This window comes from Diplotaxodon limnothrissa, linkage group LG8 (assembly GCF_057381915.1).
Source record: "Diplotaxodon limnothrissa isolate DT_005_m linkage group LG8, D_limnothrissa_male_GT1.1, whole genome shotgun sequence".
NCBI lineage: Eukaryota > Metazoa > Chordata > Actinopteri > Cichliformes > Cichlidae > Diplotaxodon > Diplotaxodon limnothrissa.
This window is the reverse complement of record NC_140603.1, coordinates 1,754,447-2,042,804: the sequence shown is the minus strand read 5'-3', so window position 1 is coordinate 2,042,804 and position 288,358 is coordinate 1,754,447. Positions and strand designations below refer to the sequence as shown.

General features: G+C 43.0%; 2 protein-coding genes and 1 pseudogene across 2 annotated transcripts in view; 1 reads left to right on the top strand and 2 right to left on the bottom strand.

Annotated features, from left to right (window-relative positions):
• The window catches only part of LOC146626098 (casein kinase I), a 16,984-nt gene extending 7,703 nt beyond the window's left edge, over window positions 1-9,281 (bottom strand). Inside the window, exons 1-2 of the mRNA XM_085361152.1 lie at window positions 8,838-9,281; window positions 1,478-1,588 (exon numbers count right to left, since the gene is read on the bottom strand). Of these exons, the coding sequence (XP_085217278.1) occupies window positions 1,478-1,588; window positions 8,838-8,913 (187 nt within the window). The 5' untranslated portion in view covers window positions 8,914-9,281. The remainder of the gene's footprint in view (window positions 1-1,477; window positions 1,589-8,837) is intronic.
• A 46,358-nt stretch (window positions 9,282-55,639) lies between these two features.
• On the bottom strand, window positions 55,640-227,243 carry LOC146626096 (RNA binding protein fox-1 homolog 3-like). Its single transcript, XM_085361150.1, has 11 exons — window positions 227,112-227,243; window positions 158,061-158,309; window positions 124,248-124,394; window positions 97,916-97,969; window positions 90,238-90,298; window positions 86,717-86,770; window positions 75,447-75,579; window positions 73,875-73,914; window positions 73,623-73,687; window positions 66,935-67,013; window positions 55,640-56,612 (listed from the first exon to the last, which is right to left on the bottom strand). The coding sequence occupies exons 1-11, from the start codon at window positions 227,235-227,237 to the stop codon at window positions 56,568-56,570; spliced, it is 1,053 nt and encodes a 350-aa protein (XP_085217276.1). The 5' UTR covers window positions 227,238-227,243; the 3' UTR covers window positions 55,640-56,567.
• Window positions 139,758-145,257, top strand: LOC146626097 (uncharacterized; annotated as a pseudogene).
• Window positions 227,244-288,358: the final 61,115 nt, after the last annotated feature.

Genomic DNA, 288,358 nt, shown 5'->3' with positions numbered 1-288,358 from the left:
TTACAACAACAGGAAATTTATTTTGAGTGTCTTCATAGTTTTATTTTGGAGATACAGTTTTTATATACTGCAGGAAAAACAAAAAACAATCCTATGATGCAAATTTGCAAAGAAAACAGCATGTGCATCATTTCACTGTGGGAAGTGTTACGAACAGCTGATGGATCGGCAAAGCGTGTTTCTGGAATATTATGTTTTTGTTCCTGCAAGAGCTTTTTATGCAATTTTTGCAAAGCTATATGTGGAAGGAAACCGTGACCGAGGACAAGCTGATGGCATAAGATGTAAGTACAACTCCTCCGGTTTCATATGCAAAACAAATTATTGCGCTAGCTTACACGGTTCAGGTTCTACAGGGATTTAAAAATAGTTACGCAAAACGGAGCGTGCTGCTCTGACCGGCTTTAAAGGGTTAACAATGACTTTAAAAAATAATATAAAATAGTGTGCAACACCACTGAAGTTTTTTTTTTTAAACTCTCTTTTCAACCAACGGCAGTCACTCTCCTCTCCAAATAACTTCTGCTTAGCTTTCCGAGCTTCCCTCGGGTCCTCTTAATCAGCGGTCTCCAACCTTTTTTGCGCCACGGACGGTTTATGCAATATTTTCACGGACCGGCCTTTAAGGTGTCGCGGATAAATGAGGGAGGGGCTAATAATCGGCTCAGTCATTTTTAATGATCGTTGAAAGCCCAGATCGTAATCGTGATTAAAATTCAATTAATTGAGCAGCCCTACCTGAACTGAAACGAACTTTGTGTTAAACTCTGATCATCACTGCTGTGAGCCGTGCACCGAGCTGAGGCTGCTACATCCAACCCACGGGACAGTCGAGGCGTGGACACAGAAGCCTTCTGTGCTAAACCGCAGCACAGCGGTGGTCCACGGCTCACTGAGGTCATTCAACATGACCTTGTGTTTGTTTGGTGACTAATGGGATCACTGCAACGACAGGCAAGTGTCCATCACATTACACGTGGAGGAATAAAGAGAGCAGAGAGTAGGAGCAGGAAACGAGTCCTGCAGCTAACGAGTCCTGCAGCTAACGAGTCCTGCAGCTAACGGGCGATCGTGGCTCAAGAGTTGGGAGTTCGCCTTGTAATCGGAAGGTTGCCGGTTCGAGCCCCGGCTTGGACAGTCTCGGTCGTTGTGTCCTTGGGCAAGACACTTCACCCGTTGCCTACTGGTGGTGGTCAGAGGGCCCGGTGGCGCCAGTGTCCGGCAGCCTTGCCTCTGTCAGTGCGCCCCAGGGTGGCTGTGGCTGCAATGTAGCTGCCATCACCAGTGTGTGAATGTGTGTGTGAATGGGTGGATGACTGGATATGTAAAGCGCTTTGGGGTCCTTAGGGACTAGTAAAGCGCTATATAAATACAGGCCATTTACCATTTACCATCTAACGAGTCCTGCAGCTAACGAGTCCTGCAGCTAACCGTGACAGACTGCATGAGAACGAAGACACAGACAGACTGTGGTCACCTCCTCCTTGCATCATCTTGTAGATCTTGCTCTCGATGTGGAGCTGCGGATGTTTCGTCTTCACACATTCTAACTTGATCGCAACTTCTTCTCCCACTGAGATGTCTGTGCCTGGAAAAAGACCAACAGGGATACACATTAATACACACAGTGACACACACACAGATATAATGGAAGCCACAACATCAACAACAGCAATATTCATGGAGATGTTCCTGATGATGAGTCCTGTGGTCTCCAACATGTTCCTGTTTCCAGCAGCACACAGAAGGACAACAACACCTACACACTGCTGTGTAAACGTCAGTGTGTCTCCTTCATGAGGCGGCCTACATGGATGAAGTGAAGAATCTGGCATCATGGTGCCAGGACAACCACCTCCAGCTGAACGTCAGCAAGACCAAGGAGCTGGTGGTGGACTTCAGAAGGGGTCAGCACAGAGACTACAAGCCCATTATCATCAATGGAGCTCCAGTGGAGAGGGTGCAGTGCTTCAAGTATCTTGGTGTCCACATCTCCTCAGACCTGACATGGGCTACCCACATTCAGGTCCAGACCAAAAAGGCTAGGCAGCGCCTGTATCACCTACGACAACTGAGGAAGTTCAGGGTCTCTCCAAAGATCCTCAGGATTTTCTATACAGGCGCTGTGGAGAGCATCCTCACACAGAACATGACATCGTGGTTTGGGAACAGCTGTGTGAAGGACCAAAAAGCTCTCCAGAGAGTGATCCGTACAGCAGAACGCTGCTGCAGGATTGCTCTCCCCCCGCTTCAGGACACCTACACCAGGAGATGCCGGACTAGAGCAGCGCAGATACTGAAGGACCCGTCCCATCCTGGCAACAAACTGTTCCAACTTCTGCAATCTGGTAGAAGGTTCCACATCATCCGGGCAAGGACAGAGAGACTCAAGAGGAGCTTCTATCCCCAAGCCTCTCACATCATCTATAATTGACTGAGACAGGACTCTTCCAGACACTCTAAACCAAGGCACAATGTACATTTCAATTCCTTTAATTTTAAATATGTTTATATTGTCTATCCTGTAAAATAGTCAGATGTCTATTCATATTAATGTACAGAATTCACCTGCTTGCTGCTACTACTGCACATTCACCCAGTGTACATACTATATGTAGATATATATAATATGTTCTTCCTCTACACCCCCCCCAATTTTTGCACATGTCGAGGAGCGTGTCAGGCTACATTTCACTATGTGTTTTACTTGTTTAACTATGCATGTGACAAATAAAGAACCTTGAACCTTCAAAATAAACTAAATACAAACAAATTTCATAAATCGTGACTTAGCTGGACTCACAACACAGCAGAGAAACAGGAAACCACAACAAATCCTCAAGAAGCTGCATCTTTGTCAGCTACAGCACAAACAGGAACCCAGGTGAGGCCGAGCTCCAGGACATGGAGGAGGAGCAGGCAGACCAGGGTCAGGCAGCAGACAGGTGCTCGAAGAGGGAGGTGGATGCTGTGAGTGGAGCACAAACAGGGAGCAGCATGTTCTGCAATATTCACGCCACCCTTCCAAATGCTTTTGTGACACAGCACATGTGCAGACTCTGCTCCTGCTGCAGCACCTTACCTGCTTCTTTAAAGGAAAACTCCGGACCTGCCAGCCTCAGGCCCTCGGTGCACCAGCCAAACAGGATTTTTATTATTAAACTTACTATCATCAGTTTGCTAAACACAGTCAACACTAGTCACAGTGTCGGTGTAGTGGTCCTCGTACAGTATTTGGGTGGTGCAGTGGTTCACACTGCCGTTTACCTGGAAGACATTTGTGGGTTCAAACCTGCACATTCAGCACGCCCAGACGTGCTGCGCCGACATCGGCACCGTTAAAACATGTCAGCGGCGCACAAACAGAGCTATCGTCTGCCTGTGAATGTGACTTCAAGGCTGACACTAACAACTCCCATGTTATTTAACCCTTTAAGACCGACCATAGAACCAAGTCCGCCAGAGCGCATCTTATATTTGTACATGCTGTAGTGCCAATTTTGGGAGTATTTCAAGTTGCTATACAGCAATACAACTGTTATAGCCCAAATTTTAATAATATGTATGCATTAAGTCCATAGTGCTACATTAATTGCAAAAAAGTGCAATAAACTACAAAAAAATTGAAAGTCATTTTTGGTTTTAACATATATTTCTACTTGGAGAAATTTAAGAGGTTCATCCCTCAAAACTTTAAATACAAAAAAGTTGCAAAAAATATTTTACAACAACAGGAAATTTATTTTGAGTGTCTTCATAGTTTTATTTTTGAGATACAGCAATTTTTATATACTGCAGAAAAAAAATGAAAAACAATCCTATGATGCAAATTTGCAAAGAAAACAGCAGGTGCATCAAAATAAACAATTTCCAGCTGTGCAATTCAAGTTCTAAGCATCCCAGAAACTATTCAGAAAAGCATCAAGTCAAACATGACTTATGAAAATACCAGTATAGGTTTATAAGGCCTATAAGTAAAAAAACAACAAAAAACAACCCACATTTTCCGCGAAAACGACGTCACTTCCGGTTTCGGGCAGGTAATGGCGGACATGCGATAGTTCGCGCTGACGTCTTTTTCAGTGTAGGAAGTGTTACGAACAGCTGATGGATCAGCAAAGCGTATTTCTGGAATATTATGTCTTCGTTGCTGCAAGCGCTTTTTATAGAATTTTTGCAAAACTATATGTGGAAGGAAACCGTGACCTAGGACAAGCTGATGGCATAAGATGTAAGTACAACTCCTCCGGTTTCATATGCAAAAAAAGAAAAATATTGCGCTAGCTTACGTGGTTGCAGTGCTACAGGGATTTAAAAATAGTTACGCAAAGCGGAGCGTGTTGCTCTGACTGGCTTTAAAGGGTTAACTGAGACAAAAAACCGATGCTGTACTCATGCAATGATTACTGTGTAACTACATTTCCCAGTAACGTCAATCCTTCTCATAGCTGTGCTGTGGAAGCTGCCATATTACCTCACCATCTTGAGTACAGAGGCAAGGATGGACATGCTGTGTCACCGAATCGTGTTTTACGTATGTGGTGAGAACCCAGCAGAACAGTCTGAATACATGCTCATGCATGTGTGAGCGTCCACCGATGTTAGCACTGACAGCTAACAGCTGCAAACACAGCAGTAACACTAACACTGCTGCCATCTAGTGGTGAGATTTCACACCCTGTAACTTCAATAAGTGCCAGCAGCATCACAGCCGTGGAAAAAACAAAGAGACACATTTACACACAGTATTTTCATTAACACACGAACAGATCAGGATGGTACATAATGTTTGGTGTTCCACACGTTCCACATTATCTCCTGTGGATAAATCCTGAGCTCCACCGGAGCCTCAGACTTTTCTAACAGGTGAGTTCAGTCTTACAGAAAACCAGACTGGCTCATCTTCAGCCGACTCTCTCGACTATGGAGAGAAACACGTGGAAACCTGCGTCCACACGTTATCATTTTCACTGGGACAACAACTGCTCCCCCATCAGGTGTGTTCATATGACCCCACTATGAGCTCCAACCACTCATTTTAAAGTGACGACTGAATTTCAAGGAATTAAGATAAGTGTGAATATTATCTTTAGCTCTGGCACAATGACACCTCTTAATGTCAGTAGCTAGCAGAGACACAAATCCAGCCACAGGGGTCACCAGCAGCAGTAACAGGCCAACCCCTGCAGGCCCCCCGAGGACGGACAAAACCAGGCGCCTTCTGAACAGGGTCAGGGTGACCTTTGTTTGAAGCACACTCTCCGTCCTCACACTAGCACAGAGGGTTTAGACTTTTACATAATGCAATCCAGTCAAAAAGGTTACATTTAAAATATTTACTGTGGTAACTGATGTAAGGATGTCTCGTATGTACCTCACAGTGAGTGATACACACGATTAGCAAAACACAGCATGCTGGACGAGACAAAGTCACACTTCTAGCTCAGCACGCAAGTGAAGACTAAGCTTCTATCATATCAGGTAGCATCTAATGCTGGAAGCTGCTGGGCCTCGACCACCACGTCAGCATTTGTGAGCTTGCTGTGATGCAGACATCAGTAACTTTGTGGCTGAAACGGTACTGCTTGCTGACCCATACATGAGTGCTGTCTGTTTCATTGTAGGTGGTAACTTCTGTCTGAACCCCGCCTCCCTAAAATAAATTCAAGATGGCAGCAGCCCAGATGTTAAAATTCAAGCCACAACCATCTTTTTATACAGTCTTTGTTCATATTAGTGGCTGACTGGCATATTAGATATTAGATATAGTCAGTGTGTCCTGGCTCACACTGGTGCCACTCCCTGAACCATTGATGTTATGGACTGGGGTCACAGTGGGCGACCCTTTGAACAGCATAGACTGAAGAAATTCCCACACGGAGTGGACAGTGTGGCTGTACGGTTACATACATGTGTAACACAAAGGCTAACAGATATGTTCCGGATTAAGACCTGTGCAGTAGATGGGCTTAACGTCTACCAACAACTGCTCACACTGCCAAACCAACTCACCGGACAATTATATCCACGCTCTTTGGTTCTGTCCACCAGTTCAGAAGTTTTGGCGCGAGATATGTGAAGACTTATCAAAGTGTCTGAAATGTAACATTCCAACTTCCCCTTTAGTGTGTTTGTTGGGCAGCTTAGATAATGTCACTACAGATAAGAATATAGCTCATATGGTTTTCACTGCCCTATGCATAGCCAAGAAAGCCTCTGCCTCTGCCACCACATCAGATCAATTGCTCTGGGCTCCTTTGATCAGCTCCATCACCTAGTGGGGGTGGAGGGGCCACAGCCCTGGCGCAAGGTGCCGCCGGTGCATCGAGCCACCTGGGGGGCTCTTCAACTGGTGGGGGAGATTGTCACATCTTGCAGGAGGTCTCCTCTCTCCAGGAACTCACTCTGCAGGTGGGGAGAGATATATGGGAAGTGGAGGAAGATCTCAGCCTGGGTGTCTATTGTCTTGTGTAATCTGGAAGATGAGTGGATGACGGGGTGGGCGCAGTTTTCTCTGTGGTGGGGCCAGGTGAGCTGTCCCGGGCTCTGTGGGGCCAGGCGGCGCTGCTGAACTAGGCCCCGGTCCCAATGGGCCTGGGCCCCCTTTCCCTGGTGGGTTGCAGAGTATGGGGGTGTCTACTGCGGTCAGCGGGGGAGCTGGCTCCAGGGAGGGGCCATTTGCCCCTCCCTTCCTTCCCTCCCCATCTCCAGCTGCCTCCCTCTTCCCGCTCCACCACAATCACCCACACATGCAGGGCCTTGGGGTAAAGGTGTGTCACCAGGGTGCAGGGGAGACTACCCCCCCCCCCCCCTCTGTCCCCTTCTGGCTGCCTGTGCCTCAATTTTATCCCACAACTTAGACATTCACATTACTCACACTCTCATTACACATACATATAGGATCTTGGGGGTGGGCACGCTACATGGACTCCAAAAGACCATCAGGGTGTACACCCCACCCCTGGCGTCGTTGCCCACCTCTCAATGTTAAATACATGTAGACATTGAGGGCTAGCAGGAGGGACCATGCGCTTACCTGCTGCTCTCTGGCAGGTAGCTCCATGCCCTCCTGGGTTTAAATGCACCTTAGAACACACATGCATCAACACTACATATGAGCGGGTGGAGGGAGGTTTGGAGTCTTCTCTCACCCCCATTCTCTGCGACCTGCTGGAGCGGGGGGGCTAGGAGGAGGAGTTGGCCGTCCGACTGCGGGGCCTCCCTGCTGCTGCAGAGTCGGGGCGGTCTGCTTCTCCCCACCGCAGGGAAAAGGGTAACATCACCTGGGTCTGGGTGCAGTTCCCCCCTCCAGGGGCAAGGGTACCTAGACCCGGTTCGTAGAGTACGCTTGGGGAGTGTGATCGTGTGTACAGCGTCTCTCTATGTCTGTCTCCACGTTGGTTGAGTGTGGAGTAAGTGCATATGAGAGCATGAGGGTGGGAATGGATGTTTGTGTCTGTGTGTGCCTGTATGTCTGTGTCTATATGTCAGGTTGGGTGTCAGGCGCCACCTCTCTGGGGACATCTCAGGCCCTCCAAGGTTTGGAGGCCTATCTCCACCCACCACCACTTCCCCTGCCAGTGGCAGACGCCCTCAGACATCGGTGCGTTGGTGGTTCTTTGTGTCCGGGGGTGGGCGCCTGGGTACACACCGGCTCACTCCTTGGCGGCTGCTTATCGGGGCCTGGAGCCTGGGGCTCACTCGGGCTCCTTCGGAGGCGGGGTAGCCCCCGGCCTCTCGGCCTGGGGCTCGGTCACTCAGGCACGGCTGGCTGCCGGCGGAGCTCACGGGCGCGTCACTGCAACTCCCCCTGGCTTCTGCTCCGCGGCTGCTGAGTGAGCCCTCATCTGGGACTCTCCTCAGCTCTTTCTGGGACAGTGGCGCAGCTGCCCCTCTGTTGGTCTTCCTTGGTCTCTTGATCTCCTCCATACCTGCTTCATGCCCTGGAGGACGGGGCTGTGCCCCCCCCCTCTATCAGATCATTACATGAAGGAACCTTTTAAAAACAAGCGCGTCCATGCTCACAGGTGTACACACGGGTGCTCACACACACAAACTACACCCTTTTTGGCTCCTACCTTAAAGCACACTGTGCGCTGTCGATCTTACGTGCTGCACAATAATGTTTAATATTTAGTATTTACTGTCATATTCCCATAGATCATCATGATGTTGTTTATTATGTTGCTCTTTCTTTGCTTTTTTTCTCTTTTTTCTTTCTCAGCAGGTGATCCAGGTGATTGATAGATGTGTTTTTTGTCTGTTTGTTTTGTTGGTTGTTGCCCTTTATCCCCGTCCCTCTTCCCCGCTCTTTTTCTTTCTCCCAGTCAAGTCTGTCCCGTGTGTAGCAAGTGAAAATAAAATAAACAATAAAAGGTGAATCAAATAGACCATTAAGGCAAGGCTGGGATGGTCCATTTGGTAAAGTAAATCCGTTGGGCATCTTTGTTTGCCTTTAGACAAGAATTCTGATGCAAAAGAACCAAACGGGACAGGCAAAGAAAGAAAAGAAAAGGACCTGCGCAGTACACACAGTAACAGTACACACTCTTCCTCGTTTTGTTCCTTGTTGTTTCCGTACTTTCAGGCTATTGTATCATCCCCCCCCCCCCCCCCCCGTGTAACCCACCTTGTGTTTCTGCCGTTACACTAACTGCACTGTCGTGGGTGAGGGCTGCAGGGTGGATGACCTGCCTCGGGTTAAACACCACACACACGGGATAACAAACAGTAAATATCACGTAGACCCGGAAGTCCTGCAGCGGTGACCAAATCTTCACTTTCTGAAGCGCAGCAGTGTTTTGAACGGCACGTTTCAGGTGACAGCTTCCACTCACCTAAGTAGATGTCCCCGAAGGACCCACTCCCGATCTTCCTGCCCAGCCGGTAGCGGTTGCCCACTCTGAGCTCCATGTCCGCGGTGCTCTTTGACACAGTCTCCTTATCTTAGTTATGAAGCACTTCTCCTGCAGTATGAAGGAATATTAGAGCTTTGAGTCCGTCGGTGTACACAGCCCGGTCCCTTTCGATCTCTTCCTGTACACAGCGCAGGTTTCACCATCCCCTTTTTCTCTTTCTGACCACCGAAAGTCTGTAATATCGGTATGGCCCGGTACCGTGAAACGCGTAGTCTATGCTCTCCGTAGTTTGGGGGCCACTGTGATCCCAAACTTAACGATGGACTCCGATTACTCTGATCCAACTCCAGACAGCTGAACGGGTACGCAGCGTCTCCCAGTCTGTGAAAGCTGTCACTCGCTGCTGACGTCACTTCCCCTAGCAACTACAGGCAGATGTGGAAAAAACATGTCAAAGTGAACTCTCGACACTTACATGTCCTCATACAGACACGGGAAACCTAAACACACTTTGGAGTACAATAAAGCGCTGGCTCGGTGACTATACGGAAGCAGAGCGCGTGAAGCCGCTCGCTCTAATCACAGTTCATGTTGCTTCTTTGGGTCGAACAGAGTCCAGCGTTACTGTGGTGAATGTTTTCGGACCATGCCCACAAGTCTGTTGCTATTTTCTGATTGGCTCAATGTGGACCGACCACAGGTTTTTTTTTCATTGGCTGTTAGGAAGCTTCTCACGTGGCAGGAGTGTGTTTTTAAAGTTAGGTAACCCGCCCTCACGTGTACGCCAATGCGCTGTCTGCATGCTGCATTCAAGTCCTGTCAGAATGTGTGTTTTTATGGCTTCATCCCGCCTCACAGTTCACAGGATGAGCTTTAAATATAAAATACATTTTGGGTGAAAATACTCCCTCCACGTGAAGGGTCCATGTAAAAGAAGAAAAACAAACAAACAAATGATTGTTGACCACACAAGAAATGCAAAAATTAGCCAAGAAATGCATCAAAGTTATGGCTGAGTTATAACACCATGGCAACGTAATAATAATCATATAATGACAAATTATATATATTTTTAAAATGTATTTTCCATGGCTGACAGCTATAAAATAGATCTTACAGTCAGTGCAGATTTGAGGGAGAATGTCTGCTGCTCTGCATCCCGTGGATGCTCCGAGGAATCACCCAGGAACAAAATGCTAACTTTGTTTTTACTCTCTTTCAAACTGTGACAATAACTCACTCAAGGACAGAATGTACAGGTGATCATAGGGCCAAACAAATACAGTTTATTGGCATACTTTTGTTTCTGTTTAAAAAGTCTTTTAACTTTATAATATTTAGTAAGGTAAAGTAATGCATTTTAATTACACAAAGGTGACAAATACTCTCTCATAACCAAAACACTGCTACTGGCTGTGTGGGACATTTAGATATAGATCCTGGTGTAAAATCAGGATCTTTCATGTTGTTCTCAGTGTATTGTTGCAGGGCTCACACAGGCAGCTTTACAGGGCTGAACACCTCAGCTCAGTGGGTGTGTAGGACATTGGACTAACGATCTTTAATCACATAGTTTTATACACCACTATTGAATGTAATTATGATCAATTCTTAAACTCTGGCTCCCACAGGGTGTCTTTTGTCTCTTTCCTTCACCCAAAGATGCACATGATCAGTAGTGAGTCAAAGAGCTTAAGCGAGGACTCCCAGTAGGGCTGAAATGTCCTGGGACTCTCCACCGTTTGGTCTGAGAGCTGAAGAAGCTTCTTTAAAGAGAGGTGAAACTTCACGAAACATCCAGTCGCTTTCCTTTCCAAACTCCTCACACTGTGCCAAACAGTTGTTAGTGCGGTTAAACTTCGGGGTCACTGGATATCTGTACACATGTTCATAAACAGTGATGCTAATAGTGCTGTTAAATTATGACTTGGTCTTATGCAATTAATTTGCAGCTTGCAAAAAATGAGTCATAAATATATGTATTAATATATGTATTTATTACAACATTTCTGCCATATGTACGATATAAAAAGTATGTTACAAGAAGGGTGTCATGTTCCCAGAGCTTAGTCCTGGCCATAAAGCAGGTAAAATAAATATTGAACAAAGTATGGAGCAAAGGTTTTGTACAAAATATTAATTACATTTCAGTAAATGTGTTCAATACTTTTTCTCTGTGTAATCTTTCATTATAAACTTAATTTATGGGCGTCTACAATTTGAATTCTTTGCACGTTTGGATTGGATGGGTTGTCACAGGCGTCATGTTAACAGCATAAATACATTTACTTAGAAATTGGTGACATGTTCAATACTGATTTTACCTGCTGTATTGGAGCCTATCCAGAGCTTACAACACCCCCCAGAATATCATCTTCAGGGAAGGATGAGATGAAGCAGCCCTCTGAGTCAACGAGTGGATCGCTGATCTTCCAGATTAGGATCGTTGAGCTTCAGTAGAGGTTGTAGTGATTGTAGGAGGAGCTGGGTGAAGACTTTGGTACTGAGATAAAGTTCAGCATAGGAATGGAAGCAGATGATGTCACCAAGGGGGAGCATATAGATGGTGAAGAGAAGAGGTCCAAGCACAGAAGCTCAAGTTCTGTTGAAGAATCAGGAGAGTAGCAGTGAGGCCAAGATGGCTGCTTATACATGAGAGAAATATGAGAAACAGGGTCGAAGGCTGCAGAAAGATCCAGGAGGATGTGCCCAGAGTCCACGGCAATGACAAGGTCCCGGACTTCCACACAGGTGGATTTCCTTCATTCCTAAGAAAATAAAACAGCTCAATACTCTTTTGCAAAGGTCTCTGCAACAGCACCGCCATACAAGGAAACTGCAGGTTCCAGTTTTTCACACAAAAGGCAAGACACACAATCACAGTGGCAAAGGTGCCATACGCCATTACTACCCAACGATCCAGCAGAGACTGAAGGGCTGCCACCGCCTCAAGTAGTGGCCACAAATGAGGATATCAGGACGAGGTGTGTGATTACACACACCTGTTCAGCAGACCCCATTTCTTACCATAACCAACCCATGCACACACACACGTGACTGCTTAGAGGAGAGGGCCACACAGAAAATGATGAGCCAGCAAGGTGAGGACTGAGGGGCCGTGACATCATCAGGATCCACGCCTGGCTTTCTGAGGGGGCACAGAGCAGGTGGACATGGTGTTGTGTTCATACTACACACTGGATTTAATCAGTTTCTGTTACTCTCTGGCTATCTTCCACAATCTGATTTTCGTCCTGTCCTCCTGTTATTATTGTAGGATCTTTAACTTACAATATAAAGCACCTTGAGGTGACTGCTGTTGTGGTTTGGTGCTATATAAATAACATTTAATTGAATTTAACTGAATTACAGCTGTCTCTCTATATCATCTCTATATGTCTCTCATAATAGACCTTCTTAATGAAACAGAAGAAACTGGTAAGTATCAGACCAGCAGGCTTTCCAGTGGGTAATTAGAGCTGGACAGAAAAGCAACCGTCAGTATCAGTGATATCAGTGAGATGAAGTGCCTGCAAAGAGCCTAGAGTATTATAATAACAAACAATACACACCACAAAATCAACTGATTTAATTGTCGACTTAATAATGTTTACTTATGTATTCATTTAAATGTGTATTTGTGTTCTGTAACCAGCAAATAAAGTTACAATTATAAATCATCTTCAGTGTTGGGGTTGGACGCAGGATGTGGGCTTCACCCATTTCTGTTTAGGCTAATGCTGACACCTGCTGGATGCATTTGAACATGAAGTAATGTAGGAACTCCGTCAGCTCTGAGCCATCTGTAACTTATTATTATTTATTTATTGCATAGGCTCAGATTAAACCCACATGCAGTTCATTTAGAAATTAGTGTTCAGTTATGTTTGAATTAGTGGACTTTGAGGAGTTTTTATTACAAAAAAAAGTCCAAATACTTTGACTGACCAGTGTTTGGCTTGGCTCTACTCCCAGAGCTCAACACAGAAGCATATGGATACGTTCACTTTCTACACTTTTCTCAGACAGGCATGAACATTTTCACATGTTTCTCTCTTGTTTAAACTCTCAAAGTTCAAATCTTCGTAGACAAATAAGTCCAGTATTACAGGATGAAACCAAAGATCAAACCGTGTTCTCAGGTCCAGAGCAGCTGCCAGAGGATTCAGCATTAATGAATCATTAATGAATCAATGGTACAAAAGCAGAGGAAGCAAGAAGAATGAGTTGAGTAAAGTTTGACTTATCTGTTTTGTTTCGCTTAATGCGCCTTATAATCTCAAAAATATGGTAACGTCTACCTTCCTTTAGCGTGTCCAGAAGTCCAACTTTTCGTGCGATGGTTAGCATCTTCCTTTGCCTTTAGGTGCTACCACAGGTGACTCTGATGGTGCACAACATTTCGTCAACAGTGTTGTGTTTGTTGGGGAGAAAATGTACAAAAACGTCACAACATAAACTTTTAAGATATTTTCAGGCAAGAATGTAGCTGTGTAAAGTTCAAATATCTGCTCAATTTATCAAGACATCACATATTTGCAGAAATGCTCCGACGTTTTCGGAGACGTCTATTTTTTTTAATGCTTTGTGGCAACTTTTGAACATCTGTGGCATCTATTAATGTCAAATCTAGCCTTTATTTAACAGCATAAGCAAACTGCTTTTCTATTTAACGACTTTTCTGTTTTATTACATTTTAAATAATAATAATAATAATAATAATAACAATAGTATTTGTTTTGTTAAAAATGTGTTTAAAAACAAGTTTTGTTGTGACAGCTATAGTCCAGATTAGTGGCCTGTTAAATGGTTAACGTCTAGGTTGGCTTTATACTTGAGAATAAAGTAATACAGTTTGTTCTTCTAAAGAATTAAGTTAAATTCCACAGTTGAATCATAAGAAACATTATGTTACTTACAAACCCTGCCATATGTTAGATCTGGTCATTTTGCTTATAAGAAACTTTATATATTGGAAGTTAACTTTTAACAAGCATGTAATGATTATATTTAAATTAGGTGGTATTTTTTTAAACGCATGTCTCTTTAGGCCTAAACTGACAGTACCAATACCACACATTCAGACACAGTAGTAGATGGTGTTTTTAATACTATATGTGTTAGTCTAATTTGGTTGTATGGCGTCTACATTGACCCTCTGTGTTGTAAGTTATTATGATTGCACAGCCATTAAGGATCAAATCAGTTTCTGAAAAATGTTCTGTTTTTTTCTCCCTCTGCTTGCTTCTTACTGTCTTTGAGGCTCGGGTCCAGCACTCGGGTCCTGCTGCTGGACAGAAAGACATCAGTAAGTATTTTGGTTTTCCAATATATTAGTAACTGTCAGTGACATTTATATTAATCAGGCTGAGCTTTAATCATACTTTAGATCAGCCTGTTTTACTTATTGTTTTATTTGTGCTTTGGTTTGGGGAAGTTGTTTCTGTACTGATCTTTTCCTGTCTTCTGTTATTAGACTTGAGATATGACTGCACGATGCTGTTGCTGGTGACTCCAGTTAATTCTATAAGACATGCTGTGGAAGTAAACAAACAACAACAGTTTGGTCTTTCTTGAAAGATCACATCCCCCAAACTTAGTTTAGAGGGTCTACACTGTATATAGTGAAGTCTGCAAGTTTTCTAACAGCAGCATTTGTTTTGTGCCCAAATCATTTTGCAGATCATTAGAATGAAAGTTATTGGCCATGTTTGCATAGATCTTTTTAAAATGATGCTTTCATGACATTATTGTGTGTTGGGTGGTGGTCACGGCTATCCAGACTGACAGTGGGACATTGAATGTCACCTCTCCGGAGGGGAGGGGGCCTGAGATTGTGTAAATTGGAGTCTGTTTCATACCAAATGCAGAAAAAAATGTTTTAAGAAAGCAATTAAGTTCATGTTCCAAAAAATATGATTGTTTGCTTGCAGGACACCAGGAGAGATGAGTCCTCCGTCACAGATGGTGTGGTCAGTGAAGATGGTCGCCTGCAGGTTCAACCTCATTGCATCTGCAACCCACATCCACTGCCACTGTACTTAAGGGAAGTTAAAGACTTTCTTCTGCACCTACATTTGGATCACCTCGATCCATGACAGTCATTCAGGCAGTAATGCCTGGACTGGAAACAAGCATCCTTAAAATATTACAACATTCCAGCTCCTGTGTTGGAATGAAAAACAAATGTGTTGTTTAAATCAGAGACTGCACTTGTGACAGAACAACAAATATTTTATTTTGATTATATAAGTAAGTACAAAACAAACATGTGGTAGGCCTAAACTTTTCAGAATAATTTTATAACTGTGCGTTTATTGAGTTTTAAACTTTACACTGACACCAAAATTAAACAAACAAACAAAAAAAAGACAACCCCCCCCCAAAAAAACCCAACAACAACATAGCAGAACGAAACAAAACAGACAAAACAAAACAAACAAACAGACAACCCGGCTCATGAATACAAAGAAATAAGTGGAAAATCCAGACATTTTGATTATGATACGATTAACAATACATATATGTAGAATAGCATTGATCTTCTTGCATTATACCAGGGCCCGTGAGAAAATAGCAGAAATATCCAAACCGACATACGTCATAATTGGGTCCCATATTTTATGAAACTTTTTGTCCTGACTATGTAGCTTGCATGTTAGGAAATCTAGTGACACATATTCCAATACTGTCCGGTGCCATTGAGTCTTAGATGGGGCCGTGTCCGTGATCCAGTTCAAGAGGACACATTTCCTTGCACAGAATGTTAACAGTGCATAGTGCTGCTTTCCAAACTTCCCCCTAATTTTGTCGTTTGCCACTCCAAGTAGCATACACAGTGGATTGCATTCAGTGTCAGTGGTGAAGATCTTATCCAGTTCACACTTTATGAGGAACCAGAATTGTTGTGTTTTCCGGCAGGACCATAGACAGTGCGTGAGGTTGCCCACCTCTATTTTACATTTAGGGCACAGCGGAGAAAGGTCTGAATTGTATTTATGGCATTGAGAAAGTGATATGTGAGCGCTGTGTAGGATTTTAATTTGGATTGCCTTAACTTTATTACAGACGCTCAGAGATTTAGCATTCTCCCAAACTTTGTCCCATACCTCGTCACTGATCTCTATATTTAATTCCTTTTCCTAAGTCCTCTTCAAATAAGTTGTGACCCCAAATTCTGTTAACAGGCTGTCAATGGAAAATTGTACTTAGTAGTCAGTATAATCTTTTAATGATATAAGTTTGCATATGGTAGAATACTGCATGTAATCATTTGTGTTTAGAAGTATATAGTTGGTGGCATATTGAAAGAATGTCTCATCCTAGGAGGTCTGTAACATTCCAGGGTGTTCTGGCGTTCACCCCCACATCCTAGGAGCATGGGAGAGGTTGTACCTTGTCTTATTGTTTTACGGTAGGATTAACGTAGCTATGTCAGTTTTAGTTTAAGTGCTTTTTTACATATAGATGAACTGTTGGATTTTCCAGACCAGCAGGTTAAGGGAAGTCGTTTATGGACACACACACACACACACACACACACACACACACACACACACACACACACACACACACACACACACACACACACACGTACACCTCCACATTCCAATGTAAGGAACAAACACTCACTGAAGCATATAAATAAAGACCAGGGCAGTCCTCAGTGCGAGTCTCTGAGCCTCACTCTTGGAGTGTCAGTTCTGGAGGCTGCCCTTGCTAGCAAGAAATTCTGTGTGTTTCTCTTCTCTGAGTCTCTACTGAAGAAGTGTTTTAGAATATATCTCTTAACATTATTTGGTCCTTCGAGCCGGAGCAGACAATATCAGAACTGTTATCTGTGACTCTGTTCCAGGATCCAGCACTGATTCCTGACGCCGTGGGGAGCCAGCACCGAAGCCTGTGCACAGCCCTCTTGGACGAGGAGAGAGCCCCAGGACGTGAATTCGGGTCTGGGCCGATGGCCTGGGCTGATGGCCTGGTCCACGGCGCTGGGATTCAGTCTGATGATCCGAACCACCAGTGAAATGTCGGAGGGTGAGAAACAATATTTTGGTATATAAAACGGCCGCAAAGGTTTAAAGTAACGTGATAAATTAGGTTGGGTTCGCTGAAAGGAGCTGAATTAGACTTAAGTTTTAGAGGTAGCTGAAATTACTTCGTGACAAATTAAAATGGTAAATGGCCTGCATTTGTATAGCGCTTTTCTAGTCCATAGGACCCCAAAGCGCTTTACACTACATTCAGTCATCCACCCATTCACATTCACACACTGGCGATAGCAAGCTACATTGTAGCCACAGCTGCCCTGGGGCGCACTGACAGAGGCGAGGCTGCTGGACACAGGCGCCACCCTCTGACCACCACCAGTAGGCAAACACGGGGTTAGTATCTTGCCCAAGGATATTTGGCATGCAGCCTGGGATCGAACCACCGACCTTCTGATTAGTGGCTGACCTGCTCTGCCACCTGAGCTACAGCCACCCCAAAATATGTTTAGGCAAATGAAAACACGTTGAGACAGAGAAATTAAAATAGGTTGGGTTCACCAAAAGGAACTGAATTAGACTTAGGTTTTAGAGGTAGCCGAAATTACTTCGTGACAAATTAGTGCGTAAATGTCTATGTGTGTGTATGTGTCTGGAAGTAAGTTGATTTTACAGCACAATACGCTGCTGAACTACTTCTATTTTTGTTTTCTTTGCTGAGGCTCAGGTACTGGTGACAAAGGAGAACGGTTGAGTTTCATCTCATAAAACTGATACCGCTTCACCGTTAGGGTGAAGTTGAAGGCCGTATCAGTAAACCACTCTGAAGTCAAGCGTGCCAGCGACGGCCCAGCAAAATCTTTGAAAATGGAGAATAAACAAGTAAAATTAACACCTGATGAGAAATGGTTAGAAAAACAACAAGCCGGAGCAGGTAAAATCAGTGCAAATAGGTGGAGAAATCCACAAAAAGCAAAAAAAAAAACCCAACAAAAAAACAAAAAACAAAAAAAACCCCAAACCGCCCCGCAGATTCTTTAGATTGCCCTGATCAACAACAGCCGGTGCTCCAGACCATTAATTTAACCAGTTGTTAATAGTAATCTGCATTAAGTTCAGGGTTGCTCAAATTCAGTACAATGACAGATGAAGTGATGAATGAATGAATGAATGAATGAATTGAAATTTATTTCAGTCAACAACAACAGATTATAATTTTACATAAAAGTACTCAAACAGAAACCGAAAAAGGAATAGGCTGAAGCCTTATGGCTTATACTTATCCGATCCCTTACCCCTATAGAAATAATCAAATCCTTAACCAAGAAGATAAATAACATTGATAAATAAGTTGTATAACAGTTTGAAAAGAAATCAATGATAAATCAAGAAATTAAATCAACACAAAAAAATGTTAACAAACCAAATTTCTATAACCTTGTATAATACTAATTTTTAAAAGCTTCCTGAAGAATGACAAAGAAAAATACATCTTCAGTTCATCATTAAGTCCGTTCCATAATTTCACTCCCAAAACTGACACACATCTATACTTAACATTGGTTCTCACTTTAGGCATTTCAAACTTATAAGACCCCCTTAAATCATATTTTCCATCTCTTAGTTGAAACATCCTTAAAATACACATTGGAACATTCTTTTTCATCACACGATATATCATTTCTAAAGTTTTAGAATATATAATGTCCATGAATTTTAACATAGATGATCCTACAAAAAACTGGTTGGTGGACTCCCTATATCCAACTTTATTTATTATTCTAATAGCTCTTTTTTGCAATTTAAATACTGAATCCAAATATGTTTTGTATGTGTTCCCCCAAATTTCTGCACAGTAGGTCATATAAGGCAAACAAAGGGAAGTATACAATAAATAAAGGCAGTTCTTATTCAAAGAATCTCTTGTTTTATAAAGAATAGAAATAGACTTGGATAATTTTCGTTTCATATGTTCTATGTGGGGCTTCCAACAAAGTTTATCATCAATAATTACTCCTAAAAATTTTGTCTCATATACTCTTTCAATTTCAACATTATTTAAATTCAATTTTACTTTAATATTACTTTTACTACCTCCAAATAACATAAATTTTGTTTTACTTTCATTCAATGATAGTTTATTAATTACAAACCATCTATTTAACTTCATGAGTTCTGCTTTCCAGTAATTTCTTTATGTCTTTTCCAGAGCAAAATAAGTTTGTATCATCAGCAAACATCACATATTTTAAAGTATCACTGGCTGTACAAATATCATTTATATAAAGTAAAAATAACTTCGGTCCCAAAACAGATCCTTGCGGAACTCCACAAGTTACTTTTCTAAGTTTAGATTTCATGTTATTAATACTCACATATTGGAACCTATTATTCAAGTAACTATTTAACCAAAATTGTACAACACCTCTTAAACCATACCTTTCACACTTCTGTAAAAGTAAAGAATGATCTATCGTATCAAAGGCTTTACGTAAATCAATGAACACACCTATTCCAAACTGTTTTTCATCCACAGCCGTTGCAATATTTTCAATAAATTCCATCACAGCTAGAGATGTTGAGCGATTTCTTCTGAACCCATACTGATGATCATTCAATAAATCATATTTATCAATAAAAGAATCTAGTTTGTTTGCAAATAGTTTTTCAAGAATCTTTGAAAACTGAGGCAGCAAAGATACCGGTCTATAGTTTGACACAATCTGTTTATCACCAGTTTTATATAGTGGGATCACTTTGGCAATTTTCATTTTATCTGGAAAAATTCCAGTTTGAAATGATTTGTTACAAATATATGTTAACGGCTGAAGGACACTATGAAGAACTTCTTTAATTAGTGACATGTCAAGGTCATCACAATCCGTGGATTTTTTACTCTTGAATTTACTCACCACTTCTACAATGTCACTCTCACAGACTCCACCAAGAAACATTGAGTTACATTTACAAGAAGTAGAATCTACTTCATCATTTCCTCCTGGTACAGAAATCTCTTTTGCCAAGTTGGGACCTACATTAACAAAGTAATCATTAAATTCATTAAGTATGCTCTCAGTATTCTCAATCACTACATTACCTCTTGTTACAATACGTGTTGGAGAACATATATTATGTTGATTTTTTATTATCCTATTTAATACACTCCAGGTAGCCTTAATATTACTTTTATGTTTTTGAAGCAGCTGTTCATAATATCTTTTCTTTTCGTATCGCATAATAGATGTTAATTTATTTCGATATTTCTTATATTTGTCTTCATTTTCCTTTGTTCTATGTGTCAAAAAAATCCTGTATAACCTATTTTTCTTTTTACAGGCTCTTTCCAGACCTTGTGTAAACCATGGTTTTTTCTTTTTATAATTTTTAGAAAACTTTTTAATTGGACAATGGCTGTCATAGATTGACAAAAATATATCCAAAAACGCATTGTATGCATCATTAGTGTCTTCCACATAAACCTTTTGCCAGTCATAATTTTCTAAGTCTGTTTTAAAAGCCGCAATTTGTTCTGGTGTTTTTATTCTACCACTGTAATCCATTTGCTTTTCCTCTTGAAAATGAAGTTGATTGTTCATTTCAAACACTGAAAAGACAGGCAAGTGATCACTTACATCTGTGACTAACAGTCCACTATGTATCTTGCCGTTTATCTTATTGACAAAAATATTGTCGATCAAAGTGGCACTATCCATCGTTATTCTGCTCGGCTTTAGAATCAACGGATGGAATCCAAAACTAAACATTGTATCAATAAATTCTGAAATCTTATTATGGTTGTTTGCCTTCAATAGATCAATGTTAAAATCACCACAAAAAAAGGTCACCTTCTCCTTGTGTTTTTCCAATATTACAGAAATTTCTTTAGTAAACTGGTCTATACAGGATGCAGGTGTACGATAAATGGAGCTAACTAATATGTTTTTCGAGCTTTCAACCTGAATTTCAGTGGTTAAACATTCCATCAAGTTATCAATCACAGCAGTCATATTGTTAACAACTTTACATTTAAGATGTGAAAAAACAAACATAGCAACACCTCCTCCTCTTCTATTCTTCCTATTTTGCCAAAACATTTCATAGCCCTCTAGTCCATCTTGCAATTCTTTGTCGTCATTCAACCATGTTTCTGAAATTGCTACCACTGCAAACTTATTTTGGAATTGATCAAGATACGCTTTGATTTTAGAAAAATTACTGTAAAGACTCCAACTGTTAAAGTGGATTAATGAAAAACCTTTTATCTTGGGATCCAACTCTTCCCCATTATAATATTCACATGTCATATCAACATTCTGATAGAGGTGGATATCTGGATCAATACTATTGTCCAACTCATAATATTTATAATCATGAGATCCAAAATATTCCAGTTTTTTTGCCTTTTTTTGTTCACACATTCACATGCAGTTATTTTTCTCACACTTATCAGATATTGTTCATATCACAGTCAGCAACACAATTCTTTTCTACATTGAACTCTATTTCTTTTGTTTAAATCTCTCAAGATCTGCAATGTCTCTGACAACAATTACTTTAGGTTGTTCTGGTGTCCCATTAAGTCTTATGAATACCTTACAGTTCCTGGTCCAGGTATCTTGGATGTGCCTTTCCTTCTTCAATAGTCTTGCCTGTCGTGCAATTTCAGCATTTCTCTTGGTGAGATGCTCATTCACATATACGCCGGTTCCCTTTAACTTCTTTCCCATCTTTAACAGTTCAACTTTATATTTCCTGTTCACAAATCGTAGTATGATAGTTGGCATCTTGGTATGTCTTTGTGGAATAGTATGACATGCAGCTATGTTTTTGCTATCCAAAAGAATGTCTTTGTCTTTGAAAAACTGAATAACTTGCTGCTCAAGCAAATCCTTTTCAGCTCTTGGTGCATCTTCCCCATCCTTGTCACCTGCTGTACTCCGTGCATAGGTGTAGTGATTTGTCTTCAGTCCAGAAGTCATCACATCTTCCATTCTTGTATACTGCTCCAAATCTTCAACTCTTTTTTCCAGCTCTTCAATCTTCTTGTCTTTTTCCTTAATCACAATCTTCAGTTGTCTTACTTCTTCAATTAAGTCCAGTAGTCCTGCTTGCTGTTTCACCACCTTACTCAATTCCTCTGACATGAAGTTAAGAGACTTCTTAACTTCTTCAATATCTTCTGTTAGCCTCTTAGTTGTCATGTTTCTTGATCACCAATTTAAATTCTTAGAAGACAAAATTAATTCCAGGCTCCAGGTAATCCAATAAGCCAGGTGTTACTTGTAGAGCACATGTGATGAAAAAAAGGGACCCTAAACTTCAAAGTTTGTGGAAATACTCACACAAAATGAAGCAAAACTTTGTAAAGATATAGGCAAATATTTAAACTAATGACGTGCATAGAGGCACTTGACCTGTTTGAAAGACTGTCGTCTTGGTTCAGATATAGAGCACACCTATGAAAACGACTAATATGCTGAACCCTGTATGAAACAGCTGAAAATTACATGATGGAGAAGCTGAATTGAATATGAAAGTGCAAGACTTTGAAACTGTGTGGGGCAAAGCACGCAACCACTGTGTGAGGTTGCGTTGCGGTCTCTTCTGAGCTGATGAGCAAGCTACACATTATCAGATCGAGAGCTGGCTGAGAACTCCTCAAAGAGAGGGAAACGGAACTATGATAACTGTGATAACTGGAGTGTGCAGAGTTTCCGTGAGTTCAGCTTCTTCTTTCAGATGCGCAGCAGTTTTTCTGTATCTTGACTCATGTGTGTAGAGTGTTCATAACATCAGCATTTCTGTTTCTGTTTATTTGTTTTGGTGGGTTGAAAAATAATTAAATAAACTTGTGATCATACATATGGATCACCATGGCACATATCATCAGCCATGTAATTTATTTACGCAGATGACAAAGTGAGTGTGAATGTGTCTGACGTCACAGTGCTTTTGTGCACTGTGTAAAAGTAATTGCCTCTGATTGTGAGAGCAGTGATTCTGCAGGTCACCAGCTATTGTAAAGGGGAAAAAAAGAGTGAAAAAGAGACAAAATTTACATTGTGGATGAAAAATAATCAATCAATCAATCAATCTTTATTTATAAAGCACTTTTCATACAAAAAAAAAAAATGTAGCACAAAGTGCTTTACATAGTTAAAAGCAGCCCACCCCACCCTCCAACTCACTCCCCGCACTCTCATTAACATAAATGATGTGAATACAAACATATCCCCCCCCCCCCACACACACACACACACTTAGTATTGACTCAGCTCTGACATTGGATGCCCATGTAAAATCTTTGGTTCGCTCCTGTTTTTATCATTTGAGAAACATTGCTAAGCTGAGTCCCATTGTATCGCGCTCCGAATTAGAAATTGTCATTCATGCATTTGTTTCATCTCGTCTGGACTACTGTAATTCTTTGTTTACTTGTTTATGTAAAGCCTCTTTGGATCATCTGCAAGTTGTTCAGAATGCTGCTGCAAAGCTTCTGACCAAGTCCTCCAAGTTTTCCCATGTCACACCCCTGCTGATTCAGCTGCACTGGCTCCCCGTTAAATTCAGGATCCAGTTTAAGGTTTTGACCTTGACTTTCAGGGCCCTGCATGGACAAGCACCAACATATATAAGTGAACTTTTGCATCCATACATTCCCAGCAGGTCCCTGAGGTCATGTGACCAGGGCTTGCTTGCTGTCCAGCACACGAGGCTGAAAACAAAAGGCGACAAAGCTTTTGTAACTGTGGCCCCCAGATTGTGGAACTCTCTCCCTTTGAGCCTGAGATCTGTGGACTCAGTGGTCACTTTTAAAAAACAGCTAAAAACCCATCTTTTTAAACTTGCTTTTAGTTGATTTTTATTTTTAGGTTTTAGCTTCTGTGAAGCACTTTGTGATTTTTAGCTTGAAAGGTGCTATATAAATAAAGTTTTACTTACACACACGCACCCACACATACACACACTTAAAGAGTAAAAATTGGGCTGGGCTCGCATGAGCCAAGTGAGGAAACACTATAACAGGGAGCCGTCTGCACCGGGAGCCGGTCACAGACCGCAGCCTCCAGGCTGGGCACACAGCAGGAGGGAGGCCAAGGAGCCCCCCAGCCAGGCTGAGAGGACCCCCAGAGACCCAGCAGCCACAGTCGATCACAGCCCCGGTGCAGAGAGCGCCCTCTGAGGAAACACTGGAGATATGACACAATAGGATATATACAGGGTAAAATGATAAAATAAATAAGAACAGGATACAATATAAATATAAATATAAATAGAGTAAGAAGATTAAAAAATGAATAAGAATAAAATCAATAAATATTAGGTAAAGTCTAAATTAATAATAGAATAACAGGATAGAATAAATAAGCATAAAATAAATAAACGTTAAATAAAAGCTAAATTAAAAAGGTGGGTCTTGAGCCTGTTCTTAAAAACATGTACGTTCTCTGCGGCCCTGAGCTCCTCCGGCAGGCTGTTCCACAGACGAGGACCATACCACTGAAAAGCTGCCTCTCCGTGAGTATGTGTCCTGACTTTAGGGACAATCAAAAGGCCAGCACCAGAGGACCTCAGGGTCCGCGAGGGTTCGTATGGTAAAAGCAGATCTGAGAGATAAGAAGGCCCAAGACCATTAAGACATTTAAAAACCAATAAAAGAACTTTAAAATCGATCCTGAAACACACGGGGAGCCAATGCAGCGATTCTAAAACCGGTGTAATGTGGGCCCGCCCTCTGGTCTCCGTCAGCACACGAGCTGCAGAGTTTTGTAAAAGTTGTAAAGGTGAAATATTCTTCTTAGGAAGACCAGAGAGCAGGGCAGTAATCAATGCGACTGGTAATAAAAGCATGCATCAGCATCTCCGTGTTGGCCCGAGAGAGAATAGGGCGACTCTGGCTATATTTTTTAGATGATAAAATCCAATTTTGGTTACATGTTTAACATGTGGGATAAAACCAAGCTCAGAGTCAAAAATAACACCCAGGTTTTTCACTTGTAGCGAAGGACATAGTGAAAATGCCTGTAATTTAGACAAGAGTTTCTCTCTCTGAGCCTCGGGACCGACGATTAAAACTTCAGTTTTGTCCTGGTTAAGCTGTAAAAAGTTTTCTGCCATCCAAGATCGTATATCTAAGATACAGTTAAAAAGGGCATCCATTGGTCTGGTGTCATCAGGAGACACGGAGATGTACAGCTGAGTGTCATCAGCATAACTGTGGAAGTTCACTCCATGCCTCCTGATGACACTGCCGAGAGGGAGCATATACAAATTAAAAAGTACAGGGCCTAGAACCGACCCTTGAGACACACCACATGTCATTTCATGGATCTTAGAGGAGCATGTATCCATACTCACCATAAAAGTTCTGTCTGAGAGACAGGAAGTGAACCAGTTGTGTACAGCACCAGAGAGGCCCACCATGTGTTTCAGTCTGTTTAAAAGAATAGCGTGGTCTACTGTATCAAAGGCTGCGCTTAGATCCAGTAGCACCAGGACTGAGAGCTTTTGGGCATCCCAGTTACATCTAAGATCATTTAAAACCTTTAGGAGAGCCGTCTCTGTGCTGTGGTTCACCCTAAATCCAGACTGGAATATCTCCAGGATCTGTCTATCATTGAGAAAATCAGTAATCTGAGTAAAAACAAGTTTTTCTAAGACTTTACTTAAAAATGGTAAGTTGGATACAGGTCTGTAGTTATTAAAATCATTACAATCCAAATTGCTCTTCTTCAGAAGGGGCCTCACCACCGCCGTTTTAAAGGCAGCAGGGAAGACACCCAACTGAAGAGAGCAATTCATCACGTATAAAAGCTCAGCCTCAAAAAATCCATAAAGTGTTTTAAAGAGTGAAGAAGGGATTGGATCTAAAGGACATGTGGTGGGTCTCACTGTGGAGAAAACTTTCTGAAGGTTCTCAGCATTAACCAGGACAAAGCTGTCCAGTGTCTCCTCAGGTACAATCGAGCCCTCAGATGTGTTTACAAACATATCGCGATTAGATAAAATATCAGATCTGATGGCGCTGACGTTTCCCCTGAAGTGGTCTGCAAACTGCTCACAGAGCGAGTCTGTGGGGGTTCTTTTGGAGCTTTTAAAATCAGGGTTAAATAAATGATCTATGGTGGAAAAGAGGACCTTGGGATTATTTTTGTTAATACTGATTATTTTGGCGAAGTATGAATCTCTTGAGTTCCTTAATGTATTATTGTACATTTTAAGTTGCTCGCAAAATATTTGATGGTTGATATTATTTTTATTTTTCCTCCATCTCCTTTCTGCTGCCCTGCAATTTCTTTTGAGTGTTTTGACTTCTTCGTTTCTCCAGGGTGATACGTGTTTTACGTTAATCTTTTTGGTGGTGAGTGGAGCAACGGAGTCAAGGCTTTTCTTCAGTTTGCTGTTGAAATGATTAAAAATCAGATCGCAGGGTGCAGGTAGAATCACAGGGGGCATTCGTCTAAAACCCTGGTGAAATTTGCAGCCACTTCAGAGGATAGATAGCGCCTCCTCACAGTTCGCACCGAGGTCTCCCGCTGAATAAAACCGGTGATGTTAAAAAACACACAGTAGTGGTCAGAGACAGCCAAGTCAACAACAGAGGACACACTCGTGGACAGCTCATGGGTGATGACCAGGTCCAGAGTGTGTCCTCTGTTGTGAGTCGGCTGCGTGACGTGCTGGGTAAAATCCAAACAGTGAAGAATGTTTAAGAATTCTTTTGCTGCAGGGTCAGAAGGATTATCTATGTGCAGGTTAAAATCACCGGTTAAAATTATCATATTATATTTTGAATGTATGTTTGTTAAAAATTCTGAGAATTCCTTGATAAAAGCAGCGCTGTCTTTAGGTGGTCTATAAATTGTGACAGATAAAACTGGAGGGCTGCTGAAAACAATAGCATGAAATTCAAAAGTGGTAAAATGATCAAATAAAATTTGTTTGGAGGTGAGTGTGTTGTTGGCCAGAGATGCAGTCCGACCACCTCTCTTACCACTTCTAATAGAAAAAGAGAAACTAAAATTTGGTGGGGAGGCCTCAGTGAGAACAACTGGTGCATCCGAGCCCAGCCATGTTTCAGTTAAAAATAAACAGAAACAAGGCCACAAAACAAAACGTCCAACAAGAGCACAGGAAACAGTTCGCAACTCCTCAGGGGGCCGACCCGGAGGGTGACGGTCCAGAAGTCCATAGTTCATTTGATCAGGGGGCCGTCCGTGCGGACGGCAACGGCGGCGACACGGAAACGGTTCAGGGGGCCGACCTCGACGGCGGTGACGTGGAAACAGTTCAGGGGGCCGGCCGTGCGGAAGGCAACGGGGCGGAAACAGTTCAGGGGGCCGGCCGTGCGGAAGGCGACGGCGGCGGCGTGGAAACAGTTCAGGGGGCCGGCCGTGCGGAAGGCGACGGCGGCGGCATGGAAACAGTTCAGGGGGCCGGCCGTGCGGAAGGCGACGGCGTGGAAACAGTTCAGGGGGCCGGCCGTGCGGAAGGTGACGGCGGCGACTCAGGCGATGGCGATCCGGGGGCCAGCCGCGCGGAAGGCAGCGGCGGCGGCGAAGGAGACGGAGCAGTTCAGGGGGCCGGCCGCGCGGAAGGCAGCGGCGGCGTCCAAGTGTCAGGCGTACCGGCCGAGGCTTGGAGGGCACAGGACCAGGTGACGCTGAAGCAGAGGCTGGCCCAGGCGACGCTGAAGCACAGGCAGAGGCCGGACCAGGCGTAGCAGAAGCACAGGCAGAGGCCGGACCAGGCGTAGCAGAAGCACAGGCAGAGGCCGGACCAGGCGTAGCAGAAGCAGAGGCTGGACCAGACGAGGACGAAGACTCGGATGCAGCTGGACCAGGCGATGACGAAGACTCGGATGAAGCCGGACCAGGCGAGGATGAAGACTCGGATGAAGCTGGACCAGGTGACGACGAGGCGGCCGCAGGTGGCGGCTGAACGGTCCCCTCGGACCCTCCAGCTGACGAGGCATGAGGCTGGACGGGCTCCTCGGGCCCTCCAGCTGACGAGGCAGGTTGCTTTTCAAGATGCAGCAACACACAGTCTATAGTGGGTGAAATGAGTTCGTATGAGTTCTCAGACTGAGGTGTGGCAGAACCAGGTGAGGCGTCGTCCTCAGCCTGAGGCGTAGAAGCAGCAAGCAGTAGCGCAGCAGGTGGTGGTCCTGCAGGCGGCGGCACGGGAGCCGCAGGAGGTGGCGCTGCAGCCACAGGTGGTGAAGCAGAAGGTGGCCAGACGGGCTCCTCGGGCCCTCCAGCTGACGAAGCGTGAGGCTGAACGGGCTCCTCGGGCCCTCCAGCTGACGAGGTGTGAGGCTGGACGGGCTCCTCGGGCCCTCCAGCTGACGTGGCGTGAGGCTGAACGGGCTCCTCGGGCCCTCCAGCTGACGTGGCGTGAGGCTGAACGGGCTCCTCGGGCCCTCCAGCTGACGTGGCGTGAGGCTGAACGGGCTCCTCGGGCCCTCCAGCTGACGTGGCGTGAGGCTGAACGGGCTCCTCGGGCCCTCCAGCTGACGTGGCGTGAGGCTGAACGGGCTCCTCGGGCCCTCCAGCTGACGTGGCGTGAGGCTGAACGGGCTCCTCGGGCCCGCCAGCTGACGTGGCGTGAGGCTGGACGGGCTCCTCGGGCCCTCCAGCTGACGAGGCGTGAGGCTGGACGGGCTCCTCGGGCCCCCCAGCCGACGCGGCATGGTGCTGGACGGGCTCCTCGGGCCCTCCAGCAGACACAGGAAAAGGCTGCACAAACTCCAACTTAGCCCCTGGCTCCAACCTGGCCCGGATCTCGGTCCCACAGTGGCTTAGCTGAGCCTCATGGCTAGCACTTCCAGTGCAAACAGTCTTATAATTTGGCTTCTTGGAAGCAAAGTTCGTAGCATGATCAATACACAGGGATGCTAGGTAATTGTGCAGAGGGATAAGATATTCCATGGAAGACTTGGCTGGTGATTTTGCAGTCTTAGTCATTTCATAAACATGCCCATGAACCTTTAAGGCAGTGTTTGTTCCAATATTGTCCTTAGAAAAAACGCGTGGATTCAGAATACAATCACCCACCTTATATGTTGCTGTGAGCCGTGGTGACGACCTGGACGCCGCCTCCTCCTGGAAGCGGTGGTTGTGGAGGCCGGCGCCGCTACAGCTGAGATGAATGTAGCACTGGAAGCAGCCACCGGTTGAGGTGAGGGAAACGCAGCACTTCTCTGCTGCAGTGGCGACATGGACATGGAGACAGGTGAGAGACTGAATAAGCCGACTCTTACTCCTGTAGCCGGTGAAGGAAGAGCTGCATCACCGCAGGGCTGGTGTGATTCAGCCTGCACACTGGGCACCTGCTCAGACGATGATGGTGAGGCAGAGGAGTTCGTGGCTGTAGCAAACTTCTTTAAATCTGCAGGCAGGCAGTCCATAAAACCTGGGTTAGCCGTGGCTATCCGGGTCAACTGAGCCCGAATAGCCTCCTTCTCCTCCCCCTGCTTCCCTGCACAGGAGATAATCCAAAGTCCACGAAGCTGTGTAACACGAATCTTGAATTCAAAAAAGTCACTGAAATAAATGTCCGCTGGGTCCAGCATGGTCAGGTCGTTCTGTCACAGTCTGGCGAGGGCAGACTGTATGAATTGAAAAAGGACCCAAAATGCAGACTCCAAGGAACAGGGAACAAAACTTGAATGTTAACAAAAAGCGAGCCGTTTAATATGGCTGGAAAAAAAGGTACAAACAAAGGGCAAGGCAAACTGAAGCAAAATTAACACAAACCTAAACTGGGGAATCTAAACAAACAATAAGAAAAACCTAGACAAGAAACTTGGAAGCATGGCATGGACAACAGACGACCTGACAATCACACACTGAAAACAGAGGACTTAAATACACAGGAGGTGATTAGGGGAAGTGGAGACACATGAGGAAACAGCTGACTAGGATAAACATAATGATGCACAGGCAAGAGTAAAACTAACCGCATGAGCACAGAACACAAGACCCCTTTTCAAAATAAAACAGGAAACATGCAGATTTAGACACGACAACCAGAATTTGACAATGTAAGACACAGACATGAAACGCATGAAGAGCAGGGGAGATTTAACATGGTTGGAAACACGAGGGAGAAATAATAAGAACTAGAAACACTTAGGCATGATAATACAAACTTGATAACATAAGACACGCAGCATGAAACACGAAGGGTGAGGGGAAGCTTAAATACAGGGGAAGAAAACACAAGGAGTCTAATAACCAAATGAACTTAGATAACCTAATGAACAAAATAAACTCAAACTTAAAACGCTGGGTCAAAAGACCCAGGACCATGACAGCTACAGCTACACATGTTTCTTTTCCAACTATTTATTTATAAGTGACTTATGTATGTATGTATGTATATATATGTATATATTGTACTATTCTTAGTTAGCGTATTGTCTGTCTTGTCTTAATGTTGGTTTAAAATGGAGCACTGTAACAAAAAATAATTTCCCCCAGGGATCAATAAAGTATTCTGATTCTGATTCTGATTACTGATTTGAGAAAACCTGCACATGATACTTGTCTTGCTGATGTTGAATGCTTTATTACTCTTATGATACAATTGTTTACAAGTGTGAAGTTTGATTTCACTTCCAGATCTTGTTTTCCAGGCCATGATGGTGTGTATGCAGGCTCCTGGCGGAGCTCCTGTTAAGCAAACTTAATATGCAAAACACACTAACATCTTTTATTGCAGGATTACGGAGCTACTCCGGAGGAGACACCCTGATGTTGCCTGGGACGTGATCTAGCTAACCTTTTTCTTTAAGACAGGAATCTAGGTTTGATGAGTTGACTCATGGGAGTGTCCATGCGTCAAGAGGAGGGGTCCAGGATTAACATGAAACACAATGTTTTCTATGTTTTTTATGATTTTTACAGTGATTTGTGTGATTAATGTCATGGTCCCCGTGCCTGCCCAGCCGGCCTCACAAGGCTACACTTGTGTTTTTTTTCTCTTTCTCCCCCTATCTCTCTGCCTGGGCGGAGCTCACAGCTGGCTCCCGCCCTTGGCTCTCACAGCTGTTGGCGATCAGCTGATTATCCGTCTTCTATTTGAGGCTGGGTCACAGATCCTCTCATCGCGGGATGATTGCGCTACTGACGTTAGTCTACCTTTCCAGCTCCCGTGGTCTTACACCTTTATGCCTTCGTGATTTGTGAGTGATTTCTCCCTTTCCCTGTTCCAGCTTATCTTCCCGGACCTGTGACCTCCCCGCGGTACAAACGTGTGTGAGGACGTGAGCGAGCGTGAGAGAGAGAGTGCCTTCCCCTAATCCCCTGGAACCCTGAATTTCCCGTCACTGTATATATTATTGCACGGGTGTGTAAATAAATCGTGTTCTGAGACATCAACCTGCTCTGCGCTTGAGTCCCTGCTTTCAGCTCGTGACAATTAACAGTTCATTTACAGGTATTAAACCTATGCAAGTGGTGCATCCAAGTTCAGATGAGGCTTTGATGGCCTATAAGTGAAGTTCACTGAACTAAAGAATGTGGTTTGATGATTGTTGACATGCTCTCCAAATAGAAGTTTTTCCTCCTAGCAAGGAAATACAGGTGCAGCAGTAATCTCCTGAGAAATCTCCAGAGGCCCAGTGAGAAGCAAGAACCATTCCAGGCATTGCTGACAGTCCAGGCAGTGGTTGAGGTCAAAGGTCGAGCTGGTTGGGGCCCATCATGAGATCAGATTCCGGAGCCACAGCAAGGAACTGAAGCTGCGTTGGAATGAGAGCTGTGCCAAGGGGGGCTTTCCAGAGGCCAACAGAGGAGATTGTGGACAACAGATGGGCACCTGAAGGATGAGGGGAGCGTGCCAAGCTCCATCGACAACGCAGAGGGAGTCTAAGGATGACATCATGATTCTGTGAAAAGCACAGGAACCGGAAGCTATGGTGGTGATGACAGCAGTTTCCTATGAACATCACCTAATGCTGTGTCACTATACTGTGCATACGATGGCACACTGAAGACTGCTGGGATCATAACAGCAGTAAGATAACTGGACCCAGCACCCTTTCCACAGAGGGGTTTTTCTGCAGAGGATGGACAGTAGAAGAGCCATAAGTATATCCACGACAGGACAAAGGCAGAATCGGCAAATACAGACTATTATGTCTGTTCCCATATGCCCAGCACGTCAACACACCCCACACTATATGTGTTCCTGGACCAACTCCCAGGAAAGAACTACTCCATGATATTAGCAGAGAGAGGGGGACTTTGCGTCCTCTTCAACAACACCTGCTACACTTACATACCGGACGATGTACACTCATTAAACATGACTGATGCCCTGAATGCTTTGAGACAGATCCAGCAGGCCCAAAATCAGGACTATGTAAGTGATACAAGTGACTGGTTTTCTTGGCTTTACACTGGCTCCTGGTTACAGGTGCTAAAAAGACTACTCATCGGAGTTGTGTCTTTGTAACATGTATACTGCCATGTCTAAAACTCATGATAAACCGCATATAATTTTCCACTGTTGCTGCATACATAGCCATGACAAGTGATGATGATAATGACCCCGACCTGTTGAAACATGAAGACTTTGTGTGATTAATGACGGTGTGACAGAAAATGTACAACAAGATGTTACATACTGATATCTCACTTAAAGTTATACTGACAACAGGAGGGAATGTCAATGGAAAATTGTACTTAGTAGTCAGTATAATCTTTTAATGATATAAGTTTGCATATGGTAGAATACTGCATGTAATCATTTGTGTTTAGAAGTATATAGTTGGTGGCATATTGAAAGAATGTCTCATCCTAGGAGGTCTGTAACATTCCAGGGTGTTCTGGCGTTCACCCCCACATCCTAGGAGCATGGGAGAGGTTGTACCTTGTCTTATTGTTTTACGGTAGGATTAACGTAGCTATGTCAGTTTTAGTTTAAGTGCTTTTTTACATATAGATGAACTGTTGGATTTTCCAGACCAGCAGGTTAAGGGAAGTCGTTTATGGACACACACACACACACACACACACACACACACACACACACACACACACACACACACACACACACACACACACACACACACACACACGTACACCTCCACATTCCAATGTAAGGAACAAACACTCACTGAAGCATATAAATAAAGACCAGGGCAGTCCTCAGTGCGAGTCTCTGAGCCTCACTCTTGTTCTGGAGGCTGCCCTTGCTAGCAAGAAATTCTGTGTGTTTCTCTTCTCTGAGTCTCTACTGAAGAAGTGTTTTAGAATATATCTCTTAACACAGGCCATAACAAATTTTTATAGAAGTTCTAAGGTTTGGCTGAAATATCTGCTTTTCACATTTAGAGACAGTTTGATTGGTGAGTATTGCTGTAGCCCTCTGTATATGGTCCCTCACTTGTAAATATCTAAAGAAGTAATGCCTATGAATGTTGTATTTATAGATTAGCTGGTCAACGGACATGAGGTTAGACCCGTCCATTAAGTCAGAAAAGGTAGAAATACCATTCACAGCCCAGTTCCGAAAGCCGGGGTCAGTGGTCCCGGGCAGAAAAAGAGGATAATCAGAGAAGGGAGTGAAAAGAGATGTTAAGTGAGACCTTCCTTCTAGTTTTTGAACCATTCGCCAAGCTTTAACAGTAGATAATGTGAGTGGGTTGCTACAGAGCATCGTTAAGGTCTTAAGTTTCCCCACAAAAAGCAAACTTTTCTTTACTTTTTTTTTTTTCCCTCTCTCCCTCCTTTGAATATACTTATTTAGGATAATAAATGTGTATGTATAGACATAGATATGATTGTTTATATAATGATAATTATATTTTATGTAAAAAGGATGGGGAGAGGAAGGAAGGGAAGGGGAAAAAGAGGGGAGGGGAAGGGAAGGGGGGAAAAGGGAAAAAAAGGGGAAAAAAAAACAAACCATATTTTTCCCCTTTTTTTCAAAAAAAAAAAAAAAAAAAAAAGCAAACTTTTCAAAGGGAAGTTAGACAGAGCTCTCAATATCCAACCAGACAGGAGAAGGCTGTTGTACCCAATCGGCAGCTATACGCATATGGGGGCTTAGCTGATACTTCCTTATATCTGGGAAATCAAGGCCCCCTTTTGAGGATGGAAGACATAACGTGGATATTTTAAGACGAGGTTTCCTCCCTGCCCAAACAAAGGAGCTGAACCAGCCATTTAGAGTTTGGATAGCTTTATGTGGAAAAAGGGTCGGAACCATCTGTATTGGGTAAAGTAGCCTGGGTAGAATGTTCATTTTCAGAAGAGCGATACGACCGAGCCAGGATAACGGTAAGGACTTCCATCTCTCTAGATCTAATTTGACCTGCTCAAATAGGGGGGTAAAGTTACTTTTATACATCTGTTCAAAGGCTGGAGTGACCCTAATCCCCAGATACGTAAAGCCCTGTGGGGACCAAGTGAAGGGAAATGGAGAAGGGGCCCGTGGTTTTTGTTTCAGACTGCTCAATAGCATTGCTTCTGAGTTATTGAAATTAATTTTATAGCCTGAGATTTCACTAAACTTATTAATAGTTTCAACCAGAGAGGGGATTGATGTCTCCGGCTGAGTCAACACAACAAGTACATCATCAGCATACAGAATAATCTTATGCTGTCTTTGTCCTACAGATAGACCATGTATGTCCGCCTGAACTCGTACTGCCTCTGCCAATGGTTCTATGGCTAGGGCAAAGAGCAAAGGGGAGAGGAGGCAGCCTTGTCTGGTTCCCTTCAGTATCCGGACGTTGGAGGACCGCACCCCGTTTGTGAGAACTGCAGGGCAGGGATTGTTATAAGGTAACTTAATTCTGTTTATAAAGTTTCCACTGAAACCGAATTGATGTAGTGTAAAAAACAGGTAAAAATTAATAATTAAATAATAATAATTAAACAAATAATTACATCTGAGACTTTGTTTCATTGTGAGATTATAACAGTGATGGAAATATAATTGTTTGTTGTTCAGCAGAACAGTGTCCAGTATGTTGGCTGTTATACTTTGTTGTGTTTGAAAATAAAAGTTGGGCTCATTTTAACATCATTACAAAAAGTGTTGTTAATTATTTTTAATCATATTCAGGTTACCACACATTGTTTTTTCATTTAGTTGAACTTGAAATGTTTGTCAGTAGGTAAACAATTAGTATTGTACAGTCAGAAATATCCAGTTATTCTTAATACTGCAGACTTGCAATGAATAAGTTGTCCTAACAGTCATCTTAAGTAAGCTTTACTTAATTTTTTTGAGTTCTATGAACTAACTAATTAGATTTTACAGTGTACACGGACACGCCGTCGGGGCTGAAAGCTGACAGCTCACTGACAGCTCGCTGACTCTGATGCGTCGGGTCCGCGCTTTGTGTTTATGTCTTTTTTGCGCTCGATTCTGATGCTGCAGGTTTTATCTCTCTCCAACCAAAACTCACTGAGGTTGAAAAAATTGTGTGTGCCTAACTGGTGCTGGTGGTGCACCAGCACCAGTTAGGCACACAGGTGCAGTGCAACTGTGGCAAAAGGTGAGTCTAGAGCCCTGCCTCTGGCGTCTGCTGAAATATTTTGAACGTTAACTTCTTAGATCCAATCTTCTGAAGATCAACTTATCTCTTTTGCACAAAACTTTTTACCTTGTCGTTCTTTCACTCCCGTCTCTTTCTGGACTGTGGTCATTCATTGGGATATCCAATCATCATCATTGCTGACATCCAATCAGCCAATGTTCACATCCTTGCTCTCTCTGTGACGTCAACATGATTTAAAACAAATTTAAAACGTATGATAATATTAATAAAAAGAATAATATCATTACATTTTCTTCTTTCCTGTGTTGTATGTTAATATGATTTCTTACATTAATCACATATGAGTATTCAGTCTTATATAAATATATACTTTCCCTCATCTCTTATTCAGTTTGTTTGCTATTGTACACAGCAAATTCAAAAGTGTTAAATGTTTTGGTGTTAATAGTCTTCTTGCAAAAGTAGAGTTAATTTTACCCTAAGCAGAGTCACATTCTTTTAATGTAACTCTGAGGTGTAAAATGATAGTAGTTAAAATCGAGTGTTAAAAATGAGTGTTTCTCTGTCAAATCTGGAGGTGTTACAATGGAAACATTAACTCTTGACCTCTTAACTCTGAACTCCTAGAAGGGCTATGACACCAACAGAGTAAATTCACAGACTCCGCCCCCAGCACGGCTCCAATCGAAGCTGAAGTGAAGCCGTTTCAGAACATTTTGCTCTACATATTTGAGTTGTTTGCCATGCTTGGTAAGTCATTTTTTCAAAGATTGTTTCAATTATTATTATGAGCTTTTACTTCTGTGGCTCTTTGGAGTTGAGACAAAGCTGTGTGAAAGGCATTAGCCATGTTGCTCGCTGATAGCATAATATTCTGTTTTAGCTAGCTGAAAGGTATTGTTTGCAGGCAAATACCACAGCCTTGAAAAAAAGCTTGCATGTGAATTTTCAGTCAAACTTTTGGTCAAATACACCTAAAACAATGTCTAGAATGTGAAATGTTGGTATAATGGTGCTACTTGAAGCCTGAAAACGATCGCCCATAAAAATAAAAAACAAACGAGCAAACAGCAGTAGCTGACGTCCTGACTGGATTCTACGTTAGCATAGATCCCTCCAGAGTTTTGTGCACACGGTTTAGGTAAAAATGAAAAAGGTTGAGGTTTTACATTTAGTTCAGTATTACCTGTTGCCTGTGTCTTTGTCTTTTGGGAAAATACTTTACACAAGTAATGGCTCAAAGAGGATTCCTTTTTTTTTTTTTTTTTTTTTTTTTTTACTGTGCTGCAATTGTTTACCGGATTATTTGTGCCATTAATTAGTGTCAACTAATTTTTATTCAATCTCCACACAGGATATGCTTGTGAAGATGGAATATGGGGGAGAGCAGAAGTGCGTTGAAGTTCCACAAAGGGATGAATGAAGGACATGCATATTGTATTGAAGAAATAAGTGATGAGAATGCTGTTATTTGTATTTACCAGCTCACCTATGTCAGACCTTTTGATAAACAAAACTCTAATGAAAGTGAGAACATGTATACTGTTACATCTTTCAGAAAATGTTTTGAAATTGTGGTGCACAGTTCAGAATAAATGTTTTTCAAAAACCATTGCATCTTTTTAGTAAATGTTTATTTCCAAAATAAATTTCTAGAAGTTCAGAACGGTGAAATTCCCGCTTTTTAGAATGAATTAGAAGATAACTCTTACGTAGTTAAACTAAAATACTCTTTGAGAGTTAATATATAAACTCTTAACACCAAGTGTTAAATTATCAACTCCAGACAGATTTGGTGTTTAACACTAAATCAGAGTTAACGTACCAACTCTCCAAAAAGAGTTAAATTAACACTCTCTGGTGTGGACCCATATAGACACTTTAATAGTGTTGAAATCAAATCCGACAGTGTTAATTTGGACATGCTGGATTTGCTGTGTACATTAACAGAATGTTTCATCAGCTCAACCTCACATGGACATCATGACGCTTTCAACAGCATCTCTTTTAAACTCAGTTACAAAGGAATACTTTTCCTTTCATAACTCCATGTTTCTCAATCATAATACACTAACATAGTACGAGTATAACTATATAAATTTAAATTACTGTCTCCTTATTGTCTCAGGTTGCATGTTTCTCACACAGCACACTGGTATTCTCAGCTTCTTGGTCTTTCCTATACTACTGCACTGCAGTGGTATAGAAAACGGCAGGAATGTCTTAAAGACATAAAGACCTTTCTGCTTCTTAATTCAGATCAAACTGAGGTTATTGTACTCGGCCCTGAAAAGCTTAGAAATATGGTATCTAAGCAGATTCTTACTCTGGATGGCATTACCTTGGCCTCCAGTAACACTGTGAGGAATCTTGGAGTCATTTTTGACCAGGACATGTCCTTCAACGCACATATTAAACAAATATGTAAGACTGCGTTCTTCCATTTGTGCAACATCTCTAAAGTTAGAAATATCCTGTCTCAGAGTGACGCTGAAAAACTAGTTCATGCATTTATTACTTCCAGGCTGGACGACTGTAATTCATTATTATCAGGAAGTCCTAAAAACTCCCTGAAAAGCCTTCAGCTAATCCAAAATGCTGCAGCAAGAGTCCTGACAGGGAAATCAAAGTGAAGTGAAAAGGATGGACAGGGTCAAGCAGACTGTGGCGGTCAAACAATGCTCACTTTGTGCTTTTGTGTTCTTTGTGCCAAATTTGTAACCTGTTTCTTCTATTGTACAGTTTTGGGCACCCAAAGAGAAACTGTTGCTTCAGTTTCCCATTCTTCTGATTGGCACCTGACGTGCTCTTCTGCTGCTGTATCCCATCTGCTTCATGGTGTGACATGTTGTGCCTGTGGAGATGCTCTTCTGCATACTTTGGTTGTAATGAGTGTTATTTGAGTTACTGTTGCTTTCCTAGCAGCTTGAAGCCATCTCACCATTCTCCTCTGACCTCTAGAAACTGTTGCACCACTTAAATCCCATTTCCTCCATATTCTTAAGTTTAATTACGAGGTAGGCAGGTTCTTACAACCGTGTCAGCATGCCTAAATGCACTGAGTTGCTTCCATGTGATCGGCTGATTAGATATTTTGTTAATGATCAGTTGAACAGGTATGTCTAAGTGGCTTGTGAGTACATATTCATATTTATTTTACCATTTAATTTGACCTATGTATGTTAGGTAGCTGAACTGAACTGAACTCATAATATTCAGTCACCAACTGCAGGCTTGCTGTAACACAACTAATGCTGCTGACCCAAACCAAGTCAATCAATGGAAGAGTTTCAGGGGAAAGAAATGTTTATTAATAATCATGTTAGTAATAACTGTAATAATAACTGTGATAATAATGTACGAATATTGTAATAAATAGTATTGTTTCTTTGAAGCACATTAAAAGCACACATAAATCAACCAGTTAAAGAAATACCATCCAACACACACACACACACACACACACGCACACACACACTGTAGAAGTACACAGACACACGTGTACTTCTACAGTGTCACTTGCACAGGTTCAGTCTCACATTAGATGTCTCTTTGTACACATTAATACAGGTTTTTGCTCTTGACATAAAGAATAACTGATACATAAAGAGTAGAAGAAAACACTGGAGCCTCAAACACATAAATAAAAGCAGACTAAAAAAATGCAAACATGTAAGTTAGGTCTTTTTTTCTTCAAATTTTACTCCATAGTCACCAGTCAAACCTTTGTGCTTTGGGATCTGCATAGGACCGGGAGGCTGTTGGCATTCAGGAGTGAAAAACGTTCAAAGGCAACCAGATCATTTAAGTCAAAACTGCTGAAGAGAAACAGATCATATCACCGGATACAAATTCATTCAGGACAGTCTTTTGTTTGCATTTCTGACGTGTGTGCATACGTTTGAAATTTATATTATTTTGAATAAAACTTCAGACATACTAGAAATGAACTAGCGTCTGCATTTATCCTGACTGAAAACCAACCGTCAAGGCCAAATCGTTTTCAGTTTTCTGCCGTACTGTAAAACACCCCTTTTTTTACTGACAGGTGAAATCAGCAACATTTTTGAAATGATTAGTTTGAGTATTGTTTCATGCACACATGTAACAATTATGAGGGGTTTGTGTGTTTGGCGGAGCAGAGGAGAACACTGGGGAAAAATCACGAGCTTATCCACTCGAGAGCAGTTAGAAATTCTTTATTATGTTTTATTTGATGTTGTTTTTTTTATAAAATGGAAGAAATGGTGTAGAGAAGACAGTGACAGCAGAGACTCGAGGCTGAGAATCTACCGTTATCTCCTGTGCCATTTTAGCAGGTGCCCTAGATCTGGCTTCCATTGTCCCAAATTATTTCATAAACAGATTTAGAAAGAAGTGCATAGTTAAAGTGAGGCATATGGGTAACAAATCTAAATGCCAATAATATCGATCTTCTATAGCAATAACATTGTTATTCCAATTAACAGTTGGTTCTGCTGCTAATGACAACTTTAAATTGTTGTTCATGTGTTTTCTGAATTGGAAACAGTTTGGTAGCCTACTCAAGAAAGAACACTTGTTGGAAATACTGTAAAGGTTATGTAAAGAGTAAATATTGCAGATCACAGTATAATTTCTATACATTTACAACAACACTCCAGGCTAAGTTAGTGGGCTGCTCAAAGGACTCCAGTAAGGACTTCACGTTTTCACTTGCATGGGTTAAGTTATATACATGTACGTACTCTAAAATATCTTCCAGCTTTTGTTTTGTGCATAGTTCTTGGATTTGTGCTCACTGAGCCTGATGTTGTGTGAAACAAATAAGAGACATCTTTTATTATTATTTGGATAATGTGGGCGTTAAAGTAATTAAGGACAGAGATGAATCACAATATAACTTAACCTCACTGAGGTATTTAAAAGACAACTCTCAATAATAATATTCATAATAATAATAATGATGATGACTGAATTTCCCGGAGGAACCTACCCGGGGGATTGATAAAGTTCTATCTGTCTATAAGATTTGATAACTCCTTGTAGGGAGATAAAAATGAGATATTTAAATAAAATGTTGTCAAATCCCAGTACTGGTGAAACACCCACAGACCAACTGTATGCAGGATCGGGACTTATGTAGTGTCCTTCAGTTTAAACCTGTCAGAACGTGTCTTTGCAGCAAGTATTCTGTGACTTTAGGGTGGAGGTCAGTGGGTTAACGGGGGAGGTAGGTGTGGTTTTGGCTTATGGGTGGATGTTGGGCTCAAGTGTGGAAGAGGGGGAGAGGAGGTAAATGAGGTCTGGTTGCCAGGAGCTTTAAGAGTAATAGCTGCTTTAGGGCTCGTATCTGAGGTATACACAATAGAAACAAATGGGAGTAGTTTTGGTAGGAAGCCCGAGGATTTTTATATCTCGTTGCTGAGTACGTGTACTTAATGCAAACATCACATTTTCTGATTGGGGAAGGGAAGGACCAGGGTAAAAGGCCATGCCACAGGGGAATACCACAGCTAGAGTTAAAAGCTACTTCAGACCTTTAGATAATCTCTCCAACCAGCAACAGATGAACATCATATACAGTACATGTAAACAAGCCAAGAGAAAGAACAACAAGGAAAAAAAGAACAAAAATAAATTACAATTAGAATAACACAGCAGCGATCGGAGGAAACCTGATCTCTGCTAAGATTGACATCGTTAGAATATTTTTTGTTAAGTCCCAGTTCATGTCCAGCTGCCTGATCCCACTGCAGAAGCTTTTTCCCAGATGAACAACTCAGCAGTGGCACGCTGAGGGTGTGGTAGAGGCATCGTTAAAAAATCTGTCTGTAGACACATGCTCATTTAGTCTTTGAAAGAGTTTTTAGACATTCATGTAGAGAACAGTACGGACAACCAGTCTTTCACTGCGTGAAGGAGAAAGAAATGCAGCACTAACAGTGTAACAGTGCATCCTGTCACACAAACATCTGCCTCACTGAAACACCAGAAAAACAGGAGAGGAAGTAAAATCTGGGTCTCCGGGACAGTCATCAACATGATGGAGACATGATATCACCACGGTCATAAGAACGGAGTCACAGCACTAAAGGCACTCCAAGGCCAGCGAGTGATCAGCTTAAAAAGACAGAATTGGTCCAAAAAGGACAAAAGACAAAGAGCCAATCGTTCACACTCAGCATGAGCTTGGGTTGCCTTCGTTCTGTCACACCGAGTTAGATTACTGTGGCCTTTCAGTTGTTTCCACCTCCATCACTTTATTAACTGATGTAAATGAGTACTGTCCATGGGATCACTTAGTCTTATAGACCATGTTACCTACATTACCAAGTGCTATGCATTAAAGTAAGAGTGCAGTGAGACTCAAATCCTCCTCTGAATTAAAATAAAGATGTAAAGGTTTCAGTGTCGTCATATCCATAAATGTGGTAAAACATGCTACGACCCACAAATCAAACAAGTGCATGTGAGCGTCCTGCAGCAGAGCGTCTCCATTTCCAACAGGACGCACTGCTAAAAGTTTCCCCACCTCAGACTGGTCTCGTGTTTCTTTGTTGTCCTGTTCCTCACCACAGCATTACCCTCAGCACCACGATGACACTACGACTCAGCTACACAAAGACAAACCAAACAACTAAAACTCTCTGTAGTACTTCACGCTTCAGCAGGACATGTCTGTTCACCTTTGGGACATGACGTGATCGTGAGGAGGAGGTCCAGCATATTATCAGAAACATGTTACTATATCATTTACACGTGTAATAAATATACAGAATACTGTTTGTTCTTTTGAAGCACATAAAAAACACCATCTGCCTAAAAAGTTTAAGTTACATTCAGTAGCTGAACAAAAGAGAAACATGAAAGAACGACACATCATCACACTTACACCACGTCCTGCGTCAAAGCTGAAAAATCAAACGTATGTCCAGGAGGTGGAGATCACAAATGACTATATTTATATATAAATACTGTCTTCTTACTGCCAGTACAATGACTACAACAATAGTAGATGACAACAGCTGACTCTGCACCATGGCTGTGTTTTTAGTACAATGCGTAAATACAGAAGGATGTCAGCAGGAATCCATAGAAACAGAAGAGTTTACACAGACTTGCTGTCACTGTGTGACTTTTCACTTTAACCCCTCTCTTAGTCCTTTTGAGTGGTGGAAGCTGAAGGCTGTGTTGAAGCACATCATCATTTCCACTTTTCATTTTTTACCCACTCTCTGTTCCCAGCCCTACCCTGCCTGTGCCAACACAATGCACAAGAGCAGTTTTTACTCCACGGCACAGTAAAACCACCAGACTGTGGTGACATCAGGCAGCCTGTCATTAATGTCCCACCTCGCTGGAACTTGAGTCGAGCTTGTAGAGGAAACCCTAACCCTTTTTCTTATCTGTGTGTATTTTTGGATTTAAAAGGCAGATTTTCTGACCGATACAGACGTTATTAGTGGAAGACAGGCTCAAAAAGCTGTAATCTCATTATGTAGTGACAGGCCTGCTGGACCAGTTGCCCCACACACCTTAACACACACACACACCCAGCAGAAGGCATGTGGGGCATGGTGGCTGACCTTCAAAAGTCACAGGGAGCTGGCGTCTCCTCATCTCCTCTTTGAACTGCACACAGTTTCTTTTTTTAAACATACTTATATAATACACACATATGGTATATAATATGTATATACACAGAGTGATGTTTGATCTTTTCTGAAACCATAAACTTAAAAAAGTTTACAAAAATAAAAATGTTTTATCGTGACCTTCCTATTTGGTCTCTAACACTCAGCAAGGCTTGTTTTTCAGGAGTTGGAGCTGGTCGGCTCCTCTCTGCTCCCAGGCTACAGACTCAGCGGTCCAGGTCCGGCCTTACAAAGCAGGCCCTTTGTCCATCCCCTTAATTCTTGACAGAAGGCCATTTTTTTCTTTTAGTTGATCTCTGTTAGTGTCCTTCTGTGTCCACGGTGATCTTCTCTCTTTTTTTTTTAGCAGGTGTCCATCTGTACTCACTGTTTCGTTTATTTACTAAAAGAAGAGGGCAAGAGCACAGAAAATAAGCAAGTCAGTGTAAATAAGCTGCACATCTTCACTGGCTTTTACACTCTACTGTACGCATCATGAGCATAATCTACTGTAGTATCCAGCCACTGAGAAGAAAATATGCTGGAGGATTTCTTTCCTGCAAGCTTATAAAAGCACAGTTACAACAGCAGCAGCAGTTCAACCTAATATTTGAACTTTCAACAGTCACTAACAGCTTTTGTACGGCTCATGTTTTTTATTTTGTGCTTTTTGTTGAGAATTAAATTATTCTCTGTGATTTATAACCTGAAGCTGCTTTACTGTAATGAAGTGTAGAGTAATGTTACTGGCTGTTCCTTAGAACAGTTGGTAAGTCCACAGCTTACTAAGAACGTGGTTATTTCTTATATTCACCATGTTTTTACACAGTGTCCTGGCTTTCCAGGAGAAAGTTGCAGAGGTTGTCCAGGGTTCACAAAGTTATCAGCGTTAGTGAGATAAATGAAAACAGAAAATGTTAAGAAGAACTTGAATGACAGCGTTACTGAACATGACACGAGGTTGTGTTGGAAAGAAGGGTCCAAGGAATTCTGCAGGCTGCAGCTCCTTTTAGAGAAGCAGAGCAACAATGAACACGGATGGGAACTGATAAGAGTTTAGTGATTATTCATTATCAATATCACTTATCAATTCCCATTGGCTCCAGTTTGAGGGTCACCATCACCTCTCAGCAGCATATCAAAGACATTACATCCATGCACATTAACTACATGCAGTGTGATCGAACATTCGTGCATGTTGGAGGTGTTCCCCGCTTTGTTGTGATTGGTGATGTTAAAAAAGTGAATGCACATATTACACAGAACACTTGTCTTAAAAGTAATTCCCCAGGATAAAGACATTCGTTACTTTCATGTTACTGTGGTGGAGCGTGGTAGGCGGTGCCGTGCGGACGCACCTGCACGGCGTCTGCAGATCACGCCCGCGGTGTTAAATCACGGGGAAGCAGGGTTGTTGTGGTGGTGTGACCAGTGTAAAAATAAAGATGTCTCAAAACACGGATCTGTGGTCCCGTCGTGCCATAATTCCACCACACTGGTGCCGAACCCTAGGATGCGGCACGACGGGCCCACAACAGAGCCAGAGAAGGGAGGAGCTGTCCCAGATCATGGCTGACACGGCGGCTATCCAGTGGGAGCAGGTGGCGGAGGTGCGTCGCCAGCAGGAAGAGCTGCGGGACCAGACCGAGCGCCACCTGAAAAGGATTGGGCATCTGGCGGCGCTGCTCTGGGCCTGGGCGCCACCCCTACAGGGGTGTCACGACGGTGGTGGAGGAGCCGAGTGAGGCACTTCAGCAGCCGGAGGCGGCAGACGAGTGCTCACGGCTGTGCCTACACGGTCGTGCCGGTTTGCCAGGTACCGGGCGTGCCCGGCCTCCGGACCAGCGTTGCCATCACCGCTGGAGACTTGGGCGGCCTACGCAAGAGACACTGCCCTGTCATCAGGTTGGAGGCCGGGGGGGGAGTAGGTTCGGCCGGATGGCTCCCCGACCTCAGTCGGGCGATGGGGATGTGTGGTGGGGCGTGGTCTGTGGTGCCGTGTGGCTGCACCTGCGCGGCATCTGCAGATCACGCCCGCGGGGTTAAATCACGGGGAAGCAGGGTTGACAGGGTTGCTGTGGTGGTGTGACCAATGTAAAAATAAAGATGTCTCTGTGGTCCCGTCGTGCCATAATTCCAGTTACTCTGTAAGATGATCTGAACACTGTCACATAGTTACCACTGAACAATATAAACCTGAAGGCTACAGTCACACACACCAACACAATCCATCCTGATGACCTCACACGTGATCTTTCTCTGAGCGTGTATGAGCACAAAGCAAAGATGAAAACCAGCACAAAGAGACTTCATAATGGTTGTCATGGTGATTCTACTGTAGCAACATGAACAGGTAGAAGTGGAAGCTGCAGCCTGACTGCTGTTCAGCAGCAGCTCAGGTTATCACGGTGCTGGGTCAGCACTTCCTCATCACTCTGCGTTCTTGGCTAGCTTAGAATATTCTCCACATCATTAAACGCTACCACCTGCTGGAACCACTGACTAAAGGCAGGATGGATTCATACTTTTGTGTTCTTTATGCCATTTAATTTGGTGGTTTTCTCTCTAAAGCACCTTGAGGCGACTGTTCTTGTGATTTGCTGCAAAATGTCAGACACTGTCTCTGAGACAGAGTGATGCCACAAATGCGACAGCCTAGTTTGTCGTAAAGACAAAGTATGCACAGTCGGAAATGTCTGATTAAAGACTCGTGTTACGATCTCTCCCTGAAACAGGAGAGCACTTTGTAAAGATAATGATTGATTGCCTGGGAGCGTCAGTCTTGTTTTGGTCTTTGAAATTTGTACTGAGGATATATACAGAAGGTTTCTGTTTCATACAAAAGAAATGATTCAGTATATTCTCTGGAGATTTCACTGTTTGTAAATATTTATTTTATTTGGTTGGAACAGATTACAGAATCTAGTTTTCTGTTTTGTTTGTGTTCATCTGTAACACTTGAAGCTTTTGACTGGTCACAATGAACATAAATGACAGAATATAAATAATATTTAAATAAAATGAACCTTATGTTGTAATATTTCATTTAGGAGTAAAATGAAACCTTTAAGCTTGGAAGAAATAGTGATTTGAGTTTTACTGGAATATGTTGTGATGTTAACAGAACCTCTGTAATTTCAGGGGGATGTTTATTGATTACTGCTTGTATGTATCACAAAAATATCTTATGAGGGAAAAAGGCAATCAAATATAAAAGTTTAGAATAAACCACAGCAGACCAAGAATACATCATACAGAACAAACAAACAAACAAACAAACAAACAAACAAACAAACAAACAAACAAACAAACAAACAAACAAACAAACAAACAAACAAACAAACAAACAAACGCTGACACACATTTCAACTACCAAAACATTTATGTCTGAAAATCTACTGACAATAACTTGTGACATTACAACACAAGATCAGCACAATTTAAAACCTGACAAAGTGACATAAACATCAGTGACAGTCAAACAGACGTCTCCCTCTGTGGCTTTATCCAAACAAACGAGGCCTTTAAATGTGTTGTGTTGCTGCCACAGTCACAGCCTCCGGTGTTTGTGTTGTAGAGAGATATGTGTTGTACATGTGTTGTAAATGTGTCAGCTGAAGTGTGAACTGACTGAATGGGTAACAAAAATAAATCAAAACGTGTCAATAACTTGAGTCCATGTAAGTTTAGTCAAATTGTCAAGACAACAGATGTCAACATAACGTTAAGTCATGTGTCTTCACAAAGTTTTGTGTTTGCTTTGTGACTTTTATGACCCTATTAAATCTTCCCGAACATCATAATAAAAAAAGAATTCGTGAAATGCATCAATCCATCCATCCAGAGACGGGCTGGAGCCCGGATAAATCTCCAGGCTGTTGTAGGGTGAAAACACAGAGCCAAAGGACGACTTAGACTAACTCCACTAAGTCTTTGCACTGTGGGCAGAAGTCCATTCAAACATGCTGCAGTTTAACCAAGCACAGCACATACACATAGAAACACATTGAGTTCATTTCTGTAAAGTTTTAACACTAAGAAAAGCAGCAATATGAAAAAGGAAACCGCTGGATTTATTTGATCTTTTGTTATATTTTCAAAAGTCATTAGATCTGCTTTGATACGATGATCACAGATACATTTGAACACAATAACAAAGCAAACTGTCCGCCTCTGTCACCAAATTCAAATGATGAAATGCACAATGATGATGATGATGATTTTCTTTACAGTCAATATTAATTTGTAAATAAATCTTTTGCTTTTTTAAAATTCCTGGCTTAAGCGTTGGGCATCTGTAAACAGGACACCGAACAGCTGTGAAGAGGACTGATGTCACAGGTTTAAAACACACATCACTCCTAATCATTTCCAGCCTCTTTTGGATTCCTGAAGAGGAACACACACACACACACAGAGTTGGTAATAATACTCTGTTACATTTCTTTCTACATTTCTTTCGACGATCAAAGCAAACATTCGTGTGTGTGACTGGAAGAGCACAGATAGTTAAACACATGTGTTGTATTATTTATTATTTACATGGTGGTTATAAGAAGGAGATGTCCCATCACCACTGAAAGCACATTTTTATACGTGGAGTAGTAGAGATATTTCTGCAGATCTCTACTACTTTCTGTTATACAGGCAAGTTTTTCAGTGAAATGTGATCATTTAGAAAGCAATTTCTAAATAATCTGACAAATTGGTTTAATTATTTTATGTGATTAAATTCTTTTGGCTATACAAAACTTTGGACAACTTTTGTTGTTTTTAGGTGTGCATCACGGGTAGATAAGCTGCTGGGTTTAAGAGCTTCTGACAGCCAAGCGTACAAGTACCTCAAAACTTGCATACCTTAAGCCAGAACAGTGAAAGCTGGTCATGATAAATACACGCTGCAGGGTAAATTTAGAAAACACTTGGGTGGACCACAAAAGAGAAGATGATGGTGGCTAAGGAACAGTACAAACAAGATCACCTCACTTGAGGACTTGGTTCCTGGAGTATTTAAAAACAGACACTATCTCTACTTTAAGATTAGGCTTCAAACTTTCCTTTTTGCTAAAGCATATAGTTAGGGCTGGACCAGGGGACCCTGAATCCTCCATTAGTTATGCTGCAATAGGTGTAGGCTACCGGGGGATTCCCATGATGCACTGGGTGTTTCTTCTTCAGACACCTTTCTCACTGTCACTACCCGATCTGTACCGGAAACCTGATCAGTACCACACATGTGTGAAAGGCCACTACTTCCAATCGAAGCATTTGATGATAGTTACGAGTCAGAGTATCTGTTAAGATGTTAACAATAATAAGCATCTCTTACAATGTTTGCAGTAATGAAACATTTTAATATAATGTACACACACACACAAAAAAAAAGATAGTTACAGATCAGGACTCCCCGATCCGTACCGCGCATGTGCAATGTTTTCTTCTTCTTCTGTTTCATTTAATGGCAGTTTACTCCCCAGTGTACGAGGATACTGCCTCCTGCTGACCGAGCGAATGAACCCTATTGTAAACTGAAGTATTGTCATTACAAATCGTGTGTGTATGTGTTAAATTTGATTTATTGATAGTCGAGTGTGTTTATGCTCGTCCGTGCGGAGAGGATTGTTGGAATAATGATGATGATGTCCGCTGTCAGTTGTCAGTAAACACTTCATCTGGCTGATGAATCTTTACGTGACATATTACTAAGTCTGTATTATTAACTCTGTAATTCGGCGCCATTCTTCTTATTTTCGCTGTTGTTCAATCGGGGGACGCTCTCTGTTGGGGAGAACAGAATGAATTTGTTTTACGGATTATCCATTTTTTAAATGTCCCGGGCAGTCGAAAAAGAGGCAGAGCTGTCGAGAAATGCTAGGAGCTAACTGGGTGCTAACCGTGTCATTCAAATCTTTACCTTACCTTACAATATAAAGCACCATGAGGCATCTGTGATTTAGCACTACATATATATGAGGTGAATTAAAATGAGAGGCACGTTGGCCTAACAAACATTAACCAAGAGACAGGAGAGTTGAAAATTAAGAACAAAGCAGCTCTCTGCTCATTTGAAGAGTCTGAGAAGTGATGTAAAGAAAAACCTGGATGATTTTAAACAAGAAATTAACCAGAAGTTTGCCAGACTTTCTGCCAAACAGCAGCTGTACAGTGGGACGATAAGTGAAGTGGAGGTGTGGCTGGAGAAGCTTGAAAACTGGGCAATAGAGGCAAACTGCTCTCATTAACTCCAATGTCAATAGAGCTTACAGAAAGGTTAATTATTTGGAGTCAAGAAGAAATAATCTCTGCATCTTTGCCAGAGGGGAAGGAAGGCGACTCAACTCTAAAGTTCGTACAAGACCAATTTGGATCTGAACTCAGCAGGCCAGGTGACTTTGACCTTCAAATACAAAGGACGCAAAGTCGCTAACCCGGAAACCTACAAATGGGGCACCACCAAGGCCACTGTGGAATATACTACAGAGAGAAGACTGTGCTCTTTGACCATAACAATGCCTCAGAGATTGTACAGAGGAGATGGTGATGGAGTTGCAGTGCAGCTTGAGAATAGTGCCTTTAAATGTAAATGGTTTAAAAACCCAGTGAAAAGAAGACAGGCATTGACTAAAATGAGGAAGAAAAAAAGCATCATACCTCTCCTACCAGGAACATGTTAAAATGGGGACGTTTGGATATAAAAATATATCAGTGAGACTCGAAAAGACTGTAGTGAAAAACAGTATGAACATAATTCAGCACTGTATTTATTACAGTGCTAATGTTATAGCACAGGGCCTCTAAATAATGCTTTACATTAAAGGTGCTAGCACCTATGTTTTTTTAACCATTACTGAAATAATTTATATGCTTTTGATCCAATACATGCTAAGTGGACACAGTGGAGGGAGTCATGCCCAGTGACACGTCGACATGGACCGAGCCAGGAATTAAATAACTGAGCTTCCAACATCTTACACACACAGACTGCTCATGGAATGGACTTATTATAATTTAAATAATAGCATTTTATTCGTTTATTATTTATGTTGTTAATCATTGTTTGCTTAAATTTCTAAAACAGAATTAAAGAATTTAAATTTAGCATGACCTATAGGTGGGATATGGTGGACGCTTTATTTATCGATTCTTGGGCAGAGGCTCAAACATCTGGGCCACAACTGTCTAAAGTATGTTAAGAACAATTTGTAGTAAAGCAGATAAACAGCAGAAACACGCACTGCCTTGTTTCAGTCGCAGTCCACCAAATCAATCAAGCAAATAAAATTGCATCAACTAAAACTCTATAAAATCACTCTATACAAACTGCTACGAGAGTTACTTTACATTAAAGTTCATACAGTGAACTCATACAAGCCTTTACTGTGAGCATCACCTCAGGTCCAAGACTGGAGAATAAATGATGTCGATAACAGAACCCACAATAAACGGATCCATATCAGTTTATAGTCATATTCAAAGTGCACAAAGCCTGCTGCTGGCCATTGATAGGTAACGCATGTCTGACCTGCTGTCACTTGGATCTGGAGCTGTGCTGGTTTGACCCGAATACGAACAGAGATTTTTAGCTAAAATAAAAAAGCACGTCAGCGCCTTGGCTGGCACTAACACACATGCCACAGGGCTAATGTCTCAGAAGGTTACAATGAGCTAATGATCTAGTGAGCTAGACTACATTAGCAACATGTGTGACAGGATTTAGAGAACAAATAAAAATGAGCAGATGATTTATAAGCCACAGTAACATCCCTGTGTTATCAGAAGAGTTTGCACGTTTGCTCACGTTGTGGCATAAAGGAGCTGCCTATTGTTTTGGATTTAGGGAAAATGTATTTAGACTTCTTAAATCAAACATCAAAAACATTATTATACTATTAATAAGTAGCTTAAAAGTTAAGTAACTAAAGTAAGTACAATAACTGCATCTGAAATATTGCAGAGTAGAAGCAGAAAGCAGCAAAAATGGAAAACCTAAACAAAGTACAAATTTACATTAGCGATTATTAAACTACTTGAGCAGATATATTCAGTTCCCGTCCTCTCTCAGTGTGTCTTAGGGGTCGTGAGACTTACAGTACTGTTGGTGGTGGTGAAAAGCTCGGTGCTTATTCAGCTCTCAAAGATGTTTCTAAAGCCATCACACATCCATCTCTGTAGCAATCTCTCAGCATTATTATTCAACAGATATTCGTGCAGGTGTTAAATAGTTTGACCAAACCGTGTGGATGGAACTATCTTTTTGTTATTTGACTGAGAGTACTGAAATATCAGGTAACTAAAATGTGTCCTTTAAGAGTGAGAAGCAACAAGATACGAAGACTAGACTGTGCCATGATCAGCTGCACTTTTAAATGTTTTATTATTATTTAATTGTTTGTTTATTGTCATTAGTAGTAATATTGATGTATTCGTTTATCATCATTATGGTGAACATCATAAATCATGACCATATACATATTAAAGCAGGGGGCAGAAAGAAAACCACAGTTTCATAACACCATTGTGAGAAACATCCTCTGTTGTTCCTACATGTGCATACGTGTAATTATTGCCTCCACAGAACACGAGGAGTCATGAAACATGAAGTATTGGTATATAAGCTTTTTGTTATACACTTGTCTATTAGAGACATTCAGCAGCAATGGGATACCTCCGACCTCCTGGGCACCGTGGCAATGATCAGTAGACTGAACGGTTCTCATTTTGCAATGGTTGACACAGCTCTTCCTCCATACTGTGTTAGAAAATCAATTCATGCTGAGTTTAGATAAAAAAATATCCCACTCTTCCACTCACCTTTCAGGTTTCATAATGCAACACTTTCTTTTAGCATTTCTGATGCAGTTTCAGCTCCTTGAGGGGCAGGGACAAGCGAGGGTCAGGTTTGAGTCCATCTAAGTCAATATGAAACTAAACTCCTGTTCATGGACGGGAACTGGACAAGACCTCAGCAAATGTGAACATATATAAAAGTTTTAGCAGTTTGCTGGTTTGGAGCTTTCAGGTGTGTTAACGTAATGCCACAGTCTTTCAGGCAGTGGGTGTCCCAGCAAATTCACCCCAAGTTCAGAGTGCTGAGAGAAACTGCATAAAACCCACTTCTCAGACTCTAACATGTAACGTGGTAACTGAGGCCTGTAAAGTTCAAGATTAGAAAAAGACCAAGTACAGGGAGTGCAGAATTATTAGGCAAGTTGTATTTTTGAGGAATAATGTTATTATTGAACAACAACCATGTTCCCAATGAACCCAAAAAACTCATTAATATCAAAGCTGAATGTTTTTGGAAGTAGTTTTTAGTTTGTTTTTAGTTTGAGCTATTTTAGGGGGATATCTGTGTGTGCAGGTGACTATTACTGTGCATAATTATTAGGCAACTTAACAAAAAACAAATATATACCCATTTCAATTATTTATTTTTACCAGTGAAACCAATATAACATCTCCACATTCACAAATATACATTTCTGACATTCAAAAACAAAACAAAAACAAATCAGCGACCAATATAGCCACCTTTCTTTGCAAGGACACTCAAAAGCCTGCCATCCATGGATTCTGTCAGTGTTTTGATCTGTTCACCATCAACATTGCGTGCAGCAGCAACCACAGCCTCCCAGACACTGTTCAGAGAGGTGTACTGTTTTCCCTCCTTGTAAATCTCACATTTGATGATGGACCACAGGTTCTCAATGGGGTTCAGATCAGGTGAACAAGGAGGCCATGTCATTAGTTTTTCTTCTTTTATACCCTTTCTTGCCAGCCACGCTGTGGAGTACTTGACACGTGTGATGGAGCATTGTCCTGCATGAAAATCATGTTTTTCTTGAAGGATGCAGACTTCTTCCTGTACCACTGCTTGAAGAAGGTGTCTTCCAGAAACTGGCAGTAGGACTGGGAGTTGAGCTTGACTCCATCCTCAACCCGAAAAGGCCCCACAAGCTCATCTTTGATGATACCAGCCCAAACCAGTACTCCACCTCCACCTTGCTGGCGTCTGAGTGGGACTGGAGCTCTCTGCCCTTTACCAATCCAGCCACGGGCCCATCCATCTGGCCCATCAAGACTCACTCTCATTTCATCAGTCCATAAAACCTTAGAAAAACCAGTCTTGAGATATTTCTTGGCCCAGTCTTGACGTTTCAGCTTGTGTGTCTTGTTCAGTGGTGGTCGTCTTTCAGCCTTTCTTACCTTGGCCATGTCTCTGAGTATTGCACACCTTGTGCTTTTGGGCACTCCAGTGATGTTGCAGCTCTGAAATATGGCCAAACTGGTGGCAAGTGGCATCTTGGCAGCTGCACGCTTGACTTTTCTCAGTTCATGGGCAGTTATTTTGCGCCTTGGTTTTTCCACACGCTTCTTGCGACCCTGTTGACTATTTTGAATGAAACGCTTGATTGTTCGATGATCACGCTTCAGAAGCTTTGCAATTTTGAGACTGCTGCATCCCTCTGCAAGATATCTCACTATTTTTGACTTTTCTGAGCCTGTCAAGTCCTTCTTTTGACCCATTTTGCCAAAGGAAAGGACGTTGCCTAATAATTATGCACACCTGATATAGGGTGTTGATGTCATTAGACCACACCCCTTCTCATCACAGAGATGCACATCACCTAATATGCTTAATTGGTAGTAGGCTTTCGAGCCTATACAGCTTGGAGTAAGACAACATGCATGAAGAGGATGAAGTGGACAAAATACTCATTTGCCTAATAATTCTGCACTCCCTGTATTGGTTGTTTGTCCTAGTTAGCAGAAGAAAGTCTCTTCTCTCTAAAAACAACAGTGTGGTTTGGGTGTGCAGAATTTCATCTGAACAAACTACAAGACTTCTGAAACAAAGTGATGAAGTGTATCAGCATTCTAGGGTCAAAGCTAAGGCATCTCTGCAACAGCTAATACTTAAAGTGGGTTGTGCAACAGTTGCAAAGAGTTAATGAAATGAAAAAAAAAACTGTTGCAATCCCCAGACCTCGACAGAACTTAAAATACTATTGCTGGACTTTAAGAGAGCTGTCCGTTAATGAATGCCCACAAACCTCAATGAACTGAAGCAACATCATGAAGAACAGTGGGTCAAAATTCCTCCACAACAAAGTGATTTACTTGTAAAGACATACAGAAACAAAATAACCAGCTCTTGCTGCTAAAGGAGATTCTACAGGCTGTTGAATCATGGGGTGTATTTGGTTTTTCACAGGAGTCCTGGGAAAATGTTGTTGTTACATTCAACATACACACAGTAACATTGTAACTTCTTTAAGTTCTCCAGGCCTCTTACAGGACATTCAAAGCTCTTCAGTAGGTGTTTGCTGCCTTTTGTTCCATTCTCTGTCAAGATTGTCCCAGACTGCTGAAACATTGTTGAGGTTGTCTGGGTTAATCATTCCTGCTGCTGCTGATTTTCAGTCTAGTTCCTGTATAATTTGGTATATCTCAGCCTTTTCTCGCTGGTTCCTTTCTTAAAAATGGCTGCCACTGAAAAGCACCCACCCTAATTCTGACGAGCCTTCAGAGAATAGTACATGGATCAGCTGATCATTTCTCAGGTCCTGTGTCAAGCCTTTGCTTTTGCGTTGCTATTTCTGAAGGACATGACACTGTTCATCTATTATAACATTTTTTTTAGGTCTGCCATGTCTTTTTTTGTCCTCTATTTGTCCAGTTTCCTCAAATATTTCGACACACCATGTCAACATATGCCAAGATTTCAGCTAATAGCTCTTGGAAATCACCTGGTTGGCACAAAAATACAGTTTTGCGCCTGTCAAACTGTGTTATGTTTGAGTGACTTAAATGAACGGTGGTTGGAGACTGCTGTGTGACCAAAATTATTGTAAAAGTGAGTAATCAACTAACAAAATCCCAACCTTTGACATGGTTGGTTTAATGGCAGGGACCAGGTCTGAGTGCATCGAGATGGCCATAAACAGGAAAGCAGTGACAATAAGATGATATCAGTTTGCTATCAGTTTTCAGTTGAACTGGTTCAAGCAAACATTGTGATACTGCAGCAATTTACTGTAATACATTAAAAATCTGTTGCCACTTGCATCGTTGTGCTGCTGTTCCTTAGGAATCTACTGTAGTGTCATATTTTTTCTGTCTTTCTTGAAACTGTCAGCATTTTTCACAGTAAATATTAAAGTTAAGTGGCCCAGCTGGTCACATAGTGCTAAATGGATGGGAAATTTAATTCTGGCATATTAAACTGTTTGTATCTTTGTATTTGACTGAGAGTGTCTGAAGATAAAAGCACGAGACTGTGAATACTGCACATATTAATTTAACTAATCCTAACATATTATACATTTAGACATTAAATATTACATTTAATCTTACACCTTTCTATTAAGATCCTCTGTTTAGTCCAGTTCAGCTCTGCACTGAGTATGCAGTGTAAGTCAGGCTTGGCACTAAATGCTCTAAATAAATAGACAGAGCCAAAGTTTGGGCACTGTGGTCACAGCCTTCAGCCACCCACCCGAAGCCACCCCCCTCACTCTAAATACATAAATATTATCACACACACACACAGCGGGTGCAAAAGGAGACAAGCTTTCCTGGGTTACATTTAATGCAATTTACAGTAAACTGTTTGCCAAAAAACGTTGCTTGTTTCAGTATTTGAGCCCACTAAAGCAGACTGGCTGAGGCTAGTTACAACATGTGCATCTGTCTGAATTTACAAGAGTTTTCCTCTGAATTTATCTTTGCCAGTCTGTTTGAGAAAGATTACAGTCAGTCTGAGCTGCAGTGAGACAAGACGCTTCCCATCCAGTAACCTTTATACGTGCCTCATGTCCAACAGTGGTTACCTACAGGTGGAGTCTGCAGGCTCAACTTCTGTTTACAATCAGTCACTGACAGCAAAAACACACAATCACTCAGCAGCCTAACCCTAACCCTGAGTACTGAGACTTTAAACAAACAATTTCTCTGAAAATGGTCAAGGTACAAGAACTGGACTGAAAATATGTGAAAAAGCAGCTCAAAGAAAAACTTTGAAAGGTCTTGAGAACGCCTGGAGAATTAGCTCAGGACCACTTTAAAAACCAAAAAAAAAAAAGGCTGGCTCCTTGGAAGCACAACAGAAAGAAAAGAGGGATGGCTCAAGACTTTTGCACAGCAATGAACATATGGATATAGGAGTATATAGGAGTCTAGGTAAACAGATTTAAACTGGCACCAAAGGCCACTTCAAAGGAGCCGAGTCACAGGGCAAAACAAAAGTTTCTTTGAATTTCATTAAAGTCTAGTTTTTGGTCGGCTCGGTCCACATCGGCTAAAACTGTCTTTGTTCAACTTTTTCAATCCAAACATTCAAATCAACACATTGTTATTTACAACAATAAGTACAGTACATCAATAAATGACATCAGTAAATGTTTACAGTCCGTAAACAGGGAAGCAGTTTTAAGAGAATTCTTGCATGTCAGAGTTACATCTGCCACCTGGAAGCATCTTGCTGTGAGTTTTTCACGAAGGGGGTGAAAGCTGTTTTTAGCTGATTTGAGTTTTTGCTTTTTATGTCTGCGGCAAAGGAAAGGGGGGCCTGTCTCCCTCTTTTCTAGTAGGGAGTGAAGCGACTGCACCCTCCTCTGTAAAGGCTAGCCTGCAACATCAAAGATGAAAAGCTCCAATCAGTATTCAGTAAAGAATCATTATCTATCTATCTATCTATCTATCTATCTATCTATCTATCTATCTATCTATCTATCTATCTATCTATCTATCTATCTATCTATCTATCTATCTATCTATCTATCTATCTATCTGTCTGTCTGTCTGTCTGTCTGTCTGTCTGTCTGTCTGTCTATCTATCTATCTATCTATCTATCTATCTATCTATCTATCATCTGTCTGTCCATTTGTCTTGTTTCCCTGTTTTGTCCATAGTAAATTTGTGAAAAACATTTATATACACTGTAACTTTAAAAGGTATATTATGTGAAAAATTATATTTATTGTTTGGATTGTGATAATTGATAATTTTCTGCATTAAGCTGACAGATACACAGATTACACATTCGATTCAATTTTATTTTCATAGCTCTGAATCACAACAGCAGTTTCCTAAAGTTATGGTATAATGTAAGGTAAAAACCCTACAATAATACAAAGAAAACAGAGAAAACTCCAACAATCCTCTATGAGCAACCGCTTTGGCAACAGTGGGAAGAAAAAACTCCCTTTTACAGTTTTTCTCAGTCGCTTTGGTGCGTTTCTCAGAACACCATTAACATTTGCACAGCAGTTAGTGCATTTCCCAAAACAATTAGTGCAAACTGCAAAACCTAGTGGATAGCCTGCAAAAGCACGTCACATGCACAGAATTGATTATCCACACCTCAAAAGCAAGTATCCATGTCAATGAAACTGTCAGTGCCATCAAAATGAAAAGTCTTGACACCATCTTTATGAACAAGATAGTCAAATGGCATTGTCATGTTTCCACTATGACAGTTTATAATTTCAGTGTTTCCCATTGCAAAAAAAAATTGGTGACACCTGAAAATGCTGACGACAGCACTATGGCCTACCTGTACAGCCATCTGAAATGTGCAGTAAAGTCACTGTAGATGTTATGGGAGTCTTGGGAGTAACTGAGACACTGAATACGTACGTTTCACATTTCCATTGTGTAGAAGTGTTTGTAATCCTACAGAATTGTGCAAAAGAAAAATATGCTACAGTCACTTGTTCACTGTAGAATACATGTAAACATAAAATCACCCATTTGGTAGAGCTGTGCACTAATGTGAACAATAAACAGCACATGTAACAGTACAGTAAATCATTCTGGCACATCCAGACGTTCCTGTCTGTCTGGCCACATATTTTCATCTACATCACAACAGATGTTATCCCTTGCAATGCAGCGAGGAAAGTATCTCCTGGAGTGGCGAATCCATCCTCTGCAGGACCCTGCTGTGATGTCGTCACATGCTGCATCCATGGCTGCTAGCAGGGCCATTTGCTCATGTGGATTTCATTTTTCTTGAGTACTCTGTCAATTGTTGAAATTGGAACAGATTCAATATTGCCAAATACCGTGTAATTCTCTATGACAGCGCTTTGTATGTCTCTCAGCTTTATTGCATTGTTTGCAATGACCAGTGCACAAATGGCTTCTTCTTGCTGTGGGGTAAAAAGGGGCCCTCTTCCGCCTCCGCGAGGTTGTCTTACAATCCTATGTGGTGCAGAGTGAACTTTTTGTGAAATTGCAAATACAGTACAATAACATGTGATGTGTCTGAGATGGCACAGTACAGTACAGTGTATTACTGTTTGCATACCTGTTTTCCCTACGGAATGTTTGAATGATTGAACTGACAGTAGTTCTTCCAATATTGGGTTGCACCCTTTGACCAGCCTCCTCCATGGTGAGGCCGTGATTGACAACATGGTCCACAATTGTAGCCCTTATTTCATTGGGAATCCGCCTATATCTGCCTCTTCTCCCTCTTCCCCTTCCTCCCCGCATCCTCACCCCTCTTCCACGGTGCTGACCTTCCATTTTGTGTCACAGAAGTGTAGAAATGGTACACACTAGCCCCTGCGCAGTTTATATATGCTTGCCAATTGGGGATTCACAGGATTCATCCATAATTGACAGTGAACAAGTTGTTTGTCATTGGTTACAACTAAACTTTCACACACCTCCTCATGAGTGACAGCTGTAATTCACCCGAGATCAATTGTTCAATTTCGGAGACATTTCCAGGAACAATGATACAGGAAGGTATAGGATTTGCTTGACAGATGGCCAATATTTGGCATGTGATAACTAGTTCAACAATTTTGTGTGTGATGACTCAAGCAATGGATGTATGACTATTAGTTTTATTAGGAACGACTATTCAGCATCCATAGGTATGATTACTTTTGACTGACATGACATAAGCAAATGGAAATGTCAGAAAGCAGCAGGGAAATGTATGGAAGCAACTGATTCATGTCCAAAATCATTTGCAGTTTGTTCAGAGAGAGGAGAAATTGCTACTATGATGTGCACAAATGACTGAGTGTTGTGGAGGTTGAACTAATAGTTATGAGAATTTCAATTCTGATCTGAGAAACGCACCAAAGCGACTGAGAAAAACTGTAACAGGAAGCAGGTTTAGAGGGGTCAGAGATTTCTTCCTGTTCTGCTGTGACCGGCTGGGGTTACGGCATGATTACTGTATGGTCATACTTCATATATTTATTGCTGTTTGTAACATGATTTGCTGTGTAAACTCAAAAATATCAAAGTGCCAAGCAAACGCTGAGACAGTCCATGAAACATTACAGGTTTTCTCAGTCGCTTTGGTGCTTTTCTCAGCTCAGAATGAAAATTCTCAAAACCTTTAGTGCAACCTCCACAACATTTAGTCATTTGTGCACATCATAGTGTCTCCTTCCTCTGAACAAACTGCCTCCCTCTTCCCGCTCCTCCACAACCACCCACACATGCAGGGCCTTGGAGTGGGGGTATGTCACCAGGGTGCAGAGGAGGCTACCCCCCCCCCTGTCCCCTTCTGGCTGCCTCTGCCTCAATTTTATCCCACATCTTAGACATTCACATTATTCACACTCTCATTACACATACATATAGGATCTTGGGGGTGGGCACAATCACGGAGTCCAAATCACCATCAGGGTGTATACCTCACCCCTGACGTCGTTGCCCACCTCTCAATTTTAAATACACTTAGTCATTGAGGGTTAGCAGGAGGGACTATGCGCTTACCTGCTGCTCCTTGGCAGGTAGCTCCATGCCCTCCTGGGTTTTAATTGCACCTTAGAACACATATGCATCAACACTACAATGAGCGGGTGGAGGGAGGTTTGGAGTCTTCTCCCACCCCCATTCTCTGCGGCCTGCTGGAGCGGGAGGGCTAGTAGGAGGAGTTGGCCGTCCGACTGCGGTCTGGGGTGTGGGGCCTCCCTGCTGCTGCGGAGTTGGGGTGGTCTGCCTCTCCCCACCGCAGGGAAAAGGGTAACACCACCTGGGTCTGGGTGCAATTCCCCCCTCCAGGGGCAAGGGTACCTAGACCCGGATTGTAGAGTACGCTTGGGGAGTGTGATAGTGTGTACAGCGTCTCTTTATGTCTGTCTCCACGTTGGTTGAGTGTGGAGTGAGTGCATATGAGAGCATGAGGGTGGGAATGGATGTTTGTGTCTGTGTGTGCCTGTATGTCTGTGTCTATATGTCAGGTTGGGTATCAGACGCCACCTCTCTGGGGACACCTCAGGCCCTCCAAGGTTTGGAGGCCTATCTCCACCCACCACCACTTCCCCTGCCGGTGGCGGACTCCCTCAGGTGTCGGTGTGTTGGTGGTTCTTTGTGTCTGGGGGTGGGCGTCCGGGTACACACCGGCTCACTCCTTGGCGGCCGCTTGTCGGGGCCTGGGGCCTGGGGCTCGCTCGGGCCCCCTTTGGGGGTGGGGTGCCCCCGGCCTCTCGGCCTAGGGCTCGGTCACTCAGGCGCAGCTGGGGGCCGGCGGAGCTCACGGGCGCGTCACTGCAACCCCCCCTGGCTTCTGCTCCGCGGCTGCTGAGTGAGCCCTCATCTGGGACTCTCCTCAGCTCTTACTGGAACAGTGGCGCGGCTGCCCCTCTGTTGGTCTTCCATGGTCTTTTGTGTTCTGGGGGCCTCTGGATGTCTGGAGTTTTGATCTCCTCCATACCCGCTTCACACCCTGGAGGACGGGGCTGAGGCCCCCCCACACTCCCTAGCAGATCATTACATGGAGAAACCTTTGGAATGCAAGCATGCTGATCCACACAGGTATGCACACATGGGTATTCACAGACGCGGACTAAAGTTTTCTTGGCTGCTGCCTCAAAGCACACTGTGCGCTGTCTATCTTGCGTGCTGCACAATATTGTTTATTACTTAGTAAATACTGATATCTATGACTAGCTAGTTTATTGTGATGGTGCTTTGTTTTCTCTATTATTATGTTGCTCTTTGTTGTTTGCTGTCTCCTCTGTTTGTTTGTTTGTTTGTTTGTTTTTTTTTTCTCCATACAGGTGACCCAGGAGTTTTTTTTTTTTTTTTTTTTTTGTCTCTCTTCCCCCCCCTTCTCACCGTCTCTTCTCCCCTTTGGTTTTCTTTCTTTCTCTCCCCCTCTCTCTCTCATTCATTCCCCCTGTCCTATTTATTAAAAAAAAAAAAAAAAAAAAAAAAAAAAAAAATGACAAAGGATGAACTGAAGCTCTGCCATCACGTAATGTCGCATACTGCTGTTTCTGATGTCATTTAGAAAAAAAAAAAAAAAAAAAAAAAAAATGAACAAACTGCAAATGCTCTTGGACATGTATCAGTTGCTTTCATACAGTTCTCTGCTGTCGACAACAAATGAACTCTACTCTTGGATGCTGAATAGTCGTTCCCAATAAAACTAATAGTCTTCATTTCATTGCTTGAGTCTCTTACTTACAAAATTGTTGAATTAATTTTCAAATTTGATACCTTTTGTTATTATTTTCTCCTGGAAAGTCCCTGAAATTCACCAATTTCTCTCAGGTGAACTTCAGCTTTCACTGACGAGGGGATGTGGGAAGTATTAGTTGTAACCAATGACAGGCCACTTGTTCACAGTTACTCATGGATCAATCCCATGAACCCTCAATTGGCAAGCATATATGAACCGAGCAGGACATGGTGTGTACCATTTCTACAATTCTGTGACACAGAAATGGAAGGTCAGCATCGTGGAAGAGGGGTGAGGATGCAGGGAGTTTGTCCCCCCTGCATCCTCACCCCTCTTCCACGATGCTGACCCGGGGAAGAGGGAGAAGACGCCAAACACATACGCAGATCCCTAATGAAAGTAGGGCAACACTTGTTGTCCATGTTGTCAATCACGGCCTCACAATGGATGAGGCTGGTCGGAGGGTGCGACCAAATGTTGGAAGAACCACTGTGAACTCAATCGTTCAAACATTTCGTAGGGAGAACAGGTATGTATAGTACTGGACATAATATCTCATGTTTAGTGTATATTACTGTAATTTTGCTGTAATCTGCACCACGAAGGACTGAAAGACAACCTCGCAGAGGTGGAAGAGGGGCCCTTTTTACCCTGCAGCAAGAGGAAGCCATTTGTGTAACGATGACTGCAAACAATGCAAGACAGTTGAAAGAAATTCAAAGCGCTGTCATAGAGGATAACGATGTGTTTGGCAATATTGGATCTGTGTCAATTACAACAATTCACAGAGTGCTCAAGAGAAAAGAAATGTGCACGAAACAATTGTACAAAGTGCATTTGAACCCAACAGTGAAAGACTGAAGGAGATGTACGGGTAAAACACGTCTTGTATGTATACTCTAATGTTCAGCACTGTAAACTGTTTTACTCTGTGTAGTTTCATGCAGTAGAAAAGCAATTCTGTGTATATACTCACAGAACATACAAAATGCATTATGTTACACAGGAAATGTTGTTACATTTCTCTCTCTAAAGCGTGGAGCTGGAAGCCAGAGAACCACTGCACACATTCGTACGTTGATGAGGCGGGTTCAGTCTGGCCAAAGGCAGATGGCGTGGAAGAAATCACACTGGACAGAGAGCAACCACTGATGTCCCACGGAGTGAATGTTACAATGTGTGCAGCCATCTCAGACAATGGCATCCTCACCCATATTCCCCTCCATACAATACACAACATCTCCTGACTCTTTTAGACACTCTTCACTGGGACATAGTCCCTGAGAATGAGTGGGGTGGAGGCCAACTCAACAAGTATGTTGTTGTTTGGAATAATGTCACTTTTCAACACTCACACATGGTCACACAGTGGTTTGAGATGACAGAACGCTGGTTGAATATCTGCCTCCCTACTCCCCACTCCTTAATCAGATAGAGAAGTTTTTCTGTGCCTGGAGGTGGGAGGTTTATGACCAGCATTCACATGTGCAAATGGCCCTGCTAGCAGCCATGGATGCATGTGACGACATCACAGCAGAGTCATGCAGAGGGTGGAGTCGCCACTCCAGGAGATACTTTCCTCGCTGCATTGCAAGGAATTATATCTGTTGTGATGTAGATGAAAATATGTGGCCAGACAGACAGGAACGTCTGGATGTGCCAGAGTGATTCATGTGTGTTCAGTTACAATGTGCACCGTTGTATTGTTCACATTTGTGCACAGCTCGACCAAAACGATGTTTCTCATGTTTATTCTAAATAAGTGACTGTAGAGTTTTCTTTGGCACAATAAAAATGTGAAACACGCGTATTCAGTGTCTTGTACTCACTTACTTCCCTAACTACAGGGATGTCAGTACAAAAAGTATATAGTGCTGTCTTGAGCATTTTCAGGTAGTGTCACCGAGTTCTGACCTTTTCTTGGAAAACACTGAGAGAATACTGAACACTCATAATGACAACATGACAAAGCTATTTGTCATGTTGTTCATCAAGATGGTGTCACGACTTCACATTTTGGTGACACTGGCAGCTTCATTGACATGAATACTTGCTTTTCAGGAATGGATTATCGATTTTGAGCAAGTGACCTGCTTTTGCAGGTTATCCACTAGGTTTTGCAGTTTGCACCAATTGTTTTGAGAAATACACTAACTGCTGTACAAATGTTAATAGTGATGTGAGAACAGCACCAAAGCGACTGAGAAAAACTGTAAACATTTGTCGTAGGCTCTGAGGTTTGTGTAATGGGCCCTGGATTCCTGTGGAAAAAGTACTTACAGCGTATATGTCAAAAATACTGAACTATGATATCACAAAAAACTATTACTGCAGGACATTTGTTCAGTAGCCTCCAATAGTTTGGATCAGATCTATTCATTCAAACTGACAACACTGTAGATTTAGTTAGAGGGGTATGGCGTTATTTTTGTGCCACTATTCTGAGCGCACGTAAAAACATTTGCATATGCAAGTGTTGCATTTTGAGGAGAAATTTATTTTGAGTGAAGAAAAGCTGAATTTGAGTGAAAAAAATTCATTGCTGCGTGCAAAAACTGTATTTCAGTGTTTGCTATTATCCACACACACACACACACACACACACACACACACACACACACACACACACACACACACACACACACACACACACAACAGCAGCCCCTCTCGCTCAGTTTTTGCATTTGCGCTCGCTCGCAGTGTGTTGCTCGCGCTCTCAACATTTCTGCCCGTGCGCGCTCAACTCTTTCTCTACACCGTTATATACACAGAGGGGCGGAGTTTGAAATATTACTCTGTCTGTGTCACAAAATAAACTTTTAAGATATTTTCATGCGAGAATGTTTCTGTGTCAACTTCAAATATCCCCAGAAAGAGTAATATTTCAAACTCTGCCACTCTGTGTTACTCCGCCACTGCCTCGTTTGAGTTTTGGACGAAATGCATTCTGCGATATTGCATTTCGTCATTTCGAGCTGATTGGAGACCAAAACAGCCAATCAGATTTTTTTTTGTGTGTGTGGATAATAGCAAAGATGGAAATACATTTCTTGCACGTAGCAATGAATTTTGTTCATTCAAATTGAGCTTTTCTTTACTCAAAATAAATTTCTCCTCAAAATGCAACACTTGCACCTGCAATTTTTTTTTTTACGTGCGCTCAGAATAGTGGCACAAAAATAACGCCACAGAGGGGGAGCTCAGTGTGAGAGATTTATTTCTTTAAACTCATTTATAATTTTATTGTAATTTAACAGCAAGGACACAGCTGTCAAATATTGTGAATGGGTCATAAATGTGCCCTCATTAGCACTTTCCCAGTTGATCTTTGACCCACTTGTTTCTATTTTTTAATAAATTTGACACATTTATTTGGATTATTTGTCATAATTTGTCTTATAGAGTTAGGAAACAATGTATAAATCAAAACTGATGTTACCTTACTGTAAAATATTGATTCCAATGTTACTTTTTGAGTAAGTAAGGAACATTTATTTATATAGCACATTTCACAGATAAAAATCACAAAGTGCCTCACAATAAAACCAGAAATACCAACACACATAAAATAATATAAAACAGTGAAAAAATTTATCAAAAGCTCATTTGTATAAAAATGTATTTAGCTGCTTTTTTTGACCATCTTATCAGTTTAAATCTACTGTTGGCCTAATCAGAGGTTTAAAATATGCTGATGCAGGACACAAACGTCACAAAGAAGCATCGTCCTTCTGCAGTGCAGAGTAGCCTTCAAAAAGATGAGCACTGAAGAATATTTATAGTTAATGACTAATGAAGGCAAACATGAAATGCACCAGCACCAACAAACACAGAGTGCTCACAACCATTTATAAAACATCATCCAACTAGTAGACAAACAAACAAACAAACAAACAAACAAACAAACAAACAAACAAACAAACAAACAAACAAACAAACAAACAAACAAACAAACAAACAAACAAACACAGAGGCTCGTCTTCAGTGTTAGATACAAAACGGTAACAACCTGACAGGTGATGCTGCTCAAAACCACTTTCATCACATCTGTGAGTTTTTTCATTCATTAAGATCGATGTGATGTGCTTACAATGCAGTTAAACAAACAAACAAACAAACAAAAACAACCCAAATAAAGAGTCAAAAGTTTGAAAAAGAGCAGAAACATATCAACGTGAAGAATTCATGTCATGAAGAGATTCACACCATCATTAACAAGCTGGAGGTCAGTCACCTGCAGAAAGCTGAATAAAGACTAAAGAAAACTGAACCTGATGTCGGCCAATGCTACAAATCTCAATGCTGTCACTGTGGTGTACCCATGATTTGTCCAAGAGATCATTTTATTCTATATTTGTGGATAGAAAGCAGTATGGTTACAACAGCTTACTGCATGACAGCATTGATAAACTCGGCTTTAGCTGATGAAGCAGAAACACAGATGAAGCTCATGTTTCTATTTTTCTGACAGTATTTGAGATCTGTGTTATTCTAGATGGAGCTTGTTTGTCAGACTTCACACAGTTTCATCTGAGGAGAGAGAGTATCCTCGCTCCTTCACCAGTTTCAGACTGACATATAAAATCTGTGACACATACGTTATTATTATTATTATTATTAGTATGGTAAATAAAGAAAGGTAAAACACTTGATTTGTCTAGCTAACTAAAAGACCTGCTGACATTTCCAGTTCACTGCTTGTGCCATGTCTGTTATTTAAATTGAACATTTGCTGGATTTGAATGAAATGTCATGACTCTGGTAAACCACACACAGAGGTACTAATCCAGTCCTGCCCACAAAAATTAAAATTTTCTAAAAGAATAGAAAAAAACTTGCTCGTCAAAATGATCTCATTGTTTAATATGATCCTCTTTATGTGGAAACCACCACATAATGAGTGGATTCATTAGAATATAATATTTCCTATGTTAGATATATTATCTTGTTTGCTGTATTAGATTTTGTCTGCACTCAGTGTCTGATCTATGAGCAGCAGCAGAAACACCTGCAGCTAACAGAAGCTCACATTCAGCTTCGTGTTCTCCTCCTTTTCCCTCTCTTGTTGAAGCCTGTGCTGCGTAGTTCATACTGACTGACACAAAACAAAGAAAGTCTGGTTTTCTCCGCCTCTTTGAAGTTTGAGAGAAGCTGACTAAAGACAAAGAGACTTTCTCACCTAAGAAAGTGGCGTTCAAATAAAACAACTGATTTCTCCAAAACAAACAAAGCTGGTTCTGGTTTTCTGAAATGTGAGCCTCCAAGAGAATCAGAACTCAGTACAAACAAAAGCTTTTGTTGGAGAGCTTCTGAAACTCTTAAACCTTCATGTGAGCTATTGATGTACTGGTTTATTTGTTCATATAAATATTCACATTTTTAACGATCTCCAATAATATGTATGGTGTCATACAGTGTATTTCAAAGACAGTGTGTGAATGTTGTATCAGTCTACTGTAATATTCTAGTATGGTGCAGTAATCAGCAGTGAGGAAACAGGGAGCAGACTTACCATAGTGCCCACACTGTATGTGGCTGCAGGACCAATGGTGTGGTGATAGGGGTCTGCGGTTGCATAGACTCTGCCGTAACTACATAAAAGGAAGTAGGAAGAATCAGCTTTTATTAAAATGCAGTATAAATGTACAGTTGCTTAAGCAACTGCTGCAAAACAAAGACTATAAACATATTTGAAAGATGGAAGGTGAAAAATGAAAGTTTGATATTAACAGTATTAGCTGGGACTCTATCCTATCTCTCATGCCCGCCACCACCTGGGACGTGCTTTGTTTGCTTGTTATTCTCCCTCATCTGTCAAAGTGTTGCTCTGATGCACTTGGTTTGTTAAAATGTGACAGGAAAAGTATCTGAGCTCAAAGACACAAGCCTCAGTATAGAACGGCGTGCACGACAGTCATAGACTGAAGCACTGCATGTGTGTGCTGATTAAAGTACTCAAAGAAAAATGCTAGACCTTATAAATACCCGTCTATTTACAACGGCAATAATAAGGAATGGGTTGCAGCTTTCACTTAGCTGCATTAAGGCAGTGCTGAATCGACTCGCCGGGCCAGGTGAAACCTGGAGTTCCAACTCTCACTGGTGTTATATTGTGTACCAGTCTTTTCTGATTGGGAATTCAGTCAGAAATATTGTTAGCATTCTCAGCTTCAACTGTCAAAGAGTAATTAATAATATATTATCATATCTTGGAGCCACTTATTTTAACTGAGATCTATAATCATTTTCACTAATCAATCACACTAAAGGCTGGCAGGCCATGTAATGAAAATTATGCTTCTCTCAAAACTGATGTTTTAAACAGGAGGGCAGCATTGGATTTGTTTGATCTCCAGCATGAACGGGAAGAAAGGCTACAGAAACATGTCTGTGTGGGTTCTCAGTCATCAAGGTCATCTAATCTACAGAGCTTGAACATACCAACTGGATTTCTTTCACCTCTCATCCAAGAGGCTTCTTCATTTCTAAAAACCAGGTATGTAACCCCAGGTGAAGGTTAAGTCAGGTAAGTCATCACATGAGCCAATGAAAAGAAGGTGTGGGTATATTACCATTACTGAGAGTTACAGTTGAAACCATTGTGAAACCTTGCCCCACCCAATCATGTGAACTGAGGTCTGGTTGTAGGCGCCAAATGCCTGAGAAGGGATCTTTAGACTGTGTTGACACTGCACCACACGTGGCTGATAGATGGTGCTGTAGGCCACCCCTTCTGTTCAAAGATGGGCGTTCATAGCAGACATGGATCTTTTACTCCTCTTTCAAACCTTCTTGCATCCTTCATCTCTGAAAGAGTGACTTTTGACCTTTGATTTTTCTGAGCACTTCTTGATGCACTGCACAGCAAACACTGTGTGGCTTAGATGATTTTGGCGGTTTTGGTTGAGGGTGTGGCTTAGTCTGAGGTGCACTGGGATGCTCAAATTCTCCTGAGTTTCTCTGACAAAGCAGTTACACAAGGAATGATGATGTTGTTCAGTTTGTCATTTCTCCCTGGTTGGTGTTTCTTTTACATCAGGGATGCAAATCTTTAGGTGACAGCCAAGCAGAAACCAATCAGAATCAGAATCAGAATCAGAATACTTTATTAATCCTGAAGAAAATTATGGGTTACAGCAGGCAGCACGCTACGGCGCAAGCACACTTTCAAAGGAACCTTCTGACCAAACTTTACACAAATATCACATTGGAAAGACAAGTCAGAGAAGGTAGGCTGATAGGAAAAAACAACGAAAATACATAACATGAGGTGAGAGGAGGAGAAAAAAACTCCACTCAGACTGAGCTCGTACTGGGAGAACAGAAAAAACACCCCAGCACAAAAAGCACATGACTGTCAATACACCACAGAAACACAAGACAAGCAACAGGGGCGGGTAAAGGTGAGAGAGAGCCGGTGTAGACAAGGCATCCGGTCCTGCAGCATTTCTGCGCTGGTCCAGTCGACCGCCATCTGCCGCGGGAGGGGACAGGCATAGAAGGCGTTTGGAAAGGGAGGGGGATGAGTGTGTATCAGTGTATGTGTTCAGTTCAGCTGAGACAGTGTCCTTCACCCTGCCGGGCTAAGTAAACAGTCTTCCAGCCAACCCAGGTGGCCTTGCATGGGGGAGGAACAGTCTAAGCACAGTCGTTATCAGGGTGTTGTTGTTCAGCTCCAGCCTTGAGACCACAGCTGGCGCTGAAGTGGTAGCTGCATGAAGTGATGATGGTTTTTACTTTAGTGCGAACAACTCATGTGAATTTCAAAGCTGTTGTTCGACACTGGTCTCTCAATCTGCCGTTGGAGAGCCGCGAGCTTCTCCACGATGTTATCCAATTTTCACTCAGCGGTCTTATTCTGAGTGTTCACGGCAGCCTCGAGCTTCTCCAAGATCTTATCCGTGCTGCGTTCAATGAGCCCATTCTGAGAACTCACGCCTCGTCCTATCGTTTCAATCCCAGCGGGCAGCCTTGTGGGGGTAGGAACAGCCGATTCCGCTTTCTTTAATCTTTGATAAGCCAGGGCCAAGCCAGCTCCGATCAGCAAGAACCCTGTTATCATGGTTCCGAACAGGTAGATATCTTCAATGTCCTTGATCGACATTTTTTATTGTTTTATGTAAAGCACTTTGGTATGCCCAAGGCTTTTAAATGTGCTCTATAAATAAAGATTGTTGTTGTTGTTGTTGTTGACAGTCCCGCCAGGCACACGACCCTCCAGTTCGTCCACCCGTCCATCGTGTATCCGGCAGGGAAAGTCCCTCCAGGACAGTCAGGCTCCCCCGATCCCCGGCTTCTCGTTGAGAAGCTGGTGTCAATTGCATTCAGGGACCAGTTGATCAAATCCATAATTCCTCTTTTAGGTTTTAGAGAACAGACTGTGAGAGAGTGTTCCAGGGAAAAGTAAAAAATAGACTAGACTAGACAAGAACACAAGAAGCTAAGCAGGGAAGATAAGGAAAGGGAGAGGAGAAAAGTGTGACCGCCTTCGCCAAGAGCCAGAAGTTGAAGGTCATAATTCTCTCTGTGAGGGAGAAGGTTTTAAGGATGGGGCTGAAGGTAAACCCCCCCAAGATGGGTATGTTGCAGGTTAGTGTTAAAATTTCCACAACAAGGGCCTTGATCACCCCACATCTGTGTTCCAGATGGTGGTGGGAGTCAAACAACAGGTACTGGTCTGTGTGTGGGTTTCCAGTAAACTTCAATGCTGAGGTTTCCATCCTCAGTGCGCACAGCACAGTCCAGAAACAGCAAACTTTTATCCTTTGTATCTTCCTTGGTGAACTGTATGTTTCTATCCACTGAGCTAACATGTTTGGTGAAAGGTTTTGATTCAGACTAAGGTGGCATCCATATATCTGTACCAGTGGCTGCGTGTTATCCTTTGGACAAAGCCAAGAGCTTTAGTTTCCATTTCCTCCATGTAAAGGTCGGCTGTAGAAACCATCGTTTCATTTAGAATATGTGGGATTGTGACTAATGGTTGGTGATAAGTTTTGATTTAGATCTGCTTTCCACAGATATAATCATTGAATTTGGAACATGCAAAGACAACAGGAAGAAGCTCTTTCTTGATCCATGGATCTCAGTCTGTGTACAAGAGGAGCAGGCGGTCGGAGCACCTGAAGGCACACAATTCAATTCAATTCAATTTTATTTATATAGCGCCAAATCACAACAAAAGTCGCCTCAAGGCGCTTCATAAAGCTCCAAGCCGGTACTGTGAGGCGTCACACGTACAGTAAGTGTGATGGGTTTCTGCACATCATAGTAGCTGAGAGTGGCTGGACTGGCTCTTTGTTAAAGCATTGAATGCATCTTGATGCTGCTTTAGCCAGCACCACTGAATGTCTTTGTGTGTTAGCTCATGAAATGGGGCTGAGAGGTCACTCTGGGAAAGAACTTTCCTAAAAAGTTGATCATCCCCAAGAAGCACCGGAGGGCTGTGACATTTTCTGGTATGAAAATCTCATTAATTGCTTTGGTCTTAGCTGGATCAGGCTTGAGGCCCTTGCTTGTGAATACATGGCCAACATAACAGACTTCCTCAAGTTGGAATTTGGACTTCAGTTGGACTTCCCTCACATGCTCGAGTTCCTTTCTGAGATACTGTTCATGCTTTCATATCTCTTCCACCAATGATTATGTCGTTGACCCATTTCACTACAAAGAATTACAGCGGGTATTCCTTGCCTGCAGAGTGGGTCAAAGTGTAGCTGTGCCAGCTGTTTGAATTTCCTCACCTCCATATGCCACCAGTTTGGTTTTCTGAGTCTTCTGTTTTGTTTCAGTCGGCGGGCATGACATTACATTTGACGGCAGCTCTATTGGTTTTTCATTGATATGCACAGTGGTGAATACGTCATTCCTATGCAGAAAACAGGGATTCCCAGTGTCTATATTGACCCCATTCACAAAGAACATTTCTTCATCACTGCTGGGCGCTTGCATCTCAACGCCACCTCCACAGTTGTTGCAGTTAGTTATTGCATGTGCAGGACTCTGTTCTGATCGTGTCGCACTTATTTTGTGATGAAACTATCCACCTTTGCTGTCGTTTGGGGCTGCTATTCGAATATTTAGCTCATTTCAATTGCTTTGCTTAAGGTTAAGTCACTGTCATGCAGTAGTTGCTTTCTCATGCTGCCATGAATATATCGTATTCTTGCTCGTACATGGGCGACTTCTTGGCAATGTTTCCATTAAACATCAATGATTCTGGTCTACAGAATCCTTCCACATGGTCATTGATGTTTAATAGCCTTTGCTACGATAGCTGAACAACGTTAGCTGCTTGCTTGCTATGTCTTTAAAGGGCTGAGAAAACGTTTAGCTTACCGCTTTGTTGGCAGCTTTTTAGCACATGACCAAACCACAACTTCTGACATCATGTTTGATGTTTAGTAAAAACGCTGGGTTTATGATTGCTTATAAGCTTTTACTGTGTATGACAGTGGCGACATTACGTGCAAGCAGCTCGACTCCAGGGGTGGGAACCCGGTCCTGTGATAGACATTCCCACTGCATGCACAGTGCACTATTCACGTCGAACAGGTATGGAAACCCTCATTATTAAACAACACTAGTCACGTTCTACAGGAATCATCAAACCTGAGGAAAAACACAGGATCCTGAACTCTAAGACATTAGGAGTAATCTAATTTTCAGTTCAGTTCAGTTTTATTTATACAGTGCCAAATCACAACAACAGTTCCCGAGACACACTTTATGTTGTAGGTAAAGATCCCACAATAATAAACAAATAAGCACGGTATATGAGATTTCAGAAAGTCTTGAAAATTGTGAGCCAAAAGCCAGTCCAAGTCCAGACCTTGGACCATTTGGTGTTGTCTCTGGCAGGACCTTAAGAGATCTGTGCTCGCAAGCAATGTTGTAAAAGAGAGATAAAGGCATCCAGAAAACCATAACCATAGAAGAAGAAACATGGTCTATGCTTAGTTTTTCACAGGGCTCCATAGAATTGACCCACTGGTGTCAAGACAACCATCTCACCCTCAACGTCGCAAAGACAAAGGAGTTGATAGTGGACTTCCGGAGGTGCAGAGAAGTACACACCCCCATCACCATCAACGGCGCTGCTGTGGAGAGAGTGAGAAGCTTCCGGTTCCTTGGTGTACACCTGGCTGAGGATCTTACGTGGTCAGTACACACAAACAAAACAGTGAAGAAGGCGCAGCAGCGCCTCTTCTTTCTCAGGAGACTGAAAAGATTCGGCATGAGCCCCCGCATCCTCAGGACCTTCTATCACTGTGCCATTGAGAGCATCCTCACTGGATGCATCACCACCTGGTATGGCAACAGCACCGCCTACAACCGCAAAGCTCTCCAGCGAGTAGTGCGGTGCTCTGAACGGATAATTGGAGGTGAGCTTCCCTCCCTCCAAGACATCTACAGGAAGCGGTGCCTGAGGAAAGCGGGGAGGATCATCAAGGACTCCAGTCACCCCAGCCATAAACTGTTCAGACTACTTCCATCAGGAAGGAGGTTCTGCAGCATCCGGTCCCGTACCAGCAGACTGAGAGACAGCTTCTTCCACCAGGCCATCAGACTGCTGAACACGTCATAGACACCTCAGCTTCACTACTGGAACTTCAACATTATGCACTCCATACTGTACAGTAATGCCACTGTTTTGCACATATTCAACTCTGTATATTTTTATATATTTTATTTATTGTTTACTCTATTTAATCTGTAAAATATGTGTATACACACACACACACACACACACACACACACACACACACACACACACACACACACACACACACACACACACACACACACACACACACACAGAAAAATATTTAGTATACACATCCAGAAATGCATATACTATTATATATTGTACATATATTTATTAGTTTCAGATGTAGCCATTCGTATATTTGCCTGTTTATGTTATTGTATTTTGCACAACTCTGTTGCTTGTGAAGCTCGCACACAAGAATTTCACTCACATGTGCTGTACCAATGTACCTGCACATGTGATGTGACAATAAAAGTGATTTGATTTGATTTGAATCGTATGAAAATGTTCTTTTTCATATGAGCATACAGATGATGGTATGAAAGCATACCAGATAAAGTAAGAAACAGGATAAGATGATGCGACCAGTTTTGTTCTGTGAGAACGTTTTTTCAAGAAGGCTTCAGACATGGAAGAGAAAATATCGTACCTGTCACTATAAGCAGCTGCAGCAGTACCAGCTGGCTGTGCATATCTGTAGGCTGCATATCCTCCCTGAAGAGAAACAGAACAATTTCAAATCGCTCTCATTACAGATTAGAAGAGATTATCTTCAAAATTCAACATCAAATCCAGACTACTGTCTTGGCCAGTTGGTCATTATTAGAAGAAATGCTTAAAAATCAATCTTGCAACTACACAGAAATGAAATATAAATGCATATCATTGGGCTTTGACTTACATATATTTCTGCCCCATAAAATCCATCCTGGTAGACCACACTGTTGACATAGAATATCAAATATTAAGCATATATTTAACATTGAAATATACAGAACTGACAGGGTGACGGGTTTTCATACTGAAAAATGTCCTAACTAAATGACATCATAGATGATCTGACAACATCTGGTAAACTGACATTAAAGGTAATTAGATTTCCTGATATTCTCCTCGAGTAAACAATACCTGCAAGGACTTCATTAGGATGACCGTACAGGACACGACCGCCTGTTGGGCTCTAAACAGCCTCATTTTGGTGGCATGGGTTACAAAGAGCCTTCTTTTGAGATTCCACTTTCTGATTGCTTCACATAACTTGTGCAGATATTCATCCTCTGAAAATCACATTACAGTACATCCCAAAGTTGATTACTGGATTCAAATAGGATGGAAGCCAATGAAGTCCATTGAACTTGTCAAATATGCATTGTTGTGATTAAACTTTGATGAAGAGATGTATGCACATCATCAACAACAATCACAGGGTTTGGATTAACTGAAGGCTGAAGTAATAAATGCATGAACTAGTTTTTCAGCGTCACTCAGAGGCAGGATATTTCTAAGTTAAGAGATGTTGCACAAATGGAAGAAAGCAGTCTTACATAAAGACCATCCTGGTCTTTATGTCTTTAAGACATTGTGCAGTGCAGCACAAGCAACACATCCTGGCCCCACAGATGTAGAAAGGGCACCCAGAGAGAAGGGCCCAGAACGCAGCACAAACCAGGCACCTTGGCCCACCCCCTAAGGCGCAAGAGGACCAGCCGCAAAAGGTGCCAACCTGAAGGCAGGGAGGACACCCCAGGACCGCAGCAGCCAGCACGATGCATGGAAAAGAGAAAAGAAGGAAAAGAGAAGGAGCCAGAGAGCCAACTTGGAAAGAACTGGCAGGATCTCTCTAGATCAACACATGAAGAAGAGTCCCCTTATCTCAACATAGCAAACAACATAGGTCCCACCCCAACATAGCATACCACCCCCCACAGAGATGCCAAGGATAGCAAACCGGGCCACACACAGCAAACCTTCTGGCCACCATGGACACCATGTGTCATCCTGAAGGAGTGGATTACCTCTACATGGTCCAGGTATCGCCTTATGCTCCCAGTATCGACACTGACCGAGCCAAATACAAACTAGTAAAAAACAGAAACGATGAGAAAGGAACAAATATCGAGGGCCTGCACCTGTAAAACCACTCCTGTTTGGGGATTAACAACCCACACTGGCAGAACTGACTCTGATTAAAACTACAATTTTTGGAGCAGTGCATGTACCACACAGCTTAAATTATTTATTCAGTGGATATGACCAGCCTGCACCATTCCTCTCCTGCTGCCTTCTTGACCTTTATTTCTTCTTATGACTCCTTTATTTTACACTATTAATTTATTATTTTTCTTCTTCAGTGCCTTCATGTCCTGAAACACACACAAAAACAGTCTAGCAATTTCCTGCTCTATTAGAAGGTGTTTTTGTTTTCCACTCCCTGTTATCACATCAATGTCTTTGTATGTTAGCAAAAACTCACGTTCCATAGGTGGGGATAGGTGGAGGTGGAGGTGCAGCACGGAACGTGTTGTAGATGGCGCGGCCCCTGCCTCTCAAATGAGCCCCTCTATAGGCAACAGCTGCTCCTGCACTGGGGTATGGAAAACCTGCCACTGACAAAGATACATAAAATCATAGACTCAGTCGGCTTCACTGAACACACAACCACTTTATTACATCCTGGATCTTGATCTGAAATATGGCATACAATTTGAACATCTTACAGTATTCCCTGAAAACCTTTTGTCGGATCAATAACATTTAAATTTAGCATAAAGGGGTACACAGTGAGGAATAAATGTCATTACTGAAGATGTCTTTTGGAAAAGTGCTGTAACGGATTTTAAGGGTGTAATTCCTCTGCTGTTAACTTCTTCAAGGCCACGTGCCAACACAGTACAGAGCAGCTACTAATCTACTTCCAGAAAGGTTGAATATCTCTATAATAGTTTTGCTTCCTCACTGTGTACGGCCCTGGACTTTGGCTCCTCTGCAGAAGAAAGCAAGAAATCAGAAATGCTTGTGTCCCCGGTAAAACTCACAAACACAGAACTTAAAGAGGAAATTGAATCTCACTAATTTAAAAGATGTTTATTTAGCCTAGAGAAAGAGTTTGCTGTTCTATAAAAAGCTTTTCATAAAGCTAACACATCTTACTATTCAGCCTTAACTGGAGAAAATAAGAACAAAGACTTAGAGGTCGGTTTAACCAAGTATTCCTTTAACCTTAAGTAGTAAAGACTTTCTGAACTACTTAAAAAATGAAGTTTTAACCATTAAAGAAAACTTTACTTATAAGAATCTCAAAGATGTATCATTACATAAAGCTAGTTTTAGTACTTTTGACATTTACTTTGACCCTCTCTGTGTCCATCAGACCTTATTTCTCAGACACTGTTCCGAGAAGTCCTACGATTTGTTAATGCTTTACTCTATATCTGCTAGTGGACTATGCACAACAAGCCAACCTTCCTTTTAGCTGGAAAATTCTCTGGTTAGAGTAGATGTAAAACAGCTGGCTGATCATCTGCAGATGTGTGTTTGTGAGGAGCGCTCACACTGCAAGGAGAAAAGGAGAGATGTAACATTTTCTACAGCTGCTTCACTACCACTTTATTTATTTAACTCTTTTTCTCCAATTGATCTTTCTGAGTTAACTTCACCAATTACTTCCTCCAAACCATCAACGTGACTTTTAGACCCCATTCCTACGAAGAGATCTGCTTCAATCTTAAACATTCAGTCCCTATTAATTGCCTACATACCACAGGCCTTTAAGGTGGCAGAAGATAAAGCGTTACTTAAAACTAAGGTTATTGTACTCGGCTCTAAAAATACTAGAAATGCAGTTTTTAACCAGACTCTTCCTCTGGATGGCATTACCTTGGTCTCCAGTAACACTGTGAGGAACCTTGGAGTCATTTTTGACCAGGACATGTCCTTCAACGCACATATTAAACAAATATGTAAGACTGCTTTCTTCCATGTGCGCAACATCTCTAAAGTCAGAAATATCCTGTCTCAGAGTGACGCTAGTTCATGCATTTATTACTTCCAGGCTGGACGACTGTAATTCATTATTATCAGGATGTCCTAAAAACTCCCTGAAAAGCCTTCAGCTAATCCAAAATGCTGCAGCAAGAGTCCTGACAGGGACTAGAAAGAGAGAGCAGATTTCTCCTGTTTTGGCTTCCTGTTAAATCCAGAACTCAAAATCCTGCTCCTCACATACAAGGTCTTAAATAATCAGGCCCCATCTTATCTTAATGACCTTGTAGTACCATATCACCCTATTAGAGCACTTCGCTCTCGCTCTGCAGGCCTACTTGTTGTTCCTAGAGTATTTAAAAGTAGAATGGGAGGCAGAGCCTTCAGTTTTCAGGCCCCTCTTCTGTGGAACCAGCTTCCAGTTTGGATTCAGGAGACAGACACTATCTCTACTTTCAAGATTAGGCTTCAAACTTTCCTTTTTGCTAAAGCATATAGTTAGGGCTGGACCAGGTGACCCTGGATCCTCCCTTAGTTATGCTGCAATAGACGTAGGCTGCCGGGGGATTCCCATGATGCATTGAGTTTTTCCTTTCCAGTCACCTTTCTCACTCACTATGTGTTAACAGACCTCTCTGCATTGAATCATATCTGTTATTAACCTCTGTCTCTCTTCCACAGCATGTCTTTATCCTGTCTTCCTTCTCCCACCCCAACAGGTTGCAGCAGATGATGCAAGATGTGAGTGGAGGTTGAAGGGCTTTTAAAAACTGCATTTTAGGTGGTATATTTGATGTCGTAAGCCCCGCCTCAGTACAAAGATGGTCGTTCACAGTGTATATAGATGCTTCTTTCACTCCATTTTCAAACCACCTTTAGATGCAGATGTACAGCCAAGTCTTGTCCTGATGAGGTGGCTCTTCGATGTTGTGCCATGTGTTTATGGAGTGGCTGTTTGGTTTCTCCAATGTGGAGGTGTAAGCACTCGTCAGTGCACTGCACCACATGCACTTTGTTGCTAAGTTTGTGTTTGAGAGTTTTGTCTTTTTATCTGAGGGTGTAGCTAGGTCTGAAGTGCACTGAGATGTTGTGCTTGGAGAAGACTCTCCTGATGCTTTTCTTTCCAAGATCCTTAGATTACAAATGTGAAGGAGTTCAAGATTGAGAGGATGCCTGTTTTGGGGATTCTCTTTTACAAAGTGCTAAAATATGTGTTAGGAAAGGGAAAGGGCCGAGGAAGTGACAATTCTGTAAGCCAGTGGATCTTTGTGTTTCCCACTTTCCCTTTAATATTAGTCCCCCTTTTGCCTTTTGTTTTATTTTTAATGTATTACAAAAACATCTGCAGAATCCATCAACTAAAGCACAAAGTGATTGTTTTTTTTATAAAAAGGTAAAGGATTGGACATGTGGGACAAATGTTATTAAAATTAATAAATAAAAGAAGCAGTGTGTGTAGTCCAGCAGAGTTAAGCACACACAGGCCCTTCAGCATACTCCATCATTTATCTGTGAGACCACAAGATGTCAGTGCAAACACACGGGATGCATTTATGGCTGCCACTATGACAACTGTATGAAGATACAGTGCTAGTCCATGATATATCTAACTGACATAAGCATAAATAGATACATAAAGTTGGAGAGTCTTGTCTAACCTTTTGGGCCAAAGGTGGAACAATTCACGGCTGAGACAAGAGTACTTAGAGTTTCTCTCTCTAAACTGAATTTATATGGAGAGCCATAAACTTTTTCTCAAAGTAATCTGGTAATTTACTGTACATAACATTAATGCAATTATCTTAACTTAGTCACAAATGTTACCCAACAGGTAGACAAATATAGTCTTGAACCAGGTAAGGTGGTGTGCAGTAAAGCTGAATTCAAACCTCGTGGTGTGCATCCGTAGGCGGGACCGCTTTGCTTTTAAACGGGGTTAATGCTTTCTGTAATTCTTCTGTGTTCTGTGGTTTCATTTCTTCTAGGCATTCATGTTGTATCCCTCACACACATATGAACTCAAGTGAGATCCCATTCATAAGCCACAGGGTTTGCTATGATGTGGACCACCCTCTGGAGCTATGACAGCTTCAACTCTTCTATGAAAAGAGTCGAGACTGTGTTTATGGGAATTTCTAATCATTTTTCCAGAAGTGCATTTCTGAGGTCAGACAGTGACGGTGGAGACGACGGCCTGGCAACCTTCATGCCAAAGGTCTATTAGGTTGTCCGGGTCAGTCAAGTTCTTCCATACTAAACTTGATCATCCATATCTCTATGGATGTTTTGTGTGCAGTCATGTTGGAAAAGGCCTAACACAACCTTATAAAAACAGTACCTTTGCATCATGACTGAAACTGGCACCACTGACTAACAAAGGGCCGTGAGGTCGGTTTCAGTTAGTCTTCAAGAAACTGAAGTACAGCTCCTTTTAGAAACTGGCCTGCTTTTAGATTTGGTGTCAGAGCTCTCTGGGAGCAGTTTTTGAAAAGCTTCTCTTTTAACCACTTCTCTTCGGCTGCAGTAACATCCTCCAGCTTATCTGAGAGACACCAAAAACCTTGCTGTTAGGCTCAGTTCTCTCTTCACCATGACAGACTGGTGCTCTGTGTCCACTGACCTAATTTTATCAATTTAAACGTTCTGTCATTGCTGGATGTCGTCACTAAGAGTGTTTGCATCTATGTTACTGTCCCAGAGACACAGTCAGTGTCTCTGGGACATCATATTTAGCATTTCCATTATTTCAGCCTCTTCTTTGGACTGCAGACTATTATTTAATTCTCTAGTCAGACTTTCTCCTTATTTCTTGTCTTAAAGGTGCAACATAGTCAACACTCTCTGTGCTTCACCTGGAGGAAAACATGTTTCCTTATATAGAGAAAAGGGTGGTGTAATATGCAGATTATATGGAGCTTCAAAACGATTGTTGGCTGTGAATTATCTCGACTTACTAACATACACAGGGTATACAAACACGACTGGTACACATGTTTGTCTGCTCTTCTGTATGCCAAAGTATTATAGAGCAGTGATGTCAAAGTCGTTTACATTGTGGGCCACATACAGCCCACTTTAGTGTAAAGATTTAATTCAGTTTAAGGAAAATATGCTGCTGTAGTAAATGCAGGAAATCTGTCAACACAAATAAATAAATATAAAATTACAGAAAACGTTCTGGTAGTTCACTCCCCATTAAAAGTCCTTCACCCCCTATAACGGTAAAACAAACTAGAAGCTTCTGTGGCAGATAGGAATGATTCCATTTTTACACTATGTTAGACCATTGCTGTTGTTTAGTTTTTATTTAATGATGTGATATGTAATACATGCAATGGTGGAGGTCTTTATCAACAGGAAATGTTGTAAAATTCACTTAAAATGTCTCTGCCGGGCCGATTCTGGGCCCCAGGCCTTGTGTTTGACACACCTGTTCTAGTCAAATGTGCGGACACCTGTCTGCAGCCCTTTATTTTAAGCCTATATAGTAAATAAATATATGAGTTGTAAAAGCATCCTCCTGGTCTCAGGCGTTGCTTCATAATGTTGGCCCATGTTTATTATTAAATGCTTTCTGCTTCAGTGTTGCCCTTAAGCTTTATAATTATTACTAGTTTGAATTTCCATCACCCCCAACTAGTCACAGCAGATGGCTGCACCTCCTCGAGCCTGGTTCTGCTGGAGGTTCTTCCCATGCTTGCTCACAGGAGGTCGTTCGATTGTTGGGGTTTTCTCTCTGTTGTTGTAGTTTCTTTATCTTATGATATAAAGCACCTCGAGGTGACTGTTGTTGTCATTTGATTCAAATCAGTTTTATATAAATAAAATTGACCTGAGTTGCATTGAATGTTTGGTTCCAGATGGATGTTTGAGTACCTGCCTGTGTGTTATTAGATTTGTAGATTTGTCAACAGAAGATTTACATTTCACTTCACCAACTATGCACCCAGGAGGGAGACTTCAAAGAAGTTTAAGAGGACAGAAGGTGTTGGATCTGTGTCCATGTTTGCAGTAGACTAGAATTAAGCTTCACTCTGGTTTCGTTGAGTTTTGGGCTCCTCTCTCTATGTCATGATTATTCGAGCACAGACTGCTAGTTTTGTATTTCCCAGTGTTTTTGTTTTTCTCTTGAGGTTATTCTTTCTTTTCCCAGACTTCCCTTTTTGACATTTTTTGTGACTTTGTGGTCTCTGCAGTTCGTAGGTATCTTCTGAGTCATTTCCTGTTTTACTTTGACAGTCGTCTCTTGTGTCTTGCTTTGAATTTTGCTTCCCCCAGTGATAGTTTCGATTCTCTACACATGTGCTGCGTTCTCCCATTCTGAATTCAGCCTGGATCCACTTCAGAACTAAAACCTACCTAACATACCTGTTAGACAGCTGTTAACTCAAAATGTTTATTATTTTTATTATTATTGTTGTTGTTTTACCAGGTTGTTATTTTTATCACTTGTGCATTTAGTCTATAGGTCTTTACCAGGTAGATGAACTGCAAATTTGGACATTTCCTTGATGGTTAGATTTTTCAGTCCTGGAAATTCTCACTGAAAAAAACAAATATATAAAAAATATCCTGTAATTGTTATTAGAGGAGATCTGATCTTTTTGTCCTTCTTCTGCTTATAGCTGCTTCAACTAGGGGCTGTGGTAGCAGCATCATCTGCCTTCATCTCTACCTCACTCTAGTGCAAGCATGCACGCCCTCCTTCACTACATCCATGAACCTTTTCAGTGACCATTCTCTTTGCTTCCTGACCGGCAGCATTTAAACTCCCCACTCCTGCCCATCGTTGTCCCATTGCCTCTAAACAGACAGAGGTGGGAGGTGGCCTTTCTCTAAATTTATTTAGCAGAACAAAATGCAAATGCAAATGTGTTCTGTTGATGAATGCATTTTACACAAAGATCAATTTAGACTTAAAAAACGAGTGCAGATCTGCAGAGCAATCTCTGCATAAACACTAGGGCTGCAACGATTCATCATGTATCCTGAAAAACTCGATTATAAAAAATCCCACATTTTTTTGCTGTGATGCTTCCTTTTTACACACGGCTCTGTAGTGCCGAGTGTTCACCACGTAAATTCGAGAATTTCTCTCACATTTGCAACTGACAACAGACTTGCAATAGAAACACAACTATGAATAAAAAGCATGCCAACATTAAGCTCATGTGGCCACAAGTTTTTTCAAAGAAAAGAGGTGGAGCCGTTACTGCGATGATCACATCATGTAAAGTGAAAGAAAACGTATTTCTATTCAATTTTTATTTATACAGCACCAAATCACAACAACAGTCGCCTCAAGGCACTTTATATTGTACAGTAGACCCTACAATAATACAGAGAAAAACCCAACAATCATGTGACCCCCTATGAACAAGCACTTTGGCGACAGTGGGAAGGAAAAATTCCCTTTTAACAGGAAGAAACCTCCAGCAGAACCAGGCTCAGGGAGGGGCGGGGCCATCTGCTGCAATCTACTGTAAAGACCTGCATTTTTTTCCTGTTTTGAATATTTATTATTCTCATTAATAATAATTTGTCATCTGATTTCTCAATCGAAAAATTAATAGAACACTCAATAGTTACTAAATGTATCGATAGTTGCAGCCCTAGGAAACACACAGTGAGGAGCACCTCCAATTTTGCTGTACATGGATAATAATAAAACTATTCTATTCTACTCTTTTATCACTTTAGAATTTCTTTTTTTAAATTTATCAAATGCCAGACAGTCATAAAGCACATAGGTACAGGTAGAAATGATAGTCTCTTCTTTTTCGTTTTTATAACATTCAATAAACATAAATAACATAGATGGCATGAATACCCCCCCACTCCCTCCCAATAATTTGAAGGTAAATATGTTACAGAAAGATGGATTAACCCATGCCTATTCAACTACGAAGTTAGTTGGGCCAGATTTTCAAACCGAGGAATTTATCTGGGCCAGATATTTTTTTTGAAGCCAGTAAGCAGCAGATCATGATCAATTTCAAACCCACACAACTGTACTGAAAAACAAGTTGTTTTTTTTATTCCTTTCCCCCTATAAATCTGGTGGTGACCTCTCACAAATGCACACCAAAAGGTCCATTTAAAAAAAAGGGAGCTATAACTAAACTATTTTTTGCACATTTGAAATAATAATAATAATAATAACAAAAAAACATTTTGATAATTCCCTTTCAAATTAAAATAAATATTTCGCTGACCACTCACTTTTCCTGCCATGGATGGAGCCCCATCGTTCACAAGTATACAGACACGCTTCATATCCAGACCATTTTCCTCAAAAAGAGCTGAAATCTTCTCAAACATTATTTCGCCAGCTGTGTGTCCCTCTAACGGTAGTAAACCGAACAATTTCCCATCCAAAAAACGGACATATACGCACAACTGTGCATTATCAGTTCTGTCTGTGATCTCCTGCTATAGACATTACATCAGTTTTCTTCAGGTCATCTAACAGCATTTCAAACTCGTCTGACGCCAGAACTTCAACTCTACGAATATTTGAACTGTCCTACAGGGGTACGTTTTTAATAGCAGATGTCACACTCACTTTTCACTGCATCCACCACGGCCAGCATGCAGTATTTCATTGTTTCAGAATCTGTGAAAGGCCTTTTCTTCTTCGCCAAGAAGCAAACACGAAGGGAAGATGCTGCAGCTCTCTCTTGGGCTGTACAGGACCCTCACCATGGTAGTACAACTCCGGTTGTAAGATTATTAAACTCGGTAAAATGAATAAGTATTTGTCAGTCCAGGCAGGGTTAAACCGACAGTTTTCATTGTCAATTTTGCGCTTTTGAAGTGAGAAAGACATGCTGTTGTCGCATCATATATTACGATGATTGTTTAATATGTTTACATCACGGTGCATTGTGGGTTAAATATTGCTAGGCTACTAGGAGTGTTGCATTCACAGTCTACACTACGCTGTAGGAATTTTTAATTTTTTTAAAATTAATTAATGAATTCATTTTTTGCGTTTTCTCTGTGTTTCTGCCAGGACCACAGGCAGGGCCACTCGCAGGTTGCTTCTGGGCCGCATTTGGCCCGCGGGCCGCCATTTGAATAGGCTTGGATTAACCCATACAAAAAAAGAGAAAAAAACCAAAAACCCCCCAAAACAAACAAAAACCAAAGAAAAAACCAAAAAAAAAATCAACAATAAAGTGCTAGCGCTCATCCTTGTAGATTAATATTAACATTAATCAACATTAGTTAATATTGCTATTAATGACTACTTGCTCCTCGGTTGAAGTAAATTAATAATGCTGGAGTATCTTAAACGAAGTCTTATGAGGTGGAGCAGCCCCTGCTGGCAATAGCAGGAGAATTTGTGCACGGTCATATGGTGGACTACAAAGAGATTTCTCGCGCTGGTAACTTTTCTAAGTATTTAAGTAACGGTTTCCAGTAAGTAAAAAATCTATCTGACGAGCCTCTGACTTAGACTTAGACTTAGTTCCTCCTACGCCGAGCGGCGCATCGGGCAGCTAGTGATCTCCATCGATGTTGGTCAGCAGCGACTGCTTCAGCTTCGTCCCAGGCAATGTCGACAGTTCTCAGATCGTCCATAAATGTTCGACGCCATGTGGTCTTTGGTCGGCCTTGCTTTCGCTTGCCAGTGCGTGGACGCCATGTCATGGCAATCTTAGCTGGGCGATGAGGGGGTAGGCGTAAAATATGTCCCGCAAAGCGAAAGCGCCTTTCTGCAACAACATCGGCTAATGGGCGGGTGCCTGCTCTTCGTAGGACCTCCTCATTTGTTATTCGGTCCCGGTAGGAAATTCTCAGGATTCGCCGCAAGCCATGTTGTTGAAGCACGTTCAGGTGTTGAATAATTGCACTTGTTGAGCGCCAGGTTTCACTAGCGTAAAGTGCAGTAGGGAAGACGATAGAGTTCAGTAGTCTGATCTTGACCCTTACATTCAGGGAGGTCGAGTTCCAAATAGGTTGGAGACGTCGCAGGACACCAACTGCCTTCCCTATTCTGGCGTCGACATCCCGATCAGAGACCCCGTCATTCGAGATGATGCTGCCAAGATATGTAAAATTCTCCACCTCTTCAGCACGTTGTTGGTTGATCATGACAGGAATGCGGGCATGTGCATAGTCAACTCGGAGTACCTTGGTTTTTTTGGCGCTGATTCTTAATCCAACTTTCGTTGCCTCCCTCTGCAGGGCCGCGGTCAACTTTTGGAGGTCTTCCTGAATCAAGCCCAGCAGGGCGATGTCATCTGAGGGAGAATTTTATCTTCTCCAGTTTTTGAAGTCCTAGGATGTCATGTAACCAGACTTTGATTAATGATGGCTGAGATGATTTACACAACAAATTCTTTAAGGGCAACAAGAGAAGCAAAGGCAATAAGGTTATTTTGGATAGCTGTGATACGAAGGTTATTTGGTGGTTTGCCAAAAATAGCAATATGTGGAGTCGGAGTTAAATTTATACCTCATATATCTGAAATTGTTTTGAAGAATTGATGCCAAAATTCAGACACACACTGTGGAACCATCCTTTCACCTACACGATGGCGTACAAAGATCCTGTGTGATGTACCAAAGATTTCAAATTTTGATTCATCAGTCCATAAAACCTTCTTGATGCATTCTCAATCATCCAGGAAAACAAATCTCCAAAAGTTGATTCTTTTCATCTGGACGTAGCGTTTTGTGGGAGAAACGTTTCGTCATCATCCAGGTGACGTCTTCAGTCTCAGCTGAGGAGGGCCTAAGGGTACATCTGTCACCATCTTACAATGCTGTGATTGCAGCCATTCCCCAGCTCTCTGTGAATGGGACTCATGGACATTGATCAGTGGTTGTTGATCAGTGGTCATGAGAATTTGCATAATTATGATTAAGGAACTGACCTCCCAGCCCATTGTTCCATCAGTGGGCTGGTTTCAGTCATTATGCACATGTCCTGTTTATAAGATTGGAACCTGCAGTCAGCTGAGACTGAAGACGTCACCTGGATGATGACGAACGTCCAGATGAACAGAAGCAACTTTTGGAGATCCATAAAACCTTCTTCCAGTCTTCAGTAGTCCATTGGTGGTGTTTCATGGCCCAGACAAGCCTCTTTGTCTTATTTTGACGTCTTAGAGATGGCTTTCTTGGTGCAGCTCGTCCTGTCAAACCTGAAGTTTTCTCTTCACAGCTGAAACTGAGACTTGCTCACTACGACCACTATTAAGCTGTGCTTGAAGCTGTTGTCCCGTGAGCCGCCATCACACAAGCTGTTAACTCTCAGAAACTTGTCCTCTGATTCAGTCGTGTCTTTGGGTCTGCAGACCTCAGTGCGCTCGATGGTGAAGGGAACTGTACTCACTGACACTTTGACTTTCTTTGCAGAAACCACATCACTACCTTTATACCATAAATGGAAAAACTGGGGTGTTCTAAAACATTTGACCGGTTGTGTATCTGAATCAAAAACAGCACGCTGCTAGCCAACCCTGGTTTATATATATGTTAGCCAAAACTTAAAGGAAGAGTGAAACACAGGTGCACACACACACACACCAGATTGCACATGCAAGATACAAAACACACCCAAACCAACACTAAGTGCAGCTAGGCATGCATATATGGACACAAAACTTTGTATTCTCTTTAGATTGGATTTAGCGGACAAGGTAGATGGTCACATATGCTATTCATTAAAAAAACACATAAGGAAGTACATTAAAAAAGGGTGGCTGGTGCTATATATGCTTGATCTCTGTGTGATTTTTTTTCTTTTACCTGCATAAAATTCAGGACCATATACGGCTCCAACCATTGGATTCAGCTTCCAGCCTGCACAGGAGACACACATGCAAGCAAAACCGCACACACAGGATAAACGTTAGCATTGCTGCATGAAGCTGCACCTCTCTGCGGCTATATAACAAACCTTTTCCTTTGAATCACTTTGCTCTTATCTTTTGCAAATGCATCATTAATTAGAAACAGAATCACAACCCTTTAATTGTCATTAAACATCGGATGTTCAACAAAATTAGAAGCAACTCTCTGGTCGCAGCATTTAGAATAAAAAACAATAAAAAACAAATAATTGCTGACAATAAAAACAAATCTAAACAAACCAACTATGCAGATGTGCAACGTTTATACAAATGTGTTGCTCTGAAATATTGCACTCGTCTTGTGTGGTGGTGATGCGAATGTTTATGTGTGTGTCCTAGCCTTTTGTTTACCAAAGACAAATAAGAATGTCTGGCGGGGCAGTCCTGGGATGGTGATGAGGTCAAACATGTGAACAGCAGTACTGCATAGAAGGAACCTGGCTGTAGCACAGGGGGTAGAGCAGGTTGCCTGTTAGGTGGAAAGTTGGTGGTTCAATCCCTGGTACTAACCTCACGGTGTTCTTTGTATCCACTGGAGTGTGACTTTTAGCTAGAATGCACCTCCATAGAAATAAAAAGTGCTTTGGTGAATGAGGCAAGTTGTATAAAGTGCTTTGAGTGCTAATGCAGACTAGAAAAGCACTATTTAAGAAGCAGTCTTTTTACCATTTTTTGCTCCGTTGATATGAACTATTCAGTCTTTTTCCAATCACAGTGAAAGCTTCGTTCGGATTGCAAGCAATAAGTTAAATCCTTTCTGCGAACACTCTGCCAGGACTGAGGTTCTGTTGCCTTCTCCAGGTGGAGGCCTCTCTGCTCTCACACCTGAGTGCTTCATAGCTGAGTGTCTGAGCGGAGGCATCACTCCAGGCCAGAGAGGAGCCAATACCCCAAGTGGAGTTTAAGTATTTTGCATTTCTTTCATGAGGGAGGGAAAAGGGGAGCGGGAGAATGACAGACTGATTGTGCCACACCTGAAGCCACTGCATTGGTCTGTAGTGGAGAAGAGAAAGCTGAGCATGAAAGTGAAGCTGCTGATTTACTGGTCAAGCTACATTCCAACTGCCAACAATGACTACAAGCTGTTCAGCTGCGTGGCAGGCACTGTAGGACCCAATTGCAGGACTCCGAGACAACAGACTAACTTAGAGAGACAGCTTTATTGTTATTTAGAAACTCTAAAAGAAATACAAAATACAATACTCAGAAAAGGAAGAAACTCGGAACCTGGAAATAGAAAAAGGTGGAAACTCTGAGGGAAAACTTGGAGGACACAGGGATACAAGAGGGAGAGCAAAGGAAGACTCAGACAACATGCTGTATACACAGCAGGTAAATGGATAATACAACTGAGAGGCACCATTAATAAAGACCATGAACCGAAGACTGTGGAGCTCAAACATAAAACGAACCAATAGAACAGGAGCACTACAAAAACAACCAAAAATGAGAAAAACCCTAAAACATCCCAAAAACTCAAAAATCTGAGTCAGTGATCCACAGACCATGACAGCTTTGGAAAGTGGCCGAAAAAATTAGATTTCAGATTAAAGTGGAGAAAATTAATTTTCTCTGAAGAGTGGCTGAGCTCTTTCTTAGCAAGAGTGTGATGAGTCAGTCATTTTGGAGGGACTTAAACAGTACAGCTGTTTGGGGATCTGACCAGACAATCTTCCTCGGCACCTCCTAAGTGCCATGTCCTAGTGGGACTACCATAACTCTCGCTGGCTTCGGAATCAGCAGCTTCCCGTTTGAGCTGGAGGAGGTAGTTGGTGAGAGGGAGATGGACTTCCCTGTTTGCTGTCCCTGTGATCCAAACATGGAGTAGAAAATGGATGGATGGATTGTATAGTGAACTTTCTTATCTGGACTGTCATAAACATTATCACTCTGCCTCCAGATGGAAGCATTTTAAGCATTCTTTATATGGTTTAAGGTAATAAACAATCAGTTAACTCGGTAATCCTAACTCTTGGTAAATTTTTCTCTTCTTTATTTTTCTTTATCACAAATGTCATCTTTCTTTCATGTTCTGAATGAAAAAAGAAAAAGTAATTATTGTACACAAAGTTAATTTGCTAAAAAAAAGACATTGAGGGTGACTGACTGTAGCGCAGGAAGTAGATGAGGTTGCTGGTTCAAACCCTGGCTGCCCCCAGCCTGCATGCCAAATATCCTTGAATAAGATAGTAACCCCTCTGATGCATCTGAGCGAACTGTAGACTTTACAAACAGTGGATGGTCCTCTAGAGCAAAGGTGTCAAACTCCAATCTTCGATCAATATTAGTAGGTCATGCATGCTGCAGTAGCAACCCCTAACCCTACTCAAGTAAATTTAAATACATTTAAGTAAATGTTAAGTGTTTGGAAAATGTACTTCTAAAAGTACTTTTATTGCACCATGTTCATTCAGTCATGAGCTGCTGTAACATGGATCAAATGGCTGAACTGTCACCTCAGCATGCAGAGTCTATACAGTCTTGTAAATGACCTACTAATTTAATTAGATGTACTGCTGCAGGGACACATGGAGAAGTTTCAGGACCCCGGCCCTCGAGCACTGGAGTTTGACGCCTGTGATCTAGACAAACACTGTGCAAACCCCACCTCCCTCACCGCCGCCCCAGCATACATGCTGGAGGTGTTCTGCGACACACGGTGATCCAAAGCCACACATATTGATGGTAAATGTGAAGTGGGCTTGATAGTAAAAGACTTTGAGGTGACAGACTGAAGAGACTACCAATAAAGATGTGTGATGTCAGGGCTCACTATGGCTCTGCACAAATAGGACAGAGGTGTGGTGTATCTGTAGAGGTACTAACACGTCTGACCACTCCCCCCCATTATCTGCTTTCTTTTCAGTGCTTTCTCCTTCCATCATCACAAAAGTGTGTGTAAGGGATGGAGGAGAGAAGCATGTACTCTAAAGGCCCTTCTCTCTCTGTTTATGAATGAGTCCTGGCTCTTTTTATTGGCTCTATTCCTTTATCCATTCACTGTGTCATCTATCACAGCATCATGCTGTGTACCACATTCTCCATCTACTTGAAATCGCTCCTCTCAGCTCTGATGGCCCTTTCTCTTTGCTGCTCTTTTCTTTTACCTTTTTACCGTCCATACGTGCTTTAGATTTCAGTTTGCTATTTGTGTTTGGTTTAATGCAAAATGTAATGCCTCTTGACAAATATTGGTTTCATTAATCAAATGTTAATTGGTTTGGCATTAAGGCACAATCTGGTGCATATTTGTATCTTTTAACCTTCATTCCACTCAAGCTTAGTCTATGAAAGGCTAATTGTTTACTTCTCCTCTTAAACAGCTCAAAAAGGTTCTTGTTAAAAACAGTGAAGAAAATGCAGAGAACTCAGGAGAAGAAGACATGAGAGTGGTAAAAACATGAATGGAAACTTTACCGTTTGTGTAAGGGTTAGCCATCTTTTTGTTCGTCATTACTCTGGCGGTGGCATTGTTCACCTGTCAGCAGACAAAAAAAAGGTGTATAATAAGACAGTGTAAGATATACAAAATTAAACATACACAAAAAAGCAAAAACTGAGCTTGCAATTAATAACTGCTAATAAAACCACTCTCCATGCAATGCTGGTATTTTGTCAATTCAACAAGTGAGGGTACATGCACTCAGTCTAATTGAAAGAATCAATCATAACATTCAACATCAGATAAAGAAAAAGAAAAAATACAACAGGGAGAAAAATTTATAAAACAAATTGTTGTTTCAATGTCATATTTTAAAATATTTTGGGGTTATTTATGTTTCAAAATGCAGTTTCCATAATAATGTTAGTGTTCCTGTTTCTCTGATATGCATGCTGCTAATTCCACTGCTTTGTAATACTAAACAACATCTGACTTATATTCCTTCAGAAGGATATAACTCGCGTTAATGAAGAGCGCACTTATGAATACGGAAATTAGTCCCCTGTTCTATCCCCACTAACCTGTCAACTGATCACATGCATCTGACTGTCTCAACAGTATTAGGCTGCTCCACACAACAAAACCTGTAATTCTGGACAAGTTCAGCCCTGAAAACTGATTCTGAAGAGGAAAACGGATGTTTATGACTCAGGGCTGGCATTATACACATTACACTAATCTGTGGTTGTTAGCTGTTTCATTATGTATCTTCTAGTTCAGAAAAAACTGTAATGACGGGTAACAAGATTAAAGCCTGAATATCACCTGTGATTTATTTTTACCTGGTCCCATTTCTATCTAAGAGCATAACAAGTTGAACTCACCCTCGTACACCCTTCATGCAACTGCCCGAATATCAGTTACAAGTATTTGCGACAAACTGGATGTAAATTGACAGATTTTCCAAGTCAGTATTTTCAAAGTAGAAGAACTTCACGTTTAGACATTAGTCTTAAATATTTTAAAACTGAAAATTATGAAGCGTGAAAAGACTGCGAAACTTAAACTTGAGGTGCCAAGGATAAGGAACTACCGGAGAATAGTTTTAACAAGGAGCAAAGGACTAGCAGTGGGAAAATACTGTAAAATACATATTTCTAACTTAAATAAAACACAAACACATAACACAAAGAAAAAAAGAAAACAAATCTCATGCACATGGCACAGGCACAAGTATACGTGAGAGGAGGCAAAATGTATCAAAAACACTACCACAGTGCTGAATCGGTGTCTTTCTCACACACGCACACTTACGGATCAGGTTCAGCATGCAGCGTTCAAGGTGCAGCAGGCAGGGAGAGAGGTGGAGGAAATGATGAAAGAAAAGAAGAAAGGGGTGGAGTAAGTGAGGAAAGTGGGGAGTATGTCAGGAAATATTAGGCAAGCGAAAAAGGGAAAGAGATTCAAGGGGAGGAGAAGGGGAACAGCAGAAGAGGGGGAAAGGAGTAAAGGGAGACAGGAAGCACCTCTATTTTTCGTCCCTCTACGATTGTACCATTTAGTTTCTCCCGTGCATGGTCAGCATCTGCACTGGTTTCAAATGTTACAAACCCAAAACCCTGCAGTGGCCAGGAGGTGGGGTTGAAAAATCAAGCAACAAAAGAAGGACGTCCAGAAGTAAGATGATGAAACAAACAGGGGAAGATAGAGAGAAGAAAAAGACATAAAGGACAGATGAGAGAGCTTCAGGTCTGAATCATGCAGAAAAGCCAGAGAGATGTCACGCTGATCACACAAATATGGGAAACAGCTGGAGTCACACTGAAGAAAGGTGGAAACACAGGACTTAGATGTTCATGTCATTATATATACGTGTGTTGTTGTGTGTGTGTGTTTGTGTGTACACGCGTACGTGCACATAGTTCTGTTCACTTCATTTCAGTTTTATTTATATAGTGTTAAATCACCACAACCATTGCCTTGAGGTGTCCACAAATAGAGATAAAACAGAGAAAACCCCAACAATCATACGACCCCCCATGAGCAAGAGCTTTGGCGGCAGTGAGAAGGAAAAACTCCCTTTGCACAGGAAGAAACCTCCAGCAGAACCAGAGTCAGGGAGGGGCGGCCATCTGGCACGACTGCTTGGTTGTGAGGGGAGAAAGACAGAACCAAAACATGGTGTGGAAAAGAGCCAGAGATTAATAATAACTAATGATTACATTCAGAGTGATGTGTAAGCACATAGTGAGTAAAATGATGAATTAAAAAGAAACAGTGCATCATAGGATGCCCCTAACAGCATAGGCCTAATGCAGTGTAACTAAAGGAGAGCTCAAGGTCACCTAATCAAGGCCTAACCTAAAGTTTTATCAAAAATGAAAGGTTTAAACCCAATCGTAAAAGTGGAGAAGATGTCCAAAGTGCGAGCTGCTATCACAGAACAGGGGTCTCAGTGTCATGCTTAGTCTTGTGGCAGGCAGGATGTAGGACCCAAATGCAGGACTCGAGACACGTGGGGATGAACTAAAGGAGGCAGCTTTATGGCGCTGTGAAAAACTCAAATACTAAATACAAGAAACAAAGCATAACACCTAGAAACTAGGAAACCAAGAACCCAGGAAACTAGAAACAAAGAAACTAGAGATTAGGAGTTGACGAGAAACAACAATGGAAAACAGGAGCACTGTGAGGTAATGATGCGACAACGGGCAAAGGAAAACACAGGGCTTAAATACACAAGGGAGTAATGAGGGAATGAGACACAGGTGAAGAGCACAGCTGGTAATCACACATAACGAGAAGGAGGGGAAGCAAAAGTGAAAACAGTGAGTATGGAGCCAGACTGTCAAAGTAAACCAGGAAACATGAGAAAGCATAAAGACGCAGACGTGACATTGAGACATGGAGACATGACAGACTGGGGACACATGGAGACAAGCGTGACGGGACATAAAACGTGCAACATGGAAAGGCATAGTAACAGAAAGCTAAAGACTAGAAGCTAACATACACGAAGAACAATAAGAACCAAACCCATGAATCAAATCTAAATCTAAATCAAAGAATATAAATTAATCAAAAAACACAACACTGGGTCACAGACACAGTACTGTGACACTGAAAACTGAAGGCTCTGCCTCCCGTTCTACTTTTAAACACTCCTGGAACCACAAATAAGACCACAGTCTGAAGCGAAGTGCTCTGTTCGGGTGATATGTTATTATGAGGTCAATGCGATGAGAAGAATTTTAAATTCAATTCTGGATTTATAAGTGAGCCAATGAAGATACGTCAGTATAGGAGAAATATGCTGTCAGTATTCTTTCTGTAACATTTTGGATCAACTGATGTCTATTAGACAGATATGATTCAAACCACCACGACACAGTACCTGTAATACCTACAGCGTGCTATAATTGCAGAAATAAAATATAGACAACAGTATCGAACGCTGCACTGAGGTCTAGCAGGACAAGCACAGAGATGAGTCCACTGTCAGAGGCCATAAGAAGATCATTTGTAACCTTCACTAAAGCTGTTTCTGTGCTGTGATGAGCTCTGAAACCTGACTGAAACTCTTCAAATAAACCTCTGCAGATGATCTGTTAGCTGTTTGACAACTACTCTTTCAAGGATGTTTGATATGAAAGGAAGGTTGGAGATTGGCCTATAATTAGCTAAGACTGCTGGGTCTAGAGATGCTTTTTGAGTAAAGGTTTCAATGCTGCCAGTAACGGCAGGACTTCTTTGAGCAATCTGGCAGGATTGGGGTCTAAAAGACATGTTGATGGATTAGTGGAACTAATTAGTGAAGTTAACTCAGAAACATTTAAATTTTGTTTGTGAAGAAGAAAAGAGCAATTCAAATCTTCCTGGTAGAAGAGAGGGTTATTTCTCTGCGCCTTTGGGTTGGGGAACGGGTTATGACGGTCGTCTGTGCTTATCAGCGAATGATGGTTCAGAGTACCCGTCCTTCTTGGAGTCCCTCGGCAGGGTGCTGGAGGCTGAACATGAGGAGTCTGTTATCCCACTGTGAGAGTTCAAAGCTCATGTGGGCAATAACAGTGAGTCCTGGAGGGACATGACTGGGACAATCGGCCTGCCAGATCTGAACCTGAGCGGTGTTTTGTTACTTCTGCACAAACCACAGTTTGTCCATCACAAACACCATGTTTGAGCATGAGGATTACATGTGGCAACAGGACACTCTAGGCCAGCGGTCCCCAACCCCCGGGCTTCGGACCGGTACCGGTCCATGAGTCGTTTGGTACCGGGCCGCGAGAGTTGAGGCTCAGGTGTGAAATGTATAGTTTTCAGGGTTTTTTATCAGTTTTCAGCATTATTTTGTTATCGTTTTTATCGTTAACTCGGTTTTCCTGGGTCTTTTCACGTGTGTTATGAATAAATCTTCTTTTTTTCGGTACCGGTACTAGTTTTATTTTGTTGTATTTATCCGCGACACCTTAAAGGCCGGTCCCTGAAAATATTGTCGGCCATAAACCGGTCCGTGGCGCAAAAAAGGTTGGGGACCGCTGCTCTAGGCCGCGGGTTAATGGTCAGTTTTGTAATTGTATCAACAGATCTGGGGCCATATGTTTTGGACACTCAGGTAAAGAAAGGGGCTGAGTTGTCAACTGATCGCCACCTGGTGGGGAGTTGGATCAGGTGGCAGAGGAAGATGCTGGACAGACCTGGTGTGCCTAAACATACAGTGAGGTGTGAGGAGTGAGTCAGTGACCTAAATTCCTGAAGGCCCTGGATGTTGTACGGCTGTTTTAATTGACATGCCTCTACAATGTTGAGTGGAGATGAGGGGTGGAACCTCTGGGTGTGTGCCAACTACAGGGGGATCACACTCCTCAGCCTCCCTGGGAAAGTCTATGCCAGGATGCAGGAAAGGAGTGTCTGTCCGTTAATTGAACCTTGGATACAGGAAGAACAATGCGGTTTTCATCCTTGTCGTGTAATACTGGTAGAGCTCTTTATCCTCTCAAGGACACTTGGGGGTGCAAGGAAGTTTTCCCAACCAGTCTACATGTGTTTTGTGGACTTTCAAAATGCATTCAACCATGCCCCTCGGAGTGTCCTGTAGGAGGAGCTTTGACAGTATGGGGTGTCTGTCCCATTGTTATGGGCCATTCAATCCTTATACAACCATTGCAAGAGCTTAGTCCACATAGCCGGCAATAAATCGGAGCCATTTCCAGTGGGTGATGAACTCTTCCAGGGCTGCCCTTTGTCACCGATTGTGTTCATAACTTTTATGGACAGAATTTCTAGGTGTAGCCAAGAAAGGCTTCCACTTGGGTGGTTTCAGAATCTCATCTCTGCTTTTTGCAGACGATATGATTCTGTTGGCTTCATCAGGCGATGGCCATTCACAGCCGACTGTGAAGCAGTAGGAATGAGAATCAGCACCTCCAACTCTGAGGCCATGGTCCTCAGCTGGAAAAGGGTGGAGTGCCCACTTCAGGTCAGGGACAAGTTCCTGCTCCAAGTGGAGGAGTTTAAGGATCTTGGGGTCTTGTTCACAAGTAACAGGAGAACAGGAGATTGATAGACAGATTGGTGCTGTGGCTGCAGTGATGTCCGTCGTGTTGTAGAGAGAGCTGAGTGTAAAAGTGAATCTCTCATGTGACAGGGATGCCTCCTGGGCACCTCTCGTGTAAGGTGTTCAGGGCAAGTCTCACTGGGGGGAGGCCCCGGGGCAGACCCAGGACATGCCGGAGAGATTATATCTCTCGGCGGGCCTGCGAACACCTTGTACCATACCACCACATTAAAGGAATGCTTGGCTCAACAGAGCCCCGATTTTTGTGTCAGTCTGGCTACAAGACAAACCGATCAATGGTACTTGAAATTGTACTTGCTCATAGGTGTTCCAATGATAATTGAGATTCTCTCTCCAATAGTGTAGGATCTTTCTCTTGCAATCAAAAGCACCTTGAGAAAACTTTTGTTGTCAAAAAGTGCAACATAAATAAAACCGAAGTGAACCTGTAGCTCCACCTTTAGGTTTAGACCAGGGGTGTCAAACTCATTTTACATTGCGAGTCACATTTAGCCCCTTTGATCTCTTTCTGTCAGTGCAAAAAAGATACATATTTAACAGTTTTTCTACATGATGAAGGAAAATTTGCTATGACAAAGAACTCTTTGAACTTTAACAAAATAAATGTGTAAAATTACAGAAAAAGTTTTGGTAGCTCATTACGCGGAACTATACAGTTTTTTGTTTTTATTTTTATTTTTTTTGTAGTTGTAAAAAAAAAGAGACATTTCAACAGAAACTTTTCTGTTTTTGCACAAAGTTACAGAGTTTTTATTAGAGACAGAGCTAAGTGTTTTTTAATTTGGCATAATTTGCAAAAGTTGAAATTTCTTTGGTGTTTAATAGCAGAAATGAGTCTTTCTTGTCAGATGTAATTTCTGGGGGACAAAAAGAGCGACTGACAACACTGCACACAGCAGTGGATTGGGGTGTATTAAGCAAGCAAATAATGCAGAAAATAAAGATTTTTGGCGGGAATTAAACTGAGAGATAGAGCTGTGCAGGAATTTATTGAGGGGAAAGGAAGAAAGCAAAAGTAAGAATGAATTCATTACAATGTTACTCAAAGATGAAGTGTAGTTTTGATCTTCTTTGCTGCTGGTTCAGTGAAACCTGCAGTTTCAGAATCAGTAAAATGTCAGCACCTGACTGCATGTCCATATGTGTTTTGCCGCGCTTTGTGTTTACATCTTCTTGCGGAATCTGTACCTGCTCTTTAATCATTTGCTGTTTTAGCTGTTTGGTGGTTGTTGACATGGTTTTGTGGGCTTTTAGCTGAGATTCTGATGCTTCTGTGGATATCACACTTCTATATTGGAATAACAGATCTGATGGTTCATCCTGTTAAACCACATGTTCTCGCTTTCGCCTCGCTATCGGTGGCATTGGGTTCCAACAAGTTAATTGTTTATTGCCTAATTACTGTGTGTAGTATGAATGGTCATGGGAGGTTTTTATCAGTAGGAAAAGCTGTAAAACTTGAAAATACAGTTAAAAGTCCAAAACACATGCTTGTGCTTGTTTGTGATTAGCAGCAAATCAAACAGGTTAAGAATAAAAATTGCTTCAAGTGGTCTCTTCCTCACTTGCTTATTGGGACGATCCTGCACTTCTCCACAACTGGTGCTGGTACATTAAATTCTGTTCAACAAGGTGCACGAGCACACAGGGGAAGTATGGGAGGAGGTTGGGTTGGACAATCCAGTGTTAGGAATACATATGGACTAATAGGCTGCTTTCAGTGTGCAGTGACTGGTCTGTAGTCTGTACAATTAAATCGAGAAAAGAATAAAAAATCATATTAACCCATCAGCTAACAAATGCGTCAGCATACTGGGCAAATGCGCAGTATACAAGATTACCAGTCCAGTTCTGCCATGACACGAAGAATACTAGAATCCTACTGTCATCTTAAAAAATAGCAAAGATTCATTGTTTGTCCAAATGTACAGCAGGTAAGTAAAGTGCCGAAGCCGCCCGGAGGAACATGTCGCTGATAGGACAGTAATTACTGTTAGGCAGCAGGAATGAGCTGTGATGACAATGAGAGAAGTGAAGGACTGCAAGCGAAACACAGGAAACGGGACAAATACAATCAGCAGGAACATTTTATGTTTGTTTGAGGTGTGTTCGTGAACGTTTTATTACATTGCACTTACCTTGGAGCCTCGTTCATTAAAAATAATCTCCACGTCTAAAATCTTTCCAAATTGCTGAAGAAGGGAAGAAGGTGGGTGGGGCATAAAGACAGAGAAAGAAAGACGGAGAAAATAATTAGACTATAACACAAGAAATACTTTATTTATGTTTAGGAAAATCCCCTACTGCTTTCTCCAGCTGGAAAATGAAGTATTTTAAAACCATCTTTAAAAAAAGACAAGTAGTCTGTACCAATAGTAGCATTAGGAAATTATCCATTCACTCTTAGTGCTGTTTAATCATGTGTTTGGCTGATCATAGTAATAAAGAGGTTTGAGTGAATATGTCTGCACTCGAGAAAAATGAGCACCGTGGGAAGGTAGTAGGCAGTTGAGTAGCAACACCCCATCATGGCTATTTGTTTTCTTAGTATGCATACCACCACTGCAACTGCCTGCCAGATCTCACCTAATCATGCATTTGGCTTCTACAGCTTCCCACATAGCAAAATGGATCTGGCCCACACAATGTGCTTACACATGGCCCAAATATCGCAAAGAATGATGGCCCTTTGGTGGCCCACATCTGGTGGCCAGTGGTGACCCACACATGGGCCAGCACAAGGCCAGGTGCAGACACACTGCTAGCCCTGTGCTGGCTCAGAACAGTTTCAGCTCTGGCCCCAGATGTCAGCCTAATGTGTACCTTAATCAAGCCATGTAATAACAACATGTGCCAGAACATAATAGTGCAAAAGCAACATGACAAAACTCTGTTCAGACAGTGAATGGACTGATTCTTATATAGCACTTTTCTACTCTCACAGATTACTCAAAGTGCTCTATACAACATGCCACATTCACCCAAACACACACTTTTTCTAAACTGAGTGCTTCACGACTACATTCATACACATTCATACTCTTGACATGCAGACTGGAGGAGCCAGGGATCGAACCACTAACCATCCAATCAGTCGGTGACCTGCTCTACCTCCTGAGCTACAGCTACCCAGTAGTAAACATGAGTAAACCCTCGCTAGGTTTTGGATAAAGTGTACACTCACAAACCTGATAAACCTGCATTTGAAACGTTGGCTACCATAGCAGTATAGTATTGCAACATGGCATTTGGGTCTTCTTACTAAAATAGGAAAATAGGAACATAAATAGTGCCATCCAATACAATAGAATTCTAAAGAACTTTTTAAAAACAACAGTGGACAAAATACTGTACAAATCACCAAAAGAACACAAGACAAAGCAACACAAACAATAATAAATACAAGGTAAGATCGTCAAAGGAGCTTGCAAAGAAAAGCGTCTGGACTTCTTTAAGTTGCTTGAAGACATTTCACCTCTCATCCGAGAAGCTTCTTCAGTTCTAAGGTCAAATGGTGGAGAGTCCCAGATATACAGTGGGGCAAAAAAGTATTTACTCAGCCACCGATTGTGCAAGTTCCCCACCTAAAATGATGACAGAGGTCAGTAATTTGCACCAGAGGTACACTTCAACTGTGAGAGACAGAATGTGAAAAAAAAAAATCCATGAATCCACATGGTAGGATTTGTAAAGAATTTATTCGTAAATCAGGGTGGAAAATAAGTATTTGGTCAATAACAAAAATACAACTCAATACTTTGTAACATAACCTTTGTTGGCAATAACAGAGCTCAAACGTTTACTATAGGTCTTTACCAGGTTTGCACACACAGTAGCTGGTATTTTGGCCCATTCCTCCATGCAGATCTTCTCGAGAGCAGTGATGTTTTGGGGCTGTCGCCGAGCAACACGGACTTTCAACTCCCGCCACAGATTTTCTATGGGGTTGAGGTCTGGAGACTGGCTAGGCCACTCCAGGACTTTCAAATGCTTCTTACGGAGCCACTCCTTTGTTGCCCGGGCGGTGTGTTTTGGATCATTGTCATGTTGGAAGACCCAGCCTCGTTTCATCTTCAAAGTTCTCACTGATGGAAGGAGGTTTTGGCTCAAAATCTCACGATACATGGCCCCATTCATTCTGTCCTTAACACGGATCAGTCGTCCTGTCCCCTTGGCAGAAAAACAGCCCCATAGCATGATGTTTCCACCCCCATGCTTCACAGTAGGTATGGTGTTCTTGGGATGCAACTCAGTATTCTTCTCCCTCCAAACACGACGAGTTGAGTTTATACCAAAAAGTTCTACTTTGGTTTCATCTGACACATGACATTCTCCCAATCCTCTGCTGTATCATCCATGTGCTCTCTGGCAAACTTCAGACGGGCCTGGACATGCACTGGCTTCAGCAGCGGAACACGTCTGGCACTGCGGGATTTGATTCCCTGCCGTTGTAGTGTGTTACTGATGGTGACCTTTGTTACTTTGGTCCCAGCTCTCTGCAGGTCATTCACCAGGTCCCCCCGTGTGGTTCTGGGATCTTTGCTCACCGTTCTCATGATCATTTTGACCCCACGGGATGAGATCTTGCGTGGAGCCCCAGATCGAGGGAGATTATCAGTGGTCTTGTATGTCTGGATTTTTTTTTCACATTCTGTCTCTCACAGTTGAAGTGTACCTCTGGTGCAAATTACTGACCTCTGTCATCATTTTAAGTGGGGGAACTTGCACAATCGGTGGCTGACTAAATACTTTTTTGGCCCACTGTAAACCTAGTGGGAGTAACCCCCCACAGAGGGACAAAAGGACCCCCTGATGATCCTCTAATCGCCTGAGCCAAGGTGTGAAACTGGGCGTGGGTCCCAATCAGCCAGAGTTTCGGGTGTGTTCATTGTGAAACCTGGCCCCACCTTATCATGCGAATTCCTGAGGTCAGATGGCCCAGGATGTGAGTGGGCGTTAAGGCGTCTGGGAAGGGATCTCAAAACTGGATTATAGATGGCAGAGAGTTGGCGTCGTAAACCCCCGCCTCTGTTCAAAGATGGTCGCTCACAGTGGACATAGATGGCTTCTCCCACTAGGTTTATATCTGGGACTCTCCACCATTTGACCTTAGAACTGAAGAAGCTTCTCGGATGAGAGGTGAAACGTCTTCAAGCAACTTAAAGAAGTCAAGACGCTTTTCTTTGCAAGCTCCTTTGACTACGATGACCTGGATGACTGAGAACCTTCACAGACACAAGGTAAGATCACACCACTCGTTCCTAAGATTTAAAAATAGGCCACAAGGGGGCTGTCTTAACATGGGGAGGAAGGTAACTCCAACGTTTAGGGGCTATAGCTAAAAAAGATCAACTGTCTCTGCTTTTTAGTTAAGGTTTTGGGACTGCCAGGAACAGCTGGTCCGTGGATCGTATGGAGTCAGGAAGATATATAGCGTGGTACTCATCCATTAAGAGATTTTAAAATAAATAATAAAATCTTAAAAGGGATCCTGAAAGAAGGAGGAGGCTAGGAGAGGCAATGTGCTCATGTTTGCAAGTACCATTTAAAAGGCCAGCAGTAGTATTTTGGACCAATTGCATGCGAGCAAGGAAATAGTTGCTAAGGCCAACATGAAGTGCATTCCAGTATTCCAGACGCAAAGAGACGCTTACTTAATTACAGAATGTATCTGCTTATCTAGTATAAAATCACAGTCACAAATGTGAGTTACTGTGGGTTTAACAGTAGGAGCCAGGTCAAATAGAGGATTGACACAGACACCACTGGACCTGAATACACAGTCTTTGTCATGATCCTGGGTCCTTTTGACCCAGCATTTTTTGTTTTCTCTTCGATTTTGGTTCTGTTCTTCCTTTGTTTAGTGTTCACTCTGTTCTGCCCGTGTGTTCCTGTTTTATTGTGAAGGTCTGCGTCTTATGTGAGTGTTTTCAGTTTGCCTCCCTAGTCTCGTTATGTTAATCACTCCCAGCTGTGTTTCCCACCTGTGTGTAATCTCCCTGTGTTCTCTGAGTGTATTTAAGTTGTATTTTCTGTCTTAGTAATTGCTGGTTCGTCTGTGTTGTTTCCCCTTGGTCTCCCTGCGTCTTCCCATATGTATTTCTCCGGACCTCCCTGCATCCTCGTTCTGGTTTGTCTTATTAGTTTACCCAGTTTAGGTTTCCAGTTTCATGTTTTGTCGCCACCGCTGTTTGTACTTACCCACCCCTGTTAATAAACACTCACCTGCACCAGAGCTGCTGCCTTTTGGGTCCTTCCTACATTCCACACGGCTTGCCCCGGCAATCCGTGACAGTACGAACCAGCCACCATGGACCCAGCAGCAGTAAATCCGTCCGAGGAGCTCCAGGACGACGTTACATATAACGTGGAGATTCTCCTCGGGCTGTGGCTTGAAAACCCTCCAGAGGAGCTTCGCTGCACCGTCGAAAGCCGGCTACAACGGCTCTTTTCCGGCCTGCCATGGCTTCTAAAATCGCTTCCTCCGACCATGCAGGCTTTTCTCCAGCACACACCTCACCTTCTCTCAGCCACTCCTGCCTCGCTGCCCGACTCGCCGGATGTGATCTTGCCCGGCCCGTCGGAGCCGTCTGCGGGGAGGAAACGCCGATCGCGCCGCCGACGCGCCACCCCACAGCCGGACGTTCGGACTTCTAATTTACCGGCTGTGGTGAGTGAGGACTCTGTGTCTTTTCCAGACAACGTGACTGTTCATTCAGGGGCTGTGTTTTGTGTGGCGGATGTCAACGCGAGCTGCGTATCGCCTGTGCAGCTACTCCCAGCTCAGTTAGCTCCCCCGCAGCTACCCTCAGTTCAGTTAGCTCCCTCGCAGCCACCCTCAGTTCAGTTAGCTCCCTCGCAGCCACCCTCAGCTCAGTTTCCAGTGTCCCCCTCAGCTCAGTTTCCAGTGTCCCCCTCAGCTCAGTCTCCCGTGTCCCCCTCAGCTCAGTCTCCCATGTCCCCCTCAGCTCAGTCTCCCGTGTCCCCCTCAGCTCAGTCTCCCGTGTCCCTTTCAGTTCAGTCTCCCGTGTCCCTTTCAGTTCAGGCCCCAGAGCCACCCGTGTCCCTTTCAGTTCAGGCCCCAGAGCCACCCGTGTCCCTTCCAGTTCAGGCCCCAGAGCCACCCGTGTCCCTTCCAGTGCCACCTGTAGCGCAGGCCCCAGAGCCACCCGTGTCCCTTCCAGTGCCGCCTGTAGCGCAGGCCCCAGAGCCACCCGTGTCCCTTCCAGTGCCGCCTGTAGCGCAGGCCCCAGTAGCTCCAGTGCCGCCTGTAGCGCAGGCCCCAGTAGCTCCGGCTCCAGTATCCCCGGTTTCACTCATTCACTCCATGCAGGGAGAAAGTCTAATATCACCTCAAGGGGCTTTTCGCGGTTCAGCCGCCATTGGCACAGTTTGCCACTCCAGGGCTTCCCCAGAGGCTAGGTCTCAGTCCCCAGCTGATTCTGGACCCCTGAAGTCTATGCAGCCACCTGAGAACTGCACCATGTCAGCGTTGCCTGGGCAGAGCCAGTGCTCAGTGCATTGCCAGTTGCCTTCGTGTTTGCCAGAAGACTCCATGACTGCTGGCTTAGTGTTGACTTCTGCTGGAGGGTCCGAGGGACCGCTCCGGCCTTTGTCTCTAGTCTCCGCTGGAGGGTCCGAGGGACCGCTCCGGCCTTCGTCTCCTGTCTCCGCCGGAGGGTCCGAAGGACCGCTCCGGTTTTCGTCTCATGTCTCCGCTGGAGGGCCCGAGGAGCCCGTCCAGCTTCCTACCTCATCAGCTGGGGGGCCCGAGGAGCCCGTCCAGCCGCCTGCTGCAGCTTCATCATCCTCCTCGCCGGCTGCAGCTTCATCATCAGCCTCGTCTGGTCCAGCCTCAGAGCCTTCAGCCTCGTCTGGTCCAGCCTCAGAGCCTTCAGCCTCGCCTGGTCCAGCTTCATCCGAGTCTTCATCCTCGCCTGGTCCAGCTTCATCAGAGTCTTCATCCTCGCCTGGTCCAGCTTCTGCCTGTGCTTCGCCTGGCCCAGCTTCTGCCTGTGCTTCGCCTGGCCCAGCTTCTGCCTGTGCTTCGCCTGGTCCAGCTTCTGCCTGTGCTTCGCTTGGTCCAGCTTCAGCTTCAGCTCCAGCCTCGCCTGGTCCAGTTTCATCCTCGCCTGGTCTAGCTTCAGCTTCAGCTCCAGCCTCGCCTGGTCCAGTTTCATCCTCGCCTGGTCTAGCTTCAGCTTCAGCTCCAGCTTCGCCTGGTCCAATTTCATCCTCGCCTGGTTCAGCTTCAGCTTCGTCCTTGCCTGGTTCGGCTTCAGCTTCGTCCTCGCCTGGCCCGGCTTCATCATCTCCGCCTGGCCCGGCTTCATCATCTCCGCCTGCTGTGGCCTCAGCCTCGCCTGGCCCGGCCTCGTTTGGGTCTGGAGCTAAGCGGCCGTTTTCTAGACCGCTGGCTAGGCTACTGGCCGGCCACCATTGCCTGAGTGGCCGCCGTTGCCTTCCGCACGGCCGGCCCCCGGACCCTCTTCGCCTGAGTGGCCGCCGTTGCCTTCCACGCGGCCGGCCCCCGGACCGCCATCGCCTGAGTGGCCGCCGTTGCCTTCCGCACGGCCGGCCCCCGGACCCTCTTCGCCTGAGTGGCTGCCGTTGCCTTCCGCACGGCCGGCCCCCGGACCGCCATCGCCTGAGTGGCCGCCGTTGCCTTCCGCACGGCCGGCCCCCTGGACTGTTTGGGTTCCTGTGCTGTCGGCCCCCTGGCCGGCCCCCTGAACTCTTCTGTTTTGGACTCCTGTGCTGTCGGCCCCCTGGCCGGCCCCCTGGTCTTTTCTGTTTTGGACTCGGTTTTCCTGTGCTTTGGTGTGCTTTTCTTTTGGTTTTGGACTTGTGTTTTGTTTTTCTTTTTGTCTTCTGGCCTTCTGGTGCTCCTGTTTTGTTTTGCCTCGAGCCCTCCGTCCTGGACCCCCTCTGCCCGCCCTGGTCGGGTTGTTTTCTGTTTTTTTTGTTTTGTTTTTGGGCTGTCGGGAGCCAGCCCTTGAGGGGGGGGTTCTGTCATGATCCTGGGTCCTTTTGACCCAGCATTTTGTGTTTTCTCTTCGATTTTGGTTCTGTTCTTCCTTTGTTTAGTGTTCACTCTGTTCTGCCCGTGTGTTCCTGTTTTATTGTGAAGGTCTGCGTCTTATGTGAGTGTTTTCAGTTTGCCTCCCTAGTCTCGTTATGTTAATCACTCCCAGCTGTGTTTCCCACCTGTGTGTAATCTCCCTGTGTTCTCTGAGTGTATTTAAGTTGTATTTTCTGTCTTAGTAATTGCTGGTTCGTCTGTGTTGTTTCCCCTTGGTCTCCCTGCGTCTTCCCATATGTATTTCTCCGGACCTCCCTGCATCCTCGTTCTGGTTTGTCTTATTAGTTTACCCAGTTTAGGTTTCCAGTTTCATGTTTTGTCGCCACCGCTGTTTGTACTTACCCACCCCTGTTAATAAACACTCACCTGCACCAGAGCTGCTGCCTTTTGGGTCCTTCCTACATTCCACACGGCTTGCCCCGGCAATCCGTGACAGTCTTAGTATCCTTTAGACACTCCAACAGTGGTTTAAGCGAGCTGACATTAATTATTTTTAGTACATGTAAATTTGGGTTGTTGTCTGCATAAAAATAGTTGGCTAGGCCTCCCCAGAGTGAGAAAATAAAGATGAAAGATGAAACTTCTGTCAGTCTACATGAGAGAGGGACTGAGGAAGATACAGGGTTATCAAAGTGATAAATAGGACCTGAACCACTCTGTTTAACCTTATTGATGTCATGATGAATTTATGATGACTTACATTATATTTCCAAAAGTATTCAGTCATCTTCACATGCATATGAACTTCAAATTCAAATTCAAATTTTATTTGTCACATACACAGTCATACACAGTATGATATGCAGTGAAATGCTTACACAACTGCTCGTGAGATAAAACAAAAGACTATGAATAGGATAGGACATAAATATGAAAATTAAAATGAAGGGTAAATTTAACTAGGAAGGAATAAAATAAAATATAAAAAATAAAGATAAAAATAAAATAACTGTACAACAAAATACACAATACACAAATACACAATATAGAAAATATATAAGAATATATGAAGAAATATAGAACAATAACAGCAGTATTAAGTAAGTAATAACAGTATTAAGTGGAAATGAAGAAATATAATGTCCAGTGTTGTGCAATCCACATATTTAAGTGTCTTGTGCAATGCAAATATGCTTAAAGTGTAAACAAATGTCCAGAATGTCCAGTGTGTGTGTAAAAACCATATGTGTGGGTCAGTACTGTGTGGTGGTGTGATTGAGAGACCGTATCGCCTGCGGGAAGAAGCTCCTCCTCAGTCTCTCTGTGTTGGTCTTCAGGGAGCGGAATCGCTTTCCTGACCTCAACAGAGAGAACAGTCCGTTGTTGGGATGGCTGAGGTCCTTCACGATCTTCCTGGCCTTGGTCCAGCACCGCCTGCTGTAGATTGAGTGCAGGTCAGGGAGCTCGGAGCGGATGGTGCGCTCAGCTGATCGCACAACCCTCTGTAGAACTCGTCTGTCCTGCATGGTGCTGTTTCCGAACCAGGTTAAGATGTTTCCCGTCAGGATGCTCTCTATGGTGCAGGAGTAAAAGTTCCTGAGCACCTTGGAGGGCAGTTGGAAGTCTCTCAAGCGTCTGAGGTGGTAGAGACGCTGACGGGCCTTTTTCACCACGGTGTTGATGTGACAGGACCATGACAGGTTCTGCGTGATGTGAACTCCGAGGTATTTGAAGCTGTCCACTCTCTCCACTGGGCACTTGTTGATGACGGGGGTCCGGTAGTTCCTCTCCTGCTTAGTGCTGAAGTTCACTATCAGCTCCTTTGTCTTACTGACGTTTAGAAGGAGGTTGTTCCTCTGGCACCAGTTCTCCAGATTCCTAATCTCCTTCAGGTAGGCCGTCTCGTTGTTATCAGAGATCAGGCCCACCACGACGGTGTCGTCAGCAAACTTGATGATGGTGGTGGAGCTGGTAGTGGCCACACAGTCATATGTGTACAAAGAGTACAGCAGGGGGCTCAGAACACACCCCTGGGGGGCTCCAGTGCTGAGAGTGGTGGAGGCTGAGACATGTCCGCCCATCCTTACTGCCTGTGGTCTGCCAGTTAGGAAGTTGGAGATCCACTGACACATAGATGAGTTGAGTCCCAGATGCTCCAGCTTGGTGGTGAGTGTGGAGGGAATTATGGTATTAAATGCAGAGCTGTAGTCTATGAAGAGCATTTTAACATAATTCCCCCTTCTAGTGTCCAAGTGAGTGAGTGATGTGTGGAGGAGATGAGAGATGGCATCGTCTGTGGAACAATTTGGACGGTAAGCGAACTGTAGTGGGTCCAGTGTGTCTGGTAGTGAAGAAATGATGAAGTCTCTGACCAGGCGTTCAAAGCACTTCATCACTACTGAGGTGAGGGCTACAGGGCGATAGTCATTGAGAGAAGCAGGGTGGGGTTTCTTCGGGACAGGAACAATGATGGACTCCTTGAAGCATGTGGGGATCACCGACTGAGATAAAGAGATGTTGAATATCTCAGTGAACACAGGAGCTAGCTGGTATGCGCAGTCTCTGAGGATACGACCTGGGATGCCGTCTGTGGTCCATCATCAAATGTGAGATTTACAAGGAGGGAAAACAGTACACCTCTCTGAACAGTGTCTGGGAGGCTGTGGTTGCTGCTGCACGCAATGTTGATGGTGAACAGATCAAAACACTGACAGAATCCATGGATGGCAGGCTTTTGAGTGTCCTTGCAAAGAAAGGTGGCTATATTGGTCGCTGATTTGTTTTTGTTTTGTTTTTGAATGTCAGAAATGTATATTTGTGAATGTGGAGATGTTATATTGGTTTCACTGGTAAAAATAAATAATTGAAATGGGTATATATTTGTTTTTTGTTAAGTTGCCTAATAATTATGCACAGTAATAGTCACCTGCACACACAGATTTCCCCCTAAAATAGCTCAAACTAAAAACAAACTAAAAACTACTTCCAAAAACATTCAGCTTTGATATTAATGAGTTTTTTGGGTTCATTGAGAACATGGTTGTTGTTCAATAATAAAATTATTCCTCAAAAATACAACTTGCCTAATAATTCTGCACTCCCTATATAATCCGTTATTGTCTTTAGTCCCCGCCACAGGCTCCTAGAGTCACTCTGTTGGAGTTGTGACTCTAGTTTCTTCCCGTACTGCTGCTTCACCTCTTTCATGCCTTCCGCACGTCATATGACGCGGCTTTGTACGGGTCCATGTCCCCCGTCGCGAGTCCGGTGTTGTAGGCAGCGGTGCGGGATCTCAGAGCATCGCGGATGGTTTTATCCACCCACGGCTTCTGGTTGGGAAACGTTCTGATAGTCAAAGGAGCTTTCAAAGAAAAGCGTCTGGACTTCTTTAAGTTGCTTGAAGACGTTTCACCTCTCATCCGAGAAGCTTCTTCAGTTCTAAGGTCAAATGGTGGGGAGTCCCAGATTTAAACCTAGTGGGAGTGACCCCTCACAGAGGGACAGACCCCCTGATGATCCTCTAATCGCCTGAGCCAAGGTGTGAAACTGGGTGTGGTTCTGATAGTCTTTTTCTCCGCGGTATCATCCGCTAGGTTCCCGATGAATCCCACAACCGCTTCCGTAAACACATTGACGTCATCATCGGAGCTGCTTCTGAACATGTCCCAGTCTGCGTCATCGAGTGCATCCTGTAACGCGGCCACTGATTGGTCCGTCCAGCGCGCATCCTTGCTCTGAACCGGAACTTGAGTTACATCCCATTCTATAGGGTTTAATGTGACGTTAGACCACCCTTTGCAGCTATAAATGCTTCAACTCTTCTAGGAAGGCTTGGCTCACAGTCTCCACAGTCTCTTGTTGTGGTATGCAGAAGAATTAGGAGTTCCTTCCACCAGAACTAGGAGCTGAGCTCAATTCCTGTACAACAGCCCCACACCATAACCCCCCTCCACCAAAATGTACACTTGGCAGACAAATCAGACAGTTCTCCTGGCAATGCCAAACCCAGATGGAGAAACGTAATTTGCTACTCCAGATTTCTCTACTCCAGTGGAGGGGTGCTTTACACTGCATTAGACACTTTTCTTTGCACTCGGTGATGCAAGACTTGGATGCAGCTGCTCCCTGATGGAAGCCCATTCCATGAAGCTCTCTGTGCTCTGTTTCTGAGCTAATCTAACCTCAGTTTGGAGGTCTGTGACCTCTGCCAACTTTCCCATTGCACACACCTCAGCATTTGCTGACCCGGCTATGTGATTTTAAGTTGCCAATCCCCATTGTTATTCCCAATCAATTGCACTTTGTTGTAGTACGTGTAAGACTTAAGGTGAGGAGGTAAGTAGCAACCAAGTCCTGCTAATCAAATACACTTCATTAACTGATCCTCAGCAAGTGTGAGCACCTCTATAACAACAGAAGTCTGGAGCATTCAGTTAGGTCACACGCAATTTTCTCCAGGTTCACACTGTGCAATAACAGTTAATTAAATGTATAATCTATATTATAAACGTGAATATTTTTGAGTTAGCAGTGCATTCAAATCATGATTCTCATTGCAATAGCTCTCAGTTTTGATAGGCTTAAAAAATAAAAATTTAATGTTCGACATATTGTTTGGAAAGGTTATAAAGACAAGACTTCACTATAAAGAAGGTAATGGTGGAATTGCTTAGGTTTGCAAAGCTGAAAAGTGCCACCTTTGGAGCAAACTGAACAGAGGATATTAGCACAAACACTTCATACCAACGATTGAGCACAGTGGTGGAAGGGTGATGATCTGAGCTTGATTTTAGCCACAGGACCTCAGCACTTTGAAGTCACTGAGTCAAATGTGGTCTTTCTGTATACTGAAGTATTCTAGAGTCAAATGTGAGACTATCTTTCCAACAGCTAAAGCTTGGCCCAGATTGGCTCATGAAACAGGGAAATTAGCCAAATCACAGCAGCAAATCTACTACAGAATGGTTAAAAAAGAGAGAAGAATCAATGCTACTATGGCCCAGTCAAATGCAGATCTCAACCTGATTGAAATGTTGCAGCAGGACCTTAAGAGAGCTGTGAATTAACATAAACAGATGAAGAAAAAAAAAAAACTGGGGCAAAACTTTAACAAAGAGTGAGCATTCCTGGAAATTCTTGGGAATATGTGGATGGAAGCAGTCACACTAAGACATGCACTCCAATGAATATTTAGTATGCAATGGAATTAAGGAGAATCTTTTCAGGACCTTAAGATCTCTTATCGGGGATTCAATGGGGATGTGATGAGCAACACTAGAGGACAACTTCAAGCCAATTGCCAAAAGCCAAACTTCAAAGTCAGAGGGTGAGCCAAGTCCTGCGGAGTCAGCTAAATTGGAAGAACAAGATCACGCCCATAGATGCCCTACGCCATTAGAGACCCTGCTGGGATAATAAGCTGGTCAACAAAGGAGATAGAAGCCACTGACAAGACAAGAAAGCTCCTTATCATGCTTGGAGGATTCCATCCCAAATCCAGCACCCTCAGGAGGCCAAGCAATAATAATAATAATGGATTGCATCTATATAGTGCTTCTCGAGGCCCTCAAAGCGCTTTACAATTCCACTATTCAGTCACTCTCACATTCACACACTGGTGGAGGCAGCTACGGTTGTAGCCACAGCTGCCCTGGGGCGCCTACTGGCCAACACTTCACTTTTTATTTTCAGCATTACTCAGATACTAGATGTTGGTATAAATCAATTTAACATAAAACATATTCAGAGATGGCGCTCTTTGCTTTAGGAGCAGCTGGGATGAACTCATGGCTTTGTGAACTAAGGCAGCACTAACTTTTTTCAGGCAATATGGTAATCTTTAGCCTTCTACTCTCCATAACTAGACCTTGAATCAAGTAGTTATTTCAATAAATAAATAAACATAAAAGACAGCATAGCAAAGGCAAGGCTACAGCACCAGCCCTGAAGATGAAAGAAGTTCACCAGCAAAATCCATGTCAGGTCATACACAATTTGAATACATATTAAAATTTTATTTTTTGGTTTAGATGAGCATATTGAGCAAATTAAAAAGGAAAAAAATATTTATAAAATATTGCTATTATTTTTCCAGTACAAGACATAAAGCTTTGACTTTGTTCTGACTTATGAATTAATAGAATAATTAACTGCTTCTTTCTTTCTTTTATGTTTGTATATACATGTACAGTCTTAGTGTTAACCTTATTTTTTGTATCAAAACTCACTCTGTGCAGTTTTAATTATGTACTACAGGGCCTTTTTTTGGGATGTGCATATTGTATAAAAATTTGGAATGTGATGAATTTACCTAAATAGGTTCACCTGTTCCACCTTAACCCCACTATGTTTAAACATTCATGTCCTTTTCTACAAAAACAACAAGTAACTTCTTACTGTCTTGACATCCAGGTCTTTATGTCTTTAAGACATTCCTGCAGTTTAACTCGTTGGTGTGTGTTATCTGGCTTCATGGACAGATAGAGCTGGGTGTCATCTGCATAGCAGTGTAAATGTATGCTATGTCTTCTAATGATGCTGCCTAAGGGAAGCATGTATAATGTAAACAGAATTGGTCCTAGCACTGAACCCTGTGGAACTCCATAATTAACCTCAGTGTGTGAAGAGGACTCTCCATTTACATGCACAAACTGGAGTCTGTTAGATAGATATGATACAAACCACTGCAGCACAGTACCTGTAATACCTACAGCATGCTCTAATCGCTCTAATAGGATATTATGGTCAACAGTATCGAACGCTGCACTGAGGTCTAGCAGGACAAGCACAGAGATGAGTCCACTGTCAGAGGCCATAAGAAGATCATTTGTAACCTTCACTAAAGCTGTTTCTGTGCTGTGATGAGCTCTGAAACCTGACTGAAACTCTTCAAATAAGCCTCTGCAGATGATCTGTTAGCTGTTTGACAACTACTCTTTCAAGGATGTTTGATATGAAAGGAAGGTTGGAGATTGGCCTATAATTAGCTAAGACTGCTGGGTCTAGAGATGCTTTTTGACTACAGCCAGCTTGAAGGCCTGTGGTACATAACTGATTATTAGAGATAGGTTGATCAGAGCTCTGACTGTTTGTCAGCCTGGCTACAGTGCTGAAGAGAAACCTGGGGTTGTTCTTATTTTCTTCAATCAGTGATGAATAGTAAAATGGCTGTTTTTTTCCAGGCTAAATGTTGATCTTCCAAATTAGTGAGATGCCGTTTCTTCTTTAGCAGAGTTATACCAGGGAGATAACTAATGGTTAAATGCTGTATAAACACAGAGAGTGAAAAAAATGTTGAGTTAAGTCTATTCAATTCTAGTTTTTGAAACTAGAAGAATGAAGTTTTAAGCCATTAGGCGTCACTTTTGAAACTACATCTATACTTACATACAATCAATCGTATGTCCTATGTGTGTACATGCTTGCATATATTTGTGTTTTCCTGTGTGTAGGGATTTTTTCAATACGATCCTTCAGATGAAATCATCAAGAATTAAAGCGAATAACTGCATTACTTTGCTCAGCTAAAAAAGCAGTCTCCATTAGTTCAAATTAGAGTTGTTTTGGAGGGAAGGCAGATGTGTTAAACCCAGGAAGCTTGTAAATGATCGTGTGAATGAAGACTTCTTATATAAATACTATTTGAGAAAGCTGACTGTAATTATGTTATTAAAACTAAACAATAAAATGTTTCTTACTTTATCTTTAAGATGATACAAAGTTTTTTTTTAGATATATTATTGTTTTGGTTAATTATTAAAGTAAGCTGAGTGAAAAATTGTCCTATTTTGTGGTATCTTTAGCTTGTTGTGCAGTATTTTTGGATTTCCTTTAGGAAGATTTCCTTTTGTGCATTCAATAAATCACCCTTTAACCATTTTCATCTCTAAAGTAACCCTTTCTTGAGGTTTGTGTTGCTCAGAAATAAAACATGGCAAGATGGTAAAGAATTCTAATTTTGAACATTTTTTAAATTTACTTATAGATGCAGAATCTTTTCCAATAACATGGTCCCTCTGTTGTCACTGTGGTGGCTCACTATTTTCTGTCTGTCTCACTCCTCTTAGCAGTCTCTTTCTCTTCTATTGTATTGTGTGTATGTGTGTGCATGGGGCCTTCCTCTGGTTCCCACCTTCTGCTTCCTTCTGTTTTGCTTCTTGCTGTCACATGAAAAACCTTCCTGTTGGTTCCTTGTTAGCTGATTGATGAAACCCAGACCGAAGAGTGGTCAGCTGTTTTTTGTGTGGGTTTGTGGACTACCTGTCGTGTGGAAGCCCAGGATCTTCACAAGTGTTAGTCTTGTATTTGAAATGTGTTTGGAATGTAAATAAGTGCACTGAACTGTCTGACCTGTGGTCTTTGATACAAAATAAATACTTCACATGAGATGCAATAAATTCCATGCAACAACCAGAGGTCATGAGACCAAGTTAAGTAGTAATGCAATGTGAAGTGATAAACTATTAAAATTGGCATAGTGAATGAGATGGTAAGCACATAAAATATGTTATTTATTAGTTCAAAATGTATAGGGATAACCAGAAGTACACTGGTTATCCCCAGCTGATCACGGCATGGCTGCCCCTCCATGACCATGGAACTGGACCATGGATCTGCCAGAGGTTTTTTCCTAACAAAAGGGAGTTTGTTCTTTTCACTGTCACAAAAGGCTCGCCAGAGAATCATTTGATTACTGGGGTACTGCCTTTAGGATCTTTACATTTACCTTAAAATATAAAATTGTTGCAATTTGGTGCTATATAAATAAAATGAAATGATGAACTGTAGTGAAAGAAGCCAACATAACATTATAAACACTGACAGTTGAAATGAATAACACTGTTTATGTCTTCATCATGGCACCTTAGTGGGTGGGATATATACAGGGATAAGGTAAAATTTTTGATGCATAGATGCAGGAAAAATGGTCAAATGTAAGGATCTGTCACGGTTGGACGGTCCTTTCCGGACGACCTTGCTTGTTTTTATTTTTGCGTGTTTCTGTCTTGCTTCTCTCTCTCTCCCCCCGGTTCTCGGGGCTGTTTACGGAAGTGCGCGCCATGGGAAAGGCGTGATCTGGCGACTGTCGTCATCAGGAGTCCCTCCTCGCTGTTGCCGGCCCACCTGCAGCTGATTACCTGACCAGCTGTCGGTAATCGTCAACCTGGCCAGACAGAGGTATTTAACCAGGGCTCGCAGCGACAGTCGACTTGGGATTATTACTCCTAACTGGTATAGTCTGTGCGAGACGTGTGATTGTGGCATTCGGCTAGCATGTGGCTAATTGTGGATGTTTCCTTCTTCCTCTAGGAGAGTCGAGCGGAGAAGCGAGTTGGGGAGCACACACTAACGGAGTTACCGCACTGAACACACTGGGAGCAAAGGACGGGCACTATTGGAAAATTGCACTTTGGAGTGGATTGTCGGGCTTATCTGTCTATTTCACTGTAAATAATCACACTGTTTTGCTGTGTTTCATTGTGGAACAGGGGCGCTTACGGGCTGACCCGGCCAAGGTCAAAGCTGTCGTGGAATGGCCCATTCCCAAGACCCGCAGGGAGTTGCAGAGGTTCATGGGCAGTTGCAGAGGTTCTTGGGCTTCGCCAAGTTCTACTGCCACTTTATCGGGGATTTCAGCAAGGTAGCCCTTCTTCTAACCAACCTCACTTCTCCTAAGTTGTCCTTCCAGTGGTCCTCCGCAGCCCAGCAAGCATTTGATCGACTCAAGCACCTGTTTTCCTCGGCTCTGGTCCTCGTCCAGGCGGACCTCAGTCGGCCATTCATCGTGCAGGTGGACGCGTCCGATTCAGGCATGGGGGCGGTTCTCACCCAACAGGTCGAAGGCAAGCTACATCCCTGTGCCTTCTTCTCCCGTAGGTTGTCGCCAGCTGAGAGAAATTATGATGTGGGTGACCGGGAATTGCTCGCCATCAAGTTGTCTCTCAAGGAATGGCGGCATTGGCTGGAGGGCACTGAGCAGCCTTTCGTGGTGTGGACGGACCATAAAAACCTGGTGTATCTCTGGGCGGCCAAGCGCTTCAACGTACGACAAGCCAGGTGAGCCTTATTTTTTACTCGTTTCCACTTCTCCATTACTTACAGGCCCGGTTCTAGGAATACTAAGCCCGATGCGTTGTCGCGCCTGCCTGGGGAACCAACCCCCCCTCCTCTCCATCTCTGAGGGAGAGCTGGCTGTCCCCTCTGTCCAGCGCCATCTGAGATGCTGTCGTTGGGTCTGGCGGGCTGCCCGAGCGGCGCTCCTGAGAACAGCTGAGCGGAACAAGGCATTGGCAGATCGCCGTCGCACTCCCGCCCTGGACTATCAGGTCGGCCAGCAGGTGTTGCTCTCCAGCAGACACATTCCCAAAGAAACTGACCCCTCGGTCTCTTGGCCCCTTCGCCATCCAGGAGGTCCTGAACCCAGTGATGGTCCGGCTGGCCCTTCCGTCTGCTACGAAGGTACAAAACGTCTTCTACAAAATTTTTCTCAGATTAGGCCCGTCCGGACCAGCCCTTTGTCCCGGGGCTTAGAGTACGCTTGGGGAGTGTGATTGTGTGTACAATGTCTCTTTATGTCTGTCTCCACGTTGGGTGAGTGTTGAGTAAGTGCATATGAGAGCATGAGGGTGGGAATGGATGTTTGTATCTGTGTGTGCCTATATGTCTGTGTCTATATGTCAGGTTGGGTATCAGACGCCACCTCTCTGGGGACATCTCAGGTCCTCCAAGGTATGGAGGCCTATCTCCCCCACCACTCCCCCTGCCAGTGTCAGACGCCCTCAGACATCGGTGCGTTGGTGGTTCTTTGTGTCCGGGGGTGGGCGCCCGAGTACACACCGGCTCACTCCTGGTGGCTGCTTGTCACCCCTTAACGAGAAGTCTGGGCCCTCCACCTCCCCTCTGATGTGGACATCGGGTCAGCTGGAGGCGCAGTCGAAAGATTGCAGCGGTCCCAGATCAGATGTACACACTGGAACACTTTCCCATGTTGCTTGTCTGTGTTTATTGTGTTATGGTGTGTTGATACCTGTGCATTCCTGTATTATCCTTTTGTGTTGCACATTTCGATGTTTTTTTCCTTGCTACCTAGCCTGACCTGTCTCCCCAATGTGATGTTTGTATTGTATGCACGGTCGGCAAGGTCTGTCATCTCGGTTGTGGGCAAAAGACCTGCAACTGACAAATAAAGGCTATCTCATCTCTCAACTGATTCAGCTCGTTGGTGAATGCAGAGTCGGCGTTGATCGGCGCAGTGTCCCTGGCTTTGTAGTCCGTAATGGTGCGTAGTCCGTGCCACATACTCCCTGTGTTGCCCTGGTGGAAGCGGGACTCCACACGCTCCCGGTACAGACGTTTGGCATCTCTCACCGCGTGTCGCACGCCGTATGAGGCCGCTTTGTAGGTGCTCATATCGCCAGTGGAGAGACCCGCGTTGTAGGTGGGGGTCCTGGCGTTCACTGCAGTGCGGATCGATCTGTCCATCCACTGTTTCTGGTTTGGGAATGTGGTGACTCTCGCAGTGGGGATAATCTCCTCCGCTAGCATATTGACAAAGCATACTGCTACTTCCGTAAACTCGTTGATGTTGACTGCACATGCTCTGAACATGTCCCAGTCGACGTCGTTGAGTGCGTCCTGTAAGGTAGCTTCTGATTGGGCAGTCCACCGTTTCACGTCCCTCATGGTTACTTCTTCCCTCCATATGTTTTGTTTATACTGGGGAATGAGGAAGATGGCGTTGTGGTCAGACTTCCCAAAAGCCGGGTGTGAGACAGCTTTGTAGCCCTGCTTGTATGGCGTGTAGCAGTGGTCCAAAATTCGATCCCCCCTCAGCGGACACGAGACATGCTGGTAAAATTTTGGCATGACTTGTCCGAGGTTCGCTTTATTAAAGTCTCCTGCTACAATGAGGGCTGCGCCTGGGTCCTTGTTTTGAAACGAACTCAGGACATCATGTAGTTCGGACAAAGCCATACCTGTGTCCGCTTGGGGTGGGATGTAGACCGCCGTGGCGATGACCGAGGTGAACTCATGGGGCAGATAGAAAGGGCGGCACTTAATGCTCAGGAACTCCAGATGTGGCGAGCAGCCGCTGCAGAGAGCAGAAATGCTCCTGGCATCACAGCACTTTCTGTTCACCATGAAACACACTCCTCCACCTTTGGTTTTGACTCTGCCGTTCTGTCCGTGCGGAGTACAAAAAATGAATCCGACAGAGTTACGGCCTGGTCCGACACGGTGGGGGTCAGCCATGTCTCCGTGAAGCACAGAATGTTGCAGTCCCTCATGTCACGTTGGAAGGTGACTCTTGCTCTTAGGTCATCGAGCTTGTTCTCCATGGATTGTACGTTGGCCAGTAGGATACTGGGAAGTGGTGCGCGATGCGCCTGCTGTCTTAGTCTGTTCCTAATGCCAGTGCGTTTCCCCCGGCGCTTCTTTGTTCTACGCCTCGGATGAGCGGCCCGTCCCTTGTTGTTCTCCGCGCCGCGTAGAATCTCTGGTGGCCAGGATGGGTCGGGTTTAAAAGTGTCCAAGATTAGATGTGCAACCTTGTCAACGATGTTTACAAGTGATCTGCGGTCGTAGACTATAAGACTAGAGGATTTTGGAATGTAAACCAGAGCAAAAAATAAGTAAAAAACAAGAAAAGTGGATAGTCGGAGCGGAGCGGTCAGGAAGGCGTCTGGATGTGGCTGCGCCATCTTACTTGGATGGATGATGAACAAGGATCACTCAGAAGTGTTCGTCTATGCTCTGTGTCAGGCGCTTCAGTAGATTACTCGTGCTATTAACAGCAGTTAGTTTTTTCTCCCCAGGACATATCTTAGATATTACTTTAATATTCTTGTCTGCTTGTTTCAGAAAAGTGAAGAGACGGGAATATGTCCATTTCATAAAACAGCCACACGCACCAGGCGAGTCCGACATCTTCCGCTTTAGAATACGACTATGCAGCAAACTGGCGCGAAATGACGCGCATCTGCACTACAGCGATGTTAAAGCGGTAGAGTTTACTTCTACATTTAGAGCAGGTGTCGGCAACCTTTCTGATGACGAGTGCCATCTAAAATTTCCTCAGAAGTCAGTGTGCCATATGACTGCATTAGCAATAAATTTAATAACGCTCTATATTAACAGTTACACACTATATAGAAGAACTTTATAGAATTATATTTGTTCGCAGATGTTGGCAGCTATCAGCGATCAGAAAAGAAAACATTGGTTCAAACACCTGAAAGTCCTGAAAACACATTGTGAATTCTATCTCAAGTTTTTGAATGAAATGCGGTACTGATGCTGTGCTGAGCGGACAGCTCCTGAAGCATTTGAAGTGTCTGAATGTGGAAATTTCAACATCGCTTGAAAAAACTGCCAGCTAGCAACGTCCCTCTCACCAGTAGGTGAAGTTATTTTTAGCCAATTACAAGTTGAATCTGGTAGTTGGGGTTGTTAGCTAAGATACCATCATTAAGAAGTGGCACAACTAATGCGAGCTAATTTGCGATGTGCACCGCTGGCCCGGCCATTTATTTTTTAATGCACCTTCTCATTTTGACTAGAGACCGGCCCACCAGGTATTAAAGCCACAAAGCCTTTGAATGAAAACGCTGTGGTGACAGGGATGTACACTGTCTTGTTGGTATATATGTATGATATCTATACATTTTACATCAGATAAAAACTTTGGTTGTAAGATTCAGATAATTATTTAATAACAGCGAGACATTTTAAATGAGAATAAGAAAGTATTTCTTTGTGCCCCCCTCTCCCTTTTAATGCCCTACCTGCCCCCCTAGCAAAACTTTGCTAGATCCGCCCCTGCACAGTTACCAGCTGTCAGCTGCTTAGAAAAGGATCCTGGTGTTATTTGTCTCTCAGAAACAGTTCATAACTTCAACTCATCCATGTCACCTAAAAGGTAAACCTGTTTCTCCATCACCTGTTCAGCTCTGATGATTCAGTAAGAACATCTCCTGGTTTCATCTTCATGTTTCCCTCTCACCACATATCCAAACCGACATCATGACCAGCAGCTTTACAGCTGTGGCTCCAGCAAACATCAGCTGATACTAGAAACTAATATTAAATAAAGTCTAACAACAGCTGATCAAGCTTAAACGTGCTGCTGTTGTTTAGCGCGACATCCGCTGGTTTCCTCTTTCTGGCGCAAAGTGGGCGATAAACAAACAGGAGAGACGATCAGCTGATCATTGATCAGTTTCATGATTGAAGGAGAAACAGGAGAGAATGAGAGGAGAAGAACAGCTGTGCAGCAAACACAGAATAAATCCAGCTTTGTGTCTTTTTCGTTGTAGCTGAAGTCCGGGACAAACTGTTCCTTTTCACCTCAATACGAAACGCGTAATATTTTCTCTGAATACGAGACCATTCCGTTTTTTAGGGGACGGTTGGCAACTCTACTAACTTATGAATAAAATAAAGTTCATGCTAGCTAGCACGCAGTACGAGTTATTGTAACTGACTGTAAATAGTCAGCACAACAAAAATAAAACTACACCTAAACTTTATATCTGGCCCAGATAGACTGCAGGTCATAACTTCTTACCTGAAGTTCAGTTCACCTGACACTCGGACCGGTAGCTGCCTCAGGTCTCTCCTCTTGCCTCCCCTCTTGCCTCCTCTTTCTCTCATCCACCCACTGGCCTCCACCACTTGCTAATGTTACTGAATCTGTGGAAGCTCCGCCACAGCCACCACCAAACAACTGAGTTATTTTTATACACTGGCCAGCATCTGGCCAATCCACCACCTTTGATTGTTTATACCGTTACAAAAAATAAATAAAAAATCATCGGCCCACCGAGCAAATGCCCGATGGCCAGTCCAGCTATGGTCGTGCCATCAGTTAACCCTTCGCGTGCCTAGGGTTGCCGACCCCTGATTTAGAAGATAAATTATTGAAATTAAATAATGATATTCAGCGAGTTTATTATTTTAAAATGTAACGCAAGTACATTGTAAGTAACTGTAATTAAAATACCTAAAAATGAACAGTAATTAGTTACTCTACTTTTTCAGTGGAAAAGTAATTTAACTACAGTAACACGTTACTTAGTAACGCATTACACCCAACATTATTCTTGGCATTATTCTTAACTCTGAAATATTGTGAACAGCATCAGTGGAAACTAATTTAGAAAACCTTTTATCTGTAAGCTCTTTAGCCCCGAAAAAAAAATGCTAAGAACATCCTGCGTATGGCACCAAAAATGTAACATATCTGATGAGTCAAGTCTCTGTAGTAAATGAAATGGTGTATATCAGTGCCCCCTTCTTTCTAATCACTCTAATTGTCTTAATCAACATAAACACACTCTCTCCACTGTTAGGCCCAGCAATAGTAAAGCCCAGGCTTTCTAACTACCCACTCAGATCAAATGACTCCACTGCTACACTGATATGTTGATGGGAATTAGCAGATTTGCAGATTATAATCACACCACGTTTCCTCAGAGGCAGAGCCGGTTTGAGAGGAGCTTTATGGAATAATTGGATAGGCAAATGAGACTGTAGCCATGAACAAGAGGCATTAAAAAGAATTCCCTTGCCGGGGGCTCTGTGCTACCTGGATGTTGAAAGCCTTCAGAACAGGTGATTAGACAGGAGTAGATGTCATTAAAACTCCATTAGCACAAAACCCAGCCCCCAGTGCTCACTGCAACCGCAGACACACACTGGTAATGCAGATCATAAGTGTTTGTGTGTATAAAAAGCCTGTGTGTGTCTGCTGAGTATCTAATGACTCATTTAGGACCCCTACCCCTGGGAAACGTGACAGTAAGGACCCTCTTGCGGCTGGCTCACTAAGTGCCTGCTTATTAATTAAACACAGCTGAGGCTCAGGGGGTAACAGCAATGCTGCATCAGCTTGTCAAGTTTCATTCTACATGTGGGTAAATGAACAGTATCCTCCTGCAAGTGCTGCACAGCCTGCATGCTTTTTGGTTCCATGCATCTGAAATTATGACAAATTCTTGGATGCCCAATAACAACAGATACTGACATGTGGTAAATACAGGACGGCTTCCTTCTAATAGCTGCATAGGTAAATGTTTGTTGTAAGTTTTGAGTGCAGGAAATCAATAGAGGTGCAGTCCTGGAATACAGATTTCACTCACATCTTGAGAATGAGAGAACTGAAAAAAAAAGTGGCGCTGTGAATGCCAATTATCATTCTACCATTAAAAAAACCCAGCCTGGTAAATTCCCTTCAATGTGTTTTTCTAATTATGAATTCAACTCAAATAAGCCAGGGTAATGAACCCAGTTTATCCTTTTCTAAAACCAAAGTTTTCTCTCCTTGACTCTGACTATATTGCTGAAACTATACACAACAACCAGAGGAAGGCGTGTTGTTCTTTAGTATTGTGTTATTCACATATGCAGAGATTCAGCTTGTGTCTGTCTCACCTCTGTTTGAACTCGTTTATAAGCCTCTGTGTAATGTTCTCGTATGACTTTCCTCTAACGGGTTTTACACAGATGCAATTTCATTTGGTGTAATGCTCCAACTATCGTATTTGTTTGCATTTTGGTGTTAGACTAGAAGACCGTAATGAAAGACTGAACCAGTTGTTTGTGATTTCCATTAAAGTGAATGGAGGAACCCACTGAAGTGAAACCTGAGTTACTCCTACTGCAGTGACACTGCTTTATAACCAACAACCCCTGAAGCTAAAACATTGACACTAAAAATAAAGAAATGGTGTGACCATGGGGGCGATTGTGGCTCAAGAGTTGGGAGTTCGCCTTGTAATCGGAAGGTTGCCGGTTCGAGCCCCGGCTTGGACAGTCTCGGTCGTTGTGTCCTTGGGCAAGACACTTCACCCGTTGCCTACTGGTGGTGGTCAGAGGGCCCGGTGGCGCCAGTGTCCGGCAGCCTCGCCTCTGTCAGTGCGCCCCAGGGTGGCTGTGGCTACAATGTAGCTTGCCATCACCAGTGTGTGAATGTGTGTGTGAATGGGTGGATGACTGGATATGTAAAGCGCTTTGGGGTCCTTAGGGACTAGTAAAGCGCTATATAAATACAGGCCATTTACCATGTGTAAGAGAGTCTGTTGTCAGTGCTGGGATGGTTCCCTGACAACTCGTTACATCCTTAATGCAGAAAACATCATTCATCAAAACAGACATTCTGAAGTAGCAAAACAAGTTATTTGGAAATTGTATTTCTGCATTACTGACAATGTTTCCATTTCACAAAGACAAAAAAGGAGTAAAATTAGCTGAAATGATCTCAGCAAAGTCTGACTCGTCAATTTGTGAATCATCTGTAATTTAGTTCACATAGCTGTTAAGATATATGGTTACATTAGTACCAGAAGGTGCATCACACTTTCCTGCTGTACATCATTTTAACCAACTATACAGCTATAAAAAATTTCTGTCATGACCTAAAAAAACAAAACAAATACATCAAACGTATGCAGAGACATTACTTTGTAGTCCCCCTCCCCGTCCCCGCCCCATAAGATGTATGTACCTGCTTGAATTTATTTCTTTTTAATATGTACCTTCCCAGTACTTGTATAAAATTGTATGTCATACACTTTGCATTATATTTTGTAGAAGAGAATTTTTCAGCGAAACCTACTTCCAGAAGAAGAAGGAGGCACTTGGAAACAGTTGTTGCTGTGCTTCCTGTCCTGCTCTTAACGAGGCTGGATGACCTCTGAGCATCACTGATTGTAGTGGGAACTAACAAATTGTCTGTCTCTTCTAATCCCCCTCTTCGGCTTCCACATTCGTGTTTCTTTCTTTCTCACAATTCCTTCTTTGCCTCTATCAGATGCTGTCACTACTTAATTATGTTGAAGTGTTTAGTGCCTTGGAGACCTCACTAAGTGAGTGGGAGAAAGTTCACAGTGCCACTTCTTTTCAAGATTACACTCTTTTAGACGCACACAAAATGAAGATGTCACACTTTATACACCTAATGAGGATAAATTCCCTAGTTGAGGAATCCCATTATTTATATCAACTGATGGACCCTTTCATCAACTCTTCATCAGCCCACAAAAGCCTTGTACATGACGAGGCCTGTGGGCTGTACCGACTTTGAGCAGATATTGAACTCCACCAGAGAAATGTGGAAGTTAGTAGATGTGTCAGAGAGGGGAAATCATACGATATTTAATGGTAATGGTGGATTTATATCAGTAAATCTATAGTCTGTGAATTGACTTGACTCTTAGTAAAAACCTCAGTTGTAATTCCATTGCTTGAGAGAACTTTGTATTTGGCACCAGAGGACATAAGAGAATATTAATTTTTATTGTTAAACCCAGAACACCAAAGACATACCCAATGCACAACCATTGTTACTGCTGCGTGCTACAATGTTAGAACACCGCATGTTTCACTTCTCATGACGTCACTTTTTTATTTGAAAAAGGCACAGCCTTTGATGAGGCAGTCAGCGTGATGCCACACACAGGAGTTTATCCAAGGAGAACAAATATTAATAATTGATAATAGTGAGCGATATTTTCTAAACGTGTCATGTGAACTGAGGGAAGACAGCAGGAAGGAAAGCTCAATACAGAGAGTGCACTTCAACCAAGACCTTACAGTAGGGCGCCCCCTGGTGGACTTTATAGTAGATCTACGAACAAAAAAGTGGATCATCAGAATTTGCTTAACTGATGGAAAAACCTGCAGTACAAATGATCGTAGCCCACTCACAACATCTTTGCCAGGAACACAGCAGGGACACACTCCATGACTGTAGTAACTGAATACACACAACACAATGAAGCGTTAGCGTGCCACTGACTGTTTTTAATGACCTGTTGCCTTTGATTAGTTTTTTGTATGACTGTGTGCTTATGCTGATGTCCTCAGTGTTCTAAACGTTCATAGAAACCAGTTCTTTGCTTGATATGAAATACTAAGATGTGTAAATACTTGTGCTATTGTGTACTTCACACACATGGAGAAATGCCAAAACTGCCTTTCATTGTTCTAGTAACAGTGACAATAAAAAAGCTATTCTATGCTATTCTATTCTAAGGTGTGTGTGATGCTAATGCTAATGCAAGCACATTGTTTTCTTTGTGTGTTTCCAGTGTAAGACCATGCTGATGGTTATAGTGTACCTATTCTGTTGTCAGTGGCCTTTGGAATGGAAATAGATGCAACGCTCTCGTACCAAATATTCAGAGGTAGGCAGCTGGGTGTTTAAATTATTCAACAAGCCACATGAAAATGTTCATGTTTACCCAATGTAAATAATGCATTGTAAATTTCTATTAAAATTCAGTCTGTAGACTACGGTTAACTTCTGTTTTTTAATTATAGCTATACATAAACAGACACATAGATTTATCTTTTCCTGACTGTATTTGCTGATGTTCTTTAAAAGCAGTGACTGCTTTTAAGTGCACAGTGGCACATAAATTATTGCGTGTCATTGTGTCTCATCTCACCCCAAACATTTGCCGGAGGTCAGGGTCCCGGAAGCGGAAAGGGATGTTAGAGACGTGTAACCTCTTGGGTTGCTGCTTCTCTAATGAATCGCTGGGCTGCAGGTGGAGCTGCTGCGAACCCTCGGTCTGTGCCACGTCCTCTGGATGCTGCAAAGAAAACACACAACATTCCACAAATTAGCCACATTTGTTTGCCAGTAAATATACTGCTATATAAACAAAATGTAATTAAATTAAAAAATAGGACAGATGTTAGAGGTAAGACTGCTAAACCTTTGTAGACTCAACAATCTGCATTAAAACAAACAGATCCTTTCTAATATGCAGTGACAGCTTGAGATGCTCTGGGACGTTGAAGGAAGGTCTTTAAAATGACTTTTAAAAAGAATTTCAAAGGATGTCTGTGAAGGTTCTCAGTCATCCAGGTCATCGTAGTCAAAGGAGCTTGCAAAGAAAAGCGTCTGGACTTCTTTAAGTTACTTGAAGACGTTTCACCTCTCATCCGAGAAGCTTTTTCAGTTCTAAGGTCAAATGGTGGAGAGTCCCAAGCACGACATCCTAGTGCATTTCAGACCCAGCAACACGCTCAGACAAAAACTGGTTCACCCGAAAGACAAAACGCCAAAACACAGACTTAACAATGTGGTGTATGCTGTACAGTGCAGCGAGGAATGCCCAGACCTCTACATTGGAGAGACCAAACAGCCACTTCACAAGCGCATGGCACAACACAGAAGAGCCACCTCCACAGGACAAGACTCAGCAGTCCATCTGCATCTTAAAGATAAAGGGCACTCTTTCAAGGATGCCAATGTTCACATTTTGGACAGAGAGGACAGATGGTTTGAAAGAGGAGTGAAAGAATCCATCTATGTCCACTGTGAGCGACCATCTTTGAACAGAGGCGGGGTTTACGACACCAACTCTCTGCCATCTATAATCCAGTTTTGAGATCCCTTCCCAGACGCCTTAACGCCCACTCACATCCTGGGCCATCTGACCGCAGGAATTCGCATGATAAGGTGGGGCCAGGTTTCACAATGAACTCAAGCGTATAAAGTATAAAGCACCTTGATGCAACTGTTGTTGTGATTTGGCACTATGTAAATAACTGAATGGGATTATGTAGTATTTATCTGCTGTCACTGAGCACTCAGACTGCATTTCCACTACAGAGGACAAGTTCCATATTATCTAGTTACACGGAGGGTGAGACAACACCAGCTCTCTGTCAGTGTGTGTTAGTTTTGGAGAGGAACAGACAGGAAAATGCAGTGTTATATTTGTAAAACAAAAGCTCCAGACCACTAACAAGGTGCATTTCTGCAGGTCAGCAGGGCAAAAAAGTCACACACAAAAAATCCCGAGTGCCTGCACCACACTGAACAAGAGGATGCTGCTAAAAACGAAACTACATTAAACTGTATCACAAGCATTAGACAGATTAACATTAATTTGGAAATTTATATTCAACTTAATGTAAAGAGCTGTTATCAGTTCAATAAGGAGAGATCATTAGAAGGAATTAAACATTCTTTCTAACAACAGCAGGAGCCCTGAGTAACATGGCGGAGATGGGGAGGAGGCACAAAAGCATCTGTGATGGAGAATGTTAGACGAGCACATGGAGAAGAGAAGAAGATGACCGGACTAGACCAGTCATGTCACAGCGAGCATGGGAAAGTGGAAGCAAGTTTTGATTAGCCAACAGACACTTGGGAAACAGACAGTGACTACATGTTTTACATGCATACACATAAGCTTCATCCTAAATATGTCACGGTCCGTGGAGATAGACCGTGTGGGAATGTGTGTGTTGGACCCAGACGCGAACACAAGCGAAGATGCAGGAGTGGATTAAACAAAAGCGAGCCTTTTATTATGGCTGATAACAGAACAAACCAGAGCGAGGGCAGTATAAGGGTAATAGTTCAAACAGAAAACCTAAACTGGACATAAACTAAGAAAAAGCTATGGCTGGAGATACGGAACACAGGGGGTGGTAACACAGACGACGCGACACAGACTACATGAAACACAGAGACTAAATACACAAGAGGGATGATCAGGGGAAGTGGCCACACATGGGAACACAGCTGACACAGATAAACATAACAAGACATGGCAGGAGTAAACAACACTGACGGGAGACTGTCAAAGTAAAACAGGAAGTACACAGGTGCAAACAGGAGGAGAGAGAGAGCACGGGCATAGTGGGCTGGGGAAACATGGAATGAAACAAGGAGGGGAGATGAGGGCTCACAGATACATAGAGGGGCACACAGGGGATAAAAGTCACAAGGGGAAGTCAAATAAGGAACACCACAACAGGACAACTTAGGAAACATGGCCTAAATAAGGAACGAAATACAAAAATACAAGAAACTAAGAATACTGGGCCCACATGGCCCAGGACCATGACAAAATAACATTATCCTCATTTGAACCGTCTTTTCTTTTTTCCCCATGATGTATTTTTTCATATGAAGAATGTGGACATGGATGACATTTCCATAAGTAATTATAAACTTAAGCTTTGGCGTCTCCAAACTGATAATATACGAAGTTCAAAACTTGTAGTGTTATGTGTAGATTAGAAATTTAGAAAAAAAGATACAAACATAAATAAAAAACAGAAATCACCCAATCTTACACAACAGTGAAGATGTCTCTCAAACTGCTGACCAGTGTTGGGTAAGTTACTTTAAAAAAGTAATTAATTCCTAATTACATATTACTTACTCAATATTGTATTTAAAATACTTATCTAATTACTGTGTCAGAAAAGTAATTAATTACTAATTACTTAATCAATATTGTATTTAAAATACTTATCTAATTACTGTGTCAGAAAAGTAACTTAATTACTAAATAAGTAATTTAACTAAATACTTCAAATTCCTATAAACCTTGAGTGGGCGAACAATAGAAATTAAACTCTTTAAATAATAAATAATTTTTTTAAAAGACAGAGACTCAGTACGCAGCGGTAGCATCTCTTCCACAATGTAGCCTGCAGTCATTTTTTAAGCTCACCTTCAGACGCTTTCTGTGCTGCTGAAGTAAAACCAGGTTTTGCTGCTTAGCGGGAGTTTCAGTGGAAAAGTAATTTAATTACAGTAACGCATTACCCAACACTGCTGCTGACACATGGTGCATATAGTAACTCATGCACTCTCTGAGTATCCATGCAGCTCACAAAGATGCAACAAAATCTCCAATGCAGATTGCATTCCAGTTGGCCGAGGCCAGTGCATCACCCGAATGAAGCTTCCCTATCTTTCAGCAGAGAGCTGACCTCAGCCAGGGTTTCTGGTTTGGGTAGATGGTTAGCTTCTTATGTGTGATGACATCATGCACACCTTTGGAGATTAGGCAGTAGATGCATAGTCCTCCAGCTCCATCTCACCCTCTGATGTCCTCATGAGGTCTAGGCTGCCTAGCATAGCTCTGTCAAAGTGTTGACACTGACTCTTTCAGTGAAAACTGGTATTTCTCATAATACCATAATTCTTAAAGTTGTGTCAGTTTGACATTGAAGACACTGAGTCCACAAGAAGGACCGTGGGACCAAAAGGAGCAATCTAAGAGTGTCCCTGCTGCAAGTGGTCAAGAGGTAAACAAGGCATCGGGTGGTCAGGGTGGCAAAATAATTATTTCAATCATTTTATTGGTGAAAAACAGAAAAAATACATAGATGTTCTTTTTTTTGTTTCTTTTGCAAATTGGGAAGCAGCAGCTGGTTAACGTGTGACACTCCAAAGACGCCCTCTCTGTCCAGTTTATAGATGCATCTGTTACTCATATTTTTATTAGGTTACATTGGAAATGGTTCTGGTAACTGGAAGCATCCTGCAGTTAGACTTCTCCTCTCGTGTTTTGTTGTGCTGGATTATAATTTCCTTTCAAATTCTTTTGGTGGGCAAAACACAAACAAGAATATAATGATTTGATGCACAATGAAAGAAATAAAAAGAAAGAGATGGAACAATGATGTCAGCTAAACCTGAGCGATCAATGAAACAATGAAAGAGAAGTGCTGAAGGTAGCAGAGAGAAAAGGAGAGAGGGTGTGTGTGTGTGTGTGTGTGTGTGTGCGGGGTGGAGTTTAAAGATGCATGAAGGCCAAGTGCTGAGTGAAGTGAGGGCAGAACATTAAGAATCTCTTTTGTGTGTGTGTCCTGGGCTCACAGTGGTAGCAATAACTTGGCAAGTTTATGGCAGTATTGTTCTTTTGACCACATTGGACACTGTGGTCAAACTCTCAATTTTACAGATGATCATCAATAAAGAGGAGCTTAGCTTAGCTTAGAGTGTTGGATATGTAGAGCACCCTTTGGTGATAATGTTTTGTTTATCTATATGAAACAGATCAAAGAAACGGGCTAATATTTTATACAAAGTGTATTAAAGAAATGCTTTTTTGCCAGGTTTGTATTTATTGTTCATTTCAGTTCAGTTCAAATCAGTTTTATTTACATAGTGCCAAATCATAACAACAGTCGCCTCAAAGCACTTTAAATGTTAAGGTAAAAGCCCTACACTAATACAGAGAAAACACCAACAAGCAGGCTACTCTATATGAACAAGCTCTTGGCAACATTTGTGGGAAAAACTTCCTTTAACAGGAAAAAACTTTGAGCAGACCTCAGGAAGGCTGTGACCAGTTGGGGATCAGGGGAGGGAGACAGGACAAAGGACTTACTCTGCAAGAGAGCCAGAGATGAAAAGTAACTAATAATTAAATACAGAGTGATGTACAGACATGATAAGCGAAAAGGGGGGAGAGAAGGAAAAACTCTGAAGGTGGTCTATATGTAATGGGAAGGCTTTAGGACCCAGGGGACCCAATGGAGGGTATAAAAGAGGAAGTAGCAGCAGGTGCTCTTCATTTGCACTGACAAGCGGCTGTAAACAATGGTTGTGTGAGTAGGTGAAGAGCCTGAGAAGTTTTAATTGTCTTCTACACAAACAGTTGTTTTAAACCTCTACAGCAGAGGTTCGAGTAGTGATTTTAGAAGATAAGCCAAGATAAGACAGGTGTGCAGCAAACACAGTTGTCTGCTGGAGGGCAGGCTGCACATGTGAATTTGTCACTGTTTTTTCCTCCTCCTTTTTGTTGCGTTTTTGGTTTTAGTAGGGTCACCTTTTAAAACAGTTTTTTATGCCGGGTTTGTTTTTATTTCTACTGGGCTGGTGCAATATTAGTCGGGCAATGTGCAATCCCAGAGCTGGGCTCTTACCTTAGGGGAAGTAGGTCTTTTTAGAGGTGCTCCGTGTGGATTTGCGGTGAATAAGTTTTATTAAGAGTGATTTTAGTGCCATCGATTATTGCCTGAACGAAAACACTTAGTGCATGCAATAAGTGTTCTGTTGGGCTCGTATTTATTTGGGGTGGATTTGTTTCTTTTAAAGCAACGAGCATCTGGGACCACCGGGGTAGAGCAAGCCCACAGGTGATGGCTGCATTGCTTGCAGGTTGCACCAATAAGACTATCTTGTGGTCGTTAGTGACCTGTCCCATTTTGATGTTTTAGGCCTTTTGCAAACGCTTTGTGTTATTTTAAAATAATAAATTTTAACGTATCTGACTGATATTGACCCTCTTGTCCCGTTTATTCTGGGCTCGTTCCTGTAAGAGCTTTGGGCCTGAAAGTTTGCACAAGTAGTATAGAGGCCCTTAGTGGCTACTCGGTGGCTTTTACTCGCTACATATAATTAGGTAACACAGCTGGGTCAAGTGATGGCTGTTAACAGCACAACTGTTTATGGGAGCAGTTAATGACTGACAAAGATCCTGATATTACAACAAGATAATTCTGGGATAACAATGAAATATGTCAAATATATGGATTTTTTTTCCCCTGAAATTCAGCAAGTGAATTTCAAGTCTGTACTGTTAAGAGTGAAACATGGTAAACACAAACACTAATCCATTTGTCATAGAAATTAAACACTTACGTTGGCTCATTGAAAAATATCCTGTTAAATATCTTCAATTACACCTCACTTTTGACTAAACTACACCCAGTAATGCAGCTAAATTTGAACAGCTTCAGCAAACATGGATGATGGGTCACAGAGTCTTAACAACCTCTTCAACATCTATTTGGAACATGAGCCTGCTTTGTGGGGAGCCATAGCCCTGCCTCCCAAGAAATGAAGCAGGCATGCAGGAGATCCAGGCCCGAGAGCCCACGGAGGACCACCGAAGGGGCAGCCACACCACCCACCTAGAAAAGAGTTAAGGAGAGCCCCAGATCGGGATCACCCAGCAGCCACAGTGCAGAAGTGCAAAAGTGCAGGCGGCTGCAGCAACGTGCCCACAGGCGGTGACGTGCCCGCAGGCTCTGCTGGCAGCCAGCTGGGCCAGAGTGGAACGAGCTCCAGACCCAGAAGCCTGAGGTTCAAGGGGGGGTGCCAAGCCAAGCCCCACCAGGCAGCCACCAGGAGTGAGCACCTGAGCGCCCAGCCCCGGACACCGAGAGCCACCAACGCACCGACAGTTGAAGGCATCAGCCACTGGCAGGGAGTGTGGTGGGGGGAGATAGGCCCCCAGACCTGGGGGGGGGGGTGCCTGAGATGTTCCCAAAGAGATGCAGTCTAAGACTGACCTGATACACAGACACAGACATGCATTCCCACCTCATGCACACATATACAAATATCCAGCACTCGCCCATCATGGAGACACACAGAAATGGACACTGTACACACACTCACACTCCCCAAACATACTCTATACCCGGGGTCCAGGTACCCTCGCGCCCAGGGGGGGGGGGGGGGATCAACCCCCAGACCCAGGAGATGCTGCCCTTTTCCCTTGGGTTGGAGACAAGCAGACCGACCCTGGTCCTGCAGCAGCAGGGAGGGCCCGCATCCCCAACCAGACGGCCAACTCCTCATCCTGGCCCCCTCCCCCCAATGGCAAACAGAGAATGGAGGTGGGAAGACCCCATCCTTTCCTCTGCCCGTTCAGATGTGGTGGTGCTGCTGCGTGCTGGAGGGCATGGTGCTTTCTGCTAAAGAGCAGCAGGTGTCAGCACAGCGCCTCCCGAAAACCCTCAATGTCTACATGCATTTAAAAGTGGGTCCAGAGGTGAGGTTAAATACACAGATTGTCCTCTGGACGCTGTTTAGTGTGCCCAACCCCAAGGCCCTATATGTATGTGTCTTGAGAGTTTGAGTAATGGGGATGGCTAAGTTGAGGCACAGGTGGCCAGAAGGGGACAGAGGAGGAATGCCGACCCTGCACCTCAGTGACAAACCTGTACCTCAAGGTCCTGCATGTGTGGGGGTGTGATGGAGCAGGAAGAGGGAGGCAGTTGGGGATGGGGAGGGAAGGAACACCAAACCCTGGTCCTCCAGTAGCAGCCCTCACAGACAAGACAGACAGCGTTGTCTGTGAGGGCAATGTGCTGTTTCCTGATCTTGCTGTAGCCACGTTTGTGGACGAGCTCGCGCACAGACTTCCCCAAGCAATGTGAGGCTCTGCAATTCTGAGCATGTTGATTGAAGCCTTGTTCAGCTTGACAAAGACACCATTTTAGATCTGGTACAGAACTTGGGGCTCACGCCATTGATGCCTCTGATGACAAAGGCCAGTTTGGGCTCAGCTGGCACATAGAAGATTCCCACTTTGCGAGCCATATGGCCCATTCATATCTCACGCCTGTACATCTGCCTGTTTTCGTTGTGGTACTTCTCAGCCCTGGTCACCCAGGCCTTTCGCCTTTTCAAAAGGCTCTCAGGGACCAGCGGAACCTTTTTTCCTGTGTCCGCCACTGTGATCACCGAGGGGGGGTGGGGGCAAAGTGCCCGCTCCCTGGGGCCAGCTCCCCCGCTGACTCCAGTAGGCACCCCAATTCCCTGGAATCCATCAAGGGCAGAGGGCCTGGGCCCATCCGGACCGGGGCCCACAGTAGCAGCACCGCCAAGCCCCACAGAGCCCGGGGTGGCCCACCCGACCCCACCGCAGAGGAAACTACAACCACACCAGCATTCAGTCAACTCCATACTACATAAGACAATAGACACCCACCTCTGCTAGATTTCTCCCCCACCTGCATAGTGAACTCCTGGAGAGCAGAGACCTCCTGCAAAGGATGTAACAAGTGAATGTGAGTGTGAATGGTTGTCTGTCCTTGTGTGTTAGCCCTGCGACAGACTGGCGACCTCTCCAGGGTGTACCCCGCCTCTCGCCCTATGACAGCTGGGATTGGCTCCAGCACCCCCCGCGACCCTGAAAAGGATAAGCGGTAGCGAATTGATGATGGATGGATGGATGGATGATTTAAAATGGAAAAAAAGGAACAGTAGATAAAATCAGTAGTTAAAATGTAAGTTTTGAAATTTAGCTTAAAAGTAAAACAGTGCAGATTTGGTGTTTTATTCAAATGCAGCTGAGAACAGGTGAGTCTTCAACCTGGATTTAAATAAACTGAGTGTTTCAGCTGATCTGAGGCTTTCTGGGAGTTTGTGCCAGATATAAGGAGCATAAAAGCTGAATGCAGCTTCTCCATGTCTGGTTCTGACTCTGAGAACTGATAAAAAACCAGATCCAGATGACCTGAGGGATCTGAAAGGTTCATACTGGGTCACTAAACCATTCAGAGCTTTATAGACCAGCATCAGAACTTTAAAGTCTATCCTCTGACGGACAGGCAGCCAGTGTAAAGACCTCAGAGCTGGACTGATGTGGTTTATTCCATGTTTCCCCAGCCCGCTATGCCAGTGCTCTCCTGTCTCGATGAGAACAGCTCCACTGTTACTTTGGACCTCTGTGTACTTCCTGTTTTACTTTGACAGTCTCCTGTCAGTGTTGCGTTACTCCTGCCGTGTCTCGTTATGATTATCTGTGTCAGCTGTGTTTCCTGTGTGCTCCCACTTCTCTCGTTAACCCTCTGTGTATTTATGTGCATGTCTCCCTCAGTTCAGTGTTGCCCTGTCAATGTCTCCTCCCCGAACCTGTGTGCCTTTCTGTGTTCCCTCGAGCCTTAGTTTAGTTTTGCCAGTTTAGTTCTGTTTCTTTGTAAAGCCTGCAATAAAGCAGTTATTTTGAGTTCAGCTCCTGTCGCTGTGAGTTTTGCGTTTGGGTCCTCATCTGCCTCCACACAGCTAGTTAGTGACAGTACGACGCAACAAGTCATGGACCCAGGAAACTCCCTATGGAATCGGCAGGGTGCAGACTCCACCTTTCCTAACGAGAAGAGAAGGCAGGAGGCTCGGCATGCCCGGGAGCGCGAGTCTGCCTTTTATGGGACTCGATTGGGCCGCGGTTTTGAAAACACTAAGACTGTGCATTCAATCACGGTTGTTAAGGGAAACAAGTTACCGTCCGTCATGAGTAAACTGATAGGGGAGCTCAGATTGAATATTCCAGAGTTAGTTTTGCACCCAGTTACTCCAGACACCACCTGTGTTAACTCCCCTACCCCTGTACCTGCTGAGTATGAGACTGTGGATGGTGTTTCTTCACTCCTGGACTGTGTTGCTCACCAGCCTGCATATTTAGAAACAGTCTATGAAAATGCTCCTATCTCTGTAACTGCTCCTTCTGAGCCAAGAATTACAGACTCCGAGTTTGCTATGCCTGGATCCATCTGTACAATCACTGTTTTAAAAACTGCTAATTCTAACTTGAGCAACTTAAGTACAGCAGAGTTGCTAAAACCAGTCCGCCAAAAGTCTTTGTTTGCTAAAACTGTGTTTGGCTCCACTAACTTGGTTTTCCCAGTGTCCGTTACTGCTCCTGAGCTCAGCTCTCCAACTCCAGTACCTGTTCCAAGGGCAGCACGGGCCCAGCTTTCCCTTGCACCCGTATCAGTTCCTCGGGTGAGGGTGGCTGAGGTCCAGCTGGTCCCTGCTTCTGTCCCCAGCCTGGCAGAGGCTCCGTTCATCCCGGCACCCGTACCTGCTCCTCGGGTGGGGTTGATGGACACCCAGCCTCAGCCAGTTGAGGACAGCGTTGTGCTGATAAAGCTTGGACAGACTGTTTGCACTGCACAACCCCAACAGTTGCGTCTCAAGCCAGCTGCGTGCCCTGTGCAGCTACAGTTAGCGTCCGCTGAGCCAGAGGTCTCCGCACCTGCTTGCTCTGCATCTGTTCTCGCTGGGGGTTCAGGAGAACCTCTCCAGCCGCTCCACGTCTCCTCTGGGGGTTCAGGAGAACTGCTCCAGCCGCTCCTCGTCTCCTCTGGGGGTTCAGGAGAACCGCTCCAGCCGCTCCTCGTCTCTGCTGGGGGTTCAAGAGAACCGCGCCAGCACCTCCTCGTCTCTGCTGGCGGCTCGGGTCAGCCCGGCCAGCACCTCCTCGTCTCTGCTGGAGGGTGTAAGACGCCTCCGTCTGGTCCTGCCTCCATCTGGTCCTGCCTCCATCTGGTCCTGCCTCACTTGGTCCTGCCTTTCCTGGTTCTGTGCCCACCAAGCCTCGACCAGTACACCCGACGCTTGAGAGCCGCCGCCATCTTCCACGCGGCTGGCCTCCGGACCCGCTCTGCCGCCACTGCCACTTTTCACGTGGCCAGCACCCGGAACAGCTGAACTGAACTTTTGTGGTGCCGACCTTCTGTTCTCTATGGACACTGCTTCCCTGCATTCGAGCTGTTTTTGTTTTTCACTGTTTTTGTGTATTTCTGGGCTCAGTTTTGGACTCTTGCTCCTTGTGTTTTGTTTGGTTTGTTTTGGTATTTATGTGCATGTCTCCCTCAGTTCAGTGTTGCCCTGTCAATGTCTCCTCCCCGAACCTGTGTGCCTTTCTGTGTTCCCTCGGTCCTTAGTTTAGTTTTGCCAGTTTAGTTCTGTTTCATTAAACACTTTGGTCAGAGCGGTTTCAGTGCTGTGGTTCTGTCTAAAACCTGACTGGAAGGCATCATAGCAGTTATTCTGTTTTAAGAAGTAACTGAGCTGTTGAGAAACTGCTTTTTCAATGATCTTACTTAAAAATGGGAGATTTGAGATCGGCCTGTAGTTGTTCATTTGTGTCTTGTCAAACTTGTCCTTTTTCAGTACAGGTTTTATTACAGCAGTTTTTAGTGGTTCTGGAAACACACCTGACATTAAAGAAAAGCTGACGATCTGTAACAGGTCTGACTCTAAAGTCTTTGAGACCTTTTTGAAAAAACTTGTTGGCAGGACATCTAAACAGCAAGAGGAGTTCAGTTGACCTAAGATGTCCTCCAGGTCTTTGCTGTTAATAGGGTGAAACTGTTTCATGGTGTTTAAACAGTTTTTTGGTGGACACAGTACATATCCTTGATCTGCTGTTGATGTACCAACTGCTTGTCTAATCTTTTGGATTTTCTCTGTGAAGAATTTGGCAAAGTCATTGCAGGCCATGGTCGAATGAAGTTCAGCTGCCACTGACACAGGAGGGTTTGTTAGCCTGTCAACTGTAGAAAATAAGACCCGAGCATTATGGCTGTTTTTAGTGATGATGTCAGAGAAGTAGGACCTTCTTGCATTCCTCAGCTGTAAATTATAATTGTGAAGTTTCTCTTTATAGATGTCATAATGAACCTGGAGGTTTGTTTTTCTCCATCTGCGCTCAGCTTTCCTACACTCTCTTTTTTCATTTTTCACCAGTGTGGAGTTTCTCCATGGAGACTTCTTCCTTCCAGAGATAACCTTCACCTTAATGGGAGCAATAGTGTCCATTACATTTAACATGTTAGCATTGAAGCTATTGACGAGCTCATTGACTGACCCTCTGGGCAGGTCAGGTGTTAATGGGAAGACCTGGTTAAAGATCTCACTACTGTCTTCAGTTATACACCGTTTTGTGATCACTGCTGTTGATATATTTGTGTGGGCTGAGATTTTACTTTCAAAGAAAACACAGTAATGATCAGACAGGCCCACATCAGACACAGTAACCTTTGAAATGCTCAGGCCTTTGGAGATCAGTAGGTTGAGAGTGTGTCCTCTATTATGTGTGGCCTCTGTTACATGCTGAGTCAGCCCAAAGTTGCCCAGAGTGTTACTCAGGTCTTTAGTCCCTTTGTCCTGAGGGTTGTCCACATGGATGTTAAAATCCCCAACAATAATTACACTGTTAAAAAAATCCGTAAATTTAGGGGTCCCTTTACCGTGGATTTGCTACGGATTCGCTCCGTTTTGCGAAATACGGAAAGTTTGCTGTTGCGCAAGGCAGAATTTTCTCCCCCAGCCAGAATATTCCGACGCCATTACTTTCAGTGCGGTCAGTGCCTACCTAAATTTCTGCAAGTCACAAGGAAAGTTGGAAACAGGTTGGTTGTGTGGAATGAGAATGAGAATGGAGTGCCACCTTGTTCCCCCTCGTACATTAAATTGGTCTCGATAGGCAGTTGGTAGTGGTATGTATGTGAGTGGATGTTTGCTGCTAGCTGCGTTAGCATTAGCCAGCCGCCTGCGCTTCGTAAGTACGTCAAAAAACATTTTTTCCCTCCCTCTTACATGAAATTTGGTCTCGATAGTCAGTTGGTAGCCATGTGTTTTTCATGGTAACATTTGAATGTGTGGGTTTTGCGTTATTTTGAAGCGTGGTTTGCCCAACTAAAGTTAACGTTAGCCCATAAGTTGGATGCGCGCGCGCGCGTGTGTGTGTGTGTGTGTGTGTAAATTAGCCACATGTGTGTATTGTTATAGCTCGCTGTGTTACGTTAGCATGCAACTGAACATGGTAATAATTAAAAGGGGTGATAGTTAAGTAGAATCAGATTTCATTGCAGAAAACATTGCAGCCCAAAGAGAGTGGCCCATGCAGCCCAACGCAGATTGCTTATTTGAAGGTACCTGAAAAGTGAATATGCTTCACTGTGCTGATATAAATTTATTGTTTTCATATTGATTCTGTTCTGATTCTGGCTATCCTTCAATTGGCAAATTCAATCTCTTAAAAATGTTGACTTGTAACATTTGTGGCTTTAACGCTCGGTCTTCGACTGATTACTTGAAACACTGCCGAACACACAGAAATAATAATAATGTATCTTTTTTATGTGGCCATAGGGATTGCAGAAGGAAGTTTAACACATACAGTAGCCTTGCTGTGCATATGTCACGAGCTCATGTAGACAGAAGGAGCACACAAACATGGAACCGTGATGTGTCTGTACAGTTAAGGTGCTTGTTTAATTTTTGCAGCAGTGAATATGATGATCTTAAAACTTTAAAGTGTCATTTGAGTGGTCACATAGATGAGGGTTTGACTGTAACATGTCCCTTTGATGGATGTTCTAAGACATTCAATGTAAAGTCATCCTTTTTAACGCATATTTCCAGATACCATAAAGGGTGGGATGTTACCAAGATAGCCCCAGTTCATATATGTGAACTAACAGAACGGTCTTTCCAAGGTGAAGGATCACATGTAGAACCTGAAGAACCTGAAAGTTTTAACACTGATGCAGAACAAAGTGATAATTTCTGCAGTGATCAGGTGAAAGACAACTTCACAGAGAGTCTTGCTCAGTTTTACTTGGGATTACAGGCAAAATATTTGGTTCCAGCCTCCACAATAACAGAAATAGCAAATGAAATGAGAACTATAAGTGATATTCAACAGGAATATACTGTGGATGCACTAGCCTGTGAACTGGGGCAGTATGGTGTTCCAAAGGAGACTGTAACATCTCTTGGGAATAGTATATACGAGCAGAGCCCTATGCACAAGGCATTACATGAAAAGGGTCATTTAACTACGCAACACAAGAGGCTGAAATATTACAAGTCACACTATGACTATGTTGAACCTGTTGAAGTCTTTCTTGGATGCAATCGCAGTGGCCAGAAGAGGCACTATCATTACATCCCAATACTGGAAACCCTCAAAGTAATTCTGAAACAGCAAGGTTTAGATCAGCACAGTCCTAGTTCAAATTCTGAAGATGATGTACTGTGTGATGTCACTGATGGGTGGGCCATCAAATCCAATGCCATGTTTTCCTCAGACCCAGACAGTTTAAAGGTAATGCTCTTTCAGGATGCTTTTGAGGTGGCTAATCCACTCGGATCTGCCAAGACAAAGCATAAAGTATTGGCTGTCTACTTCACACTTGGAAATTTTCATCCACACCAACGATCAACTGTTGATCAGATACAGTTGGCATTACTCTGTGTAGAGAAAGATTGCAAATAAGATTTTCAATAAGCTAGTGTCAGACTTGTGTGAGCTGGAGGAAAGGGGCATATCTTTCAATGGAAAAATATATAAAGGCACTGTTGTGTGCATAATGGGCGATAATCTGGGCTCCCACATGGTTGGTGGCTTTACAGAAAATTTCAGCACAGCTCAATATTTCTGCAGATACTGTTTGGCAACAAAAAGTGAATTTCAGTCGAACCCTCTCACAGTTTTCACTCATAGAAATCCAGCTGATCATAATGAGACTGTGCGGTTTCTGGAAAGTAACGATGAAGTACACACTCATCACGGTGTTAAATGTGACAGTGTTTTCAACAAACTGTCCAACTTTCATGTGTGTCAGCCAGGCTTCCCAGCTTGTTTAGCTCATGATCTGTTTGAGGGGGTAGTAGATTATGATTTGGCATTGTTTTTGCAGTTCTTAATCAGAACACAAAAGTGGTTCAGTTATGAGGTTCTTAATGAAAGAATCAAATCATTTCCTGGTGAAAGCATCAACAAGCTAAACACTATTCCCACTACAGGAGCCAGGCTTGGAGGACATGCAGCCCAAAACAGGTGGCTTTTGAAATTCTTGCCTGTTTTGGTGCATGACACAATTGAAGATGCTGATAATGAAGTATGGGGACTTGTACTACTTCTGAGGGAGCTTGTTGAATTTGTCTGTGCACCTCGGCTCTCAGAGTTGCAGATTGCTTTCATGAAGGGACTGATTGAACTGTATGTGGAATTGAGGCAAGAGCTGTTTCCAAGAGTTCAACTTAGACCAAAACACCACTATCTGCTTCACTATGCACACTTGACTTTACAATTTGGCCCACTCATATATACTTGGACAATGCGCTTTGAATCAAAACATTCTTATTTTAAAAGGTGCATTAGGGCAAGTAAGAACTTCATAAATGTAACCAAGTCTCTGGCTGAACGGCACCAGTTGCTTCAGGCTTATCAGTCTTGTGGTACCTTGTTTCGTTCCCAGGTTCATGTCTCAGACTCAACACGGTTCTACCCAGAGCTCTATGACCAGAACATAAAGACAGTGGTTGGAGAATTTGATTTGAACTCAAGTAACTCAGTTGTCACAGAGAGTGTGCAGGTTAAAGGCACTACATATGCAAATAGAATGCTGGTCTTACTGAGCTACGCAAAAGGACTACTGCAGTTAGGACAAATAGCAAGCATTTTTGTAAAAAATGAAACTACTGTCCTACTTTTGCTTCGAGGGAAAACTGCCAGCTGGATACCTGAGCTTGGACTCTATGAACTTGATGAAAATGCTTCTGACCTGTTCAGTTGCCATGATTTGAACAAACTTGATGATTATCATCCACTTTATTCTTACCAGAGAGGTACTCGGTGGCTCATTCCTCTTAAACACACACCAACATGGAACTTGTGAAAAACTATGTCAAGAAAGCAATGCCATCGCTCAGTAGCGATCAGATGGATACACTCATGGCTAAACTGGAGGAATTAGGAGTTCTCTCTGTAGATGACCTGAGCCTTGTGGACCTGGAGGACATTAAAGACACTCTGCCATTCATTCAGTGCAAAAGATTCGTCAGAGCTGTCAAAGCATTGGAAGCAGGTGAGTTTTTGCCCCTCTGTTTTAATGCAAGTTTTCTGAAACTACAAAGGTTTATTCCAAAAATGCAAAAAAAAAGTTGCCATCAGCTGTACATGGCAATAATTACTCTATAATTGGTTTTCATAATTAGGTCCATTTGTATTCCTGGTTGACCCAAACTGGACATTGAGGACCAATGTATTAATTGATTTGCAACAATTGTGATGTGTTTAATTTATGGAGATGTTTGTCATGTCATCCATAGATTCACAAACTCCACCGCAGTTCACCCGGCCTGGCGCCTCATCAACACCTGAACCACAGAGGTTTCAGCTGCCCTCAACACCACCTGAGACAGCCGACTCCCCATCCCAAGACACATATTCTGTACCATGTCACAAATTTCCCTCAAAAGTCATGGATGAGTTACGTGAAAAAAGTACATAATGGGGAAAGACAGACGAGAGATGGTTCGGATCGTCGCTGAAGATTACCTCCATAAACACCCAGGAAGACCTGGTAGACAAAAGCTGAGGGAACTCGCCAGTATGACTGTAGGACAATATCCTGCCTCCTTCAAGCTGACAGAGCCGTTTGGAAACAAACCTTTTGCAAAAGGATGGTTCTGAAACTCTCTTTCGTCAGCTGGAACACAGAATTAAAAATATGAAGAGGCCACAAAGCTCACTGAAGAGGCAAGCAGGGGGTGAAAATTCAACAAAGAAAAGGCCCAGGAATTCAGATCTGTATGGATGTGTGGCGTGGGATCCAATCATTGAGGGGGCCGTGTGTAGAGAAGACCTGCTGTCTAAACGAGATGAGTTGAAACGTGCCTTTCAAACCCAGGATCTTCAGGTGGGTCTGCAATCATCCATTACAGATACAGAAAGCTTTATTAATCCTCGAAGGGCAATTCGGTTCCTACAGTCCACCATCTAGACATACAACCATTCACACAGCAATAGTATATAGCAGGAGTAATGCGATAAGGTCTGGGTCCAAGTACAATTTAGGACACATTGTGAAATTGTAGATCGTCTGTAGATCACTATGCCCATAGTCAATTGAAATTGATACCCTGTTTTATTATTTTAATTGGTTAGTTTGACTAACTGTTCGACTGTATGTCTAACTGCCTCATACAGTGGGGCAAAAAAGTATTTAGTCAGCCACCGATTGTGCAAGTTCCCCCACCTAAAATGATGACAGAGGTCAGTAATTTGCACCAGAGGTACACTTCAACTGTGAGAGACAGAATGTGAAAAAAAAATCCATGAATCCACATGGTAGGATTTGTAAAGAATTTATCCGTAAATCAGGGTGGAAAATAAGTATTTGGTCACCTCAAACAAGGAAAATCTCTGGCTCTCACAGACCTGTAACGTCTTCTGTAAGAAGCTTTTCTGTCCCCCACTCGTTACCTGTATGAATGGCACCTGTTTGAACTCATCATCTGTATAAAAGACACCTGTCCACAGCCTCAAACAGTCAGACTCCAAACTCCGCCATGGCCAAGACCAAAGAGCTTTCAAAGGACACCAGGAAAAGTATTGTAGACCTGCACCAGACTGGGAAGAGTGAATCTACAATAGGCAAGCAGCTTGGTGTGAAAAAATCAACTGTGGGAGCAATCATCAGAAAATGGAAGACATACAAGACCACTGATAATCTCCTTCGATCTGGGGCTCCACGCAAGATCTCATCCCGTGGGGTCAAAATGATCATGAGAACGGTGAGCAAAGATCCCAGAACCACACGGGGGGACCTGGTGAATGACCTGCAGAGAGCTGGGACCAAAGTAACAAAGGTCACCATCAGTAACACACTACAACGGCAGGGAATCAAATCCCGCAGTGCCAGACGTGTTCCGCTGCTGAAGCCAGTGCATGTCCAGGCCCGTCTGAAGTTTGCCAGAGAGCACATGGATGATACAGCAGAGGATTGGGAGAATGTCATGTGGTCAGATGAAACCAAAGTAGAACTTTTTGGTATAAACTCAACTCGTCGTGTTTGGAGGAAGAAGAATACTGAGTTGCATCCCAAGAACACCATACCTACTGTGAAGCATGGGGGTGGAAACATCATGCTATGGGGCTGTTTTTCTGCCAAGGGGACAGGACGACTGATCCGTGTTAAGGACAGAATGAATGGGGCCATGTATCGTGAGATTTTGAGCCAAAACCTCCTTCCATCAGTGAGAACTTTGAAGATGAAACGAGGCTGGGTCTTCCAACATGACAATAATCCAAAACACACCGCCCGGGCAACAAAGGAGTGGCTCCGTAAGAAGCATTTGAAAGTCCTGGAGTGGCCTAGCCAGTCTCCAGACCTCAACCCCATAGAAAATCTGTGGCGGGAGTTGAAAGTCCGTGTTGCTCGGCGACAGCCCCAAAACATCACTGCTCTCGAGAAGATCTGCATGGAGGAATGGGCCAAAATACCAGCTACTGTGTGTGCAAACCTGGTAAAGACCTATAGTAAACGTTTGACCTCTGTTATTGCCAACAAAGGTTATGTTACAAAGTATTGAGTTGTATTTTTGTTATTGACCAAATACTTATTTTCCACCCTGATTTACGAATAAATTCTTTACAAATCCTACCATGTGGATTCATGGATTTTTGTTTCACATTCTGTCTCTCACAGTTGAAGTGTACCTCTGGTGCAAATTACTGACCTCTGTCATCATTTTAGGTGGGGGAACTTGCACAATCGGTGGCTGACTAAATACTTTTTTGCCCCACTGTATCTTTAGGAGTCATCTGTTCGAAAATTGATGACTGAAACATATCCCATTCAGCGTGAAATCCTCAACGATGATGATACCACTATTGCCGTTGTAAAGGACGAGTGGCCGTTCCTGTTTGAAGTTCCTCACCTGTTTGATCATGCATCTAAACTCCTTGGCTTCTCTGTACAAAACAAGCTGGCACAGGTGTGTTTTTATTGTTATTATTATGATTGTGCTGTGCTGCTCCATATGGAGAGAATTTTGTCTTTATTAATCAATCAAAAAAAGATTTGCAACCAAAAAGAGAGTTGAGACCAAAAAAGATAAACTGGCAACCAATCAAATAGAATAACTTGGATGAACAATCAAATGGAATAGATTTGAGACCAAAAATCAGGAAGTGACAACCAAAAAAGCAGGACATTTGAGATCAAAACAGAACAGGTTGCAAATGAAAATGAAATAATTCATTTTTATTTTTTTCAAAATTCTCTCCATAGCTCCAAACGAAAATTAGTGTTAGTCTTATGTACTTGTACAAAATTAACACCTTGAACCTTGAACAGGAACTTTCCAAAAAAGAAAAGGGGATCAATGACTTCCTTGACTCCAAAGGGATGAAGACGGGCGAAGGTCCAATACAGCTCATCTGTGGCATTTCAAAATACTTCAAGGAAGACTCTTATAAACTCTTCCACAAAAAAGAGGTAGATGTTGTAGATTTTAAACTGTGTGCAAGATAATTATTTGCATCCAGTGGTGAACCAAGTAACCAACCACAGTAGGAAGTATAGATTCCCCTAATTGTGCTGCTGATATTCTCTATAAACTCTCTATCTATAAACTATTTACATTAATGTTTGTGCATAATGGCTACCTCTGTCTGATGAAGACACTAGCAGATAGTCAATTTGCCAGCAGGTTTGTGTGCACTGGAAACATTAATTCATGTATCATGTCTGTCACCAAAACAGATCTCTGCAGATCCTGAAGTCGAACTCCCAGTGACCCCATGCATCCTAATCAGAGGTTTGTAGTTAAATCTTTTTTTGTATCCCAGCAAGCTGTTGTTAGCTGTTGTTATAAGCTGTTGTTGTGTCATATTTATTAAAGAAATTTTTGCTTGCCTTAAAATATAGGATTTTTTTTTTTTTGTAAATGGTACATGGTTTTTATCTGTGTTTAAGGTGACCAGCAATTCAAGATTGCTGTTGATGGGTTACTTGTCAATGACCACATCACCTCTCCCATTGTGGCCTTGAGCTACGTCTTCTCCATGTTTTATGTCTGCAACGTCCAATACCCACCGGAGATGGCTTTTACTCTCGAATTCATGCAAAGGTAAGCACTCATTGTTTGGAAATACTTTGTAAATGTGACTTTGCCGTGCCTTTCTGCACCTGACCTGCTTTTTGTCAATCTACACTAAACCCGTTTGTCTGAGATGTACAAGCTCAAAATGTGTCGCCACATGCTGTGAGCTTTTAGATCAGCTGTTATTGGTTTATGATCCCCCTGAATATGGATTTGTTCGGAGATTTTGTAGCTCCCTGTTGAAGACTATTGGAATAAATGTGTCATATCTTTTTAAAGGGCAGGTAACATGCTTTCTGCTTTAAATAGTGTCCTAAGTCAATCAATAACAAAACAAACATAACATGATTCTAGTTGGGAAATGGAGCAAAAACATATTTTTCTCAGAATGGTTTGTTCACACAAAATTCGTTTGAGCTATCTCTTTAAAACCATTAGCACCTGAGACCAGGTTATGTCAGTGGTGGTCAAACCTTTTCATGTCAAAGACACACAAACTGAAATTTATTTGGCTGCAGACCCCAAACTCAAAATATGTTGTTTCAGGGACCCCCCCCCCCCCCCCCCCCCCCCGAAGGAAAGACTAAACATATTAATTTAAAAAATACTACATAGTGGATTCATGCCCAAATGTTAATACTTGTACTGATGTGTAACGTGCACTGAATGTCACAGTTTCTCCACTCCATGTTTGAATAACCCCCAGGACAGTCCGTGTTCAAATGTGCTGTTACACCTTTTGATAGGACAATGTCAACTGTGTTTTCTATCCCCTTCTGTGTTCTGTGCATTTATAATATCCCTGCATACACATTGAGGATGCATGCTGTCATGTGTTGGTGATAAGCAGACTTCTCGCCCTTGCAAACATTTCTGTATATGCGCAGTGTGAATGCATGTGTCTTGAAAAGACAAAGGAAGAGATAAGCTTAGCCACTGGCACCAGCACCACAACAACATTGGGTTCTAGACAGATGGTCAACTAGAATGATAGAGAGGTTCACACATAGGGGCATAGTGAAGAAAACAAATGTAGGATTTTATTGAACTGCTCCACTCCTGTCAAGCCACACTACACGTGCAAACTTTGTCTGCATATCACTATTGTTTTGTTTTTTTTCCTCAGAGTTTTCTTTGGGGTCAATCCTGAGCGAGGCTCCAAGGCAGAGAAGAAGGGGAAGAAACGGCACTTCATTCCTCCACAGGTGTGCAAGCTGGTTTCTCAGCTGAAGGAATTTGAATGCAAGCAGAAGGAATCTGAATGGGCCATTTGAGCTGTTCTCAGAGCTCAGAAAATACCTTTTTGGACTGAATGTACACACACACACACACACACACACACACACACACACACACACACACACACACACACACACACAGGCAAATCCAAAAACATGGGGCTTGGGAGTAGAAATACAGATTTTTACAGTATTAGGTGAGTTCAGATGTTTTAACTAGATGCCCACAACACACATGCTGCAGTTTCAAATCCCCCATGTTAAGGGGGAGGGAAGGTGGGTGATATTTGTCATTCCAGTTAAGCTTTTCCTGTCATTGTGGAGTTGGAGGTGTAAGTTTTAAATTTTTTTTTAGTTTTAAGTTGTTTTAAGAGTTTTAAAAATCTCTTTATGGCATGTTGCACAGTCATCCTTCTAAGGTCATGGTTGTTATTGCTGCACTGATGTTTTATAGAAAAGTTGTATAATGTAATACTTCTAATGTTCTATTTGTTTTTTGTAGAAAGGTCAGCCACTGGTTGCAGAGCTCTGCCTGTCGGTGTGATATGTGGAGTTGGAGGTGTAGGTTTCTGCATCCTCCTGGAGGGGGCTCCTCATTTTGCACTGACAGGTGAGACAGCAACTGCAATGCTGGCAGTTTTATTGTCTTATTTTGTCATTGTCTTTAACAAATCAATTTGTTATTAATGCCTGTCAGCCTGTGGATGCTAAAAAGTTGCTAGATTTGGCATCTCCCTGTTAAAGGACATGGCTGTATTTCTTTGAGAGAACAGCTGGTTTATGTATGTAAAATTTCTCTGAATGTGAAGGTGATGTTCTGAATGTTTTAATGGTTGTAATGTAAATATTGCAAATCATTCACCACAAAAAGTGAAATCACTTTAAAGCACTGGCAGCTGTTAAAGGAAATAAATAATTGCTGTGATTCTACATTTGTGCTTTATTGATGGTAAACGGTATAGAGAATGGTACAGAATTAAACATTTTAGGATGACTGAAGTGTCCGTAAATGGTATGGATTGAGTACTTAAATAATACGGAATATTCCATTTTAGGTTTGATGGAACTGTCCGTAAATGGTAAAGAAAAAGTCAGGTAAATCTACGGAAATATCTGTTATAGGGTTTACGGAATTGTCTGTGCAATAACGCCGAAATTTATGGAAAATACAGAATTTTCCATTTTAGGTTTGACGGAAATGTCCGTCAATGGTACAGAAAAACTCGGGTAAATCTACAGAAATATCCGTTTTAAGGTTTACGGAAGTGCCCGTACAATAACGGAAAAAGTGCTGGTAATTAATTACCAGCACTTTTTCCGTTTTATAACGGAATTTTTTTTAACAGTGTACACAGTCGAAATCAACACAGATCACAGACAGCAGTTCACTGAAGTCATTAAAAAAGTCTGTGCAGTATTTGGGAGGCCTGTAAACATTAAGAAACACAACTTTGGATGGGGCCTTCAGCTGTAAAGCCACATATTCAAAAGACTGAAAACTTCCAGGAGATAGCTGCTTACATTGAAATGATTCATTAAATAAGACAGCGACCCCCCCTCCTCTCCTGCTCACCCTGGCCTCACTGATAAAACTGTAGGAGGGGTCGTCTCGATGAGAACAGCTCCACTGTTACTTTGGTCCAACCAAGTTTCATTTAAAAACATAAAATCAAGGCTGTGCTCAGTGATTAAATCATTAATTAAAAATGTTTTCCCAGCTAAAGATCTAACGTTTAATAAAGCCAACTTAAGTGTTTTAGAGGTATTATTTGCCCCCTCTTGTTTGGGAGCAGTCTGTGGCACACAGGGTATGTTTACTATATTTAAAGATCTTTTAGAGTGCAGCTCTCTGTGTTTTGACCAGGCCACATGTCTCCTGTCACCTAAAAGTACAGAAATTTTAAAACCTTCTAGTAAACAGGGTCCCAGCTTCTCCTGGGAAAAGTCACCACTGCCATAATCCTCACAGCCCGGACCCTCCACACATCACACATCAGACTGCGGAGACAGGGCATGAAGAGGAACTAAGGCTGGGCAATGTGACTTCGATTGCTCTGTTGAGGGTGGGGCTTGATAGCGAACCTTTGGCCGCTCTGGTGGGGGGTTTATGAGGGACAAAAAGGGATTGGGCCGGGGGGTAGATCTGAGCCCAGCACTGACCCGCTCCATCATCTCCTCAGTGAATTTCAGGTGTGGGGAGGAGGGAGAAAGGGAGGGGGAGGAGGGTCAAATCAAATCAAATCAAATCAAATCAAATCACTTTTATTGTCGCATCACATGTGCAGGTACATTGGTACAGCACATGTGAGTGAAATTCTTGTGTGCGAGCTTCACAAGCAACAGAGTTGTGCAAAATACAAGAATGGCTACATCTGAAACTAATAAATATATGTACAATATATAATAGTATATGCATTTCTGGATGTGTATACTAAATATTTTTCTACGTGTGTGTGTGTGTGTGTGTGTGTGTGTGTGTGTGTGTGTACACATATTTTACAAATTAAATAGAGTAAACAATGAATAGAATATATAAAATAAATAAAATAAAATATACAGAGTTGAATATGTGCAAAACAGTGGCATTACTGTACAGTATGGAGTGCATAATGTTAAAGTTCCAGTAGTGAAGCTGAGGTGTCTATGACGTGTTCAGCAGTCTGATGGCCTGGTGGAAGAAGCTGTCTCTCAGTCTGCTGGTACGGGACCGGATGCTGCAGAACCTCCTTCCTGATGGAAGCAGTCTGAACAGTTTATGGCTGGGGTGACTGGAGTCCTTGATGATCCTCCCCGCTTTCCTCAGGCACCGCTTCCTGTAGATGTCTTGGAGGGAGGGAAGCTCACCTCCAATTATCCGTTCAGAGCACCGCACTACTCGCTGGAGAGCTTTGCGGTTGTAGGCGGTGCTGTTGCCATACCAGGTGGTGATGCATCCAGTGAGGATGCTCTCAATGGCACAGTGATAGAAGGTCCTGAGGATGCGGGGGCTCATGCCGAATCTTTTCAGTCTCCTGAGAAAGAAGAGGCGCTGCTGCGCCTTCTTCACTGTTTTGTTTGTGTGTACTGACCACGTAAGATCCTCAGCCAGATGTACACCAAGGAACCGGAAGCTGCTCACTCTCTCCACAGCAGCGCCGTTGATGGTGATGGGGGTGTGTACTTCTCTGCACCTCCGGAAGTCCACTATCAACTCCTTTGTCTTTGCAACGTTGAGGGTGAGATGGTTGTCTTGACACCAGTGGGTCAGGGCGCTGACCTCCTCCCTGTAAGCTGTCTCATCACTGTTGGTGATAAGACCCACCACTGTAGTGTCGTCCGCAAACTTCACAATGATGTTGGAGTTGTTAGTGGCTGTGCAGTCGTAGGTATAGAGTGAGTACAGGAGAGGGCTCAGTACACACCCCTGTGGAGCACCAGTGTTCAGTGTGACGGGGGATGAGGTGATGCTGCCCAGTCTGACCACTTGGCGTCTGTCAGACAGGAAGCTAAGGATCCAGCTGCAGAGGGAGCTGCTCAGTCCTAGATCCTGCAGTTTCCTGTCCAGCTTCGAGGGAACGATGGTATTGAATGCTGAGCTGTAATCTACAAACAGCATTCTCACATACGTGTCTCTCTTCTCCAGGTGTGACAGGGCAGTGTGTAGTGTCAGGGCTATGGCATCATCAGTGGACCTGTTGTGGCGGTATGCGAACTGTAGAGGGTCCAGTGAGTCGGGTAGTGCAGAGCAGATGAAGTCCCTGACCAGCTTCTCGAAGCATTTGCTTACGATGGGGGTCAGGGCTACAGGTCGCCAGTCGTTCAATGAGGAGATGGTGGAGGATTTGGGTACAGGGACGATGGTGGCCATTTTGAAGCAGGCTGGGACTACAGACAGAGAGAGGGAAAGGTTGAAGATGTGCGTGAACACTCCAGCCAGCTGAGCCGCGCATGACTTGAGGACGCGGCCGGGAATCCCGTCCGGACCAGTAGCTTTGCGTGCGTTCACCTTCCTGAAGCACTTCCGCACATCCTCCTCAGACACAGTGTGCGCACTGACGTCATCCGCGGTGCGCACACTGTCCGGTCTCATGGTGTTCGCTGTGTCGAATCTAGCGTAGAATACGTTTAGATCCTCACACAGAGAGGCCGTGGTCTGCGGTGTGCTGGTTTTCCCTCTAAAGTCTGTGATCGTGTTTAGTCCCTGCCACATACTCCGAGGGTTGTCAAACTGTTGCTCCACCCTGTCCCTGTACTCACGTTTGGCTGCTTTGATCGTCTTCCGGAGTTGGTAATGTGCGTGTCTGTAGTCCAATGTGTTCGCGGAGGCAAAGGCGGTGCTCCGTGCTGCCAGTGCCGCGCGAACATCTCCGTTAATCCAGGGTTTTTGATTTGGGAAGGATTTAACTGTTCTGAATGGGACGACATCTTCCACGCATTTCCTGATAAATCCGCAGACTGAGTCTGTGTATTCATCAATGTCCCTAGCAGCCACGTGAAACATTTCCCATTCCGCGTGATCAAAACAGTCCCGCAGCGCAGACTCCGATTGGTCCGTCCAATAGTGCACCGCCCTCCGGGTTGGAGCTTCCTGTTTCAGCTTCTGCCTGATGGCCTCTCAGGGGTTTGGGGGACTGGGGAAGGTCGTGGTCCCTGGTGCTGGTCGTTGGTGTTGTTGAGAGAGTTGAAGGCAAATAGGGACCCATCTTCTTGCCTCAGATGTCTCTCCTTTCTGTGGGGGCAGATGGAGCTCCTCCTCAAGGTTTCTGCTGGCCTTTGTCTGTTCTTGGAGTACTGTTTGTTCCTCCTTATGAGATAACTCCTTGTTTGTCTCAGCCTTGGCACCAAGCACAGATGGATGACGTATGGAATAAAACAAGTTGGAGGTGAACAGTTTCACCCCTGAGTTGTTAAAATTAAATCCATTTGCTTTAAACAGATGCCTGCGTTCCCAAAAAATATTAAAGTTGTTGATAAAATGCACTGAGTGGTCGGCACATGCTGATATAAGCCATTTATTCAGTGTAAACAACCTGCTGAATCTCTCGTCTCCTCCTCTGACGGGCGGTACAGGCCCACTGATGAATACAGCTGCATTCAGAGAGTTTACAGTGTTTAATAATCCAGTAAAGTCCCGTTTCAGAACCTCCGACTGTTGTTTGGACACATCGTTTGACCCTGTATGCAGAACAATGTTTGTCACAGTTGGATATTCATCTGCAATTTGAAGAATTCTCTCCTTCAGGTTGTTGACCATATCGTTAGGAAAGCAGAGGACTTTAGTGTTCTTACCGCACATGCTTTGTACATCCTTTACGGCAGAGTCACCCACAATCAGCGTTTCAGGCCTAGCCTTTAGCGTTCCCTGTGGCCTTTTACTTTTCAACAGATTTTCAGACCTTACTTCGCTGCTTTTAGATGGATGGTTGTCCGATATAGATCCATTGTCCTTTGATAGTGGAGCAAATCTGTTCTGCAGTTTCACATTCAGTTGATTTGGAGGTTTGTTGTTAACCTTCCTATTCACGGTTGTCCAGTCCTGTTTCCTCTAGAAGAGCTTCTCTGTCTCGTAGGAAGTGAAGGCCAGTCGGTTTCAGAGATTTCAGCTCGCTGTGCCCTGCCTGTGATACGTCCTCCCCCTTCCAGGAGACATGATTTATGTCTTGGTTTTGCACCAAGACAGTCCAAGGGGGGATTATCGCTTGAGGATTTATAATAATGCACAGAGTCTACTTTCTTGGTCATGTTATCTGTGCTCCTTAGCTGTGTACTAGCTTGCTCATCGCCATTGTTTTGAGTCAAAGGCAAGGTTGTTTCATTTCCACACAGTCCATTTACCTCCACGTTTACTTCTAAGTGATGAATTTTTGTCTCCAGTACTGCAATCTTCTGCAGGAGGCTGTGGTAGTCATCAGTGGAGGGGGGGGGGGGGGGTCTTGTTGCTAGTTAGCCTAGCGGTTAGCTCGGTGCCCAGATGCTATAATCAGGCTTCAGCTTTGTGTAGGTCACAGACACACGGAGCGCTGAGGATAAGGTAACTATAAAAATGTTGCTGTTTCTGTTAAGAACACTTTAGTCCTAATGATCTATAAGTGTCCAGAAGCTATCGCAGGTAAGCTCATACGGAAAAAAGGGAAAAAAATCAGAATAAAAATCTATAAAAATCAATAAAAGAAGCAAAGCATTTAAAGAGCAAAGAGAGGAAGCGCCCACACTCACAAAAGGAAGGACAAAAAGGTTTTTAATGATTGGCTTGACAGAAAGACCAAGCTGTAGGGGATGTGAAGGTCAGGGTGGTTAAGGAAGAAATGCTAAAGACTAGGGATGGGTACCATGATGGCACCGGTTCTATCATAAACGGTAGTAACCAGACTGAAAAGCAGCGCACATTTCGGTGCTTTATTTCGGTGCTTTTTTTTCCTGAGATGTCATACACTTTGGATCTAGCCAATCATTATACCTTTGCAAGCGTAGTAGGCGGGCCCAGGTACGTACGTTCTGTTAGAGCAGAGCTACAGATTAAAAATGCCCAAGGCGAAGCGGTCAAAGTCTGGCTGTACTTCACAGCAAAAGATGCAAACTCAGCAGCAACAAGTGCTTTAAGCTGATACTGTGATACTGTCAAAGGAGGTAACACCTCAAATCCGATGAAACACCTGGCGACGCATAGCGTTTTTTTTTTTAAAGCCGAGAAATGCGCCGTATTTGATAGCTTGCTGCGAGACCTCACACTGAGCACATCTACTGCGGGTGTGGTGCCAGTTATCGGACCCGGAGTTAGCAACATCCCCCAAAAACCCGAAGAGGAGAGTCCTGGCCCCTAGCCCTGCCAGTCTAGCAGACATGATGACGGATGATGATGCAGCAGCAGCCGTTCTTCTCTGCGTGAGTAGCTTAATGTTGTTGAGTAATTTACGTTGAGTAGGCTAACCACGTTATTACATTAATGCATGTAAGGTGAACTACACTGTTACAAAAAACATCGTAAAACAATGGCAATCTTCTGGCAGCTGGGGCGCCAAAATACGACCGTGAAATAACAGAAAATAACTTTCCCATAAAAATACGGTTATTTTCAGTAATGAAAATAGAGTTTGTTGTGCTAATTTGACATGGGATTGTGCCTTTTCCAAGTGCTTTTAGACATTAAATTAGGAACATTTTTACGCGATCAAACAATGAAATTACCTATAAACAAGGTCAATGAATGTGGAAATATGAATCATAATACGTAAATGTACAGAAATATACAGTTAACAGTTGGTTTGAATAATAATTGATTGCATGCCCTGGGACAGACTGACAGGCGAGGCTGCCATATCACACCATCGGCCCCTTTGGCCATCACTAGTAGTCGGTAGGTGAAGAGTCCTGACCACGGACACAACGACGGAGAGTGTCCGAGCCGGGGCTTGAACCGGCAGTCTTCTGATCACAAGGCGAACTGCCAACTCTTGAGCCACGAACGGCCTAACTAGCAGCGATAATAATACTTATGTGATGTAACACAAGCTTATAGGGATCATGTTATATACTTTTCCATAGCATTACATTTGAATTCGATCTTTCAAATAACGGACAGATATTTGTGAGATCATGATACATTTGTGAATGTATTTTAACAATCTAAATATGCATATGTACAGACAGATACATTTAGTAATCATGACAATTATGTTGTATTACATTACAGTGATTTAACGTTAATTTACATTCAAAATGTGAAGCCAAAGTCTATTTATGTAACTTTAATGATATTCTAGACGAACAGAACATTACTGTAAAATGCACAGTAAAATACCTTCATATTAGGGTTTTTTTCCTACGGTCGCAGCATTACCCGCGACCTTGTTGTTAGTTCACATTCATTGGCCGATGCTTAGCGTCATGTTATTTATATTAATTGCAATTCCTACCTCTACATTTCTTTTTCAAAATATATAATTGCAATGTTTTACATTGTGGCATGCAGAGAAATCTTATCAAAAAAGCTCACAGAGAGAGATTGAGCTTGTTATTTAACCCCAAGCTGGTAGGGGGAGCTCCTTATTAAAACACTTGCCGTGCTACAATGTGCCTCAAGGTTCAACAACAGCACAACAGAAGTCACTCATGGTACAGCACTCTCTCTACAAAACAACAACTGTCAGTGACGCTGCACCACGGCGTAAACACAACATTCAAGATAACAGTTAAAAGTAACGTAACCATAAACAATAGAACAAGAACATGTTCCCTTCACCCACCAATAGAACAGATGTTCCCTTCACCCTGGCCAAAAAGGCTAAAATGACCAAAGAAAAAGAGGGAAACAGCTAAACATGAGAGGTGTTTGGACAAAGTTAGTGTTTTTTCCATTGATTAAGCACTGCTTCCAGCCAAGAGTGATACCATATATGCCCCATAGCTGCAGAAAAGGCTAACATTGTTATCTTTTTACAAAAAAACAGCTGAACATGAGAGGTTTTTGGACCAATTTTGTGTTCTCCATTCTTTAAGCACCGGTTTGAGCACCGTTTAAGCACCGGCACCGTTTCAAAAGTACCGGTTTGGCACCGGTATCGGATAAAACCTAAACGATACCCATCCCTACTAAAGACACTAGATAGTGAAAAAATGACAAGAGTGAGTTGAGAAGACAGAACACATCCTTTGAGGAGATGATGAATGAGTAAAATGAGATGGAGAGGAGAATGAATGGAGTGAATCAGGAAGTGTGGAAAGGTAGTCGGTCCAGATGACATACCTGTGGAGTTATGGAGATGTCTAGGAGAGAGGCAGTGGACTTTTTGACCAGATTGTTTAACACAATCTTGGAGAATGAGAGGATGCCTGAGTCTTTCAGAACCTTGTCACCTGAAATATGCCAATTCAAAAATATCAAGTGTGTACATTATCTGTTATGTTTCAGTTAATATTTATATATGGTTTTTCTACTCTGAGCAGTCAAAGTGCTTTTAACTACAAGCCTCATTCATCCAAACACACACCAATACCTGGGCTTTGTATACCTAAACACCTCGTCCAATGTTCTTTCGCAAAAGTAAAACAATCAATAGAGAGCAGACTTCCACCTTTTGTTTAACGGGTTTAACAAAAACATTTCATTACATTTTTCAAAAATGTAAGTCATTGTAATACATCTTTGACAATAAAGGTAGCAAAGTTTTGGTATAAGGTTGGTATTTCTATGTCTAACCTTGAGTGTATTTCTTCCCAATCCTGCCAGCACTGTCCTTATATTAACACCATTTCTCACCATGCTCCAGGCTTAGTGGCCTGAATATTTGCTTGTGTAACCAGTGGGAAGTGGTGGTGCATAACTATAGTGTGGACTTCCTTAGTACTGCATGAATGTGTGTATGTTTGGAGGTCTGTGCTGAAATGCAGCACATGGCTTATAGAGACACCAGTCTATCTGTGTGTGTGTTTATGTGTGACTAGCTATTGTTTTGCATGCATTTACTTTTACATTACATATATTTACATATGTTGTGAAAACAGCAAAATTGAAGTCATCTTTACGTTTTATGTTGACTTTTTTTCACATCAGGGTTTAATGGCAAGCAGTGCTAGTTCAGTGAGATCTAAAAACAGATATCGGTTAAATCCAAAGTGACAGTCATCTCTCTCATTCCATCTCAAACGACATATTGTCCAGTAGCTTCTCTCGCTGCTCGTTTACCGTATTCTTGAATTACTACCATCTTGTGGTCTCAGTTGGCTGGTGCCTCTAGCAGTGTGCTCGACTCTCCTCTTTATTCCACCAGAATTTGTAGGATAGAGCACATTTCATGTGGATGTTTGTTCCACTAACAAAAGCTCTCAGCAGCCTTTTCTGGCTGTTTGCATCAATGTGAGTGTTTGGTCTGTGATGGGAAACTAGTATGCTAGACAAGTTGCCACTGGCTTTGCTTTCACTGCTCTGAGATAAGTGGTGATACATTTAGGGAAATACACCTAGCATAAATAAGTACATAAGCACTCTGGGATTTATCATCTAAAAAGATATGTTTCAGAATCAGAATCAGAATACTTTATTGATCCCTGGGGGAAATTATTTTTTGTTTGTCTAGCTATGCCAGTCCGTATTATGTAGTGGAGAGAAAAGTGCAGTGTCAAGACGTTTTTAATATCTTCTTTAGCACATGCTTTGGCTCTGCTTAAATAAATATCAAACTTGCATCTAAAGACCCGGTTGTGGAAATCAATACTTTATCCATCCATCAATTCGCTTCCGCTGGAGCCTATCCCAGCTGTCATAGGGCGAGAGGCAGGGTACACCCTGGACAGGTCGCCAGTCTGTCGCAGGGCCAACACACAGAGACAGACAACCATTCACACTCACTCGCACATTCACACCTAGTGGCAATTTGGATTATCCAGTTAACCTATCCCCATGAGCTGCATGTCTTTGGAGGGTGGGAGGAAGCTGGAGTACCCGGAGAGAACCCACGCAAACACGGAGAGAACCCACGCAAACTCCACACAGAAAGACCCCGGCCTGATGGTGGAATTGAACTCAGGACCTTCTTGCTGTGAGGCAACAGTGCTAACCACCGTGCCACCGTGCTGCTCGATACTTTAGATTTTCAATTTATAAAGATGAATCTTTTTAATGATTATAACAGGTCGTTCCAACCAATTACAGTATCAGAGCCTTGGGGCTTATGATCCTGGCCATGAATTCAACTGTATACCAAAGTATTCTAGAGCCAAATGTGAAGCTGACAGCTAAAACTTTTTCCAAATTCGATCATGCAACAAGACAATGATCTAAAGAACAGCAGCAGCTCTTCACAATGATAAAGAAAAGAAACAAAGGGTTGCAATGGCCAAGTCCAGAAATCCTCCTGTTTGAATTCAGTGATATTAAGGAGCGTGGACCAAATACCTCCACAACAATGTGAGATCTAAACATTTATTACAGTTACAAGCCATTGAACCATGGGGTGTATACCAGACAGCGTACTACAGATGTCTAAACCTTACGTCCATTCTCATGTACCTTGGTTATCAGCTTCACTTGGTTGTGTTGACTGTTAATGGTTACATCATTGGCTAGCTGGCTTTGCCTTCAGGTTGACTCCATGGACAAAAGCATTGCTTCTTAACTAATGAAATTCTTTATTTCCTGTTCAGGAGATGAGACTGTCATTCACTTTTATATACAAACGATCACTCTGCCTAGAGTTCATAACCAATGTTCCCTCTAATTTTTCACACACAAACTCCCTGAGCGTCCCTTGGACCACTGTGAGCAACATCAGACGTGTGCACTGTGGTCACGCCAGCATCTAATCCATCCAAGTTACGGTTTATTAAAATAATCAAATTACAGCATTTATGTTAGACTGCTTTTAATTAACTGCTTTATCCCACTTGCAGTGAAAAAAAAATCTAGTCATTGGCCTGTGTAGCACGTTAACATTGTTTGAAGTAAAAATAACTTGAACTCCAATTTTGAAAACACAACTTTATTTTTTCTTTTTTTATAAAGCTCTGACTTGTATTATGAGTCTGTGGTCTGGGAGAGAGTCTGTAACTTTGTCTGCAAAATACAGGATATAATGACCAATGTTGGGCAATTAATTATATAGTTACTTCTTCAAAAAAGTAACTGAGTTATGCAAACAAAGTTTTTTGCAGCTATTTTTTTAAAATGCAACCAGCAGCGTTTTTTTTTAACTATTTACAGAACAATCAGCTGTTCTGCATCAAATCTGATGCCACACAAATTATTTGTTTCACTCCAAAGAATAATTTCTGTCCACTATGAGATGAAGGAGAACAACAGCCTGATACCTGCAGGCCTGACAGCAGCAGATGTGTCACTGCTGTAACACCTGTAACATTCAGCAGTCGCTTCATTGTTCTGACACACAACAACACTATTGACTACACTACACACTAACTACACACTAACTACACACTAACTGCACACTAACTGCACACTAACTACACACTAACTACACACTAACTGCACACTAACTGCACACTAACTACACACTAACTGCACACTAACTACACACTAACTACACACTAACTACACACTAACTGCACACTAACTGCACACTAACTACACACTAACTGCACACTAACTACACACTAACTGCACACTAACTGCACACTAACTACACAAGATTTGTGCTAAACGTCGCAAATCTCTCACATCTCAAAGCACCGCCGAGTTTGTTTTTGCTCACAGGCTTTCGTTTTTACCGTTTCTTCCTGCAGTAAATATAAACAACGACAGTATTCAGGAAGAAAAACAAACATTGCAGATATTTTATCATAACTCTGGTTTTACGCGGCCGATCAACAATTTAAAAACTGGTATAAAGTCCACACTTTGTCCGTCAGTTGTTCCGTCTGTCCTGCTCACATCTCCAGTGGTTGTACACGTTGTCATTAACGTGGCTTCACTCCACATCAGCCGCTTTGCTAAAACATCGATGTCGGCACATAAGGACGCTGTCATAGCCAGACAACGACGTTGATTAGCTGCGTATATACGAATGTGAATCGCATAATTGGCTGGACTGTGGGATAAGGTGGCCTCGTTCTAATCCCATACAGGAGCAGCCAGTCACTGACTCACACTGCAAAACAGGATTGTTAAAGTTTTAATTTTAATTTCAGGTTAGATTTTTTTTTGTGTGCGCAACACAGATTTTCTGTGTGTTGTGTGTTGAAGTCCTGCCTCTAAGAGCACCTCTGTGATGATGGATTACGAGGCAGAAGAACAATCCACGCTTCAAGTGTTATGTTAACCAGAAATGAATGAAGTCTTATACGCGAGCTGAAGCTCATTGTGATAGAAAAGATAACTAATGCACAGGAATGTGTGAATACAGACTCACCGATACTGTGTTAGTAGTAAGAGCTGGAGTGCTGCTGTCGTTTCCTGGCTGCTCACTCTGTGTGTGTGTCGCCGTGTATAGTGTTAGGGTATGCTCGCCCACTGTGCTTGTTCCCGTGTAGTCAGCCGGTGGGTGGGTGTGGGGTGTAGCATACTCAGCAGGAATCCCGTTCTGTGAAGGAGGTGGATACTGGGCTTGTGGGAAAGGTTGAGCCATAGCTTCAGGGGGAGCCGGGGCCTCTTGGTTACCCTGTGTGGATAAGGGCAGAAAAGACATTATTAAGAGTGGATGTTTTTTAACATACTCATTTTTGAGTCATGGTGGCGTCATTGAAAGGTATCCAAAGTGTCAACAATGGTCAAAAGATTTGTACAGGAGCCTTGAAGTGTCCTCAAGTCCAGAGGACGATGTGCTCGATGAATGTACAGGTTATCTAAAGCACTTTGACTAAGATTAGAAAAGCGCTGTAGAAATGCCAGTTTATTTTCAGTTTATTAGTGTTGTGACGATGTGTGATGTTAAACTGTCCAATCAAATTCTTAAACTCAGGCAATCCATGTCAGTTGGTCTGGTATGTGCCACGACTAGGGCCAAGCCTCTTCGTCTTATTCTGACATCGAGCTTTCTTGCTGCAGCTCATACTGTCAAACCTGCAGCTTGAAGTCTTCTCTTCACAGCTGAAACTGAGACTTTCTCACTACGACCACGACTGAGCTGCTTGAAGCTGTTGTCCTGTGAGCCGCCATCACACAAGCTGTTAACTCTCAGAAACTTGTCCTCTGATTCAGTTTCAGGCTTGCAGACCTCTTCCTGTCACAGTTTGTTTCTGAGTGCAGAAGGAAACTGGCCTCACTGACACCTTGACTTTCTTTGCAGTCTCTCTGTAGGACAGACCCACATTTATAAGTGTTATGATGGTCGGTCTCTCTTCCATTGTTAATTGCCTTTTTCTCACCATTTCTGCAACAACACTACTTTCTGCAGTACGATACTGTTCAGCTGATGCTGACGAGGGTCTGGTACCACAATGTGTTCAACACTGCTTTATGCAGACAGATGGGGCTGCAATTAATCCAGAAAAGTTGGAACACCTGTAGGAATTAGTAGCACCAGCTTTCAAGGCTTGAGCAACCTCCATTGCTGCAGAACAGATTAAATTGTTAACCCATGTTGTCCCTGAAAAAGGCCTTTTTGTGTAATTCTGAAATGTACATTATGTTTCAGTTTTGGGCAAACTTACTTCTTTTTTAACCTCTGGCAGTTCCCCACTTACCTTTGTACCATTTCAAGCTGTTCATCACTTGAACGACTTGAATTGCGATAAATAACTGGAAAAACTGGGCTGTTCTAAAACCTTTGAACAGTAGTGTATTTTCTTCAACACTGACATTTGACCACTGATTTGGTCAGAAGCCTCGCAGCAGCGGTGTGGTCAACCTACAGATGTTCTCAGCAGTTTTGGTTACACGAGTAAACAATGATGTGATGAAAGAAGTGCATGAATAATGATTCAGAGCATGTTCAGTTCAGAGCACGACACAATGGTAGTTAACTTAGATGATAAGACAACAGTGAACCAGAGATTTGATCCATAGTGAGAGTTGAGAGTTACCCCGAGATTCCTGACAGACGACTCAACAAACAACCTGAGGGGACTCTCACTACACAAATCTGTCCGAGGCACACAGACGTACTTCTGTTTAATCTTCATTCAGAGAAAGCTGTCAGCGATCCAAATTTTAATGAGTCCAGTCACCTATTCAGGAAGCTGAGAAGCATATTGGGGGTTAAAAGAGATATATGATTGAAAATCATGTAATGGGTGAATAATGCAAGTGCTTTGATTGCTCTGGATAGAAAAGCGCTATATAAGAACCAGTCAATTTACCATTTAGTTAGTTCACTTTATTAAAGCTGCATTAAAGATGTCTTCAATAAAGCAAGAGACGAAGGGGAAAAACAAATGAAATAAAATCCAAAATATCACAAATATACATGAAGGCTCTCCACATGCTGCCTTCTCCACAGATATTCAGTGTAGCCCAGTCTGCATGTGGAGCGGGGCTCATACCACATTTACGACTCAGCATGTTACTCTGTGCATACAGTAAGTGGCATTGTCTATAAGAGTCCATATCATTAGACAGATCATCAGATATATAATGTCCTAAGATTTCATAACTTTAAGAACCGTACCACACAGACACAAGTCTTCCCTACTTCTGGCAATCAAAATATTACTCTTCAAACTCTAAAACATATCGAGAGCAGACCCTCAGTAACTGTTTAAGGCCGGCACTGTATGGAGAGAAGATCACTAAATCATCTGCATACATCAGATGGTTCACTATGGTATCACCATATACATCCTGTTACACAATCAAAAAATAGCTTTGATAAGAAAAATCTATTTAGACATTAAACAAAGGAGGAGACAAACACCAACTGCTCAATTCTGCTAAATCCTTCTGGGAACCCTTGTGTTGACTAGTGAATTGTAGTTCACTGTTCAAAGGTAAAAAAAGGAGACCTGGCCCCGAAACACCACAGCGAGGCCTCCTCCATGACCACACATGTGATGAAGGAATAACCATCCGGGAAAAGTTCAATGAGGGATGAATAGTCTGCCTCACAGCTCAGATTTCAGTAAGAAATAAAAAATTAATATTTGGAAAGTATAAAATCGTTCAGCAATAATAATTTATTAGCCTTAGATAAAACACCACCATGCTAAGCGAGGGGGAAGATCCTCCAGCTTCAGGACCTAAATCCTGGTGGAGGGCCAAACACTGGGAAACTGGATGGACCCTCGTGAGGTAGCACGGTCTCAGAGAATCAGGCCTCGCATGTCCAAGAAGGGGTTTGGCAGAAAACATCCCCTCCATGGAAGCTGTCTGAGCACAGGGAATCAGAAACACTCAGCATGGCTTACCAGCGAGACCCCACTTCCACAACAAGCTGAGCTTCACCTGACACCTGCTCTTCTCCTTCTTCTGCTCCCTGGTCTGTGCACACCCAGGAGGACACAGCTGAGGACGCCCGAGGAGACGAGGAGCACCAGCAATACAGGGTAGAAAATGCTGACCCATCAAAATCGGACAGATAAGAGTGTCAGGTGATCATAAACCAAGGCAGTCAAAACGTTATTTACACAGAGTGAAAACAGGACTATGACACTGCAGGACAAACTGCAGGTGGCAGCGGCAAAACCAGACACAGGCATCATTCTGGAAGATGCCTGTGTTTGGTTTCAGAGTTTCCTTTGATTCTTTTCATACACAGATGAAGATAAAAACTGCTGCAAAGGCATCAGGTTACCATTACAATAGATTTGAGTTTGCTTCTTCTATTTGGAGACATGCGATTTTTTTCCTCCCTTTTCTTATGTTGAGGTTAAATCTGCACACACACTTCTTTTCACCTTTAAATTTTAGCCTGCAGTTATATAGTAATGAAAGAAAGACCTTGGATATTGTTGGTTATGTGTTTTACTTTTAACCCTAAACAACTGTAATGTCTACTTGTCTAAACCTTAACCGTACTGTTACCATCGATCCCTAAACCAGTAACAGCAGCTTTAATTTAAGGTCAGTATACTGTGTCAAAGTATCTTCCCTTGTTCCACACATTGTGCCACACAAAATACAGTTTTTAATAAAGAGGTGGGGCCTATTTGACAGTAGCTCACAACACGAGTGATGCACACACACACACACACACACACACACACACACACACACACACACACACACACACACACACTTTGCTGTGCTGCTGTAATAATGGAGGAGTAGGGACGTAGTCTGAGGGAGAAGCAAAGGGTGAGGCAAAGGGAGAGAGAAAGGCTGCTTGAGTCAGTGAACTTCCATCATCCATCAAAGCGACCGAGGCGCTGACGCACTGACACATCCCCAGATCCTTGTCGACAAATTGCCCTGGTAAATGATTCCTCTTATCAGTGCAATCATACATCCGTCGCTCTTTTCCTTCATCCATTCATCTGTCTCTGCATCATTCACATATTTCTCCCTCTCTCACTGTCTGGTTACATTTTACAGCAAATTTAAATAAACATGATTTTAAATGCATGAAGGGTTTACAAACATTAATGTTAAAATAACAGTTTAGAAATGGCTCAGAGTGTGTGTGTGTGTGTGTGTGTGTTTCATTTACTGTCCCTGCATCAACACTGTATCATGATTGTTGTCTTTGATTTTGGTAATAGCTGCGTCGACTGTGGCATAAAGAATTACAAAATTATTTACTTTTATTAAAATATTTATTATTGATTTGTTTGAAGAATCCACCTAAATTTTATGCACTACAGCAGGGGTGTCAAACTCAAATACACAGTGGGCCAAAATTCAAAACTGGAACAAAGTCGCGGTCTAACGTTAATATTTATTGAAATATATTTATTCCTTCAGATATAAGAATGAATCTTTTCTTATGGACATGTTTTGCTGAAAAACTGAATAAACAAAGCTTAATACTAAACAATATATATATTAGCTGTATAATACCAGTAGGCCAGCTCTAATAGGAATTTGGTATGGCTTAGCGGGCCAAATGTAATTAGGCTGCGGGGCAAATTTGGCCCATGGGCCAGAGTTTGACACCGATGCACTCTCAAAGTTTACAATCTATGTTACAGTATATGACTAAAAATCTGTGTAAATAAGTGAAATTGGTGCTAATTATTTTTTAAACGTTGTACAGGATCTGATGAATGCAAAGTCTTCTTTTTTGTTCTTGTTTTTACAATTTTGTGAGCAAGAAACAAAAAACAAACAAACCAAAAAAACCATTTATTTATTTATTTAAAGTTACGCTGAAACCAAGCACACCATTGTTTTTCTTGTGACATTACCAATAAGTCTGATGTGTCACATGGCCCTCTTCCTATTGAAAAAACAGTTGTGTCCAAGATGGCTGACTTCTAAATGGTCACCACCCATCTTGAGGAGTTTGCCCCCTCACATATACTAATGTGCCACAAACAGGACTTTAATGGTAAATGGCCTGCATTTGTAAAGCGCTATTCTAGTCCCTAAGGACCCCAAAGCGCTTCACACTACATTCAGTCAGTCACCCATTCACACACTGGTGATGGCAGCTACATACACGTAATAACAGGGGAATGGTTGGTGATTTAGCCACAGCTGCCCTGGGGCGCACTGACAGAGGCTAGGCTGCCGGACACTGGCGCCACCGGGCCCTCTGACCACCACCAGTAGGCAAACACGGGGTTAGTATCTTGACCAAGGATATTTGGCATGCAGCCCGGAGGCAGCCTGGGATCGAACCACCGACCTTCTGATTAGTGGCTGACCTGCTCTGCCACCTGAGCTACAGCCACCCTCATATCACCAACCATTCCCCTGTTATTACGTGTATCCATATAAATGGCCCACCCTGTACAAAGTACAAATGTTTCATTCAAACACAGGTGGAAAATTGGAAATATGATGATTGTAAGCATTCCTGTCAATATAAAATTGTATTTAGTAGTCAGTATAAGCTTTTTAATGATATAAGTTTGATAGAATACTGCATAATAACCTTTTGATGACTTAGGTTGTTGTTCACCACGAAACTTGTTCTGTTCTTTTCAGATCAGTTTCTTCCCACAGCGATAGTAAGAGCTGAACGAGCAGTTTCACCCCCTACAAACCGCACACGCACACACATACACAACCACATATGCACATGCTCACGTATCAACATTCCACTAAACAAATGTATTCATTGTTGTATTACTCTTCTTGTGTATAAATAAAGACAAGTGCAAGAACATAGCGCGCACGTCACAGGGCGGCCACTCTGGTGTGAGCGCCCTTGCAAGTAAAAACTGCAGCATGTGTGTTTCTACTCTCTGACTCTCAGCTGAAGAAGTTTCTTTTAGAATAAATCTCGTGACAGTTTCTATAGCTGTTGGAAATGATTAAAGATGCAATTAATTAAAAAATCCAATTTTAAGGTTCTCTGGTCAAGATTTATACATAAACTTGTTCCTGTCTGTAAGAAGTGAGGACATGTCTGTGTGTGCCTGTATGTCTGTGTCTATATGTCAGGTTGGGTATCAGACGCCACCTCTCTGGGGACATCTCAGGCCCTCCAAGGTTTGGAGGCCTATCTCCACCCACCACCACTTCCCCTGCCGGTGGCGGACTCCCTCAGGTGTCGGTGTGTTGGTGGTTCTTTGTGTCTGGGGGTGGGCGTCCGGGTACACACCGGCTCACTCCTTGGCGGCCGCTTGTCGGGGCCTGGGGCTCGCTCGGGCCCCTTTGGAGGTGGGGTGCCCCCGGCCTCTCGGCCTGGGGCTCGGTCACTCAGGCGCAGCTGGGGGCCGGCGGAGCTCACGGGCGCGTCACTGCAACTCCCCCTGACTTCTGCTCCGCGGCTGCTGAGTGAGCCCTCATCTGGGACTCTCCTCAGCTCTTACTGGGACAGTGGCGCGGCTGCCCCTCTGTTGGTCTTCCATGGTCTCTTGTGTTCTGGGGGCCTCTGGATGTCTGGAGTTTTGATCTCCTCCATACCCGCTTCACACCCTGGAGGACGGGGCTGTGGCCCCCCCACACTCCCTAGCAGATCATTACATGGAGAAACCTTTGGAATGCAAGCATGCTGATCCACACAGGTATGCACACATGGGTATTCACAGACGCGGACTAAAGCTTTCTTGGCTGCTGCCTCAAAGCACACTGTGCGCTGTCTATCTTGCGTGCTGCACAATATCGTTTATTATTTAGTAAATATTGATATCTATGACTAGCTAGTTTATTGTGATGGTGCTTTGTTTTCTCTATTATTATGTTGCTCTTTGTTGTTTGCTGTCTCCTCTGTTTTTTTTTGTTTGTTTGTTTTTTTTTTTTTTTTCTCCATACAGGTGACCCAGGAGTTCTTTTTTTTTTTTCTCTCTCTCTTCCCCCCCCTTCTCACCGTCTCTTCTCCCCTTTGGTTTTCTTTCTTTCTCTCCCCCTCTTTCTCTCATTCATTCCCCCTGTCCTATTTATTAAAAAAAAAAAAAAAATAAAAATAAAAAAATGACAAAGGATGAACTGAAGCTCTGCCATCACGTAATGTCGCATACTGCTGTTTCTGATGTCATTTAGAAAAAAAAAAAAAAAAAAAAAAAAAAAAAGAAGTGAGGACATGTAGAGTCCAGAGAATTTTCAGTTTGTTTCAGTTTTATTTACACCAAGTCACAACAACAGTTGCCTCAAGGTGCTTTATATTGTACGATAGATTTTACAATAATAAAATTTTGAAACTAAACCTGACTCTTCTTCATCAGAGCTATCCACACGCCTCCTCTTCAGTCTGCACATTTCACTCTTTATTTTCTTAGATTATTCTTCACAGTCAGGGCTGCTCAGGTCAGCCAGCGAGCTGTGGTGGGGTGAGAAGTCAGCTACACCCTGGACAGGTCGCCCGGACGAGCATAGAGAGACAGAGAGCCCTTCACATGATTTAAAACAGCAGTTACCCCGAGCAGCTGCAGGGAGGAAGCTCATGTGGAAGAAACACAAACTCCAGACAGGTGGAGGAGTCCAACCCCGGATGGCTTCACTGTGCTAACCAGCGTGCAGTCATGCTGCTTGTTTATGAACAAACTCCTTCTTCAGTTTTTTAGGTCATAAAATATGAGCTGAGGGTATTTTCAACAGATTTACAGTATTTATAGTCAAAATGGCCCTTTGAAGGCTCCTGTGTTAAATCTTTTTTCAAACCTGTTTGCATTGTTTGGCTGTTTTTTGCTAGTTAAGACAAAATTGTGTTTTCATTGAATTTTTTAAATAATATTTGAATTCTGTTGGAGCTTTTTTTTAAATGTTGCTTTTTTGTTTAACACCTTATGAGTCTGTTTTAAAAATGTGCTGCAGAAATATAACAAAAACACGTGAAGCGTCAGTGACACACATCAAGTCACACATGTAACAGTAAGCTATGATCAAGGGAGCCAATAACATAATTATTTAGTATCAGCGTTACATGGAAATATCTTCTTATCTGTTATGTCGAATAAAGTAGGCTCAGTGACATCGTCAGGAAACACCTCTGTCTGATGACAAGACGGGTTTAAAGAAAGAAGAAGAGATCAGGACGACTCTGCATCAGCATCATCGTGAGGAAAGCTGCACGACTTTACACTACTGATCATTTTCCTGATGTGAGTACCAGTGTGTGTGACAGTGACCCAGTCCCTGTAAGTGAGTTATGAACGAGTGTGTCTCACACACACACACACACACACACACACACACACACACACACACACACACACACACACACAGAAGCAACAGAATCTAATTTAACACTCGGCTGAGCAGAGATTGCCTGACACTCCCAGTCCCTCACCGGCCGTGCGGGGATACTCCACGACCCGAGCCGTATGTGTGTCAATGAGTGTGTGTGCGACGATAGTTACAGAACAAAAACGTAGGCAGGAGAGAGGCACAGCCAGAGCAAGCAAGACAGAAGCCGTGTTCATTCAGAGCAGAATAGAGCAGTGAGTCCAGTGCAGAGAGGAGACTGTTTAGGATTCAGAGTGTGATGCAAGTCCACTGGCTGCCAGCTCCCCGTAGATCTGCTACATGATATTCACTAACCCCTGTAACAGTTGCAAACATATGTAAATCTGCCTTTGTGCCCAATTCAATCAGACCCTACACAAAGCTTGTGACACTGCAGGTACACCCGGCTGACTATGACAAGCTCAGTGCAGACACACACACAGGGAGGCTTTGTGTGTATAAACAAGTCTTGGTTCTGTCTTGTAGAAGATATTTCAAATTAATATTGCTAATACACAAAAAGTCTACTTATATATTTGACATTTAAATGCAATCTAAGTTAAAGCACAATTTTACCATTTTCATCCTTTATAGGAGTTGTGTGGCCTCGCACTTCTTTATACACCCAGGAGCTTCCATGTAATATTCACTGTTGGGGGGTGTGGTTGGTGGCTCGAAGCAGTGGGTTCGGGGTGTGGTGTCAGGGAGGGCAAACATCATCTAATCGTGCCTTCCCTGCTTCAGCAGCGGCTGGATGCGAGAGGAGGTCTGAGCGGCAGAGAGCTGGAGCAGCGAGAGCTGACAGCACGGCTGTGTGAATAAGTAAAAAAGCTGAAAGTGAGCATTCAGAGCCGTGTCGGTCCTTCTGCATCACAGAGCAGCTTGGGGTTCTTGCTCAAGGATACCCAGACCAGAGCAGCCAGGACTGGATCACCTCCACCTGCTGAGCTACAGCCCACTCACAGCAGCCAAGCTCCAAGTCAGTGACACAGTGGCACACACATGGCTGCAGGAGTGCTTGAATCCAGTGTTGGTGGGAAAAACATCACAAGTCAACTTCAAAGCCATCTACAGTGCACCAAGTGTTCCAGTGAACATGCATCAGTGACCTGCAGCGTCCCTACCAGGAACATCCCCATGCCACTTTGAACAAATACCACATGTATGATGCGCCTTCAATCAGGACTGAAGACAAAGTTATTTAAAAGCCAGAAACACATATGTAGGAGATCTACAGGTACCGAGGTCTGATGGAGCCATGGGAAGCAGGTTAAACAGTATAAGTGTTAAAGGCTGTGACCCCAAACTGGAAGAACTAGCATTAGCAGATTCAGAGGTCTCCCACAAGCATCCAGGTACAAACTGTAATTCATTTGTGTTGGTTAAAGGTGCAATGAGAAGTGCCAGTGTAGGTCATATTTCCTTCTTTCATTGTCTTAGGCTACGTTCACACTGCAGGTCTTAATGCTCAATTCAGATTTTTTGATCAAATCCGATGTTTTTGTCTGCTCGTTCACACTACAAATAAAATGTGACAGCAAACGCGCTCTAGTGTGAACGCTCAAAGCGGCCGCATGCGCAAAAGAAGATGTCACACACAACGCGCTCTGTTTAGACCCAGAGCAACAGTATGTTTGACTGATGGACGTTAATATAAAGACTTCGGACTTTACGTTTCCCAATTTTTTGCTTTAAGTTATTTTGTTATTGACATAATAATGTAGCTAATCTAATAATGATCCTTATTGCTGTTTTAGAGGAGCGGTGCTTCAAAGGATAGCTGCAGATTTCTGTCAGAATCTGCAGATTATACAGAACAAATAAAATGTTCACCAGTGAAACGTTGTCTTCCCAACAGTTTCACTGGAGGGCCAGGAAGCGTTCACAATGTCTTATCGGGCGCTGATAATTGGCGTCTGTCTTGTGTCAGTGACGTAAAAGACGGATTTAATGCGACGTGACCATCAAACAGCAGTCGCTTTCTAAAACATCAGATATGTATCTGATTCAGGACCACATACGAAAGTGACCCAGATCGGATTTGAAAATATCGGATTTGTGCCGTTCACACTGTCACCATGATCGGATATGTGTCGCAGAGGGTCAAAGAAGTCGGATTTGATGCGCTTTCACCTGCAGTGTGAACGTAGCCTTATTCATGCCAATGTAAAATGTGCATTGAGACATGTGAGTTCATTCTTCAACAGAAATATTTTCCTAAATGATAAGAAAACTTTCCTCTGTCTTATTGTTACTTTGGCTAAAGCTGCAAAGATGTCAGCACTGCTGCTTGGAGGCAAAAAAGTCTATAAAAGAGAAATCTTTTATATTTTATAGACTTTTTGTGCAATTTTTATAATAACTCTATGCAAATTAAAATATATCTGATAGACACTGAATTATATATCGTTTGGCCTCAGCACCAGGTATTTTGTGGAAACAAAAAAAACAAAAAACAGATGTAATGTTTCAAGATCTTATAAATAAAATAATTACAATAAAATGACACGATGTCATTTCCTGTAACTGGCAGATCCTGTTTTAGTTACCAGTCAGCACTGTGACTTTACATGTTGTTGAATAAATTGTTGAATTGTTGAAATAACCGTAATAAGGGACACACACCAAACCCCACGTTCAGTTTTTAGATTTATTTAAAATTAAAATCTTCAAGGTGACTAGTATTTATATCTATATTGTAACCCTAAAATAATACAGAGAGTACCTCAACAATCAGATGAGCCGCTATGAGCTAACACTTGGTCAGGGTGGGAAGGAAAAACTCCCTTTAAACAGGAAGAAACCTCCGGCAGGACCAGGCTCAGGGAGGGGCGGGGCCATCTGCTGCGACTGGCTGTCAACGAGGGGAGGAAGACGGGAGAACGGGACACTGTGGAGGCGAGCCTGAGATGGCCTGTATTTGAATAGCGCTTTACTTAGTCCCTAAGGACCCCAAACACTACATTTAGTCATTCACACACATCAAACCTCTGTCGCTGTGAAACATGTATGTACGTTTCTGCATGGATGGGATCTGGATGGACCAGCTGCTGATTGCACAGGTGTACTCAGTGCTCATAACGAGAAACTCTGTTCAAACCTGAATTTGAAACGTTGGCTACCATAGCAGTATAGTATTGCAACATGGCATTTGGGTCTTCTAACTAAAATGGGAAAACAGGAACATAAATAGTGCATCATTGCCAGACCTGGCCCACATCTGGTTGACATAAACCATGACACCAGTCAGTCAGCAGTGCCGGCTTGATGCCAGATCCGGGCCAGACCTGTCTGCTATGTGGGGAATGTCAGAGTTTGCTTCAGTCCATTAAAACATCAACAAACAAAACAATACGTCTGCATTTCTCTAAATAAATTACATAATATATTTTTAGGAAATAAGTTACCCCCCAAAAATTCTAGATGTAGCAAATGAAAATGAATATATGCAAATGAATATTTCTTTGTGTTATTTCATCGGAAGGGTCAATAAACTTTTTAAAAAACTGAGTTTTCTCTTTGTAAGATTTAATTAATATTCTTTATGTGAAAACTGTTACAAGTCATTTTGGTTTTATTGACATTTTCTACAGCACTGTTACTCTTTTCCAACTTTCTTGAATTTGAGTTGTAGCAGATTTGAGCTCTTCACCAGTTGACTATTTCTACAGTGTTTCAAACTTGTGTGAAACTTGTATGAAAAGCATATAAGAATGAAAACAGATATAAGATCCCTTGAAAAATTATATAATGAAACTTGTATGTTTTGGAAACTTACTAAAACAATGTATGAAAGTAATGAGAAAGTGGCCACTTTCATGAGTAATCACATATAAGTTTTTACTATTTCTTTTCCATATGGGAAACTGGGAGACAAACTGGGTGATAATAGTTCTGACACTTGTTAAACACGTGTATTTAGTCACCGTGCAGTCATTAACGGCTCACACACCTGGAGATGTAACATCTAACATGAACCAGTAGCATCACTCTACTTTTTGGTATCTCATTTAAAGGAGCTGAAACCATTCACCAAATATTTCAGTGAAACACTGATTCATAAAAGGATGATAAATGTAGTCCCTAATTTTACTATGTAGATCTGCTTCCTGTTGTTAAAACTGTTCAAATATGTAGTTTACACTTGTGAACATGAGGTTTCTGTGATTTAAATAGTGGTTAAAGTTATTATAGACCAGACTCATTCAATGGTGGTGATAAATAATTAAGTTTGTTTGTAACAGAGAAATAAAACCTGAATTTTGTGACTGCTGCTTTTTCCACAAACCATTTAAAGAGAAACTTTGGTGCCTTTAGGAGCCTTTGTCTTTACAAGTTTTCTGTTTTAAGATCATTTAAAGGACCAGAGCAGACTGACGGCAACACTACAGAATTACAGAGGACCTCTGTCACAGTCCACGTTCCCCTCTGACGTACAAATCAGAACACATCAGCATCACTGATGCTCCAAAAGGACTTTGTTTCTTATCTTTGTACACTGAAAAAAAGGCCATGTTGGATTTACTTGATTCAATAGTGGACATTGGTTGCACACAAATGTTTTGCTTTGGCAGAAACTTAAACAATTGTGTTCAATCAACACAACTTTTTCATATTCAATAAACATGTGCATTTTGTGTTCATAAAACGCGATTGAAGCGGTTGCAGGGGGGCTGGGAAATAACCCTGAATTGTTAGGCAGGGTACACCCTAGACAACTCACAAGTCTGTCACAAACAACCATTTGCACTTACATTGAGAGGTAATTTAGAATCATCAATTAACCTAACTCTAACAACTGCACGACTTTTAACTGTGGGAAGAAACCAGAATACCCAGAGAGAAACCAGTGCAAACTAGCCAGATTGTGGATTTGAACCCAGGATCTTCTACTGTGACGCAACAGCACCAACCACCATGCCACCAATCCAGACTTAACAAAGGAAAGCTATGATTTCAAGGCTTGATGCAGAATTTTTTGTACGTTTTGTGATTTTCCTAAAGTTTGACATCTCGTGCAATCTTGTGAATTTCATGCGTTTAGCAACTAACCACTCTTACTAGATTGTATCATGTCATCTCAACAAGGACAAATTAAGTTGTTGAATTTCGTACAGATCCTTCATGATTTAATTACGTTCATAGAAGCATGAAATTATTGTGTTTAAATTACAAGTTAGACTTTTTTAAGGTAACAAACACCCAATTTACTTTTTTCAGTATACCAAAAAAAGTAGTGGAGGCAACTCGATTTGACTGAGATGGATGCCTTTCTAAAACCACGATCCAAAGCATACGGGACTGAAAGTTATTGACTTACTTCACTCGAACATGATATGAACAATTTAATCTAGCCTCTCTGCATATCATGTAGTTTCTACACTATATAGTTACACTTAACTTTAAAGCATGAGGCACTTATGTTAAATACACGCAAGATGCTTACGTAAATCCAAGAGTTGGCCAATCCCTTTTTTTCAGTGTATCCAGTCCACAAATTTCCATTGAAGATCAAAGCACATTGATTGGCTTCTCACCATCACAGATGGAAAACATAGCAGTTAACAAACTATGTTCACTGACGACTGAAAAGCTTTGAAGTGGTCAGTGAGCTGGAAGTGCATACATGTGACAGTCCAGCATTATACTCAGCTGACCCTGAACACTAACTTGCTAGCTAGTGCAACATCCTGCCAGCACAGGTAAAAGGATCTTGTCTCCTTCACCTGGTGGGACTTTGATGATTGGATCCACCGGCCCACATCTGGATTCCACCCAGTGGTTTCCACCAGTCAAAGTGCTGCTCGATGAGACCGGCCCACAGGCTTCCTCTGGATGTGCTGCTAATCAAATTCCAATCAGGGTGTAAGGAGTGAGGGGCTTAGCATACATATTAGACTATATGGGTCAAAGTGCCACCAGGGAACCTAGAATTTCACTTTATCAGTGTTTGAATTTGGTCTCCTTCATCACTGCGCATGTCACACACGGCTGAGCTGGGCTGGTTTGGATCAAGGCAGTCTCAGTTCAACCCCGACACGGGAAGATGCACGGAGATCTTCAACAACATTTACATGTGTTAAAAAACAGACCACCTCTGTAACCGATCAAGAACACAGCAGCGCTGACTTTTCACACACAGACTTTCCTCGGCTCTCTGTGCCATCAATCACAGATAAGAGCGTCTTATTGAATGGATTGACTTTACTCTGAAAAAGAAACAATAAAAGGTGGAAACCAACCAAAACTGGACATATGTAGTTTAACAAAGCTACCTCCCAGCTCAGAGTGGGATAGCAAACAATGCATGGCTGACCTGTGTCCATACAACAGTACTGAAAACAAGGGCCTTTGTAGCACAGTCAAAACACTGAACCCAGCTTCTGCCTCACTCAGGCTCTACAGAGAAGCACGAAGGACAGCTGGAGAACGACTCAAAGAGATGCATGAATAAATGAAGGTGTGTGACTGAGTGAACAGGACTAGTAGAAAGCACTTTATCTGCTCAGGCTGATCAGGTGTTGTGGAAGCAGCGGTGGATGGACTGGATCCAGTCGTACAAAGAAGAAGGAAAACACAGACTTTTATGAAAATCCCTGATTGTTCCCAAAGGTGTCCAGTTTATGGAAGCACAGACTTTGATGAGAAATAACATCACAATCCTTTTCCTTTACAGAGTTTGTTGCTAATTATTCTGTTGCACATACTTCAAGTACGCAATTTTAACAAAATTTCAGATTGTATTTACTTTGTTACATATGTGTGAAATTCAGTGAAATATTCTGCTGAATATGACAACTGAGTGTGCACAGTGTTGGGAAGGTTACTGTTAAAATGTATTCCACTACAGATTACAGATTACATTACCCGAAATGTATTTTGTAACATATTCTGTTACGTTACTCAATGAGAGTAACGTATTCTGAATACTTTGGATTACTTAATATATTATCATGAATTTTACAACTTCATGAATGTCCCATTGCTGTGTGATTTATTACTATTACTGAAGGTTACTCTCCACACCAACACCAACCAGATGTTTAAATTTTAATATAAATGACTAACAGTAGGTGGACATTAGGTAAGGCTGCACTTTTTGCAGCGATCTCGTATAGAAAACTATTCCTCGCGTATATAAAACAGGTCCGCGGCTCCGAACCGTAGTAAAGGGACCTCTGGCTGATACGTCGGGTTCGTGTCGGGCTCGTAGCTGAAAACTAGCTTTACTTTGTTGTCTGGGTCAACTTTGCTAGCGAGAGACAGAGAGAGGCGTTGAAAGGCTGCTCCAACGGCTCTTAGAACCGACTCTTTGAAGTGAACGACACGAGCCGGTTATTTTTGTTTGTTTTTTCTCTCACCCTCTCTCTTTTTACAACTACATGTCTTTACGCCCTTTTTTTCACTTCACGCCGCACGTGAGCTGTGTGCTTGCACTGAGCGGGGTGGGGTGGGGGGTGGGGAGTAGTTACACTCACAGTAGCACAGGAACTGAGCGGGAGGGAGAGAGAGAGAAAGAGAGCCAGGGACAACAACAACAGACAACATCGTCACATCAGAAAGGTATAGTTATTATCATTATTATTATTATAGTAATCATCCACAATTATTTTCAGTTGTGGACGATAAAGGATTCAGAAAGTTTATTCATGCAGTGAATCCTATCTATGCAATTCCAAGCAGGAAAACACTCTCCCAAAAAAATCATCCCAGGTCCATATGACAGAGAATATGCATCTTCTTTTTCTTTTGCATGTCTTAATTTATATTTAATTGTGTTGTGGTTTGCAGTGTTTTGTGTTGTTTCACTTTAAATTTGTTTAAAAGGAAAAAGCTGAAAATTTAAATAGTTAAAAGTTGAAATGTGAATAGTTGGTTTTTGTATTTTATAATTTATTTATTACATTTTATGTGGAGTGAATAAATAAAAGTATATTTACGGTGGCCCCTAGAGACAAAGCACGTACAAAACACATTCTTTGTGTTTATTCTACATTTACTTCATTATATTGCATAAATGTCAGTTACAAGCTTAACTTCCTCGCAATTGATTACAGAAAATTGTGAGATTAATTACTTAATTTTTCAATTTATTGACAGCACTAATACATATTTTTTACCATAACTCTGGATTTAGTTGTTTGAAACTAGTTTTAGGAAATGCTCAAGTGTGGAACAGATTTCGGTATTTTAATGTGTCCTCGGGTTTTTCTTTTAGCTGACGGTGCTTCCTGGTACGCACACACACATTTTCATCGTGTGTCACTGTCACTTACTGACACACCACACGACGCACACAGACAGACGCGTGCTCACGCAGATATGGTGGTGCAACACCCTCTGACAGTTTCCAGAAAGGGTGGAAGGCCAGACTTTAATTGAGTGAGCATGTTGCAGTGTGTGCAGTGCTAGTGAGTGTGTGTGAGAGTGATGGGGGATTAGGAGGGGCAGCTGTCTATCACAGTGGGACTAATAGGACTCCGGGCTCAGGAATGCTGATGTGGGCTCGATGCAAAGGAGCGTGTTTCATTGTCATTCACACTCTGTGTATATACTGTGTGTGTCATGAGAAATTTGCCTCCCCACACACCCCCAATTTTCAGATAGATTTCAGATGTTTTTCTGTTTTTTCTATTTAAACCTGATCAGCACAGCAGCTTTAGTCCAGCTGCAAAAAGCTTTAATTGAATCCAATTTTATTTATTTAGTGCCAAATCAAAACAACTGTTGCCTCAAGTCGCTTCATATTGTAAGATAAAGACCCGACCATAATAAAAAAAACAAAACCCCCTTTGAGCAAAACCTTTGGAGACAGTGGGAAGGAAACCCCCCCTTTAAATAGGAAGAAGCCTCCAGCAAAATGAAGCTCATCTACACGAGTGGTAGGGGTGAGGGGAGGAAGACAGGCCAAAGACACGCTGTGGAAGAGAGACAGAGATTAATAATGACTAATGATTCAATGCAGAGTGGTGTATAATCATGTATTTAGTGAAGAGGAAACACCCAGTGCATCATGGGAATCTCCGGCAGCCTACGTCTATTGCAGCATAACTAAGGGAGGATTCAGGGTCACCTGGTCCAGCCCTAACTATATGCTTTAGCAAAAAGGAAAGTTTGAAGCCTAATCTTGAAAGTAGAGATAGTGTCTGTCTCCTGAATCCAAACTGGAAGCTGGTTCCACAGAAGAGGGGCCTGAAAACTGAAGGCTCTGCCTCCCATTCTACTTTTAAATACTCTAGGAACAACAAGTAGGCCTGCAGAGCGAGAGCGAAGTGCTCTAATAGGGTGATATGGTACTACAAGGTCATTGAGATAAGATGGGGCCTGATTATTTAAGACCTTGTATAAAACATGTGTGCCACATTCACATGGATGTAAAAGTGTGAGATTCAGAATTCAGTAAATAAAATACATTTTCATTAAAGTTTGAATGTTCACAGACTCGTATTCAAACTTTACATAACAATGACAATGAGACAAAACAGAGGCACAGATGCTGCCAGCCAAACTTATATCTCTGCTAAATGTCTTATAATTCAAAACTAACAACCTAAATGCATGACCCTGCGATACCCACCATCCACGCACCCTCACACACACACACACACACACACACACACACACACACACACACACACACACACACACACACACACACACAGACATGATTACTGAAGCTCCATAGACCTCAGTTTAACCACACTGTGTTGGAAAAAAATATCTACCTTAACAAAGCCTGAAATGAATCAGTTCAGTCCTCCATCTCTTCCTTCACCCTCTTTCTCCCCTACTTGAAGTCAAGTGGCATTTCCAATTTGAAATTGCTCCCCAGCTCTTTGTGAATGAAATTGAATCACACTGAAAGGCAGTGATTGATTATTTCTAAACACAGTGGTTTCCATGGTGTGTACCTGCCGTCCTACATTGCCCAGTCAATCACGACAGTGTGCTCATTCATGAGAAAGGAAAATGCAAATAAGTGCATGTGTGTAACATCCACCTCACACTGAAAACCGAATATAACACACTGTGTGTTTCAGAGCTCATACGTGTGTAGACACAAACATCTCAGCCCACCAATGCTCTTCTTACACACCTACAGCCCGTACAGCTGTTTGTTTAATTACACATGAAATATGAAGTCAGTCACTGACATCACCCAAGAGTCCTACTTTCTACATGTTGTGCTTACTTCTTAGTCACTCGATTGATCCAATTATGAAAATGCTGAGAAATCTGAGAATCTGTCTCATTAAATACCAGATAAAATGATCAGATTTAATTTTTATCTCTGTCTATCTGCAAAATCCATCTCAAGTGCGTTTCTTGAGTGCATTTCTTTCTCTGTCCATTGTTCAGATAAAGGACCAGAGTTTCATTTGGGAAATGCGTCTCAGCCCTCTAAGCAGCGTCTGGTGCATACCTACGCAGTCAGGCGGACTCTGTCAGGCTTTGGAGTTTCAATAATGTTTCATTTCATTTTCAGAAACCTGCCTGAACTTGAACAGAACATGAATTGAAAAAGCTGGGTCAATGACCAAGGAATCTTGTAAGTTTAAGTTCATTACACCAGGGCTGCAGGCTGGAGTGTAGTCCAAAGATTCCAAGTAGAAGTCAGTTAGAGCAGCATCAGATTATATGACAGTAGTAATGAGCTGTGCCCTCTTCTGTTTTAGGGTGTTTAACATGCACATCGCCATTTCTTACCCTTTATTGAACAGTTCTTTAAAAATGACAAAGTATATCTGCCTTACGAACCAGACAAGTACAGTTATATTTGCTCATCATCCATCCATCCATTCGCTTCCGCTTATCCTTTTCAGGGTCACGGGGGGCGCTGGAGCCTATCCCAGCTGTCATAGGGCGAGAGGCAGGGTACACCCTGGACAGGTCGCCAGTCTGTCGCAGGGCCAACACACAGGGACAGACAACCATTCGCACTCACATTCATTCGCACATTCACACCTAGTGACAATTTGGATTATCCAGTTAACCTATCCCCACAAGCTGCATGTCTTTGGACGGTGGGAGGAAGCCGGAGTACCCGGAGAGAACCCACGCAAACACGGGGAGAACATGCAAACTCCACACAGAAAGACCCCGGCCTGATGGTGGAATTGAACTCAGGACCTTCTTGCTGTGCTGCCAACCCAGACAGCCAGCTTTTCACATGTGGTCTAATTTCCATAACTTGGTTATGCTGTATTTCACCTGTAACAAGCAGTAAATTGTGTTTTTTTGGAGAACTTTGCCGGGCTGTCTTTCAGTTAGTAAATCCCCAGGATACATAGTTTAGGACAGGGATTCAGCTTAACTCTTGTAACATGTACAATTACAGTACATCTGAAACTTCTTTCAAAAACCTTTTTCTGAACATTCCCACAGGCAGTGCATCTCTTCCATTGTTAATTGCCTTTTCTCACCATTTCTGTACCAACACACTACTTTCTGCAGTACGATACTGTTCAACTGAAGCTCACGAGGGTATGGTACCACAGTGTCTTTAACACTGCTTTCACTAGCAGGGACCACATCCTTGGTAACGATGGGCGATGAGGGATGAGGAGTGTGAATGGTGCTGCGGTTTGGGGAAGGCCTTGAAGGGGACTGGCGACGGCTCTCGGGCCGGGCAAAACCCCATGTACTAACGAGAAATAAATGGAGGAAAGGAAGAGAGGAGAGGAGAAGAGAGGAAAGAAAAGGGGGGGGGCATCAGGAATTGGGGAAGGGGTTTTTTTATAGCCCGAGGCTGGAGGGGCGTGAAGGAGGAGTGGTCCCGCTCCTGAAATTCAGATGATATCTCCACTTCACTAGCAGGGACCACATCCTTGGTAATGATGGGCGATGAGGGATGAGGAGTGTGAATAGTGCTGCGGTTTGGGGAAGGCCTTGAAGGGGACTGGCAACGACTCTCGGGTCGGGCAGAACCCCGAAGAAGGCATCCCCTACAGGAGCGAAGATTGGGCATTACGGAGGTCTTGGTGATTTTTGTGAATGTATAACAGGTAGGCTTGTGATGACCATCGACCCAGGAGCTTAAGTGGTCGGGGATTCCTTTGCAGAGGCAGATGCTCAGCTCAGGAACCGGAAGGCACGAGATATGAAGCTGGAAACTGTTACGATGTTGAATGACAGGAAGGGCAGGTTGAAGTTATGATGGAATGAACGGAATGTGTTCCAAGCGGCCCAATAGGAGGACAATGTGCTTGCTGCAAGGCTATTTATAATCGCTTCTTGGGAGACGCTGATGAGTTCTGCGATGCTGGGGTTTAGATCTCGAACGTCGTGGCTGAAAATGGAGGAACTGGGGTCGGAGCTGCCTCTGCGTGGGGTGCCAGGGCTCTGAATGTCTGGAGGGAGAGACGAGACAAGACCTACCATAGAACCAAGTCCGCCAGAGCTTATGTTTATGTTTTTACACGCTGTAGTGCCATTTGTGGGAGCATTTCAAGTTTCCATATATCAATACAGCCGTTATAGGCCAAATTTTAATAATATGTATGCATTAAGTCCATAGTAACTACATAAATTGCAAAAAATTGTAGTGCAGTAAACTCCAAAAAAATTGAAAAATTTTTTTTTAACATATATTTCTAGTTAGAGAAATTTAAGAGGCTTATCCCTCAAAACTGTAAATACAAAAAAGTTGCACAAAATAGTTTCCAACCACAAGAAATTTATTTTGAGTGTCTTCATAGTTTTATTTTTGAGATACACTAATTTTTATATACTACAGGAAAAATGAAAATAAATATTATAATTCATCAAAATAAACTAATTCCAAGAGTGTAATTTGAGTTCTAAGCATCCCAGAAACGATACAGAAAAGCATAAAGTCAAACATGACTTTTAAAAACACCAACATAGGCTTTCGCGAAAATGACGTCACTTCCAGTTTCGAGCAGGAAATGGCAGACATGCGATAGTTCACGCTGAGGTATATACCAATGTAGGAAGTGTTATGAACATCGGCAAAGCGTGTTTCTGGAATATTATGTTTTTGTTGCTGCAAGTGCTTCTTATGGAATTTTTGCAAAAGCTATATGTGGAAGGAAACCATGACCTAGGGCAAGCTAATGTCATTAGATATAAATACAACTCCTCTGGTTTCACATGCAAAATAAATTATTGCGCTACCTTATGTGGTTGTAGTTCTACAGGGATTTAAAAATAGTTAGGTAAAACGGAGTGTGCCTGCTCTGACCGGTTGTAAAGGGTTAATTATATATTTTATGTAATAATTTATAAAATTTGGGTTAGAAACAATAGAAACGATAGAAGACAAATGTCACGATTGACACTTTTCTATTGATATATATCGTCATATCGCCCAGCACTAGTAGAGACTAGAGCTGGGCGATATAAGATTTTTTCATATCACGATATGTTTTTTTCATTTCAGGCGATAACGATATCTATCACGATATAAGCCAAATAACTATATTTGTAAGATTTAAATGTGCCGTTGCTCACAAGTAAAATGTGAAATAATCAGCAGCTTGTTTTTATTGAAATATTTATTTCCCATAATAAGTTCAACAGGGTAGATGTTAGTGATGGGTCGTTCGCGAACGAAATGGCTCTTAGAGCCGACTCTTTGACGTGAACGACGCGAGCCGGCTCCTTATCGCGAGCCGTCACGTGTTTTTTTTTTTTCTTTCTCTCACCCTCTCTCGCACTTTTTTCTTTTTTTCCGCTTCACTCTGCACGCAAGCCTTGTGCTTTACGCTGGGCAGAGGGGGGAGGGGCGGTAGTTACACTCAGTAGCACACGAACAGAGCCAGAAGGGGAGAGAGAGAAAGAGAGCCAGGGACAACAACGTCACATTAGAAAGGTATAGTAATCATCCACAACTATTTTCAGTTGCAGATGATAAAGGATTCAGAAAGTTTATTCACGCAGGCCCATATGACAGAGAATATGCATGTTCTTTTTGTTTTCATATTATAATTTATATTTAATTGTATTGTGGATTGCAGTGTTTTGTGTTGTTTTCACTTTAAATTTGTAAAAGGAAAAAGCTGAAAATTTAAATAGTTAAAAGTTGAAATGTGAATAGTTGATTTTTTTATTATATGATTTATTTATTTATTACATTTTATGTGGAGTGAATAAATAAAAGTATATTTACGGTGGCCCCTAGAGACAAAGCACATACAAACTCCAAAACACGTAAAAACTCCAAAACACGTAAAAACACGTACAAACACGTACAAACTCCGAAGCACGTAAAAACTCAGAAGCACATAAAAACTCAAAACACGTACAAAAGACAACAGAAGTGCTCCAGGATGCTGGGCGCAGTGTTGAGCTTTTGTTATCTTGTGGCTACACAAGCCACAAGATAACAGTGGTAGTAACAGGTAAATGAACTTTTTTTTTTTTTAATGATTTGAATATACACTGAACAAAAATATAAATGCAACACCTTTGTTACTGCTCCCATTCCCCATGGGATGGACGTAGAGACCTAAAATTCATTCCAGATACACAATATAACCATCCCTCCCAAACAGTGGTCACAAATCAGTCCAAATGTGTGGTAGTGGGCACATCTGCCATATTGAGATAATCCATCCCACCTCACAGGTGTGCCACATCAGGATGCTGATCTGACATCATGAGTAGTGCACAGGTGTACCTCAGACTGCCCACAACAAAAGGCCACCCTGGAATGTGCAGTTTTGTCTCACAGCAAAATGCCACAGATGCCACAAGCAATGAGGGAGCATGCAATTGGCATGCTGACAGCAGGAATGTCAACCAGATCTGTCGCCCGTGCATTGAATGTTCATTTCTCAACCATAAGCCGTCTCCACAGGCGTTTCAGAGAATATGGCAGCACATCCAACCGGCCTCACAACCGCAGACCTCGTGTAACCACACCAGCCCAGGACCTCCACATCCAGCAGGTTCACCTCCAAGATCGTCTGAGACCAGCCACCCAGACAGCTGCTGGAACAATTGGTTTGCACAACCAAACAATTTCTGCACAAACTGTCAGAAACCGTCTCAGGGACGCTCAACTGCATGCCCGTCGTCCTCATCGGGGTCTTGACCTGACTCCAGCTCGTCGCCGTAACAGACTTGTGTGGGCAAATGCTCACATTCGATGGCGTCTGGCACGTTGGAGAGGTGTGCGCTTCACGGATGAATCATGGTTCACATTGTTCAGGGCAGATGGCAGCTGAGAATGTCCCAGTTCTTGCATGGCCAGCATACTCACCGGACATGTCACCCATTGAGCATGTTCGGGATGTGCTTGACCGGCGTATACGACAGCGTGTACCAGTTCCCACGAATATCCAACAACCTCGCACAGCCATTGAAGTGGAGTGGACCAACATTCCACAGGCCACAATTGACAATCTGATAGACTCCATGTGACGATGTGTTGCACTGCATGAGGCAAATGGTGGTCACACCAGATACTGACCGGTTCTGGGTCCCCAGACCCCCAATAGCCCAAAAAACTGCACATTCCAGGGTGGCCTTTTGTTGTGGGCAGTCTGAGGTACACCTGTGCACTACTCATGATGTCAGATCAGCATCCTGATGTGGCACACCTGTGAGGTGGGATGGATTATCTCAATATGGCAGATGTGCCCACTACCACACATTTGGACTGATTTGTGACCACTGTTTGGGAGGGATGGTTATATTGTGTATCTGGAATGAATTTTAGGTCTCTACGTCCATCCCATGGGGAATGAGAGCAGTAACAAAGGTGTTGCGTTTATATTTTTGTTGAGTGTATATGAGTGCCTGTGTATAAATACACAAACAATACACACATGCTTTCAATTGTGTAATTTAAGTGATCTAGTAGCTCTGCTTTGGAAGTTCAGTTCATGCTAGAAATGTGTTTTGGAATTTGTACGTGTTTTGTCTCTAGGGCCCACCACATATATTTATATATAAACATAAATAAAACCACTTTTTTTTTTACGTTAGTAATTCCTTTTGTGCATAATTTTATATTATTGTTATTAATAAATTAATTAAAGCAACAAAACAACCCGAAGAGCCGGTTCGGAGCCGAAAGAGCCGGCTCTTTTTAGTGAGCCGAACCGAAAGAGCCGGATCTCTAAAAAGAGCCGGAAATCCCATCACTAGTAGATGTACTTAAGGAACATGAGACTTTTTCAGATAGATAAAGGCAAATATTGCAAACTACACAAAAGGCAGCCGCTAAAGCGTTTAAGTTTCAAAATAGAACAAACGAAACAGACTAAATTGTCAATTCCACTTAGAAACAAAATATTAATTCTAAAAATAAATCTTAGTTTGTGTTACAGAAGAACAGACAAAATTGACTAACTTTTGTCAATATCAAATAAACTGAGAACTAAAAGGAAATTCTCAATCTCTCCTTGTTGTATAGCTGAGCTTTTCAAACAGTTTTAACAGTTACTTTAGTTTGACAAAAGCCGAATGACGAATTAGCGCTTCCAGTCAGAGACCGAGGCTACGTCCACACGTACACGGGTATTTTTGAAAACGGAGATTTTCCGTTGTCGTTTTAAAAATAATCCCGTCCACACATAAAGGCAGAAATGAAGGAAAACGCTGCTATGAACATGCCAAAGCAGCAGGTGGCGCTAGATTCCTAACCATGCAGAAATGTTGGCCAATCAGAAGTCTAGAAGCCTCGGTGGGAAAAAGTAAACAAAGCTGGGGCATAGAAGCAGAACCGAGTCGTATGTGTGGAGGGACAGTAACTGTGTGTATATGTAAGCATTTAAACACTGCAGAGAGTAGAATTAACAGTAACAGTATTGTAGAAATTCATTTCACCGAAACAATAACGTGGCGCACAGTGTGACGTCAAAAAATGCGCACACCTTTGACGCTGCGTTTTCTCCGTTTTTCTAGTCCACACGTAAATCCAAAAACTGAGTTTTCAAAAATCTTCATTTTCAGTGACCAAAAACGCCGTTTACGTGTGGACGAAAGGTGCAAACGCATAGAAAAATCTGCGTTTTCAAAAATACCCGGGTACGTGTGGACGTAGCCTGAGCATGCACCACTTTATTGTATTTCCAGACTTGCTTTCGGCACATTTACAGTGGACGCTACTCTGTTTTTTGTCAGACTTGAAATAGCCGAAATACCTTCACACTACGGAACTTCTATGGCTCTTCCGTTCGACAATCTCTCCGGCATTGGAACCATCATCTGTTTTCTCTTCGGTAACCTTCGGTCACGCTCTGTTGATTTTTCTAGTCGGCACACTCATTTCCTCCATTACCCGGGCAGTACGGTGGTTGGCTGCTTCCCAAACAAATACACATGTGCGGCTTGGCACTTGTGCTGTACGTAACAAGTCACGTGATGTGACGCTGCGGCTGTGATTGGTTTGGCTCTGCGGTACGTAATTTGGATTGGCTGCTCTTTTTTTTTTAAGAGGACAAGAGCGGCGAGGTCTATCGCGATAGTTTAATTTTTCTATCGAGAAAAAGTTATATCGCGATACATATCATTATCGTTCTATCGCCCAGCTCTAGTAAAGACCCTACAATAAACCACTATTTACTGTCCGTACTCTGCATGTCCAAACTATCATAGCCTCAGATTCTCATTTCTAATCCTGCTAACTCTCAATGAAAACATCTTTGTGAACCTCCAGCTACCCAGCCGTCTTTCTGTCAGTGTCACCGACTCCAAACCATACATCACAGCAGCTCTCACAAGCCCTTTCACTCTCGCTGCTATCCTTCTGTCACAAATCACCTCTCCACCCACTCCACCCTTTCTGCACTCTCTCTTCTTCACCTCTCTTGCGCTGTACTGCTCATTACTCTGGATGGTTCACAGCAGGTATTTAAACTCACTGCTCTGAGTGTTCTGCTGCAAATCACATCGTTTTTGATAATTATCTTGACAGAACTGAGAAAACAGCCTTCCATATAAAACATTTTGTAATTTTGTCCCTGGTACATTTTGGATTAAACTTAGCAGAGCACAGACCGATCTCTGCCCAGGCGACCGTACATCGAAATTACATTAGTTCTGAATGAATTCAAATTCAAATTTTATTTGTCACGTACACAGTCATACACAGTACGATATGTAGTGAAATGCTTGGACAACTGCTCGTGACCTAAAGAAAACAAAAAAGGAAAAGGCTATGAATAAGATAGGAAATAAATATGAAAAATTAAAAAGGGTAAATTTAACTAGGAAGGAATAAAATATAAATTAAGGTTAAAAATGAAATAACTGTACAACACAAATTAGAATGAAGGGTAAATTTAACTGGGAAGAATAAGATAAAATATATAAATTAAAGTTGAAAATAAAATAACTGTACAACAAAATACACAATATAGAACTATATAAGAATGTATGAAGAAATATAAATAAATATATACACAATAACAGCAGCGTGATTTAAGTAATGAAGTGAAACAATGTTCAGAAAGTCCAGTGTGTGTGTAAGAACTGTATGTGTGGGTCAGTACTGTGTGGTGGTGTGATTGAGAGACCGTATCGCCTGCGGGAAGAAGCTCCTCCTCAGTCTCTCTGTGTTGGTCTTCAGGGAGCGGAATCGCTTTCCTGACCTCAGCAGAGAGAACAGACCCGTTGTTGGGATGGCTGAGGTCCTTCACGATCTTCCTGGCCTTGGTCCGGCACCGCCTGCTGTAGATTGAGTGCAGGTCAGGGAGCTCGGAGCGGATGGTGCGCTCAGCTGATCGCACAACCCTCTCTAGAGCTCGTCTGTCCTGCATGGTGCTGTTCCCGAACCAGGTTAAGATGTTTCCCGTCAGGATGCTCTCTATGGTGCAGGAGTAAAAGTTCCTGAGCACCTTGGAGGGCAGTTGGAAGTCTCTCAAGCGTCTGAGGTGGTAGAGACGCTGACGGGCCTTTTTCACCACGGTGTTGATGTGACAGGACCATGACAGGTCCTGCGTGATGTGAACTCCGAGGTATTTGAAGCTGTCCACTCTCTCCACTGGGCACTCGTTGATGACAGGGGTCTGGTAGTTCCTCTCCTGCTTAGTGCTGAAGTCCACTATCAGCTCCTTTGTCTTACTGACGTTTAGAAGGAGGTTGTTCCTCTGGCACCAGTTCTCCAGATTCCTAATCTCCTTCAGGTAGGCCGTCTCGTTGTTATCAGAGATCAGGCCCACCACGACGGTGTCGTCAGCAAACTTGATGATGGTGGTGGAGCTGGTAGTGGCCACACAGTCATATGTGTACAGAGAGTACAGCAGGGGGCTCAGAACACACCCCTGGGGGGCTCCAGTGCTGAGAGTGGTGGAGGCTGAGACATGTCCGCCCATCCTTACTGCCTGTGGTCTGCCAGTTAGGAAGTTGGAGACCCACTGACACATAGATGAGCTGAGTCCCAGATGCTCCAGCTTGGTGGTGAGTGTGGAGGGAATTATGGTATTAAATGCAGAGCTGTAGTCTATGAAGAGCATTTTAACATAATTCCCCCTTCTAGTGTCCAAGTGAGTGAGTGATGTGTGGAGGAGATGAGAGATGGCATCGTCTGTGGAACGATTTGGACGGTAAGCGAACTGTAGTGGGTCCAGTGTGTCTGGTAGTGAAGAAATGATGAAGTCTCTGACCAGGCGTTCAAAGCACTTCATCACTACTGAGGTGAGGGCTACAGGGCGATAGTCATTGAGAGAAGCAGGGTGGGGTTTCTTCGGGACAGGAACAATGATGGACTCTTTGAAGCATGTGGGGATCACCGACTGAGATAAAGAGATGTTGAATATCTCAGTGAACACAGGAGCTAGCTGGTATGCGCAGTCTCTTAGGATACGACCTGGGATGCCGTCTGGTCCTGCTGCTTTCCTGGTGTTCACTCTCTTGAAGGCTCTCCTTACTTCATGCTCGGAGATGACGAGCACGTTTCCGGTGCTGGCAGTATCTCCCTGTCTGCAGCCGTTAGCGCCGCTAACACTAGCATTGTTGGAGTCCTTAGCTGCAGCCTCGAAGCGAGCATAGAAAGTGTTCAGCTCGTCTGCCAGAGTCACGGCCGCGTTCGTCATACCGGTTGTTGGTGCTTTATAGTCCGTTATTGTCCTTAGTCCCCGCCACAGGCTCCTAGAGTCACTCTGTTGGAGTTGTGACTCTAGTTTCCTCCCGTAGCGCTGCTTCGCCTCTTTCACCGCCCTCCGCACGTTATATGACGCGGCTTTGTACGGGTCCATGTCCCCCGTCATGAGTCCCGTGTTGTAGGCAGTGGTGCGGGATCTCAGAGCGTCGCGGATGGTTTTATCCACCCACGGCTTCTGGTTGAACTGCACTGCACAGTGCGCAGCTTTATTTGAGCTACTTGTAACTTTTATTCATGTATTTTGTTGATGCACTGGACCAGATTACACAACAATAATCATGCTGTGAGGAAGCAAATGCATTTACAATTAGCTTTATAACATCTGCTGTCATTCATTGTGACACATCTGACTCACCTGGAGTCGATATTATGTGCAGATAATGTTTGTGATCATTGTACCCAACAGTTGTTCACTATTATTAACACTGAATCTGCAGCTGTTTATTAAGGATTTCTCTCAATGAGACATATCAATGAATGAGTCAGCTGCATATACTGATCATCAGCAAACATGGCAATCTGAGCATTTATTGAATATTAATAGAAGATCATTAATAGACTGACATAAGAATAATCCCAGTCAGCTTCCTCAAGGTATACTGCTCATTTCTGACAATCTGGTATTAAGATAAACAGTCTCCCACATAGCAAAATTGGTATGGCCTGGATCTGGACCACACAATGTGCTTACACATGGCCCAAATTCCACAAAGAATAACGGCCCTTTGGTGGCCAGATCAGGTTTGCCAGAGGTGGCCCACACATGGGCCAGTACAAGGCCAGTTGCAGACACACTACTGGCCCTGTGCTGGCCCAGAACTTCAAACGTACAGCTCTGTTATCACTTCCAACGTAAATGAAGACAGAAAACTAAACAACAGTGACGTTTGTAGGGTTACTGAAGTTGGGCTAGCTGGTATATAATGATGTGCAAATGTGGTGGCTAGCAACACAGCTATGCTAGCATAAACAGTGAAGCTGGAGGATGAACGCTAACTTTTTTCCACTCGATAAAAGTTAACGTGAGGGTTCCTGATTGTTAGGGACAAATGCAATCAAACTTCAGTCATGAGAACAACTGAGATAATCCATCCACAATACCAGGTTAGTCATTCATATACTGCTGCATGGGCCGGGCTGCAGTTACAGCGGAAGGTTTTAAAAGCAAATTAACAGTGGTAATAAAAACCTAGAAAAGCAGACAGTGATCACTGACTGTTTTTAGGGGCTTGTTTGAATTAAATAGAACAAGATACAAAACATTAAAACATGTTAAAAAACATGTTGCACTCAATCTACAGCAGGCGGTGCTCCAAGGTGCTCAGGAACTTTTACTCCTGCACCATAGAGAGCATCCTGACGGGAAACATCTTAACCTGGTTCGGGAACAGCACCATGCAGGACAGACGAGCTCTACAGAGGGTTGTGCGGTCAGCTGAGCGCACCATCCGCTCCGAGCTCCCTGACCTGCACTCAATCTACAGCAGGCGGTGCTGGACCAAGGCCAGGAAGATCGTGAAGGACCTCAGCCATCCCAACAACAGACTGTTCTCTCTGCTGAGGTCAGGAAAGCGATTCCGCTCCCTGAAGACCAACACAGAGAGACTGAGGAGGAGCTTCTTCCCGCAGGCGATACGGTCTCTCAATCACACCACCACACAGTACTGACCCACACATATAGTTCTTACACACACACTGGACTTTCTGGACATTGTTTTCACTTCATCACTTAAATCACTTTAAGCATATTTGCACTGCACAAGACATAATGTGGATCGCACAACACTGGTCACTATATTCTTCATTTCCAGTTAATACTTGTACAGCTGCTGTTATTGTGTATATATTTATTTATATTTCTTCATACATTCTTATATAGTTCTATATTGTGTATTTTGTTGTACAGTTATTTTATTTTCAACTTTAATTTATATATTTTATCTTATTCTTTCCCAGTTAAATTTACCCTTCATTCTAATTTGTGTTGTACAGTTATTTCATTTTTAACCTTAATTTATATTTTATTCCTTCCTAGTTAAATTTACCCTTTTTAATTTTTCATATTTATTTCCTATCTTATTCATAGCCTTTTCCTTTTTTGTTTTCTTTAGGTCACGAGCAGTTGTCCAAGCATTTCACTGCATATCGTACTGTGTATGACTGTGTACGTGACAAATAAAATTTGAATTTGAATTTGAATTTGAAAACACAAAAGCCTTAATAAACACAGAGTAGTTTGGACCTGGAAGCAGGATTCATTATGTCATCACTTAAAGACCGGCTAGACAACCAGTTCCCACTAGTACTGTAATCGGAAGGTTGCCGGTTCGAGCCCCGACTTGGACAGTCTCGGTCGTTGTGTCCTTGGGCAAGACACTTCACCCGTTGCCTACTGGTGGTGGTCAGAGGGCCCGGTGGCGCCAGTGTCCGGCAGCCTCGCCTCTGTCAGTGCGCCCCAGGGTGGCTGTGGCTACAATGTAGCTGCCATCACCAGTGTGTGAATGTATGCGTGAATGGGTGGATGACTGGATATGTAAAGCGCTTTGGGGTCCTTAGGGACTAGTAAAGCGCTATATAAATACAGGCCATTTACCATTTACCATAGTTCAGCTACTTGGAATTGTCTGCTTGCCGATCGATTCTGTTTATCAGTTCCACTTGCACTGACCAACAGCTGATTCAATATTAATCAAAGGTAACAGGAGTATATTCAAAAATGCCGTTTTTAAATTAGGACTTCATTATTAGGGAAAAAACTATCCAAACCTACCAGCTCAGGTGTGAAAAATGAAATAATGTTAATTCATGAATTAACTGTGATTAACCTCATTATTGGAAAGCTCCATTTCAACAGCCACAGCCAGCCCGATCACTGCAGGACCTTCTGAAGACATCACTGATATGTGACATCTGGTTTCACTGCTGTCATGAAACCAACATCACGTTTCTCTAACTTCAGTCTCTGCCTGCTCCAAGCTCGTATCCATCATACAAACATCATTTATCAGAACACTGATGTTTGCAAGCACCACAGCACAAAGCTGCTTTTGTCAGAGCGATGGAAAAACCTTCTTCCAATCAAGGTTGTCATTTGTAGAAATTATTCATAAATAAACTTGGTAACGCACACAAATGTACACAATTTGTGCAGTGAAAGTATAACTGTTTGCTTACAGATGGTTTGTTCTGAGTGTGATTAATAGATTTTTTAAAGATGATGGATGAGAAGAAAACCTTATTAAAGCGGTCGCTGGTTTTGGAAGATTGTCAAAGCAGCTGGCTCACATTAAACAGACCATCCATCCTGCTCATCTGTTGTTGGGTGACTGACCTCTTCATCTTAGCTGCTCATGTGGTTCTCAGCTCTTCTGCAGCTGCATTAATGTCAGAAGATGTGATCTTTTCATACATTACTGAATAAATACCATTTTCAGAAAAATAATGTATCTCATCCTGACATCATCTGTGTGGTTGATGGTAAGATCTAACCGCGACACATGACTGCTGTCTGGTGCTCACAGCCATCACAGCCACATTCATTTACCAACATATGTGCAGCCAAGTTTCTTCAGTAAGCCAGCCTCTCGCCCCTAAGCAACCCCTGTCTCCCTCACACACACATCCACACACACCAGTGGAAAGTAGTTCACTGTCCAGGATCCCAAGGTCAACTGCTTGATTAGCACTAAGCGCCAGAGGCTAACACTGTCAGGCAGTTTCCCCTTAATGAAGCCATCACGGCATGGTGAGAGTGAGAGAAATACAGCCAGTCAGCCCAACTGGACCTGCCTGATTTACAGCTACAGCAGTCCACACATCAACCACACTGAGGGAATATGTGGAGACGTAGCTATAGGTGTAGTTAAACTGTCAGAGTGATGATATAACGCCAGGTTCTAGTTCACTGGCATTTGGGAAGTGATGTATTTTTGACGCGTTCTCTTTATAAAATAACTGTGAGATTTTTACCCTGAGTGTAAATGTGTGAACATTTAACTAACCAATCAAAGGATTGCACTTCTGTAAGGCTCACAGAGTGACAGCACCACAAACACAGCATAGATGAAAGAAAAAAGAAGCCAGTAAATGTTCAGTAGAAAGTGAAAATGTGGCTATGAAAATAAATAAAGACAAATGATGATGGAGCCTGAGAAACAGAAGCCTCGATAAAAGGTCTGATTCTTATACAGACTTCAAAGCACTTTATTTATTTATTTATTTATTTAGGACAGTGCATGTTAATGAACATAAATGTAAAAAAAAAATTACATGAATGTAAACATACCAGATTATAGCCAAAGGCTAATTTCCATCTGTTGTCCTTAAACATAAAAAAATAGACATAATTCATAAAAATTCATCATTCATTCATAATAAAAACTCCATCACCAAACTTACACATACACACCATTCTGTTCCCAAATAAAACATTAAAACTATACAACTTATACATGCTCACACACTTGATTTGTCCATGTTTAAACAACAGTTACTTTCTTCTATGATTTAAGTGCTCACTAACATTCACATCGATGCATCGGAGAGCAGTTTAGGATTAGGATGTTGCCCAAGGATATTTGGCATGCAGACTAGACGGAGCCAGGGATTGAACCACCAACCCTCTGATCAGTAGATGACCTGCTCTACCCCCCAGCTGTGTAAGCTTCGTTGCCTTCTAATGCAGCGGTCCACAACCTTTTTTGTGCCACAGACCGATTTATGTCCGACAATATTTTCATGGAAAGGCCTTTAATGTGTCGCAGATAAATACAACAAAATAAAATCAGTACTGGTACCAGGAAAACGATTTATTCATAACACACAGGAAAAGTCCCAGGGAAACCTAACGATAAAAACGATTAAAAAAATAACGAGAGGAACCCTGAAAACCATAAATTTCACACCTGAGCCTCAACTCTCAGCCCGGTAGGGCTGCTCGATATAACGATATATATCTGATGACGATATAAAAATGTCTATTGTTTCATTTTATGTTATCGTTTGTTTTGTGGTGTCGCAAAATAAACTGTTTACGGCAATATTTTTTCATTATTTTGATGGTCACTGTAGTGGTCATATTAATTTGTTAAAGTTCTCTCTTTCTTTTATATTTAATATAACCACACTACAGACGGACAAGCGCCTGTTTTTGTGCGTTGTCGTTAGCAACAACGACTGTAACAGCTTTGCATGTCCGCTTGTTCCACATAAACCAATAAAGCTCAAGATCCTGTTGAGACTGCAAAATAAACTGAATCACATGAAAGATGCAGATTATTTACAGATGAGAAGTAAAAAAGAGCCGCCAGGTGCTAAAAAATAAACCTTAGACTCAAACGTTAGAACAGGCTTTTCCCCCGCAGCACGCCGTCTAATAAATTCTCACAAAGAAAACAGCGTCCGTTACAACTTATGTCTAAAAATGTATCGTTTCATACATCTGTTAAAACACTCGACTCCAGCTACATGACGCGCAGTTGGAAACACTTCACGCAAGTCGAGCTTGCCCACTTGCCCCCGTGTCACTGTCTGTTGTTTGAAGTCACCGAACGTCACACACCTTTAATAGTCTGTTAGCCACGTCTCATGTAGAAGTTCCACACCACAGTGGATGTGTGTGACCCAAATTCAGTTCTCATGAGTATATAGTTCAGCAAACACTGCCATACTGTATATGAGGCGCAGCAGAGGATGGGGCTTAGAGGTGGGAGTAATATACAGTAAGCACTGATAACAAGACCGAGATTATTGTGAAAGCACAACCTGTACCTGCAGATCCGTTTCCTGGAGCTTTAGCTGGACTTCAGCTATGGACAAAGCGACAGAGGAGAAGCACACACACACACACCTGCACCTGAAAACACTGAATAACAAACATCTTTCTCCTTAACCTCCTAAGACCCGAACTCTTCCACAGAAGCATTTTTAATTTCTCTTTGATATTTGGTCACATTGGGGCCCGATCAATGTAAAAACAAAGAATTACCAGATTTTTATTTTTTACTTGATTTTTGTCCATCCATCCATTCGCTTCCACTTATCCTTTTCAGGGTCGCGGGGGGCGCTGGAGCCTATCCCAGCTGTCATAGGGCGAAAGGCGGGGTGTACCCTGGACAGGTCGCCATGCTGTCGCAGGGCCCTTGATTTTTGTTTATAAGAAAAATGAGAGCCACATATGAGGATATTCGTTTAAAATATCAATAGAACAGATATCTCGTGAGTAGATATCAGGCCCTTGTAGAGCAAAATTCAGTATTTTGGTCTAAATAACCCAAAATGTGATGTCCACATATGTGGACGCAGGTCCTAGGAGGTTAAACACATCACTTCCATTTGATTTTCAGAACCCGTTTGCTCAACTTCACTCTGTACTCTTCATGTGTGTTGTTCCTGCCTGATACCAACGTGCCACACTGAGCCTGTATATCAGTTGGCAGAGGAAGGTTGTGGAAAATGATCACAAGTAATGCTGCTGAGGGAATATAAGCACTGACATGGAAATGAATGACATCATGAAAAGGAGTAGATCATTCTGGAACAGGTAGCACGTTCAGCTTTACAACTACCAGGAGTGCAAAAATACACGCTCACACACACCCGAGGGTGTGAGAGTTCATGAAGGGCCAGGGCCCAGTCAGAGGAATTAATTGAGGCACTTTGTTTCACAGCAGGGAGTCAATTAAATAGCATGTCACCACCGGTCCGTGGGGAGGAGCCACTAACACCAGGAGGGAGGAGGGGCTGTATGTACCATTCCCCTAAAATCAGCACTCCGTCTCACCTCATTCATCTTCAGCTCTATCACTCGTTTGTTTCTTTGCCTTTCTTCTCCCTTTTCCTGTCTCTCACAGCTCAGCACTCTCTGCCCGCTCCCATCAGCCTCACTTTTCCTGTGCCGTGCACCTCCGTCTTTCTCTCGTTCCCTACATCTGTTTATGAGATATTTTTAAAACGGTTTTTCAAGGAGTCTTTTCCTCTGCTATATATTATACCCCGTTTCACTTTGAACACGGTTACGTACGGCTGGGGGCCACCCTGGGTGATGCGGTGGTTTGCAGTACAACAGCAAAACGTCAAATGCAGAAGTTCTCTGAGGACACTGCAGTGGTTGGGTGTGCTAAAGGTGCAGGAGTCAGAGTACAGGGAGCTGGTGAGGGAACGTCTCTGTCAGGAGTTAGAGCAGGGCATCTACTAATCTGAAGGTTGGTAGTTCAATCCCTGTGATGTGTGAATGTTAGATAGAAAGCACTTACACAGAAAGAAGTGCTGGTGTAAATGGGTGAGTGAGGCATGTTGTAAAAAGTGCTTTAAGTGCTCCAGGAGTGTGGAAACGTGCCATAGAAGAACCAGTCCGTTTACCATGAATGCCAGTAAGACAAAACAGATGGTGGTTGACCTCTGGAAGAAGAAAGCCATCAACATTATGAAGGAGGAGGTGGAAACAGTGCACAGTTACTTGGGTGTTCACCTGAATGACACACTGAACTGGAGGACCAACAGTGATTCGGGGAAGAGGAAGCTCTGCACCAAAAAGAGGTTGCAACAACGGGACTTGGTCCTGTGAGACTTTAAGATCCAGACAGACAAGCAACTGCTGGTCAACCACCCAGACATAGTGGAGGTAGACAAGGAACAGGAGACCGCAATTGTGATAGATGTCAGAGATCCCAGTGGACATCGACATCACGAAGGAGTATGAGAAAACAGAAAAGTACCTGAAGGCTGAAGGAACAACTTGTGCAGATGTGGGAGGTAAAAATCCAAAGTGGTTCCAGTGGTAGCAGGAGCATTGGGAGCTGTTATTCCAGCAGATTCCAGGCACAGCATCTGAGTGTGCTCTTAGGAATACGGCAGAAACTTGAAACTACCAGGCAGAGGACCTGAGCTTCAGACGTATTTATAAGTAATTGTTGTTGGCAAGTAAAAATACTTACAAAGCATTTTTACTTGCTTTGTAAGTAAAAATGAGTCAACATGAAATATACCCTTCCTGTCCAGCTCGGACCCACACAGGATCCAGCTCTTCTTTTTGTTGCTGCTGGATCTACAGAGGAAACACTTCCTGAAATGAAACCAGATTTGATGTCCTACAGAAGAGTAACCGCCATGTTTGTCTGTCCAGGCTGAACCGTGTTGGCAGCCGTGCAGGGCATCCCATTCCTTTGACAACAAGACCTTATTCACCAGTTTCACCAGTGTTACCATTCTTGACATGCTGCTGGTTGCTGATTGGTTTGTTTTGGAGTTGATTTACAGTCAGTCTCAGTGAAGCAGTTGAAAATGCAACCACCTTGTAGCTAACATTTTAGGTGTGTTACGTTTCGGTGTGTCAGTGTTTTGTTTTTGCGTGACTGTCATGTGTTTCCTGTTTTACTTTGAAGGTCTGTTGTTATCTTAGTGTGTTCAGTTTACATTTTCCCTGTCTCGTCAGTTCTAATTTGCCCCAGCTGTGTTTCCCTCCTGTGGTCCATTCCCTAATTGCTCCTTCTATGTATTTAAGCCTTGTGTTTCAGTATGTCATGGTCGCGATCTTCCCCCCGTTGTAAATAGTTTGACGTCTTGTGTTTGGTGATGTAAATAAATGTCGTATCTTGCTTTAAATCTCGTTTTGGGATTATTTTTGTGGAAGCCCGTATTAGTTTTTTCTCGTGTGTTTTTGCCTTATTTTTATTTTCCTGCGTTGCACCCCGGTTGCCTAGGCCGGGGTGTAACAGGTGTTATACATTTAATGCTCTTCTTCCTGTAGTACAGCAATGCCCTTACAGTGAATTCCAGTTTGCAGTGGTGCAGTGGTGGTTTACATTAATTTCAGTTTTTATCAAATTCGCCCAAAAATGTCAGACACCACTGAACCCACATTCTATCCAATTTGCGCCACAGAGATTAATCATGTGACTAAAACTGCTCAAATTTAAATAGAAACATAATATTTTGGGTCTTATAGAAATGTGACCATATGGAAAAATGCATTTTGTTTATTCAAAGAAAAACAGCAAATACGTCCAAATAGTTTGGATCTTAGGTCTAGAAGTGGAAATACTGGATGGAGCATTGTCCTGAGCTGTATGTTTCCCACCAGATCGAATAATGCCATGGTTAATGTTGACACTGCAGAGTGGGAGGAGAGGGTGGAAGCTTGGATGGAGGCCCGGGACTTGCCTAGAGAGTTACCCACAACTCTGCTCCCAGGATGAAAATATTGAAAGGCAAGCACTCTGCCCAATCAAATTAATTTTCTGCATGACATGACGCCTGAAAAAAATGGTTGCTGCATGAGAAGCTATGTGTGTGTGTGTGTGTGTGTGTGTGTGTGTGTGTGAGTGTTTGTGTGTGAGTGTTTGTGTGTGTGTGTGTGTGTGTGTGTGTGAGTGTGTGAGTGTGTGAGTGTTTGTGTGTGTGTGTGAGTGTTTGTGTGTGTGTGAGTGTTTGTGTGTGTGTGTGTGTGTGTGTGTGTGTGTGTGTGTGTGAGTGTGTGAGTGTTTGTGTGTGTGTGTGAGTGTTTGTGTGTGTGTGAGTGTTTGTGTGTGTGTGTGTGTGTGTGTGAGTGTGTGAGTGTCTGTGTGTGTGTGTGTGTGTGTGTGTGTGTGTGAGTGTTTGTGTGTGTGTGTGAGTGTTTGTGTGTGTGTGAGTGTTTGTGTGTGTGTGAGTGTTTGTGTGTGAGTGTTTGTGTGTGTGTGTGAGTGTTTGTGTGTTTGTGTGTGTGTGTGAGTGTTTGTGTGTGTGTGTGTGTGTGAGTGTTTGTGTGTGTGTGTGAGTGTTTGTGTGTGTGTGAGTGTTTGTGTGTGAGTGTTTGTGTGTGTGTGAGTGTTTGTGTGTGAGTGTTTGTGTGTGAGTGTTTGTGTGTGAGTGTGAGTGTTTGTGTGTGTGTGTGAGTGTGTGTGTTAATGAGTCAAAATGTTTATAAATTCCAACTCATATTCACCTCCTGTGCAGTTATTCTATGCATGCTCTGCTTTATCTGCCACACACATGAACTTCCTGTGTGTACGACTGAAGTACACCACCCTGTTTAAAGTACACACGCTATGTGTGTGCTCCACACCTCCACACAGCTCCTCCATTTATGAGTGAAATACACTCTGAGGCAGAAATAAGGATGAAAACATGCTTTTAAAAATGCAAATAAATAAAATGAATTGAGTTCTGTAATATTTTCACGTATAAGGGATGAATGGGCTTTTTACTGTAAACTTAAAACATTTACAGCATTGCATTTGTTTATATTTGTTGGCATTACAAATACTTGATTATTATTTCTGTGTCAGATTTTCCTCACTACAGAGTAACAAGCTACCAGTTTGGGACACGGTGAACTTTAGCAGCCTAAACTGTCTTTGTTGTTACAGCTTACAGTTTAGCTTAATGTGACCTTGAACCATCACACTGTTGTGCTGCTACGCACACAGGCTGCTGGGGGAGCTCCTGTGGTGAGTTGGGCGAGTTGCCTTTATTCTCCTCTGTTTCACTCTCTGTGCTTTTACATTAACCTTGTGTCTTCTCTCTGTGCTTTGTCTGCATGCAGTTCTGCTGCTCTGTGGTTACTGCTCCAAAGATCTGAATGTTGAATGTTGTTTCTTCTTTGCTCCGTCTTCCTGACCAAGTACCTCTGGGATTGTTGGGGTTCCTTCTCCTGTATCGCCTTGACTGTTGTGAACTAGCACTAACAACTCTGTGGTGCAGTGGTCAGCCCGAAAGCCTGACCAGTGTCTGGGTTGGCCTGGATGTTCCTGTGCCTGTGTGGGCTTCCTCCAGCTGCTCCTGCTGCCTTATAGGCTGAAAACACGAATGCTAGTTCTAAATAAATCCATGGATGCGACAGTGTGTGACTGTCCATCCCTGTGTTGTAGTCCTGTGGAGTGCTGGTTCCTGTCAGGGTGTACTCTGGCTGGCTCATCCTGCTGCAGTACCGGGTTTAGAAACTTGAATTTAATGTGAAATCCACTTTTTTTGATGACATTGAGGAAACATATTTTTTTCTTTAAAGGCTTGTCCATTATTAAACATTTCTGTCTCATAGTGATGTCACTACAGTAATTATAGCACAGATTCTGAACATCAACAAATACTCAACAACCTCACAATATGATTGGTAATGGAACTAAACTACTAAACTAAACTAAACTATCCCAAAACCTAACAAAGGAGTCAAACAGTGACCGCAAATAAAATAATTGGAGATAAAGTATCAGAGTTTCTGGAGCGGGACGACGCCTCCAAACACGCTGCTTCCGGTTCTTATCCATATATGTTCCCCCAGTTAGCTGTTAGTTCTCGTTTACGTGCCCCTCCCTCCCCTTTTCAATTCTTTAACTTCTTCACTTCTATTCATGTTGATCTGCCCGGGAGCAGTCTTTCCCCAAACCACAGCTTAATTCATGTCCAAGCGTTCACCTTTATCTACTAAGACACTGTCAAACCTAAAATGAGGACGTGGGCCCAGCTAGTGAAAATACCAAAGCACAAAACGAAACAAAGACGATTTCCAAATGTAAAAGTCCGGCTCCGATCCCACAGTCATGTGTTTGAAGTGTGCCACAGACACATCAGCACGCACTGCATTTTAGGCATGAACATCGATCCGTCTGTCCGTCTGCGTCATTTGAAGAGAAGAAAAGGTGACTGTGCAGATCGAACACTGCTGGCTGTGGATGGGGGCACATCTGTCGCAGAGCTCTGTGGTCTGACTGCAGTTGTGGGACAGACCACCAGCAAAGCTGCTGCGTAATATTATCAGATGAATTCAATTAATATATAATGTCATTTCTCTTAAGTGCTGCTTCTCTAATTAAGTATGGAGAGCAGACCTCCCACTGGTTAACAAAGCATCACAGCGTGTGTGAGTCTGTACGGCAGCAATGCAAACACACTCAGCCTAACTGTGTGTGTGTTTGTGTTAATCCACGTGTGTGTAAGGCTTGCGCACAATCACAGACACGCTCACACATTAACAGAAGTGGTAAAGATGAAGAAATATCTGGAGGCTGGTATAATTAGGGCCAATTCAATTGGACTCTGATACTTCATTATACACCTGCCAACAACACCAGCGATTGATGGCCATATTTTCTTTCTCCATTTCGTTTTCTCGCTCATTAATGGTGTGGAATTAATGAAAATGGCTCAGAGTGGCCTCGTTCACACTGGAGAACAGCATTTCCACTGCATAATGTGCAAGTTAGCTGTGTGAGCGAGTCTGTGTTGGTGAACTTTTCACCCGAGGGGTCTTTGTCACATTTATGATTTTTCTATGATAAAGGGGGCTTTGCTACATATAGGACTCCACCACCAGCTGCTGTCGCACACATGCATGCTGCACGCTGTGTGCTGCATGCTGCACGCTGCGTGGTCAGCCAACGCAGGATATGGTGTGGAAGCCTGGCAGCATTATCTCACTCCCCACTGGACACCTACACAAAGTGATGATTTATAGTGAATGTAAGTCCCCATGTAGTGCCCAGTGCTTCTGTCCAGCAGCGACATCAAAGCTGCTATGACCAACACTGAGTAATTTATAAAAGGGACTGACTTTGTTTCTGTGTTGGTGCCACAGACAGTACGTGATCTTTTAAATAACGCTGACACTGAAGTCAGTATGCGAGCGTAATGTGCTTGCAAAGAGGTGGTCTGTGCAGCTTTCCACAGTCAAGGATGTAAGGGAGATTTTTATGACTTTTTCTTGTACCTCCTAAAATCCTGCCGGTAGTGAACGGTGGGCTCACCAGATTTGACTCAGAGGAAGAGACACGCTCTGATTGTTCACTCTCACTGTTGGTATCCACTGTAAACCCCGACAGGTGACCTGACTGATAACGACTGTGGGGATATCCATCTAAATCTCTCACAGTGTTTAAACACCTTAGAGCTTATATACAGGAACAGACTAAACACTGCCTTCTTCATTATTAAGGCTACGTCCACACTAATTTGTTTGAAAATGCATCGTTTTCTCTCCGTTTTGGCCTCCCGTCCACACTGAGATGGCATTTTACTCATGGAAAACGCAGCGTTTTGAAAACGCTCTCGAAAACGAATACATTTCATTTAAAGACGGTGCTTTCGCGTCGCAGTGTGGACAGTGAGAACAGAGACTTTCTAAAACGATGACGCATGTTAGTCATGTGATGCAGTCATGTGACCAAAGATAGTGGAGGGCATTACACAGCAGTTATTCTGTTTGACAGCCCTGTTAAAGGTTAATATCAGTCTGTACGCGCTCCAGAGAGCTTTTCTTCAAATTCTTTAATTCTCACTCGCGTTTGCAACTTTGTACTTTTGTGTTACTCACAGCAACCAATCCACCCCATTGTTAGTCCATTTAACAAACTCTTTTCCTCGACATTTTGCCACGACGTTTCAAAGAGCCGGAAAGTAAATAAGCAGCAGACAGAACTGAGGCAGGTCGGGTCTTCTTGCATTTCACGCATGCGCAGGACTGGAACGTAAGCGTTTTCGGACATTTCAGTGTGGACGCACAACTCTGTGAAAACAACTGAAAACACTAGTGTGGATGCGGAGCGTTTTCAGACGAAAACGGCGTTTTCAAATCTATCAGGGCCACTGTGGACGTAGCCTATGTTTGAGTAAATGTTTTTTCTGAGCTCCGTATACACACGTCAACATTTCCGCTCTACCCTGAATGACGCTGACAGAAAATCTGTTCAATATGGCCGCCATGTGATGTTTTAGCTTGTTGTAAATGTGGATATTGTGTGGCAGCAAAGAAAATGTGCGTTTGAATGTGCTGTGAGACAGCGCACATGAAGGTCAGTCAGCTGATGTTCGCGCTCGTTTCTGAACACACATCGTCGATTTTTCAGTTTTAACTGATTGTGTACATAATGTGTCAACGACACACCTGAGAAAAGTGTGACTGCTTTTTTTACAGCAGCCTCACAGTCACATGTGTTTTTCATCTTAAAATTTAACAACTTTTCTGATGACTTAGGTAGCAACAGCAGCAGCTTCTGTCCACAGTGATTAAAACGAATACCCAGACTCAAGGTCTGTGAGCCCAATAAATATATTGTTTTTTTAATCAAACTGAATCATGTTGAAAAGGTAAATATATGTTTTCTTGATTTACAAAAGAAGCAGTCTAATGTACTCTATTCATTTTCTCACAAGGCTGAAAAATAGCTTTGTGATACAAAGAGGTTCAGTGCCCATTCTTAAAAATGAAATTAGGACAACATCTAAAAATAGGCTGCACACAAACTGTGAAATTCCTCTTTGAAGGTTGGATTTGACAGCTAAGTCAGTTACTTGTCTTCATGTTTGATGTTCTGTGTTCCTGGTGTTTGTAGGTTTGTGCTGAGTTTCACCGAGTCACAAACATGCGCTGGACACAGACACACACCACGACCCGACACAGACAGAAGGCAGCGGTAAGACATCAGAGGCAGTGCAGAATATCCTGAATGTTTGTGATCATCAGGTGAATAAAGATAAAGATACATTTGTTACCACTAAGTTTCACTGATCACTCACGTTTCTTTGTTTAAGACTTGTGTCTTTAATGCTGAGAACATCGGTTTCTATCCAGATCAAAGCTTTGATCCAAACCACAGTGTTGTAAATAACTTGAGCTGATTTTTGTCACATGACTAAGAAACAGGCTCTTTTGTATGGGAGTGACAGAAAGGTCATGATGACACCTGTAAACTTGATACACTGAATCAACTCTTCTTCTTTTCTCTTCCCTTTTAGGAAAAAATGCATCCGACCCTACTGACCATCGAGTAAATACTTTGTTGCTGAATATTTTGCTACACTGTCAAATTACCTCAAGGCCGTGTTACTTATTGATACTGTGTCTATTCCAAGTGGGATGAGACAAACATGACTGACACTCCAGTTCAGCGGTCCCCAACCTTTTTTGTACCACGGACCGGTTTATGCCCGACAATATTTTCACAGACCGGCCTTTAAGGTGTCGCGGATAAATACAACAAAATAAAGTACCGGTACCAAAAAAAAAGAAGATTTATTCATAACACACGTGAAAAGACCCAGGAAAACCGAGTTAACGATAAAAACGATAACAAAATAACGCTGAAAACCAATAAAAACCCTGAAAATCATACATTTCACACCTGAGCCTCAACTCTCACGGCCCGGTACCAAACGACTCACGGACCGGTACCGGTCCGAGGCCCGGGGGTTGGGGACCGCTGCTCCAGTTGCCCTTCTCCCAGTGGTTACTGGCAGACCTGTCCAGACCAGTCCTGCGCATGGCTGTTGTGGTGGAAGGTGACTTGGTGATATTCCCAGATTTGCTGATGCATTTGCATAATTGTTTGCTCTGCATTTAAAGCACCCCAGGAAACTAATTCACACATTTACCTTTGTCCAAAAAGCTACTGTGAAAGTTAGATAATGTAAGTGTATGTTTGGTACTACATGTCCACAGACACACTCTGTGATGCTTTGGACCACAGCAGTTTACCTCAATTTCTTATCTTGCAAGTTTTGGTTATTTGAAAGCTAATAAATACCATTTTGTTTTAAAAGAAAATTATTTGTTTCTTTTTTTTCATATTTGAGTTTCATTTGCATTTTGTGGAAGATGCCTTTAGGACTGATATTCTTGTTTGTTTAATCTATTTTTGAAGATATAAGGTAGATGTCTCAATGCGTGCTCAATCATCCAGGTAAGTAAATCCCAAAAGGTTGATGTTCTTCCCTTTGCCCGTAGCAGGCTCGCTTCCTGGTGCTCTTGTCCATGTTAGTGGTTTTACAAAGATATTTATGTGATGCTTCTTACATGTCCATAAATATTTTAATGAACAAAGTTGAATAAAATAAGTGCAGTATAAGTAGTCTACACTTAGATACTTAAGAAAAGAAATATCTTGTAAGTGATCTATAATCACATTGATTGAGTTGAGATTGTAATTACATTTTAATTAATTGTAATTACATTCTGCTGCATCAAAATGTTAAATTATAAAGAACATATAGTCATTAAAAATAATATATTAATAAAATTAATATAAAATACATTTTAATTCCCAATAAAGCCATGGCCCCATCTGTGTCGCGAGTTTCACACAACTTTTCCATTTGGTTGACCATGTGGGGAGTTTCAGCTAAGTTAATGAGTTTATGAGGGACAACGGGAAGCTCTGCTAAGGTTAACTACCCTATAGCCTACATCTTGCTGTCTGCAAAAGACAGAGTAATTTAAACGTACATATAACTCCCACAAGTGCATACAATTCGACACAACTACACAAGCATTGTTTTATCCCTTTTAACCGAACTTTAACGTTACTCTGTCAGCAGCCTATTATCAAAATCCAGTCCCCAACCTTTTTTGCGCCATGATCCAATTTATATCCGACAATATTTTTACGGACCGGCCTTTAAGGTGTTGCGGATAAATACAACAAAATAAAACCAGTACTGGTACCAAATAAAATGTATTCATAACACACGGGAAAAGACACAGGGAAACTGAGGTAACGATAAAAAACAATACATATTAACGATAAAAAACAATTCTGCTGCCCTCAGGTGAATGTAACCCTATTCACCCTATGCAGAGAGCTTAACATAAGAGGAGATGGTTCCAGGAACGACAGGACACCACGCTTTGTCTTTGTGTCTTTAACTGAAGACCTTTTTTTCTCTTTAATTTGTAAGACTGTGAACATACAGTAAAAGTACATACTATAATATTGGCCATATTATATTTACATTACCACGGTGGGATGACTTTAGTCTCATGAACAACATTAACTAATTGTTATTTACTAACTAATCTTAAATGACTGTTCAGCACAGAAATGAAGCCCAACAATCATGTTTTACAGTCCCGTGGTCTCAGCCTCAGATACTCAATCAAAGTGATGTCATGACAAAAATGAATGACCAACAAAACATTTTTCTCCTTTATTTCTGTCAAACAAAGTTGTATGACACGTTTCCAGCGGTTAGTATCATGGTTGCTAGGCAACCTGAACAGCGCGACGAAGCGTATACCGTCCCATTTCACAAGCCTCTCACTTCCGCACTTCTTGTACTTATAGTACACACCGTACGTAGTATGCGTAGTGCGCGTACTTCAAGCGTGCAGACCCTAAATTGGGACACAGCCCCTGAATTGGATAGGCTGTATCCCAATTCAGGGTCTGCAGCTTTAAAGTACGCAGCCTCATGAACTCTGTGCCAAACACTGAGCTTCAGTAAAGATTCAAGTTGCAGCTATTTATATGTCCTATCACCTTAAATCTTCACTCAAAGACACTCAAGTATCTTTGACAGTGTATCTATAGATGTATTATATATAAGAGACAAATGTTGTTCCTTCATTATGTTGGCATTACTAAATTTGGCTCAATGCTTATGTGTAAAAAGAAAATGTACGAGCTGTGATTACTGTTTCTGATAGAATGAAGAGTAGACTGATATATTGAATATTCCTTTATTGGGTAAGAAAATCAGACCATGTCATAACTGCTTTAAGTCACACAGAATAGACATCAGAGCCTTAAACAGGCTGACTTCTGCTAAATGGGTCAAACTGGGCAGAAAGTCTACAAACACATATAGATCAACTTAGCTCAGAATATATAAAGCATATAAACAGTTACAGCAATATGATGCAACAAACACAGCAGCTACTGATCCAAAATACTCAAAGCTTCATAGAACTGAAACAAACATTTATTTTAGCTCCATTCTGCTGCTGATACAGACTTTAGGTTTCTGAACATTAAACTTGTTGCTGCCTTTCATAGTGTGTAACTTGAAGGCCCTGAGTACTCTGAGTACTTTCTCCCACACTGAAAACACTGGGATGATAACATTATTTGAACATTACCTAATAAGACTGATTCAGCACAGACAGTTATGTTAAACTTTCCTAGCAGTCCTTCACAAACAGGGAACAGTCTGTCTATTCTCTCCATCTGTCAGCTGCTGCTGGCTCTTCCTCCTCCTCTTCCTCACACACTGCTGAGTTTGTCCTGGTGGATCATCAGGGCTGCAAAGCCTCACAGATGATGTGCAGCAGTGGGTCCCTCAGTCTGTCCTCACTCTGGACACTTGCAGTTGTCACACATGGAAATCAAATGTGTGATAAGCTGCAGGATTCTAACACAAGTGTAACTTATAAACACACGTTCATACTTTTATTCCACAATCAGAGAGAAAGAAACAGAGAGAGAGTGCAGGACAGACAGACAGGTGACAGTCTCAGGTGTACACACTGCTACAAACAGGAGGATTTAGTGTTTGTGTTATTACGAGTGTAAACAAGAAGAGTCCCAGATGGTGCAGTGGACACGTGTGACTGCTGTGATTAAAGCATCTTTCTTTCAGCTTAACGAGTGAACCGTCAGCTCGTTCAAACACACATTAAAGTCCGTTTAGCTCGACACCACCGAACAGAGGCAGCAATATAACATAGCTAACATTAACAGTGCAGTGGCTCCTGCTTGTGCCGTGATGTTCAGGACTGCAAACCGAGCAGCATCACTGACTTTCAGCCTGTTGTGTTTGTGGATATATGACTGACTTTAATTATCCACAAAATCATCAGATTCTCTGTAAGATTATGGTCGACTATCCAACGGCGTATAAAGTAAAGGCTTTAAAACAAAGAAAGTACAAACATCGCTAATGTCACATAACTTTGCCGGCATTTGGCCAACAGCAATGTTTTAATGTTCCTCATTATTAAACATTTGCACATAAATTAGTGACATAATATTCAGAACTTACTTTTGAAAGTTTACTCTTTGGCCGCTCCACTTCTTTGAAGTGTCTCCCAGTCCCAGTGCACTTGTTAGCATGTTTTGGGTCGTGCAACTGGTCTGTCTCCCCAGAAACATTTCCGTTGTCTTTTTTCCTATTTCCGTTGTGTTGTGTGTGCTTTTGCAGCGTTTTTCTTTTTGCAGCATTTTTCTTTTTGCAGCATTTTTCTTTTTGGAGCATTTTTCTTTTTGCAAGTGTTTTTCTTTTTGCAGCATTTTTCTTTTTGCAAGTGTTTTCTGAAGTTGCAGTCCGTTTGGCCTCTCAGGGCCACCGTAGATTATGGCTCAACAAACTCCCCAATGATGTAAACTGGGCTTAAAGTTGTGCAGCTTGTTTTCTCCTCCAGGCATTTTCTCACACTGCCTGTGTGAACTTTTCCTGCTGCTTACAACACATCACGAAAGGGGGCAAAATAACTAAAGAAGAAGCCACAAAACTCAGGGGATAATAATGCCCTCTAGTGGGAAAAATGAGAAATGCACCAGCCAAAGAAACCCAATGAAGCAACAACAAAGGGGCAGAATACCAATAAAAACCCTGAAACGACTCACGGACCACTACCGGTCCATGGCCCGGGGGTTGGGGACCGCTGGTCTTAATTACCGAGCTAACAGAGCTACGTAAACAGAGCGATTATGAGAGCACCCGACTGCAGATGTCAATAATGCAGTGTAATTGATTAATCTCCTGATCTTTGCAAAAGTTATAAACTGCCTGTACCCAGTTAAGGTACAAAAAAATCTATTCAACAAAAATAGTGATGCAGTTCAGCCTTTTATTGCTCAGCCGAGCCTCTCTGTTGCTGTTTGGAGCAGTCTGTGTTACTCACTCATCCGGTCATAAGGAAAATCAGCTTTTTGATAAAAAGTTTTTCTTGTTCTCGAATACAAATATTTTTTAAAGTATTTGTTCAAAATAAGCATTCGTAAAAAACACTATTCGTGCCTATCCGAATACCATATTCAGGTTCGGCTCCAGCCCTAATATAAATATATTCTTGCCTTGAGTAATTACAAGTGTTATAACCAATCGATACAAGGTAGATGAAAAAGATTTCAAGTTGAGCTTTAGCAGTTTAGCTTTTCAGTCACAGTATTTTTTACGATTTATCATTACAATTATATAAATAAATATGTATATATCTAAAACTGTGAATTTTGTGTATCGTTGCACCCCTAACACACACACACACACACACACACACACACACACACACACACACACACACACACACACACACACTCACACACACACACATATATATATATATATATATATATATATATATATATATATATATATATATATACATGTATATATACAGTGGGGCAAAAAAGTATTTAGTCAGCCACCGATTGTGCAAGTTCCCCCACCTAAAATGATGACAGAGGTCAGTAATTTGCACCAGAGGTACACTTCAACTGTGAGAGACAGAATGTGAAAAAAAATCCATGAATCCACATGGTAGGATTTGTAAAGAATTTATTGGTAAATCAGGGTGGAAAATAAGTATTTGGTCACCTCAAACATGGACAATCTCTGGCTCTCACAGACCTGTAACGTCTTCTGTAAGAAGCTTTTCTGTCCCCCACTCGTTACCTGTATGAATGGCACCTGTTTGAACTCATCATCTGTATAAAAGACACCTGTCCACAGCCTCAAACAGTCAGACTCCAAACTCCGCCATGGCCAAGACCAAAGAGCTTTCAAAGGACACCAGGAAAAGTATTGTAGACCTGAACCAGACTGGGAAGAGTGAATCTACAATAGGCAAGCAGCTTGGTGTGAAAAAATCAACTGTGGGAGCAATCATCAGAAAATGGAAGACATACAAGACCACTGATAATCTCCCTCGATCTGGGGCTCCACGCAAGATCTCATCCCGTGGGGTCAAAATGATCATGAGAACGGTGAGCAAAGATCCCAGAACCACACGGGGGGACCTGGTGAATGACCTGCAGAGAGCTGGGACCAAAGTAACAAAGGTCACCATCAGTAACACACTACAACGGCAGGGAATCAAATCCCGCAGTGCCAGACGTGTTCCGCTGCTGAAGCCAGTGCATGTCCAGGCCCGTCTGAAGTTTGCCAGAGAGCACATGGATGATACAGCAGAGGATTGGGAGAATGTCATGTGGTCAGATGAAACCAAAGTAGAACTTTTTGGTATAAACTCAACTTGTTGTGTTTGGAGGAAGAAGAATACTGAGTTGCATCCCAAGAACACCATACCTACTGTGAAGCATGGGGGTGGAAACATCATGCTATGGGGCTGTTTTTCTGCCAAGGGGACAGGACGACTGATCCGTGTTAAGGACAGAATGAATGGGGCCATGTATCGTGAGATTTTGAGCCAAAACCTCCTTCCATCAGTGAGAACTTTGAAGATGAAACGAGGCTGGGTCTTCCAACATGACAATGATCCAAAACACACCGCCCGGGCAACAAAGGAGTGGCTCCGTAAGAAGCATTTGAAAGTCCTGGAGTGGCCTAGCCAGTCTCCAGACCTCAACCCCATAGAAAATCTGTGGCGGGAGTTGAAAGTCCGTGTTGCTCGGCGACAGCCCCAAAACATCACTGCTCTCGAGAAGATCTGTATGGAGGAATGGGCCAAAATACCAGCTACTGTGTGTGCAAACCTGGTAAAGACCTATAGTAAACGTTTGACCTCTGTTATTGCCAACAAAGGTTATGTTACAAAGTATTGAGTTGTATTTTTGTTACTGACCAAATACTTATTTTCCACCCTGATTTACGAATAAATTCTTTACAAATCCTACCATGTGGATTCATGGATTTTTTTTTCACATTCTGTCTCTCACAGTTGAAGTGTACCTCTGGTGCAAATTACTGACCTCTGTCATCATTTTAGGTGGGGGAACTTGCACAATCGGTGGCTGACTAAATACTTTTTTGCCCCACTATATCTATCTATATATATATATATATATATATATATATATATATATATATATTAGGAAAATAACATATCATTGTTTTATACCCAGATTTGGGCTGGAACTTAAATTTATGGAGAGCATTAAAATTACATTTTGAGCTTCCCCACAGTGATGTATTAACCATTACAGATACATAATAATACCATCACTAAAAATTGAAGGCAGCTGTGGAATACACCTTCCACAGGGTGGTGAAAACAAACTGCAAGCACTGCAACTACAAATGATAAAAACAGTGCATGCCTTGTCAAATCTAAAAAGTGATGATGTCCCCCCTTCTCTCTGACGGCACTGTCATAAGGTTCCTCACGTTTGCCACCATCCTTTATATTACTGCCATCTTGTGGTCACAGTCAGCTATTGTCGCTGGAACTTGTTTCATGCTCATAAGAAACTGTAGCTCTCTCTGTTATACAGGCTTCAGCTGGGCGAGCTGAGAGGCCAGCAGCTCACATGATCTGTGCTTTGTGTGAAAACACAGCTCGTGTTGGCAAGTAAATTAACTTCAGTGATTTGTCATCATAACAGATCAGTTTCCTTTGGTTAACTTTGACCAACATGTGTGATGTAGAGACAATGGAGGAGACGGCAGCTCTGACCACGTCTGATCTAATCAAACAGGTGACCAGGTGGGATCAGGTGCAGAGATTCCCAAATTTGCTGGAATATCATTGTAACCAGCTGTTTTTGCCAACACTAAAGCTTAATTTAAAATCAATATTTTAATCCCACCTGTAAATATTGACAGTTAACCATCAGTCACACTCATGAACAACTCTTTAGCTTTCTTTTTTTTGCTTTGTTTGTTAGAAACACGCAGATGGTGGACATCAAGCAGAATATAAAGTATTTAAAATGAGCTCGGTCTTTAAGATATGCAGCAGTAAAATGAATCCATTTAACACTCGTGAGGAACATTTTTCTGCAGAGTATTTATATATTTTTACTTTTAATAACTATACAATTTTCCAAAAATATTGTTTTATGTTCAATGAATGTTTTATGTTAACAAATTCTTGTCACTGTAGGTTTATAAAAAAAACCCTGATGATTAATAAATAATATGTAAATGTTTTTTGTAATTACAGTAAATTTTGATTTAAATAGAAATCACTGGATTTTACAAGTCTTCAGCCAAGACGGAGAGCAGAGAGGTGAAGATGTCCATGCAGATTTCACAAAGCTGCATAAATAATTACATTTTAACCTGATCGGTTTATATTGTCTCATTGTTAAATAGTGAAAGAAGCTGTGTTTGCATATTTGCAAGTTTCAGATCATCAAACTCATTTTAATTTCTTCTAAAATCCAGAAAGTCCACGTGCTGAGGCTCAGGCACACTTAGCTTGATCAGGAAAATGATCCAGAATACACCAGCACGTCCACCAGAACAACAAATAAAAGTTCAGGGTGGTCTGATCATAGTCCTGTCTCAAAAACAACTTAAAAACTGCAAAAAACAATTTACTGTTTGATGACCTTACACATGCAAGACATTGACCAGAAGAAGAAGAAGGTGGTGCATGTTCTTATTCAACACTGTCTGAATACATGAAGGAAAATAAAATGAAAGTGAAGCGTGAAAGAAAGAAGCACGTCCCTGCTGTCCAATTACACTGTTCGTGTTTTATAAATTGGGACATTCGTGAGACAAGCTAATAAGAGAATAGAACAGACTGGCTGACCCAGAGGTGTGTGTGTGTGTGTGTGTGCGTGTGCTTAACAACATTACATCCCATGTATCCACTGAATTCATGGGATGTAAAACATGCTCAGAGCAGCTGGACTTATCCAGGCTCAGGGAGGATGTTACAGGTGGAGAAGGTGGAGCGGAGAAACCACATCAGCACATACTGTGGAAACTTTCACTCGAACATGAGCCACTAACTTGCTCATGTTTTGAATATGATCAGTTTCTTTACACTTTCTATAAAAATGTCAAAGGAACAATCTATTTCTGAACACAGTAATTAATATTATTTAAAATGAGGGAATGAAAGCCTGAAGTTCAAAAGTAATACAGCAGTGATTTAAGTCATGAAGGAGCAGGTCACTGATGTTTGGAGACTGTGTGGTAACATCCAGCCTGACCCTGCTGCACAGGCCGGCTCTGACTTTAACAAGCATGTTCTCACTTTTTACCCTTCATTCTAATTTGTGTTGTACAGTTATTTCATTTTTAACCTTAATTTATATTTTATTCCTTCCTAGTTAAATTTACCCTTTTTAATTTTTCATATTTATTTCCTATCTTATTCATAGCCTTTTCCTTTTTTGTTTTCTTTAGGTCACGAGCAGTTGTCCAAGCATTTCACTACATATCGTACTGTGTATGACTGTGTACGTGACAAATAAAATTTGAATTTGAATTTGAAACTTTAAGGAAAACTTTGTCCTGCTCTGATTTCTCGTTTGGCTCTCGGCGAAGGCGGTCGCACTTTTCTCCTCTCCTCCTCTCCCTTAGCTTCCCTGCTTAGCCTCTTGTGTCCTTGTCTAGTCTCGTGTTTTTTTGTGTTACTTTTCCCTGGAACACTCTCTCACAGTCTGTTCTCTAAAACCTAAAAGAGAATTATGGATTTGATCAACGGGTCAATGCTATTGACACCCTTTTCTCAACGAGAAGTCTGGGCTCGGGTGAGCCTGAGTGTCCGGGTGGTACTTTCCCTGCCGGATACACGATGGACAGGTGGCAGAAATGGAGGGTCGTGTGCCTGGCGGACTGTCGATTGAGGACGCTGAAGATATCTACCTGTTCGGAACCATGATAACAGGGTTCTTGCTGATTGGAGCTGGCTTGGCCCTGGCTTATCGGAGAATTAAGAAAGCGGAATCGGCTGTTCAAAACCCCACAAGGCTGCCCGCTGGGATTCAAACGATGGGACGAGGTGTGACTTCTCAGAAAGGGCACATTGAGTGCAGCATGGATAAGATCTTGGAGAAGCTTACGGCTGCCGTGAATACTCAGAATAACATCTCTGAGCGCAAGTTTGATAACATCATGGAGAAGCTCACGGCTCACCAACGGGAGATTGAGAGACCAGTGTTGGACTGTTAGAACAGCTTTGAAATTCTCATGAGCTGTTCGCACTAAAGAAAAACCACCATCATAATGCGGCTATCCCTTCGGCCCCAGCTGTGGGCTCAAGGCTGGCGCCGAACAACAACACCCTGATAACGACTGTTTTTAGACTGTTCCTCCCACTCCATGCAAGGCCACCTGGGTTGGCTGGAAGACTGTTAGACTACTTAGCCTGGCAGGGCGAAGGACACTGTCTCAGCTGAACTCTGGACACTCACACACATACACTGATAAGCACTCATACATCCCCCGTCCCCTTCCAATGCCTTCGATGCTTGTTGCCTCCTGGGAACACGAGGCGGGTCTGGGCCCGCGCTGGAGAGTCGGCGCAGTGGCAGGATGGCTGCTGTGTTGCCTGGGATTACTCCTCACCCCCTACCCAACCCTGTTGCTGGTCACGTGCTCTATAATGTTGTACTGTGGACATTTATGTGCAGAGGAGTTTTTTTGTTTCCTGTTCTCATGCTGTTTCTAAGTTTCTTTTTTTCCTCTTGTACTTTCCCATTGTAGTGTACATTTCAGTGTTTTTTCTGTAATGCAACCGTTCTCTGACTGTATCCCCATGTGATGTCTGTGTTGTGTGTGTGTAAGGTCAGGGGGCGAGTTCATTCCACTGCAGGGCAACCTGCCACTGCATGTGGCGAATAAAATTTGAACTTGAGCTTGAACTTGTAACAGACGATTTCACTGTGACAGTGGGTGTGTCGGCTCCTAAAATCTAAGAGAAAAACTATTTTGAATTTGTTGTGTTTTTTGCACAGTTAACTCAGGACTAAGCCATCTGAACAGCCCTAACCCCAGCTCACTGTTTGGTCTTTTTATTCCAGGAAATGCTCCTTATCATTCTTTAATACACTGTAAAAAAAAGTCAGTAAAATATACAGCAAAACACTGTCAAATTCCAACGGTAATGGAGCGTAAAACCAAAAACTTCCTTTTACTGTATTAAATAGATTGAATAACCGTTAATTGTGAGACTGGATAAAACTTTGTTTTTTACTGTAATAAAATGTTGAAATTATAAATATTTTCTGTGAAAACAAATAAATATGCATACATTTTATAATTACATATTGTAATGTTGAAAATGTCTGAAAAACTTAGATTTTACGGTATTATTTGAGTAAAACTACATCTTTTGGGGTTGTGCACATTGGAATTCACAGTATAAAGCTGTAGATTTTTAAGCAAACAAAAACATTCATTTTTACAGAAACAAGATGTTAAAAAATAGGGTCCATCGTAATAATACAACCAGTACATACCATTAAAAAAAAAAAAAAAAAAAAAGCAAATATCAGCAGTGAAAGACAATAAAACTGATAGTATTTTTATTTTATTTTAAAATTCAGATACTGATATACAGATTAAAAGTTAGGCCTGCAGTATATCATTGTTAACCTTCTGATAAAAAAAATCAACAGCAAAAGAAGATGTTAAAAATAAAGTTTATGGTTGTGAATAAAATTGATTTCAATAATCTTTTTTAATTATTATTTTAAAACAACTTTATGTTGTTGTGTTTCACGCCATATTATCAGACCACCTTAAGTGGGTCCACCTTAAATTTTGAGTTTGTGTGATCGCTGTTGATTGGTAGCTAAACTGCTGGTAAACTGTGTGTACAGATGTTTTACGTTCGAATTGCAGAGAAAAAAAAATCTGGTAGCAACATTGTGCAGTATGAGCGAACCATTTCACCAAAAAAAGGGGAAGCAAGGCAAGACGTGGCTGCAGCGGTCTGCAGACGTGACTTCTGATCAAATTCGAACCTCCTAAAGAAACAAAGAGCGACGTTACATTGCGGGATGACGTCACCTGAAAATGACCAATAGCGCGGTGCGCTGCTGAGCTGTGTGCCAACCGCTCTTTTTTTCATGCAAGACACTCAAGTTGGCTTCGCTAACGGACACAGTTTTGAACTCGTATATTAGCGCCATTTATTGCTGCTTGGACCACAGCATCTTCGGAATTTGTAGACATCCTGGCAGCTTACAATTAGTTCGAAGTGAGGTGAGTACATGCAACTTCAAGTTATCTCTGTTATAAAAATCCACCAGCCCAGCGTTTATAGATAATTTTAGCAGTTCGTTTTTTATGAGTGAGGTTGTGAATTTAGTTAGCATTTGTGAGTTGAGTTAGCATTACTGTCGCGAGGGAAGCATTGCTCTGGATTAGTTTCTGTATATGGCGTGCTTAATTCGCTAGGGAGGAATTACCAAAGTACATGGAGTTATGTTAACCTGTAATGTCTGTGGTAAGGTAGTTCAGTCATCAAGGGGCTACGTGCTTCATTGTAAACTGCATCGGAATGAGCCACGTTGTTTCTTTCGGTGTATTGAAGCAGGCTGCAAGCAGACATACACCAGGTATGGCGCGTTTAAGGCTCATTTTTACCGAAGACACTCTGCCCCCACCCATGTCACTGGTGTGGCGGTGGTTTCTTCGTTTACATGTGCAATGGCAATGTGTGAACGTCAGTGTCAGAACTCTAAAGCGTTAATAGCGCATCTGAAGAGCCATATTGTGGAAGGACACGTGGTCACTTGTCCAGTAAGAGGATGCACAAATACCTTTAGAGTTAAATCATCTTTTACTGCTCACATGTCACGTAAACACAGAGTTTTCAGACAGCAGCATTGGTGATTTATATAGAGAGTCTGCATGTCAATCATCATCTGTTCCAACCACATCAGATGACTTTGTACCCTTGATTTCCGAGCCTGCTGCACAGTCTATTACAGATGAAGATAACATGGAAATGCCCCCTCAATTCTGTGATCTTTTTCTGAGAAACGTTTCACTATTCTACTTAAAATTGCAGGGTCAGTTTCTACTGCCTCCTTCAACCATAGAGAACATTGTGGAGGCAATGCAGAACATGCATGAGTTGGGACAGACATACAGTTTGGGTAAACTTGCATCACTGTTAAAAGATGACACATCATTATCAGAGGAGGACATCAACAAAGTCTGCGAGTCTGTCAAAAGCTATGATCTTTTTTCTGCATGTCATACCGGGCCATTGAGGACAGTGCACTCCAGAGCTCAGATCTTTAAAAAAGCCTTCAACTATGTGGAACCAAAGAAAATATTTTTAGGGAGAGATGAAAACAGAAAAGATAGGTTTGCCTATTATGTGCCTTTAAGAGAGACTTTGAGATGTCTGCTAGAGTCTGATCTGTGGCAGAAATCAGAAGAGCCCTCTACTGAGCCTCCTGCTGATGTTCTGTGTGACATAACTGATAGTAAGCTGTTTTAAATAAAATGATTTTTTTGGTCAAAACCCATCATGTCTCAAGCTAGTACTCTACCAGGATGCCTTTGAAGTCGTTAACCCTTTAGGCTCTGCAAGGACAAAACACAAGGTATTAGCTGTATATGCATCAGTGGCAAACTTGCCACTTCATGTACGCTCAGACACAGATCACATGTCTCTTTTTTTTTTTTTGTCTTCTTTAGCTCTCAGCGAAGGCGGTCACACTTTTCTCCTCTCCTCCTCACCCTTATCTTCCCTGCTTAGCCTCTATGTCCTTGTCTTGTCTTGTGTGCATTACTTTCCCTGGAATAGACTCACACTGTCGTTCTCTAAAACCTAAAAGAGAATTATGGATTTGATCAACTGGTCTCTGAATGCTCTCGCCCTATGACAGCTGGGATAGGCTCCAGCGCCCCCCACAACCCTGAAAAGGATAAGCGGAAGCGAATGGATGGATGGATGGATGGATGGTCTCTGAATGCTATTGACACCCTTTTCTCAACGAGAAATCTGGGCTCGGGAGAGCCTGAGTGCCCTGGAGGGACTTTCCCAGCCGGATACACGATGGACGGGTGGCAGAACTGGAGGATCATGTGCCTGGCGGGACTGTCGATCGAGGACGCTGAAGATATCTATCTATTCGGAACCATGATAACAGGGTTCATGCTGATCGGAGTTGGCTTAGCCCTGGTTTATCGGAGAAATAAGAGAGCGGAACCGGCTGTTCAAACCCCCCCCCCCAAGGCTGCCCGCTGGAATCGAAATGGAACGAGGCGCGACCTCTCACAACGAACGTAATATGGTCAACACCTTGGAGACGCTTGCAGCTGCTGTGAAGGCTCAAAACAACACCATTGAGCGTATGAGGGGAAACATCGGAGAGAGGCCTGCTCAAAATGAGACCCTTGAGCGACAGTTGGAAAACATCGCGGAACGGATCACTGCAGTTGTGAGGTCTCAGAATCAAAAGAACGATAACACCATGGAACAGAAGTTTGATACCATCATGGGGAGGCTCGCGACTCTCCAACGGGAGATCGAGAGGCCAGTGTCGGAGTGTTAAAGAGCAGCCTGAAAAGTTCTCCTGGGCTGCTCGCATGGAAATTAACAAAACCAACATAAACATTGCGGATCCCCATCACGGCGCCAGCTGCAGGCCCAAGGCTGGAGCCGAACAATCACTCCCTGATAACGACTGTGTTACGGCTATTCTTCCCGTCCCATGCAAGGACACCTGGATTGGCTGGAGGACTGTTTACTTAGCCTGATAGGCCGAAGGACACTGTCTCAGCTAAACTATGGACACGCACACACACACACTTACACTGATAAGCACTCACTCATCCCCCTCCCTTTCCAACGCCTTCGATGCTTGTGCCCTACCGGGGAAGATAGCAGTCAACTGGACCAGCACAGATGCTGCAGGACCGGATGCGCTGTCTACACCGGCTCTCTCTTACCCTTTACCCGCCCCTGTTGCTTGTCTTGTGTTTCTATGGTGTATTGATAGTCATGTGCTTTTGTGCTGAGGTGTTTTTTCTGTTATCAAACTGTTCTCCCACTAGGAGCTCAGTCTGAGTGGAGTTTTTTTTCTCCTCCTCTTACCTAATGTAGTGTATTTTCGTTGTTTTTTCCTATCAGCCTACCTTTCTGACATGTCTGCCCAATGTGATGTTTGTGTAAAGTTGGTCTAGAAGGTTCCTTTGTAAGTGCGCATGCGCCATTAGCGTGCTGCCTGCTGTAACCCTAATTTCCCTCGGGATGAATAAAGTATTCTGATTCTGATTCTGATTGTCTTACTGTGCAGGGAGAAAGATTTTAAAGAGTTTGTTCATGCTAATGGGTTCTCTGAATTACTGGCAGACTTGAAAGAATTGGAGGACAGTGGGATTGTTGCATCAGATGAAACTAGAGTCAAAGGAACTTTGTATTGCATTGCTGGTGATAATCTGGGTTCTCACTGTATTGGTGGCTTCACTGAAAACTTTAGTTCTTCAAAGTACTTCTGCAGGTACTACCTGATAACGAAATCTGAATTTCAGGGTGCTGACCCAAATCTGTGTGGACCAGAACGTACCAAAGAGAACTACAACTCTGCTGTTGATCGCCTCCAGATTGACAATACACCAGACGTCGAAGGAGTGAAGTTCAGGTCAGTGTTCAATTCACTGAAATACTTCAACGTTTGTATGCCAGGCTTGCCACCATGTCTAGGTCATGATATCTTTGAGGGAGTTTTGGCTTATGATGTGGCACTGTATCTGAAATACTTCATAAAGAAAAAAGCATGGTTCACTTACTCAACTCTGAACCGACGCATCAAACAGTTTAGTTACCATGCCTCTGATGCTTCTACAAAGCCATCTGAGGTCAGTCCTCAAGCAGCTAAACTCTCAGGACAGGCTATACAGAACTGGAACTTCCTCCGACTGCTGCCTCTCATAGTTGGTGACATAGTGACAGACCCCACAGATGATGTGTGGAACTTAACTCTGCAGCTGAAAGATATTGTAGACATGGTGTGTGCTCAGAAAATTTCAGTGGCTCAGGTAGCATATCTTGATATTCTTATTCAAGAATATTTAGAGTCAAGAAAAGCTCTGTTCCCAGAATGCAACCTGAGACCAAAACACCATTTTCTACGCCATTACCCAGCACTGATTCTGAAATTTGGCCCACTGATAAGATTATGGACAATGCACTTTGAAAGTAAGCACAGTTATTTCAAGAGGTGTGCCATAAATCTGAAAAATTTCAAAAACCTCTGCCATACACTCTCTGAAAGACATCAGATGTTTCAAGCCTAGCTTGCAGCAGGGTCATTGTGTCAATCTGTCTTGAAAGTCAAAGATGGTTCTCCATTTTACTCAGTGCTGTACAGTAAAGCCATTCAAGAAGCAGTTCAAATGTTTGACTTTACTGAAACCAATACAAAGGTCACAGTAGAAATGATGTACAAGGGAACACAGTACAAGAAAGGACACTTCCTTGTCACAGGGGGCTCTGACTCTGTTGAGTTTGGTGAAGTAGTTCTCATTTTGATTAAGAATGACAGTGTTTATTTTCTGGTGTCGGTGCACGTGACAGAATACCATTCTCAGTATCATCTGCACTCAGTGAGAAAGGAAAAAGAAAAGATGCAGTGTGTGAACATCATTGACTTAATTGATTTCTATCCATTAACATCTTACATGAAGTATGGGTACCAAATGGTTCCATTAAAACACAGTGTGCTGTCACAATAATGGTGCTGTTAGTTTGGTACTTACGAAACACTGTATAAAAGTGTAGTATCAAGCAAGATCAGCTTCATATTTTAAGACCAAAGGTACCACTTGGTGTAAATTGACCTTTATTCACATTCTTTTATCAGACATCTTGGAAATGGGGGACAGCATAAGGAGTTCCATTACTAAGGTGCTGCCGGACCTGTCTGCCTCAATCCTTGAAATTGTACTGGAGGCACTACAATCATTAGGAGTGGAGACATCTGAGAAACAAACCAGTAAGTATCCGGTTGTTCAGTGATGACGCGACGAATCCTACTTCCGGGTCTAAAGTAGTCTGCGTTTAATATGGCTTTTGTGTTGTTAACATGTTTAATGTTATGTATTTTCTTCTATTTGATCTCAAAAAGCTCCTAAAACAGTCAGTGATCACTGTTGACCTCCCTCGGCTTTTATTACCGCTAATCATTTATTTAAGCTCAGTTTTTAAAACCTTAGGATGTAACTACAGCCCAGCCCATGCAGCAGTATATGAATGACTAACCTCGTATTGTGGATGGATTATCTCAGTTGTTCTCCTGGCTGAAGTTTGGTCCTTTTACAGCATCCTGCCATGCGATTACATTTGTTCCTGACCACCTAGAACACTCACGTTAACTTTTATCCAGTGGAAAAAAAGTTAGCTTGTTTATATTATGCTAACATAGCTGTGTTAGCTAGCGGTCACGTAGCACATCATTATATACCAGCTAGCCCAACTTCAGTAACCCTACAAACGTCACTGCTGTTTAGTTTTCTGTCTTCATTTATGTTGGAAGTGATAGCAGAGCTGTACATTTTAATTTGTTTCCAAAACCCCGCAGTCAGGACATGCTATATGGTATTTAGATAGCAGGGAGTTAGCTCGCTAGCTTCTAACTTCTAACTCTGTTAAATGTCATAAATTCCGTTTTCATGGATGCCTGGATGTTAAACTCAATTGTTACACCTGGTAGAGCAGAACGCTGATCATTTTAGATGAAAGACTTTAGACAGTTTTTCAACTCTCAGTAATGCCACAGTGATCGTTTGATATATGGACCTGCAGCGGAGTTTAGACCCAGACACGGCTAGTGACATCAGACTGAACAACCGGATTATGATTTCATTGCACAATAGCCATGAAGGGCTTTCTGTTTTTTCTATTATGCTTTGGCCATTGTCCAAAAAGTACAATTAATCTATTGTTTGTGATATTGTTTTACAGCACCAAATATGGAAATTTCAAGCCAGGCCAGCATATCGTCTCCATCTGTTTTAAGGTTTAAGGGTGGTGGCACAGCTAAGACCCAAGAGTCTCTTTCAAGGTTAGTAAAGTAAACAGATTCAAGAAGATATTTTACACATTTCTTTGTCGTCTGTCTCTAAATCTTATTTTGTCTTTATTATGATTAAAAAGGTTTGTTTTGTTCCTACCCTTTTCAGACACTGAATTTGAGCAGAAACCATAAGGATACTCAAAGGACCTGTGACTCTCAGGAAATGGTGAGATTTCAGGTCATAATGTTTTTTTCGTTTTTTTCTCCATTAAATTCATTTTCCCTTTTCCCTTTACAATATTGCTGTTTTGTTTTTGTAAACAGCATCAAATGAAAGGGACAGATGAAACAGTTTCAAGACAATGGCAGGAAAAACATGCTAAAGATTGAAACAAACCTTGGCTGGAAATATTTGGTATGTGTTTTACCGTAAATCAAATTGTTGAAAAACATTCAGCTACACTGCAACACAGGGAAACTTGATTTGCACTTATTTTGTTACTTTAATTTCTTGTCTCATTATTTTTGTCAGTTATTATTGTTTATGGTGTATGCCCTTCTTGTTTTCTTTCTGAATGCAGAAGGTATCTAGCCAGTCCACAATGAAAGCTTCGTTGCACCCCATTAGTCGAGTTAGCAGGCCGCACGCTACACCGGCATGACAGAAACAGCAACTCAGGTAAAAGCAGAGGAGGGGGGCTATGTGTTTACGTGCATAACGAGTGGTGTTGTAACAGCAGGATCATTCACACACACTGTTCTCCTGATTTGGAGGTTCTGGCAGTCTCGTGCAGATCTTTTTACATCCCGAGGGAGTTTACAGTAGTTATTGTGATAGCTGTTTATATACCGCCGGATGCTAACGTTAGCACGGCTCTCAGCCTCTTGCTCAACACCATAAACAAACAACAGCTTGCCCACCCCGATGGGGTTTTTATTGTCGCCGGCGACTTTAACAAAGCGTGCCTAAAGACTGTGCTTCCTAAATTTGTCCAGTTTGTGGACTTTGCTACGAGAGGAGAACACACTTTGGACCATGTCTATTCAAACATCAAGCATGCTTTCAGAGCGACACCCCTCCCCCACAAATACAGGCCATTTACCTGGCTGGATCTGACCACCTCTGCATGTCCCTCACTCCCACCTACACCCCCCTGCTGAGAAAAACAAAGCCCCAGACGAAGACAATAAAAACCTGGCCTGAAGGAGCCCTTTCTCAACTGCAGGACTGCTTCTCAACAACTGTATGGGATTTATTCTCCAGCCACAACCTCCAGGAGTACACGGACACTGTACTCTCGTACATCAGGACCTGTGTTGACAATGTCACCGTCAACAAAAGGGTCAGGGTGTTTCCAAATCAAAAACCCTGGATGAATAGCGAAGTGCAATCCCTCCTAAAAAGCCGCAACACTGCCTTCAAGTCAGGGGACAGGGCTGCGTATAGGGCAGCCAGGGCAGACCTGAGTAGAGGCATCAGGAAAGCTAAGGCTGCCTATAGGAGGAGGATTGAAGATCACTTTGTTGACAACGACCCCAGAAAAATGTGGCAGGGGATCAATCACATTACCAACTACAGAAGCAATAACCAGGCGACATCTAGGACTGATGCCTCGCTGGCTGAGGATCTAAACTGTTTCTTCGCCCGCTTTGAGACGACCAGGCCCTCAGCTGCCACACCACTTCCACCCGCCCCCAGCACTGGCACACTAACACTCAGGGAGCATCAAGTGAGGTGTGTTCTAAGGTCAGTGAATCCCAGGAAGGCGGCAGGTCCTGATGGAATACATGGAAAGGTTCTCAGAGCATGTGCTGACGAACTGACCGGAGTCTTCACTAAAATCTTCAACCTTTCCTTGTCATCAAACACCGTCCCGCCCTGCCTCAAAACCTCCACCATCATCCCCATCGCCAAGAAGACAGCTGTGGCCAGCCCAAATGACTACAGGCCTGTTGCACTTACGCCTGTAGTGATGAAGTGCTTTGAGAGACTGATCTGTCAGCACATCAGGGCCGGTCTGCCTCCCACTCTGGACCCCCACCAATTTGCCGACAGGACAAATCGTTCCACCGAGGACGCCATCACCATAGCGCTCCACACTGCGCTGAGTCACCTGGAGCACCGAGGAAGCTATGTGAGAATGCTCTTTCTGGACTTCAGCTCAGCATTCAATCATATCATCCCGGAGATCCTGGTCCAGAAACTGTCTCACCTGGGACTCTCCACCCCCATCTGCCTCTGGATCAAGGACTTCCTGACAAATAGACCACAGTCTGTCAGACTCGGCCCCCACCGGTCTAGCACCATCACACTCAGCACCGGGTCTCCACAAGGATGTGTTTTGAATCCCCTCCTGTTTATGCTCTACACATCCGACTGCTCCCCTACCCATCTCTCAAACACCATCATAAAGTTCGCGGATGACACCACAGTGGTTGGACTCATCTCAAGGGGGGATGAGTCGGACTACAGAGATGAGGTCAACAGACTGACTGAGTGGTGTTCAGTTAACAACCTCCAACTGAACACCACGAAAACTAAAGAACTTATCTTGGACTTCAGGAAGGGCAGAGCAGACCCGGCCCCACTTTACATTCACGGGAGCTGTGTGGAGAGGGTACACTCCATGAGGTTTCTGGGCGTGAGATATCTGATGACCTCTCCTGGACTGCAAATACTACAGCGGTGGTTAAAAAGGACCAGCAGCGTCTCCACTTTCTGAGAGTGCTCAGGAGGAACAACCTGGAGGAGAGGCTGCTGGTGACATTTTACAGAGCCACCATAGAGAGCATCCTAACGTACGGCATAACAACATGGTATGCAGGGTGCTCAGCTGCGGACAGGAAAGTACTGCAGAGGGTCATCAACACAGCCCAGAAGATCACTGGCTGCTCTCTGCCCAGCCTGGAGGTCACTGCAAACTCTCGGTACCTCAGCAGAGCTGGCAATATCATCAAGGACCACTCTCACCCCAGCAACCAACTGTTTGAACTATTACCGTCAGGCCGACGGTACAGGTCACATAAAACCAGGACAAACAGATTCAGGGATAGCTTCTTTCCCAGAGCTATCACCGTAGTAAATAAGCACAAAAACAATTGAACCTATTCCATACAGTCACTGTCATTATATTATGCTGCTATTCATACTGTCATTATATTATGCTGCTATTCATACTTTCATTATATCCGTGCTGCTATCCTGTATATATCCAGAAATGCATATACTATTATATATTGTACATATATTTATTAGTTTCAGATGTAGCCATTCTTGTATTTTGCTTGTTTACATTATTGTATTTTGCACAACTCTGTTGCTTGTGAAGCTCGCACACAAGAATTTCACTCACATGTGCTGTACCAATGTACCTGCACATGTGATGTGACAATAAAAGTGATTTGATTTGATTTGATTTGATATTGTTTGAGTACTTACGATTGTTTTTTTGTACTTTTTATATTTTACATTTATATTTATTACTGAAACTTGCACCAAGGGAGTGGCACTCCAATTTCGTTGTACTCTGTACAATGACAATAAAGGCTATTCTATTCTATTCTATTCTATTCTATTCTATTCTGGCAGAAATGATGGCGGCTGTATTCTTTGGTTTCCCTACACATCACACCCTGCCTGTTTATACGAGGCTCTTCAATTAAGTCTGCACCCAAAGATTCAATAAGAGGTAAGCAGTGGTATTATTCAAGTTTTGCTAAAGAAAGATGGACAAGAGACACTAATCTTAATCAGCCGAGCTCAGGTTCATGTCCAGGTGAGCAATTTCACACGCTATAAAATGTCGATTGAATGATAGGTCTCATCACCATGCATTCAGCTATTAACTTCAAGTTCTATGATAAATCAATAGGAAACTTAAATACGTTTTCCAACAAATTATGATTGTGATTAGGGCTGCGTTGTCTATGTATCACTTTTACATAAGTAGATTTAAAGGATAACTATTGCCAAAACGCAACCTGGGCTGTTTTTTTTTTTTTTTTTTTTACTGTATCGATTTTGATGCGCTCAAATTTATGCCCCGGCCCCCTAGTATTCCCATTCACTGGCTATTGACCACAAAACAAAATCACGGTCAATCTCAAAAACGGCTCGTTTGTCGTAATTATGCTTTTAGATATATGTTTGTCTTGTTTACAGTAAAAAAAACAAAAAACAAAAAAAAAAACAGCCCATGTTGCGTTTTGGCAATAGTTATCCTTTAAGAACTGTATATTTTACACTTAAGAAATAATTTATCATTAGATCTGTTTTTGGCAGCACGTTTTGTTCATTTCTGTGCATTTTGCTCAAGCACTGATCAAACTTTGTCCATTTTTTTTTGCTGCAGAGGGGATCCTGCCAGTCCAAAGTGAACTCCTGATGGACATTGAAGTACTCCTGCAGAGCTTGTATCTTCGACACCATGCGCATTAGAAACTCCACTGAGTTCTTTCCTTCACCAAGGCAGGACCCAGTGACTCATTACTGTTGATAGGTCAGGGGCAGGTAATATTTTGTTTCATGTTTATTCATTCCTCCATGGATTACCAGCCATATATATGGACACATGCTGTATTCTCAAGATCTATGCTGTTTTGTAGGAATAGAGAAAATGATATGTTTAGTCTGTTTTCAAATGGTATGTCAAATTTTCTCATTGTTTCAGTAATATTCTCTACCTTGGTTGTATATGAGCATCTTTAGATTTTTCTATATTTAGCGGTTGCAAATGTAAAATGTACGGTAAACCATTTATGTTCCTCATATTGTACTGTATTTTTAGCGGTAAAATACCGGCAGCTGTGGTTGCCAGGAATTTACCGTAAAATGTATCTGGTCAAAATAAAATGCTGTAATTTGTTATACAATTTCACTGTGTTTTTTACTGTCAAAGGTTTTAATAAGGTTTAACATATTTCTGTTATTTTTACAGTTATTTACAATAATAGGGTCTATCCTATTACTGTTAAGTTAACAACAAATTACTGTAAATATTATTATATTATAACTTTTTCTTTACTGCAAATATCCGTAAAAAGCTATGGAAAGTTGCATTTTTTACATTAAATTGCTGTATAATTGACAAATATATTTGTTTTTTTTCTATCATGATTTTGGTAAAATAATACGTTGTCTACCTTAAAAATTAGGGTTACAAAACCAATATACCGTATTGTCTTTTACAGATTCCACATTTTTTACACGGTATGTTCCTGGCAACCACAGCTGCCGGTATTTTACCGTAAATTTGACAGTTTTTTTTTTACAGTGTATTTGCCTTTTTCTAAATATTGTCTCCATTTTTATTTTATTTTTTTTATTTTCAGCTCTTTGTTCCTGCCTTTCTCTTTTCTCTGAGCTGAACTGAACATGTCTGTGTTTTGTAGCATCAGCAACAACGCGATGGTTCAAACAAACTACATTTGAAAGGAGTGTGGTGGTGGTGCTCTGTGCGTGTGTGTGTTTGTGTGCTTGTGCATGCCGAGAAACTCATGAAGGCAGTAAAACTGCTGTGGTACAGGATGCTGATGGTTCTGTGTACTGAGACCTTTGAAGCTCAGATAGAAAGAGTTTCCTCCAGCAGTAACAACCACTTCACTTTATTCTTACACATCAAGCACAGAGAACAAGAGGACACACAAACGAGGGTTTCCAAAGCCACAGACTGTTTGGGATCGTGCTGTAAATACATTCACTCATCTTCTTAACACCTCAGCAGCTGTCTCAGCTGTCCTGAGGCAGGCCAGCCTGAACAGGTGATCAACAAACTCAGCCTCCCAGCCTGGGCCGTCTGCGTGTTTAAGCATGTATATTGTGTTTGAGATGTCATCAGGTGCTTCAAACACACTCACATGGAGACTGTAGGTTATATAATAAACAGCCATTAATTAATTTTATGTGGAAAGACAATTGGCCGTGGATCACAGTGAGATCATGGCCCTGAGATAACAGACATGCACAAAACTCAGAATGTGTGTAATTATTAAATCAGTTGTTGTTGCTTAAGCAGAGATAAATCACACGTGTTTGCATAACACTGTTTTTGCTCCACAGTAAAGCTCATGTAGTACTCTCAGCTGTACTATCCACACAATGTTTCACTATTACCGTTGTAAAGACAAGCAGAGAGTGAAAGGAACATGAACGGTTTATTTCTCCACACTCCTCAGTGTAATTCCAACGGTAGGTGCAATAGACAGGAAGTGTTTAAGTATCCGTGTGGTTTGGTAAAGATTCATACCTCCTCAGTCCAACCCTTCCACCCTGGGGAGTGCAAAGGAGCTTGCACAAGCAAATTTAGCACATGCTATTGACTTAAGAGGACTGCATTTTCCAAGGCAATGCCTCAGAAAAAAGGGAGAGAGAGACAAAGGAGGATTGAAGAGGAGCAAGGGAAAGGAAATCCAATATACAATGATGGAAGAGAGAAATATATGGGGGGTATGCTTAGCTGCAGTCACCGCTGTCTGTTCATATGGATAAACAGAGGACGGGCAGACGGATGGATCCTACAGAGGGTTTCAACACAGCACACAGAGGCTTGACCACTGCCAACTGTTCAGATACTGAGTTACACGTTTCTTTCTCTCAGTTTCTAAGGCAATCATCAGAACACGTCCAATGTACCTGATCCACATCAGCACACACCGAGCATCAGTTTGCATGTGTGCTCGGGTATGTCCAACACACACTGGATAAAATACTTTGGCCCACAGAACATCAAAACAGATGAAGTACAGTACTGATACTGTAATGCTGTATTTTTTGCTTTTTTAAATATTGCTGTGTTACAATGACGAGCTGCTCACTGCGTACGTGTCTATTTCCTGGCAGGAATTGGTACAAAGCTTTGCATAAACAGCAGTTGTGGAATCTGCTGCACTCGGTGAAGGATGTGGAGGTTTGTACTGTGACAAAAAGTTTGAACCTGATGACATAAAGACGTGAAAACTAAAAAGTCTGTTGAGCAGAAGATTCACATGCCAAAGAAAACACCAGGAGGGTTGAAGCTCATCGCTGCACTTCAGCAACAATAGTTTCACTTTTTATGACCAACATTTGTGTTTTCCACAGATGAAAAAAGTCTGCGCAGGAAAAACAGCAAAATGATGCGACAAGATCTGCCCATGTGTACCAGAGGCAATGAACACACACACAGACACACACACACACACACACCATTAGCTTCTAACAGACTGCTTCCCCGAGGAGTCGTGGCGTTTGTGTAGCCACATGAAACAAAGTGTGTGTGTTTGTCAATCCCAGCTGCTGCGTTCTCTCTGTGCATGCGTGTGTCTGCATGTTTGTGTGTGCGGACAGCAGCCAGGTGGTCTGGGCTGCCCTGTAAAGGTGATGTGTGCTGACTATTTGGAGTCAGGACGTGGCAGGTTAGCTCACTGCAGCATGCTCGTATTTTATGTGGCAGCTCTCTCCAGTCTTATCATATTTTATACGGCCGCAATAACAGACTGTCTAGAGAAAAAGGGACCGCCTGCCACCGCACATGGTGCCAGCAGTAAAACCAGGCAGGCGCATGCTCGCGCAGAGCCATGCAATGTGCTGGCACGTAACACGGCAGCTGACCGATCTGCTGAGTACTTTTACAGTAAACAAACAGAGTGAGGTGCAGAGTAATAACTGAAGCAAAACAGCACGATTAACAGAAACACAGCCATCGGAGGGACAGGCATGGAGCCACGTCAAGGAGTGAGCCAGCACTTACTCACTGCTGCTCTCAAATTCAGGTCTGAGCTGACATCTGTCTCTGTGCTGCTGCCCGCTGAACACACACGGGCGCACACACGGGCGCACACACGGGCGCGCACATAGGCACACAGCTTAGCTAACAGTTTTGAGTCCATGATCATGAGTGCATGCATACCAGAGCAGAAGACATGGAAGTAGTGAAGTGTGCACGGATCATTAAAGTTTTTCCAAAGTGCCAACCTGTGAACATGTTTGTATCAATAAGACACACAGAGCTGGGTCACAGTGCCACTGAAGTAATAATAGAAACAACAGATGCAGAATAATAAAGAAGAAGAGGAGGAGAATGAAGAGAAGCTTGTTTGCTGGTGTTGTGTAATGTCTTACCTGGGGCAGATAGAGAAAAGCAGGCGGGCACTGCAGAGAGTGGGCCAACATCCCCGACCCGGACAGCAGTACACAGCCAGAGTTCGCCATAGAGCACAGCATGTGGAGGCGGGACAGCTTACTCATGGAGAGTCACTCACACTTCTGTTTACTTCACTCTCACTATCCTCGCTCTCTGCCTTCACTTCCTGTCCCCTCCCTTCTTGCTTCTTTACTTCTTTCAGTGGCAGCGATGAGCAGTCAGAGTTAATACAGCTGATGCACACACACCACTGAGGATGCCAGCACACACTCTCAGCAGCTGAAGCTCAAGAAAATCCCGTGTGTGTGTGTAGGAACGTGAAGCCTCTGCTTCTCTTCTTCTCTGTTTACTTTGAGAACGAGGTGCAGAAACCAAGGCACACGAGCAGCTACAGAGGGAGGGAGAGAGGAGGGATGCAGGAGGGAGAGAGAAAGGAGAGTAGAGAAGGAGGTGGCGGCAAGGCAGGACTAAAAAGATCTGGGAGGTCCTTAAGGAAAGGAAGGGAGTGATTGGAGGAAAAAAAGAGGGACTAGGAGGGACGGATTGGATGGAAGAGGAGCGGCTGGAAAAGAACAAGGAAGGAGAGGATGGGGAGGAGGAGAGAGGAGGCTCTGGAGTATCCTGACATCAAACGCGCGAGGATAAGAGACTGTGCATCTCTCTGTGTGTGCACACTCACACACACATAACAACAGAAGCTGGTCCACGTCATTAACACTTACTATAGACAGCTCTGCCATGACCAGCTCTGCGTTAACGCAGATCTGCTCTCCTCACACACAGACACACACACACACACTCACACACCTCTACCATCAGTATCTCATTGAACAACACAGTATCTCAGCAGTAAGACCACTCAATGCAGCACTGCGCCTCCTGCATGCATGAACAGTGGATCTGCATGTTCTGCCCACACGCTGGCAGAACAAACCGTACTGTGAGTGGTGCTAACACCAAAGTACAAACAGAGCTGTTAGGACTGATGAGGCTGTGAAGCTGCTGAACAGTGTCTCCAACAGGTTTAGTTCAGAGGCCTCCTGCTGCCTCCTTCACCACACAGCCTCAGCACCTCCGTACCAGCTGAGCTGAACAACTACTGGCCAGCTGTCCTCAAACATACCAGAGAGTCCACCTAACAGCATTGATGAAACATCTCCTTCTGAGACTGCGTACAGACTGAATCTGACAGAGGACGATGCAGTCGTCTGTATATTACAGACATGGCTGCCCAGTGAGGATCAGCGTCTTTACTTACTGAAGTCTGGCTGTTTCTACTGAGAGTCTTCAGGAAATGTCACTGCTGACGGATTACTGCCTGACAAACATGCTGCAGTGGTCTGTCTGTCACGGTCAGAGGTGGCAAAGTACAGACTTTCTTTAGTACAAGTACAAATACTTTTGTTAAAAAATACTCCTGTAAAAGTTAAAGTACTGAAGAGGTATCGTGGCTTTGCCTCCACACCTAAACAGGAAAATGAGTCCAGTCAGGGCAGCCGAGAACATACAGGAGGCCTCCTCAACAAAGTTCTACTCAAACAATCACTTAAGAAAATAACTCTGCAAACTGACCAAAGGAGAGCCAGCTCGACTTATAAAGTAAGGGAATGAACCATCGTATACTTTAAAGGGGAAAACCATAGAGACAACAGCTCAGTGTAATAAAGGATGAACTGCATTCCCTCCTGTGTGGTCACAGCAGCTCCACCCTCAGCCTCCTCTTACTCAAACCAGAGCAGCAGCCAGGTAACTAAAAACCAGCACAGCAATTACTACCACACATACCACAACAAACAATACAACACAGGTCTATGCAGTCATTTACACTATGGCCCAATGAAGGACTTGAGTTACTTCCTGGTCACTGAAGCTTAGATAGAAAGGTAAACATGAATACTACCAGAGTGTTTCAGCTGTTGGGAAAATAATCATAAGTCAAAGATGATTGTACTGCATGTAATCTTTAAGTCTGCACTTGATGAAAGTGAGCATCCTTCCCTTTAAATCGAAGCTCTCTTCTTGCTCTCCTGTCTTTCTCATCTTTCTCTGAGTGAAGTTAGCTCTGCAACACACTGTGAGACAAACTGCACACAAACAGTTTGTGTGACTGTTGATGGTTGTTGAGCTGATAGAAACGCTGCATTTGAAATTAAAAATCTAACTCCCTTCATGCTCGTTTCTCACAGGTTAGATGCAAACTTACATCCTGGCCCACTTTAACCCCTCAGTATAAAAGCTATAAATGATACTGTTAAAGTAAGGAGCCTGTTTTGAAACTGTAAGAAGCTTAAAACACGACAATGATACTTAAGCACAATAACTGTTGCACTTATAAATAGTTTCTGCTCTACAGGAGCAACAAAGCACTTTATACAAATGTTTCTCACATTCATTCCAGCATTCATATGTTTTATTGAAGGGTCTACCTTAAATCATAAAGCGCCTTTAACGCTGTATAAATGAAGTTGAATGCTCCAATGGATGCATTGTAGAGCAACTTAGCATCTCTCTAAGGATAACAATGTGGGATCAAACCACCAGCGTTCTGATCAGTAGATGAGCTGCTCTACCCGCTGAGCTACAGCCACCGCTGTGCTGCGGGCTTTCAGTACAGGTCTGGGTCACCCACAGCTCTACAAGGTTGATCTGTCCTGATCTGGCATTATTTAGTATTAACACTATTATGTGTATTAGAAAGTAGATTTTTAGTCTCACTATTATTATTTTATGTATTACTATTAGTACTAGTGTTGTTAGTATAATGTTCATATGTAGCATGCTGTTATTAGTATTTCATCGTGGTTTAAACTGCTGTAACAAACTATGGGCTGAGAAAACATTGTCTTGTACCCACATATATCTAACAGTTTAATGGGTTGGATGAAAAGAAAACATCAGTGTACGGTGGAATAATCCTTCAGTTACAGATGAAAACAAGCATGTCGTTAACACCCGTATACGAGTCATAGAGCTGACTGCATGTAATTTATAGCTCAGCTGTGAGGAGGATATTTGGTTTAAACGCAGTCTTTCCCTGAAAAAAAAGAGCTAATGGATGAATAATGAGCAACACTAAAATATGTATATGCCCCACTCTGTTCCCTCTCTATCTTCCTAATTTATGGGCCCTCAGAGAGGGACAGCAAACAGCAGTTTCTTCATATTTTGCTGCTATATTTATTTTTCATCCACTACAAAACTCACCAAATAACAAAGTTATTAAGTTAAATAAAAAAAGTGAAGGTAAGTCATAATTTTAGATCTAATCCGCTCGGAGGAATGGCAGAGAGAAAAAACAGGAGTGATGCTGTCCACTGCTGTTCACCCTGCTAACACATGACGTACTGCACAGTACAGCTCAAATCACATCATCAAGTTTGCAGATGACACAACAGTGGTGGGTCTCATCACCAACAATGATCAATACAAAGAGGAGGTGAACTCCTGGTGGACTGGAGTGAGAACAACAACCTGTCTCTAGAGAGATGGTTGTTAACGTCAGGTAGAGCTCAACGACCCACAGCCCACTGCACATCAACGGATCTGCTGCTGAGATGGTCAACAGTGTGAAGTTCCTGGGTGTGCACATATCAGCTAACCTCTCCTGGAACCTGAACACCACCACCACCATGAAGAAAGCCCAACAACATCTTCACTTAGGAAACTGAATAAGGCCAGTCGCCCTCCTCCCATCATTTTACCAGTTAACCATTGAGAGCTACAATGTGTATGCAATATATCTATATCTATGTATAAAAAAAACACCCAGCACGCCCCTGCGGGCGGTTTATCCTTCAAGCTCAGGTCCTCTACCAGAGGCCTGGGAGCTTGAGGGTCCTGCAGTATCTTAGCTGTTCCCAGGACTGCGCTCTTCTGGACAGAGATCTCCGATGTTATTCCCGGGATCTGCTGGAGCCACTCGCCTAGCTTGGGAGTAGCACCTAGTGCTCCGATTACCACGGGGACCACCGTTACCTTCACCCTCCACACCCTCTCGAGCTCTTCTCTGAGCCCTTGGTATTTCTCCAGCTTCTCGTGTTCCTTCTTCCTGATATTGCTGTCATTCGGAACCGCTACATCGATCACTACCGCCGTCTTCTTCTGTTTGTCTACCACCACTATGTCCGGTTGGTTAGCCACCACCATTTTGTCCGTCTGTATCTGGAAGTCCCACAGGATCTTAGCTCGGTCATTCTCCACCACCCTTGGGGGCATTTCCCATTTTGACCTCGGGACTTCCAGGTTATACTCTACTATATATGGTAAATGGTAAATGGCCTGCATTTGTATAGCGCTTTTCTAGTCCCTAAGGACTATAGTATGGTATATATATATAGTATAGTGTATATATATATATATATATATATATATATATATATATATATATATATATATATATATATATATATATATATATAGGGACCGGTCCCCTCCAACTACCGATCAATAACCTGCCTCAGTACTACATGGAAGCTCCTGTCAGGCATCATATCGGCTAAGATGAACAGGCACATGGGTCAATACATGAGTAGGACACAGAAAGGAATTGGCAAGAATACCAGAGGCGCAAAACACCAGCTACTGGTAGACAGAACAGCCAGCCGAGACTGCAAGACCAGACTGACCAACCTGTGCACTGCCTGGATTGATTACAAGAAGGCCTATGACTCAATGCCCCACAGCTGGATACTGGAATGCCTAGAATTGTACAAGATCAATGGGACCCTAAGAGCCTTCATCAGGAACTCAATGGGGATGTGGTGTATAACACTAGAGGCCAACTCCAAGCCCATAGCACAAGTCACCATCAAGTGCGGGATCTACCAAGGAGATGCTCTGTCCCCACTGCTGTTCTGCATAGGGCTGAACCCCCTCAGTGAGATCATTAACAAGACTGGCTACGGATACCGACTACGGAACGGAGCAGTTGTCAGCCACCTCCTGATTGTGGATGACATCAAGCTGTATGCCAAGAGTGAACAAGACATCGATTCACTGATCCACACTACCAGGCTATACAGCAATGACATTGGAATGTCGTTCGGACTGGAGAAGTGTAGTCGGATGGTAACAAAGAGAGGGAAGGTAGTCAGAACTGAGGGGATTGAACTACCAGAAGGCAACATTGCAGACATAGAGGACAGTTACAAGTACCTGGGGATCCCGCAGGCAAATGGGAACCATGAAGAGGCCGCTAGAAAAGCTGCAACCACCAAGTACCTGCAGAGGGTCAGGCAAATCCTGAGGAGTCAGCTGAATTGTAAGAACAAGATCCGGGCAATCAACACCTACGCCCTGCCCGGATCAGGTACCCTGCTGGGGTAATAGGCTGGCCAAAGGAGGAGATAGAAGCCACTGACATAAAGACAAGAAAGCTCCTTACCATGCATTGAGGGTTTCACCCCAAGTCCAGCACCCTGAGGCTGTACGCTAAGCGGAAGGAAGGGGGCCGGGGACTGGTGAGTGTAAGCACTACAGTCCAGGATGAGACAACGAACATCCAAGAATACATTGGGAAGATGGCCCCAACTGACCGAGTGCTCAGTGAATACCTCAGGCAGCAGAAACCCAAGAAAGAGGAGGGAGATGAAGAACCATCATGGAAGGACAGGCCCCTGCATGGTATGTACCACCGGCAGATAGAGGAGGTGGCTGATATCCAGAAATCCTACCAGTGGCTGGACAAAGCTGGACAAGCTGCTTCTAACAGCTTGGACGAGTTTACGGACACTGTCACCTCCTATATCCACTTCTGTGAGGACAGCATTGTGCCATCACGCACCAGGGTGAGTTATAACAATGACAAACCCTGGTTTACTCCTAAACTCAAAAAGCTGTGGCTGGAAAAGAGAAAGGCGTTCAGAAGCGGAGACAGGGACTGCTACAGAGAGGCCAAGTACAGGTTCACTAAAGAAGTGGACATTGCTAAACATCAGCACTCTGAGAAGATGCAGCAGCAGATCTCAGAGAATGACTCGGCCTCTGTGTGGAAAGGTTTTAGGAATATCACAAACTACAAGCCTAAAACCCCCCACTCCACTGATGACTTGCTCTTAGCCAACACCCTTAACGACTTCTACTGCCGTTTTGACGAGCCATCAGGCAGCCTTCACACCTCCAACGGCCCCAACAATAGAGACACTTTGGACACTAATTCCCCCACCTCTCCCCCCTACATAGAGCCATCACCACCTTCAAACCGTTCACCTACAACACCCCCCTCCTCACCCCACACAAAAGAGGATTTCACACCACCTCCTCCCACCACAACTCTTCATATTCATGAAGCAGATGTGAGGAAGCAGTTTAAGAACCTGAATGCTCGGAAAGCTCCCGGCCCAGACGGTGTGTCTCCTGCCACCCTCAGACACTGTGCAAACGAGCTGGCCCCAGTGTTTTCTGGCATTTTCAAATCCTCACTGCAGGCATGTCATGTGCCTGCCTGCTTCAAGTCCTCCACCATAATCCCTGTCCCCAAGAAACCTAGGATCACTGGACTAAATGACTACAGACCCGTGGCTCTGACATCTGTGGTCATGAAGTCTTTTGAGCGCCTAGTTCTCTCCCATCTCAGGACCCTCACGGCCCCCCTCCTGGACCCCCTGCAGTTTGCATATAGAGCCAACAGGTCTGTAGACGACGCCATCAACATGGCCCTACACTTCATCCTGCAGCATCTGGACTCCCCAGGAACCTACGCCAGGATCCTGTTTGTGTACTTCAGCTCTGCCTTCAACACCATCCTTCCAGACCATCTCCGAGACAAGCTTTCCCAGATGAATGTGCCTGATCCCATCTGCCGGTGGATCACTGACTTCCTGACTGACAGGAAGCAGCATGTGAGGCTGGGAAAGAATGTCTCGGACTCCCGGACCATCAGCACCGGCTCCCCTCAGGGCTGTGTTCTTTCTCCTCTGCTCTTCTCCCTGTACACCAACTGCTGCACCTCCACCCACCAGTCTGTCAAGCTAATCAAGTTTGCAGATGACACCACCGTTATTGGACTGATCTCGGACGGGGACGAGTCTGCCTACAGGAGGGAGGTTGAACGTCTGGTGTCCTGGTGCAGCCACAACAACCTGGTGCTGAATGCCCAGAAGACAGTGGAGATTATTGTGGACTTCAGGAAGCACACAGCCCCGCTCCCCCCCATCATCCTGACTGACACCCCCATCACCTCTGTGGACTCATACTGCTTCCTGGGTACCACCATCACCCAGGACCTGAAGTGGGAGCCCACCATCACCTCCGTCATCAAGAAAGCCCAGCAGAGGATGTACTTCCTGAGGCAGCTGAAGAAATTCAACCTGCCAACACGGACGATGATGCAGTTCTACACTGCAATCATCGAGTCCATCCTCACCTCCTCCATCACCGTGTGGTACGCTGGAGCCACTATCAGGGACAAACAGAGACTGCAGCGTGTTGTGCGCTCTGCTGAGAAGGTGATTGGCTGCAGACTCCCATCTCTGCAGGACCTGTACACCTCCAGGACATTGCGGCGTGCAGCTCGGATCTCAGCTGACCCTTCTCACCCTGGACACAGTCTGTTTGACCTGCTCCCCTCAGGCAGGAGGCTCCGGTCCATTCGCACCAGAACCTCTCGCCATAAGAACAGTTTCTTCCCCTCTGCTGTTGGACACATGAACAATAACCATATGACTGTACCCGCCACTAACACATGACCCTACGCTGTGTCACTGCATCATTCTATGTTTGGCACTGATCACCACCTGCACTCATGTATATATCTTTCAATGTAGCACTCTTAATTCTTATTCTCATGTATATATCTCATGTATATCTCATGCACATATCTTTCCACGTAGCACTTTTAATTCTTATCCCTACTTTTATTTTTTTCCATGTCTATTTACCGTAAATGTCGGGCTATAAGCCGCTACTTTTTGCACAAGCTTTGAACCCTGCGGCTTTTAGTCAGGTGCGGCTTTTCTATGGATTGTCCGTGATTTTTGTCATATCGTAAGACGATTTGTTTTGTGTGTTCCGCTGTTGTACGGCACTACGTTGCCTGGCGGAAGGATCGGGGTTCAAGAGTGGTATGTTAGTCACATGTCCGTCCGCCAGGCAACGTAGTGCCATACGAAGTAGCGCGAAAAACAAACTTCAAAGTAGCGCTACGCGTTCAGCGGGAGGCGTGGATGATGAGCGGCGATAAACTTGCAAGTTATGCCCAAAAAGCAAGTTATGCCCAACTCCACCGGTGGATTCTGACAGCGTGGAAAAGTGTGAAAACATCCACGATCACCAACGGATTTTGAAGGGCTGGACTGCTGCATGATGGAGAGGAGGACACCGCCACGGCCCTTCTGAGGGTGTTCGACTCTGACACTGACAATGAGGATTTCTTTGGTTTTGAAAGTGACAACGAAGGAGAGAAGAAGAGTGGATGACGAAGCCATCCTGAGCCTGTTTGTATCCGACACTGGAGAAGAGGACTTTGGTGGTTTTAGTGCGCAGGAAGAAGAGAAAGATGGTGGTGAATGACTGACTTTTCTTCTTGTTAAAGCTGTGTCACTGCACCTCAGCCTAAAAGGTAGTCCGAATCTATTTTTCTGGTGTGCTGTAGGCTACTGTTATGTACTACATGTGCAAATATGTACCCATAACTTGTTTTTCAAAATATTAATAAAAGTGATGTCTCCAAACAGCCATCTCTTTCCTGACAATTCCCTTTGTGCATATTCTCTTACATATGATAAGTCAACATTGAAACACCTGCGGCTTTTGGTCAGGTGCGGCTAATGTATGTACAAAACAGGATTTTCCCCTGATTTTAGCTTGTGCGGCTAATATTTAGGTGCGCTTTGTAGTCCGGAAAATACGGTAAGTGCTATTTATGACAGCATGTTTGCACTGAAGCACCGCAGCAATTTCCTAATGTTGTAAACCTGCTCAACATTTGGCAATAAACCCCATTCTGATTCTGATTCTGATTCTGATTCTGATTCTGAAAGTCAGCACAGAGGCACTAATCATGGCAGCACAAGAACAAGCTCTGAGTACAAGATCCATAGAGGCTGGGGTCTATCATACCAGGCAAGACCCCAGGTGCAGGCTGTGTAAAGATGCCCCAGAGACAATCCAGCACATAACGGCAGGGTGCAAGATGCTAGCAGGCAAGGCATACATGGAACGCCATAATCAAGTGGCCGGCATAGTGTACAGGAACATCTGTGCCGAGTATAACCTGGAAGTCCCGAGGTCAAAATGGGAGATGCCCCCAAGGGTGGTGGAGAATGACTGAGCTAAGATCCTGTGGGACTTCCAGATACAGACGGACAAAATGGTGGTGGCTAACCAACCGGACATAGTGGTGGTAGACAAACAGAAGAAGACGGCCGTAGTGATCGATGTAGCGGTTCAAATGACAGCAATATCAGGAAGAAGGAACACGAGAAGCTGGAGAAATACAAAGGGCTCAGAGAAGAGCTCGAGAGGGTGTGGAGGGTGAAGGTAACGGTGGTCCCAGTGGTAATCGGAGCACTAGGTGCGGTGACTTCCAAGCTAGGCAAGTGGCTCCAGCAGATCCCGGGAACAACATCAGAGATCTCTGTCCAGAAGAGTGCAGTCCTGGGAACAGCTAAGATACTGCGCAGGACCCTCAAGCTCCCAGGCCTCTGGTAGAGGACACGAGCTTGAAGGATAAACCGCCCGCAGGGGCGTGCTATATATATATATATATATATATATATATATATATATATATATATATATATATATATATATATATATATATATATATATATATGTATGTATGTATACAGTGGGGCAAAAAAGTATTTAGTCAGCCACCGATTGTGCAAGTTCCCCCACTTAAAATGATGACAGAGGTCAGTAATTTGCACCAGAGGTACACTTCAACTGTGAGAGACAGAATGTGAAAAAAAATCCATGAATCCACATGGTAGGATTTGTAAAGAATTTATTCGTAAATCAGGGTGGAAAATAAGTATTTGGTCACCTCAAACAAGGAAAATCTCTGGCTCTCACAGACCTGTAACGTCTTCTGTAAGAAGCTTTTCTGTCCCCCACTCGTTACCTGTATGAATGGCACCTGTTTGAACCCATCATCTGTATAAAAGACACCTGTCCACAGCCTCAAACAGTCCGACTCCAAACTCCGCCATGGCCAAGACCAAAGAGCTTTCGAAGGACACCAGGAAAAGTATTGTAGACCTGCACCAGACTGGGAAGAGTGAATCTACAATAGGCAAGCAGCTTGGTGTGAAAAAATCAACTGTGGGAGCAATCATCAGAAAATGGAAGACATACAAGACCACTGATAATCTCCCTCGATCTGGGGCTCCACGCAAGATCTCATCCCGTGGGGTCAAAATGATCATGAGAACGGTGAGCAAAGATCCCAGAACCACACGGGGGGACCTGGTGAATGACCTGCAGAGAGCTGGGACCAAAGTAACAAAGGTCACCATCAGTAACACACTACAACGGCAGGGAATCAAATCCCGCAGTGCCAGACGTGTTCCGCTGCTGAAGCCAGTGCATGTCCAGGCCCGTCTGAAGTTTGCCAGAGAGCACATGGATGATACAGCAGAGGATTGGGAGAATGTCATGTGGTCAGATGAAACCAAAGTAGAACTTTTTGGTATAAACTCAACTCGTCGTGTTTGGAGGAAGAAGAATACTGAGTTGCATCCCAAGAACACCATACCTACTGTGAAGCATGGGGGTGGAAACATCATGCTATGGGGCTGTTTTTCTGCCAAGGGGACAGGACGACTGATCCGTGTTAAGGACAGAATGAATGGGGCCATGTATCGTGAGATTTTGAGCCAAAACCTCCTTCCATCAGTGAGAACTTTGAAGATGAAACGAGGCTGGGTCTTCCAACATGACAATGATCCAAAACACACCGCCCGGGCAACAAAGGAGTAAGAAGCATTTGAAAGTCCTGGAGTGGCCTAGCCAGTCTCCAGACCTCAACCCCATAGAAAATCTGTGGCGGGAGTTGAAAGTCCATGTTGCTCGGCGACAGCCGCAAAACATCACTGCTCTCGAGAAGATCTGCATGGAGGAATGGGCCAAAATACCAGCTACTGTGTGTGCAAACCTGGTAAAGACCTATAGTAAACGTTTGACCTCTGTTATTGCCAACAAAGGTTATGTTACAAAGTATTGAGTTGTATTTTTGTTATTGACCAAATACTTATTTTCCACCCTGATTTACGAATAAATTCTTTACAAATCCTACCATGTGGATTCATGGATTTTTTTTTCACATTCTGTCTCTCACAGTTGAAGTGTACCTCTGGTGCAAATTACTGACCTCTGTCATCATTTTAGGTGGGGGAACTTGCACAATCGGTGGCTGACTAAATACTTTTTTGCCCCACTGTATATATATATTGCATACACATTGTTCATGGCACTTGATATGGTAGATTTTTAGCAAGTACTCAAACCACAGAATTTCTTTGGGGCTATTTTTGAATTTGGATTAATTCACAGTTGGTGCTCGAGTGAGTACATGTGCCAGCAGAATGGTGTGGGTGGGCCTGAATCAAAGCAGTGTGCTGATGAAGTGAGGAGTCAGTCTGGGATAGACACACTTTTTAGCAAAGCACATCTATTCATTGTCATATACACGTGTGAGTTGGCAGTAAAAGTATGCAATGACCACCAGACCTTATATAAATAAATGTGACATGAAACAAACTAATTCCAAGAAGTTGATACACACACACACACACACACACACACACACACACACACACACACACACACACACACACACACACACACACACACTTTAAAATGTAAATAAAAGATAATGCATCCATCCACTTCCACTTATCCTTTTCAGGGTCACGGGGGGCACTGGAGCCTATCCCAGCTGTCATAGGGCGAGAGGCGGGGTACACCCTGGACAGGTCGCCAGTCTGTCGCAGGGCCAACACCCAGGGACAGACAACCATTCACTCACACATTCACACCTATGGGCAATTTGGATAAATCAATTAACCTATCCCCACAAGCTGCATGTCTTTGGACGGTGGGAGGAAGCCGGAGTACCCGGAGGGAACCCACGCAAACACGGGGAGAACACGCAAACTCCACACAGAAAGACCCCGGCCTGATGTTGGAATTGAACTCAAGACCTTCTTGCTGTGCGGCAACAGGGCTAACCACCGTGCCACTGTAAAAAAAAAAATAATGCAATCATTAGCAAATCCCACAAAACCATATTTGTCAGGCTAACAGCAAATCCAAGCCGCCCGGCTCGTCCATCTATTCAGCTCTCAAACATTTGCTCATTGGTCTATCGCTAAGAAAGCAAAGAATCAAAAATCAGAAGGGAGAGAAGCTGAAAGGAGAGAGTGAGCTGATCCTGCATCCATAAAAAGACCCAGAACAACACCATCCAACACATGGCCCTTCATTTCAGAAGCAGCAGCAGGCCCCTCACAAAAACATCCTCCACATGCTGAGCTCAGACAGAGCATCTGCAAACGATTGAAACAGTGTCTCCAAAAGTTGCTTCTGTTCATCTGGACGTAGCGTTTTGTGGGAGAAAAGTTTCATTATCATCCAGGTGACTTCTTCAGTCTCAGCTGACTGCAGGTTTCAATCTTATAAACAGTTATATTTGCATAATGACTGTTATAATGAATCAGGATTAAGGAAATCACCTCCCAACTTTTGGACATTTAATTACCTGGATGATTGAGAATGCATCAAGACGATTGAAACAGTAACTTCTGTCAATAGTTTGATCTGAAAGTGTAACAACACGAACATCAAGCAGCTTTATTGTGTGTTGGACCAGTAAACCTGAGGCTGAGGAAACAGCACATCACCATGACACTGCACTTTACAAACATTTAAAAACTCCCCAGTACACCTGAGAGACCATGACTTTGTTTACATTGCTTGGCCTTCATGTTTTTGAACCATTGTATGTCAGGAAATGTGTGTGTGTGTGTGTGTGTGTGTGTGTGTGTGTGTGTGTGTGTGTGCGCGTGTGTTAAGAACATTTACTGTTATAAGCCTTTGAGCAGTTGGGTGCTGATAACATCCTGCTGTCTCTAATACCTGTGAGTGTTGACCTGGAAGTTCTTTGGTCCTGATCAGATTGTGTTAAGAATCAATAAACTCCACTTCTTCATCACTCTCCCTCCTTCTCTTCTCTCCTGTCATTTCATGTGAGGTGTAATGGAGGGCCTGACACAGAAGTATCTCATCCACACTGATACCAGGGCTCCACGTAGGAGGGTCGCCTGAGACAGAGGCTGTGGGCCGTAAGGGGGTCTAAACTCTCCCGTGGACAGTGGAGGGATGGAGCCTCTAATGTTCAGCAAACCTGTTCAAAGGCCACGGCAGACGTCACATCCTCATCACTCCAGTCTTTCACTCTCTGCATGTGCGTCTGAATCACAGAGAAGCTTTTTTAAGAAAACAATCATTTGCTGCAGAGAACAAGAGAATGGCTGAAATGCTCCAGTCCGTTTTTCTGAAACAAAATAGGTCCTCAGGACGCAGTCCAGTGCCTCTGTAGATTTGACGTCACAGAAGTGCAATTCTCAATCCAGCCCGTTCAGGTTTAGCACTCCCTGTGGCTGGCTGCAATATATCACACACACACACACACACACACACACACACACACACACACACACACACACACACACACACACACACACACACACACACAGCAAGAGGCAGTAATATATCTCTGGGAGAATTTAACTGCACTGGCACCAACATTTGCATTTCTGTGAAACGAGTGCATCTGATTTATTGAACCACCGGCCTAAAGCATCTTGGGAAATGAGGCGAGTGGATGGAAACTACATTTCCCACAGGCCGCGTGTTTTAGCCATGTCAGCAGCAGGCATTTCAGAGATGCTTTGTAGTGCTGGTGAACTGCTGAAAGCAGAGAGAGAAGAAATGCAAGCAGAGAGAGAAATATATAAAGCACAAAAACAAACAGCAAAGGACGAGTTTCCAAGAAGACACAGTCCTCTTTTGTTCTCAATGATTTGTCTTTGAGAGTATCAAACCAGCAAACTAGATCATTCTGTGAAGATTCAAGAACTGAGACAGTAGGACAGCAACAAAGGACAGAAGAAGAAACAAGCTAAAGCAGCAGAGCAACAGAACCTGTGAGACGAGAGGAAATATGAGAAAGGCCCAATCAGAAAGGACAGAGAGGTCCCTCAGAGTGGTGCCAGGCACAGAAAATCTTTGTCCGGATATCATCACTGCATCTTTACTCCAGCTGTGTCCTCAGTAAATAATGAAGGGAATGAGAGAGAGAACGGTGATTCCTCAGATAGGACTCATTTAACAGGGATGAGTGGGAACACATGGAGGGATGGAAAAGTGACATTTCACAGAGCGGACGGCCAAACGAGTGGATGTAAGCAGGTAGAGCAGCGAGAGGACGACACCGGGAAGAGCGAGAATCCCCTTTGTGCTACACAAACACTGAATCAGGACAACCACAGACTGATTTTTCCACACTTGTGTACTTCTGCCTGAAAGTGTCACTTTGTCCCACCACCGTCTGGCTGCTGCAGCAGTCCACTAAGGGTGTGTTCAGTACAACCAAGTCCATGTTCAGTGTCACAATGTGTGAGTCACCCACTGTGTCATGGCCGAAATATCACATTCACAGAAGTTTAACCTTCACGTGTTTGCTCTCTTTAACTTTAATATGCTGTTTGCTCGTTTGTGTTGTTGTGTTTGCACATCTCTGTTGCTTGTGGGGCTCGCACACAAGAATTTCACTCGCATGTGCTGTGCCAGTGTGCCTGCACATGTGATGTGACAATAAAAAGTGATTTGATTTGATTTGATTTGATTTGTTAATATAAAATCATTACTTTCTGCATCAGTTTCAGACTGAAAGCCATTAAACGTGTCAGTGGGTAGAAACTTGTTATTATTAAAAAGGCCTTTAGTCAAGCTGATTAAATACAAACCCTGAGTGTGTTAAACAGGCCAAACAACATAAGTAAAGTTAAATGAACAACTGAGCACAAAGTGAGGAGCTCGTGCTTCCCGCGATGATGCAGAGGTGATGTGTTTGCATTCATGGTCAACAACACGTTCACGCAGTCCTCTCCATAAGTCCCTGCACATACAGGCCAGAGGCACAATAACTAACTTTAAAAGGATGAAAGCTGATCAAAGGCAAACAGCAGCTACCAGCAACTTTTAAGGTGGAATGTCGTCTTGCATGTTATGAACATTCTATTCTATTCTAGTCTATTCTTATAGATTCAACATTGTTTGGCTCCTTTTGTAACCAGTAGAGTAGCAGGTTTAATGGTTTTCATCTCATTCCCATGAAGCCAGCCGTGCCCCTCTGGTCTGCTTCCAAATCCCCCACGGTGTGTTTTTGGATCTCTGGATCTCCTCGTCTGTGTCAGTCTTCAGAATGAAGCCATTCAAATTTAACACAGGTGTTGTTTCACAATATACATAAAGTTTACCTGAAAACCGCTGAACGCTATGTCCACCATCCATCTTCAGCATATCTCTTTAGGCAGGTGTGCATTGAGATCAGGCGTGATGCCTCCACGTTGAGCAGTCCGCTGGCATTTTAACATTTCATCAAGCTGATGTCAGATCAGTCAGTCCTACTGTCTACAGGAACACGCTGCCCGAGAAAGTCAAGCTCTGCAGCTCCCACTCATGAAAGAAACATGAAGCCTGTCAGGCCCCACAGCATCTCTGTTTGGCCCAGCCTCTTATCTACCAATCAGATCGCATTCAGAGCTGCCGAGCGCCAATCCCTCGCCGACGCCGACTCACCTGCACGACCTGACTCTGACCCCTTAATAAACCTCTATGTGCAGCCAACTGTCGCCTCTCTCGCCTTCTGTTTCTCTCTATCTCTCTGCCTTCTTAGCCTGATGTTGTCAGCTTTGCATGTAAAGATAAGATAGAACTTTATTAATCCCTCGGGTGGGTTCCTCTGGGAAATTCGACTTCCAAAAAAAGCACAGCAACGACCGAAGTTACAGTTACAGAATTGTTATATATATATATATATATATACACACACACACACACACACACACACACACACACACACACACACACACACATATAAATACAGAGACAAATATAAATAAAATATACAAAGGGGATAAATAGAATAAATAGGAATAAAAAATAAAAATACAAGTGAATTGCACATTTCAAGTATTGAGTCTATTGCACCGTTGACTATTTACAAAAAGTATTGCACAAGGTATTGTACAGTGAGGTGCAGAGGCACTACAGCTTAGTTGTTCCCCCCTCCTTTGTCCCCCTGTCTCCCCTCCCTCTCCCCTCCAGAGAGGAGTTAAACAGTCTGATGGCGTGTGGGACAAAGGAGTTTTTAAGTCTGTTAGTTCTTGTCTTGGGGAGAAGCAACCTGTCACTGAACAGACTCTTCTGATTGTTTATGGCCGTGTGCAGAGGATGCCCAGCATTGTTCATAATGTCCAGCAGTTTCTTTAATGTCCTTTTCTCTGCCACTGTCACCAGAGTGTCCAGCTTCATGCCGACCACAGAGCTAGCCTTCCTGATCAGTTTCTCCATGTAGCAGCCAACTGAAGGGAGCGATCATATATTTCACATGACTGCTGAAATCGACTCTCACAAACCTTCTATTAGCACAAAAATTCTTTTCTCCTCTTTCAACAACATGAACTTTCTTCTTTTGCAGCTGCTGCATTCAGAGAATGCATGCATTCACCTGCTGCTCTCTGTCCAACCAGCCCTCTGTCCTTCTTCACTGCATCCACTTTCTCTGAGGTCTTCCTCTCCTGCTCCTGCCTGGCAGCTCCACCTTCATCATTCTTTGTCCAGTATACCCGTCCTCTGCACACCTCTCACACTCACCCATAACACATGTTAATGCAAAAAAACTGAAAAGCAAACTGAAGGGGTGAATTTTATCTGGATAGTCTAGATTTTTGCATATTTACACTTTTAAACCACGTAAATGTTTTTTGTCTTCAAATGAACTAATCTATACTTGCATTCTGTTAGTCCGTAGTCTTGAGACAGCCAGCTGCTATTTTCAGTTTTATTGTCATTTTTCAAATTGACCTCGATCTGCACAGAATTGTGGAGGAAGCCAGAAATAATAATGGCCTCACCATTGAATAATATTACGTTTACTGAGCAATTCTTTGTATTTTGGATGAACAGACTGTGAGTGTCAGGGTTAAACTCAAGTTAGACAACAACTGAACTGCAACGTGTGTGTGTGTGTGTGTTCCTGTTTAGCTATTTTTGTGAGGACCGAACTCTGCGTTCTACTATCCTCGTGAGAACCAACCAGTGTCGATCCCTCCATGCTGTTAATGCTGCCAACGGTTAGGCTTGAGAGGGAGGAGCCATTTGTATGAAAGTAGTTTGTGTATTTGCAAGTCATTGCATGCACTACACCAGTGTGTGTGTGCGTGTGTGATGAGGTGTTGTGTTGGCTTGGCACAGTGCATAGCTCTGATGCCCACTGGCAGCGGCGCAGCACCTCGTTGCAGTTGTTGAAGAGAAAGGGAACAGCTGGCACTGCTGGGACACACACAGGGAGCAGGCAGCGAGCCCGAGCCTCAGAGAGAGCAGCAGGGAGGCTTCGTGTTCATACTGAAAGAAGTCAGCTAACTAACACACACCCACACACTGTTATACTGCTTTCATCCAGCAGATCACACACACACTCACAAGGACACACTAAAGCAAACCCTGTGATCACATAACTCTGTAAAACCCAAAGAGAGTTTTAACATGAAACAACATTAAAGCTGCAGTCATTTAAGCTTTTAAACACTTAATGAAACATCTGAACAAACTTGACTTTCTCACACCTGTGAGTCAGTCCAAGCCAGACCGTGGCACCGGCTTCAGCCATCGCCACAAAAATGTTCTCACCTCCTGCTGAACCTCTGCAGCCCGCAGCACTCATGACGTGATCAGCCATTAAAGCCTGCACTCAAAAAAATAACTCTTTGAATGAACATAAAAAAATCACGGAAAGAATTTCCATGTAATTAAATTGCTTTATTTTAGCATTATGCAATTCTGTTATTCCAACTTAATGTACTTGAGTTGGACTAACGTGATTAATTAATGATGATTCAACTGTTTTACTACAGTTGTGTCCAACTTAATTTAATTGATTTGATCCAACCCAGGCAAATTACGTTAGTGCAACAAAACATGCTTATTCGTGATAGAAATCCATTTATTTTAAGTTCATTTAAAGAGTTATTTTTTTGGAGTGTTCAACAAAGTCTAGAGTCTGGTTAACATAAAATGTTAATGGATTTATAATAACTTGCACTCCATCCATCCTCTTATCTTTACCAGGGTTGCGGTGAGGCTGGGACAGGGTGGGGTGTGATAAGGTGGGAGTCAGAATACTGGACAGGTCATCAGTCTATCACAGAGAGACAGACAACCATTTGCCCTCATGTTCACAGACATTTTAGAAACACCAATTAACTTAACCCTAATTACTGCATGACTTTAGCTGTGGCAGGAAACCAGAGTACCCAGAGAGAACCCACTGCACACTTGGCCAGATTGCAGATTTGAACCCAAGACCTTCTTGCTGCGAGGCCACAGTGCTAACCACTGTGCCACCGAGCTGTCAATCTAGACTTCAAAAACATAGGGAAACTATGATTACAAGGCTTTATATAGAATTTTAAAAACCACAATAAATAGCTGAGGCATATACGTAGTGTGTGTATGGCTGTCTGTCTCTTCTAACCCAGTGATTTTCCTGTGGTTTGAACTCTTGTGTGATCTTGTGAATTGTGTGAATCCAGGAAACTAACCACTCTTACTAGATTGTATCCTGTCATCTCAACAAGAATAAATTAAGTTGCTGGATTTCATGCAGATCCTACATGATTTCATTACGTTCACCACAGACACAGGAAATTATTTTGTTCACATTACAAGTTTGAATTTTGTATATTTAACAACCACCCAATTTCATTTTTTTGAGTGAGCCAAACTTAAAAACAAAGTAATTCCACCTTAAAGGACGACCCTAACCCAAATGATGTCACTGAGCTAATTAAGCAAATGCATCACAAAGTGCTTCTATTATTGAGGGAAATACTGAAATTGTAATTTATTGTTTATTACTAAGTTAAAAAAGGATATCATGCCATCCTGTTATTATTGTTGTCATTATTATTTTCATTATTATCCCAAAAAAAAGTTATTAACTGACAGCTCGTCGTTCCTTCCGGTCTTTCCTATGCATGTGTTCACTTACCAGGAGCCCGGTAGGACAACGCGAGGGCCAGCATGAATAAATGAAAGTCATTATCTCTGCCAGAGACAACACTGAGCTGTTCATTACCGGTCATCAGTGTTGGGTAAGTTACTTTAAAATAGTAACTTAGTTACATTACTAGTTACTTCTCTCAAAAATAACTCAGTTACTTCAAGTTACTCGTTACTTTCAAAGTAACTAGTTACTAGGGAAAGTAACTTTGGTTTTACTCAGAATTCTCTTGTTAATGTGTTTCTTCCATAACTTTGCAGTCTTCTAGCTTGCTTACTTGCCACAGTGCACTGTGCCACCTACCAATAGAAAGGAAAAGATAATGTGCATATTTCCACGAGAGAAATCCCACGCCTGGACCGTCATTGACTGCTGCCATGATTCTAGCCTATGTCACAGCGTCATGTGCGCCTTTTACATTCAACACAAAAACTGCAGTCGTGGTGCTTTCGATTGTACTCAGAACTCAGAAATTCTGCCTTCTGAATAGGAAGATGTAGGTAACAGCAGACTGCAGATGAGCTGCATACAGGGCTGGACTGGGACAGAAAATTGGCCCGGGCATTTTGACTAGAGACCGGCTGCCATTATAGGAAAAATCATAAAGCCTTTGAATGCAAACAAACGCTGTTGTGACAGTGATGTGCACTGTTCTGATGGTATATATGTATCAGTCTATCAATCGTTTGTTGTTAGATTCAGATAATTATTTAATAACAGCGAGACATTTTAAATGATAATAAGAACGAAAAGTATTTTATTTGTGCCCCCCTCTCCCTGTTAATGCCTACCTGGCCCCTGGCAACACTTTGCTAGACCCGCCCCTGCACAGTTACCAGCTGTCAGCTACCTAAAAAAGGATCCTGGTGTTATTTGTCTCTCAGAAACAGTTCATAACTTCAACTCATTCATGTCACCTAAAAGGTAAACCTGTTTCTCCATCACAGCTCTGATGATCCAGTAAGGACATCTCCTGGTTTCATCTTCATATTTCCCTCTCACCACATATCCAAACCGACATCATGACCAGCAGCTTTACAGCTGTGGCTCCAGCAAACATCAGCTGATACTAGAAATTAATATTAAATAAATTCTAACAACAGCTGATCAAGCTTAAACGTGCTGCTGTTGTTTAGCGCGACATCCACTGGTTTCCTCTTTCTGGCGCAAAGTGAGCGATAAACAAACAAGAGAGCCGATCAGCTGATCATTGATCAGTTTCATGATTGAAGTAGAAACGGTGCAGCGTAAACACAGAATAACTCCAGCTTTGTGTCTGTTTCATTGTAGCTGAATTACGGGACAAACTGTTCCTTTTCAGCTCAATAAGAAACGCGTAATATTTTCTCTGAATACCAGACGGGACGGTTGGCAACTCTAATAACTTATGAACAAAATAAAGTTTAACATCGTTAACATCATAGCACCACCCAGCTGTATAGAAACTCCGTCATGCTAGCTAGCACGCAGTACGGAAAAAGTCAGAATAACGAAAATAAACTCCACCTAAACTTGGTTTATATCTGACCCAGAGAGACTGCAGGTCATAACTTCTTACCTGAAGTTCAGTTCACACTTGGACCGGCAGCCGCCTCGGGTCTCTTTTCCTTCTGCCTCCCTTTTCCTTCATCCACCTGCTGGCCTCCACCACTTGCTAATGTTACTGAATCTGTGGAAGCCATAGCCACCACACGAAGTGACGAGTAACGAGCCTATCTAAATCCCAGTAACGAGTAACGCGTTCCTGATTTTGGCATAATAACTAGTTACCGTGCTCGTTACCACAATAATAACGTAGTTACTGTAACGCGTTACTTAATAACGCGTTAGTCCCAACACTGCCGGTCATGCAACTATAAATTAAATATATATAAATTATATTTATATAGTCGATGTCTATGCCAAGCATCCTTTGGCAGTGTTAATGTGTGTGACTGTTACACAGAACAAAGCGCTTTGAGTGCTCAGGTAAAGTAGAAAAGCACTACATACCACAACCATCCCTCAAAGGAATGATTGAAAACCAAACAAGGATCAGTCCTTAAAGATAAACAAGATGCTTTTCCTTCAAAATCTGACAACTGTGGAGTTTTTTCATTGGTTACATGTGAGTGTGTGTGCGCGAGGACCCAAGTGTGGGCACGGAAGCAGATGGAGGTTTAACTAAAAGCTCTTCATTAGGAACAGATGCTCTGATAAGGCACAAAGGGACACTGACTTAAATACGACTTAAATACACACAGAGAAACACGGGAATTACACACAGGTGGTGGACACAGCTGGGAACAATCAGTAAGATGAGACAGAGGTAAAACTGAACACACTCACATGAGACACAGACCTTCACAATAAAACATCACACGCAGGCTCGACATCGAGAGACAGACAGGAAATGACACATGGAACTAGACATATACTAAGCAGACCCAACCGAAGAACAAATCCTAAACACAAACATGAAACGCTAATAATAAACATCCTAATCATCATCATCATTAACACAACAAGAGAACAAGACAACAATCCCTGATGCAAAATTACACCAAGACATAATAAACTCAAAATACTGGGTCCAACGGACCCAGAACCGTGACAGGAAGGAAACCTGAACATAACACGTGAGAGGAGGGCCTTTTGAAAATAAAACAGGAAACACCGCACAGCGAGAGCAGGGGACTCTAAGACAATCTAGACATGAAAGTAAACTGGCAAAATTAACAAGAACTACGGATTAGAAATGTAAATAATAAAACTAGGACACATGGTGGGAAAGTACCAAACATTCAAGGACTGAGCAAAGAGGACATAAGATACAATACAACATCGATTCAAAAAACACAAACCACTTGGACCCAAAGAGATAGGTGGAAATTTAACATAAGGTCCGCCTTTATTTGGGGCTGCACAAAACACTGTGAACAAAACAGCAATAAACTAACAACCTAAGCCTGGGACGGCCAAACATAACAACACAGGACACGTCGAAAAACAATCCAGGAACTGGAAACGAGGAACTTGCGAAACACGAGGAGAGATCAGCAGACGACCCGACGAGGAACAAAGGACGACACACACAATACACACAGAACGAGGGACAACAGGAGGGAGACACAGCTGAAGCTAATCTGACGAGACAGGGAGGAAGCGAAACTTAAAAAACTGAACACGAGATTTTACCATATAAGTATAAAGTACATGTATAACAACATGTTTCAGATCAGACGACATAAAAACAGCTTCATTTTAACAGTTTGTTTTACAGCGTTTTAGCATTTGGAGCTAATTTTATGTTTTTACAATTTCAAAGACTTTTTTTCTTTAACCTAAAACATCTGCAAAAATACACAAACAATTTAAAAGTAATGCATGTGTGTGTGTGTGTGTGTGTGTGTGTGTGTGTGTGTGTGTGTGTGTGTGTGTGTTTGTGTGTGTGTTTGAGAGCGACCTGTATTCTACAAATAATGATTTGCTAGCCACTTAGCCTAACCATTAAAAATGAATGCCTGACCCTAAACCCAACCATGACCTAATTGTAACCCTGACACTAAAACCACATTTTGAGCCTCAAAAAGGCTTCAAACTTGTGAGGACTGGTGAGTGTGTCCTCACAAGTGACGGTTGGTTCTCACAAGTATAGTAGAATGCAGATTTCAGTCCTCACAAAGATAGCTAAACAGGAACACACACTCTTTCTATCTTTATAATCTGAGTTGTAAAGATAGAGGGACTGGCTTTAAACATTGAGAGATGGAGGAGAAACGTTAGGAGGTGTTCTCAGACGGGGAGAACGAGGGTGGAGTGGATTTAAACTGCAGGCTGTGAATAAGGCTTTCAGTGCCAGCGTGTCTACAGCGTGTCTGCAGCGTGTCTGCAGCGTGTGGGGTTTTGCAGAATTTTGTGCTAATTTACATCAACATACAGGAAACTGGAGAAGGCAGATAATGTGGTCGGTTCACTGGAGTTTCACATTAGTCATTAATGACACACAGAGTCTTTATCTCGTCGTGTTTGGCTCGCAGTGTTGGTGCAGGCTAAAAGACATGATAATGATTCATTTTCTCCCGAGTAAATATCACGTTTCTAGCCCCTGTCTGTGATTATTACTTACTTGACTTTTCCTTGAAAGCCAATTACCACAGCTGATATTAATTCAGCTGTAATTACACATGAGGAGAAATGTAATGTAACTGACTTCCCACTGAAATGGGATCAATGTTAAATTTGGTAATTAGGTCATAATTTTGACTAAAATGTCCTCACTGAATGAATATAGTGAGCATTATTAGCAGCAAGTAGATACCTGCATAATCACTATCTAACAACACAGCCCATTAACAAATATGTGTTTAAAGGTGGGAAACATCACCTGCAGCTGACATCACAACCTGTAAAAATACCACAGGTCTCTCCCACAGATGTCATTCTCATCGTCGAGTTTTCAGTGGAAGAAATGTTTCATGTGTCTCGGTCTAAGCTGACAGCAGGTTTCCTTAAACAGCCTTTATGCAGTCCTGCTGCATAAACAGTTTCACCATCATTCACATGCAAATGTTCACCATCATTAACTGGTAAGAGTTAGATCCACAGAGGAGATGGAAGATAGCCCCATCAAAGAGCTGCTGGGTACATGTGTCAGTGTCGTCACATAAGCGCTGATTTAACAGGAGAAGAAGGCAAAACCCAAACTTTCACAGTTTCAAACATCTCCATCTGTATCTGTGTGTCTCGGAGCTTCTGTGTGATTAAAACCCACACGACCTCCGACCCAGCTGTGGCCTCTGTGGTGCAGCCGAAGCGCCTCAAAGACTGCGTCACGTCACTAAGAAATGTCAGAATCACAGGTGAGCATAACAGGAGACATCTTCCACCATCTAACAGTGCTGTGCAGCCATGCCCACCCTCTGTGCTACAGCTCAGATAATAAAGAAACTGACGTCACTGCTAGTCAAAGCTTTGGTCATCATGTTACAATTTAGGGAAAGCTTCAGTCAGCTGAGACTGACGACACTTCATCCACTGAAAATATTTAGAGTATTGATGAGCACGAATCAAGACACCACAGGTTTCTATTATCATTTACAAAACGTCCATATTGTGAACATGTATATTTAAAAGTAATATTTCCAAGGCACTTAGAGTTTCTCTAAAACCATCTGGAGCATTACATTCATTCACCTCTGGACCAAAGTCCAAAAATCTATTTTTTTTTCTTTTTTTTGTGTCCCATTTGGATCTTTAGCCATCAGAACTGTTGTCTTAAGGCCAAGAAAGATGCCAAGCGGATTTATTTTACCAAGTGGATCATCATGGCCTTGCCATATTGGTCCATTTGATTGACCTTTATTATAATTATGAATTTATTTTATTTTCAGTTGCTACAAATGGGACAGACATGACTGGGGGATAGGACAGGGAGAAAGAATGAAAGAAAGAGAGGGAGAGAAAGAAAACCAAAGGGGAGAAGAGATGGTGAGAAGGGGGGGAAGAAAGAAAAAAACAAACAAAAAAAAAACAAAACACCTGGATCACCTGTATGGAGAAAAAAAACAGAAGAGAAAGCAAACAACAAAGAGCAACATAATAAAAAACACAGCACCATCACAATAAACTAGCTAGCAGTAGATATCAGTAGATACTAAATAATAAACGATATTGTGCAGCACGCAAGATAGACAGCGCACAGTGTGCTTTGAGGCAGCAGCCAAGAAAGCTGTAGTCCGCGTCTGTGAATACCCGTGTGTACACCTGTGTGCATACCTGTGTGGATCAGCATGCTTGTATTCCAAAGGTTTCTCCATGTAATGATCTGCTAGGGAGTGTGGGGAGCCACAGCCCCGTCCTCCAGGGCATGAAGCAGGTATGGAGGAGATCAAAACTCCAGACATCCAGAGGCCCCCAGAACACAAGAGACCAAGGAAGACCAACAGAGGGGCAGCCGCGCCACTGTCCCAGAAAGAGCTGAGGAGAGTCCCAGATGAGGGCTCACTCAGCAGCCGCGGAGCAGAAGCCAGGGGGAGTTGCAGTGACGCGCCCGTGAGCTCCGCCGGCAGCCAGCTGTGCCTGAGTGACCGAGCCCCAGGCCGAGAGGCCGGGGGCACCCCACCTCCGAAGTGGCCCGAGCGAGCCCCAGGCTCCAAGCCCCGATAAGCGGCCGCCAAGGAGTGAGCCGGTGTGTACCCGGACGCCCACCCCCAGACACAAAGAACCACCAACGCACCGATGTCTGAGGGAGTCCGCCACTGGCAGGGGAAGTGGTGGTGGGTGGAGATAGGCCTCCAAACCTTGGAGGGCCTGAGATGTCCCCAGAGAGGTGGCGTCTGATACCCAACCTGACATATAGACACAAACATCCATTCCCACCCTCATGCTCTCATATGCACTTACTCCACACTCAACCAACGTGGAGACAGACATAAAGAGACGCTGTACACACGATCACACTCCCCAAGCGTACTCTACGAACCGGGTCTAGGTACCCTTGCCCCTGGAGGGGGGAACTGCACCCAGACCCAGGTGGTGTTACCCTTTTCCCTGCGGTGGGGAGAGGCAGACTGCCCCGACTCTGCAGCAGCAGGGAGGCCCCACACTCCAGACCGCAGTCGGACGGCCAACTCCTCCTCCCAGCCCCCCCGCTCCAGCAGGCCACAGAGAATGGGGGTGAGAGAAGACTCCAAACCTCCCTCCACCCGCTCATTGTAGTGTTGATGCATGTGTGTTCTAAGGTGCAATTAAAACCCAGGAGGGCATGGAGCTACCTGCCAGAGAGCAGCAGGTAAGCGCATGGTCCCTCCTGCTAGCCCTCAATGTCTACGTGTATTGAGAGGTGGGCAACGACGCCAGGGGTGGGGTGTACACCCTGATGGTAATTTGGACTCCGTGTACCGTGCCCACCCCCAAGATCCTATATGTATGTGTAATGAGAGTGTGAGTAATGTGAATGTCTAAGTTGTGGGATAAAATTGAGGCAGAGGCAGCCAGAAGGGGACGGGACGGGGGGGGGGGGGGGTAGCCTCCTCTGCACCCTGGTGACATACCCCTACTCCAAGGCCCTGCATGTGTGGGTGGTTGTGGTGGAGCGGGAAGAGGGAGGCAGCTGGAGATGGGGAGGGAAGGAAGGGAGGGGCAGGTGACCCCTCCCTGGGGCCAGCTCCCCCGCTGACCCCAGTAGGCACTCCCATACTCCCATACTTTCCATAGGGAAAGGGGGCCCAGGCCCATCCAGACCGGGGCCCAGCGCAGCAGCGCCCCCCGGCCCCACAGAGCCCGGGACAGTCCACCTGGCCCCACCACAGAGAAAACTGCACCCACCCCACCTTCCACTCATCTTCCAGACTACATGAGACAATAGACGCCCAAGCTGAGATCTTCCTCCACCTCTCCTGTATCTCCCCCTCCTGCAGAGAGTTCCTGAGGAGAGGAAAGCTCCTGCTAGGTGTGACAATCTCCCCCACCAGTTGAAGAGCCCCCCAGGCGGCTCGATGCACCGGCGGCACCCTGCGCCAGGGATGGGCCCCCATGCACCCACCCGCCCACAACCCCGGCAACACACAAACCAGGACCCAAGGCCCCGAGGCCCGGCCAGGGCCCCGGCCCAGAGACGGAGTGCCCCCAGAACCTCACGCCCATCCTGGACCCACCCAGGGGCAGACAGGCTACCAGGTCAGTAACCCACGTCGGTCAGCACAGACCCTCCCCTAGCCCTGCTGCATGCAGCCGCGAGGAAACAGTCACCTGAGAGCCAAAAGAGCCCCCACCCGGACATGACCGCTACCCCGGGTTGAGCCCCCCAAGGAAGATGCCTCCGGGGAACCCCCCGACGCCCTAAGGCTGTCCCTACCCCCACACCAATCACAACAGTGAAGGCGGGACCAAACTATGACCCCCCCACCCCCACTAGGTGATGGAGCTGATCAAAGGAGCCCAGAGCAATTGATCTGATGTGGTGGCAGAGGCTGTATCAAGACTAATGTAATCTAATAGATAATTTCTATATTGGTTAGAATTAAGATTGTTTTTATTTTTCCAGTTCATGAGGACTGTTTTCTTGGCTATGCATAGGGCAGTGAAAACCATATGGGCGATATTCTTTTCTGAAGTGACATTATCTAAGCTGCCCAGTAAACACACTAAGGGGGAAGTTGGAATGTTACATTTCAGACACTTTGATAAGTCTTCACATATCTCGCGCCAAAACTTCTGCACTGGTGGACAGAACCAAAGAGCGTGAATGTAATTGTCTGGTGTATTGCCTTGACAGTGTGAGCAGTTGTTGGAAGATGTAAAGCCCATCTTGAACATCCGATGACCTGTATAGTGCACTCTATGTAGTATTTTGTATTGTATTAATTGCAGACTGGGATTTTTAATCAATTTAAAGGTTTTTAAGCAAACCTGAGACCAGAAGTTTTGGTCTAAGCTGACTGATAAATCTGCTTCCCACTTTGCAATAGGAAGGGATATTGATTCATCTAATTTAGAAAGTGTTCTGTATATTTTAGATAATAATTTGGGGGATTTAAGAGTAAGGAAATGTGCCGCACTTGGTGGTGTTTGTAATTCAACTTGACTGAGGTTAAATTTCTTTTTTACTATGGATTTAATTTGTTGATATTCTAAAAATCTTGTCTTGTTGATCCCATATTGTGCAACTAGTCTGTCAAATGGAATAAATTCTGTTCCCTCTAATATATGTTCTAAGTATTTAATTCCTTTACAACTCCATTCTGGGAAATTAATCATATTATTGTTTTGTAATATGTCAGGGTTATTCCAGATAGGTGTACGTTTGCATGGGATTAATGAAGACTCCGTTATTTTTAGAAACTCCCACCATGCTGTCAGAGAAAAGCTGATGTTGATACTTTTAAAGCATTCATGTCTTTTGATGTTTGAGCTAATAAATGGTAGGTCTGAAATCTCTAGATCCTTGCATAGTGCCTGTTCAACATCTAGCCAGGGCTCATCTAAGAAGGTATGTTTTGACCATTCTGAGATGAACTGAAGGCTGTTGGCTAAGAAGTATTGGTGAAAATTTGGCAGATCTAATCCTCCTCTATCCTTGGTTCTTTGTAGCGTTTTTAAGCTGATACGCGGGGGTTTATCTTTCCAAAGGAATTTGGAAATATATGAATCCAGAGATCTGAACCAATCTTGTGATGGTTTGTTAGGGATCATCAAAAATAAGTAATTTATTTTTGGCAAGATCATCATTTTTATAGTGGCGACCCTTCCCATGAGTGATATGGGTAAAGATTTCCATCTAGTCAGATCGCCTTCTACTTTCTTTAGAAGTGGGATGTGGTTTAATTTAGTTAAGTCTGAAAGCTTAGGAGAAACATTAATACCTAAATATTTAATATTTCCGGATTGCAGTGGGGCAGAAGAAGAATTATGGAAGGAGCAGTTAATGGGGAGAACTGTAGATTTTGGCCAGTTAATTGAATAATCTGAAACTCTTGAAAACCAGTTTATTAGAGTAATTACCTCAGAGAGGTTGGTTTGTGTGTTTTGCAGAAAAAGCAACACATCATCCGCATAGAGACTGATTTTATGTTCTATATTCTTACATTTTATGCCCTTAATTGTTGTAGCCTGTCTAAATGCTGCTGCTAGAGATTTGATAAAAATTGCAAACAGTGAAGGGGAGAGTGGGCATCCCTGTCTGGTGCCCCTCAGGAGACAGAAGCTGGAGGATGTCTGGTCATTTGTTCTGATACGAGCTGTTGTGGAATTGTATAATATTCTTATCCAGTTTATGAAAGAGTTTCCAAAACCAAATTTGTGTAAAGTTGCGAATAAAAATTTCCAATTAACTCTGTCAAATGCTTTTTCTGCATCTAGAGATAATATTATGGTTTCGATGTTTTTATCGTATGAGTAGTCTATTAAATTAAGTAATCTACGAGTGTTTGTTGAGGAGTGCCGACCTTTTATGAAACCAGTTTGGTCAGGATGAATTAAGAGGGGGGTTATTTTCTCTAATCTCTTTGAGAGAGCTTTGCAGATTATTTTAAGGTCTACATTTAAAAGAGAAATTGGACGATAGCTTGAGGGAAATAAAGGGTCTTTGTCTGGTTTTAGCAGGAGACTAATGTTGGCAGAATTCATATTTGGTGGTAGTCTGCCATTTTCCTCGATTTCCTGCAACATGCCGTGGAATACTGGTGCCAAAATTGTCCAGAATTCTTTGTAGAATTCTGCAGGGAAGCCGTCTGGACCTGGAGCCTTATTATTGGGCATACTTATCAGGGCTTCCTGGAGTTCACTTGGCATCAGTGGCGAATCCAGTTCCATTGCTTGACTGTCTAGTAATTTTGGAAGAGTTACGTTGTCAAGAAACAGATCAATTTCGTTTTTAGATGGGTTTATTTGTGGTGAGTATAAAGTTTCATAGAAATCCCTAAAAATGTTGTTTATTCTTCCAGGGTCATATATTGTGTTCCCCGATAAATCTTTAGCAGCACATATAGTTGTTTTTTCTTTATTTATTTTTAACTGGTTAGCTAGAAATCGACCTGATTTGTTACTGTGTTCAAAATTCTGCAAGCGAAGTCTTTGTACAAGGAATTGTGTTTTTTTATTAATAGTTTCATTTAATTCTAGTTTTGTTTTGCGTATTTTGTTCAATGTTTCCTGATCTTGGTCGCACGCGTAGGCTTCTTCTAGTGATTTGATGGTTTTTTCTAATTCCTGAAAATTTTTGTTTTCTTCTTTCTTTTTATGTGATGAGAAAGAAATTATTTTACCTCTCATCACAGCTTTACCTGCTTCCCATAGAACAGAAGCAGATATTCCGGGAGTGTCATTATAGTCCAAATATGAAGTCCACTCTTTTTTAAAATATTTAATAAAGTCTTCATCTTTAAGTAGTGATATATTAAATCTCCAGTTTTTACTTGGCGTAGTGTTATTCTTGTGCATTAGTGTTAAAGATACAGGACCATGATCGCTGACAGCTATAGGATGAATCTCAGTGTCTGAAATGTCACTCAGCAGTGAGCTGCTGACCAGAAAATAATCCAGACGAGAGTAGGAGTGATGGACATGTGAGAAAAAAGTATATTCCTTACTGTTGGGGTGAAGGGAGCGCCATGCATCACGAAGGCTAAAGTCGCTCATATACTGTTTGATTATATTTGTGGACTGCCAATTACGCTGAGTTCCTGTTGTGTTGAGCCTATCCATGTCTTCATTTACTCCAAGGTTGAAGTCACCGCCAAGAATGAGTGTGCAATCGAGGTGTTCAGAGAGTGCACTAAAAAATCCGTGGAAGAATGAGGGTTCATCAACATTTGGACCATATATACTTACAATACATAGTTTTTTGTTCAATATTGATAGTTTAATAATTAGAAATCTACCCTCTGGATCTATAACTGTATCGAGTACTGTAAAATTAACATTTTTATGTATTAAAATTGCTACTCCCCGTTGTCTAGAATTATAACAGGCTGCAAACATGTTTGACCAAAAATCAATATTAACATAGCCAAGCCATTCTCTCACACATTCAGAAATGAGACTTAAAGTTGTGTTTAGTAAAAACTCACATGTTACAGGCACACAGCAGTGCTGCAGCATGTCTGTTTAATACTGATAAACATGTGCTCACATGGATCATGTCACTGTGTCAGTTATAGCAGAGAACAGCTTTTACACAGGACTGACAGCACAATCAATGCGTCTCTGACCTCATCCAGGGGAATGTTAGGTCATTGTATTAGGTTAATATATTAAGTTTACAGCCAGCTGATTATTTCTGTGTGACACTGGCTGACAGTGAGTCAGTACTCTGTGTAGAAAGATGCTTGCTGATGATGTGATAGAATAGCCTTTATTGTCATTGTACAGAGTACAACGAAATTGGAGTGCCACTCCCTTGGTGCAAGTTTCAATAATAAATATAAATGTAAAATATAAAAAGTACAATAAAATAAGTACTCAAACAATAGTAAGTACAATATATACGGGATAGCAGCATTAATATAATGACAGTATGAATAGCAGCATAATATAATGACAGTGACTGTATGGAATAGGTTCAATTGTTTTTGTGCTTATTTACTACGGTGATAGCTCTGGGAAAGAAGCTATCCCTGAATCTGTTTGTCCTGGTTTTATGTGACCTGTACCGTCGGCCTGACGGTAATAGTTCAAACAGTTGGTTGCTGGGGTGAGAGTGGTCCTTGATGATATTGCCAGCTCTGCTGAGGTACCGAGAGTTTGCAGTGACCTCCAGGCTGGGCAGAGAGCAGCCAGTGATCTTCTGGGCTGTGTTGATGACCCTCTGCAGTACTTTCCTGTCTGCAGCTGAGCACCCTGCATACCATGTTGTTATGCCGTACGTTAGGATGCTCTCTATGGTGGCTCTGTAAAATGTCACCAGCAGCCTCTCCTCCAGGTTGTTCCTCCTGAGCACTCTCAGAAAGTGGAGACGCTGCTGGGCCTTTTTAACCACCGCTGTAGTATTTGCAGTCCAGGAGAGGTCATCAGACATCTGCACGCCCAGAAACCTCATGGAGTGTACCCTCTCCACACAACTCCCGTGAATGTAGAGTGGGACCGGGTCTGCTCTGCCCTTCCTGAAGTCCAAGATAAGTTCTTTAGTTTTCGTGGTGTTCAGTTGGAGGTTGTTAACTGAACACCACTCAGTCAGTCTGTTGACCTCATCTCTATAGTCCGACTCATCCCCCCTTGAGATGAGTCCAACCACTGTGGTGTCATCCGCGAACTTTATGATGGTGTTTGAGAGATGGGTAGGGGAGCAGTGAGACAGTTTCTGGACCAGGATCTCCGGGATGATATGATTGAATGCTGAGCTGAAGTCCAGAAAGAGCATTCTCACATAGCTTCCTCGGTGCTCCAGGTGACTCAGCGCAGTGTGGAGCACTATGGTGATAGCGTCCTCGGTGGAACGATTTGTCCTGTCGGCAAATTGGTGGGGGTCCAGAGTGGGAGGCAGACCGGCCCTGATGTGCTGACAGACCAGTCTCTCAAAGCACTTCATCACTACAGGCGTAAGTGCAACAGGCCTGTAGTCATTTGGGCTGGCCACAGCTGACTTCTTGGCGATGGGGATGATGGTGGAGGTTTTGAGGCAGGGCGGGACGGTGTTTGATGACAAGGAAAGGTTGAAGATTTTAGTGAAGACTCCAGTCAGTTCGTCAGCACATGCTCTGAGAACCTTTCCATGTATTCCATCAGGACCTGCCGCCTTCCTGGGATTCACTGACCTTAGAACACACCTCACTTGGTGCTCCCTGAGTGTTAGTGTGCCAGTGCTGGGGGCGGGTGGAAGTGGTGTGGCAGCTGAGGGCCTGGTCGTCTCAAAGCGGGCGAAGAAACAGTTTAGATCCTCAGCCAGCGAGGCATCAGTCCTAGATGTCGCCTGGTTATTGCTTCTGTAGTTGGTAATGTGATTGATCCCCTGCCACATTTTTCTGGGGTCGTTGTCAGCAAAGTGATCTTCAATCCTCCTCCTATAGGCAGCCTTAGCTTTCCTGATGCCTCTACTCAGGTCTGCCCTGGCCGCCCTATACGCAGCCCTGTCCCCTGACTTGAAGGCAGTGTTGCGGCTTTTTAGGAGGGATTGCACTTCGCTATTCATCCAGGGTTTTTGATTTGGAAACACCCTGACCCTTTTGTTGACGGTGACATTGTCAACACAGCTCCTGATGTACGAGAGTACAGTGTCCGTGTACTCCTGGAGGTTGTGGCTGGAGAATAAATCCAGAGATGTTCTGCATCTCTAGAGTTCAATGTCAGGTTCAAACTTCAGCTCAGTTGAAGCCACAAGTTCTCATGTAGCTCAGGTGCACAGAAGGCAGAGAGAGCTACAGACTGAATACACGAGCACATAAACGTTTGCACCAAGACCCTTATTTGTGTGTGTGTGTGTGTGTGTGAGTGTTTGTGTGTGTGTGTGAGTGTTTGTGTGCGTGTGTGTGAGTGTTTGTGTGTGTGTGAGAGTGTTTGTGTGTGTGTGAGAGTGTTTGTGTGTGTGTGTGTTTGTGTGTGTGTGTGAGTGTTTGTGTGTGTGTGAGTGTGTGTGTGTGTGTTTGTGTTCGTGTGTGAGTGTTTGTGTGTGTGTGTGCGTGTGAGTGTGTGAGAGTGTGTGTGTTTGTGTGCGTGTGTGAGTGAGTGCGTGTGTGTGTTTGTGTGCGTGTGTGTGAGTGTGTGAGAGTGTGTGTGTGTGTGTGTGTGAGTGTTTGTGTGTGTGTGAGTGTGTGTGTGTGTGTGTGTGTTTGTGTTCGTGTGTGAGTGTTTGTGTGTGTGTGTGTGTGAGTGTGTGTGTGTGTGTGAGTGTGTGTGTGTGAGTGTGTGTGTGTTTGTGTTCGTGTGTGAGTGTGTGTGTGTGTGTGTGTGTGAGTGTGTGTGTGTGTGTTTGTGTTCGTGTGTGAGTGTTTGTGTTCGTGTGTGAGTGTGTGTGTGTGTGTGTGTGTGAGTGTGTGTGTGTGTGTTTGTGTTCGTGTGTGAGTGTTTGTGTGTGTGTGTGCGTGTGAGTGTGTGAGAGTGTGTGTGTTTGTGTGCGTGTGTGAGTGAGTGCGTGTGTGTGTTTGTGTGCGTGTGTGTGAGTGTGTGAGTGTGTGTTTGTGTGCGTGTGTGAGTGAGTGCGTGTGAGTGTTTGTGTGAGTGTGTGTGAGTGTGTGAGAGTGTGTGTGTGTGTGTGTGTGTGTGTGAGTGTTTGTGTGTGTGTGTGTGTGTGTGAGTGTTTGTGTGTGTGTGTGAGTGTGTGAGTGTTTGTGTGTGTGTGTGAGTGTTTGTGTGTGTGTGTGAGTGTGTGTGTGTGTGTGTGTGAGTGTGTGTGTGTGTGTTTGTGTGTGTGTGAGTGTGTGTGTGTTTGTGTGTGTGTGTGAGTGTGTGTGTGTTTGTGTGTGTGTGAGTGTGTGTGTGTTTGTGTGTGTGTGTGTGTGTGTGAGTGTTTGTGTGTGTGTGTGAGTGTGTGTGTGTGTGTGTGTGAGTGTGTGTGTGTGTGTTTGTGTGTGTGTGTGAGTGTGTGTGTGTGTGTGTGTGAGTGTGTGTGTGTTTGTGTGTGTGTGTGAGTGTGTGTGTGTTTGTGTGTGTGTGTGTGTGTGTGTTTGTGTGTGTGTGAGTGTGTGTGTGTTTGTGTGTGTGTGTGTGTGTGTGAGTGTTTGTGTGTGTGTGTGAGTGTGTGTGTGTGTGACTCCCTCAGAGCTCGACGGTCCAGCTCATGAATGTTTTTCACACAGTGCTGGGATGCTCGAGTCTTATCTGTGATTTGACACGAATTGTAATTCGTCAGCTGAGACTGGACTCACCGTAACATAGTCGTGACCTTAATGAACACAGTGGTTTTGTGCATAAGTGCTGCTGTTGGTTGTTTAAACCCGGTGATAATGACAGCAGAACCACTGGTTCGGTCTCTTTTTCCTATTGCACACATCTCTTCCTCCTTTGCAGCAACAGAAGCACAGAGGTTGTAGCAGACGAGAGCTTGGAGCTTAAAGGCAATAAAGTTAGCTATCGATCAATACTCTGCCACCACCTCTCCACCCCCAGCTGTCTCTCCCTCTCCAGCAGCCAGCACGAGGTCAGCCGTGGGGTCCACATCCTGTATTTGGACTTGAGATGTGCGAGGCTGCAAAGAAGCACGATCAGTGGACAGACAGTGTCTGGGCATGAGTGAACAGAACAAGGTGAAGGAGCTTAGTCACTCAGACCGTAGCATGCTGCAATAAACCGCAAGCTGGAAGCAGTTTCACAAACTATATTTAGATATTCTGCATCGCTGTGTCTCTGTGGACAATTCAAGATGAAGCCTGGGACCAAAACCAGCCGCACTGAAACTTTTGTGTGTGAATGTGTTTTTTTCACTTTGGAAAACAGATGTTTGTTCTCGTTCAGCCATGTTTCTCTTGGACTCTCAGCCTAATCGAGCTCTTCTCATCACACCGTACACCGAAACGCTGGAATATTTCAAATGAAATCAACTAAGAACATGTAGCAGTCAGACACAGCTGACACATAACAAACACAGTTTAATGAAATCTTTTATTTTAGAATCAGAAAATATAGAAACAACCTAATAGTGCTCATCTATTAACACACACTCACACACACACACACACACACACACACGCACACGCACGCACACACACACATCCCATCAAAGAGGAGCTTTTAAAGAAGGGAGAAGAATATTTAGTGTACAACAAGTCAAGTCAAGTGGCTTTATTGTCGTTCCAACCCTGTGCAGGGGTTCAGTGAAACGAGACAACCTTCCTCCCCACATGACTCCACCTCTGCTGTTTGTACTGCACACGGTGTTGGACAGGACGTCTGAACACAGGTTCTGGATGCAGTCTAAGCTCAGTTTACTCAGATTAGGGGAGAGGGAAACTCTTCTGTTTAATCTCCTTATTCGTGAGGAGATCACCGCACACTGTGAATAAAAGAAGAAGCAACGAGCCAAGCACCTGTATGTGCTGCTGTGGTGTGATATGGGGACTTCAGGAGGAAGATATGTACACCAGCTGCTGGAGATCTGACTGATACTAAGAGATACTGTCAAATAGAACATGTATAAATAAATGAATCACTATCTTGCATGATTTCTTCATTCCTATCAGAAGAACGTTTGAACATTTATTCAAACTCTCTTCTGAAAGGAAGATTCATCTTCCTGTTTCAGCCTGTTTGAAGTTTTTCATTGTCAAACAGGAGAGAATAACACCATATTATTTGTGTGTTACTGTTGTGTATACTGTGCATCACTAACAGTGAGTAGTACTTTTAGGACAGTAGCTTTAACATGATTGTTTATTTTGTAGCTCCGTTTACACATCTTTGATGTTTCCTCATTTCCACACAAAGCTGAAGCTGTGATTGAAACGTTTCAGACAGCTTCCTGACAGGTAGCATGTTAGTCCAACTGCTGAGGTTTTCCACACTGGGCCAGGACGGTCTGGAAGCTTTTGTCCCTTAATACATTTCCAGGTCTCTCTTGGAAATGAGATTTTTAATCTCAATGAGATTTTTTACCTGGATAAATAAAGGATTAATAATAATAATAAAAATCACTTTATTGTTATCTAATGTTAACAATAGTTTGATGATCTGAAACATTTAAGAGACAAAGATGCAGAAAAAAACATCTCGGGGTCAAAGGCTTCTTCCTAACAGCAGAGCGCTCTGTATGTCAGCGGTGAGCAGCAGATATTTGAAGATCAGACGTCTTGACAGAGAATAACAGTGGATAAAGGCGATAGAGGCACACAGGTGATCAGAACTCTTTATGGGAATCATTGTTATGGCCCCTGGCCTCATGTGGGCCCACCTTCCTGTATGGAAATTCAAGCGTGCCAGGACTCACAGGTGATTGGCTGGTCAGGGACCGATGCCCACAATCATAATCAGCAATCACAAGCATCAAAAACAAGATCAGAACCTAAAAGGAGTCAAAGAAGTGATTTGCAGCAAAAACAGAAAAAGATATTGAGACAAACAAAAAGTGATGACACAAAAGAAATGTGTTAGACTGAGTGTCTCTGAACATCTGGCACAGCTGCTGTAGACAGCAGTGTTGCACCTTCCTCAGTCTGGCTGCAACACAGCAGAGCTACACAACAAACAGGGAACTTTTTTAATATTCTTTAAAGCAAAGCAAAAGAAAACACACAAAGCTGAATCACTTACACGGTCTGTACTTCAGATGTGATGGCAGAGTTGAGTTTGTGTCCTCTGCTTCCTCGGACATATCAGGTCAGCTAAATGAGAAAATGTGTCCGTGGTGGCGAAAACAGCTTTACAGCATTTTTGTATGTGACACCACAGAGCAGAAAACTTTAAGCAACAATGTTACTACCTGTGCTTCTTTAATATTATTCATTCTTTTAACAAAATCTGGTAAAAAAAAAAGTGTTTGCCACACATGTGATGTATGAGTGAATAAATCTGTTTATATATTCACCAGTGTTACAGCATCATCCACCTCTTTACAAAGACACAACTATGAAGAGCAGACACACAGTGAAGACACTACAGAGTGGACACTGGCAGCGTGTTGTCCACGTGTGGTTATTACACAGATGATGGTCAGTGCCTTGTGGACACAGAGGCTTTCAAACAGAGACACAGACACAGACACACACAGACACACACACACACTGCAGCCCTTCTAACAATCCAGGACAACTGCACTATGTCCATTTACTCATGACTGTGCTAAATGAACAGTGAAGCCCACTGCGGTATAATATTAGTTGTGGAGATGACGCTTATGAAGCATGTTTGTAAAGGATTAAAGGAGGGAGCACACGGGAGAAGCTGCTCACCAAATTGTATTATAATAAACTATTGTGTGTGTGTGTGTGAGCGAGTGTGTGTGTGTGTGTGTGTGTTCATCTTGCTAATACTGCCTGCACTCCTTTGTGTCACCCCAGAAAAGCTGGAAGAAGTGATGGTGAGAGGAGGCCTGTGCTTCCCATATGGAAAAGATATTTATAACTCTTATAAAGTTTGTATCTGTCTGTGTGAAACTTGTATGAAAAGCACTCAAGAGTGAAAACAGATATAAGATCCCTTGAAAAATTATATAAATGAAACTTGTATGTTTTGGATACTTACTAAAACAGTATATGAAAGTAATGAGAAAGTGGCCACTTTCATGAGTAAATCATATAAGCCTGATATATGATTCACTATATGAAGTAGGCCACATCTGATGCAAGTCTTTTATAAGTTTTTACTATTTCTTTTCCATATGGAATTACATAACTGTACATTACATTCAGACCTCTGTCACACAGGTCTACAGACCAGCTGGTGACCTCCTGGTGACCTCCTGCTGTAACCAGGAAGCACTAAAGACTATAACTGAAACCTGCATGTTCACTGCCTCTGCATAAAGGACTCACTAAAGACACTTAACCATCTCACAAACTAGTTTGTTTATTAATAATAAACACAGTATTCCTTAATCTTACTCAGTCCATGTTTTCTAATCACTGCAAAAATGTTAGCATCAATCACACCTCAGTGCAGCCTGTCACTTTTGTACACCACCACATATATGTGCACACATACAACACTGAGTGTCCCCTTCTGTGGAGTCCCCCAGGGCTCCGCCCTTGGACACCTTCTATTGTCTTTATATATGTGACCTGTTTTCAGTGACTCTTCTAACTATGCAAATGATGCCCAGCTGTACTTTTCTGTTCAAGGAAAACAACCTGAACAGCCATTACGAACTGGATGTATTCAGATTTTACAGCACAACCTTACACCCTAAAGCCATCATGCTGATGAGGTTATAGCAACTAAATTGGTAACAGCCTAACAGGTCAGCTGTGGTTTGTTTTAAGCTAATTTCTATAGGTTCTTTTCCCCTTTGTCTCTCATTATTTTGGACCACAGTTGATCTCTATTTGTGCAAAATGAAAGTGACCGTGTGGATGATTATGTATGTTGGAACAGGTACACTTATCTTTAATGTGTGGCTTTTATTCAAACTATGTGGCAGTTTGTAACTTTGTGTTTTGAAAAATTCTATTCATGATCATGGTGTTAACAACAATCAGCAATTAGCCTCCAAGGTTTCAGGGCTGTATCTTAAACACGAGCCAGCAGAACAATGAGAGGCTGTCACAAATTCTGCTGAAAGCAAAAAGAAGTGAAAGGAGGAAGGAGGAATTTATTTCATCGATGCTTCTTAGGAGAAAAAAGGAAACTTTTTAAAAACTATCCATTTTGTGCTGCTGTCTGTGATTTATAGTAACTATGACTGAGTGAAAATCAGAAATAACGGCTTTAAGGAAGGTTATAGGTCATTTTAGTGGCTCCTTAAACAAAACCTGTTCTAAAGCCTCTCTAAAGTATAACAGTGGTCAGCCTGAGACACACAGTTTTATATAAAAGACTGATGTAAAGTGGACTACACTTTCATCAGTGTTTCTCAAAGTCAGTGTGAAGCATTTCAAAAACAGTCTGCAGCAGGCCCTTTGTCACACGTCTTTAATACGTGCCATATAACCGTAGTCAAAATAAATGGAAACATCGGAAAGCTGCTGACGAACAAAATAATAATCATATAGAAATTACAATATTTAAAGTTGAGTATAAAATTACTATATGTGGTACATAATGGGATATTATGCAAACCCACATATAATATTACTTATAAATGGTCATAGACAATGCATGCAGGTTCAGCCGTTTACTGCCAGCTGTGCACATGTCAGTGCTGCTCTTACATTGAGCTGCTCTCAGAAAACGCCTGTCAGCATGTTTCTGTGCTGTCGCTTGCTCTTTACTCTTCGCCTCATAAACAAAGGTGCAGAACAGAGTAGACTCCTGCTCTCTCTCTAAAATAAAGCATGAATTAACCCTGCAGAGTAGAAGTGGATCTAAGCCCAGCTCAAAGGAAATGTACAGCGCAGGGTTGGACCACGCTTTGTCCCAAACGCCTTCGACCCACAGTAAAGCGAAAGGGATCAAAGTGGGGACGAGCAGCAGAAGATGGGTTTAAAGATGTGATCTCAGGTCCTCATTTCACTGTGTAGCACTCCAGCAGGCTTCCCTCTCTCTCTAACCCATGCAGCGCGCTGCTCGGCACACTCAATTATTTATTAGCTTACAGACGCACTGAGAGCAGTGAAGGGAGGAGGCAGCTGCACATCTCCCCTCTGCTTTAGACTGTTGCTCTCATCTTTCCATCCTCTGCTCTTCAAAAGTCACTATCCCTCCATCTGCATCGTTCTATGTAAAACATGAATAATTAACACTAATGAATCAGTGGTGCAAGCAAGAAGCCAAAGCAGCCTGGTCATTACCTTCGTCTGTCTTTCCCTTCTATTTCTCTAATAAGCACCTGGCTGCTGACTGACCCTCCAGCTGCTTCTTTTCTCTTTTCCATGAACCTTTTCATCAGTTCTGGATACTTGCTTTGTTTCCACTCTTCCAGCCTCTGATCGTTTCTCACATCCCTCACACCGGAGGTCTTTGTTCCCGCCTGTACTCTCCGGAGGGACAGATGGAGGAACTCTGTTACTGTTGTCATACTGGCATCAAGAAGATCACTGCAACCTCAGCACTGCGAGTGTGTGTATGTGTGAAACTACTGCAGTGTAGCTGGTTTGGAATATATTGTATTCAAAGTTGTTTAATGACACACTTGCAGCCATCTTTTGGTAAGCAGGTGTGCAGACAAGCAGGTGTGCTTGATAAACCTGCAGATCTGTGCACCATCATCAGTGATGACACTTTTGTGCATGTATGTGTCCACATGTGTAGCATGTTTGTGTCTGAGAGCAACAGGAGGAGAGTTGGTAGGCAGAGAGGATAAAGAGGAATAGCTGATGTCGACTGGACTGGTTGCTACACAGGCCCCACCCACAACCCCTTTGCTTCATGTGTTCACACAGTCTCCACTTTTCTGTGGCTCAGCAGAGAGAGGACAGACGGAGACAAAGACCAACAATAAGGACAGCATCACATCAGCACACCTCCGTCATGCGGCTCTTTCTCACTTTATATCTTGTTAGATGGAAACAGTTTGCAGCTGATCGCACTTGTTTCAAATCACAACTCTTAAAATAATGACTTTGTAACAAACCCAGTAGTTTCACACTAAACTAAGCCTGAGGGGGAGGGATGTCCAATGTTGAGTTTAAAGTTAAACCTTAAAAAATGCTTTAGAGGAACTCGTGTACATGTATTGGATCAATACGAGGCTCGTTTTTAAAATATACACGCCAACCATCAAACCAATCAGACGATCGAGCTGCTGGTTCTCCCAGAGCCTCCTGTAGGTCTGCAGTGCAACAAGCTTCTTCAGGCGAAGGTCAGTACACGCTGCACTGCTGTGCTTCCAGCTCCGTCCGGAACGTCAATAAAAAGCCGGCTTTACACACTTTCAGCCAAAACTCCTCGACCTCCTGTATGGGCCCAGCTCCCATGACAGGCACTGCGCAAACACAGACTCACACTCATACAGTGTGATGGAGCAGCTTATCCACATAATGTTTAACCCAGAAAATGGCACATAGCTGAACCATGCCTCCAGATGAATAACACAGGTGCACTTTGAAATATTCTCAGTATGACTTTCTGCGCACATTTTTTATGAAATAACAGAAAAGGGTAAACAGACTGCAAAGTCAAGCAGGTGATCATTAGCCTGGGAGAAACATTCTTGTACCTGCCTACATTAATTGCTTTCCAACTCACTGGTGACTCTGCAGTGTTTGGTTGGCTGTCAACATGCAGCAAGAAGGTTGTAGGTTTGAACCTCTGTGTGGGATTCATACGTCCTCCCTGTACCTGCACAGGTTTCCTTACAGTCCTCCCTCCATCCATAGATATTTATATGGGGCTATGTGAGTCAGATAAAAGCTCAAAGTGTTTGGGTAAAGGGTGCAAGTAATGCAAAAAGCTCTGAGTGGTCAGCAAGACTAGAAAAGTGCTACATAATGTCCATTTCTGTTCAAAGGGACAGTGCTACAGTGTTACAGTGCTACAGTGTTACAGTGTTACAGTGAACTAAAGGGAATAAGGAAAGCTGAGATGAGAGGCACAGTCTGTAAACTGTCACCAATGAAAGAAGAATGCAGTTTTTTTGCACTCATGTCATGTAATGTTGTCATTTTAAAAAGCAGTTGGCCATTGCTATCTTCTACTTCTGTGACATGTTTTTAATTTGCTTGTTGATTTTGTCCTGAAGTTACAAACTAACAGCAACAAATCAAAGTAAACCCTCACAGTTTGGGGACAAGTCTCCTCTGACAGACTCAAACTGTGAATCCAGCCTGGCAGCAGTAATAACAATAGTTGTGATTGGTCCTGCTCATCATATCAGTGATGCAAGTGTGCAGTAATCCACTACTGTGTACTCACAGAGTAGTCTGCAGACCTACTAATTCACCTCAAAGCAGACGTATACATGAAGAGCAACACTGTAACCTCACTGCTAATAACTGCAAAGCTTCACATTATCTCTGACAGGAAGAGAGAGCTGAGCTCTGTGGGCCAAGATGACAAAAACACATCAGCTCCCACACACACCCAGAAACTCAACACCACACGTTTTATGTCAGCACAAAAAGGATTCTCAGTCATTGTGTGTGTGTGTGTGTGTGTGTGTGTGTGTGTGTGTGTGTGTGTGTGGGGTCCCTCAGTAATGCTCAGGAGCCCTCACAGGGCCTAAGTACTCACCCAGAAATACATCATCATCTTCGCTGAGAGGGGATGAGAGAGGTTAGAAGATGAAGATGCACAAGGAAACCAGAGAGACCAGCGCTCTTCCTCTTTTTCTCTCTGTGTCTTGTGTGTTCGAGTGTTTTCAGTGTCTGCGCTGTTCTTCGTCGTCACTCAGTTTGTTTTTGCTGTTTGCTAAGTGTTCGCTGATGGCCTCTGTGTTTGCAGCAGTTAAAATCCTTTTCATGTGTTCCTCTGGCCCTGAACACAGTGGGTCTTCCTCTCTCTTGCTGCCTCTTTTTGCTTCTTAAAATTGCTGCAGAGCTTCTCCTCCCCCTGAACCTTTCCAAAAGTCCCCCTTTGCTTCTTTGCCGTAGGGAGAAGGAAAGAGAGAAATAGTGCTAAGAAGGAGAGAGTACTGTGAGACGCCGTTACTCTACACTCTGTTATTTATTCTTCCTTTCACTTCTTTTCCGCCTGTCTCTTCTTCCTCTCCTTGTCCAACTTGAGCTTTCACTCAGTGCTCAGCTCTTCCTGCCTCCATCTTTCCCTGCGTTTCGCCGATGTTAACTATTCTCGTGTTCCACTTACACACAGTCAAACCTGCCTCCTCTCAGTCTGAGCACACGCTCGCCTCTTTTCTTCAAATGTCATTCCCAGTAGTTCCAGCTCAGCAGCTCTGCTCTAAGGGAACACCAGTCTGAGAGCCACTTTCTTTAACAGCGTTGGCGGGTGAAAAGCACTGGAACGAGTCGGGCTGGGAAAACCTGGAAGTCACCACGCTGTACAGCAGCGCAGAAGCTTTCAAGCAGGGAGGAAAAAAGGAAGAGAGAAAGAAGGAGAGCAGCTAAGAGGAGGGAGAAAGAGATGAACTGTGAAGGGACGCTGCTGTGGCAGATACACGCTGGGAGGTGGTGGATGGCGAGATGCTGCGTGGAAGTTGTGGGATAGCCGACGGACGTGCCGGAGCACAAATGACAAGGAAAGATGAGATTAGAAAGAAAGAAAAGGCAAAGATGCAAAGAGCTGTGAGGGAGGAAGACGGAGCAGCTTGGCAGCGTTTCCCTTTACGCGAAAGAGCCAGAGATAGCAGCTGGTTTTATTAAGGAGCACTGGGGAGGAAGAGGACGGGAGGTTCATCCATGATGTGTGTGGGGGGTCAGAGGCAAGACAGCCGCCACACAAGCTTAGAAGAAGAACCAGCATGAAGTGGAGCTGCTTCCTCTGCTTGTTGTTCTGTTGTTGCTTCTGTTTCTAGCGCTAACACGCTAACATGCCTCTGTGAATAGATGTGTGTGTGTGTGTGTGTGTGTGTGTGTGTGTGTGTGTGTGTGTGTGTGTGTGTGTGTGTGTGTGTGTGTGTGTGTGCACTTGCTGGCTTGGCTGAGCTGGGATTACTGCAGGCTGCATGCTGAAGCCGGGTGTTGCTGGATGTTTGCACCTTTGTAAAATCAGCTCATGTCACACACACCTGTGTCAGAATAATGCTGACTTTGCATCTGTATCATTCTGATATGTATTTTGTGTGTGTGTGTGTTAGACTGGGAAAGACAGGCAGAGCAGCAGAGAGTGTGTGAGGGTGGGCAGGGCTAGATGTAGCCTGCCTCAGCACATTTCCCCCACCAACTCCCCCCCCCCCCCACACCACCACCAGTAAAGTCAATACACTTCTGAGGAAAGCACCATTTTAACCACCTACTGCCTGCAATGCTGCACTGCACACACGGCGAGCACCGGAAAGCTCTGCTTTCCTTCAGGCACAATGAGTGGGCTTCAGCCCGACGTCCCCTCAGCACAAAGTGTGTGTGATGTGTGACTGCGTCACTGTGCTAACAGCACAGGTAATATTCACAGCGCCCTGCCTCCTGCACCTCTCTGCACTGTGACTGAACTCAAACTGCCCCTCACACTTTCAGACCGAGAAACAGGAAAAAGGCTGCTTATGAATTATCCTCCTGTTATCACGACATATTAAAAAGAAAACAGCGACAACATTCACACCTAAGATAGACGTTACTGCAGGTTTCCATTACATACAGCTTTGCAACAATATGTTATATGGATGTTTAAAAATGAACAAAGACGAGTTTTGTATCAGAAAATGAAACGTTTCAATAATTTAAATCACAAATTCAGAAGTAAATGCAGGTGTGTAGGTTCAGCGCCCCATACAGTTATTAGCAATAACTGTATGGGGCGCTGCAGGGGTCTCAAACTGAAATGAGCTGAGGGACACTTTAGTGTTCAAGTAGTACAAAACAAACAAGAAAACTCCCACAAACATTTCTGAAAATGTTGTGTTTGTTTTTTAAAATTTCAAATACTTTATAACAAGACAAAACTACAAACATGAACGCAGGTTTGATCTAACTGTATCTCCTCTCTGTCTGTCACACACGTGGCAGCACTGCTGCTGTCATTGTGTTTGTATTTAACAACATACAAATGCAAGTGACACATGAGTTTGTGAGTCTGTCACTGAGCTAACAGCCTCAGCATGTTTGTGCTCTCTGCTCATGTTGCCTTCATATTAAATCATTTAAGAACTCATTTGAACATTGCCCTCAACAACAAACAAATCCTCCCTAACAGCAACAGTCACGTCAAGCTGCATTAGACTTCACATCAATGTAGGGGTGACGCAGGCCGCGAATGGCCCCCGGGCCGCGAGCTTGAGACCCCTGATACAAACTAAAATGTTACCAATATGTTCAGAGAGATGATTTATGCACATTAGCTATTCTTCTCTCACTTCAAATGCAGCAGAGATTATTTCTGCGTCACACACGTTCGGTCCATATTCTTGTATGAAGTACTTTCAGCGTCGCTTTGCTTCCCATGTTTTTTTTATCCTGCCAAATTGTCCAAATCCTTTTATTATCAATCAAATGTTCCCACATTTAAAAATAAGACATTTCTATATTTACAGTAAATAAACGAGTGCTTCACCTCAACCGTCCATGAAGTCTTTATGATGAAAGTGCTGAGATGTGTCATAACGAGTGTACTTATACTCACACATAAAAAGCTATTTGTCCTAATACTTTGCTTTAAATGAGGCTGTTTGCACATCTGTACACATGACAGGTGTGTCAGTGCAAACTGACTGACAGCCACGACACCGGCTGCCTTCTTTTGCTTTTCTCCAGTAATACCATTCAAAAAACATCTTCCATTAACATTCTTCCTACTTGCCATACTTGAGATGCTGGATTTTAGAAACTCTATTTCCTGCTGGGACAGTGTGCAGGAACATCTCTGCTGCATATGGACAGACGAGCACCTGCTGGCCAACCAAGCACATACAGTGGGGCAAAAAAGTATTTAGTCAGCCACCGATTGTGCAAGTTCCCCCACTTAAAATGATGACAGAGGTCAGTAATTTGCACCAGAGGTACACTTCAACTGTGAGAGACAGAATGTGAAAAAAAAATCCATGAATCCACATGGTAGGATTTGTAAAGAATTTATTGGTAAATCAGGGTGGAAAATAAGTATTTGGTCACCTCAAACAAGGAAAATCTCTGGCTCTCACAGACCTGTAACGTCTTCTGTAAGAAGCTTTTCTGTCCCCCACTCGTTACCTGTATGAATGGCACCTGTTTGAACTCATCATCTGTATAAAAGACACCTGTCCACAGCCTCAAACAGTCAGACTCCAAACTCCGCCATGGCCAAGACCAAAGAGCTTTCGAAGGACACCAGGAAAAGTATTGTAGACCTGCACCAGACTGGGAAGAGTGAATCTACAATAGGCAAGCAGCTTGGTGTGAAAAAATCAACTGTGGGAGCAATCATCAGAAAATGGAAGACATACAAGACCACTGATAATCTCCCTCGATCTGGGGCTCCACGCAAGATCTCATCCCGTGGGGTCAAAATGATCATGAGAACGGTGAGCAAAGATCCCAGAACCACACGGGGGGACCTGGTGAATGACCTGCAGAGAGCTGGGACCAAAGTAACAAAGGTCACCATCAGTAACACACTACAACGGCAGGGAATCAAATCCCGCAGTGCCAGACGTGTTCCGCTGCTGAAGCCAGTGCATGTCCAGGCCCGTCTGAAGTTTGCCAGAGAGCACATGGATGATACAGCAGAGGATTGGGAGAATGTCATGTGGTCAGATGAAACCAAAGTAGAACTTTTTGGTATAAACTCAACTCGTCGTGTTTGGAGGAAGAAGAATACTGAGTTGCATCCCAAGAACACCATACCTACTGTGAAGCATGGGGGTGGAAACATCATGCTATGGGGCTGTTTTTCTGCCAAGGGGACAGGACGACTGATCCGTGTTAAGGACAGAATGAATGGGGCCATGTATCGTGAGATTTTGAGCCAAAACCTCCTTCCATCAGTGAGAACTTTGAAGATGAAACGAGGTCTTCCAACATGACAATGATCCAAAACACACCGCCCGGGCAACAAAGGAGTGGCTCCGTAAGAAGCATTTGAAAGTCCTGGAGTGGCCTAGCCAGTCTCCAGACCTCAACCCCATAGAAAATCTGTGGCGGGAGTTGAAAGTCCGTGTTGCTCGGCGACAGCCCCAAAACATCACTGCTCTCGAGAAGATCTGCATGGAGGAATGGGCCAAAATACCAGCTACTGTGTGTGCAAACCTGGTAAAGACCTATAGTAAACGTTTGACCTCTGTTATTGCCAACAAAGGTTAAGTTACAAAGTATTGAGTTGTATTCTTGTTATTGACCAAATACTTATTTTCCACCCTGATTTACGAATAAATTCTTTACAAATCCTACCATGTGGATTCATGGATTTTTTTTTTCACATTCTGTCTCTCACAGTTGAAGTGTACCTCTGGTGCAAATTACTGACCTCTGTCATCATTTTAGGTGGGGGAACTTGCACAATCGGTGGCTGACTAAATACTTTTTTGCCCCACTGTATAGAGGTGTTTGACAAGAAAGTCTGCAGAGTACCAGAGAAGCACAACTCAGAGTAGAGCTGGTTAAGGTGGTGATCGGGTTAATATCAAAGTTTGTATTTAGGAAGTCCGTGAAATGTTTGACGGATATGAAAGCAGTTTGACTCAACACTCCAGCTGACACAGAGGTCATCCAGGCGACTGTGGACCATGGGGTGAGTAACCACGACCACCTCTGCACCACATCCGTCTAACATCTGTTTCAGCTCAGCTGAACATGTTTTTTAATCGTTATTTGTGACTGATTTCAAAAACGGGAGATTTAAAATATAATCATATGAAACAGATGTTATTGCTCACAGTCAATAACATGATATTATTATAAAATGTGTTAGATTTGTATTGTTGATTGTCATTTATGCTTAGAAATATTTACTTATATATGCTTAGAGTTTTGTAATTAGTTGTAGATTGGTAGAGGTTTTGATCCTTGATAGTCTGCAAACTTTGTGTGTATTAGACAGCACTTTGGGAGCATGAGAGGTCATACCGTGTCTTATTGTTTTATGGTAGGATTAACGTAGTTGCGTCTGTTCGAGTCTAAGTGCTCTTTGTTTAGATGAACTGCAGGACTTCCTCACCGTGTTATCTAGGATGAACCATCTAGGGGGAGGGGGAGGCTACCCTCTTCCTGACCAAGGATGTTTGACCCTTTGATCAGCAGTCCCCACACACACACACACACACACACACACACACACACACACACACACACACACACACACACACACACGGTACTCTTTGTGTGTATGTAGACGTCATATGTTAATGAACTTATGCATATTCATGTAACCTCAATAAAAGAACAGTGGTACGGGAGAACGGACGAGAGCAACTGGGGTCAAGCGAAGGAACGGTGCCTGTCCGGTTCTCTCCCGTGCACGAGAAACATGAAGAAGCTTGCCTACTTGTGTCTTGCTTTGCAGTGTAATTATATTGCCTTCAACGTTCCAGCGGATGGGTTCAAGCTACAAACCTATCAAAATGTATAATAGAATTTGTTTTTATTGAAACAGTAAGACATTTGAAGTCAAACGAGTGTGTGTCTTAGAGCCTGTAATCCTGGAGCCTCCTCGTCCTGCTCGGAGTTCTAGTTTCAGGCTGCCTGCAGATGTCTGTCTAACCCACAGACTGACGTGTTGCCAGCTGCAGACACACAGGTATCTTTTACCTGGAAGAACTCAGCAGGTGACTTTGGCTCCACTACTGTTTGCTCTTTTTTCTGACTCTGACTGTGAATGCTGTCACAGCATTACATTAGTAAGAATGCTGTAGATTCTGTTGTTTCTTTGAGGTTATTTAATAGGTGAAAAACAACGTTGTACTAATAAATATACACTGGTTACTGTGTAACGACATTTTCCAACAAACTGATGTGTTCTCAAAAACTTCCATCAAAAACACAGAGGAGCTGGCAGAGGTTTGTGGAAGCTACCATGCTGCATCACCATCCTGAATATAGTGGCCACTCATGTTTTATGTCTCCAGAGATCTTTACCAAAGAAGGGAAACTGCAGTGGTCACAACATGACCAGCGTGTGGATAAAGTGACGTCCTCTTCCTTCTCATCTCAAGCCTCGTCTCTGACTCAGGTCTCTGACACACAAAAACCTGCATAAACATGATCGCGGTTACTTCTCGTCAGCAGAGTAGACGTGGGAAGCGTGACCTCCTGACTTGAGGAGCTGGCTAAAAGCTAACATTACTTAAGCTAACGTTAGGCCTGTGTTATATTTGCACATGAGAGTTTCTTAGCTAAGACTACAACAACATTTATTTGAATTCAAATTTTAGGATCCGACATTCATGAATAATCTCTGGAATGATGCTACATTCCACAGATTATTCAGGAACTTTACTTCAGATTGGAGTTCTTATGTTGTACATCATCTTTTGCAGTAGTGATGGGATTTTCGGCTCCCAAATGGCTCTTCAGGTTGTTTTGTTGCTTTAATTAATTTATTATTAACAACAATATAAAATTATGCACAAAACGAATTACTAATGTAAAAAAACAACAACGTGGTTTTATTTATATGTGTTTATATATAAATATATGTGGTGGCCCCTAGAGGCAAAACACGTACAAACTCCAAAACACATTTCTAGCATTAACTGAACTTCCAAAACAGAGCTACTAGATCACTTAAATTACACAATTGAAAGCATGTGTGTATTGTTTGTGTATTTATACACAAGCACTCATATATTCAAATAATAAAAAAAAAAAAGTTAATTTACCTGTTACTACCACACACCAAATCCGGTCATTGGTACTTCCTGGCTTGTGTAGCCACCAGGTAACAAAAGCTCAACACTGCCCCCTAACGTCCTGGAGCACTTCTGTTGTGTTTTTACATTTTTTGAAGTTTGTACGTGCTTTGTCTGTAGGGGCCATCGTAAATATACTTTTATTTATTCACTGCACATAAAATGTAATAAATAAATCATATAATTGGATCAAGGACACATCTAAAACCTGCAGGACACCGGCCCTCGATGCCTGGAGTTCGATGCCTGTGTCTTAAATAATCAGGCCCCATCTTATCTTAATGACCTTGTAGTACCATATCACCCTATTAGAGCACTTCGCTCTCGCTCTGCAGGCCTACTTGTTGTTCCTAGAGTATTTAAAAGTAGAATGGGAGGCAGAGCCTTCAGTTTTCAGGCCCCTCTTCTGTGGAACCAGCTTCCAGTTTGGATTCAGGAGACAGACACTATCTCTACTTTCAAGATTAGGCTTCAAACTTTCCTTTTTGCTAAAGCATATAGTTAGGGCTGGACCAGGTGACCCTGAATCCTCCCTTAGTTATGCTGCAATAGACGTAGACTGCCGGGGATTCCCATGATGCATTGAGTTTTTCCTTTCCAGTCACCTTTCTCACTCACTATGTGTTAACAGACCTCTCTGCATTGAATCATATCTGTAATTAATCTCTGTCTCTCTTCCACAGCATGTCTTTATCCTGTCTTCCTTCTCTCACCCCAACCAATCACAGCAGATGGCCCCACCCCTCCCTGAGCCTGGTTCTGCCGGAGGTTTCTTCCTGTTAAAAAGGAGTTTTTCCTTCCCACTGTCGCCAAAGTGCTACAAGCAGTCGGCTACAAGCTAAGGTAAGCTAGTGAATCCATAAGCACACAGTAAATGAAAATGAAAAGTGTGTGACATGCTGGCAACAAATAACAACAAATAACTCTCAATCATGTTCTAACTATATCATGTACAGATGGTTACTATTAGGGCTGGGCGATATGGCCTAAAATCCATATTGCGATATAATTTGAAGCATGTGCGGTAACGATATATATCGCGATATATTATTTTCTTCTGTATAACGTATTTTCCGCACTATAAGGACTTAAAATCCTTTAATTTTCTCAAAAATCAAAAGTGTGCCTTATGTATGAATTCTGGTTGTGCTTACTGACCTCGAACTGATTTTGGCTGCAGAAATCTGTTAAAAATTTTTTGATGGATTGTCAGAGCATTACGGCTATCGTAGTGAGGAGCTTCGCGGAGTAATCCGGTCCAAAACTCCGTCCGCTTCAGGTCCCAAAGTCAAACAAACACTGAGAGAAATGAGAATCATTTCTCCTCTCATCCGTTCGTATGGATTTCAAGCACCCGTAAGAACCCTGAAAATCATCAGCGTTGCTGCTTTAGCAGGTGTAACAATTAAGTTTAACATCCAGGCATCCATGAAAACAGAATTTATTAAATTTAACAAGAAAAGAAAGTGTACTTTCTTGATCCCCACGGGAAAATTCCTCTCTGCATTTAACCCATTCACGCAGTGAAGCAGTGGGCAGCCATTGGGCGCCCAGGGAGCAGTGTGTGGGGATGGCACCTTGCTTAGGGGTACCTCAGGGTAGCTGTTCAGGGGAATCGAACCCCCGACCTTCCGATCATGGGGCCACCACTCTACCTAGTGAGCTATTCCTGCCCTTAGCTCGCTAGTTTCCACCTAAACATTTCATACCATGTTCTGACTGCCCTCAGGGGCAGGGATAGCATCTAGGGGATGGGCCAGGACAGAGCTGGCCCTCTTTACCCGTCTGTTAAGTCATTTCCTACCCTTCTATGTGCTGCTACCTCCCCAGGACACAACTGCAAAAGCCGTCTCGACGACATAAAAGGTCCTCAGTAATTTCCCACACACCTCCAAAAGACCTTGAGCTGTGTAGCAGGTGGAGCTGACTTGAGACAACAAATTAATAAACAAGCTCAATCCAAAGAAAAGCTCCTGAAGGCCATGGAGCACCACACAGGCTCATCAAATGTCAACAACTGAGTGAAATCAAGGAGTGAGCTGTGTGTCTGTGTGTGTGTGTGTCTGTGTGTGTAATTATGTTAGAGGTTTTACAGCTGCTATGTAGTGAGTACATTTCGACACGTGGACTTCAAGTACAGATTCAAATAAGCAGGAGCAGCTCACAGTAAACAGGAAGAAGAAGAAAGATTAAACAGGAAGAGAAAAAAAAACTGACCAGTCTGGTGATGACGGGAAGCCCAAAGTGCCACAAGTGCTCGTTGAGTAGATCGCTGTACACCACGTTACCAAACAAAGCAATGGTTCCTGGTTTGCACAGACCACTTCCTGGCTTGGTTTCTGCAAAAGTGAAAGTCATTTCTTCTTATTCACGATATAAAGTCACTGATAACAATAATACTTAATGTGTTTCAAACAGTAAGAGGCTGGTAATAAAACAATCCCGAGACAGTATCCACATGTTTCCTGTTGTCTGTACCCCTCTACTCCTTCTTTACATCAGTCAGATCCAGCTCCTCCCCCTCTTGGACAACATGTGTCCATGCCATGTAATATGTGCCATACTGTTATTTTAAAGCATTTACAAACAAACTGCGTAAACAAACAAACAAACAAACAGAGCCAAAACAATAGTGTCTGCTAAATGCCAGGTTAGTCACAAACAGTACTTTTGTTCTTCACGTCCCATGGACTGGATTTATTTTGCGTCACTGACACCTGGATGTCTCCTGGTGAGTCCAGCCTTAGTCCGCGGGTCGTGGTGGAGATCGAGCCACTGAACTTTGCCCGTAAACAGTCGTCGCCTCCCGTCTCTTTCTGCTGCTTTGAATGAAACCTTTTCGAGTCACTCTCCTGCACTGCTGTGTGATAGTTCACCTTTCACCAACATTTAATAGGGACTTTTTAACTGACTTCTGTCTCTCGGGTGAAATTATGGTTAAATTGTTGGGACTTTAATATTCATGTTAGTTTGAAACCTCTGGTGAAGGAGATATAGTGGACTCTTAATCTATTTCAATCTGTAAGTGGTCCCACTCAGGAACGTGGGCCCACTCTGGATCCTGTTTTAGCTTCTGGTTTATCTGATGTCAATGTGAAAATTGGTGATGCAGAGTTTTCAGATCTGTCGCCTCTAGATTTTAACTGGGAGCGTCGAACTAATAAAAGCATCTGACTGGAGGAGCGCAGAGTTCGAGTGGGAGGTGCAGGCTAAGCAGATCTGAAGTGTAACCTGAAGCCAAACCATGGAGAGCTTTAAGAGCAAATATTAAAACCTTTGAAAAGAGTACGAAGAATCACCACATGAGCTACAGCTTGGGCATAAGTGGCACTATTTTTCTGAGACATAATGTTTCCTTTCATTGTTATGCAAACAACTTTCAAGTGCATTTTCCACTGAAGCACTGGTGCATCCTCTGTCCAGCCTGTCCTTGACTGCATCATTGACATCAGGAGATTGCACTAAATCGGTTGAAGTTTAATGAGAATAAGGCAGAAGTCATGATGTTTATACCCAGTTGCACTAGCAGCCCCCCTGCATCGAGCGTCCCTTTCTGGCTCCATATGAGAAATCCATTAACTTAGCTGTGAAAACGGATCCTTCTCTACAGTTTCATCCTCATGTGAGTCCTGTGGGAAAATCCTGCTTTTTCCAGTTGAAGCAACTGTCAGAGTTCAAGCCTCCTCTGTCCAAACACAACATTGAAACATTACTTAGGTCTTCTTTTACCATCTGGTCCGTGTTTGTCTTTTATATTTGGTGTTGTTGTTTTTAAAGTGCACTAGAAGTGATAAATATGGTAAAAACATTCCTCTTTCATCATTTTACACTCCAACTCCTTTACATCATAAATGTTGGTCAAACTGTTTAGCAGTGTTCTTTAGCCCTGTATGCTCATCTGCATACAGGGCTGGACTGGGACAAAAAATCAGCCCGAGCATTTTGACTAGAGACTGGCCCACCATTATAGGAAAAATCATAAAGCCTTTGAATGCAAACAAACGCTGTTGTGACAGTGATGGACACTGTTCTGATGGTATATATGTATCAATCTATCAATAGTTTGTTGTAAGATTCAGATAATTATTTAATAAAAGTGAGACATTTTAAATGAGAATAAGAAAGTATTTCTTTGTGCCCCCCTCTCCCTGTTAATGCCCTCCCTGGCCCCCTGGCAACACTTTGCTAGACCCGCCCCTGCACAGTTACCAGCTGTCAGCTACCTAAAAAAGGATCCTGGTGTTATTTGTCTCTCAGAAACAGTTCGTAACTTCCCTTCAACTCATTCATGTCACCTAAAAGGTAAACCTGTTTCTCCATCACCTGTTCAGCTCTGATGATTCAGTAAGGACGTCTCCTGGTTTCATCTTCATGTTTCCCTCTCTCCCTCATCCACCTGCTGTCCTCCACCACTTACTAATGTTACTGAATCTGTGGAAGCTCCGTGATAGCTACCACACAAACGAATAACGAGCCTATCTAAATCCCAGTAACGATTAACGTGTTCCTGATTTCGGCATAATAACTAGTTACCGTGCTTGTTACCACAATAATAACGTAGTTACTGTATTAGTCCCTGCACTGCTGTTTAGTAAGTGAACCTCCTCTGCTGAGAGTCACTTAGCCTGTTAACTCACAATAAACAGAGCAGTGAATGGTTTGTTTAGCACCCTGGTTTGCTGTCAGTCTCCCATCAAAGAAAACAAGTTAATCCAACAGCACGTGCAAACAACAAAAAGAAAGCTGCTAGCCTCTCAGCTTTTGTTAACAGGACACTTCACGGCAGGCACTGCTTACAACACAATATCACATATTTGTAATCCTGTAAAGCAAAGTTGTGTCTGGTCTGGTGTCTGGTTTGCTGTCTTCGTGGGGACATCCCATTAACATAACCCTAACATAACCTAATTGTAACCCTGACACTAAAACCACATTTTGAGTCTCAAAAATGCCTTCAACCCCATGGGATTTTGGTCCCCACCAAGATAGTAAGAACCTGTACACGCAGACACACACACACACATGCACAAACACACACAAATGCACAGACACACACACACACACACACACACACACACACACACACACTGCTGAGGCTGCAGGGATCTGGATGCCAGTCCAACAACAGTACGAGTTCCTCCGTGTGTCCCTGCAGTGACTCCAGAACAAAGGCCTCCAGTGTGCGATGCAGAGTTCTGCTCTTCTCTGTGTCGAGCTGATCTGATTGAATAAAAGCTCCACGGTATCCTGTTCTGGCTCCATATAATCTTTCTATACAAGATATACTTGTTTTACTATACTCCTCATGTTTTATACATAATGTTGTGACTATATTCTGTGACCACGGTGGGCAGATAACGTCTCTCTGTAAACCCTGCTCCTTCCTGTACTGTTGTTTGCAAAGGAAAATCAAGCCTCACAGAGACAGTGGATCCCTTTGGCTGTGGGCTGTGGAGTCAGACGGCCTTTCCAACCTCTGACCTCACATCGTTGGGAGACAAGAAGACCCGAGACGTTTGGACCATCTCCACTGGAATTTTCATAAGCAGACCACATTGTCCTCGTAACAGATATGAAATAAACTGGGGGGTGTAACAGGGCGGCCCTTAGCGGCTGGAAACACAGTGAGACGGACCGAGGCAAGTGTAGTGGAACAAAGTATTTATTTGCTATATGGCTCTCCTTACAACAATTAACTTGTCGAGCTTCTTCACAGCACAAAAATCCATCCTCTAATGACAACTGGCAGCCTTAAATATGTTCAGCTATCACAGACTAAACCATTATTCCACTCTCAGGTAAATTCTTAAATCCCAACCTTCCACCACAGTATACAATATATCAATAAGAATAAATAAATACATAAATACATTTCACATTTACATATTAATAGATATTTCACACTTTAATGTTACACCAAACCCAGTATTATAAAAACCCAGAAACCAAAGCACAACAAGATTCACCACACTCTCTTTACCAATGGTCTCTCCCGGAACCTTTAAATGGTGTCTGGACCCCCGGGGAAACATTTGCCCAAACACCTTGAAGAGGACACAGGCAAGAAAGGTGAGTAATCATTAACTTACAAACACTTATTGCACCACTTTTATCCCTAGATTTCACACACACATTTGTATTAGTTTTCCTTACTGGTAAACCTTAATCACAATCTCAATCACCATTCTTCTCTCCTGACAGACAACCACCACATTCCTTGACGAGGAGCAGCTGTGCAGGATCTGAAATAAGGCTACCAACTGATTTTAAAATTCCCAATAAATAGTCAATAAATATTTAAACTTCTTGTGTGCAAATCCATGCTTAAAGTGCAATGCTCATAAAGTGCTTGATAAGGTGCTTTTAATAAAGTGAAAGGTGTGCTCTAAAGTGCTATACATATAATATGATGGTGATGGAGCACCTCTTCAACCTGAGCCTGAGGTTGGGAAGAGTCCCACAGCTCTGGAAAACCTCCTGTGTTGTACCAGTGCCAAAGACTTCACGCCCCAAGGACCTCAACAGCTACAGGCCGGTGGCTCTGACATCCCACCTGATGAAGACCCTGGAGCGGTTGGTCCTGGCTCAGCTTCGGCGCCTAACAAGCTCATCACTGGACCCACTTCAGTTTGCCTACCAGCCTGGCATTGGAGCGGATGATGCCGTCATTCACCTCCTACATCGTTCCCTCGCTCACCTGGAGACCGCTGGAAGCACTGTGAGAATCATGTTCTTTGATTTCTCCAGTGCCTTCAACACCATTCTTCCCTCGGTTCTAAAGGACAAGCTGGTGAACTCTGGAGTGGACCATCACCTCACTACCTGGATCCTGGACTACCTCACCGACCGACCACAGTATGTGAGGACTCAGGGCTGTGTGTCGGACAGGGTCGTCTGCAGTACGGGGGCCCCACAGGGAACGGTTCTGGCTACGTTCCTCTTCACCATCTACACTGCAGACTTCTCCCACAATTCCACCCAGTGCTTCCTGCAGAAGTTCTCTGATGACTCTGCAATAGTCGGCCTCATCACTGATGGGGACGACAAGGAGTACAGAGGTCTGACCCAAGACTTTGTGGACTGGTGCCAGCTGAACTACCTCCAGATCAACGCCAGTAAAACCAAGGAACTGGTGGTAGACTTCCACAGGCACAAGCATTCTCCACTGCAACCACTGAACATCCAGGGTATGGACATTGAGGCTGTGGACAGCTACAGGTACCTTGGTGTTCATCTGAACAATAGACTGGACTGGACTCATAACTCAGACGCCCTCTACAGAAAAGGGCAGAGCAGGTTGTACCTGCTGCAGAGACTCAGGTCGTTTGGGGTGGAGGGCCCACTCCTGAAGACCTTCTATGACTCTGTGGTGGCTTCTGCTATCTTTTATGGTGTGGTCTGCTGGGGCGGCAGCATCTCTGTTGGGGACAGGAAGAGACTGAACAGGGTGATCCGAAGGGCCAGCTCTGTTCTAGGATGCCCTCTGGACCCAGTGGAGGTGGTGAGTGACAGGAGAACGGCGGCTAAGCTGTCATCCCTGATGGACAACATCTCCCACCCCATGCAGCAGACTGTGACAGCACTGAGCAGCTCCTTCAGTGGGAGACTGCGGCACCCACGGTGTGGGACGGAGAGATTTCGCAGGTCTTTCCTCCCCACTGCTGTCAGACTCCATAATAAAGACTTTAACTGATCAAGCACACACATCCATACATATGCAATAATACTAAGTGCAATAATCCTTTCTGTCATCGTTGTATTTTTACTCAGTTGTATATAGCATTTGTATTTGTATTCTATTTTATCTTATTATATATTTATTTTATTTTATTCTACTGTATATAGTATTTTATTTTATTCTATTCTGTACAGTTGTGTACTGTATTTATTCTTATTGTATTCTAATTTTTGCCTCATAACTTTTGCACTGTCCACTTCCTGCTGTGACAAAACAAATTTCCCACGTGTGGGACTAATAAAGGTTATCTTATCTTATCTTATCTTATATAAATAAATGCAGTAAGGGAGTCCTCTTCCTTACAGGGGGAATGAGATTTGTTCAAGTCATCACAGAGCTGAGGAAACTCAGTGTTTCAAACGTGATGAATTACTTTCAAAAGAAGACTGGGAGATCCTCTCTGTATTGATTCTTCCACAAACAATGGTGCCGAGCAAAGGTGGCGAGTACAGCTGAGCTGTGTTAAAAAGTACTCCAGTAAAAGATAAAATACTTAAACAACTTCTTTACTCAAGTAAAAGTACAAAGTACACTTCTACCACCTACTACTAACTTAGTGTTATATTAATCACAATGAAGTAATATTAGTAGATAGAAAAACAAAATTATGTTAGTCTACTCTTTCATTGTGATTGAACTCTGAACCAGGTTGAAGCAGTGAAATAGAACCTGATCAGAGAGAAAGAGGGGGAATAATAAGCAGCTTTATTTTCTGTTACATTTTAAAGGCTGACTTTGCCTCCAACAGGAAAATGAGCAGGGAAGTGGCTGAAGTGGGACACAGCGCACAATAATTTCTACTGAGAGCTCCGGTCCTAGTCTACAGGCTGTGATCAGCTGGTCTCTGCTCTTTGTGGATTTAAACACCTGAATTCGAGCAGATGTTTTATAAGTTGTCCTGGTGTTTGTCCTCTGCACTGTTCATGCTGTATTTATATTAAACTGTATGAAGATGGTGAGGAGGGAAAAGCCCGTTATGTAGCCTGACCATGAGCAGCACAGCCACTGAGCACCAGCCACACACTGTTCGTTACTTTGACTCTGTGGTAAGCTGGGGCGGCTGTAGCTCAGGAGGTTGAGCAGGTCCTCTACTGGTCGAAAGGCCGGTGGTTCGATTCCCCTAGTCTGCATCTTAAAATATGTCTAAGTTGCTCCACCAGAGTGTGAATGTTAGTCAGTAAGGACTTAAAATCATAGAAGAGAGTGAATGTGGCAGGTTGTATTAACAGCTTTGAATACTGAGAGAGGAGAAGCACTGCGTAAGAATCAGTCCATTCAGCAAACCCATGACAGAGCAGCAAACCAACCTACGAGGACCTTTAATTAAAACATTTAATCCAGGTTAGTTTGCAACATGAAAACAAACCAATATCTGATTTAAAAACACGAGGACTTAAGTGTAAGCTTAAATTTACACTTTATCAAACCCCACTGAGCATGCTTTAACTCTAAGCTCTCTCCTCTCCTTCTTTCTTATCTTTCTCCATCTCTGAGTGAACTTAGCGCTCTTTCTTTTCTCTCCCTGTCAAATACAGCAGCTAGACCTTCAGCTGCAACACACTGTGAGACAAACCGCACACAAACGGTTTGTGTTTGAATTAGTGTTGAGCTGATAGAAGTGCTGAATTTGAAATGAGCTGCCACAGCGTGTTACAGCTTTATGCTCACTTGTCTTCTGTAGTGGTAGCTTGATGCTGAAGTACCACGACCGTAACTCTTCGACACCTGCATTTGTTCCAATGCTGAACACAAGACAAAAAACACAGACCCACTTCAACCTCAAAGACTACGGCAAAAAGTTTTGCCTCTTTCGTCTGTTTAATAAAAACCGGACTGTCTTTCATGTGTTACTGTTTTTAAGCTCTGTTTGATGTGTGAAGGTGAAGGCCTGCAGTGACTAAATAAAAAGTCAACCTCCTAAACTGAGAGGAGAAATGTGTAGACAAACTTCTTATTGTTAAAATGTTGTTTTTATTTACACCTACCAGCACACCTACCTGCTGTGCTGGTAGGTGTGTAAATGGAAAAACTACTGTATCAAATGAAAACATAGGAAGAGTGAACATATTATCCAACAGCTGTCCACTTCAGTGATATGAAACATGAGGCTGCTCCTCTACATGTTTGTGGTATTGAACACGACGCCGGGAAGGACATCAAGACTTTTGTAGAAGAGAGAGATATTTACCTTACAGACACTGTCACCTAAACGACTCAATGATAAACATTCATAAAAAAACATTAAACGTATTGTTATGGATGGTGTCCACGGCCCCTCTTTGATGTGGCCCCTCACTGTGTTCACCAATTAGTATTCTCTGATTGGATAATGCTTCCTTTGTGGATGCATTCATACTATTAAAGTGGCAGCAGCCTGAACTGAAGAATTAGCTATGAATAAATGTTAGCTTGTATGATAAACTTTAAGGAATCTCAAGAAAGCCAGTATTTGTCACATGCAAGCTGCCCTGCAGCAGAATGGGGAGACAGGCCGGAGACCGGTAGTATTATTGAAAAACACTGAAATGTAAAATACAATGGTCGAGGAGGGGGAAAAGAGACCTCTACTCATGCTGGGCTCCTGTGGGGGACAGCATGAGAACAGGAAACAAATGTGCTCTTCTGCACAAAGAGCGCATAAATGTCCACATCACAACACCATGAAGCACGTCACAGGCAACAGGGGTGGGTGAGGACTGAGAAGTAAGCCGATGCAGACACAGCCATCCTGCCCTGCAGCTATGCATCCAGCGCTGGGCCCAGACTCGGCCTCGGAGATAAGCACACGAGGGCGTTTGGAACGAAGAGTCTAAACACAGTATATTCAGACCCAGCCTTGAGACCACAGCTGGCGCTGATATGGTAGCCGCATGAAATAGTGGTGGTGTTCTTGCTTTAGTGTGAACCCCTGCATGTCAATTTCACAGTCGATCTAATGTCCATCACTGGTTCCTCACCATTCCCATTGGAGAGCAGTGATCCTCTCCACGATGTTATCCAGTTTGCTCATAGAGCACGAGTGTTCACGACAGCCGTGAGCCTGTCCACAATGTTGTCAGAGTCTCAGCACTCACAGCAGCCGCAAGCTTCTCCAAGATGTCCTCCGTGCTGCGTCTGATGAGCCCATTCTGAGAAGCCACGGCTCACTCCATCGTTCCAATCAACACATAGCGAGCAGCCTTGTGGGGATTTGATCGGCTGTTTCCGCTTTCTGTATTCTTCGATAAGCCAGGGCCAAGCCAGCGCCGATCAGCAAGAACCCCGTTATCATGGTTCCAAAATGATAGATGTCTTCAATGGGCTCTCCCAGGCTTCTCGTCGAGAGGAGGGTGTCAGTTGCATTCAGGGACCAGTTGATCAAATCCATAATTCCTCTTTTAGGTTTTAGAGAAGTTTTGTGAGACTCTTCCAGGAGAGAAGCAGACAAGACTAGACAGAGACATGAGAAAGCCGAGCAGGAAAGATAAGGGGAGGGAGAAAATGCGAAGATCTCCCGTCAGTTTCACAACCTTTACAATAATGTAAAGTGAGGGGCAAGGACAAAGTCACACACTGAACCCAAACACTTTGTTCTAGTTAAGATGAAACATTGGAGGCTGTTTGCTTTCTGTTCCAACATAAATGTCTTCTAGTGTCAGCCGCAGAATTTCCACCTATTTCAAACTCAGCTATTGTTAAATAGTGAATCAAACTCAGTACTAGCAGATATTCAAGAACAGTAAAAATATAAGTCAAATAAAGGAATGAAAAAGAAAATAAATATGAAAAAAAAAGTTAAATATTCCGTTTTAAACAGGAATATTCAGAGTTTCTGTATTTTTGCATATATCAA

Excerpts from the sequence above, each read along its gene's own strand:
- LOC146626096 (XM_085361150.1), bottom strand. The coding sequence starts at position 227,237 with ATGAGTAAGCTGTCCCGCCTCCACATGCTGTGCTCTATGGCGAACTCT. Across the intron at positions 90,299-97,915 it reads TTAATGAACGAGGCTCCAAG|GTGAACAATGCCACCGCCAG; the intron begins GTAAGTGCAATG and ends GTCTGCTGACAG. Across the intron at positions 75,580-86,716 it reads TGGTCCTGAATTTTATGCAG|TGGCAGGTTTTCCATACCCC; the intron begins GTAAAAGAAAAA and ends TATCTTTGTCAG.